Below are 254,089 nucleotides of genomic sequence, written 5' to 3'. Positions count from 1 at the left end.
GGTGCCTTTCAGGTTATGTCGATATAGGACTCGTTTTACTGTGGATATAGATACCTTTGTACCTGTTTCCGCCAGCATCTTCACAAGGTCTTTTGCTGTTGTTCTGGGATTTGCACTTTTCTCAGTAAAGTACGTTCACATCTAGGAGACAGAATACGTCTCCTTCCTAAGTGGTATGACGGCTGCATGGTCCCATGGTGTTTATTGTTTGTACAGATGAACGTGGTACCTTCAGGCGTTTGGAAATTGCTCCCAAGGATGAACCAGATTTGTGGAGGTCTACAATTGTTTTTCTGAAGACTTAGCTGATTTCTTTTGATTTTCTCATGATGTCAAGCAAAGAGGCACGGAGTTTGACGGTAGGCCTTGAAATACATCCACAAGTACACCTCCAATTGACTCAAATGATGTCAATTAGCCTATCAGAAGCTTCTAATGCCATGACATCATTTTCGGGAATTTTCCAAGATGTTTAAAGGCACAGTGAACTTAATGTACATTTAATCATCATTTAAGTCATTTAGCAGACGCTCTTATCCAGAGCGACTTACAAATTGGTGCGTTCACCTTATGATATCCAGTGGAACAGCCACTTTACAATAGTGCATCTAAATCTTTTAAGGGGAGGGGGGGGGTGAGAAGGATTACTTTATCCTATCCTAGTTATTCCTTAAAGAGGTGGTGTTTCAGGTGTCTCCGGAAGGTGGTGATTGACTCCGCTGTCCTGGCGTCGTGAGGGAGTTTGTTCCACCATTGGGGGGCCAGAGCAGCGAACAGTTTTGACTGGGCTGAGCGGGAACTGAACTTCCTCAGTGGTAGGGAGGCGAGCAGGCCAGAGGTGGATGAACGCAGTGCCCTTGTTTGGGTGTAGGGCCTGATCAGATCCTGGAGGTACTGAGGTGCCGTTCCCCTCACAGCTCCGTAGGCAAGCACCATGGTCTTGTAGCGGATGCGAGCTTCAACTGGAAGCCAGTGGAGGGAGCGGAGGAGCGGGGTGACGTGAGAGAACTTGGGAAGGTTGAACACCAGACGGGCTGCGGCGTTCTGGATGAGTTGTAGGGGTTTAATGGCACAGGCAGGGAGCCCAGCTAACAGCGAGTTGCAGTAATCCAGACGGGAGATGACAAGTGCCTGGATTAGGACCTGCGCCGCTTCCTGTGTGAGGCAGGGTCGTACTCTGCGGATGTTGTAGAGCATGAACCTACAGGAACGGGCCACCGCCTTGATGTTAGCTGAGAACGACAGGGTGTTGTCCAGGATCACGCCAAGGTTCTTAGCGCTCTGGGAGGAGGACACAATGGAGTTGTCAACCGTGATGGCGAGATCATGGAACGGGCAGTCCTTCCCCGGGAGGAAGAGCAGCTCCGTCTTGCCGAGGTTCAGCTTGAGGTGGTGATCCGTCATCCACACTGATATGTCTGCCAGACATGCAGAGATGCGATTCGCCACCTGGTCATCAGAAGGGGGAAAGGAGAAGATTAATTGTGTGTCGTCTGCATAGCAATGATAGGAGAGACCATGTGAGGTTATGACAGAGCCAAGTGACTTGGTGTATAGCGAGAATAGGAGAGGGCCTAGAACAGAGCCCTGGGGGACACCAGTGGTGAGAGCGCGTGGTGAGGAGACAGATTCTCGCCACGCCACCTGGTAGGAGCGACCTGTCAGGTAGGACGCAATCCAAGCGTGGGCCGCGCCGGAGATGCCCAACTCGGAGTGGGTGGAGAGGAGGATCTGATGGTTCACAGTATCGTACCAGGCGGTGATGTAAACCTCTGACGCACTGGAATTGTGATACAGTGTACTATAAGTGAAATAATCTGTCTGTAAACAATTGTTGGAAAAATTACTTGTGTCATGCTCAAAGTAGATGTCCTAACTGACTTGCCAAAACTATAGTTTGTTATCAAGAAATTTGTGGAGTGGTTGAAAAACGAGTTTTAATGACTCCAACCTAAGTGTATGTAAACTTCTGACTTCAAATCAAATGTATTTGTCACATACACATGGTTAGCAGATGTTAATGCAATTGTAGCGAAATGCTTGTGCTTCTAGTTCCGACAATGCAGTAATAACCAACGAGTAATCTAACTAACAATTCCAAAACTACTACCTTATACACACAAGTGTAAAGGGATAAAGAATATGTACATAAAGATATATGAATGAGTGATGGTACAGAGCGGCATAGGCAAGATGCAGTAGATGTTATCGAGTACAGTATATACATATGAGATGAGTATGTAAACAAAGTGGCATAGTTTAAAGTGGCTTGTGATACATGTATTACACAAAGATGCAGTAGATGACATAGAGTAGAGTATATACGTATACATATGAGATGAATAATGTAGGGTATGTAAACATTATATTAAGTAGCATTGTTTAAAGTGGCTAGTGATATATTTTACATCAATTCCCATCAATTCCCATTATTAAAGTGGCTGGAGTTGAGTCAGTGTGTTGGCAGCAGCCACTAAATGTTAGTGGTGGCTGTTTAACAGTCTGATGGCCTTGAGATAGAAGCTGTTTTTCAGTCTCTCGGTCCCAGCTTTGATGCACCTGTACTGACCTCGCCTTCTGGATTATAGCGGGGTGAACAGGCAGTGGCTCGGGTGGTTGTTGTCCTTGATGATCTTTATGGCCTTCCTGTGACATCGGGTGGTGTAGGTGTCCTGGAGGGCAGGTAGTTTGCCCCCGGTGATGCGTTGTGCAGACCTCACTACCCTCTGGAGAGCCTTACGGTTGTGGGCGGAGCAGTTGCCGTACCAGGCGGTGATACAGCCCGACAGGATGCTCTCGATTGTGCGTCTGTAGAAGTTTGTGAGTGCTTTTGGTGACAAGCCGAATTTCTTCAGCCTCCTGAGGTTGAAGAGGCGCTGCTGCGCCTTCTTCACGATGCTGTCTGTGTGGGTGGACCAATTCAGTTTGTCTGTGATGTGTACGCCGAGGAACTTAAAACTTACTACCCTCTCCACTACTGTCCCATCGATGTGGATAGGGGGGTGTTCCCTCTGCTGTTTCCTGAAGTCCACAATCATCTCCTTAGTTTTGTTGACGTTGAGTGTGAGGTTATTTTCCTGACACCACACTCCGAGGGCCCTCACCTCCTCCCTGTAGGCCGTCTCGTCGTTGTTGGTAATCAAGCCTACCACTGTTGTGTCGTCCGCAAACTTGATGATTGAGTTGGAGGCGTGCGTGGCCACGTAGTCGTGGGTGAACAGGGAGTACAGGAGAGGGCTCAGAACGCACCCTTGTGGGGCCCCAGTGTTGAGGATCAGCGGGGTGGAGATGTTGTTACCTAACCTCACCACCTGGGGGCGGCCCGTCAGGAAGTCCAGTACCCAGTTGCACAGGGCGGGGTCGAGAACCAGGGTCTCGAGCTTGATGACGAGTTTGGAGGGTACTATGGTGTTAAATGCTGAGCTGTAGTCGATGAACAGCATTCTCACATAGGTATTCCTCTTGTCCAGATGGGTTAGGGCAGTGTGCAGTGTGGTTGAAATTGCATCGTCTGTGGACCTATTTGGGCGGTAAGCAAATTGGAGTGGGTCTAGGGTGTCAGGTAGGGTGGAGGTGATATGGTCCTTGACTAGTCTCTCAAAGCACTTCATGATGACGGAAGTGAGTCGTTTAGCTCAGTTACCTTAGCTTTCTTGGGAACAGGAACAATGGTGGCCCTCTTGAAGCATGTGGGAACAGCAGACTGGGATAAGGATTGATTGAATATGTCCGTAAACACACCAGCCAGCTGGTCTGCGCATGCTCTGAGGGCGCGGCTGGGGATGCCGTCTGGGCCTGCAGCCTTGCGAGGGTTAACACGTTTAAATGTTTTATTCACCTCGGCTGCAGTGAAGGAGAGTCCGCATGTTTTGGTTGCGGGCCGTGTCAGTGGCACTGTATTGTCCTCAAAGCGGGCAAAAAAGTGATTTCGTCTGCCTGGGAGCAAGATATCCTGGTCCGTGACTGGACTTCAATGTACACACATAGGCTATGAAAGAGGTGAACTTCTCTTATTATGTCTCTTTGAAAATGTTGTGTAATGTTCTTCATTGTCCTATATTATTGTACAGTAGCTATGTCCTCTCCATTACTGTTGTTTGTAGAGGCTTGTATTCCAGGAAATAACTACAGTAGGCTATTGACATCAAAGGAAACGTTTCTCAGAACACTTGTGTGTTGGACGCCACAAATACATTTAAGTCATGCTCTTATCCAGAGCAATTAGGTTGCTTAAGGGCACATCGACAGATTTTTCGCCTAGTCGGCTCAGGGATTCAAACCAGCAACCTCTCGGTTACTGGCCCAATGGTCTTAACTGCTAGGCTACCTGCCACAGCTAAAAGCAAAATGTTACGAGCTAAATGTCACCATGGTGTCAGCTAATGGGAATCCAAATAAATCGAATCCCAAAATGGCTCTGTCTCGCTCATTCACATTGTAAACACACTATATCCAGGCTATGAAAACCCCACCTAGGTGAATTTGTTTTATACATAGGCCTTCCTGAGCTGCGCTGTGCTCGCCCCAGGGCGATTCTTCATTATTTGACACACGTTATGTATGAGAGATTAGTAATATAGGACTACAATTGGAGAAGGCTCTCTCCATGGCATTCAATTACATTTATTTTCAGTAGGATGGTATAATTATTTTAAAAATCACAGAAGAAGAAGAAGGATGTTGTTGATAAAAAGATATTAGAAGGGTGAGCCGGTTAAGGATCGATTCAGACCAGGTGTTAAAATTGTACGACAAGCGACAGTTTATTTCAGAGGGAGAATATCTGGTACACGTAAATACGGCTCTTCCGTTAGTTCGTGTTGGAACAGCAGGCAGAGAGCGCGTAAACAGTCAGCACAGCCCTTATATACGTCACAGAAAGTAGGTTGACCCTAGGAAGATCGGATCTCCGGATTGGTTCAGCTGGTTGTAGTCTGTAGTCTTCCGCCATTGGCTCAGTTGTCTGTCCGTCATCGTAGGATCTTATTCGGGCACAGTGTTCGGTTAAAAAAGGGAGATTATGTGTGTAATGTGGGAGCTATCCTGTAGGGGACCCCACAGGCTTTACTGTGAGTTGTAGCCATGTAATTAGCAGTAAGTTTAGTCACCTGCATACGAAATAGCAATTCCTTACAAATCCCTCTCTTCACGTCTCCTCAGAGACGTGACACCACCTAACTAGATCCAGACACAACACAAAAAAACAAAAAACTTCTCCCTAAGGGACTATGAAATAAGGCACGGTACTAAACAGAAATAGATATATATGTATTCCCATCATGTTCTCCATTCAATCCCACTATGTACGAAGTTGGCTTACAACCCTCATTTAACAGAGCGGAGAACAGCTCAAAATAAAAGTAAAAATTATTGTCCACATTAACCAGCTTTTCCAGCAGGAAAAAGTTTCTGATACCCTCTCTTCACATCTCCTAAGAGATGTGATATAGTCCAGATACATTACTCCAAGCAAAAACGAAGACATAATCCAAAAAGGAAAAATATCCTAAACTAGGTATGTCTATCCGGAAATGGCCCACAAAGAAAAATAATTTCCCCCTCTTCCCATCCCAGATGGGACACGACATACAATGGAGAAGCTTAATCAATAAAAGCAACTGGATCCCCCTTTTTACTCCTGCTAGGGTGTCACTCAATTATCCTTTATTCCAGCAGTCATAGCATTTCATGAAAATAATAAAAAGTTTATTACTAATAACAAGTTATATATGCCTTTGTTGTATGCCTTTGTTCCCCCAAGGGTGTCACTTATCAAAAACAGGATAAAACTTTATTGTTATTGACATGTAAGATGTAGGATAAAACTTTGGTCATGGAAAACAGAGTAAAGAATTATTAGAAACCATCTGGTCCTCTCAGCTACTTCTATCCTGTACCAAGTGGGCTCCTTGCCACCCAGGGACTCCAAACCATGTGTCATCATCAGTCAGTCCCATCCTCCCTGAAAGCATGCTTCCGTATCGGCATCGCCAACTGGAGCATCAAGCAAAGGCATCATGCCTGAAGCCCTCACCACATCTGTAACAGACTTGTCAAAACACAGTATGATGCAAACAGCACATCACATCAATAACAAATAATACAAGAATTAGGGTCAGAAATCCAGTAACCATCCTACCAGTGCACTTACCAAACCAGGCCAAGAGAACAGACTCCTCCACCCCCCCCGTGGACCTCATCTTAGCAGATAGTGCATCAACCCCGCCTTAGATTGTGAAGTTTAAAACTATCATCTGGACTGGTATTAGGAATATACGTGCAACATTGTTTACCGAACATCTTGCAGACGTCCCCTGACTGGCAAGAAGCATATCCAAGGCAAGTCTATTCTGTCTGGAAACCCCAAATGTGGCCTCAAGCTGTTCAGACATACTAGTGAGTGCATCACGGGAGTAATTCACAAAACGCTGTTGACCATAGTAGATATAATTAATCCATGCAGTCTGTCCAGCATCCACCATGGCTGGACCCATAGTAGGTAGTAAGTGCCAGAGTCCATCATTCCTACCCAAGGCCTGAAACTCATGAGGAATCCCCACTGGCACTCCCATCAGGTTAGTGTATGTCAACTACATCCTCTGTCCATGGAGCACTACTACATCTGTCTCCCATGGGATGGAATGTTTTCAGGTCCCCTGGTTACAGAACTCAGCAGCTGTTCAGCAACAACATCAACAATGGTCCGTGGAATTATCAAACTGGTCAGACCACACGTACCTTGCCATTCTCCTCTAAGAATGGGTCTCAGCCCTCTTTTGGCTCCACTGGTCCAACATACATCAGCCAGACCACTCGTTTGGTTTAGGCCTGTAACTGGCCAAGTGGAATGAATGGTTATGTTACTCCTGCAATCAGCTTCAGGCAATCTCCCATAATCAATGCCATTACCTGTACCCGTGATGCACTCGTAATTGCCCCCATATGCCTCAACACCCCAAGAGGCCCGATGAGGAGGTACTGCAGGAAACACAAGGCTCAAAGAGGAACAGAGGGTTGAATTGGGCTTAACCTGGTAAAAACTTCTCAAAATACACAACCACCCCTCTCCTTCTCCTACAGCAAATGGGTGTAGCCAGAACAGGTCTAGCATAACTTCAAATAATACAGTCCTTTCCTCTCAGGGTTTTAGCTGTGTACCTCATATAAGACAGCCACAAATTGTCCCTACTATCAAAACCAGTCTCAGTTTCTAATTGATCAATAGCCGAATAGTCTCTAACATTAATTACCTGAATGGTATTTATTAACACAGTGGTGGTAGAGGAGTGTGTCCGGTTACCTCTGGTCTTGGCAGTACCCTGATAGAAAACACACCCATCATGTCTGTCCTCGTCCTTTGTAGTCCGAGGGTGTGAGTGCCTGCATCAGAGAGCTTAATAGTTTTGATGGTTAGTAGGATTTCATCACCTTTACAAAGTTCAACATTGCTCCCAGGTTTCCCCATATCATGGAAAACCTATCCACCCTTGTGGGATCCTCCATGCTATACCGGTATCCTCTTCTCCAATCCTAGAACTGTCCGAAGTCAGTTACCATGTAATCTCTACTCTAACTTCTTGTCTACCCAGATCTAGGGATTCGTATGCTTATTTTGGAACAAAATACACATCACTTAGCCAGAGCCAGACACATCTTCACTTCTATGAACAAAAACAGGGGTGATAGGACAGGTAGGGTTACTTCATTCGAGAGTTGGCCCCCGGAATTCTGTTAATTCCAGTTCTTCTCCCGAACTCTGTTTATTGTCCGACAGTGAAAAAATGTCTTACCCTTCCGCCGTGCGATATGAATCTGGGTAGCTCTTTCAGCTAGCTGTCACCAGGGGTCTTCTATGGTCCCCAAGCCTCTGGGACTGGATTGAGTGACTTCACCTGTAATGCATAAAATCCTGGACATACAGGCTTGGTTAACAAACAATTTCTCATATGTTTTATCTGATTATATCTTTAACTTCTATGCCCAATTGTTAGCTTACATTTTTTTTTTTTTTTTTTTTTTTTCCTATCCAATAAGCCCCATCCTATCCTAGACCACAATTTACCCATCCCCCTTTTGATACCTGACTCTGCCCAGGTATCAACCTTACCTACTCTAAATAATGACTTAGGTAAGATTAGTATATTATCTTTATGTCTGACATCATGAAGGAGCCCTTTTAGTTTTCCACATGTCCAATTCTCCCTTGGGCGTCAATCCAGTACCAATTCCCTGTCAAGTTTCTTATCTACTTAAGAACTATCTGCGCTACTTATATATTTTCTTAAATATATATTTACCAATTTAAACCTTTTCTCTCATATTTCTCAAATACCACTAAGCTTCTAACTGTTTGACTTTATCCAAAATCATGTCTATGAGTGTCAATCTCTAAAGTCCTTACATTTCCTTAATCAACCTAACAATAATCCTAAATCATCACAGATGTCCTATATACCTGTTAAATTTAATACTATATATATTTTTTTTAAACCCCCAATGGTCAAAAAAAAAATCAAAACAAATGCTTATCATATCAAAATCCTTCCTTCAAGGACTCTCAGTATTCTATCTGACAATAACATGAATTTAATATATGTTGCAGAGTGCAGAATTCCTTGTCTACAGTGATTTATCACCCCTAAGAACTGAAATTTATTTTTCTATGTAATTCCCTGCCCTATTGGCTTAATATATATCCTATCCTAACCTCCTAACCTAAACTCCTTTATAATGAATTTACCTTAAAACTAGTACTCAATATGACCACATTCATTATACCAATGACTCTCCCCCAAGGCTGATCAGACCTTAGAAGACAGTCATGATAAGGTCCATGAGTCAACCCACCCATTTATAGTCAAGTTCTATACTACACTAGACATATTAAAGAACCCTTTATCCTTAAAATCCAAATTCACTTGTGTAATTTAAAACTCATAAAATAAAAACTCATAAAGTTCCATATTTGAGCGTGTCTCTTTAAAATACCTTTGCACCAAAACAAATAGTCCTAACAAATGTTTTATGTGTATATATTTGCAAACCTTAATGATTAATCAAAACTTCCAGGCCTTTCCAATTTGGTCGTTTATGGCCTCATTCTCCCCAATATTATAATCCCTGATATTTAATAAAAATAACGTATTTTCCCTTGGCTCCTTCAACTCACATTTACATCTCAATATAACAAAACACCATCTGCGTGTTCCTCAAGGAAAAACAACTTGCCCCTGTTACGTATGTCTACGTATCAAGGGAAATGTTCAAATAACCAAATTCAACCTCGCTAGTTTACCGAAACATGTACAATGTTTTACCATAGAGGTTGCTTTTCACCAGTAATACCCTGACACCGTTCCACATAATGGAAACAGTGCTCAAATTCACTGGTGCTATTCAAACGATCAAACCAAGAATCAACAACCATCAGAATCCACCATCACGATGTTTTATGACTCAGACATCCAATCCCTCTCTCTCACGGCCCAATTACAGTCCAAATAAACGCCACAAATCAATGATACCCACCCAGCGAATCAGCTGCTAGTTTTTAGCATCTTTCCTGACGATTTACATACTCCTTTTAAAGGACACTAACCATTTTCTCTGTCACCCCCAGTCAAGACATCATTTCCGTGGCGACGGAAACCTCGCTAGTGATGTCATCAACAAGCGCTCAATCTTACTCATTTCGCAACGATTTTCAACTCATTGTAAATAATGGTTGGCCTTCTGCAACAACAGTATTTCGGGTTCGATAAACCAAACCTAATTTATCACATCTGTTGAATCCTGATTTAGAGTTTACAACATCAATCAACATCTCTCAATTCGCTAATCTTATAAAAACATTTCGATGGACACAAATCTATCGTAATTGTTCCCCGTTATTATTCAGAATTAATTTGATTTAAGTTACTGTCTCGTCTTTGAATTAGCATTTTAATTACGACTCTTTTCCCAATGTATTATTCCCAACAAATCATTTAGTGAACAGACATCGCCTTGCATCAAAATCTCCGTTCTTATATTAAGTTGAATGAATTAGTCTTTCAATTTGAACCAAACAAACTATTTAAAACGTTCAGTTTATATCTTATACCAATGACTATAACTTTCTCTGCAAAACAGCCAGTTCAATTACAACCAAAGAGGTATATATATATATATATATACATACATATATATATATATAGACATACATAACCATTCCTTACACCTCAGCTGGGAACCGAACCCCGGCCTCCCACGTGACAGGCGAGAATTCTACCACTGAACCACCAATGCTTATGGAGATTCTCCGCAAATAGACCCAATTTACAGTTATCTGTATTTGTTACTCCGGCATCTGAACAACAGAAAATAGCACTAATTTAAACGCCCAAAGTTTTCCCTTAATTAGGATTCTCATTAATCTCGCTCCCTTCGTATCTGACCCTTCTTTCTTAAATACGTGAATTTTGTTCTTTTCTGCCTCTTTCTCTCTTAACCCACATTCAATTGTTTTCAACTGGACCCCGGTTGGCAGTCCCCCTCCTAGGTAACCTGCTTGCGTCCATCTTATCTTTACTCCCTCCCAGACTTTCTTTATATCCTTCCACTGTCCCTTTCCCCCTCTTCTATATTCCATTTTTTTTTCTAGGAACTCATTAAACTTCAGCTTTGGAGTATTGGGGGTCGCCATTGTGAATTTTTAATCGTGATTCAATTTAATTCAATCGGAATTTTACCAGACTACTTGAATATAATTAGAATATACTTAGTCCGTCGTTAGTTAATAACAACGATGTATTCGAGGAGACACTATTGCTCACACTCTGCCTTATCTCAGAGCTTTTCCTTGTATATTCAGTTCGAGAAAAACGATTGGGTTGGTATAGCTTTCGTGGAGCGCGCAACCAAGGGATCTATTCGACTATATAGTCGCAATATTAAATATTATATTCAGATCTTATTTCAATTATACATCAGTCATTTTGTTCCTGATTATACATTTTACACAGAAGTTATAGATACACACAACATGGAAGTTTACATATTATACATTTTACACAGAAGTTATAGATACACACAACATGGAAGTTTACATACAACACAGAATTTTCAGATTTATTCAATAACCCTTCTTGAGTTCTCTCTCTCTTTCTCTGTCTCTCAAACCATCAACAATCTTAATGGAGACGATTACAACCACATTACATTTTAATATAAACCGTTACAAATACACGTCATCTCTCTGACCCCTATCAGCTTATCTTTATCATTGGACCTCTATCAGACTGGACTTCGACCGAGCAGCGGGACAACCTCGGCGCCAGGTTTAATGAATAGCAATTTGCTATTCCCTTACTGATATCTATCCCTATGGACCCCCTTATCAGACTGGACTTCGACCGAGCCGCTGGACAACCTCGGCGCCAGGTTTAATGAATAGCAATTTGCTATTCCCTTACTGATATCTATCCCTATGGACCCCCTTATCAGACTGGACTTCGACCGAGCCGCTGGACAACCTCGGCGCCAGGTTTAATGAATAGCAATTTGCTATTCCCTTACTGATATCTATCCCTATGGACCCCCTTATCAGACTGGACTTCGACCGAGCCGCTGGACAACCTCGGCGCCAGGTTTAATGAATAGCAATTTGCTATTCCCTTACTGATATCTATCCCTATTCTCTATCGTGCTGATCCCTTATCAAAATTGTACACATGTCCGACTCCTATCGGAACTATAGGCCTCAAAAGTGATCCCTCATCATTGAAAGCTATCAGACTGCGCTGACCGGGTCACGGGACAAAATTACACAATCTATCCCCTCGCTGATATCTCATCAATGATTTAATCACCCGGCCGTCGCCGGTTCGTACCACATATGTTCACTCTACTGCTCTTTGACTCGTCAGCAAATTATAAATTTACACAAGAATTCATACTTACTCGGAAATACTGATCAGAATTTAGACAGACTATACGACAATATGCAAAGTTTGATTTAACAGGTTTTGCTTACCTTGTTTATGGTGCACCTTTTAGATCAGTTTCCCGAGTTGAGCAGAATTATTGTCCTCCCCCGAATTTCTTTCACCCGTCTCTTTTTTGGAACCATCCTTCCGTCACTCTCCTTCTCACACCCAATCAACTCACTTCGACCGGACCGTTATTCAACCATCCTCTGCTACCATGTTTTGTTGATAAAAAGATATTAGAAGGGTGAGCCGGTTAAGGATCGATTCAGACCAGGTGTTAAAATTGTACGACAAGCGACAGTTTATTTCAGAGGGAGAATATCTGGTACACGTAAATACGGCTCTTCCGTTAGTTCGTGTTGGAACAGCAGGCAGAGAGCGCGTAAACAGTCAGCACAGCCCTTATATACGTCACAGAAAGTAGGTTGACCCTAGGAAGATCGGATCTCCGGATTGGTTCAGCTGGTTGTAGTCTGTAGTCTTCCGCCATTGGCTCAGTTGTCTGTCCGTCATCGTAGGATCTTATTCGGGCACAGTGTTCGGTTAAAAAAGGGAGATTATGTGTGTAATGTGGGAGCTATCCTGTAGGGGACCCCACAGGCTTTACTGTGAGTTGTAGCCATGTAATTAGCAGTAAGTTTAGTCACCTGCATACGAAATAGCAATTCCTTACAATGTTCTAGATCTGGAGGTGAATGAATATTGCATTTCTAACATGGAACTTCCCCAAGAAGATGGAAAAATTATTATGAGATGGAGTTACGTCAGGATGCCACCGGGCCGCTAGCAAAGCTGGGAGAAGAGGAATATTGGGCCAGGGACACGGAAAGGTGGATTTCGGGGGAGGAATGGAGGAGGAAGAAGAGGTCGAAGAGAAGGAGGAAAGAAGAGTTTGAATTTGATGAAGATTTTGATAAAAAGGGAGATGGTGTGTCGAAGAAGACGGTGGTCAAGTAAAAACAGAGTGAGATGTCTGCCAGACTGAGTTCTGAAGGTGAAATGGAAGTGTATGAAGGAGATTTTAATTAAGTGAGGTGTAAGTTGTGGTGAGGAGATTGGAGCCAGAGCCTTGCATCGATGGATGTGGTTAAGATTCAGATTGACCCAGTGGGAGTGAGATTCTTGGTGAAAATGGATCCAAGCCTTTTGGCTGATCTATCTGTGGTATCAGGTTGGATGGAAAAGATGAGTGCTGTTGAGCCGGTGAAGGTGGACTAGTGGACTTGTGATGTTTGTTGTGCACATTCTGCCCAGAGGGTGCGGGCGCTCCGTGCAACACAACATGGGGCAAGATCTGTATCTTGCTTTGCTCTTAGGAACAGGGCACCATTGAAGGGAGTGATTTCTAGGGTAGCGTTAAGTGTGGAGGTAGAGCAATTGATGTTGAAGATTCCTAGTGTTTGTGACACCTGTTGTTTGGTGCGACGCAGACCCGGTGGGGAGCATGGTGAAACAGAGGTGACACATTCTGTTCTTTTGAGTCTTTACCCAACAAAGTCATGTTACAGTGGGGAGAACAAGTATTTGACACACTGCCGATTTTGCAGGTTGTCCTACTTACAAAGCATGTAGAGGTCTGTAATTTTTTATCATAGGTACACTTCAACTGTGAGAGACTGAATCTAAAACAAAAATCCAGAAAATCACATTGTATGATTTTTAAGTAATTAATTTGCATTTTATTGCATGACAAAAGTATTTGATCACCTACCAACCAGTAAGAATTCCAGATCTCACAGACCGGTTAGTTTTTCTTTAAGAAGCCCTCCTGTTCTCCACTCATTACCTGTATTAACTGCACCTGTTTGAACTCGTTACCTGTATAAAAGACACCTGTCCACACACTCAATCAAGCAGACTCCAACCTCTCCACAATGGCCAAGACCAGAGAGCTGTGTAAGGACATCAGGGATAAAATTGTAGGCCTGCACAATGCCGGGATGGGCTACAGGACAATAGGCAAGCAGCTTGGTGAGAAGGCAACAACTGTTGGCGCAATTATTAGAAAATGGAAGAAGTTCAAGATGACGATCAATCACCCTCGGTCTGGGGCTCCATGCAAGATCTCACCTTGTGGGGCATCAATGATCATGAGGAAGGTGAGGGATCTCCCAGAACTACACGGCAGGACCTGGTCAATGACCTGAAGAAAGCTGGGACCACAGTCTCAAAGAAAACCATTACTAACACACTGCGCCGTCATGGATTAAAATCCTGCAGCGCACGCAAGGTCCCCCTGCGAGGACACCCCCGGACAGGGCCAAACAGGAAGGATATAACCCCACCCACTTTGCCAAAGCACAGCCCTCACACCACTAGAGGGATATCTTCAACTACCAACTTACCATCCTGAGACAAGGCTGAGTATAGCCCACAAAGATCTCCGCCACGGCACAACCCAAGGGGGGGGGGGTGCCAACCCAGACAGGAAGATCACATCAGTGACTCAACCCACTCAAGTGACGCACCCCTCCCAGGGACGGTATGAAAGAGCCCCAGTAAGCCAGTGACTCAGCCCCTGTAATAGGGTTAGGTTGAGACCGAGTTTGCGTCTCTTACATGGGTAGGCAGACCATTCCATAAAAATGGAGCTCTATAGGAGAAAGCCCTGCCTCCAGCTGTTTGCTTAGAAATTCTAGGGACAGTTAGGAGGCCTGTGTCTTGTGACCGTAGCGTACGTGTAGGTATGTACGGCAGGACCAAATCAGAGAGATGGATAGGAGCAAGCCCATGTAATGCTTTGTAGGTTAGCAGTAAAACCTTGAAATCAGCCCTTGCCTTGACAGGAAGCCAGTGTAGGAAGGCTAGCACTGGAGTAATATGATCAAATGTTTTGGTTCTAGTCAGGATTCTAGCAGCCGTATTTAGCACCAACTGAAGTTTATTTAGTGCTTTATCCGGGTAGCCGGAAAGTAGAACATTGCAGTAGTCTAACCTAGAAGTGACAAAAGTATGGATACATTTTTCTGCATAATTTTTGGACAGAAAGTTTCTGATTTTTGCAATGTTACGTAGATGGAAAAAAGCTGTAAGAGCATTGAAGATGGGTTGTGGCTGGGTCTTCCAGCATGACAATGACCCGAAACACACAGCCAGGGCAACTAAGGAGTGGCTCCGTAAGAAGCATCTCAAGGTCCTGGAGTGGCCTAGCCTGTCTTCTGACCTGAACCCAATAGAAAATCTTTGTAGGGAACTGAAAGTCCGTATTGCCCAGCGACAGCCCCAAAACCTGAAGGATCTGTATGGAGGAGTGAGCCAAAATCCCTGCTGCAGTGTGTGCAAACCTGGTCAAGAACTACAGGAAACGTATGATCTTTGTAATTGCAAAAAAAGGTTTCTGTACCAAATATTAAGTTCTGCTTTTCTGATGTATTAAATACTTATGTCATGCAATAAAATGCAAATTAATTACTTAATCATACGATGTGATTTTCTGGATTTTTGTTTTAGATTCCGTCTCTCACAGTTGAAGTGTACCTATGATAAAAATTACAGACCTCTACATGCTTTCTAAGTAGGAAAACCAGCAAAATCAGCAGTGTATCAAATACTAGTTCTCCCCACTGTATAAGTTATCCTGTTTCAGTGGGAAAAGTTGTGTGTTAACTGTAGGGGTGCCCATGTTGCTGGGGATCGGAGGTGTCTGGTGTGAGAGAGGCAGATTGAGGTGGCCAGGGTCAGAGATGTGCAGAAGGTGGCGTATGTTGAGGCAGTGAAGAAAGTTGAGGAGGATGGATCAAAGGTGAGGGATTCTGAGAGGATCACTGTGAGTAGTAGATCTGTGCCAGCACAAAGGGATAGGTTGGCTTCTTATAACGTTCATTATTATGCCACCATTGCTAAAAAAAAAAAAAAGGAATCCAGGGGGAACACTGCAGTTGCGCTCTAATATATTGGGACTCTTGCGTGATTCTACATTTCATGAAAAAATGTATTCTCAAATAAGTTTAAATTGAAAAAAACGTTTGATGTTCACACGTGTATTGTTTGATTTACTGGGGCATTCACATTCACATGAGAACTGAGAAGTCCTGTAGGCCTTCGTCATGTGGAAGGGCCAACTAGTCACAGCCTTGCCTGGCATGAACTTATTAACTTTTTGTGTGGGTGGGTGTATGATGGGGTGTTATTCTATGTACAGTATGTTCTGTCAATTGAATCTGTATTTATGTGGAAGCAGCAGCAATCTCTATTGTCTAAGTCAAATTTCCCTTAAGGGACAATAAAGTGTATCGTAAGTCATACATCCAACAAGATTGTGTTCAAGTGTTTTTGAAGTCAGACATTTTTTTAGCTAGCTTCATAAGCTAGCAAACTTTGCTAATAATAGAGTTAGCTAGCTTGCTTAACATTGACAATATGGTCACTCTAGCTACATTATCCATATTGATAAGGTTGTAATAATCAAAAATGGATTTGTTGTCATCTTTTTGCTGAAAAGGTAAACGGTCAGTGTGAAATATAAGAACATTTAAAAGAATAGTAATTATGTCAACCAAACAGCTGGTATCAGGCAAGATTTGGTCTAGACTTCAGGTATTGGAATAACTATTTAGGGTTGTTTCTCTCTCACTCTCTATCTATGGCTGGCAGTGGCTAGCTGTAACATCTTGCAATTCATTCCATTTGACACTTTTTTAAATTTTACCTTTATTTAACTAGGCAAGTCCGTTAAGAACATTCCTATTTACAATGATGGCCTTGGAACAGTGGGATAACTGCCTTGTTCAGAGGTAGAAGGACAGTTTTTTTCCTTGGCAGCTCGGGGATTCGATCTAGCAACCTTTTGGTTGCTAGATCAAAGGCTCCCTGCCGCCCGTGACTGCGCTGACCACTAGGCTCCCTGCCGCCCGTGACTGCGCTGACCACTAGGCTACCTGCCGCCCGTGACTGCGCTGACCACTAGGCTACCTGCCGCCCATGACTGCGCTGACCACTAGGCTCCCTGCCGCCCGTGACTGCGCTGACCACTAGGCTACCTGCCGCCCGTGACTGCGCTGACCACTAGGCTACCTGCCGCCCCATGACTGCGCTGACCACTAGGCTACCTGCCGCCCGTGACTGCGCTGACCACTAGGCTACCTGCCGTCCCATGACTGCGCTGACCACTAGGCTCCCTGCCGCCCGTGACTGCGCTGACCACTAGGCTTCCTGCCGCCCGTGACTGCGCTGACCACTAGGCTACCTGCCGCCCCATGACTGCGCTGACCACTAGGCTCCCTGCCGCCCGTGACTGCGCTGACCACTAGGCTACCTGCCGCCCCATGACTGACTTCAAAATTGTCAGCCATGGGTCAATAATATATGGATAGTAGAAGCATGTCTATCTAATACATTTAACGACAAACCATCACCAACTACTTAAGATAAATTTCATCTCTATATATTATCCATTTTATTTCATCTCTATATATTATCCACTTTATTTTGTAAAGTGAAAGGGAAGTTATCTTCATGATCACATTTTCCTCCTCAGCTCTTCTAGTTTTAGCAGGATTACTACCATATTTTCAAAGGTATTTGGACACCTCAAATTTAAAGAGCAGATTTCAAATTTAACTATATCATTATTAAATAACGAGCTATTTAGCTTCCAGTAGGATGCTCTACCAAGGTTAGTATCAGGGGTAAATATTTAGATATCAATGTAAATGGCCCTATGGTCTGTGAGGGGAGTAGTACAAATATTTGTAGTAACAAACTCACTATCAATACATTTGGATATAAGCCAAAAATCTATTCTGGACTGTCTGGAGCCTGTTTTGTTACTCCAAGTGAACAATCTGTCGGCCGGAAACCTCTCTCTCTCCATATATCAATCGGTAAGATCAAACTTTTACATAAAAAGTATTAAACCCAAATTCTGATTGGATGGCCTACCTGGGGACCGTCTAGCTGATGAATTATCTATAGTTATGTTAAAGTCCCCTCCTAAGCCTGTCTATCATGTTCATTGATTGGGTTAAGACGAATCGTCACTCCAAAAATAGTGGACCAATGGCGACTCATTGTCTACGCCTCCCTCTAAACCCTGCCCTTCAAGGAAAAATAATGCCAAAACTCGCAATCGAAAAGACAGGTGTCAGTGAAAGCAAAGAAACAGACATCGAAAGCGAAGATCCGAGTAGCGTAACCAAAAGGTAGTCCATACAGGCAAGAGCGTAGGCTAAATGTATTCAATAGGATTAAGAAGTTTTACCGAAAACGATTTTTGCATTCATTTTCAAATAATTGTTTTAATAATTTGTCATAAGAGTTTTGCTCTCGCATTAAAATGATTTGCTTACAAGTTTTGGGGTTTTGATTTTGATGTATTATTTTTGTTTACAATTCTATACATTTTGCTTTCAATTGTTTGGTTTTTGATTTCAACATCCATTATTTCAACCGTCCTCAAAACTATAATGTTTACATTCTCAACTTCATTTTTCATGTTCACGATTTATTTTTATTTTGAATTCAATACATATCTCGTGAAATTGACCCCACAAATAAGGCACGAGGTAAGGGAAAGGGGATACCTAGTCAGTTGTTATACTGAATACATTCAACTGAAATGATATACCAAGGCTTTCAACCAAACAGCATTCAGGGCTCCAACATCCCAGTTTATAAAAATACATACAGTATTACCTTGCTGCAAGCATGCACATTGGAGCACTGGAGAGTTGTAATGGAGCCAAATAGGTGCCAAAAGGTTGAACGTACATTTCATTAGGATCCATATGTAAAGAAAATCCATACGTAAATTATTAGGATCGTAAGAAAAGCCATGCGTTAAAGGTAAATGTGAAATTTCATCAGCAAATGACATGTAGCTAGCTAACTAACTAGCTTACACACAGTCGATCTCGGCTCGTGGCATATGATAGCTAGCTAGTGTTACCTAGTTAGTTAGCTCACGTCACTGACAAAATGACACATTGTTGTGCAAGGAGTAAGCTTGTCTAGCTAGCCACTTGAATTACCAATTACAGTCATGGTAATGGTTAGCTAGCAAGGAGGATGAAATATCTCAAAGGAGAACGTTTACTGTCCACAAGGTCGCCCTAGTCAAGGACCCACATGCAGTACCTAGGTATATAAGTTATTGATTGCCGTTATTAGTTTTTCTAATGAGTTGTCAAAAAGTAACTACGTTAGCTAGCTAAGTAGCCTAACACAAGTTTAACTGACATCAATAATAACCTTGTCACAGTCTTCGGGTTCTACAAATAAATGACATTAATGGAGGCTTCAGACCAGCCTCTTGCGGGTGGTCAATTACCCACCAATCGATTTAGACTTTTTGGAATTCACCTGCAATCAAGAGCTCACTTTCATCAGTGTTGTGGCTAACGTCAGTCACATCCCTGAATATGTTTTAGGACCTTTGATGGAGCTGCTGAACCGTGTCAGAGGTTGAGTAGTTGATGTACCTTAAGATGAGCCACTACACCTGGAGCAAGGACGAACCGGTAGGCCCAGACACACTGTACCTTAGAACCAGCTCCAGGAACTGTTTGCCCAGTTTTTGCCAGTAGAAAGCATTGCACAAGTCCTTGGTGTGTCAGAACGCACTGTTGCCAGACGTATGAGAAAGAACGATCGATCAGTCCTCTCAATGGCCGACGAGGAGCTAGACAATGTACTGTAGTGTCGGCTATCAAATCCAACATGCCCCATGCAGGCTAGAGAGTTGTGAAGGGAGCTTGCTCGCCCAGGGCCAATGTGCACAGTGGGCAAGGGTAAAGGCATCAATGCATCGAATCGTCACAGCATGGGTTATCCTTTGGATGACCAGGATGGGTTGTGTTGTCCGACTAACATATTCGGTGGCTGGGCCCCAGGAAGTTATGCATATAGACACCAACCACAAACTGATTAGGCAAGTTTTAGAAACAAATCTAACACATGAATGTGTGTCTTTGTTTTAAATGAACCAAATGTTTTTAGAATTAAGGGATATTGTGCTGGTGCATAAAAGTCCTTCATTTAAAGATTCAGACGTTTTATTAGACCTAATCCAATGTAGACTTTTAGGAGTCCTTACTATTGAAGATTGATTTGGCATGAAAAATACAAGTTACCAGTAGACAAGTGTCATATCTTGTTTTTTAAATTTAATTTATCTGTTATTTTACCAGGTAAGTTGACTGAGAACACATTCTCATTTGCAGCAACAACCTGGGGAATAGTTACAGGGGAGAGGGGGATGAATGAGCCAATTGTAAACTGGGGATTATTAGGTGACCGTGATGGTTTGATGGCCAGATTGGGAATTTAGCCAGGACACTGGGGTTAACACCCCTACTCTTACAACAAGTGCCATGGGATCTTTAATGACCACAGAGAGTCAGGACACCCGTTTAACGTCCCATCCGAAAGACAGCACCCTACACAGGGCAGTGTCCCCAATCACTGCCCTGGGGCATTGGGATATTTTTTAGACCAGAGGAAAGAGTGCCTCCTACTGGCCCTCCAACACCACTTCCAGAAGCATCTGGTCTCCCATCCAGGGACTGACCAGGACCAGCACTGCTTAGCTTCAGAAGCAAGCCAGCAGTGGTATGCAGGGTGTACCTAAACACGTGAAATTCTGAGGCTGAATATGCAGTATACTGAATTCTCTCATGCTTTGTTGTTTAACATTTTAAATGAGTCAAGTCAATGTGCTTATACTTAGCAGCTGATATTTACATAGCATCTGCCCAGTTTGTTGAAAGTGTTATTGCATCAAGGTAGTGGCCCTTTAGTATGGATTTGTTTCTTTCCTTGCCAAATTGATTTCTAATATTAATAATGACACATTATACAAGTCTACATTGGCTCAGATCATCAGTAGACAAGTGTAATGATATCTTGTATTTAACATAAGTACATCTGAGGCTTAATATGCAGTGCACTGAATTCCCACATACAATGCTTTAACATTTTAAACTTGAATAAACTTTCTGATTCAGAGGGGTTAGGTTAAATGCGGAAGACACATTTCAGTTGAATTGCATTCAGTTCTACAACTGACTAGTATCCCCCTTTACGTAGCAGCCCAAACTTGCATAACTTGTCCAGTTTGTTGAATATTATTGCATAAAGATATAGTGGCCCTTTTCTGTAGTCTGGCCCCGATCCAATGTATAGACATCAGCAGTCTAGAGGTGAAATAACATCTTGTATTAAACATACACATTTCTGGGCTAAATATGCAGAGCACTGGATTCTCACAGGATGCACTCTGTTTAAAATGTTAAACTCAAGTCAGTATTAAATGTACTAATACATAGCATCTAGAGTCTGATAGCCCATACAGACTATTAATTAGAAAAAATGTATTTTTATGCTTACGTATAGATAGCATTCCCTTTGAATTCTAAATCCAGCCATATCCCAACTTAACTTTCCTTGACTTGCCCATTCAAGGTACACGTTTCAGATAGAATGGAACTGCAATTTCAAAAAACAACAGCCGGCGTAAGGGTAAGATTTGCAGTCTGTACTAACAAACCGCATGAGGGCTTATTTTACTGATAGTAAAACGTACTATGCTAAAGTTACCTAGCATAGGAACAATGGATGACAAACTGTGGCCAGATAAGCTGGCAGCAAATAACAAATGAAACATTTTAATGCCTCAAACAATTTCACAGTAACCTACTGGATTCAATTTGCCATTTGAAACATTGTGGAAACCCTGGGCCACCATAGCAAATTGCCTGTGTGAAAACATGCTTACATTCCTCATAGGTTCTCATGTGTGCAGATGGTAACATGTCAGTTTTTGAAGGAAACACTTACTGTAGGAAAACACAAACTGTTACTAGGGTTGCACACAAGACAGTCATGACCAAACAAGACAGTCATGACCAAACAAGACACTCATGACCAAAGAGGACGTTGATGATAAAATCCCTCCTTTCTCTTGGTCGTAAGGGCACGTGGGCTTGGCCACTTAACCCTGCATGACCGATGGGATGGTTACTTGCTCATATTGTTGTTTGCCTTCCATTGGTCCTGAAAGACAAGATTCATTCATTGCTGGCTCATATGCATAGTGTTTACTGTGGTGGGTTTTTGTTTTGTCATTATGGGGTATTGTATGTAGATTAATAAGGGGGAATAAAAAAAAATCAATTTTAGAATAAGGTTGTAACATAACATGTGGAAAAGTCAAGAGGTCTGAATACTTTCCGAATGCACTGGGTATATATATATATATATATATATATATATATATATATATATGGGGGATTAGAAATTATGCAATTACATTGATGGAAGCCACAATCTGCAATATTAAAGCTGATCTACCTCCTAAATATATATATATATATACAGTATATTCCAACACTTCATTGTGCATTGTCAGGCACTTACAGTTGAAAGTTTAGGCTAACACACATGATTGCATAGCCATTGTCACAAATACAGTTACAGTTCTATGAAATGTAATAAAATACAGTTTGAGTTTCAATGAAGGATTAAGGTAATTAGTAAGAGATAAAAAGCTTGAGAGCATACCACAGCCTCTGCATGAAGTTACTGTGAAACAAAGGTAAATAAAAGCCCTTTTTCTCAGTTATACACTGAGCAGTTACTGCCTTTTTGTTTGGTAGGGCAGAATACTCCTGTGCCCTCTGGGAATATTATAACCACATTAATTAATGATTCATAAAATGTTTAATGATTCATTTTCTCTGTATTGAAGAGCTGGATAAGTATCTACATATTAGAGATTGAAGAGCTGGATGCATGCCATGAAATCACAGTGCAAAATATGACCATAGTGCACTTGCTTATTAAAAAAAACAACTATTGTGTCAAAAGCACAGCCTGTCCTGAAAGTGCACTTCATTGCTTGTCCTGGAAGTGAACTTGATGAAGCCCACTCAGCATTTAGTGATGGTTAGTGTACTAAGTGCTGACACTCGCCTCCATGTCACCTGCTCTCCCTGCCCTGTCGGCATCCTCGTGCTCTCTCTCTACACTAAATGCACCAGAGTGAACATGAAAGAAATATTATCTGTAAACTAATGATTAGAAAGAATGTTGATACACATATGGAGGCCAACAGGAGTCATCTGTACATTAGGATTAGACTGTTGTGATGTCATTATTCGTAACCAACTAACTACAGGTCAGTTGCAATGATGGTCCTGGAGCAACATTAATTATGATGTTTTAGGAACAACACCAACTCGGCGATATCAGATCGTGCAAATATTGGTGGTTAAGACTCTTTAACCACCAATATTTTTGTACAATCTGATATCGCCGTGTTGGTGTTGTTCCTAAAACATCATAATTAATGTTGCTCCAGGACCATCATTGCAACTGACCTGTAGTTAGTTGGTTACCCCAGTCCAAAGACAGAATATTCCCCTGCCGGAGACCTGTGCCTAAACCTAAGCCCAGCTGTGCCAACATTAATTATGATGTGGTAGGAACACCAACACGGCGATATCAGTATTTGCTCCTTTTCTCACTCACCTCCATGTCACCTGCTCTCCCTGCCCTGTTAGCATCCTCATGCTCTCTCTCTCTCCCTATTCAGAACGCACCAGAGTGAACATGAAATAAATATTATCAGTAAACAAGTACACCACTTGTTTACTGATAATATTTATTTCATGTTCACTCTTGCCATGATGTTCAGGAATGGATTACTAACCAATAAGCCCGCGTGAGTACCATTGCTGATCGCTGGGTGAATGTTTGGCTATTGAACTTTCCAGGTGAGTTAGTATGATAGCTAACGTTAGTGATGGTTGATTGATTAGCACTCGCAAATCGGCCCGTTTTTACCAAAAACGTTTGTTTCCACTCCATGCAATTGCTGACACTGTTTTGCAAATATTTATTTCCACAATTACAGTCCCGCTCAAAATGACGTGTTGACGTCAACACTATCAGAATCGACAGTGAAATAGCCTACGTAACACTCATATTACATTATAGTTTTCCACTTGTTAATACATTTGAAAGTAATGAAATAGAAAGACAGTACAGTGTTTAACATTGATTATATCTACCCACAGCAGTCGAGCAACGGCTTCTGCTGGAGTACTGCAAAACCACTTGGACAAGCCACACGCAGAATCGCAGTACACCGTAATACTAGAACCGGTAGTAATAATATTGGCAATTTGTTAAGTTATAATTATGATTACATTTGCTAATGATTATTTCAGGCGGCGATGCGTGGTTGCCTGTCGTAACATGGGAAAAAAAAAGTTTATATTTTTTATATCAATATGTTGGGGGGGGGGGGGGGCATTTTGTGCATATTTTATTGAGTAAATAACCTCATGTCACAGTGAGTAAGGTTTACGTGCAATTCTAATATATATTGGTGGCCACCCCATATATATTATAATTACGGCCCAGATGCACGTAAACATGACTCACTGTGACATGAGGTTATTTACTCATGTTCATGAGTTTCATGAACACAGAAATTGCACTCCCAGACCACCAGGAGGCAATGTCTGACACAAAATACACTTCTAGAGACCGAGTGACCAAATAATGCATACCAAAAGCAGTTCATTTGCATCCTCTCATGTCTACTAATTACCTAAAAAATACAAACCCAGTCCTGAAAAGCAAGAAAACAAACAGTTCTCATACCACCATGCTGGACTATTGGAACCAGGTGTGAAGGAGACAGTATAAATCATCATACCATTTTTATGACAAAACCTGTTTTTTTAGGGCAGATAGAGATTTAAAAAATGGCTACTCTTGTCATCTGAGCTTCATTGATTTGACCTTGGACGTGTTGTTTTTTCTCTGAGTGAGTTATCTCAGATAGCCATCAGGGCTACCAGGGAGGTCTAAATTGAATGTTTTCAGAATGAGTTATTACCTAAAGATGAACCTTACCAAGGTTAAGGCCAGTCACTCAGACAGCACAAACACCACTGGTCCTGGAAAGCTGCAGGATGTTTCAGATGGGTCAGAATAGAGAAGAGTACACTTTTGGAATGATCTAGAATTACGCTTTGGTTTGTTCAACCTATTCTATTCAGTTTGTCTGAAATCAAATAAAGAATTTGTCAGATCAATGTGATTTTTGGAATTGAATGAAAGCTTCTTAATTGCTTTCAACACCTCATGTGCATTGAAAAGCGATGGGGGCAATGTAGCGGCAGCAGCCAATCAGAAGAGTTGGAGGCGTGGTTTATTCAGTATTTAAACCTGAATACTGCCATCTTCTGTAAAGATACTGCCATAAGAGCAGTTTGTTCTTTTTTTTTTGTCATTCCAGTTAATCTGGTCTATTGTATTTGTTTTTCCAATTTAAACATGAATACTGCCATCTTCTGTAAAGATACTGCCATAAGAGCACATGATAAAGTAAATGTAGCCTAGTGGTTAAGATTGTTTGGACAGAAACTGAGTGCTGATTTGAATCCCCGAGCCAACTAGGTCAGAAAAATCTCTTTATGTTCCCTTGTGCAAGGCACTTAACCCATTAGTTGTTCCCTTGGCATGGCCAGTAGGTTGACATTAGGTTCTATTTGTTATTTATTACGTTTAACGAAAGGGGAAAAGTAGGTTCAGTGTTGAAAGAAATAGGTCGCAACTTGAAATATAAGTTTGGTAATAATCAAATATAACTGTTGGCATTGAATTATATATTTGGTTTCAACAAATGTATTTTTTTCAAATGAGAAAACCTAACTAATTTACTTGTAATCAGTTGGACTATTTTTGGGGGGGGTTGATCCAAATAGTACTTTAAAAAAAATGCATATCCTTGTCTCTGTCACTCACCCTTGCATCCACCAGAGCCAATCCCAGTCCTCTATCTCTTCTCTGTAGCTCTAGAGTAAACACATCTTCATCCTCCTGATGCTCAGTCTCTGGTTCAACCAGCTCCAGGCTGTGGGGGGTGTTAGGAGGGGTGAGGGAGACAGGAGGGGTCCAGGGCAGACCTCCTCTGGGTGAGGGGGCTTAGGTCTGTCTCTCTGAACTGGAGCTCCAAGCTCTTCAGCTTTTGGGTCAGTAGGGCCCCACAAGAGTTCAAATCACTTGGGGGAGAAGGGCTTTGCTGGGGGGGAAAGGGGGGAGGGTGAAGGGGAGAGGGCGTAGATAATTGAGAGGGGGGTGATGGGGGAGAGTCCAGAGGTAGGACCTTCTCTACGGGGGGGGATTCAAGAGACTCCAGGGAGGCCTTTGGGAGAGTTGCCATTTTTGTCAGCTTGGCTTCCGTGGGGGAACAGCATAATCCTGTGGGAGTTCCAGAACTAAGCATATGAGTTCTAAAAGAGTTCTAGAACAAAATAGTTCCACGAAAAAGTAGTAAACCAGTATCATATAGATATAAACCCATGTCTAATTAATTCAAGCAACAGTTGTGAACCAAATGTGTTACCTGTTGCGTGTGCATATGACTGAAGTTCTCTGGAGACTCTTTGACAGACAGGTTGCTGATAAACTTCTGCAACCTCCTGAGCTGTCCAGCCAGGCCTGAGTCTGTCACCTCTCCCCCAAGCCTCAGGCTGAAACCAGAACTGGGCAGCACCAGGGGAGGGTGGCTGTCAAAACTCTCCAGGATATCAGCTAGTGAGAGGAGGGCAAGAGGGGTTAAGAGAAAGTAAATCAAACGATAGTGTAGCGCAAATATCATGTCGTCATCATAGGTTTAATACTGTGTCTATGTTGCTGGTTTGCTTGTCTCAGTTTGAAATGGCAACAGTGAAAAAACAAAGCCACAAAACAAGCCAGATGTTTACTATAGTGGATTAACAGCAGACAATCAACCAACTGACCAGTGTTCTGTGTAGCTAGTTGATCCTCATCAGAAGGGGCCCAGTGTGGGGGCCAGGGTGTGGCTGGGCTGTAGCCTCTCAGCAGGTGGTGGAGCTGGGCTGGACTCAGACTGGGGAACGCACACCGCAGGGACTCCCAGGAGGACTACAGGGAAAATGTGTGTGTCACCTCTCCCATGAGTGTGTGTGTGTGTGCACATGCAGGTGTGTATGAGCGTCTCTGACCTGCATTAGTTGTTCCCTTGGAGTGGCCAGTAGGTTGACAGCAGAGGAGAGTGTGTGGAGATGTTCCACAACCAAGTCACCCAGTCCAGACCCTTGGGCCCAGTCCAGTAGCAGGTCTAGGTTAGCGCTGATATGGACCCCTCTGGACCACTGGTAGAATTCATCCTCTGAACCTTCACTCACAAAACAATCCGTGTTAATGACGTAGAAAGAGAATGTGTGTGTGTGTGTGTGTGTGTCCTCACCTCTCTCCATGAGTGTGTTGAACAGTGAAGCATTGATGAAGTAGAAGAGATAGGCCAGGAGCTGAGAGGAGATATCATGGTGGAGCTGACAGTCCTGTAGCAGTCTGCTGGTCTCTGTCAGGACCTCCAGGACCTGGTCTGTCTCTCCAGGGACCTGCACACCACCGCTATCCAGGAACGGCTCATTTTGCTCGCGGAGAAGCAGCCCACTGCTCCCCCTGAATGGGTCACTGTCCAGCAAACTAGGCAGAATTGGGTACAGAGTCTAGAGGGGATACAAAGATAAGATACTGTATATACAATATAACAAATTATACCGCTCCCCCTGCAGCAGAATGATTTCACTGTAAATGTGGGTGTTTGACCAGAGATGAGGTCTGACAGAGAGAGTAGTGGGAGACTAAACTACAGTTAATGTCTGCAGCCACTCTCTCTCTTATTTCTTCTCAGCCAAAAGCCCTCTTTCTTCTGCTCTACAGGGCAGGCTAGCTATGACAATGATGGCTTTGTTCTGGCTAATTGTAGTCAGACAGAACAAGCCCCCCCCCCCCCCTCACTGTCCCTCAGGACTCTCCTCTCCTCTACCCCACCCCTCTTCCCAATCTCACTTGGCACTGGGGCACCAGCCAGTGAGCTCCGTGGATTGACATTCCTACAGAGCTGAATATGTATTGTGAAAAAGCCTGTGAATCTGGCTTGTGTGGGCATGGCATGATAAACTGCTGAGTGGTACAGTACAGAATCTCTGAGTGACTTCCTCTCCTTCACATCCCTTTACAGTATAGTACAGCAGTATAGTGACTATATATCTCCATGCGTATTGCTCTGGTTTATTAGCCTATATACTGTACATTCATGAGTCCTAAGCCGCTGCACATATCAGCGTAACATTTCCCATGACATCTAAACAGGAGACACAGGAAATTAGGAGAAATAGACCCAAACTATGTGTCCATGTTTTCAGTTGGAAAATGTAGCTCATCACCAGATGCCCAACAAAACAATGACCACACCCTAAACATGTTCCAATGTTTCACTGTAATGCCACATGTAGCCATGGCACTTATCGTGCCCTGAAGGCTGAAATTGTGTGTGTGTGTGTGTGTGTTCGTTCATGCCAGGTCCTCCTCTGGGACCGGCCGATCACCAGAAGAGTCTTTTGTTTTCCAGCCCACACCAGCATCTGTTTCCCCTACACCAGATGGAATGGCACGACATGATCCCAACATAAGCACACACACTTTCATTTCTGTTATTATAGCTTTAGATAGACCATTCAGCTCTGTTTGGTTTACATTTGAATTTGCTCAGAAAACGGTAGCACATGCACAGTACATGCCCACATGCAACACACCTACCCACCCACCCAGACCAGTAGTCTGAGAGCAGTGTGACAAAGGAAAGTATTGAGAGGGAGAATATACATTCTGAGCTCCTGTCTCTTGAGCTCCTGTCTCTTGAGCTCCCCCCCCACACACACACTTTGACACACATATAGGCAGCCCTCGATAAACACCCTTTTCCTATCAAAAATAACCCTGGCTGCCATACAAGGATGAATAGAGATCTGTGAAGAAGTGGGGCTTTGAGAAGCTTTCCCCATGAATGTTAGCCTGGCACACACAAACACACACACACAGCTCGCCCCTGCTGCTAACACATTCCTAACATTGTTTGGTCCAATCTAGCTGTCAGAACTAACTGGCGCTATAGTCCTGACATATATGATCGATGAGGAGATCTACATCCAGAGAAACGCACCAACCACACAATCACCAGGACGACAGAGCTCTGCACAGCTCTAGGAGCAACACAATCACCAGGACTACAGAGCTCTGCACAGCTCTAGGAGCAACACAATCACCAGGACTACTGAGCTCTGCACAGCTCTAGGATCAACACAAGCTTAGAACCACACAATCACCAGGACTACAGAGCTCTGCACAGCTCTAGGATCAACACAAGCTTAGAACCACACAATCACCAGGACTACAGAGCTCTGCACAGCTCTAGGATCAACACAAGCTTAGAACCACACAATCACCAGGACTACAGAGCTCTGCACAGCTCTAGGAGCAACACAAGCTTAGAACCACACAATCACCAGGACTACAGAGCTCTGCACAGCTCTAGGATCAACACAAGCTTAGAACCACACAATCACCAGGACTACAGAGCTCTGCACAGCTCTAGGAGCAACACAACCTTAGAACCACACAATCACTAGGACTATACAGCTTGAGTAGGATCATGAGCTCAAAACAGACATTTCAAGGATAGATTTGGAAAAAGGAATCATCAGACACACCAATAAACCAGTAGATTTACATGAATTCAGAAATAGCAATAAGTATTACATTGTCATCCATGAATGAACATACATGACCTAAACATCTGGAGACCCTCAGGGTCGTGTGACTCAAATGCATCCCAGCACAGCAGAAATGGATACTGAGGCCAGGTAGTTCACAGACTGGACAGACATTTCCTTCTGCATTGTACAGAAATATGTCAACCACAAACTTATCTATGCTGTTGGGATTGGGTTGCAGAGCATCGTGGAAGTTGTGTGTGTTGAGACGACCACGTTTCAGATAAATGGTTGACCTGTATTCCTGTCTCCAGTCTCATCATTATTGAATTGTTATAAAGATGTCATGAAACCCAGGTGACATAACAAAAGATTGACGACGATTAAGTCTGAACCTACAGCAACTATTCTGTCCAGAACATGTTGGTTTTTACAAGTTTAAAACGTATTTTCTGTGGTACTGGCTCTATGTTACCACAGTGTATTGCTAGCAGAGGCAAGTGAATAGTCGAGCTAGCTAAGAGCGAGAGTTAGTGTCGTCATGAACGGCAGAAAAGGATTCAAGACGGACGTCGTAGAAGGAAAAGAAAAAGATTAAAATGGGAGGGCTATACAGTAAAGGAAAGAACATTTCTTCAACTGTGAAGACAAACTCTGGAATTAAAAACTGCTAAATGAGCTAACTTGAGGATGGAAAGTGAGTGAAGTGAATGAAGATCACGTGACTGAGGAAAATGTGGTTGAGGACAATATTTAAGTGAGTGATAATCAGGAGCCTATTGAGAAATGAAAAATGTCTGGAATTGTTTGAAACGTTGGACAGCTTGATGAAAGTGTTGAGCAGTGGAGCTCATAACAAATGGTTTGAATATTTTGTTATCGCAAATGACATTGATGAGGACAGAATTGTGCCTACATTTTTTTTTGTGTTACGGGGCCAAAGACATTAGTTTACTATGCAGCCTGCTACAGGGGAAAGGGGAAGCACGTGCTTTCATTTCTCCGAATGCCTTCAACTGAAATGTGTCTTCCACATTTAACCTAACCCCTCTGAATCGGAGAGGTGCAGGGGGCTGCCTTAATCGACATCCACGTCTTCGGCGCCCGGGGAACAGTGGGTTAACTGCCTTGCTCAGGGGCAGAACAACAGATTCTTACCTTGTCAGCTCTAACCACTAGGTTACCTGCTGCCCCTACAGCCAGTCAGGCCAGGTAATAAGACGTATGGGTATATTGTGGAAATACCGAAAGGACACTTTTCACCAAAACTACTAGTTGCTTAAAGGTTTCTTCCACAGAAGAAATCCGGAAGAGGGAGAATCAGTGACAATGCTTTGCTGCTGCATTAAATAAACAATCAGAGTTGAATGATGACAACATTAGAGACAGACTAGTATGTGGGCTACAGAGTGAAGCTACACAAAAAGAGACTATTGACTGAAAGTAATCTGACCTTGTCAAGAGCCATTGAAGGTCAGTGTGTTCATGGAACTAGCTGCTAAAGAGGCTCAGCAGTTGAGTTCATCATTAAAAGTTCAGAGTTGGAACTGAAAATCACAGATAGAGAAATGAAGGCACATGCTTCCACTGTGGCACGGGGGGACATCAGGCACCTGTATGCTGGTGTAAGGACATGGATTGCCGAGCCTGTGTTAAAAAGGGCCACACTGAGCGAGCGTGCAGAAATAAAAAGAGAAAATGTCAAAGACTGAAAAGAAGAAGGAATCATTCCAACAAAAGGAAAAAGAGACATGTTCACGCATTTGAGCAAGAGACCACTGAGATGGATGACTCATCCAACGAGGAAGTTGAACTGAATATACTGACTGTGGCACGGCTACTATGTCTCTCAGTTGCTAGAGAGGCAACCAGTGCATATGGAGATTGACACAAGGCTAGATGTATCACGTGTCAGACAAAGTCTACCAAAAGACACGGAAACACTTTCCACTTCAGCCAGTACACATCGCGTAAAAGACTTACACGGGTGAATCTGTCGCCGTGAGAGGCATCACTGAGGTCACTGTTTAGTTAAACGGACAAACTGAAAAGTTCCCACTCTACGTCGTGAAAGGGGACTTTTCATCACTGCTGGGCAGTTTATGAATCACACTGGATTGCAAATGACACATGGAGACCCAAGCCTACCGTCCATCTTAAATAAACATGTAAAAATCTTTAATGGAGAGCTGGGTAGCATGAAAGACATTACAGCAGGGGTGTCAAACATACTGCCCGTGGTGAGGTTTGAGTAAATAAATAAATATATATATATATATATATATGAATACTGAATACTTTCTTTATATATATATATATTTTTTACTCAAACCTCACCACGGGCAGTATGTTTGACACCCCTAAATATATATTTAATTAATTTTAGAATAAGGCTGTAACGTAATAAAATGTGCAAAAATTCAAGGGGTCTGAATACTTTATGAATGCACTGAGGTAATTATTAGTCGAGTATAGTTTTCAAACTCGATCTTACCAAAATTAAAAAATAACTGTTGGCCGTCTCTTTGAGTAGGTGAATATGCATAAGTTGTAATCTTGTTGACCAACGTCTCAACCAAATGTTACCCAATTAAGTTAAAATTACGAAGTGTGCCCAGTGGGCAGTTACGGGTTGAGTAAAGCAACACCGACAGAACCACCAGTCATGATGGGTCCAGAACTGTTACTGGGTGACACCCTGACCCAGCCGCCATCACCTAGGGGCTCAGTCATGTTCTCACGACACTGACTCAGCCGCAACAACACAAGTGTGTGAGGAGACTGTGAGGCTACTCAACTCAAGTGTTAGGCTGGAAACTAGATGCTTGGACTTGTAGAACAATTAGTGTTGTTCACAATGGGGACAATTTAACTAGGTGGGGAGATGTTGTGTATTGGGGTTGTTCTGCAGAGCACCATGGGAGTTATGTGTGTTAAGATGATCATGTCCCAGATAAATGGTAGAAGTGTTTCCAGTCTCCTGTCTCATCATAATTGAATTGTTAAAAAGACGTGGTTATGAAACACAGGGGACATAACAGAGAAGGTTCTGTCTGTTGGATGAATCACTTGTCATTATCTGTAGACTGAGTCAGTTGAAATGCCAATGCACCAATACTGTAATGCGGTTGGGAGCTTCAGTTGAAGACCTGTACAGTTCAATAAACCACCGCTGCTAACCTGATAGCCTGCCTATCCCCGAACCCTCTACAGGAATCTATTCTGTGTCCTCTTTGGATAAATCATGGTGATGATGCTCTTTCCCTCCCACTTCCTTCCTGGACAGGAAACAGATACGGAACGGTGCCATGGCCTCGTCTGCCTCAGTAAGCATACAACTGACTTCCAGTTAGCGTAGCATTTAGCATAGGCTGCACCTAACGCTCGGCTTGAGTTAATTTACCTTGGCTAATGCTAACATGGCTAACGCTTGACGTGGCAACCTGTACATGATTAAGTCATGTTCTCTTGGTTTGGGTGGTACTGTAGTGTGCAGTCACAGGTCACAGGCAGGGTTAGGCAGAGGGTGGTCGAGGTGGGTGAGGACTGTATCTATGACGTCTGTTTATGATAACAACTATCCCTGACCCTCTCCAAGGAGTGATCAAAAGATGACAAAGCAAACTTCCATTGTGGAATTCTTTGTCAGACCACACACTGACTGATGGTGTGCTGACTGATATAGGGCAACCAGCTGTACCCCAGCTGCCAATAGTTCCTCTCAAACAGTATACACACACACACCTGGCAACACTTCTAAACTCCTTAATGACAAGAGGCCTGACGTACACACACACACACACACACACACACACACACACACACACACACACACACACACAATACCCCTGCTGTCTGTCTGTGGCCAGCAATAAAGCCCCCAGTGTAGTAGTCCAATAAGGCTGCTCTATCAGAAAACCTCTCTCATGTCTCTACTCTAGAGAGGACTAACTAACTGGACTCTTTCTCAGACTAAGAGACACAACAAACCCATCAGGCCCTGAAGGGAAAAGCTAAAGCAAGGTGAGCTAACTAGTACATCGGGGAATATGTAGAGTGTTGCTGAGGAGCTTAGTCCTTTAAAGTTCTGCAGTTGTAGGCCAGAGTTGTGTACCCCTGGTCTAGTCTGGTGCTGAACTCACTAAAATGCAACTGATGGAGTTTAAAGTTCAGGTGTGTGGGATACTGACCTTGGTGAGGTAGTAGACACACTGCTGAAAGGTCAACATGATAACTTCCTCCAGAACTGTCATGGCTTCTTCACTGGCCAACCTCACACACGACAGCCTCATCTCCAACAGGGCTGGCAACAAACAGAAAATATAGGTAAATGTCTTAATAGATGTTATGGATCCTACGTAAAGTTCTTAGTATGCTTTCTTTAGACTATTTTAGTCCCCTGGCTAGAAGGTGAAGCTAGGCTAGAAAAGCCCAAAACTAACCCATGCTCTCCTCCTCCTTGTCATTGTGTTCCTCTCCCTCTGCCTCCACCCCTTGTTCTCTGTGTGACCTCCAGGCCAGTGTTTGGGGCATCTGTTGTTGGATGTAATACAGCAGCTCCAGGGCGTTGGACATCCAGACCACCAGGGTACGCAGGCCTGAGACCAGTTCTGCCAGGTTGAGAGGCTGCTGCTCCTCTGGGTCACTACAGAGACTGGGATACCAAGGAATAGATCTAGAATCAGATCCTATGCCTATAACCATACAGTGGCAAGTACAGTACCAGTCAAAAGGCTGGACACACCTACTCATTCAAGGGGTTTTCTTTATTTGTACTATTTTCTACATTGTAGAATAATAGTGAAGACATTAAAACTATGAAATAACACATATGGAATCATTAAAACTGTTAAGCAAATCAAAATATATTTTATATTTGAGATTCTTCAAAGTAGCCACCCGTTACCTTGATGAGCGCTTTACACACTTGGTATTCCCTCAACCAGCTTCATGTGGAATGCTTTTCCAACAGTCTTGAAGGAGTTCCCACATGACCACTTTTTGGCTGCTTTTCCTTCACTCTGCGGTCCAACTCACCCCAAACCATCTCAATTGGGTTGAGGTCAGGTGATTGTGGAGGCCAGTTCACAAGTGTTTTGGGTCATTGTCCTGTTGAAAAACGAATTTACAGTCCCACCTGCAAACCAGATGGGATGGCGTATCGCTGCAGAATGCTGTGGTAGCCATGCTGGTTAAGTGTGCCTTGAATTCTAAATTAATCACAGGCAGTGTCACAAGCAAAGCACCCCCCCCACCTCCTCCTCCATGCTTCATGGTGGAAACCACGCATGCTGAGATGATCCGTTCACCTACTCTGCGTCTCACAAAGACACAGCGGTTGGAACCCTAAATCTCAAATTTGGACTCATCAGATCAAAGGACAGATTTCCACAGGTCTAATGTCCATTGCTTGTGTTTCTTGGCCCAAGAAAGTCTCTTATTCTTATTGGTGTCCTTTAGTAGTGGTTTCTCTGTGGCAATTCAACCATGAAGGCCTGATTCACGCAGTCTCCTCTGAACAGCTGATTGTGAGATGTGTCTGTTACTTGAACTCTGTGAAGCATTTATTTGGGCTGCAATCTGAGGTACAATTAACTCTAACTTATCCTCTGCAGCAGAGGTAACTTTGGGTCTTCCTTTCCTGTGGCGGTCCTCATGAGAGCCAGTTTCATCATAGCGCTTTATGTTTTTTGCGACTGCACTTGAAGAAACGTTCAAAGTTCTTGACATTTTCAGCAAAGACTGAAATTCATGTCATGAAATTCATGGACTGTCATTTCTCTTTACTTGTTTTTGCTGTACTTCACATAATATTGACTTGGTCTTTTACCAAAATAAGAATCTCAAATATAAAATATATTTTGATTTGTTTAACACTTTTTTGGTTACTACATGATTCCATATGTGTTATTTCATAGTTTTGATGTCTTCACTATTATTCTACAACGTAGGAAACAGTAAAAATAAAGAAAAATCCTGGAATGAGTAGGTGTGTCCAAACATTTGATTGGTACTGAATAACTCATACAGAGATGGAAATAGTTGGCTTTGTGCAGGCACTCACACTTCTGGTTGATTAGCAGCAAGCTCCTTGGTGTGTTCCTGTTACAAAGCATGGGGACAAAATGAAAAAATATTAGGCCTACAAACTTTTCTGATCCAAACGTAGTTATATAATTTATTACATACACTTTAAGAGAAAATAAGAGATGATCATTCATACAGCCATATTGACTATAAAGTAACATACAGTAATGTCACTTACCCACATGGCATTCTGGACCTGGCTGGCTATGAGCAGCAGTAGTCTGCGGAGGTCGGAGGTTTGGAGGTGTGTGGCGGAATGTTCGACACACACACTCAGCAGGAATGCTACAGTCAACGGCGGCTTGTCTCTATGGACACTCCCCATGGCAACGATTTCCTTGACGACGGCATCCTCGTGCTCCACAACGTAGAGTAGGTTCAGGCCGCGACCCTCAGGGTTGTTTAGGCAAGCTGTGGCCCTTCTAGACCTGACGAAGACCATGTCAGTGGAAACGTGTCTAGTTAAAAAATGTTTTAATGGTGTTAAGAATGAACAAAAATTCAGGAGAGGACCAGACTTGAATGCAACACTTTAATTAGTTGCATTGAGCGCAGCTCCCTAGCAACTCAACAAGCATTAGCTGCAACTCATTCCTAATCAGCCTCCCGACCTGTCCTCATTCTCCTTAATCACCACTACCACCCTACTTAAAACTGACCAAACTAACGTTCTTCTTGTTTGTTCTGCAGCGTATCACGTGGCATGATGCTGTGTGTTTAAAAGCTTTATCAAGTTTAGCATCCCGCCTTCTATCTAGTATCTCTTATGTTCTTCTAAGGATCTCATGGGGAGATTTCCATCACCACAGCAGCCTACTACCACTGCCTGATGATGATGTCTACCTGAGACTCCAAGCCAAACTCTACCCCTCTGGATCCTTCATCTGTAGCTCTCGGCTTCATCCAGTCCATTCTCATTCCCCTCCTGAATCCTCATTCTCATTTCCTCAATAAATATTCTAAACCCATTTCAATGTCTGGTCCTTAAACTTGTGAATAGTTAAAAAAAAAAAAAATGTAATCTTCATAATTTACAATAACGACCTGTATCACTAAAAGCTTGGAGGAAAAGCAACCAGTGAGCAGATGTTACCTTATTTCTCTGGTCCCACTAGCTGAGATACAGGTGTTGCAGAGTGCTGGTTCACTAGTAGCGAGTGTAGTGGCCTGGGGCAGAACCCCTGTAGGATCGGGAGAAGAAGTGGGGTCCTTCACCTAAAAACAAAATGCGTCAGAAGTAAAGTTTAACCTTAAAACCTGCGCAGTAAATATCTGTTTTGTAACAAACACAGAGCTAGAACAAAATTGTTAGTTCTAAATGTTTTCATAAGCTAGGTTTCCATACAATTAGAGACTGATTTTCATGCAAATATTCTCGAATCGGCATAAAGAAAATGTAATTTTCCAACCAGTGGTGTGTTTCCACCAAATGGACTTGTTGCAGATCTGTCACATTCTGACCTCAGTTCTGTTATTATATCTTTGTTTTAGTATGGTCAGGGCGTGAGTTGGGTGGGTTGTCTATGTTCGTTTTTCTAATATTTGGGATTTCTGTGTTCGGCCCAGTATGGTCCTCAATCGGAGGCAGCTGTCAATCGTTGTCCCACGCTGCAAAATTGGTCCTCCTTCTCGCTACTCCTCTACAGAAGAGGAGGACGAGATCCATTACAGAAACACCCACCACCACAGGACCAAGCAGCGTGGTAACGGGCAGCAGCGGCCGGAATCTCAGGACCTGTGCCAACGTCCCGTGCTGACTGGAGAGCGAGAGGGAACGGGCAGCAGCAGCAGCAGCAGCAGCAGCGGCCGGAATCGCAGGACCTGTGCCAATGTCCCGTGCTGACCGGAGAGCGAGAGGGAACGGGCAGCAGCAGCAGCAGCCGGAATCGCAGGACCTGTGCCAACGTCCCGTGCTGACCGGAGAGCGAGAGGGAACGGGCAGGCACCGTGTTATGCGGTGGAGCGCACGGTGTCCCCGGTGCATGTGCATAGCCCGGTGCGGTACATTGCAGCGCCTCGTATCGGCCTGGGCTAGAGTGGGCATCGAGCCAGGTGCCATGAAGCCGGCTCAGCGCATCTGGTCTCCAGTGCGTCTCCTCGGGCCGGTGTACATGGCACCAGCCTTACGCATGGTGTCCCCGGTTCGCCAGCACAGCCCAGTGCGGGCTATTCCACCTCGCCGCACTGGCCTGGCTACGGGGAGCATTCAGCCAGGTAAGGTTGGGCAGGCTCGGTGCGCAAGAGCTACAGTGAGTCTTCACGGTCCGGTCTATCCGGTGCCACCTCTACGTACCAGCCCTCCAGTGGCAGCCGCCCGCACCAGGCTGTCTCTCTATCTCCTCCTTACAGGTGCTCCCGCCTGTCCAGCGCTGCCAGAGCCTTCCTCCTCTCCAGCGCTGCCGGAGTCTCCCGCCTGTCCGGCGCTGCCGGAATCTCCCGTCCATTCGGGACCCGTGGGGAGGGTCCCCAGTCAGAGGTCGGCGGCGAGGGTCGCCACTCTTAAGAGGCCACATTTTCAACTCTACCAATTTTTTTTATCACAAAAACTGTGTTAAATAGCAAAACTGTGGTATTAGCATGTGTACTCTAGCCAACCGTTCACAAATACAGTGCAGGTAGGCTCGTCTACATGATGAAATTATTATGGATAAGAGCTCAAATATTTGTATTTGTCAAACGGAAGTCAAGCATCGATCATCATGTCACCACATTAAGACCCTCGGTATTTATTGGAAAGGAGCATCAAGATCACAGTGCACTTTCATCACCCTGTGAAGTTCCTAACTTATTCGTAGAGGACCACACAACATATCATCCGTGACTCCAAGTTTACTTTGATATTATGGTTATCAATATTTGCGCATAAATACTTTGCCATTTCTCGCATAATTAATTTTAGATCCCACAATGTCAAACAAACAAATTATTTGTTGCCATTTATAAAATTGTACCAAAACTCACTGTTTCCATCACAGCAGTAGTGATTTTTCTTATACGGTATGACTTTACTCGCATGAAAACTGTGGATGGAAACATGGTTATAGTGACTAAACATATTCACCTTCTGCATAACAACCCAGGCAGTGGGGTCCTTGAACAAGAATAGGTAGTGACGTCCCATCCCGATGACATCACCTGGACTAAGCTCTGCCTCTTCGGACAACGTCTCCCCGTTCCGTGTTACCATAGCACTGTGGAAGGGACGGAGGCGGACGGTGGAACCTTTATCGTTGTGCTCATGGCGACATAGGCAGCAGTGAAGAGGCAGGATGTCGGGGGCAGAGAGCGGGAAGTCAACCTTTGACCTCTCCTTGTCTTCGCCACCACATCGACCAATCAAAATGCTTGAACCGTTCAGCAGGTAGATGACAAAGTCCTGAGGAGAAAAAAAGAGAGATAATTTGAATTGTAAAATCCCATTTACTTTATTGGGTCAAGACCCTACAGTACATCAACAGTCAACCATCAGACATCATGCAACATGGCCCTCGTGTGTTCCAGCCTGTAAGAAAAATAGAAGTTTAAAAAGGGTTTAAAAGAACTCCAGATCCCCCTGATCATCAACAGAGCCTAACACCCCTTAAAGAACCCATGTATGGATGAAGAGCCTAATGTTCCCCACCAAACTGTAGAATGGCAATTACACAGTAACGGAATTACACTTTGACTCAGAATTTTCACTTTAAAATGTATGCTGAACAAAAACCATTGATTTCAACATTTTGCTAACCATACAACTCTATGCACAAGGTCTACTTTGAAAAATGTACACAGCAAATTTCACAAAACAACACTGTGCAGATGCAAAGTTTGGTAATAGAATTTGGGTAAAATCTCCCTCAGTATTTCACATTTTTCAAATCTCTGAAAAATCTAATCCAAATTAAGATTGAAAGATGTCTGCAGAAAGAATGGAGTGTCGGCTTTGACATGACACCTTGAGTTAAACATTTTTATTTTGGTTATTGAACTACAGTAGGTGAAATGGATTTACATCTGGTAACAGAATTATGAGAATGGATTACATCATGGGCCCCTGATCTGTACAATACAGAAATGCGTAATTATGAATATGATTCTCTTCATGGTGATGTATCCTGAATAGGTACACAAAAGGTAGAAATATGCGATATCCTTATTTAGCATATTTCGGTATTATTCTACACACTGGCTATTATTCTAGTGAGCACCATCCCCAAACAAGACCACATTCGGTCCGGAACAGACCATGTCTGAACCAATCATACACGTCTTTGTTTCACAAGTTTGGACATCACAGCTCAGCACAGCAGAGTAGAGTTCAGTACCATACAGTAGAGCTCCAGGAAAGTAGATATGTTCAGCACAGTACAATAAAGTACAGTATAATTCAGCACATACGGTACTCTAATCTAATGTGCTCTACTGTACAGTACTGAAATCGACACTACTGTACAGTACTGTACAGTACTTTTCTTTACTTCCTTTACTTCCTGTTGAATGCCTAATGAGCCAACAGTTTGTTGGTTTGGAAAGTTTTGAAAGTGTCTGAAAAAGTGTTCTATTGGAAAAGTCTGGTTACCTACACTACCGTTCAAAAGTTTGGGGTCACTGAGACATTTCCTTGTTTTTGAAAGAAAAGCATTTTTTTGTCCATTAAAACAACATCAAATTGATCATAAATACAGTGTGGACATTGTTAATGTTGTAACTGACTATTGTAGCTGGAAACGGCAGAGCTGTGCGTAAGTTGACTATGCAAACTATTTGGAATTTTCAGCACATTAATGTTTCTTATAAAAAAGAAGTGATGCAGTCAGTCTCTCCTCAACTCTCCTCAGCCAAGAGAGACTGGCATGCATAGTATTTATATTAGCCCTTTGACTACAATAAAGAGCCAGATGCGCCGCTCTGTTCTGGGCTCGCTGCAGCTTAACTAGGTCTTAGTAGCACTTGACCACATGGCTGGACAGTAATCAAGATAAAACAAAACCAGAGCCCTGTGCAGGACTTGCTGTGTTGAGTGTGGTGTCAAAAAAGCAGAACATCTCTTTATTATGGACAGAATCTTTCCCCATCTTTACAACCATTGAATCTATATGTTTTGACATGACTGTTTACAGTCTAAGGTAACACCAAGTAATTTAGTCTCCCCAACTTATTCAACAGCCACACCATTCATTACCAGATTCAGCTCAAGTCTAGAGCTTTAGGGAATGATTTGTACCAAATACAATGTGCATTTCAAGAGTCAAATTGTGGCAAGCTTTACACCACTCCAGCTGACGCTTGGCATTGCGCATGGTGATCTTAGGTTTGTGTGCGGCTGCTCGGCCATGGAAGCTCATTTCATGAAGCTCCAACAAACAGTTCTTGTCATCTTGCCGTTTTCCTGTTTAAACTTATTGAGCTGGCAGAGTTGCAAAGAAAAATCCATATCTCAGACTGGCCAATAAAAAAAAGATTAAGATGGGCAAAAGAACACAGACACTGGACAGAGGAACTCTGCCTAGAAGGCCAGCATACCGGAGTCACCTCTTCACTGTTGACGTTGAGACTGGTGTTTTGTGGGTACTATTTAATGAAGCTGCCAGTTGAGGACGTGTGAGGTGTCTGTTTCTCAAACTAGACACTAATGTAATTGTCCTCTTGCTCAGTTGTGCACCGGGGCCTCCCACTCCTCTCTATTCTGGTTAGAGCCAGACTACATGATTCCATATGTGTTATTTCATAGTTTTGATGTCTTCACTATTATTCTACGATGTAGAAAATAGTAAAAATAAAGAAAAACCCTTGAATTAGTACGTGTGTTCATCTTTTGACTGGTACAATACCCGACAATGACAGTGTTAAAACATGTTTGAAATTTTTGCAAAATGAATTGAAAATGAAATAAGTATTCACACCCGTTTGCTGTGACACTCCAAATTGAGCTCAGGTCCCACATTTGACTGTGCATGTCAGAGCAGAAACTATATCATGAAGGAACTTTCCGTAGATCTCAGAGATATAATATGTCTGGGGCATGGTATATTTCTAGAGTGTTTAATGTTTTCAAGAGTACATTGGTGTCCATCATTGGGAAATTGAAAAAATATGGAACTACCCTGACTCTGCCTATAGCTGGCCATCCGACCAAACTGAGCAACCGGGCATGAAGACCGTGGTCAAGGATGTGACCAAGAACCCCAATGACCACTCTGACAGAAGTACAGAGTTCCTTGGCTGAGATGGGAGAACCTGCCAGAAGGACAACAGTTTCTACAGCACTCTACCAATCTGGGCTTTATGGGAGAGTGGCCCGATGGAAGCCACTTCTGAGAAAAAGGCACATGACAGCACACCTGGAGTTGTCAAAAAGGCACATGAAAGACTCAGAGCATAAGGCAAAATAATCTGTGGTCTGATGAGACAAATTTAACTCTTTGGCCTGAATGCATGGAGAAACCAGGCACAGCTCACCTGTCTAACACCATCTCTACCGTGAAGCATGGTGGTGGCAGCATCATGCTCTGGGGATGCTTTTCAGCAGTAAGGACTGGGAGAATTTTAAGGATAAGAGGCAACAATGAATGGAGCCAACTACAGGCAAATCGTTGATGAGAACCTGCTTCAGAGTGCAAACAACCCTTGTCCAGACTGCAAATATCATTGTCCTGTTGGAAGATTTACAGTCCAACAGGACAATGACCCCAAGCATATAGAAAAGCCAAAGCAATGCTGGAATGGCTTCAGAACAAGAATGTGAAAGTCCTTGAGTGGCCCAGCCAAAGCTCAGACTTGAATCCAATTGAAAATCTGTGGAAAGACTTGAAGATTTCTGTTCACCGCCACTCCCCATCTAACTTAACAGAGCTTTAGAAAATCCCCAAATCCAGATGTGCAAAGCTGATCCAGACATACCCAAGACGACTCAAAGCTGTAATCACCACCAAAGGTGCTTCTACAAAGCATTGACTCAGGGGTGTGACTACTTATGTAAATTGAATATATCTGTATTTCATTTACAATACATTTGCAATAAGTTCTAAAAACAGGGTTTCCCTTGATCATTTTAGGTTATTGTGTGTAAATTGGTGAGAGAAAAAATAATTATTATTAATCCATTTCAAATTCAGGCTGTAACAACAAAATGGAATAAGTCAAGGGGTATGAATATTTTCTGAAGGCACTGTATGAGCTGAACATAACAGTATGCCAGTGGAAGGGAGAACAGTAGCAAGTGACCCAACAGTTGTATGTGACTACTATGGTTTCCCATTTTAGCCAATTTAATTGCAGAGAAATATCTTAAAGATAGGTGGGTTTTTGGTCATGTAATTACAAGGCATAAGGCAATGTTTCTTAACTCACAGAAGGCACATTATTTCTCCAAAACAAAATATAAATGTTTGTATTAGTTGGCAGGGTTCTTTACTTCAACAAGGTTGTGTTTTGATGTATTTCTAATACTTAGAAAAAATCATCTAGAATATATAAAAACAATTTAAGACCCCTTTTCCATCTGTTTGACCAGAAATCAAAGCCTTTGCTTATTGCACATTTTTAGGAGGGAAAATGGTTGAAAATGTATATATGCCTTAATTTCTCAGAAATATTGACTCTTAGCTTTTATTTGACACCCAATTTGACATGCTCCTATGAAGTTCACATGTTGGTGCTCATGGGTCCTATTACATAGAAATGACCAGAGAGAGAGAGGGGAAGAGAGAGAAATTAGTTTTAGAATACCTGGCAGAACATACAGTATGAGATGAGTTCAATACCAAAACACCTCGCATTCAACTCTTTATTCAGCCTCTATCAATATTAAATGTGTGTTACACATGAGTGAGTTTGAAACTATTATATTTGAACGAGATGACAAATGGTGAGATAACAAATGGATTACTATGGGAACAATACACAAATACATTCAAAATCCTAGGTGCTGACGTAAGATTACTTGTGTTGCGTGTGTGTGTATGTATCACCACCCTGAATCCGTTATAGCCCACTGTAATCAGTCAGGAAGCAGTGCCACTGTTGCACTACTCTGTATCCGGATCTGTGTTTTTACACACGTTTCTGCTCATGCTGGCATTTCCAAGAAGGATTCTCTCCGCTGTTTGTCCCTAACTGTCTCTGTGAATTTTTCCAGTGGGAAAATGGGATCGCTTGCCTGGAATCTCAGATGTTCCAACTGTAATGTTTACTGTGAGCCAGAGATAGCATGTCAGGGGCGGACTGGGACCAGAACATGGCCTTGGAATTTCTAACTCACTCACCCTTCTCTCCCTCCCTCTCTTTTTTCCTTGATGCCCCCATTATTAGCCAAATAATGATAAAAAGGCCAACTGGGCTAAAAAATGGACCAGCCCATCTGGCATTTGCCTGAAATTCCAGATGGCCTGTCCGCCCCTGCAGCATGTGATGGAGCATCACCAATGTGTGTGTGTGTGTGTGTGTGCCCAATGCGGTGAGTAAGAGCAGGCAGAGAGTTTGAGGACAAAGTGGAGCCACGAGGGAGAGAATACTGTGATAGATTCTCTGTCCATTGTCTACAGACACCTTGAGAGAATGAGAACATAGTTATCTGTTTCCATAAGGAGCAGCAACCTCAGAAAGAGAGGGAGGGAGAGAAGGGTGAGGGAGAGAGGAGAGGAGAGAAAGGGGAGTGAGACAGGGGAGAGAGGTGTTCAAGAGGGGGATTGATGAGACTCAATGTGTGCGGGGTACTCGTGGGGTGAGTGAATGGAGTACTGTGTGTCCTACCTGTCTGTTGCTGTAGCCCTGTAGCAGCAGTAGGTAGGGGCAGTCTTGGGGAGGGTGAATGGAGTAAAGTGTTACGTTATCGTCACTGCTCTCCGTCTCCTCCCTCTCTCTCTCCATCTCAGGGGAAGGACAGAGGGGCTCTGTGTAAGTCTCTGATCCAGGGTCCTCCAGAGGGGGAACATTGGCGTCAACATAGCTCTCTTCATCTCTCTGTTTGAGGTTCTTATCGGGGTTCAATTTGTGATTCTGTTCCACATTCTGTTCATGGTCCTGACTGTGACACTGATTGTGGTTCTCGTCTTGACTGGGAGTGTGAAACCCATTGGGGTTCTGACTAAGGGGCTCAGTGGGGTTCTGTTGGTGTCTCTGTTGTGTTTCTGTGGACTGGGGTGAGAGGTCTGCTTCACTCTGGCTCCTCCACAGACCCGGCCCCCGTTCAGACTTATTCTGGCCCCCACATACCCTCCCGCCCCTGTCCTTTTGGTTACAAGCCCCACACACACCCCTCTCTAGGGTAGAGGTCACATACACACTCCTCCTCTCGATCAGGGCAGAGGTGACTCGAGAGCGGCTCTTCTGGAGTTTACGAGCCTGGGCGTTGATGCCTGAGAGACAGGAGAGAGTTTGGATATGTGTGTGTGTGTGTGTGGCTGCCAAAATCAACATGCAGAAGCTAACGTGCAGGAAACAGACTGCAGTGGTGGATATGATGGTTGGGAGAGAGAAACGTTCAACATTAAAATGGTAAAACAGTAAAACACAGGCAGGGGGCTATCATAAGAGTTGGTTTAACCATTCATAAGACAAACACATAACAGGATGCACCTCTACGTCATTTTGCTGTCCCTTCCCCCTAGCAAAGACACTACCCTGGTATCATATCCCACATTAATCAATCAATTAACTACCAGGGAATAAAGAAAACCACTAGTACTACACTAGTACTACACCTGCATTGCTTGCTGTTTGGGGTTTTAGGCTGGGTTTCTGTACAGCACTTTGAGATATCAGCTGATGTACGAAGGGCTATATAAATACATTTGATTTGATTTGAGTACTGCAGACCTTGCAGTCTCCCTATCAGTCCTACCAGCAGTGACCGTGTCCTTGTCTCTTGATCTCTTTTCCTCCACACTGGCTCTCCTCTGGATCTCAAACCGCCTCGCCAAGCCCTCCCTGGGTTTCCATAGTGACTGCAGGAGGAGGGGCTTCTCATTGTCACCGACGACCCGGAAGCATTCCGTCTTCCACTGGTGGTCACCCACGTAGCCAATGGAGTCGCAGAGAACATACGACTCCGCCTCTTCCTTGTTCAGACCGTACCTGGGCAATTAAGGGAAGTGAAGCTGTTTATAACAAGGATAGTATTTACAACTAACAACTCTTGGAGGACAATGGGAACGGACTTCAGTAGGCTTACTCTATGTCTGGTAAACCGTCTCTGCACGCCAAGCTCAGAAACACACCCTGAGTATCTCCATTCTGTTTCTGGTTATAATACAGTATTTTAAGTAAGGTGAGAGAGTGAGAGTGAGAGAGGCTCTCAACAGCATGGTTAAATTGGTCAGCCTTCACGGTTTGTGGTTCTCTCTAGAATGTTCCAAAACACCCATGTAAACGCTAGATCTGGCACACACACACTCAATGCATTATACTGAAAATATAGCCAAAACAAAACATGACACACCACACACACCGGACATGTACAATCAATGCACTATACTGCAGTTATACTAAACAACTACCCTTGAGAACAATATATACATTTGTCTAAATTCTATTCCTTGCATAGCATAGGCTCAACACCAGCGTGAAGGATGTGCATTAGTCATCTACTTCACAGTGGGCGCTCTGGCATAGTACTTACAGCTCACAGGCCCCTGACACTGGATAACAAGCTGCACATGTCACATCGCAAAAAAATTGCCAAACAAGTTTCATATATGATCAAAGACTCCGTATGTCATTATACAGTATATTTATGATTTTCCAAGTACAGTACTAGTCAAAAGTTTGGACACACCTACTCGTTCAAGGGTTTTTCTTTATTTTTACTATTTTCTACATTGTAGAATAATAGTGAAGACATCCAAACGGTGAAATAACACATGGAATCATTCAGAAAACAAAAAAGTCTTAAATAAATCAAATATATTGTACATTTGAGACTCTTCAAAGTAGCCACCCTTTGCCTTGATGACAGCTTTGCACACACTTGGCATTCTCTCAACCAACTTCATGAGTTAGTCACTTGGAATGCATTTAAATTAACAGGTGTGCCTTGTTAAAAGTTAATTTGTGGAATTTCTTTCCTCCTTAATGCATTTGAACCAATCAGTGTTGTAGTGACAAGGTAGGGGTGGTATACAGAAATTAGCCCTATTTGGTAAAAGAGCAAGTCCATATTACGGCAAGAACAACTCAAATAAGCAAAGAGAAATGACAGTCCATCATTACTTGAAGACATGAAGATCAGTCAATGCGTAAAACTTCAAGTGCAGTTGCAAAAACCATCAAGCGCTATGAGGAAACTGGCTCTCATGAGGATTGCAACAGGAAAGGAAGACCCAGAGTTACCTCTACTGCAGAGGATAAGTTCATTCGAGTTAACATCCTCAGAAATTGCAGCCCGAATAAATCTTTAAATCTACCCAAAATCTAAGAAATCTAAGACAACATGCATACACACATGCGCACACACACACGCACACTCCTGTACCTCTCCAGTGCCTCTTTGACCAGCTCCTTAGCACTGGAGTGTGTTGTTGCCAGGACGCTCTTGTAGTTTGCCCCCTGGCAGATCTCACTGCCAAAGATCTTCAGAATGCCTGGTGCCGTTATCTGATTGGACAGTTCAGCAGGGTCGTCTGTCATTGATGCATCCCCGGGAGAAACTAGATGGAAACGTCACGAAGAAAAGTAGTGACTACATCATCAGAACTGGTAAGCAAGTGTCTTAATTTATTTTAGGCTGGGGTCGGGGTTAAGGTTTAGACTGCTTGCCAGTCAGATGCTTTCTGCTTAAGCCAACTTGTTTCTCATTGTCAAGGTTAGGGTTAATGTTTATAAAAATACAATTTTGATTAGAAAACGGCATACTTCTGTCATTCGACTCCTTCCAAGCATGGCTAGGTAAGCCAGGTAACCCGGGTAAGGCCATAGCGGTGGCGTTATGGGCGGAGCCTCGCTGGAACACAGCAGACAAGCGGTTGGTATGACGGCGGATACGACTCCTGGATGGCTGTCGGATGACGTCCACGCCCACACTGTCAGCTGACCTGGTACTGGAACCAGAGGAGCCTGACCTGAGGGGGAGGGTGGGGGACACAGATCGAGATAATGAGAAAGAGAGATAAAGGGAGAGAGAAATATAGAGAGAAGTCGCTCTGTCAGTAAGCAATGTTGTCCCACCAATAAGAGTGCTACAAAATGCTAGAATGACATACTGTAGAACTCTAATTAAAAAAAAACTCCAGAAAATCTAAAGAATAGTAATCTAAATCCACTGTGTCACTTCCTCATATCTCTACCCTCTTTGAGAAAGGTATCAACATTGAGTCTCAACTAGACATTACCATCCATCCATCAACAGTCCCCAATCTTACTTTACTGTGCTATGCTCAGTCTGTTAATGAGATAATATGGTGTTGTTAGATCTATTTCTGCAACAATCCATGTAAGCTTCTTATTTTAATTGCTCAATGCTTCATTGTTAAGGGAATTGGAGTTGTTTCTTTCAGATTAACGTTTATAGAGCCCCACAGTGTATGGGTCATAATACCCATAAAACCTAGTGATTAAAACCAGAAATGGTTCCAACCATTTTCTAACCATTCATTTCTCCCATAGGGGAATTTAGAACCACTTCAAACAAGGTCTCTGTTTCATGCAGGTTTTCCCTGGCGTGACATTTTAATAACCGTGTAAATCTCTCTCGGACAAGGTGACTTTTATCAATATATTCGTCTCTATTTACTCTCAGATTCTAAAAAAGCTAATTAGCATCAAAATAGACATCATGCAAAACTACAAATCCCTGCAAGCTCCGGCACCTTTGCTGCCAGCTACTACCTACCTTGATCAAAAACTAAATATATATTTTACATTTTCATTTACTCTTCCACATTTGATTTAACTCATATTTGTTGGCTTATTTATGCATTTGGTCTTGTATCTTGTACAGAATACTATCCTAGTAGAAGTCAGATATTTACAATGTGCCATGAATACTAGGCTAGTTTCTTGCCAAAAAGCTAGATAGCAAGCAACCGAGATGACAATAGCAACATACCCTTATTTTACCAGATCCTCTTCTCCTTTAGCCAGTGAAGATCCATATTTAATCCCTTATGTCTGCCAACAATATGAACGAGGTCAATTCACTGTGTCAGAATCGTTCAATATGAACAATTTCAATTCACTGTGTCAGAATGCACTGGTGTATTAAAGCAAAATAGACGAAAGTTGTCTGTTCTTTCGACCAATTGATTGGTAAACATTTTAAAACGTATATTTTCCATATATAGACTGTGTTTTAATAAAATCAACTATATATATATATATATATGCATTGAGCTGGTCTGATGCTTTAAGCGCACTGTTTGATGAAATAAGACAGAGATCAACCATCCTCCTCCCACACCTACCTGGCTTTCGCAGATTCTGCCATTACTCTCCTGAAGTTGGCGGTAATAGGCTACATGAGAAGTCGGCAACCGTTCTCATGTGGAATGCCAATTTAAACCAAAACTGGTTTCTCACAAGTCTAGCATAGGTTGTGAGCTCTGCAAACAACTGGTGGCGTGTATTCATGGATGCCAAGGGAAGCCAGGCTTCCCCCAAAAAATCATCAAGAAAAAAAAAAAATCTATAAAATAATTGATGTTATGACTCTCTGTGTTTCATACATTTCCTTTAATTCGCAAGAGGCTGAATGTATCTCACTGGAGAAAGCATCCGAGCGAGTCAAAATGCGCCCCTCTGTCTCTCTACTTGTAGGCCATCTATCTGTTTCTGTCTGGACCAAACGAGTATGACATTATTGCCGCCCGTAGCATTGAATGCATTTGGCCTCCCTTGATTAAAAAAAAGTCAAATAATAGCCAATCAGCATCGAGCTCAACTTTGAATGGTCCTGGCACACTAAAAAAAAATGTCAAAGGAAGCCTGTTTGGATTTGGCGTCACTCCTATCAAATCACATTGAGAGTATACATCATTGACATTAACATGATTCTGGTTCTGATCCAAGCATTCATTCATACATTGTTGTGCCCCTGTTCTGAGAGGATGGAAGTTCCATATGTAGCTAGATGTAAAAGGATCATGTTAACTACCTAACGTTACCCATGAGTGGAAGTTAGTCTAGCGAGCAAGCATTTTAGCCAGGTAGCCGAGGACAACAACAAATAAAAGCGTGTACAGTATGACAGAGTGATAGACTGTTTCATCAACATGACACACACACACACACACAGTGAAATCAGAACCATGCACAGCCACATCATATTTAGCTTACGTTGATTGGACTAAATTGTTTTTGGTGTCTTTTAGTTGTCACTGTATTAGACCAAGCACATGTGATTTTATGATGTTGAAATGTTGAAGTTGAAATGGTGCTGGAATAGTTTTAATTTGACATTTTTTAACTAGGCAAGTCAGTTAAGAAAGAATTCTTATCTACAATGACGGCCTATCCCGGCCAAACCCTAACCCAGACGACACTGGGCCAATTGTTCGCTGCCCTATGGGACTCCCAATCACGGCCTGAAATCGAACCTGGGTCTGCAGTGATGCCTCTAGCATTGAGATGCAGTGGCTTGGACCGCTGTGTTCGGGAGCCCAGTTGAGGCAGTTCCTGTTTCCTTTGTGACTTGCGGTAACTCTCCATGGTTTAGTGGTCCGAAAATGGCGGAAACATTAACTTGCTTGACCATGCTGTAGGTCATGTAACTGTCTGTTACATGCAATATGCTTTGTGTACTTCACCGGACAGATGTTGCTCTCCGGTTTCCGGAGTCGGACAGTGATGCGGTACGGAGCTAGATTTGGCCTCAGCTTGCGTCCGGAGGCTCTGCAATTGCGTCACACCCGCCATACGAAGCCTCCGACCACATTAATGGATCAAGCATAAATTGGCTTTTTACCAGATCCTCTTTTGCTAGGGTAGCTTCAAATCAAGTAGTACTTGAAGTAGGATACCTACCCCTCACCCACAGACACAAACAAACATTATCAAGAATGCCTAGCTTCACCATCTATGCTAGCTAGCTAGTTAACTAGCAAGCGAGACTGTTGATTTATAAAGGCCAAAGAAAACTATACATTTCTCATGCATGTAAATGGATAGACAAATTGATGGCTAATGTAGCCATCTAGTCAGGCTAGTCTCACTAACTAGCTAACCATGCTAGATAACATGTATTGTGTCAATTTAAAATTTGCTCAAGATAGCTTACATATTTGTCAATTTATAAAATGTAGCCAATGTATTCATTATTAAATTTAGCAAACATTAGATAGTTAATCCAGAGATTCTTAACTTTGCCTTGATTCGGCAATCTCATCCAGATCATCATGGTTCAACGTTCGGAGGGCATGTTGTCCGGTCCTCTGGCAGTCTCTATGGGGGTGCCACGGGGTTCAATTCTCGGGCCGACTCTTTTCTCTGTGTATATCAATGATGTTGCTCTTGCTGCGGGCGATTCCCTGATCCACCTCTACGCAGACGACACCATTCTATACACTTTCGGCCCGTCATTGGACACTGTGCTATCTAACCTCCAATCGAGCTTCAATGCCATACAACACTCCTTCCGTGGCCTCCAACTGCTCTTAAACGCTAGTAAAACCAAATGCATGCTTTTCAACCGATCGCTGCCTGCACCCGCTTGCCCGACTAGCATCACCACACTGGATGGTTCCGACCTTGAATATGTGGACACCTATAAGTACCTAGGTGTCTGGCTAGACTGCAAACTCTCCTTCCAGACCCATATCAAACATCTCCAATCGAAAATCAAATCAAGAGTCGGCTTTCTATTCCGCAACAAAGCCTCCTTCGCTCACGCTGCCAAGCTTACCCTAGTAAAACTGACTATCCTACCGATCCTCGACTTCGGCGATGTCATCTACAAAATGGCTTCCAACACTCTTCTCAGCAAACTGGATGCAGTTTATCACAGTGCCATCCGTTTTGTCACTAAAGCACCTTATACTACCCACCACTGCGACTTGTATGCTCTAGTCGGCTGGCCCTCGCTACATATTCGTCGCCAGACCCACTGGCTCCAGGTCATCTACAAGGCCATGCTAGGCAAAGCTCCGCCTTATCTCAGCTCACTGGTCACGATGGCAACACCCATCCGTAGCACGCGCTCCAGCAGGTGTATCTCATTGAGCATCCCCAAAGCCAACACCTCATTCGGCCGCCTTTCGTTCCAGTACTCTGCTGCCTGTGACTGGAATGAATTGCAAAAATCGCTGAAGTTGGAGACTTTTATCTCCCTCACCAACTTCAAACATCAGCTATCTGAGCAGCTAACCGATCGCTGCAGCTGTACATAATCTATTGGTAAATAGCCCACCCATTTTCACCTACCTCATCCCCACAGTTTTTATTTATTTACTTTTCTGCTCTTTTGCACACCAATATCTCTACCTGTACATGATCATCTGATCATTTATCACTCCAGTGTTAATCTGCAATATTGTAATTATTCGCCTACCTCCTCATGCGTTTTGCACACATTGTATATAGACTCCCCTTTTTTTTCTCTACTGTGTTATTGACTTGTTAATTGTTTACTCCATGTGTAACTCTGTGTTGTCTGTTCACTCTGCTATGCTTTATCTTGGCCAGGTCGCAGTTGCAAATGAGAACCTGTTCTCAACTAGCCTACCTGGTTAAATAAAGGTTAAATAAAATAAAAAAATAAATAAAATGGCCCTGGTGAGTGATGTGAAGCTTGAGACTGTCACGCCCTGATCTGTTTCACCTGTCTTTGTGATTGCCTCCACCAGGTGTTGCCCATCTTCCCCATTATCCCCTGTGTATTTATACCTGTGTTCTCTGTTTGTCTGTTGCCTGTTTTTTTGGGGAGGATTTTGTTCAGAAAACCTACCAGCGTTTGTTTCCCTGCTCCTGCCTGTTTTCCTGCTCCTGTTTTCTAGTCCTTCCCGGTTTTGACCGTTCTGCATGCCCTGACCCTGAGACTGCCTGCCGTTTGTACCTTACCCCCACCATTTTGGATTATTGACCCCTACCTGCCCTGACCCTGAGACTGCCTGCCGTTCTGGACCGTTTACACCCTTTCTGGATTACTGACCCCTGAGTGCCTTGTCCTGTCATTTGCCTTCCCCTGTGGTTGTAATAAACTCTTGTTACTTCTACACTGTCTGCATCTGGGTCTTACCTAAACTTGATAGAGACAGGCATTTGTAGTTCTGTATGATAGCCACATTAGCAGCAAATTAACATTTCATTTTTTAGGGGGGTAAATACTGGCGAATATGTTGATAAAAGTCACCTTGTCCGAGAGAGATTTACATGGTTATGGTCAAAATGTCTACATGAAACACAGTCCTTATTTGAAGTGTTAAAAAAAATCCCCTATGGGAAAAATGAAAGGTGGAAAACCATTGGAATCATTTCCATGTTTGACTGCTAGGTATTATGTGTATTACGAGCATTACGTGTATTACGAGCGGAACCTCTAACATTGTACTGTCTTGCCACAGCACAGTGAACCGCAGCACATTGAAACATTTGATTGGTGTACTTATGAAAGGGTCAAGGGGATTGGATGCTTTTTTTTATTTTTAGAAACGCCCCTCAAGATTAGAGCACTCTCCACTGAGATTGTAAAACTGTAAAATGAGCAGCACAGTAGCACTAAATTGTATGTACAATGTTGCCAACAAAATTAGGTTTCTGTTACTCCCGTCCCTATTGCAGAATGCAGCCATTTGAGAGCATGTACTAAAGTCAAATGAATCCACACCTGCATTAGTCTATGGCAGGCTCGTTTGGTGATTGGAATGTACGCTGTCACAACGAAAGGGCAGCAGAGACCTAAAGTATGTTTTAGCAAGGACGTTTGGTAGGGTGACATCAGAGACGACCTCTCATTCAGGGCAGGTGGGGCTTTCCTGTTTTGCACGTTATTTTGGTATTAATACGTGTCACATATCAGTTTGTAAACAATGTCAAAATTATATTATATATATATATATATATATATATATATATATATATATATATATATATATATATATATAAAAATTGAGTTAATAAAGCAGTATACAAACATTATCTCTTTTTTTGTGGAGTAAGGCAGTTCCAAAATGCAGATGTTTCAGCCTAGCTTAGTGCTTTCTGTGGTGGTGGGGCAAGCCATCAGAAAATACGGAGCATTGCACCGTGATTGGCTCAGTGTTCGGTCACTGGGTAGAGCTAGAAAATTCAAGCCCCTTGGGTGCTGCCATAGAGTAATATTAAAGAGTGCCCATACAAGAAGGCTCAAGGTCATTGGCCACAGATAACATGACGTCAAAATCACATTATATCTACAGTGGCTTTGATTGGACTGATCATGTCAACATCATACCTTCAAAATCTTAGCTAGCAGTCATCATCATGAATCAAGTCGACAATCTACTGGCAAATCCTTTTTAATCCTTGTCATATGAAGAGAAATTATAGATAAAACTTATCGGTGTTCATCGGCCATTGGACAAACATTACACAACAAGTTGGAAATAACAAATTCAACAATGAGTGGTTAGGAAGGAATCAGTGGCTGACTGCAAGCATCTCAAAGCAATCATTAGCCTGCTATTCAGTGTAGTGGCAGTGTGGTCCCAAATCTAAGATTTTTTAAACATTTGTATTATTATTATATTTAACCTTTATTTCACTAAACAATTCAGTTAAGAACAAATTCTTATTTACAATGACGGCCTACCAAAAGGCCTCCTGCGGGGACGGGGACCTGGGATTAAAATAAATAAATACAATATAAATATCGGACAAAACACACATCACAACACAACACTACATAAAGAGAGACCTTAGACAACAACACAGCAAGGCAGCAACACATGACAACACAGCATGGTAGTAACACAACATAACAACAACATGGTAGCAACACAACATGGTAGCAGCACAAAAAATGGTACAAACATTATTGGGCACAGTCAACAGCACAAAGGTCAAGAAGGTAGAGACAATAATACATCACACAAAGCAACTGTCAGTAAGTGTCCATGATTAAGGATTTGAATGAAGAGATTGAGATAAAACTGTCCAGTTTGAGTGTTTGCTGCAGCTCGTTCCAGTCGCTAGTTGCAGTGAACTGAAAAGAGCAGCGACCCAGGGATGTGTGTGATTTGGGGACCTTTAACAGATTGTGACTGGCAGAACGGGTGTTGTATGTGGAGGGTGAGGGCTGCAGTAGATATCTCCGATAGGTGGGAGTGAGGCCAAAGAGGGTTTTATAAATAAGCATCAACCAGTGGGTCTTGCTACGGGTACACAGAGATGACCAGTTTACAGAGGAGTATAGAGTGCAGTGATGTGTCCTATAAGGAGCATTGGTGGTAAATCTGATGGTCGAATGGTAAAGAACATCTAGCTGCTCGAGAGCACCCTTACCTGCTGATCTATAAATTATGTCTCCGTAATCTAGCATGGGTAGGATGGTCATCTGAATCAGGGTTAGTTTGGCAGCTGGGGTGAAAGAGGAGCGATTACGATAGAGGAAACCAAGTCTAGATTTAACTTTAGCCCCCAGCTTTGATATGTGCTGAGAGAAGGACAGTGCACTGTCTAGCCATACTCCCAAGTACTTGTATGAGGTGTCTACCTCAAGCTCTAAACCCTCAGAGGTAGTAATAACACCTGTGGGAAGAGGGGTATTATTCTTACCAAATCACATGACCTTTGTTTTGGAGGTGTTCAGAACAAGGTTAAGGGTAGAGAAAGCTTGTTGGACACTAAGCAAGCTTTGTTGTAGAGCGTTTAACACAAAATCCGGGGAGGGGCCAGCTGAGTATAAGACTGTATCACCTGCATATAAGTGGATGAGAGAGCTTCCTACTGCCTGAGCTGTAGGAAGAAGCAGATGTTCTGACTTTATACACTGTGCTCTTTGAGAGAGGTAGTTAGCAAACCCGGCCAAAGACCCCTCAGAGACACCAATACTCCTTAGCCGGCCCACGAGAATGGAATGGTCTACCGTATCAAAAGCTTTGGCCAAGTCAATAAAAATTAAGGGTCTCTTTTCCTAGTTTAAAATGATAAACATTCAACATTGGCCATGCTGTCAATGAAGCATGATTGGTGCCTCGCTCAAAACAACTGTTAACTTGGAACTTTGCAAAATCTGACTTTAGTGAGATCAAGCAACTGGGAACTCGGGAAAACTAGCTACGACTGGGAAAATGTGATTTGAACTTTCATCCAACTTTCTCGGAATTATAAATTCGGAACTCAGGCCACTTTCTAGAGCTACGACCTGAAGATCACTGACATCATCATGATTCTACTTTAATTTGGTATATTTTCACCTATTTATTGCACTTACTGTTCTGACTTGGTGGTGCACATCTAGCCTATAACCTGTTTTTGAGAAATGTAATCATCAAATATTGTAAGAGCTTTCATTGTCTGCTTATATGCACCTTTAATTTATCCTACGGTTCTGACTTGGTGTACAGGGAGAACACTGTAAGAATGGCCCATGTTCTGAATTCTGTTGCTGTACATTTCAAAAGTGCTGAACAAATAGTTATATTGACTACGTCCATCCTAGCTCGCTTATGAATGTCTTAATCAAAATTAAGGATTGCCTCTTATCCGCTTGTCGTTCCCTTATGCCATAGTTTGTACATCTCAATTGTCAGTAGAAACCACAGTTGTTTAAGCAAGTCAGCCATATCATATATGTTTTTTAAAAAGGCAGTATATGAGGCTGAATGAACTGTTTCGCTGCCAGACAAGGCTCCGCTGATAGCCAGGTGTAGCAGTGGTAAGGCGTTGGGGACTTCTGTTAGGACTCTGCTGTTGGGACAGCTTTATGTAAGTCCTAACAGTTTGTGGGCACCGTTTGCCACCATTATAGTGCAGTTAATGTATTGTTTAGTGTTGTGTTGTGTAGTGGCTTTGCTGGCATGCATTCCCCATTTTTTTTTTTTGCCCCACCAAGACTTACATGCTAAAATCGCCACTGGGTGACATGATTTTGTAACTATGAAAATAATTTTGTCAAATAGATTGTGAACCCAAAAGTTCAAGTTTGAATCTAGAGCGGGAACAATACATCGAAAAATGATTTGGTTCAGGGCGGCAGGGTAGCCTAGTGGTTAGAGCGGTGGACTTGTAACTGGAAGGTTGCAAGTTCAAACCCCTGAGCTGACAAAGTACCAATTTGTCGTTCTACCCCTGAACAGGCAGTTAACCTACTGTTCCTAGGCTGTCATTGAAAATAAGAATTTGTTCTTAACTGACTTGCCTAGTTAAATAAAGGTAAAATAAAATGTACAGTCAGATTTATGTAACCTTGTCTTCAGAAGATGTTATTATATATTTACCTAATTTAGTCTGATCAGTGGAACAATTCTCATTTTTAACAATGGCCTAAAATATAGGGTAATTAGTGTGCTTGTCAGCAAGAACACTACTATTAATCCCCACACTTATTTTATTATTCCACTTCTTCACAATTTTGCCAGTCTACGGTTTTCACATATTTGAAATGAGGCTATGTATTTTTGCAGCCATTCATGGGCAGTTTTGAATAATTCATACAAATACGCATTGGATATTAAATGCTCCAGGAATCAAATATCATTTTGGACATTTTAGTATTGTGCACATGCTAGGCAGAGATGTTAAGGGGACTCACAACTTCTGTCTGTGTAGAGTAAGATAATGGCAAGGATCTTAAACTAGTATGTGTAAATCACCTGAATATTGATATTCATTCGATTTTTCTTAAAGGTTGGGTGATTTTGAGAAATGAATTGTTATAACAACACCCAGCACTTGGGAACATAGATCAGGGTGGCCACCCCTTCTGGACAGAAAGCAGGATTTTATTCCAGTCCTATTTTAGAGAGATCATTCACCCAAATGACAAAATACAAAATGTTTGTGTTCTTACCTTGAAAGCTGTCTATCGACAAGGAGACTGCAATCTATGATTTGGTTCCCCACTGCCATCAACCATTAATATGAGTATTTCCTCGGTAAAGCCTTGGTGTAGTGGTGACACTCCTGACACGTGTCACATACAACTTTCCACCTGAGAACAGGATCAATCCCTGCTTCCAACCTTCCTACTGTGTCTCCCATTTGCCTGTCTACCCATTTCATTTCATTATAGTCTGAATAAACTGTCAAACCACCACCCGGCTAGGGGTTGTGCCAGGGGGTAATGGAAATTCAAATAGCAAATCTAACTCCCAAGCTTTTTTCAAAAGTTGACAGCCCTGGTATTATAACTCATACTGTGGTGCTCTATTGGAAAAGTTCTAAAACTTCCATAACCTTTAACCCCGTGGATGATATAGCAAATTCCAGGGTACCATGAGCGACATGCACCTACAACCTTGAAACTGTACGTCCAATTATTTTGTATTTATTATAGATCCGCCTAATGCAAAGGCAGCAGCTACTCTTCCTGGGGTCCAGCAAAATGAAGGCCGTTCTACAATTTCTAAAACTTTACAATTCATTCACAACAGATTTCACAACACATTAAGTGTGTGTCATCAGGCCCCTACTCTACTACCACATATCTACAACACAAAATCCATCTATGTTTGTATAGTGCGTATGTTATCGTGTGTTTGGATGTATGTGTCTGGTATGCATGTGTCTGTGACTATATTTGTGTTGCTTCACAGTCCCTACTGTTCCTTAAGGTGTATTTTTATCTGTTTTTAAATCTAATTTTACTGCTTGCATCAGTTACTTGATGTGGAATAGAGTTCCGTGTAGTCATGGCTCTATGTAGTACTGTGTGCCTCCCATAGTCTGTTCTGTACTTGGGGACTGTGACGAGACCTCTGGTGGCATGTCTTGTGGGGTATGCATGGGTGTCTGAGCTGTGTGCCAGTAGTTTAGACAGACAGCTCAGTGCTTTCAACATGTCAATACAGCTCACAAATACAAGTAGTGATGAAGTCAATCTCTCCTCCACTTTGAGCCAGGAGAGATAAACAAGCATATTATTAATGTTAGCTCTTTGTGAATATCTAATGGCCAGCCGTGCTGCCCTGTTCTGAGTCAACTGCAAATTCCCTAAGTCCCTCTTTGTGGCACTTGACTACATGACTGAACAGTAGTCCAGGTGCGACAAAACTAGGGCCTGTAGGACCTGCCTTGTTGATAGTGCTGTTAAGAAGGAAGAGTAGCGCTTTATTATGGACAGACTTCTCCCCATCTTAGCTACTGTTGTATCAATATGTTTTGACCATGACAGTTTACAATCCAGAGTTACTCTAAGCAGTTTAGTCACCTCAACGTGCTCAATTTCCACATAATTAATTTCAAGATTTAGTTGAGGTTTAGGGTTTAGTTAATGATTTGTCCCAAATACAATGCTTTAATTTTTTTTAAAGCATTGTAGTACAGTGGGCCTACATGCATTACTTACTGTAAAGAGCCATCACTTGGTTTTCTCCCCAGCTTTATGAAGCGCCGTTTGGGTGAGCAGGCAGGTAAACCCACGGAATGGAGTGAGTTTGTCTTGGGAGGCAGAGGGCTCCGGTCCAAAGTCATCTTTGTGGAGTCCATTCCAAGCTCCAGATCAAGGCTCCAAGAGCGTTAAACGCGTTGGTCTAAAAATAATATTCGTATTCTTAAAAAAAAATATATATATAATAATATAATAAATAAGTAACAAACACTTTTGAAATCAAACAAATGTGCAGAGTTGAGGAATTGCTCTTGGTAGAAATGATCGAGCAATTGCCAACACCCGTTTCAGGAGAACACCGAATGACTTGTAACACTAATCAGAAAGTGGAAAGTCAGAATCATCACAGTCCAAAAAAACGGAACATCTGTATTTTACAGTTAAGTCATTTACGCATTTTACCGCAAGAGCTGCTCCAAATGTACGAGATCGCTACATCTCTGTAGCCATCCAATTTGAGGTCTCAGTGCCAAGAAAGCGACAAGCGGGAAGGCGACGTTGGATGGTGCGCGCTGACAGAATGAACTTCAGAGTGCAACTGCGTGGGAGCGCACGTGCTAAGTGGTCGTCAGCCCACCACTGCCAACTAAAGTTAAGTATCGTAGTAGTTCAGTTATTCTCTTTTGTTCTCTTTACACGCTCCCCTACAGACCTATAGGCTAACCATCTTCAGAAAATGGGTTGAACTTGACAGTGAAATTTAATAGGTATTCCACAGTTCGTCATGGCACTTTGGGTGCAGTGGAATTTAAGATACTCTTCCAATTTGTTTTATTTTTTTTTGCGCTGAGAACTCCACCTGGTGGCGAACACGCTTCACATCATAGATAACTTCAGATCCAAATGCCTTCCTCTTTCTCATCACTTATCACATAGTATTTCATCTGTATAGTGTCGTTTTGTTAGGTGAGATCATAATGCATAGTAATTTAGATACACTTCAGTTGTGAAGTAGTATAAGGTATTCTAGATGACAATGTTTGAGCACTGTGGACAATGGACATCATCATTCGCTCTTAGCCAGGGTTGGGAAGTAACAGATTTCATGTAATCTGTTACATGTAAATAATTACAAAAAACTGTAACTGTAATCCGTTACATTACCAGAAAAAGTATTGTAATCAGATTAGATACTTTTGAAAAACTAGATGATTACTTCAAGGATTACTTTTCAATTCAGAATGGATTTTTGCGAAAAAAATATTTGACACTTCTCTGGTTTAGCAATGACATTTAAATCAGCACTGAATTAACGCTTGGAGGTAAGGATGACTGCAGGGGGTGTAGTCTACAGCGATACGGATATCACGTATTATTGATATCTACATAGCGCAATGATGTGAATCACACTGCTGCTCTCTCATTTAGCTATTTCTGCCTTAGGGATTGTGGTTGTTGTGGATGGCTGTTCATAAATCTAAATGTGTATTTGAATCCAATAATGGTTGAATTCAAGAAGTTTAAGCTGCCTATAAATAATTGTTTTTGAAACCAGTGGACAGCCAGTGAAATATGCGCTCTTGCAACAGCTGCATTGTGCGGATCCCAGCCAAAATAATACAACTCGGGCTTTTATTGTTCAATGTAATTCATGCTGAATTTTTAAAAAATCCATAGACCTAATCCGCACATGCTAAAACTCGCAAACTTTTGATAGACTTAAATAGGCAATCTGTAGTTGCTACATCCATTTTTGGACTTATAAATTATATATACAGTACCAGTCAGTTCCAGTCAGTACCAGTTTGGACACACCTACTAATTCAAGAGTTTCTTTATTTTTACTATTTTTTACATTGTAGAATAATAGTGAAGACATCAAAACTATGAAAAACAGCCAACAAGTGCTCAGCATATGTGGGAACTCCTTCAAGACAGTTGGAAAAGCATTCCTTGTGAAGCTGGTTGAGAGAATGCCAAGAGTGTGCAAAGCTTTCATCAAGGCAAAGGGTGGCTACTTTGAAGAATCTCAAATAAAACATCTATTTGGATTTGTTTAACATTTCTTTTGTTACTACATGATTCCATATGTGTTATTTCATAGTTTCGATGTCTTCACTATTATTCTACAATCAAAATAGTAAAAATAAAGAAACTCTTGAATTAGTAGGTGTGTCCAAACTGTTACTGACTGGAACTGACTGGTACTGTATATATAATTTATAAGTCCAAAAATGGATGTAGCAACTACATGGTACTGTGTATATATATATATATATATATATATATATATATATATATATATATATATATATATACACAGTACCATATACTACCGTTCAAAAGTTTCGGGTCACTTAAAAATGTCCATGTTTTTTTAAAGAAAAGCAGGTTTTTTGTTGTCCATTAAAATAACATCAAATTGATCAAAAATACAGTGTTGACATTGTTAATGTTGTAAATGACTATTGTAGCTGGAAATGGCAGATTTTTTATGGAATATCTACATAGGTGAATGGAGGCCCATTATCAGCAGCCATCACTCTGTCACGCCCTGACCTTAGTTATCTTTGTTTTCTTTATTATTTTGGTTAGGTCAGGGTGTGACTAGGGTGTGACTAGGGTGGGTATGCTAGTTTTTGTATTGTCAATGGGTTTTGTATGTCTAGGTGTTGTGTAGGTCTAGGTAGTATGTGTGTCTATAGTGGCCTGATATGGTTCCCAATCAGATGCAGCTGTTTATCGTTGTCTCTGATTGGGGATCATATTTAGGTAGCCATTTTCCCTTTTGTGTTCATGGGTTCTTATTCTATGTTTAGTTGCCTGTCTGCACTATTCATATTAGCTTCACGGTTCGTTTGTTTTGTTGTTTTGTTAGTTTGTTCTGTGTTCTTTCTTTATTAAAAGAAGAATGTACGCACACCACGCTGCACCTTGGTCTCCTTCGTATGACGAACGTGACACACTCCTGTGTTCCAATTGCACGTTGGGTTAGCTAATCCAAGTTAATCATTTTAAAAGGCTAATTGATCATTAGAAATGTCACGCCCTAACCATAGAGAGCCATTGTTTCACTATGGTGTAGTAGGTCAGGGCGTGACTAGGGGGTATTCTAGTTTATTATTTCTATGTTGTGTTCTAGTTTATTTTTCTATGTTGGTGTTTTGTATGATTCCCAATTAGAGGCAGCTGGTAATCGTTGTCTCTAATTTGGGATCATATTTAAGTAGCTAATTTTCCCACCTGTGTTTGTGGGATATTATTTTTGTGTATGTGCACGCACCACTTAGTCACGTTTTCGTTGTTAGTATATTGTTAGTATATTGTTTTGTTTTGCTTTGCTTAAGATTCACTTTATAATAAAGATGTGGAACTCTACGTACGCTGCCCCTTGGTCCAGTTCTTGGTACAACCATGACAAGAAAACCCTTTTGCAATTATGTTATCACAGCTGAAAACTGTTGTCCTGACTAAAGAAGCAATAAAACTGGCCTTCTTTAGACTTGTTGAGTAACTGGAGCATCAGCATTTGTGGGTTTGATTACAGGCTCAAAATGGCCAGAAACAAATCAATTTCTTCTGAAACTCGTCAGTCTATTCTTGTTCTGAGAAATGAAAGCTATTCCATGCAAGAAATTGCCAAGAAACTGAAGATCTCGTACAACGCTGTGTACTACTCCCTTCACAGAACAGCTCAAACAGGCTCCAACCAGAATAGAAAGAGGAGTGAGAGGCCCCGGTGCACAACTGAGCAAGAGGACAAGTACATTAGTGTGTCTAGTTTGAGAAACAGACGCCTCACAAGTCCTCAACTGGCAGCTTCATTAAATAGTACCCACAAAACACCAGTCTCAACGTCAACAGCGAAGAGGCGACTCCGGGATGCTGGCCTTCTAGGCAGAGTTGCAAAGAAAAAGCCATTTCTCAGACTGGCAAATAAAAAGAAAATATTAAGATGGGTATAAGAACACCGATACTGGAAAGAGGAACTGCCTAGAAGGCCAGCATCCCGGACAAGGATGACATTTGGCTTCTGATGTGATTGGTCTAAAGCCAAATCCAAACTGGCTTTCCTTGACACCTTTTTTTGGTGCGCCAGGACTATTCGCAGCTAGACTCATTCAGTTTACCGAAATGCTGATTGGCTGTTATAAAAAATGAATACTGACATTAACACCTTAATTTACCTGTAAAAATACAGTGACTTGTAGATTTACTGTATTTTTCCGCAACTAGACAAAAACCTCTACGGGACCATGACACAAGGTTCTAAGATGTCATAAAAACTTTATTGGGGACGTCTCTGGAACAAACCGAGAACAAGACAGTTTCATGGTATCACATGTAAAAATGTTGCATCCCCATGTTGTCACATTTATTTCACATGAGATCATGTTATCATGTGTGGTTTCATGTTATCACATGTTGCACATGTTATTACATTAACTTCACATAGAATCAAGTGATCACATGAGATCAAATTTGATTACATGAGATCACATGTGAAACACATGTTCACCTGAAACACATGATCACGTGAAATTCATGTGGTTTTTCCATTAGGGACATTTCAGATTTACATATGATAATTTTCACAAAGTAGTTTGGATGTAGTGAACTCCTTTTTCAAAGTAACTTTAGTTAGGAAAACTATATTTTTCTTAAAGGTAACTTTAGTGTAGCTTAACGTCTTTCAGTGTGAAGTAATTGGTAGCTTGGTAAAATATATTTTCAGAGTAGCTTCTTCAACATTGTCCTATACAGTGTGACAGCATTGTCATGCTGGAGGGTCATGTCAGGATGAGCCTGCAGGAAGGGTACCACATGAGGGAGGAGGATGTCTTCCCTTTAACGCACAGCGTTGAGATTATCAGCAATGACAACAAGCTCAGTCCGATGATGCTGTGACACACCGCCCCAGACCATGACGGACCCTCCACCTCCAAATCGATCCCTCTCCAGAGTACAGGCCTCAGTGTAATGCTCATTCCTTCGACGACAAATGCGAATCCAACCATCACCCCTGGTGAGACAAAACTGCGACTCTTCAGTGAAGAGCACTTTTTGCCAGTCCGATCTGGTCCAGCGACGGTGCGTTTGTGCCCACAGGCGACGTTGTTGCCGGGATGTCTGGTGAGGACCTGCCTTACAACAGGCCTACAAGCCCTCAGTCCAGCCTCTCTCAGCCTATTGCGGACAGTCTGAGCACTGATGGAGGGATTGTGCTTTCCTGGTGTAACTCGGGCGGTTGTTGTTGCCATCCTGTACCTGTCCCGCAGGTGTGATGTTCGGATGTACCGATCCTGTGCAGGTGTTGTTACACGTGGTCTGCCACTGCGAGGACGATCAGCTGTCCATCCTATCTCCCTGTAGCGCTGTCCTAGGCGTCTCACAGTACGGACAATGGAATTTATTGCCCTGGCCACATCTGCAGTCCTCATGCCTCCTTGCAGCATGCCAACGGCACATTCACGCAGATGAGCAGGAACCCTGGGCATCTTTCTTTTGGTGTTTTTCAGAGTCAGTAGAAAGGCCTCTTTAGTGTCCTAAGTTATCATAACTGTGACCTTAATTGCCTTAGGCAAGTCCCGTATAAAATTATGACAGCTGTGATAGAAACAGGAAGTTTCGGTACAATTTGATAAATGTAAACGATCATTTGTTTGTTTGAAGTAAACTTCGAGTCACGTGATGATACAGTGCTGTGTGGTCCTCCCACTATGCCACTGGAAACCATGCAGTTTATTAGATTAAATAAATTGTGGTGGAAGTGCAGTGATGGGGTTGAAACAGGTAAATTCAACTGGAGATGGTGAAGTAGAAATGCAAAGTGCCTTAGAATACTTTGACCAATTACATCTCCTTATCAAATCAAATGTATTTATATAGCCCTTTGTACATCAGCTGATATCTCAAAGTGCTGTACAGAAACCCAGCCTAAAACCCCAAACAGCAAGCAATGCAGATGTAGAAGCACAGTGGCTAGGAAAAACTCCCTAGAAAGGCCAAAACCTAGGAAGAAACCTAGAGAGGAACCAGGCTATGTGGGGTGGCCAGTCCTCTTCTGGTGGAGATTATAACAGAACATGGCCAAGATGTTCATATGTTCATAAATGACCAGCATGGTCAAATAATAATAATCACAGGCAGAACAGTTGAAACTGGAGCAGCAGCACGGCCAGGTGGACTGGGGACAGCAAGGAGTCATCATGTCAGGTAGTCCTGAGGCATGGTCCTAGGGCTCAGGTCGTCCGAGAGAGAGAAAGAAAGAAAGAGAGAATTAGAGAGAGCATACTTAAATTCACACAGGACACCGGATAGGGCAGGAGAAGTACTCCAGATATAACAAACTGACCCTAGCCCCCAGACACAAACTACTGCAGCATAAATACTAGAGGCTGAGACAGGAGGGGTCAGGAGACACTGTGGCCCCATCCGATGACACCCCCGGACAGGGCCAAACAGGAAGGATATAACCCCACCCACTTTGCCAAAGCACAGCCCCCACACCACTAGAGGGATATCTTCAACCACCAATTTACCATCCTGAGACAAGGCCGAGTATAGCCCACAAAGATCTCCACCACGGCACAGCTCAGAAAGGTTCAAATAATAGTGAGTTGTGTAGGACAGAGGACTGGGTATGAAGTTGAATGTTTCATTAAATGTTCTCTCATATGCTTTCAGGTTTGAACAGTTATGACGGGATGTGTGGGTCGCCATGTCAAACATATTTTACAGGGTCCTACACAGTTTGGAAGATGAGGGCTCCCTTGACCCGTCAAACAGCCTTCGCCTATTCTGTGTGCACTGTATTCCTCCTGTGCCTCCAAGCAGACCTAGACACCTAGACAAAATCAGACTCCCAACCAGCTATGGAACAAGCACATAATCCTGTCACCTTCCCTGGTAATGTAATTAAGTATTATCAACAAAAAGTTATTACATTTAAGTGATTTAAACAACTTGGACAGGGTCGATGCCTCCCCCGCAGAGCATGGCCAGGGAATTGTGGTCCCACCAGTGGAATGCCCACTGTTCAGAGCAGCCATCGACCCAACCTCACAATATTTATGTTTTGCTAGTGTTGCTACTTATGGCTGAATTATCCTTATACCTCTGCTTGATACTGTTGCAAGGAATAACTCTAGTCATTCTAAATGCTGCAGTGTTATGAAATGTGGTCACAGCAAAATGAGACCAATTGTCTGAATCAAATTTTCCACAACATTAATAACCAAAGATTCAGGCAGACAATTGAATTGTATAATAGAAACATCTTTAATCAAGGAGCTGCAGGGGATGTCTCTGATTTCACTGGGAAGAACTCAGAGTAAATGGTTACATGTCCCTTATATAATGAGAGAATACAATCCCATTGCTACACAAGTTATTTTTACAAGCAACAGTTCCAGAACACAATTGCATTGTGTTAGGGTGCAGACATACCAGGAGTCTGAGAGGCAAATCACAGTCCAACACAGAATAGGCTACAGACCAGCTCACCACATTCTACCACCACACTATGGACAACATTTATTTAAATGACTAAAATGGAAGTGTTTGAATACAAAGAGCTGCAGTCATTAAGTCAATTCTTTAACTATGGGAAAAGGTAATCCTTTTGACAGAAAATAAACATTCAAATAGATACAAATCAACAGAATGTCATGTGATACAATATGTAACAAAAACAAGTGATGCAATTAAGCAGGTGGAGTAATGAGTAGGATTCTGTGATCACATGTAAGCGATTGCTTTATCTGCCGTCCCGATGAAAAGTAGTTTGAAAATTCGAACATTTTCTGGACAATGCACCATGCTGCACCATGACTGACACTTCATGGACCATAGACTGGTGACCTGCAGCTCAGCATAATTTGGGATGTGCCACTTTGCTGTATGGAGGTCAAAAGGGTAAAATATTGTGTTTTATTTGTCTTATTTACAGTGAGTGTCTAAGGCCTACATTTAAAAATTATTTGTATAAATACTTGTCCCTGACCCATAGCATAACTTTAGGGACAGTGAAAACTGTTCGACTGGATAGCTCCACTTGTCCATCTTCTTCCTCTCCTCCAAGTTCACTGTGCACTGCCTTTTCCTCCATTCCTCCTGAAACACAGTTACCGGTGTGTGCGATGGTGACAAAGTCAATGTGAAAAACAATGCTGTGTTCATAGTATAGTATGTTCTATGGCTTTTGAAGGCAAAGTAATTGGACTATGTTACTAGGTGAGTAATCCAAGAGATGTTATCATTATAAACTGGTAATCAGCAACTGAATGTGTTCAGTTATCTTCCCAATCCTGTTGGTTTATGACCATTACTGTTGACAATTAACAAAAAAATAATAAATACAATAATTCAAAGGCTGAGGCTCACCTTTCCACATCTTGAACAAAGTCCTTAAAGTTTCTGACTATGGCAGTCCTGAAGGTTCCTCTCCTGCTCATTTCAGGAGTGATGAGGCCGACTACATAGTCAGCATCCGGATGAAAAAGGATAAATTAAATGTATAAATAAATCTGACTGTCTCATACAACATAACGAGTAATAAAACAAATTCACTAACTGAAATCTTCACCGGGGACAGAGAGACTCTTGTAGAGATTTGTCTGCTTCTGAAGGATGTACAGGAAGCCATACAACTTATTTAGGTGTACACTGAATAAAAGGTCTCCAGGCCTTTGTATTCTTGCCTGGTGTTCTGGAAGAAGGGTTCATTGCTCTTTTTTCCAGAGGCAGCCTGCCTCCGGGAAGAGGTTCAGAAAGGACCTGCAAGTAAAATGGAGAAAATTCACATTGATAAGTCTACGTTTGATTATATTTACTCTCAAAATTGTAATGAGAAACAGTGTAGGGAAGTGGAAGAGGTATACAAGATAGTGACAACTATCAGAAAGAGATTTAAGTGTTTCACTATGCATAAGATAGCATGTCTATTAATGTGTGTGCAGCCAAAACCACCTCTGAATACTCTCTCTGCTGAACACAAAGTGAACATCAGCTGGATATATGGGGAAATGCATTAACCGACTTGATCACATTTGAATGTCTCTAGCTTAAATAGCCAGCTAGTCCAGAACATTTTGTGAAGGCTAATTCAGATACAAATCAGATGACTAGTTTGAAAGTATGCTTTCTGTAAACCAAGTAGTTGTCCATAAAGGGCGAAATGTGATTTCAATCTCATGACGTAAGAGTGTCGTCATGGTGGACACATGTAACGTTACCTAGCTAGAATAACTGGATCCATTAGTGATGGGTCTAAAATCAATGGCTTATTTCGACCGGATTTGGTTTAATAAAAATATATGGACAACCTTACGGCTGGCAGTGGCTAGCTACAGGCATGCAGTGTCTTGCGATTCATTCAAGTTGTCTAGCTAGTCAGACAACTTTAAGACAGCCGACTAAATTAGTTAAGTAACGTACTTCGAAATTGTAACTTAACAGGTCAATATTGTAAAGAAACAGCAGGGAGTAGATCTCGAACCCGAGGTCCGGCGCGCTATCGAATGTGCCGCAAAAGCATGCTCGTGCGGCAGTGTCGATTTCCGCGCGTATAAACCTAGGGTCGTTACACTATATTAAGCGTATCTTTAAAATACATTTTAGGCAATATTAAGTCTAGGCTTCACGTATTGTTATGAGAAAAGCGATTTAGGGTTTCTCACACATCCACATATATATTGCTGACAGTGGCCTGCTGTAACGTTACAAGCATGCAATGAGGTATTGTCTTTAATTCCATGTCGATTTGGCTAGCTAATCCGACACCAAAGCCAGCCAACTACATTAACGTAATTCACAAATGTTAGTCACAGGTAATGTACGGATATTAGTAGCGTGTCTACCTAATACTACTTACCCAAAGTTTGGTGCAGGTTTTGTTAACTGCTTCGCCATGTTTATAACACTGGGAAAGATTTAGCGTGGTGGTGACGTCAGACCATCTGGATATGTAGCCAATATAAAAAGCTTTACTGGCCTGGAAAATATGTTTCCTGCACAATTTTCCCCCTCATAAAGCTCTTTTGTGGAATAATTCAGACATAACTGTAAGGAATAAGTCATTGTTCTACCCCAGCTGGCATGAGAGGAATATTGACTTTGTCCTTGATATTTTCGACAACAAGGGTAATATTCTCACATATGAACAATTTATATGTTATGCACTTGAGTGAGGACCCAAAAGCGGTTTAACAAAAACAGAGTCCTTTAATGTAAACACAGGGAAGACATAGATCCTCTTCAGATGTAGATAATGGCAAAATAGACAACCCGCAGAGAGGGCGACAAATGAAACAAAAAGTCCTTCTGATAATTACAAAGAGCCCCCTTCTTAGCAGCAGAGGAGAATAGCTGGGTTAGCGGCGACAGGCTGCAGGTCTCTCTGGGTAGGCGCGGGTCGTAGAGGAACAGAGGTACCTGATCTCACGTAGCATCAGATGAACTGGACACAACGTAGCATCAGATGAACTGGACACAGTACCAACGATAAGACAGTTAGCTGAGTACAGGATGCACTTGCCAGGCAGATACCGACAGGACGGGACAAGGGTGAAGCAAACGAGACGATAGTTTGGTTCTGGCATGAGAAACTCAAACGAGAATCTGACAAAGAAAGAAGCAGGAACAGAGAGAGAAATAGAGACCTAATCAGAGGGAAAAAGGGAACAGGTGGGAAAAGGGTGAACGAGGTAGTTAGAGGAGATGAGGAACAGCTGGAGGAGGAGAGAAAGAGAAGGTAACCTAATACGACCAGCAGAGGGAGACAGAGTGAAGAGAAAGAACAGGAACAAGACATAATATGACAATACATGACATTATAACATTGAAAGAGTTTCCAATACCTTTCAGACAGTTTATTTCTGTGATCAAAGCCGTTCCCAGTGGTCTAACTACACTTGTGAAAAGTCATCTTAATTTTGGGAATGATCACAAAGTTTATCCAGAACTCAGATTGGAAGGCGTGGGCTTACTTGAGAAATCTTGTTGTAATAAATATATAAGACAAATTCTTCATTCACAAAACCAACTTACACCGAGAGGAAAGTTTTTCTGGAACATGCTTATTCCTGACATTGTCTGGAAAAATGCACGGTTAAGACCTTACAAATACTGTATACCAAACAAAGTTAAGGAAGTGCACTTCAACATTTTGCATAAGATATATCCATGTAATTCTATGATGTCCAAATGTGTGGCTACTGATGATATCTGCGTTTTCTGTGAAAAAGGTGAGAATCTGTCTCACTTGTTCTTTGAATGTAAATTTGTGTCAGAATTTTGGGAAAACCTTGCAAAGTACTTATTTACCATTATGAACACTGCCTATAATTTTAACATAAAATATATAATATGTTACTATTGCAATGATCACAAAACCTCTGAAATGATTTTAAATTTTTTTAAATTCTTGTTGCCAAACACTTTATACACAAACAAAAATTCCAAAATTCTATACCAAAATTACCTATTTTTCTGATTGAATTTAATTATCTTATTAAAACACTAACCCTAGTGAATAACAACAAGAATAACATCTTCATGACTCATTATAATAAGATATTTTCAGAGTGAAACTTAAATTGTACTTAAATTGTACTTAAATTGTTTCTTTTTTGTATTTTATTTATATTTTTTGTATGTTTGAGCATTGTTAATACCTGTGTTTGGTTTGCTAGACATGTTTGATGTAGCAATGTAAGTTGATTTTTGTATTATGAATAATAAAAAAATAAAATATATATATAAAAAAGCCTGTCTATCATGTTCATTGATTGGGTTAAGAAAACCTCTCACTCCAAAACGAGTGGATCAATGGAGACTCATTGTCTATGCCTCCCCCTTTAACCCCCGCCCTTCGCGGAAATATAATACCAAAACTCGCAATCGAGTATAAAATCATTTGTCAGAGTTTTGCTCTCGCTTTAAAATGATTTGCGTACAAGTTTTTGTTTGTTTTTGATGTCTTATTTTTGTTTACAATTCTATGCATTTTGCTTTCAGTTGTTTGGCTTTTGATTTCAACATTCATTATTTCAACCGTCCTCGAAAATATGTTTACATTCTCAACTTTATTTTTCATGTATGTATGTATGTATGTATGTATGTATGTATGTATGTATGTATGTATGTATGTATGTATGTATGTATGTATGTATGTATGTATGTATGTATGTATGTATGTATGTATGTATGTATGTATGTATGTATGTATGTATGTATGTATGTATGTATGTATGTATGTATGTATGTATGTATGTATTATGTATGTATGTATGTATGTGTGTATATATATATATACACACACACACACACAATACATATTGCGTGTAATTGACCCCATACTTATTGCTTAATGAGAAACCCATAGTATACACCGTCCAATGAAATGCTTACTTGCAGCATCCGCCCTGAACAGCATATCACCCCAGGTATTACATTCCAAACTGCAAGTCCTTTCATGATGTTAACAAATTCTGGCAACTAGTCCATTACTCTGTTAATTTTTACAACACAATAACACAGACCGAGAGTGGGAGAAAGATAGAGGGTGAACGACAGATGAGTGCTGCTTATATTTGAAGCACGTAGCAAAGTTAATGAAGTGCTAAAGGTCAATCTTTCTGACAGTTTTACCAGCTGTTCTCTCTCACACTGAGCAGTTTGGGATCATGACAGAAGCAGAGCTGTACACAGAATACAAGGGGGTCTACCTCCCCACACATCTACACCCTCAGGGGAGCCTGAAATACTATGAGGAGTTTACTTTTCGTCATGACGACATTCTCATTGTCACATATCCTAAGTCAGGTAAGTAGCTTTTATTAATAAACAACTATAGACTATTGGTAGATAACTGCACAGACTGAGTTGATAATACATGATGCAACACACACTGTGATAGTGAACACTAAATAGTTGTCAAGCCTACTGTTGCCTTTATAAGGCGCATGCCTGAGTGACTGCACATCACAAAGAGGTCTGTCTGTACTTGTGGGCTAAAGCTATGATACTGTAGAAATCCTACCCTCAGTATCTACATTGCATTCAGAAAGTATTCAGACCCCTTTAATTTTTGCACATTTTTACGTTACGGCCTTATTCTAAAATTGATTGAATGAATATTTTTCCTCATCAATCTACACACAATACCCCATAATGACAAAGCGAAAACACGTTTTTTATATATATTTTTTTCAAATTTATAAAAAAACATATACCTAATTTACATAAGTATTCAGAGCAAAAACTAAGGAATTGGCCCTAGAGCTCTGAGACAGGATTGTGTCAAGGCACAGATCTGGGGAAGTGTACCAAAAAATGTCTGCAGCATTGAAGATCCCCAAGAACACAGTGGCCTCCATCATTCTTAAATGGAAGAAGTTCGGAACCACGAAGACTCTTCCTAGAGCTGACCGTCAGGCCAAACTGAGCAACCGGGGGAGAAGCGCCTTGGTCAGGGAGTAGACCAAGAACCCAATGGTTATTCTGACAGAGCTCCAGAGTTCCTCTGTGGAAATGGGAGAACCTTCCAGAAGGACAACCATCTCTGCAGCACTCTACCAATCAGGCCTTTATGGTAGCGTAGCCAGACAGAAGGCACTCCTCAGTAAAAGACACTTGACAGCCCACTTGGAGTTTGCCAAAATACACCTAAATACTCTCAGACCATGAGAAACAAGATTCTCTGGTCTGATGAAATCAAGATTGAACTCTTTGGCCTGAATGCCAAGTGTCACGTCTGGAAGAAATATGGCACCATCCCTACGGTGAAGCATGGTGGTAGTGGCAGCATCACACTGTGGGGATGTTTTTCAGCGGCAGGGACTGGGAGACTAGTCAGGATCGAGGGAAATATGAACAGAGCAAAGTACAGAGATCCTTGATGAAAACCTGCACCAGAGCGCTCAGGACCTCAAACTGGGGCCAAGGTTCACCTTCCAACAGGACAACAACCCTAAGTACACACCCAAGACAATGCAGGAGTGGCTTCGGAACAAGTCTCTGAATGTCCTTGAGTGGCCCAGCCAGAGCCCGGACTTGAACCTGATCTCTTGAGCTACGCTCCCCATCCAACCTGACAGAGCTTGAGAGGATCTCCAGAGAAGAATAGGAGAAACTCCCCAAATACAGGTGTGCCAAGCTTGTAGAGTCATACAGACAAAGACTCGAGGCTTTAATCGATGCCAAAGGTGAGTCAAAAAGTACTGAGTAAAGGGTCTGAATACATATGTAAATGTGATATTTTATAAATTAGTAACAAAATGTGTAAAAAGTCAAGAGGTCTGAATACTTTCCGATTGCACTCTATATGACCATTTCCAGGACTGCAGTTATCATGCCTTCCTTTGGGAGTACAAACTTGCTGGTTCATGGGGTTCATTCCCTGCTAGAGCTTTATTTTGTAAATGTAAATGAAGCTCAAACATCTGCTTTTCCACTCCACCTGTCTTTACCCCTGTCTTTCTCTGTCCCTCTCCCCCCAGGTACAACATGGATGCAGGAGATTGTTCCCCTGGTACAGAGTGGAGGGGACCTGACCCCGGTGCTGACTGTCCCAAATTGGGACAGAGTTCCTTGGCTAGAAGAGACAAGGGCCTGTGTCCTCAATCTGGAGCAGAGGGCATCACCACGCCTGTTTTCTACCCACTACCACTACAACATGATGCCCGCCTCCTTCTTCACTGTCAAGCCTAAGGTAGTGCACTGTAGATACGTGTAGATCAGCTCCTGTAGTGAAGCTGGTTTGGTGAACTATGCTGCTTTAGCTTTAGGCTTTAACACAATGGGCTAACACGATCATAGGTCACATTGATGACCTGGGTTTAATACCCAGTTGATCACATTTCTCATCATGTCAAGAGAATGTAGTCTGTCACTACATCGAATTTTACAATTCTAAGGCTGATTGCGCACATTGTGCACTATTAGAATAATACACAATGGCCTTGGGTAATGAATGGTTGATCAGAGAGATTCCTCATCTCCAGGTCATCTATGTGATGAGAAACCCTAAAGATGTGTTCACATCCTCCTATCACTACTACGGCATGGCCTCCTTCCTGGTCCAACCTGGCACTCAGGACCAATTCCTGCAGAAGTTCCTCAATGGAAAAGGTTTAGTATTCTTTCTTGTTTTCCAACTATTACAGACATTTTGATATCAGTTTCATGCTTTTAGAATCAGAAAAGGCTTAGTGATCTGTGTTTTTTTGATTGACAGATTTATTTAGGTTCCGGTGACCTACTCTACTGTATAAAGCAGACTTGGCTCTAGAATAAATGGGCTCAAATATCCAATATGAAAGAACAGGAGCAATTTATCAAAAGAGCCTGGAATTATCATTAACAATTGATGTACTGTTTAGTCTCCTTCCTTTGAATAATTGACGCTACCTCTGTTATTCACAATTCATTCACTTATCCTCTGACCTATCAAGTATTGATAGAGCATTTGTAGTTGTCTTTTATTGTAATAACTTTGATGATACCTTTGTGGCCCCCCCCAGTGATGTTTGGTTCGTGGTTTGACCACGTGATAGGCTGGTTGAACGCTAAGGACCAGGACCACACCATGTACATCTCCTACGAAGAGATGATATTTGTGAGTATCGTATGCTCAGTCAATACCCTAACAAAAGGACTTACACTTGGACGCGATGATTGCATTTGATAACATCTCTTCCTTTATACAGAGTTAGAGATGAGTGTGTTTGATGTTAGGGATGTACAGTCGTGGCCAAAAGTTTTGAGAATGACACATATATTAATTTTCACAAAGTCTGCTGCCTCAGTGTCTTTAGATATTTTTTGGATTTGTCAGAATTTGTGGGTTTTTGTTTGTCCACCTGCCTCTTGAGGATTGACCACAAGTTCTCAATGGGATTAAGGTCTGGGGAGTTTCCTGGCCATGGACCCAAAATATCGATGTTTTGTTCCCAGAGCCACTTAGTTATCCCTTTTGCCTTATGGCAAGGTGCTCCATCATGTTTGAAAAGGCATTGTTCGTCACCAAACTGTTCCTGGATGGTTGGGAGAAGTTGTTCTCGGAGGATGTGTTGGTACCATTCTTTATTCATGGCTGTGTCCTTAGACAAAATTGTGAGTGAGCCCACCCCCTTGGCTGAGAAGCAACCCCACACATGAATGGTCTCAGGATGCTTTACTGTTGGCATGACAGGACTAATGGTAGCGCTCACCTTGTCAGAAAATCTTTTTTCCAGATGCCCCAAACAATTGGAAAGGGGATTCATCAGAGAAAATGACTTTACCCCCGTCCTCAGCAGTCCAATCCCTTTTGCAGAATATCAATCTGTCCCTGATGTTTTTCCTGGAGAGAAGTGGTTTCTTTGCTGCCCTTCTTGACACCAGGCCATCCTCCAAAAGTCTTTGCCTCACTGTTCATGCAGATGCACTCACACCTGCCTGCTGCCATTCCTGAGCAAGCTCTGTACTGGTGGTGCCCCGATCCCGCAGCTGAATCAACTTTAGGAGACGGTCCAGGCGCTTGCTGGACTTTCTTGGGCGCCCTGAAGCCTTCTTCACAACAATTGAACCGCTCTCTTTGAAGTTCTTGATGATCCGATAAATGGTTGATTTAGATGCAGTCTTACTGGCAGCAATATCCTTGCCTGTGAAGCTCTTTTTGTGCAAAGCAATGATGACGGCACGTGTTTCCTTGCAGGTAACCAAGGAAGAACAATGATTCCAAGCACCACCCTCCTTTTGAAGCATCCAGTCTGTTATTCAAACTCAATCAGCATGACAGAGTGATCTCTAGCCTTGCCCTCGTCAACACTCACACCTGTGTTAACGAAAGAATCACTGACATGATGTCAGCTGGTCCTTTTGTGGCAGGGCTGAAATGCAGTGGAAATGTTTTGGGGGGATTCAGATCATTTGCATGGCAAAGAGGGACTTTGCAATTAATTGCAATTCATCTGATCACTCTTCATAACATTCTGGAGTATATGCAAATTGCCAACATACAAAGTGAGGCAGCAGACTTTGTGAAAATTGATATTTGTGTAATTCTCAAAACTTTTGGCCACGACTGTGTAGACCACCATGTTTTTACCCCCACAATTTGTCATCTACTGTGGTTACTCCCAACACAACTTAGTCAGATTCAGTCAAGAACACACATGGATATATTTCATTGTAGTCCTTCAAAGTTATTGATATAAAATCATGTGACCCCCCAGGATCTGAGGGATTCTGTGTCAAAGATCTCGCAATTCATGGGGAAGTCTCTGGACTCTGAGGTAATAGAGAAGATAGCAGACCATTGTGTGTTCAAGAACATGAAACAGAACAAGATGTCCAACTACTCCCTGGTCCCCAATGAGTTTATGGACCGTACTAAATCAGAGTTCCTTAGGAAAGGTACCCACATATCTTTATAAATGACAATACCTTTGAACAGAGTATTTGGAAATGATAGGCCGTCTGTAACAGTCCAATGTGTTAATGTGACTATGTTTCTGCAGGAATCGCTGGAGATTGGAAGAACCAATTGACTGTGTCCCAGGCAGAATACTTTGATGCAGTTTACAAAAACCAAATGAAGGACATCAAATACAAATTTGTGTGGGATTGAACTGACCATATTTTTTTCCTCCAGTCATTATCATAAATCACATAATCCCAATATAAACCGTTGCTATAAAACAAATTATTCAATACATAAAATGCATATGATAGAACTGCTGTTGATTTGACATGTATCATTAAACATATTAGGCCTATGTCTCAGTCACTGAATGTCTGTCTATATTGTCAATATTATATTATCAACCAGGTATTCTGTTGTAATATTCATATATTGTCATACAAGAGTCAAAAACCAATGATAAATCATTGGGCAAAACGTTCATTGATACTAGAGTAGATTACATTTTATTTGATATCTCCTTCCCAGTAGGTGGCGACACAACATTTCAATACAGTCCCCGTGTATTACCATCGATAAATAATGTAATCTAGCCACGTAAACATTGTATCCAAGGATCCAGAGACAATTTAAAACCAAGTGCAGCAGCTTGCCTTTCTGAGTTTTGTCAGTAACATCTACGGATAATTGCAGATTATTTACGGTGTGAAATTATTTGTTTATAAATGCAAGATGGTCCAGAAGTGTCTTTAACCAGGCAGCCAGGTAGGTGGCTATCGTTAGCAGGAATGTATTCATTTAACCAATTCTGTAGCAAAACGTTTCTTAAACGGAAGCAAATAGAACGAAACGGGGCGTGACCTACCTGATATTGTGCAATGGAAACTGTCGTTTTATTGCGAAACGTTTGGCAACTGGCGGAATGAATACACCCCTGGTACTCACTGGATGCGGGACGTTAGCCAACGAACATTAGTTAGCTAGGTAGTTAGTGTTAAACGCCATTATGTACAATTAATAAGCTAGATAATGTGGCTTTGGAGGCGAACGAAGCTAAATAATTTGAAAAGCGAGAGTAGATAACTGGCTAGCTAGCTAATCTTGTTCAAAGACAATATACTAGTTAGAGCCAGGTATCAACGTCACGTGGGCACTTGTAGCTAGCTACCTACTTTTATTTATTTATCTGACTTCAATCCCGTTTTGACTTGTTTGCAGCATCATCACGTTTTGTTTTGTCGTGTTCTGCAGCAACATCAAGCTAGCTAAACAAAATTCCATTGTTGCAATCACATATTTTTAGTTGTATGTTTTATATCATGTGCCATTCCCCAGGACCAATGATGAGTCATTGCTCCAATAACTTTTTTACCTGACAGGCCTTGACAGCACACAGGAACATCAGACCCAGGTACTGCATGAAGTGCACAGCTACTGCTTTGAAAATCACACCACTAACCCCACAGTGTGCCTATTTGTATTACATGAAGCTAGCTACATGTGTTTTACTTGATGCCAGTCAAATAAACTAAACGTTTCCTCTTGAAAGCAGACTGATATCATGGAGGAAACCAAGGGAGAGCTGGTGAATCTGTGTATGGACTATCCTGAGGGTCTCTCCATATTCAAGATTCACAACCTTTACCTGAAGGCCTACAACAAGCCTCTGGATCTGGGATGCTCAAACAGGCAAGGAGAACTTCTAATATAAGACAGTGAAGGGCAACTGGTCCGAGAGGTGTACTGTACACACCAATAGTCAACTTCTCATGGGTTAAATCAGTGTTACGAGTTGAGCTGGTATGAAAGCCTGTGCACCAGGGATCATCAACTAGATTCAGCAGCAGGACAATTTTTTTTATTGAGTGGATGGTCAGGGGGCCAGCACGTAATTACAAATAATTTGTAGTCTAAGTTGACCGCACAAAGCCCAACAGATAATATTTTCCTAAAACATAATAATTTCAAACCTTGCTCACGTTTGTATGCAATCACATACAGTTGAAGTCGGAAGTTTACATACACTTAGGTTGGAGTCATTAATTAAAATGTGTTTTTCAACCACTCCACAAATTTCTTGTTAACAAACTATAATTTTGGCAAGTTTGTTAAAACATCTACTTTGTGCATGACACAAGTCATTTTTCCAACAATTGTTTACAGACAGATTATTTCACTTAGAATTCACTGTATCACCATTCCAGTGGGTCAGAAGTTTACATACACTAAGTTGACTGTGCCTTTAAACAGCTTGGAAAATTATGTCTGTGCCTTTAAACAGCTTGGAAAATTATGTCATGGCTTTAGAAGCTTCTGATAGGCTAATTTACATCATTTGAGTCAATTGGAGGTCTACCTGTGGATGTATTTCAAGGCCTACCGTCAAACTCAGTGCTTCTTTGCTTGACATCATGGGAAAATCAAAAGAAATCAGCCAAGACCTCAGAAAAACAATTGTAGACCTCCACAAGTCTGGTTCATCCTTGGGAGCAATTTCCAAATGCCTGAAGGTACCACGTTCATCTGTACAAACAATAGTACGCAAGTATAAACACCATGAGACCATGCAGCCGTCATACCGCTTAGGAGGGAGACGCGTTCTGTCTCCTAGATATGAACGTACTTTGGTGTGAAAAGTGCAAATCAATCCCAGAACAACAGCAAAGGACCCTGTGACGATGCTGGAGGAAACAGGTACAAAAGTATCTATATCCACAATAAAACGAGTCCTATATCGATGTAACCTGAAAGGCAGGGTAGCCTAGTGGTTAGAGCGTTGGACTAGTAACCGGAAGGTTGCAAGTTCAAACCCCCGAGCTGACAAGGTACAAATCTGTCATTCTGCCCCTGAACAGGCAGTTAACCCACTGTTCCTAGGCCGTCATTGAAAATAAGAATTTGTTCTTAACTGACTTGCCTAGTAAAATAAAGGTAAAAAAAAAAGGAAGAAGCCACTTCTCCAAAACCACCATAAAAAAGCCAGACTACGGTTTTGCAGCACATGAGGACAAAGATCATACTTTTTGGAGAAATGTCCTCTGGTCTGATGAAACAAAAATACAACTGTTTGGCCATAATGAACATTGTTGTTTTTGGAGGAAAAAGGGGGAGGCTTGCAAGCCGAAGAACACCATCCCAACCGTGAAGCACGGGGGTGGCAGCATCATGTTGTGGGGGTGCTTTGCTGCAGGAGGGACTGGTGCACTTCACAAAACAGATGGCATCATGAGGAGGAAAATTATGTGGATATATTGAAGCAACATTTCAAGACATCAGTCAGGAAGTTAAAGCTTGACCGCAAATGGGTATTCCAAATGGACAATGACCCCAAGCATACTTCCAAAGTTGTGGCAAAATGGCTTAAGGACAACAAAGTCAAGGTATTGGAGTGGCCATCCAAGCCCTGACCTCAATCCTATAGAAAATCTGTAGGCAGAACTGAAAAAGCGTGTGAGAGCATGGAGGCCTACAAACCTGACTCAGTTACACCAGCTCTGTCAAGAGGAATGGGCCAAAATTCACCCAAGCTTTTGTAAGGCTTCCCAAAACGTTTGACCAAAGTTAAACAATTTTAAAGGCAATGCTAGCAAATACTAATTGAGTGTGTAAACTTCTGACCCACTGGGAATGTGATGAAAGAAATAAAAGCTGAAATAAATCATTCTTTCTACTATTATTCTGACATTTCATATTCTTAAAATAACGTGGGGATCCTAATTGACCTAAGACAGGGAATTTGTCTAGGATTAAATAGAATTTAAATGTATTACTAGAGTTTAAATGTATTTAGCTAAGTGTATGTATTAAATGTATTTGGCTAAGGTGTATGTAAACTTCTGACTTCAACTGTATCTCTATTATGTTTGGGAATACTTTGCAACATATTTCCAAAATTAAAATATCTTGGAGCTGATTTGCTAGTGTTTTTACTGTCTTTTATGTCCTCCCCTTCAGAAAAGTCACCCACGTGCCAAATTTGACCTGCAGGCTGCAAGTTGGGGAACCTCCAAGTCCTAGTACAGGGTTTCCCAAACTCGGGAACCCAAGGGGTGCACATTTTGTTTTTTGCCCTAGCACTACACAGCTGATTAAAATAATCAACTAATCATCCAGCTTTGATAATTTGAATCCGCTGTGTAGTGTTAGGGCAGGAAACAAAATGTGCACCCCTTGGGCTCCAGAGGCCCGAGATTGGAAAAGCTGGCCTAGTGCCCAGCTATCCTAGCAGTTGACATTGCAGATGACAGTGTACTGATGTATAGTGTACAGATAATTAATGATTGCTCATTAACTTTTTTTCTATCTGTATTTGTTGTCTCTTTATATGTTCTTGTTTATGTTTTGATTCCTTTTTTGTATATAGAGCTGCAACCAAAATCCCCCCACAGGAAAATAAAATCATTATCTCATCCCTACTCTACATTGTTACTATGGTAAATGTTCTCTCACACAGTAGGTATCGGTGAAGTACAAACTTTCTAATCCTATCTTATTTTATTTTAGGTTGTTGGCACTAGAGACACTGCTGAAGACCATACCTGACCAGCTCCGCTTCTCCTCTACTGGAGGACTGACTGTATGGCCTATCACGTCTCGTCTACACACATCCACCTCATCATCTTCCTCATCATTAGCATCATCGTCAGCAGCAGCTATAGAACGTCCCACTGCACCTGGAAGCTCAGCACAGGATATCAGCAAAGGTCAGAAGTTGAGGAACCCACTGATCTGTATATGAGTGGATAAGTGAAAACATGGATTTCGCCGTCTTACTTACACCAATCCAACCCTCAGATTTGTAGGCAGACGTTGTATTTTCAAAACAAGGAGACCTTTGATATTGCCTAACGTGTTGATTTGTCTTCCTTTCCAGCTGTGTGCCTGAACAGGCTCAGAAGAGAGGTGCTGCTCATGCTCGGCGCCTTCCCTGGTGGTGTGGAGGTGCCTAAGTTGTGTGCCTGCTACAAGCAGATGTACGGCAGGCAGCTGACCCTCAGAGAATATGGGCTGGCAGGCCTCCAAGAGCTGTTTGCTGCCCTGGGGGACCAGGTGTGTGTGGAGAGACAGGACAAGATGAACTTGGTTCGGCTGAGCAGTCCTGGTGACCAGATGGAATACACACAGCCACAGCAGGGGCATGTACGGGAGAGGAGGAGGAGGAGAGAGGAAGAAGAAAAAGAAGAGAAGGATGTAAACGAAAGCCTGTCAGGAGCTCTGCTTAGGAAGACAGGTGAGGCTTTCTGTTGTTATATTTAGTGTTGAATTGACTATAGGGCTGGCTGAATGTCTGCCTGTTTCGCAAAAATCCTTTAATTAAAAAAAAAATGATGAACGTTTATGTCTGCTTTTTCTCATGTTGTTGTTTTGGTTTTGTCTTCTTCGTTCCTTTTGTCCTGTGTGCACATTCCCATTTACAAGTGCATACAGTACCAGTCAAAAGTTTGGACAGACCTATTCATTTCAGGATTTTTCTTTATTTTTTACTATTCTCTACATTATAGAATAATAGTGAAGACCTCAAACAATGAAATAACACACATGGAATCATGTAGTAACCAAAAATGTGTTAAAATATATTTATTTATTTAATATTTCAGAATCTTCTAAGTAGCCACCCTTTGCCTTGATGACAGTTTTGCACACTTTTGGCATTCTCTCAACCAGCTTAATGAGGTAGTCACCTGGAATGCATTTCAATTAACAGGTTAACAGGTTTTTGTTAAGTTCATTTGTGGAATTTCTTTCATTTTTAATGCGTTTGAGCCATTCAGTTGTGTTGTGACATGGTAGGGGTGGTATACAGAAGATAGCTCTATTTGGTAAAAGACAAAGTCCATATTATGGCAAAAACAGCTCAAGCAAAGAGAAATGACAGTCCATCATTACTTTAAGACATGAAGGTCAGTCAATCCGGAAAATGCCAAGAACATTTTTTGAAGTGCATTCGTAAAAACCATCAAGCTCTATGATGGAACTGGCTCTCATGAGGACCGCCACAGGAAAGGAAGACCCCTGAGTTACCTCTGCTGTAGAGGATAAGTTCATTAGGGTTACCAGCTTCAGAAATTGCAGCCCAAATAAATGCTTCACAGAGTTCAAGTAACAGACACATCTCAACATCAACTGTTCAGAGGAGAGTGTGAATCAGACATTCATGGTCGAATTGCTGCAGAGAAACCACTACTAAAGGACATCAATAAGAAAAATACACTTGCTTGGGTCAAGAAACACGAGCAATGGACATTAAGCTGGTGGAAATCTGTCCTTTGGTATGATGAGTCCAAATTGAAATTTCTGGTTCCAACCGCCGTGTCTTTCTGAGACGCGGAGTAGGTGAACGGATGATCTCCGCATGTGTGTTTCCCACTGTGAAGCATGGAGGAGGAGGTGTTGGGGTGCTTTGCTGGTGACACTGTCTGTGATTTATTTAGAATTCAAGGCACACTTAACCAGCATGGCTATCACAGCATTGTGCAGCGATACACCATCCCATCTGGTTTGGGGTTTGTGGTACTATCATTTGTTTTTCAACAGGACAATGACCCAAAACACACCCCCAGCTGTGTAAGGGCAATTTAACCAAGAAGGAGAGTGATGGAGTGCTGCATCAGATGACCTGGGCTCCACAATCACCCAACCTCAACCCGATTGAGATGGTTTGGGATGAGTTGGACCGCAGAGTAAAGGAACAGCAGCCAACAAGTTCTCAGCATATGTGGAAACTCCTTCAAGACTGTTGGAAAAGCATTCCAGGTGACTACCTCATGAAGCTGGTTGAGAGATTCCAAATCTGTCATCAAGGCAAAGGGTGGCTACTTTAAAGAATATAAAATATATTTGGATTTGTTTAACAGATTTGTGGTTACTTCGTGATTCCATATGTGTCATTTAATAGTTTTGATGTCTTCACTATTATTCTACAATGTAGAAAATAGTTCAAATAAAAATGCATCAGCTTCTCGTTGCGCACAGAGCAGACACTAAAAAGGGAGTATCAATGAACATTGATTCTAGAAGATGAATTCTCAGTTTGTCATTGCGGTACTAGGTCCCAGTAGCAGCATTTTAGCCAAATACTGTTATACTATCTGTGTAGTCTGTTTTGTAAATGTGCAATAAGCATAAGACACAATTATATAAGGAATTGGCAACTTTGTTCTCTCTCATTCCTAGAAATAAGGTAGGCTACCTGATTTCAACATCTGAACATTGTGGACAGGCTAGCATGCTGTTCAAACAGAAGTGTTAAGTTCCATGTTTTAAGTATCCCTATATTTGTTATTACAGTGCTATCACTCTGTTATTAGTGCTCCTGCGCAGGAGTCTCGTTGTTGATGAACCTGAGTGGAATGGTAACCGTGTATTGCTCTAATACGGTTGAGTAAGTGTTGTTAAACTGGAACCTTGTTGTTGTGTCATTATGAGTTAACAAGAAGAGTGTGTTCATAACAATTCAACTGATCTACCTTGTTAGCTAACAAAGAGATCAAAGTTGGCTAGATTTGAAACAGCCTAAAGATTAGCTGGCTACTCAATAGCATGTGGGCTTGTACTTGAGAGATTTATAAGACTTGTGTTTAATTTTCTATAATGCCTGCTACAATAAGTTAGTCATTATTAGTGAATGTGCATTATTAGTGAATGTGCATTATGCATGGTTCTGGTTAAATGTGTAACAAAAAGGGCATTCCATAGGCAAACTTGAAAGCCAGATCAGTGATTATGGCAAAAAAACTATTTTGGGCTTATACTGTATTTAGCCTAAGTATAATTTCACAAGCCCTGAATTTGTTAGATTATTGATGACTGTTTGAAATGCAGTGTATTTGACATTTAATTGTACAACCAAGCTTCTTTAGAGAACATTTAAAACATATATATATATATATATATATCTCGTGAATCCCCCATAGATGGCCATAATGCTCTTGAGCGAGCAATGTTCCCTCTAAGCTGTGCACCCTGCTCCCCCTGGACTGCCTCACAGAAAGAATATCAGCCCGTGCAGGAAAGTATGAGGTTGAACTTAACTCAAAATTCTAGAGTTTTCCCCCTTAGTAAACACTATCAACGTTTCCCTCTACTGTAGGAATTGTGATTGAATCAATGCAATATTAGCCACTTTCAATGCAAGATACTGAAACAAAACAAACTATGCAAGACTTAGTTTTACATACTAACTGTGCAAGCGATTTTATTGTAGGCAGAAGGCATAGGAGTAGGATCCTGTTGCATTGACCGGCACGACTCAGGCCTGTACTCTGCACAGACTGGTGCGCCATATCCAATCAGAGCTGCATTAGGCCTATATGCAAATAGACCATTGCCATAATGGATCTGTGCCATTCACTTTCAACTGGACTGTGTTTTCAGCATGAGCGGTCGTGAGTAGATGCGTTTGTGTTGAGATCAAAGCGAGAGCTGCATGTAGCCATGTGTGCACATTTGTTCTTATCCGTTGCTAGATAGTGAGTTATTATCCCAGTTATTGATACTTTGTATTCAGCAATGGGTGGGGGATTGCTTCTTACAAGAGCACAAATCGTTTACATTTCTATCTTTGAAAAGCGAGTCGGTAAAATGCGAATTTTTTTTGTCTTAAAGGGGCAGTGTTGTATTTTTTGGCAGGCTTGAATACGCTAAGTAACCAATAGGCTGAGGGTAGCATCATTTGTCTGATTCTCTGTAATAATAGTATGGGAATAATAATACATTTTATATTCCTCCCTACACTTCCTACATAGCTAAGTTCCTGCCGATCGTCAACACAGGTCGTCACGCTCTGCGGTCGCACCCAAGCGCCTCATAATTTGACCTTTATTTAACTAGGCAAGTCAGTTAAGAACTAATTCTTATTTACAATGATGGCCCGGACGGCGCTGGACCATTTGTGGCCGGATGTGATGCAGCCTGGATTTGAACCAGGTGTCTTAGACCACTGGCCACTCGGGAGCCCAATTAAACAGTATAGTATGTAATGAATATACAGTTCCTCCACTTATTTTCCCTTTTGAGACTATTCTCAACCTAATAGGAAATTACTTTATAAGCATTTTCATCAAACGAGCATTAACATGAGGGGAATTGAGGGAAAATGGAAGTACAATTGTAAATGACCTCCGTTGTCATTGAGTTTAAAACCTTCACATAGTGCACTTAATTCTCAGAAGGGGGAAAGGAACATGTGAATTTAAACATCAGTACATACTTTATCACCACACACAAGGTGATCGCTTGTTGAGACTGTCGATATTGCTACAGGGTCACCATGACGGTAGGCCCTTAAACTCTACCTTGGGAGCACCATTTACAAAACCACCACTGTGAGCATGGCCTATGGACATGCTGCACCATTAACTCAATGTTTTACCTTGGTGTTATGGATTATCATCATCTTAATCAGGCATAGGAAATAAATCAGGTAAATAGGGTTCTGAGGGGTCTCCTTCAGGGGTTAGTAATGTCATGACAAGAATAGTCTCAACGGCTTTGCTGCACAATTTCTTACAAGTTACAATAAGCATTATAAATCAACCGATGAAATATTGTATCTCCCATAACACCAAATAATGACTGAACCCATCCAAACAGATTTCAATCGTTGTCTGGTTGGTGTTCGTTTGTGAGATCATCGCTAAGCTTTTTCAGATGTTCCACTACGATAGTCAAGTTACCCTTACCCCGGGTTATGAATGTACAGCGATGGTCCCCTATCATTTGGCACACACTTATGCAAACATTCTGTCTCAAAAACATGCCCTGTATGTACTTCGTCTTCGGCTACAAATACATTTGCGCTTAAATCATTCTATCTAACCCGTAACACGTTAGTCACGACTGCTAGTCCACTTATAAACGTACTGAAACATCAGAAAGCCATATGCATTGATGCACTTTAATATTTGAATTCTGATAACATGCTAAAACAAAACCTCTACCATCAATGTTTTACAACCAAATTTAGAATTACAGTCTTCAGTGCTCCACATTGTCTATCACGCAAATTCAAGACCCTCAACTTAGCACACACCAAAACAGTTAGAATCTACATTTGCAAACAGGGGACTATATATATACAGATGTCGGAAGTTTACATACACCTTAGCCAAATACATTTAAACTCAGTTTTTCACAATTCCTGACATTTAATCCTAGTTAAAATTCCCTGTTTTAGGTCAGTTAAGATCACCACTTTATTTTAAGAATGTGACATGTCAGAATAATAGTTGAGAGAATGATTTTATTTCAGCTTTTACTTCTTTTATCTCATTCCCAGTCGGTCAGAAGTTTGCATACACTCAATTAGTATTTGGTAGCATTGCCTTTAAATTGTTTAACTTGGGTCAAATGTTACGGGTAGCCTTCCACAAGCTTCCCACAATAAGTTGGGTGAATTTTGGCCCATTCCTCCCGACAGAGCTGGTGTAACTGAGTCAGGCTTGTAGGCCTTCTTGCTCTCACACGCTTTTTCAGTTCTGCCCACAAATTCTCTATAGGATTGAGGTCAGGGCTTTGTGATGGCCACTCCAATACCTTGACTTTGTTATCCTTAAGCCATTTTGCCGCAACTTTGGAAGTATGCTTGGGGTCATTGCCATTTGGAAGACCCATTTGCGACCAAGCTTTAACTTCCTGACTGATGTCTTGAGATGATGCTTCAATATAGCCACATCATTTTCCTCCTCATGATGCCATCTATTTTGTGAAGTGCACCAGTCCCTCCTACAGCAAAGCACCTCCACAACATGATGCTGCCACCCCTGTGCTTCACGGTTGGAATGATGTTCTTCGGCTTGCAAGCCTCCCCCTTTTTCCTCCAAACATAACAATGGTCATTATGGCCAAACAGTTCTATTTTTGTTTCATCAGACCAGAGGACATTTCTCCAAAAAGTATGATCTTTGTCCCCATGTGCAGTTGCAAACCGTAGTCTGGCTTTTTTTATGGCTGTTTTGGAGCAGTGGCTTCAACTTAGTGTATGTAAACTTCTGACCCACTGGAATTGTGATACAGTGAATTCTAAGTGAAATAGTCTGTCTGTAAACAATTGTTGGGAAAAATGACTTACCGACTTGCCCAAACTATAGTTTGTGAACAAGAAATTTGTGGAGTGGTTGAAAAACAAGTTTTAATTACTCCATCGTAAGTGTATGTAAACTTCAGACCTCAACTGTTTGGTTTGTACTACTTATTACCAATATTAACCTTTCTCATTACAGCCCCCGTTTATCCCTGTCTTAAACTGTCATGAGTGGCATGTTAATGACAACAGATCGGTATCTCAATGTATTCTTAGTCTAAATTACTATAAATTCTGCAGTGTGCAGACCTCCACAATCAACCTGATCCCCACAAATGAACAATTACGGGCACTAGGGCTGGGCGGTATGACGATATATATCGTTTGACGATAGAACAACGTCTTGTTTCATATTTTGCTCTATCGTTTATTTACTTGTTTCGCAAATCACACTCTTTACGGCAATGTTTTTTTGTCAATTGGACGTGCTTTGTGCGGAAAGAAATTTGCAACACAAACAAACATGGAGGAGAGTAAATGTGACACAGAGCTCGGAGACACAGAGCTCGTACCTAAAAGAGGGGCTACTTCGGTAGCATAGACGTGGTTTGGGTATGAAAAATCTGACATGGACCAGAAAACCGTCCTCTGCAAAATATGCCGCAGACCGGTCCCAACAACAGGCTCAAACACCACTAACCTCTTTTACCACCTACGCAAGAATCATGTGAAACAGTATGGAGAGAGTCTATGGATGAGACCCAAAAAAGTACAGTCGAGTGCTCAAAACAAACCCCCGGCTCGGACGTTGCAAGAGGCTTTTGCCCGCGGCACACCATATGGCAAAGATGGAGGGCGATAACAGCTGCCATTACAACTTACATCTGCAAAAACATGGCTCCAATTTACACGGTCGAGAAATAGGGGTTTCGTGAGTTGGTGCTAACACTTGACCCAAGGTACCAATTGCAAATTGTGATGTGACATGTATAAATGCCAAAATAACATGCAAAACAGGCAAGCCCACCCCCCCATGTTATTTTGTTACATGCTTAACTGAAAATTTGTACAAAGGTTCTAAATAAAAGGAGAAATAATCAATATGAGTAAGTACCTTTTTAATTTGTTGAATATATTAAAAAATGTAATAAGAAACAGGTCTTTACATGTGGTAATTTTATATAAATGTGCGATATCGTGATATGTATCATTATTGGGATATGAAATGACCTACATCGGGATATGAGATTATGGCCATATCGCCCAGCCCTGACAGGCATGGTTGACCCCCCCCCATTCCCTCTCGGCACTGTCTTCATGTTCTTCTTCAGATAGTATTTCAGTTCGTCCTTCCAATGGCACATGTTCAAAGTGGATGGCCCTTGATAATGTCTCTCACCGCCATTGTCCATTATGTCTTGTCCATTTTCCTACCGGTACATCAGAATCTCTCTCCATGCTCACTCCACGTGGACTCATGTCGCACTCCTTAGAGAAAAGGCATGAGAGAAAAGGCAGTTGAGAGTTTCAACTGGATGCTGTGTAAAGGCTGCTGGCTCGGACTCAGGTCTCATGGTAGAAGGGGTGCAGGACCAAACTTAACGCCTTTGTCGCCGTGCTTCAGCCGGTTAGGGGGGATTGACGTTCACACTGTTGATCAAATGATCCCTTCCATGGATCTAGACACCATCTGTGGTCACCTTTGCCATAACCTTCGAGAGAGGATAGACCAGAACAACAGTTTAGGACATTTCTGATTCAGGAAATCCAGACAAATGATTTACTGTATGTCAAATTAGAATGAAGTAAAACCACAAATTCAAATTCCTATCTCCATCCATGGCTAATTTAAGAAAGGGACAATTTTAATTTACTTTTTTTCTATCAATGACGTATGCTCCTAATGGGATTTGATAGGAGTGACGCCAAATCCAAGCTGGCTTCCCTTGACACTTTTTTTGTTGTTGGTGCACCAGCTGCTACTGGAGGAGGCTGAATGATAGAACAGCTATTTCCATGTTATGGGATGCATTTTCTCCATTGTTTTTGATGGTAGGCCACTCTGGTAGGTCTACATTATCATCATCCACAGTAGCCTACTTGACCACTGTCTGAAACTGTAACTTAAAGCGGGTACAGCCTCAGTGTGCACAGGAAACGCATGCTGGAAGTTGCACAGAATTTTCACAATGTTCAAGTTTGCTCTCAGCAGACCTGCAATTTGCTCAGTGCTGTTGAATCTTTTTAACCGTATGAACCCTACACATTTATAGTGGGAGCTGCTTTATAGTGGGAGCTGCTTGGTTTCTGCAAGCATGGTCACATGACTTCCCTGGTAACAGCTCAGATGTTGTCCGCTGTAGCAGACCAGGAAACCGAAACTCAAGGGATTGGATCAATCCCTCCCCCCCTCCTCCCACTCTCTCTCTTCACTCACATCATCCCTCACTCCTGTATTTCTGTTCTGTTTTCCTCTTATTGCTTAGTCACCGTCATCTCTAATCCCAATCCAACATTAGCCAATATACATCATTAATGTTATTACTACACAGATAAGATACTGGTGCAACGTGTTTTACTGTATTGTCTCCTTTTGCTACAGTTTAACATCTGCCTAGGGACTGAATATTAATCGGCTTGATAGCAAATCTGGTGCAACACTCAAGTTATGTATGCCAACATGGTCCCTGACAATTTAAAAAGACACTGAAAAAGAGGCAAAACAAGGTATTGAAAATCACATTTGGAACTAGTCCAGATGATTTTACCACCCACAGAGGGTTGCTACACTACAGTCTGGTGGCTGGTTTCTGTTTCTCCTTCCTGGAATAGGAGAGTCAGACACTAATGACTCTGTTCTCAGCTGATCACTGTTTACTTTCTGTTTCCTTTCTCCTGTGAGCTGCTATGATTGGTGGATTGTCAGATGGGGAGAGGGAGGTTTAAAGGATGAGAGAAAGGTGCAGGGAACCATTTTGATTCAAGCACAACAAAGTTCAGACTGAAGTATATTATATCTACCTATCGACAATCAAAACAACCATTTGGTAAGGTGACATTTTCCTTTATAGGTTTGACTTGTCAATGAGGATAGCTGTTGTTAAAGGGATACTTCCCCAGAGTCAGATGAACTTTTGTCTGTGTGTCCAGTATGAAGGGAGTTAGAGGTAGTTTTGTGATCCAATGCTAACTTGTACGGTTTAATTTAATATTCTGTGATCTGAGTATTTTAACAAAAATATCAGAGACAAAAATGTTTAGCTTTAAGGTTACCATGGTAACCAGGCCACTCAGTCATCACATATGCCTGTGAGAATGTCACTAGTATAGGCTAGCAGTGGGAGCAAACTCAAACATTGAAAAGCAACCTAGCTTTTGAACAAAACCATTTTAATAGCCAAGAAACACGAGGACAAAGTCTCACTTTAGTAGACTTTCGAGTAAATTAGACCAACTTTTATGCCTCTGCCCATTGTTTCTAAAAACAAATCTTTCAGCACTAGTAGTGCTGACCCCTTCCCCGCCAGACAGGCAGTGTTGCTGTGCGAGGTGGGATAGCTATAATGTTAGGATTCAGATTTCTTTGTGCATTTGCAAATATGAAAATAGATACTGCAGCATTTATTTAGTTATAGATCACAACTCGCACTTGTTCCCATACTTAACTATTTTTATTAAATGCTTACACTATAGAGCCCGGCATGTTACCACACGCCAACCTGACAGGTGAATTAGACATTCTTACCCGCCAATGCCAAATCTACCCATGTTTGGCAGGTGGCGGGTGTTAATTTTAGGCCCTGTATATACATAGACTTCTAGTTATTACGAAAACGCTAGCTAGCAACTTCCTTTAAACTGCTCACTGAGACAAACAAATGGTATGAGTTCATCTGACATTGTGGTAGTAGATAAAGTGCCAAAATGCCGATGTTTCCCTACCTCTCTATGCTTATCACGTTTGTAAATGTTTTACAAGTTAAAACGTTTTGGCTGATTATTAATAACTAGGAGTAAGTTTAAAGCTGGACTGCTTTTTGTCCAGCTAGTTGACGTACCTATTGAATGGGATATTCTGGGTTCTTGTTTGGACCTTTAAACTCAGGTACTGTGTGTGTAGATAACAGTTTGAAAATGTCTTTGAGTCATGAGATTGCTTCACTCTTTTACCCATGTTATTACCTGCTATTACACTGCAGACTCCACCCAGACTGACTCATACAAGCATTATCTCAAATGTTCCTTGTGTTTGCATCGAAAATGACCTAACTTCCTTTATCCTATGTGTGTGTGTGTGTACACGTTTATGTGCGTGTGTTTGTTTGTGTGTGTGCACGTTTATGTGCGTGTGTTTGTTTGTGTGTGTGCGTTAGCGATGTCGGAGACTGAGAAGGCCCAGAGGAACATCCTGTCCCTGGTGGAGCAGCACCCAGAGGGGATCCCCCTGAAGAAGCTGACGGTGGCCTACAGCCAGAAGTACCACTGCAACCTCACCCTGTCCTCCCTGGGCTTCAGCTCCACATCTAGCCTGGTGGCCTCTCTGGAAGGGGAGCTCTATGTGGACAAGGACCTGGTCTTCCACAGGAGCCATAGAGGAGTCGCCGCAGCTCCAGCACAGGCAGGGGGAGACCAGGTTGACATATCCCGCAGGCCTCGGTCTGGGAAGGATCCACCATCGAGGACCCTCTCCCCCAGAGCTGTACCACTGAAAACCCATCCTCAGTCTACTACCCCGATCAGCTTTGGTTCTGGGTCTGATCCCCTACAACCGGCCCCAGGCTCTCGCTATGGGCCTCCCCCAAGCTCTGGATCCTCCCTTGGGGCTACCTGTCCTTCTATTCCCCCCTCTGCTGTCCCCCGCTCCTCCCCTCTCCTTTCTTTCTCCAGCACAGTGAAAGAGAATGAAGAGGTGACTCGGGAAGAGCTACTAGACAGAGTTAAAGAAGTATGTTCTTTTTCAAATCTGTTTTATTATAGAATCTTTCTAGACCGTTGCTGGAAAGGGAATATTCTTATTAGAATTGCCTGGTATAAATAAGGGTTAAAAATATACTGTTCTTAAGTCTTTTAGTTCCTATGAATGTTGATTTTTGTATTGTAAAGTGGTTGGTGTATTGTTTTGAGTGCACGTTTAAATAAAGTTTGATTGGATGTGCTGTAGGTGATAAAGGTGTACCCCCCTGCCGCCACAACTATCGCCCAACTACAGAACGGCTATTTGCTGCGCTTTGGGAAGCAACTTCCTCTCCAGCAGTACAAGTCTCTGTATGACAACCATGAGAAACAACCTGCAGCAGCCTGCGCACTTGTAGTCCCGGGAAAGACAGGAGCAGAGAAATCAGCAGGTAGAGAGACCATCATAACTCATAATGTTAAGAAGTTGTAACTGAACAGCTGCCATGCTGGCTGGTTTAACATTAACTGTATGTGTTGAAATGACCTGTTAACTCTGGTTTGACCCATGAACTCTCACTCACCCACTTTCACACACACACAGCCACTTCAAAGAAGACAGAGCGTGAGGGACAATCTGCTCCTTCCACACCCCTGAACAACGGATACGTGCAGGACCAGGTGCGCTTTAAAACAAGGTCCCCCCTGCTACAAACAACATCACCAGTTCCATCCTCGTCCCCGTTACTCTCCCAGCCCCTCATCACTCCCCAAATCCCCCAGCCTGGTACCTCCGCATCGGACTCCGACTTCCCAGCACTGAAAGCGGAGCTGAGGCTGACCAAAGCCCAAGAGCGGAGGCAGCTAGCTGTGGGACAGAGGGAAGGAAACTCCCCTGTCTTCAGAGAGGCCTACAATGCCCAGCTCAGGGAAGTGCATGGGGCTAACGTGCGAGCTGTGGAGGCACAGGCTGAAGAGGAGGAGGAAGAGGATGGGATGAGGAGGAAGAGGAAGAAGGCTCTGGATCCTGAGGCGGTGAATAGTCTGGTGGAGGACGTCATACGAGACATCGCAGCCGAGGGAGAACTTGTCACCAGAGAGAAGGTGACAATCTTTCTAAGCTCCCCTTATTTACCTGTAATTATAATACCCACAAAACAGTACAACTTAATTTCAAGTGGCACCATCTGGTGGACACTTTGGGATCTTCTGCTGTCACTCCAGCCTCTTTCTCAGCTTCTCAACCTAGGTCCCAGAGGGCCATTTTCCAGCTTGACTTTTGTTGTGTTCCTGGGATGGTTTTAACCTCTTCCTCCCTGTTCTGTCCTGTGCCCAGGTGATCTCCAGGGTGTGCATGCTGATGCAGGTCCGCACTCTGGAGGCAGGCAGGATAGACCTCCGCTGGCAGATACCAGCTCTGAAGGACCTGCAACGCAACCTTCGAGAGATCAACATGTTCATAGAGGTCAGGATACTCATACACACACATACAGTTGTGGCAAAATGTTTTGAGAATGACACAAATATTAATTTCCACAAAGTTTGCTGCTTCAGTGTCTTTAGATATTTTTTGTCAGATGTTACTATGGAATACTGAAGTATAATTACAAGCGTTTCATAAGTGTCAAAGGCTTTTATTGACAATTACATGAAGTTGATGCAAAGAGTCAATATTTGCAGTGTAATTGCGTAAACCCTTTTGTAAACCCTTTTGTGTAAACCCTTTTTTTTCAAGACCTCTGCAATCCGCACTGGCATGCTGTCAATTAACTTCTGGGCCACATCCTGACTGATGGCAGCCCATTCTTGCATAATCAATGCTTGGAGTTTGTCAGAATTTGTGGGGTTTTGTTTGTCCACCCGCCTCTTGAGGATTGACCACAAGTTCTCAATAGGATTAAGGTCTGGGGAGTTTTCTGGCCATGGACCTAAAATATTGATGTTTTGTTCCCCAAACCACTTAGTTATCACTTTTGCCTTATGGCAACGTGCTTCATCATGCTGGAAAAGGCATTGTTCATCACCAAACTGTTTGTGGTTGGTTGAGAGAAGTTGCTCTCAGAGGATGTGTTGGTACCATTCTTTATTCATGGCTGTGTTCTTAGGCAAAATTGTGAGTGAGCCCATTCCCTTGGCTGAGAAGCAACCCCACACATGAATGGTCTCAGGATGCTTTACTTTTGACATGACACAGGACTGATGGTATCGCTCACCTTGTCTTCTCCGGACAAGCTTTTTTCCGGATTCCCCAAACAATCGGAAAGGGGATTCATCAGAGAAAATGACTTTACCCCAGTCCTCAGCAGTCCAATCCCTGTACCTTTTGCAGAATATCAGTCTGTCCTTGATGTTTTTCTGGAGAGAAGTGGCTTCTTTGCTGCCCTTCTTGACACTAGGCCATCCTCCAAAAGTCTTCATGTAGATGCACTCACACCTGCCTGCTGCCATTCCTGAGCAAGATCTGTACTGGTGGTGCCCCGATCCCGCAGCTGAATCAACTTTAGGAGACGGTCCTGGCGCTTGCTGGACTTTCTCGGGCGCCCTGAAGCCTCCTTCACAACAATTGAACCGCTCTCCTTGAAGTTCTTGATGATCCGATAAATGGTTGATTTAGGTGCAATCTTACTGGCAGCAATATCCTTGCCTGTGAAGCACTTTTTGTGGAGAAGCAATGATGACGGCACATGTTTCCTTGCAGGTAGCCATGGTTGACAGAGGAAGAACAATGATTCCATGCACCACCCTCCTTTTGATGCTTCCAGTCTGTTATTTGAACTCAATCAGTATGACAGAGTGATCTCCAACCTTGTCCTCATCAACACTCACATCTGTGTTAACGAGAGAATCACTGACATGATGTCAGCTGGTCCTTTTGTGGCAGGGCTGAAATGCAGTGGAAATGTTTTTGGGGGATTCAGATCATTTGCATGGCAAAAAGGGACTTTGCAATTCATCTGATCACTCTTCATAACATTCTGGAGTATATGCAAATTGCCATCATACAAACTGAGGCAGCAGACTTTGAAAATTAATATTTGTGTCATTCTCAAAACTTTTGGCCACGACTGTACACGCACATATATATGCCAGAAGCACCTGCAACGCACTGTCAAATCAACATGTTCAGTTTGCACACATACGCACGTCCATCAATAGAGTTTTTAAACTGAATAATCTGATCATTAACTGGCGTGTATCCATATCTCTCAGTCTGCAGAGGCTGTGACTGCGATGTGTACCCTGTATGAGTTGGGTCAGAACCTGGCTGGTCTGAAGAACAAGAAGCGTTATGAGGAGCTGAACCTCGGGCCACTGTGTAAACTGCCTCTCATCCATCGCATGTTCAAGATAGACAGCAACACCAAGGACGAGGACATTCACCAGATAGAGACTGTGGACATACTGAGGGTGAGAGAGACATTGAACACATAGATACTGTGGACATATATATATATATATATATTGAAATATCGTTTTCCTGTCTCCTGCTTCCAGAGTCTGCGTGTGTTCAGGAGGAAACAGAATAAGCCCAAGGTGGACCTGGCTGAGTTTATGAAGCACCTGTCTGACCAGTATAGCTGTGACTCTCCCTATGAACTGGGCATTCGTATACACAGCGTGGGCCTGCCCATAGCCGTAAGTTTTGAGCTTCGCGGAGGTATCAGTTCCAAGTGTTGGAATATGGTCAGAGGTTATGAATCTGTATGAATCTCTTGTTTGAAGTAACGTACATGACATAATTGTTATTGTTATTATTATATCTCATTCATGTCTCCTCCCCCAGACCTTACAGAAGGCAGTGAGCTCAGAGCATGTGTGTATGGAGCGTGCCCGGGAGGCCATCCAGAGGGAGTTGGAGGAGGAGGTGGGGGAGAGGATGAGGAAGATGAAGAGGGTCGTGATGGAGGGAGCACAGGGTCCCGTCCTCTTCTCCTCTGTCGGTAGTGCCGAGCTGAGGAAGAAATACGTTACCATGACTGCAGCCGATGCCGTGCTCGAGGTCTTCACCAACGCATCCGGGGTCTTCAACCCCAAGATGACCAAGGTGATTGGTTGCTTAATTAAATTATTAACATAAGACAGCAATACAAAACTTATGGATGGTTGGTTGGATGGTCTTTGGTTGGGTCATTGGTTTAATCGGGTGGGTTAGAGATGGGCGGGAAGCAAAGCATGCAAACCCTGTAGATTACCATGGCTCTGGGGTTCACTATTTTAACCACTCACTTTTAACTAACGTTTGCTGTGGCTGCTGTGCTTGTATGATGTTTCGTGCAGAATGCAGCCTTGGTGCACCATGGCTTGGTGCACCAAGTAGGAGTAGGTAAACCCTGTGATGTTGGTGCAGGGTTTTGTGCCATCATTTGCGTGAATGCCTCAGAAGCGTTGTGGTCAAATTCGGTCCAGTTTCTTTTGCCACTTATTTCTTGTGATGTTGGAGGAGTTTTGTGCATACAGTCTCTGAAATGCCTCATAGGCTTTGTGTTCAGCTTTGTTCCAGTCTCTTTTACTGTCATCCACTGGTCTTTTCATTGCTTGAGCAACAGAGAATTTTTCACATTCCTCTTAAACTTGCATTTTGGCAGCTGATGCAGCCAATTCCTTTTCAAAGAATTCCCTTTTTTGGCTTTAGTTGGGTTTCTTCCATGTTTATTTTCCAAAACTGCAGCTTTAGCTTTCAAAGCAGCGTGCTCAGCCCTCGCTTTCATTCTAGCACTGGATGCATGTGACCTTGTTCTGGATGCATGTGACCTTGTTCTGGATGCACGTGACCTTGTTGTGGATGCACGTGACCTTGTTGTGGATGCACGTGACCTTGTTGTGGATGCACGTGACCTTGTTGTGGATGCACGTGACCTTGTTGTGGATGCACGTGACCTTGTTGTGGATGCACGTGACCTTGTTGTGGATGCACGTGACCTTGTTCTGGATGCACGTGACCTTGTTCTGGATGCACGTGACTTTTTTTTGATACAGCAGATACTGTCGTGTGGATCAATGGCCCGTCGCGATTCTGAGTCATTTTTAGACTTGGATGCACTTTCTGATCCAACAGAGATAATGTCATCTGGACCAATGACACTTTGTAGGTGGGAATCACCTTTCACTTGATCTAGAAATTTCTTGAAAAGCAATAGTTTTGGTTCATACCAATCGGCATGATCAGACTCTCCTCTTCAGGCAACATTTTCATAATTTTCGCCACCATCCATCAATGCTTGAATAGCATTCTTTTTCTTAATTAACGTTCTGAGCTTCGAGCGCCAATCAACTTGGACAACTTAAATATCAACAGTGAATTTCCAATAATGCCTAATGAACCCATTCTAAGTTGAAGAGCTTACGACATTTGTTTGTTTGTTTCCAAAACAGACGTGTCAAACATTTCCAAACCAACAATCACAAAAGACCGGCTTAGCTTACACATTATACCTGTATTGTACTCACTGTCCTAAAAAAATTATATTGTCTCATCGCTGCAACTCACCAACGGGCCCGGGAGAGGCAAAGGTCGAGTCGTGCATCCTCTGAAACATGACCTGCCAAAACGCGCTTCTTAACACCCGCCTGCTTAACCCAGAAGCCAGCTGCACCAACGTGTCGGAGGAAACACCGTTCAACTGACGACCAAAGTCAGCCTACAGGCGCCCTGCCCAACACATGGAGTCGCTAGAGCGCAATGAGCCAAGTAAAGCCCCCCCCCCCCCCCCCCCGGCCAAACCCTCCTCTAACCCGGATGACACTGGGCAAAATTGTGCACCACCCTATGGGACTCCCAGTCACGGCCGGTAATGACATCCTGGGATCGAACCCCAGGCTGTAGTGACGCCGCAACACTGCGTTGCAGTGCCTTAGACCGCCACATGGGAGGCAACTCATGGTCTTTTTCGTCTGCAGTGCTGCTTCGATCCAAGCGGCTTGATAAATCTATATAAAGTGTAAAACTCCATTAAAACCTCTCTGGGATAGGGGGCAGTATTTTCACATCCGGATGAAAAGCATTCCCAAAGTAAACTGCCTTCTACTCAGGCCCAGAAGCTAGGATATGCATATTATTAGTAGATTTGGATAGAAAACACACAAAAGTTTCTAAAACGGTTTGAATAATGTCTGTGAGTATAACAGAACTGATTTAGCAGGCGCAACTCCGAGCACAATCCATCCAGGGATTTTTTTTTTTTTAGATCAATCTGTTTTCTATTATATTTCTATGGCAAGCCCGTTTTAATAGAAATATGCTTGCAGTTCCTATGGCTTCCACTAGATGTCAACAGTCTTTAGAAATTGGTTGATGTTTTTCTTTTGAGTAATGAAGAAGTAGCCCTTTCCTTTCGGAGTGTAGAGCCAAGTGGACTCTTCTGTTTTGGGCGAGCGACCTGAAGCTCGCTCCACATTGATTTTATCTGATACTGAACACAGTTTATCCCGTCTTAAATTGGATTGATTATTTACGTTTTAAAATACCTAAAGTTGGATTAGGAAAGTTGTTTGAAATGTTTGGACCAAGATTACAGGAAATTTATTAGATAATTTGTAGTCATGTTGGACGAGTTGGAACCTGTATTTTTCTGAATCAAACGCGCCAAATAAATTAACATTTTGGGGGTTTAACAATGGAATTAATCAAACATATTGGAGTGCCAACAGAGTAAGATCTTCAAAAGTAAGACATGAATTATATAGTTATTTCTGAGTTTTGTGTCACGCCTGGCAGGTTGAAATATGATTGTCATGTGTTTGTTTGATGGGGTGCTGTCCTCAGATAATATCATGGTTTGCTTTTGCCATAAAGCCTTTTTGAAATCTGACACGGTGGCTGGATTAACAAGAAGTTAAGCTTTATTTTGGTGTATTGCACTTGTGATTGTATGAAAGTTCAATATTTCGAATAATTTAATTTGAATTTGGCGCTCAGCCATTTCACCAGATGTTGTCAAATCGATCCCGCTAACGGGATTTGATCCATAAGAAGTTTTAAATGGCAATTGCGTATGTCACTAATGCCTTTTCACTAACTTCTGTAGGAGCTTCCTCAGTCGGCTTGTAGTTTTTCTTCTTTTGCTGACACTTGGTAGGTCATGTGCTTTCAACAGTTCTTGCTCATACAGTGCATTCAGAAAGTATTCAGACCCCTTGACTTTTTCAACATTTTGTTACGTTACAGCCTTAATCTAAAATGTATTAAATAAAACATTTTGCTCATCAATCTACTTACAATACTCCATAATGACAAAGTGAAAACAGGTAAATGTATTCAAAATAAAAAAAAACAGATAGTTTTAAGTATTCAGACCCTTTGCTATGAGACTCGAAATTGAGCTGAGGTGCATCCTGTTTCCATTAATCATCCTTGAAATGTTTCTACAACTTGATTGGAGTCCACCTTTGGTAAATTCAAATGATTGGGCATGATTTGGAATGTCACACACATGTCTATGTCCCACAGTTGACAGTGCATGTCAGAGCAAAAACCAAGCCATGTGGTCGAAGGAGTTGTCCATAGAGCTCCAAGACAGGATTGTGTCGAGGCACAGATCTGTGGAAGTGTACCAAAATGTGTTTCAGCGGCAGGGACTGAGGGAAAGCTAGTCCGGATTGAGGGAAAGATGAACAGAGAAAAGTACAGCGAGATCCTTGATGAAAACCTGCTCCAGAGAGCTCAGGACCACAGACTGGGGTGACGGTTCACCTTCCAACAGAACCACGACCCTAAGCGCACATACAAGACATCGCGGGAGTAGTTTTTGAATGTCTTTGAGTGGCCCAGCCAGAGCCTGGACTTGAACCCGATCGAACATCCCTGGACAGACCTGAAAATAGCTGTGCAGCAACATTCCCCATCCAACCTGACAGAGGTTGAGAGGATCTGCAGAGAAGAATGGGAGAAACTCCCCAAATACAGGTGTGCCAAGCGTGTAGACTCAAGGCTGTAATCGCTGCCAAAGTTGCTTCAGCAAAGTACTGAGTAAAGGGTCTAAATACTTATGTAAATGTGATATTTGCAAACATAAAAAACAAACAGTTTTTGCTTTGTCATTATGGGGAATTGTGTGTGTAGATTGAGAATTTAGAGTTTAAAGTAAGACTGGCAATTTTAGAGTAAGGCTGTAATGTAAGAAAATGTGGAAAATGTCAAGGGGTCTTAATACTTTTCAAATGCACTGTTTGCCCCCTGTGAGACATCCAAAGCACAGAGAAATTGCCTGCGTTTCAACTTCTGGCAGAAATCCAATGCATGATCACTGTCACAGAAAATGCAGTGTTTCTTAACTCCTCTTGCTTTAAAAAAAAAAAACTTCAATGTAGTGGCTTTCGATTAGCCGTGGCAAAACCAGTTGCACAATTTCAGACGCACATTCAAAATCCCATAGAAAGTCAAGAATCCAATGGTTTGATGAATAAAACTTTAAAAGTGTATTTGTAGAATCCAAAATGATAAGTACAAGGTAAACAAAGGATCCAATATTCCATTTAAACTAAAAAGATCAAGGTAAGACATGTGTCTCAAATCTTGCAACTGGTTTTAAGTTAATCTAAATGGCGCAATATGACCTAATAAACAAATATTTGCATAACCAAAGAAATATAGGAACTGGCTCCAACAGTTATAAAGGTCAAACTCTGACCCTAGAATCCCTCCTCCCTCTGACCTAAGTCTTCCAGAAACCTCATTAACTCTGTTACCCCTCAGAAGGCTGCTCTGATCCCTCTTTCTCTGCTAGGGGACTTTGTGTAAAACTTTGGGATTTAGCTGGTTATCCCCATGACATGTCACATCATGCTCTGGTTTTTATTTGAGACTGGGTGACAATTCCACTAAGCCCCTGCTTCGGTCCATGAGCAAGAGGGGGGGGGAGTAAGAGAGAGGTGGATCACAGTCAAATGAGTGTGTGAGCAACTGTCTCTTCTCTGCTTATTAAGGAAATGTCACCGTAAGTAATACTTGCTAATTGGCTAATCCTTAACAAAGCCATAGGAAAAAGTTGTTAGTGAACAAAACGCTGGCTGGCTAGCCTGCTTCAGCTATAGCTGTTTCAGCCTGATGCTGGGTTGAATATGTTCCACTGTCTGGAGTTCTGACAGTGGAACCAGACACTTGTAGGCTGCGTTCCTCTGGCACTATCTAGGCAACAGTCCTGTTTTATGTTTGTTGTCTTGTGGAAATGATTCATATGGATAAAAAGACAACTTTGGACTACACTTGAACGTCTAAATCCTGAAAGTAGTTATGAATTATAGTGGACCTATATATTTAGAAATAACTGCCCTTTTTTTTCTGGCCCACATTTTATTTGACAAACAAATCTGCCCACACCGTCCTATTTAGGATAATGTCTTGTGTCTCAGAGGTTATGGTTTTCTCTAATGCCGTAATGTGACTGACGGAGTGTGCTGTCATTTCCTGTCCAGTCAGTGCAGGACTTCATGCTGCGTGTGTCAGCTGACCGTCTGGCCAGGGCCTTGTTCCAGCTGGCTATCTGTGGGGGGTCGCTGGCTGCCCCTCAGGACCTGGTGCCCAAAGAGAAGCCAGCCAGACACACTCAGGAGAGGAGAGCTGAGGAGAAAACACAGGCCACACCACCCAGCGAAGGTAGCTGCTAACATCACTCATTATCAGTGTCTCACTTCGTATCAATGATAAGATTAAGTGTAGGTTGGGAATCTGGATCTCGAAATTGTTAAAGAATCCTATCATATCATATGACCGTGAATGTACAACAATGACCTTTGTGTTTACATGTGTGTGTCTCAGCCGCAGTCAAGCAGGTCCTGAAGGAGAGCCTGTCCAATCACAGCTCTCCATTCACCCTGGCCCATGTGGCATCTCTGGAGAGGAAGTTAGCCAAGCATTTCCAGGTCACAGAGTTCACGTCTCTGGAGCAGGGCTCCTTTCTGGAGTTCCTGGTCAAACATGCTCAGGTAACATAAACTACTTCTCTTCTAATCTTTGTCTGTTCAATCACTCTCCTGTTCTTCTCCTCTCCCGTCACCCCTCTTCCTTCAGTGGTCATGAGGAAACAGATGCGAGGAGAGGAACCGTTCTAGACTGCAGTTGCGTGTCCCAAATAGCACCATATTCTCTATATAGTGCACTCCTTTTGCCTGTGCTCTGGTCAAAAGTAGTACACTAAATAGTGATGCACTAAATAGGGAATAGGGTGTGATTTCAGATACAGCCTGATACTTCTCATTCTGTATTGATGAATCCATCCTCTCCTCTTGTCTGTGTGAAGGTCCTGCAGGAGACAGTAGGCAGCGCTGTGGTTGTGGGCAGCACTAGTGGTGGTGGTGGTCAGGACTGGCAGGGCCAGGGATGTGGCTTCAGACCCAACAGACAAGACGTGTTTGAGTTTATCAAACAGTGTGGCACGACATCAGCCAACGAACCAGACGGGGTGAGTGAGATGCGTGGTCACGCTCACACACACACACACACGCACTCCTATTGATTGCTATGATTAAAAAAAGTACATAAATAAAAAAACTTCTAAATGTCTGTACTGATCATGTTTATTGATCTCTCTATCTCTTTGGGTGTCTTTCTCCCAGCTGTCCCACGTCGAGTGGTGTCTGAGAGCCCACTATGGGGTGAGGGACAGTCGAGACCTGGGGCTGGGACCTCTTAGGACCTTGGTGGGACTGGTGCAGCGCCAGAGAGAGCTCAGTCTGGGAGGAGGGCTCAGCCATGTGCTCTATGAGGCAGCCCTGCTCCCCAGAGACACCAGGTAAGATGCAAATGGCACTCTATTCCCTATATAGTGCACTATCCCTGCACTATGTAGGGAATAGGGTACCATTTGGGACTATCTCCTACAGTACAGTACAGTGGAATGTTGGAGGCAGATTGGGTGTAAAGTCGGCCTTTAATTGGACTGATCAAATCAAATGTCAATCTCCTTTTCACTTATCTTAAACCCCTGTTCACTCTTTCTCTCACTCCTTCCATGCTCTATTACTCTACCCCTTCTCCCCCCCAGCAGTAGCAGTAGTGTAGGTGAGGCCCAGCAGACGGTGGGTATCCTAGGGGAGGTATCTCAGACCCAGGCCTTGTCCTGTCTCCTCTCCTGCCCTCTACTGGATGAGCTGGGTCAGTGGAGCCAGTGGGAGCTGGTCTTCAGGCCCCGCCACGGACCCCTTAAGGACTTCATTGATAGGAACGCTGGTAGGAACCATACATAGCAATTGCAAATTGACCCCCTAGCCCCTACAGTCTTAGACTGGGGTTGTAGTGTTACTGTTAGTAATGTATCTGTTGATGGCCAATAATGTTTGATCATGTTGGTGGGCTTATATACAGACATTTCTTTTTTTAAATTCTAAATTGAACATCGGTACAAAATTGATCATAATAAATATACATGACATGTCCATCTGTTGTGGGGCAGCGAGCACAGACCTGTCAGCGTTGGAGGTGTCCCCAGGTGTTCTCCTGCGGGTCACCACCTCTACAGGGGACAAGCTCTTCTCCCAGGCAGCCATGACCCTTGACCCCGTGGGCACGGCAGGACACCTGGTCTCCATGGTGGTGGCTGATGGGACTGCCAACGCCCCCACTGCCCTCCTGGCCAATCACATGGAGAGCTCTCTTGCGGCGGCGGTAGCGAAGGAAGGTAAGAAGGCGATGGGAAACTTGATATCATGATTATTTGCATCAATCCAGTGTTTGAGTGCTACAGAAACATTTCTCACCTAAAAGGTATCTTCCTGGTGTGCGCTTGCATTAAATTAGAGGGTAACTACACCCAAAAATAAATGTTTCTTAGATTTTTCCCATACCTCCAGTGGTCTCCTGATGTGGTTTAAGCATGGTTGTGGACTTAGAACATCTACTTATGTTGTTTTTCTAAGAAAAAAATGTGATTTCCAGGGCTTGACATTCAAGTAAATTTGCCAGTGGCACACCGGACCAGTACCAGGTGAAACTACTGGCCGAATGAGGAAATTACTGGCTTTGGCCAAGAATTGTATTTGTCACGTGCTGATTACAACAGGTGTAGACCTTTCCGTGAAATGCTTACTTACAAGACCTTAACCAACAATGCAGTTTTAAGAAAATATAGTTAAGAAAAATATTTACTAAATAAACTAAAGTAAAAGATTTGAGCAACAATAAAATAACAATAAGGCTATATACAGGGGGTACCGGTACCGAGTCAAAGTGCGGGGGTACAGGTTAGTCGAGGTAATATGTGCATGTAGGTAGGGGTAAAGTGACTCTATGGTACAGAGGTCCTGGTTGGCAGGAAGCTTGGTACGCACTACCCTCAGTAGCTCCTTGCGACCGAAGGCTGAGCAGTTGCCATACCAGGCGGTGGTGCAACCAGCATTGTTAGTTAAGGTCTTGTAAATGCTCTCGATGGTGCAGCTGTAGAACTTCTTGAGGATCTGGGGACCCATGCCAAATCTATTCAGTCTCCTGAGGGGGAATAGGTGTTGTCGTTCCCTCTTCACGACTTGGTGTGTTTGGACCATGATAGTTTGTTGGTGATGTGGACACCAAGGAACTTGAAGCTCTCAACCTGCTCCACTACAGCCGTGTTGATGAGAATGGGGAAGTGCTCAGCCCTCCTTTTCCTGTAGTCCACGATCATCTCCTTAGTCTTGATCACGTTGAGTGAGAGGGTGTTGTCAATTTGTAAGTCGCTCTGGATAAGAGCGTCTGCTAAATGACTTAAATGTAATGTAAATGTTGTCCTGGCAGCACACAGCCAGGTCTCACCTCCTCCCTATAGGCTGTCTCATCGTTGTCGGTGATCAGGTAGCTACATGTAGGTAGGCCTACGTAAACCTTTTTTTGCTAATAAAGACGTTGCCGTGTAGGATGTCTGATATTTTAAAAAAGACTGAAAAGCAGGTGGGGACTTTTATCCTGTGATTTTGGAATGCGCGTGCCTGTGTTCAACTCTGAATTGATGACGACTCTGGCGTGAGTATCTAGAACGTACTGAAGCGGGGCTCACTCGAGACAGAGAGGGAAGGCTTTGACATTCTTGACTCCGCTTGGAAACCGGATGCAGGTTGATAACAAGTTTGAGTGTCAAACGTAAAGGATTAAATACAAATATACGGCCATATGAAAGCTTGATTAACTGGCCCGGTGTGCTCAGCAGATGTTGCCGGGCCAGCGGCAGCCCCGAATGTCTAGCCCTAAAATTGAGAGCAAAACCTGAAAACATTTTGAAAAAACGTAAACCTTGAAAAAGGAAACGGAGAAAACAGATTTTGGGGATAAATCGCAATCGGACAAAAGTTGTATTGTGCCCTAGGATCTCTGTAAAGTCTGTGTGAGGGTGGTGGGGTGGTTGTGAACAGAAGTCCAATAAGAATATTTTATATATATAAATAATTTATAAGATGTTTCTTCAGATCTGTCACGGGCTGAGGAGGACGGGTCGTGTTTCAGCTCTGTGGCTCTCTTCCTCCTGGACTGTCTGATCCGCATCCCCACCAGAACCTGCCGGGCCCTGCTGCAACAGGTCAGCGTTCAAGTCACAGGTTGTCTGAAATGGCACCCTATTCCTTTTGTACTGTATTACTTTTGACCAGGGCCCAAAAGGGAGCCCTACAGTTCATATTCAAAACCAGCCATGAGTGGAAAGAAATTCTGTAATCAATTTGGACCTGTATAACCTCTCTCCATCCCCCTCCTTTCAGGTGTTTCTGGAGCCCTTCTCTCGGGTGCTGGGTGGCCAGGCCAAGTCTAAAGCGGTGCTGCTGTCTACAGCCCGGTCCAACCTGCGCCACCTCAACTGTCTGCACCAGCTGGGCATCGTGCTTGGCATCACAGACTGGGTCAAGGACTACCACACCAAGCTCAGCCCACCACAGAACCAGGACCTAAACCAGAGCCAGAACCAGGCCCAAACACCACCAGCCAACCAGACCAAGGTCAGAACAGGGGAGATTACCATAAGTGATGGGGTCAATTTAGTTTATATTTAAAATGTACATTTATTTCATGAATTGAATATTGTCCATTGTTTTTTATCTGTTGCTGTTTTGTTTTTATACAGTGTAAAGCTCCACTTTTTTGCTTTGTAAAAAATCTTCCCCCTTCGCTCTTTCTTATCCTTTCTCCAGCCTGCTCCTGTGGATTCTGTGAGCAGAAGTCTCTCTCAGACTCTCAGTGAGGATGAGGAGTTCCCAGAGGACTACAGCTCTGACTCCTCCCACCCCACTCAGCCACAGCACGCAGGTGATTTTTAGAAAATCCCTAACCGAAATTATTATTATTATTATTATTATTTACAAAAAAAAAAATTGCAGTGCAATTATCACAAAACTACTCCAAACAGGCTCCGATCATAATCATAAAGGGAGTTTTTTATTTACAAATACCTAATTCAACAATGCTGTAACGTTAGTAGGAAGAGATATGCATCTTTCCCGTTTTTTTTGCCATGGATATTAGAGGTCGACCGATTATGATTTTTCAACACCGATGCCGATTATTGGAGGGCCCCAAAAAAAAAAGCCGATACCGATTAATCGGACAATTTTAAAAATAAATAAATGTATTTGTAATAATCACAATTACAACAATACTGAATGAACACTTATTTTAACTTAATATAATACATCAATAAAATCAATTTAGCCTGAAATAAATAATGAAACATGTTCAAATTGGTTTAAATAATGCAAAAACAAAGTGTTGGAGAAGAAAGTAAAAGTGCAATATGTGCCATGTAAAAAAGCTAACATTTAAGTTCCTTGCTCAGAACATGAGAACATATGAAAGCTGGTGGTTCCTTTTAACATGAGTCTTCAATATTCCCAGTTAAGAAGTTTTAGGTTGTAGTTATTATCGGAATTATAGGACTATTTCTCTCTATATCATTTGTATTTCATATACATTTGACTATTGGACATTCTTATAGGCACTATAGTATTGCCGGCCTAATCTCGGGAGTTGATAGGCTTGAAGTCATAAACAGCGCTGTGCTTCAAGCATTGCGGGGAGCTGCTGGCAAATGCAGGAAAGTGCTGTTTGAATGAATGCTTACGAGCCTGCTGCTGCCTACCAAATATCAAATCATAGACTTAACTAGAATATAATAAACACACAGAAATCCGAGCCTTAGGTCATTAATATGGTCAAATCTGCAAACTCTCATTTCGGAAAACAAAACGTTTATTCTATCAGTGAAATACGGAACCGTTCCGTATTTTATCAAACGGGTGGCATCCAAGTCTAAATATTGCTGTTACATGTTATGTCATAATTATGGCAAATTCTGGCAAATTAATTACGGTCTTTGTTAGGAAGAAATGGTCTTCACACAGTTCGCAACAAGCCAGGCGGCCCAAACTGCTGCATATACCCTGACTCTGCTTGCACAGAACGCAAGAGAAGTGACACAATTTCCCTAGTTAATATGGCCTGCTTACATGAATTTCTTTTAACTAAATATGCACATTAAAAAATATATACTTGTGTATTGATTTTAAGAAAGGCATTGATGTTTATGGTTAGGTACATTGGTGCAACGACGGTGCTTTTTTCGCGAATGCGCTCGTTGTATCGGCACCGGTTTGGTGAAGTAGGCTGTGATTCGATGGTAAATTAACATTGATTATTTGCAACGCTGGACAAGCTAATTAAACTAGTAAAATCATCAACCATGTGTAGTTAACTAGTGATTATGGGAAGATTGATTGTTTTTTTATAAGGTAAGTTTAATGCTAGTTAGCAACTTACCTTGGCTCCTTGTTTGCACTCGCGTAACAGGTGGTCAGCCTGCCACGCAGTCTCCTCGTGGAGTGTAATGTAATCGGCCATAATCGGCATCCAAAAAGGCTGATTACCGATCGTTATGAAAACATGAAATCGGCCTTAATTAATCGACGTGTACGACAGCGTGTTACAGTTCCCGCCAATTTCCAGCAACATTGCATAGCCATTGAAGAGGAGTGGGACAACATTCCACAGGCCACAATCAACAGCCTGATCAACTATGCGAAGGACATGTCGCCCTGCATGAGGCAGATGGTGGTCACATAAGATGCTGACTTTTTTTTACCCCCTTTTTCTCCCCAATTTCGATCTTGTCTCATCGCTGCAACTCCTCAACTGGCTCGGGAGGCGAAGGTCGAGTCATGCGTCCTCCGAAACATGACCCGCCAAACCACGCTTCTTAACACCCGCCCGCTTAACCCAGAAGCCAACCGCACCAATGTGTCGGGGAAACACCGTTCACCTGACGACCGAGGTCAGCCTGCAGGCGCCCGGCCCACCACAAGCAGTTGGGGGGGGCTTTACTTGGCTCATAGAGCGCGATGAGCCAAGTAAAGCCCCCCCCCCGGCCAAACCCTCTAACCCGGACGACACTTTTTCGCCGGCAGCGCTGCTTCGATCCAAGTGGCTTGATAAATCTGTATAAAGTGTGGAACTCCATTAAATGGCAATTGCGTATGTCACTAATGCCTTTTCACTAAATTCTGTATGAGCTTCCTCAGTCGGCTTGTGGTTTTTCTTCTTTTGCTGACACTTGGTAGGTCATGTGCTTTCAACAGTTCTTGCTCATACAGTGCATTCAGAAAGTATTCAGACCCCTTGACTTTTTCCACATTTTGTTACGTTACAGCCTTATTCTAAAATTGATTAAATAAAACATTTTGCTCATCAATCTACTTACAATACCCCATAATGTCAAAGTGAGATTAGGGCCTAATGAATTTATTTAAATGGACTGATTTCCTTATATGAACTGTAACTCAGTAAAATCTTTTAAATGTATGTATGTTGCGTTCCTTTTTGTTCAGTATAGTTTCTAGGCCAAACCGTTCAGATGCTACAGGCGATTTTGTGAGAAGACAAGATTTTGTGATTTTCGAGATGTCTCATGGTCTGACAAATACCGCTCTAGCTCTGTCACCTTTCATCGCAGATGCGGAAGTGCGACATTGTTGGATGCAGTGGATTTCTAATTAGATTTCCACTGGGGAGTTGACATCCACTCTAGGGGGGTATTAATAAGCTAAATGTTTAAAAAAAAAATCTGTTGATTTCACAGGTTGAAAAAGGAACAGAAAGAAACGATACAAACCGGTACTTTTTTGGGGTTCAAACTGGTGCAGAACTTTATTTTGCTGGTCGGAACTGTTGAACGAAACAAAAAAAATAGTGGTTCTATTCAGAACAAAACGAAAAAAATATATTTTGGTTCCAGCCCCTGGTTTAAACGTTAAGATACATGTTACATTTGTCATATCCCTAGTAGTCAAAATACAGTCAGATTTCTAACAGATCTTCGTCCTTCAGAGGGCTGTGATGAAGATGATGATGAGTTATATGAGCTGACCTCTGAGACACTCGGAGACACACACACCGAGAGAGACGGAGAGGAAGGCTGGAAGGAAGGGAAGTCATTGGCTGAGCCTGAGAAAGCAGACAACGCTGATAGCCAATCAGAGAGCAGAGTGGATTGCCACAAGGACATAATTGATGACATCAGGTTTGTCTTTATACTGCCTAATGCATGAAATGATACATTGCATGAATAGAAACACTAACCTGGTTTCACAATGCTGTCTGTTACAGGAAGAGTGAGTTTGGCATTGGAGTAGAGCTAAATGAGGAGGGTCAGAGGTTGATGACTGTTCACCAGGAGAGGCTGGGGCGCAGTCTGGACCGGCTGTCCACTGAACTCTACAGCAAAGACACACACTTTGTACTGGAACTCATACAGGTGACTTGACACTCTCCTCTGTCTCCCTCTCTCGCTTTCGTTTCTCTCTCGGTCTCTCTCCCCCTCTCCTCTCTTGTTTATCCCTTTATCCCTCTCGCTCTCTCTCTCTCTCTCTCTCTCTGCCTGAGCTCATCCAGGTGTTTTGAGATCTACTGTATGCAATGCACTTAGAATGTGCTTTCTTCATTGTGCTATTCACAGAATGCTGATGATAACAGTTACCCGACAGAGGGGGGCCCTGTCCCTGCGCTGGCCTTTGTTGTGGAGAAAGACTGTGTGACTGTCCTAAACAACGAGACAGGCTTCCAGGAGAAAAACATCCGGGCCATCTGTGACGTGGGCCGCAGCACCAAGGGCAAACACAAATACGGATACATAGGTAACAGCTAAAAGAGTTTGAAACCCTATTTTTAACCAATCTAAGACCAGATCTGAGGTGCACCAAAAGTATTTTCTCAACGGTTTCTCCACGTCTTTCTCCTTCCTTAGGTCAGAAGGGAATAGGTTTTAAATCAGTGTTCAAGGTGACTGACTGTCCTGAGATCCACTCTAACGGATTCCATCTGTGCTTCGACAAGACCAGTGGCCCCATGGGATACATCCTGCCACACTGGGTCGACGACGAGAGACCTCTCAACACACACCTGGCCAACCACACACATACCAGGTTAGTGGTGGTATCTCTCACACACCTGGCTGACGACACGCACACCAGGTTAGTGGTGGCATCGCTCACGTACAACAAACTGACTACACACACACCTGGCCAACAACACACACGCACCAGGTGAGTCTAATGACATCATCTAAAACCAGGTAAAACACACACACCTGAGTGACAACACATACCTACACCAGGTGTGTCTAGTAGTAAAGTCTAATTTGATTTGTCATGTGCGCTTAATACAACAGGTGTAGACCTTACTGTGAAATTCTTATTTACGAGTTGCTTCCAATGCAGAGTCAAAGTTAGGAAAATGTGCACATTTTAGAGTGGGCTTTTATTGTTCCCTGCACACAATAAAATAACAGTAACGAGGCTTTCTACATGAAGCACCGGCACTGAGTCAATGTGCTGTGGTACGAGGTAGTTGAGGTAATACGTACATGTAGGTAGGGGTAAAAGTGACTAGGCAATCAGGATAGAGAATAAACTAGCAGCAGAGTATGTGAAAGCGTGTGTGTGTGCGGCGTCAACATGCGTGTGTGCTCCGCGTATGTTGTTTGTGTGTCGGCGTGTCAGTGCAGTGTGTGCAAGTGTGGGTAGACTCCAGCGAGTGTGTGGGTAGACTCCAGCGAGTGTGTGGGTAGACTCCAGCGCAAGAATGTCAGTGCACATGTGGCTATTTTGTGCTTAATTGAGAGTAATTTATGCAACTTTATTTGTGACTCAAACGTTAGGCTGTGTTGTGATTTTTTAAAATACATTCTAAAGCTGCTTGATGCGACTGATGATTTGATAAAAGTCTCATGAAAGTTATGACTTCTGCTCTGTTTCTTGCGCAGGCTGCACACACTTCATCAGTCGCATTCCCAATTTGACAAGCGCTTGATAATATTCTCACCCCATCAAATATTCTCAATTTAATCTGGTCTTTACATAAAACCTACTAATATGTGTGAAATCGTTTTTTATTTAGAATGGCTCACAAAAAGTCATCTGCAGCCTGCACTTGAATAGCTTCATTTTAAGAATTGACCAATAAATATAGCACCACGAGAAAGCTGGGATCCTTTTTTAAATAGTGGCCAGTCATTGCGCAATTGCGTGGCTCGCTAGGCTCTGTAGGCTATGGATCATAGGCCTATAGGCTATGTTTTGGAGTTATTTGGCCACTTTAGTTGTGAAACAAACCTTATCAAAACATATAGGCCTTTGGGCTAGGCAACATGTTGCATGTGACTATGATTTGAAAAGGTCAAGGAAAAAAGGCATGCGATGGGCATCATTCACAAGTGATAATATTCTCACCCATCATGCTATTCTCAATTGAATCTTGTCTTTACATATACTGAATAGTATACAGTGCCTTCAAAGTATTCACACGCCATCACTTTTTCCCAGATTTGATGTCACATTCACCTTTCAGCAGGACAATAACCTAAAACACAAGGCCAAATGTAGCTGCTTACCAAGACGAGTTCCTGAGTGGCCGAGTTACAGTTCAGACTGAAATCTGCAGTGCATTCAGAAAGTATTCAGACCCGTTGACTGTTTCCACATTTTGTTTCGTTACAGCCTTGTTCTAAAATTGATTAAATAAACATCTATACACAATACCTCATAATGACAAAGCAAAAACAGGTTTTTAGAAATGTTTGCAAATGTATTACAAATAAAAAACATATTATTTACATAAGTATTCAGACCCTTTGCAATGAGACTTGAATTTGAGCTCTGGTGCATCCTGTTTCCATTGATCATCCTTGAAATGTTTCAACATCTTGATTGGAGTCCACCTGTGGTAAATTCAATTGATTAGACATTATTTGGAAAGGCACACCCTTGTTTTGGAAAGGCACACCCACCTCAGAGAGGTGACCAAGAACCCAATGGTCACTCTGACAGAGCTCCAGAGTTACTTTGTGGAGATGGGAAAACCTTCCAGAATGACAACCATCTCAGACGCACTCCACCGATCAGGCCTTTGTGGTAGTGGCCAGACGGAAGCCATTCCTCAGTAAAAGGCACATGACAGCCCGCCTGGGCTGTCAGACCATGGGAAACAAGATTCTCTGGTCTGATGAAACCAAGATTTAGCCTGAATGCCAAGTGTCATGTCTGGAGGAAAACTGGCACTATCACTATGGTGAAGCATGGTGGGGGCAGCATCATGCTGTGGGGATGTTTTTCAGCCGCAGAAACTGGGAGGCTAGTCAGGATCAAGGCAAAGTTGAACAGAGCAATGTACAGGGAGATCCTTGATGAAAACCTGCTCCAGAGTGCTCAGGTCCTCAGACTGGGGGCGAAGGTTCATCTTCCAACAGGACAACGACCCTAAGCACACAGCCAAGACAATGCAGGAGTGACTTCGGGATTCATCTCTGAATGTCCTTGAGTGGCCCTGCCAGAGCCTGGACTCACAAGCATTTTGCTACACCAACAATAACATATGCTAAACACGGGTATGTGACTAATAAAATTTGATTTGACTTGAACCCGATCGAACATCTGGAGAGACCTGAAAATAACTGTGCAGCAACGCTCCCCATCCAACCTGACAGAGCTTGAAAGGATCTGCAGAGAAGAATAGGAGAAACTCCCCAAATACAGGTGTGCCAAGCTTGTAGCGTCATACCCAAGAAGAACAATGCTGTGGTCGCTGCCAAAGGTGCTTCAACATAGAACTGCGTAAAGGGTCTGAATACTCATGTAAATGTGATTATTCTTTTTTTCTTTTCATAAATACAAATATTTTTTTAACTTTGTCATTATGGGGAATTGTGTGTAGCTGGGTGAGAAATATATATATTTAATTTATTTTGAATTCAGGCTGTAACAATGTGGAATAAGTCAAGGGGTATGAATACTTTCTGAAGGCACTGTATGTGTGAAATTAGTTTTGATTTAGAATGGGCCATTATCATGCACCTGTTGGAACAGGGGGGTGGGAACAAAATGCATGTCATCTGTATACACTTAAATAGAGAATGGAGGGTGCTTTTCCAGTGGTTCATTTTCATGCCAGCCAGGTAGGCTACTCCAGTTGTAAAGTGAAGCAATGTGCTTAATATTAGTAAAGTTGAGAAATAAATTTAGTAGACCTAGCCCAGGGCTATCCAACCCTGTTCCCGGAGAGCTACCGTGCTATAGGTTTTCATACCAATCCGAATCTAGCGCACCTGATTCTAATAATTAGCTGGTTGATAAGATGATTCATGTCAGTTACAACTGGGATTGGAGCTAAAAAACATACGGGAGGGTAGCGCTCCAGGAACAGGGTTGGAGAGCCCTGCCTAGCCTTTAGAAAACTGATGGGATCCTCCTTTTTTAATTTTTTTAAGAGGTCATCAAAACTCTGTTTTCTCAATCAAATGCGTAGCCTATAGAAATCTTGCTCAACATGGGTTTATGGGCTCTCATGAAGTGTTTGATTTGATTTTCGATTTGATTTGTATTGATGTCAGAGTGATTAGAGAGACAATAGAGAGCTGAGTACCAGGCTATTAGCGAGGCCATTGGCAGTTAGCAAATTTTGTTAGGCTACTAATGACCGTCAGCAGCATCACAGTTTTGGAGAAGCCTAGTTACCTTGACTCAACGGTCACGTGGAATTTAACTGTGGTCATGACTCGGGACTGCTGGTGTGGCGGTAATACGGTTACCGTAACAGCCCTACTCTCACGCATGGTTCAGTTTTCTTTGCTTCCAAATGAGCATAAAAGGTATTTATCTGATAGGCTTGAATCACTGGACAGCTCGCGGCTGGATTTTCCTTTCTAGTCACGGTTAGTTTGCGAGCCCTGCCACACCCAACGAGCGTTAGAGCCGGTGTAGTAGGATTCGATCTTGCTCCTTTATTGACGCTTTACCTGTTTGATGATTTGTCAGAGGGCGTAGCGGGATATCTTTTAAGCGTCCAGATTAGCGTCTTGCTCCTTGAAAGCGGCAGCTCTAGCCTTTAGCTCAGTGCGTAGTTTGCCTTTAACCCATGGCTTCTGGTTGGGATATGTTCGTACGGTCACTGTGGGGACGATGTCGTTGATGCACCTATTAATAAAGCCTGTTACTAAGGTGGTTAACTCCTCAGTGCCATCGGGATGAATCCCGGAACATATTCCAGTCTGTATAAAGCAAACCAAACCAAACAGATAGACAGGGGCATGCTCTAACACTCAGACATAATTTACAAACGAAGCATGTGTTGAGTGAGTCTACCAGATCAGAGGCAGTAGGGATGACCAGGGATGTTCTCTTGATAAGTATGTGAATCAGACAATGTTCCTGTCTTGCTAATAAGCATGCTAGCGAAACAGTTCTGTAGGTTAGCATCCACTTCATCGGACCACTTCCGTATTGCTCGCATCACTGGTACTTCCTGTTAGAGTTTTTGTCTGCAAGCAGGAATAGAGAGGATCGAGTTATGGTCAGATTTGACACATGGAGGGAGAGCTTTGTATGAGTTTCTGTGTGTGGAGTAGAGGGGATGTAGAGGTTTTTTTTTCTGTCTGTTGCACCGATGACATGCTAGTAAAATGGATTTCCGTTTTCCTGCATTAAAATCACCGGCCACTAGGAGCGGCAACTCTGGGTGAGAATTTTATTTTTTGCTTATGGCCCTATACAGCTTGTTGAGTGCGTTCTTAGTGCCAACATTGGTTTATGGTGGTAAATAGACGGCTACGAAAAATATAGATAAACTCTCTAACTCAGGCGAGCAGAACCGTCTATACTCGGTAATTTACTATGTAGAGGCAGTCACATCAATGTTGAATGTTTGTGTTCTGTCAGCTGGACCACTAAGATCTGTCTGCCGCTGCGCTCAGAGTGCTACCAGACCAGAAACCTGTTCCACGATGTCCACCCCTCTCTGCTGCTCTTCCTACATCGCCTACGATCTATCACCATTTACAACCAGGTAACACATACACAAAGGTCATGGCTCCACCACGCCTTTCAATAGGCTTAGAGGAGCTTCCACCATATTGCTTCCAATGTACAAACACCGAGCGGTAGAGGCAAGGAGTTGACTTCAGACTGGACTGTTGTTTGCGGACATCTGACTTATCTCTCTCTCTCTCTCTGTATTTTCCTGGCCAGGCTGAGAAGCGGATGGTGACCATGACGCGTAGAGACCTGAGTCACAGCGTCCTGGAGGTGGAACACACTGAGGGAACAGAACGCTGGCTGGTGGTCAAACACACACTGCACCCCACCAAGGTAACACACACACACACACAATGATCCTCTCATCTCCTCGTCTGTGTGTGTGTTATGTAAGTGTTCCTCTGTCTGCACCGCTGAGACGGAAAGCTTGTTCTGCTCTCTGTCAAACATGTAGGCTCTCTCATTAGGAAGGTGTTGTGAATTAATTTCCACTGCTGGGAGGAGTATTTGACATGAAAGACCAGGCACAGACATGTTTTGTTGATGTGTCTGATAGAATTGCCTTTTTTCAGTCTGGCTTCCCTTCTCTCCCATCCCTCTCTTTATCTCTGTCTCTCTCTCTTCCCCTCTTCCTCTCTCTCCCTCTTTATTTCTCTCTCTCTCTCTCTTCCTCTCTCTCTCTCTCTTCTTTATCCCTCCACCCTCTCTCCCCTCAGAGAGCCAGCTGCCAGTTACCTGCAGTGAGGTTATGCAACAGTAGAAACACATCAGAGAATGAACAGACTCACAGATGTTACATGGTTTATCGAAAACAGTGAGGCTAATTTTAATGGGGTTCCCATTGTGACAGTGCATATTGAAAGGCTGTTTATAGTCAATGTTCAAACTCAAATCTTTTTCAGGTATTCTCTCGTCTCTCTGTGGGAGTTGTCCTCTGATCAGTGGCAAAACAGAGCACTTGTCTCAGTGACTGCCTGGTGATTTCCTGTGTTTGAGTACTTTCCTCTCGTCCATGAGGGCTTACTAATCTAACTTCATGAGAAGGGTAAAAGCAAGGCTCCACGGCCTTCACAGATCAATTGAAGACAGATCAGTGATTATTTCGAAGAAGGGAGGCGAAAAGGAACTATTAGTAAGTGCCAAATGTAATCATGATCATGGTGTTACAGTGATATGTTTCCCCATTAGATAAAAGATGAAGTGGAGTCCACTGAGCTTGCCCTGGCCTTCCAGCTGGGTGATGACCTCACAGGAAGTGACATCCAAGCCCCGCCCCAGAAGCAGCCCGTCTTCGCCTTCCTGCCTCTCCGAAGCTTCGGCTTCCGCTTCATCATCCAAGGTTACACACACACACACACACACACACACACGCTGGTGCTCTCCTCAAGGTTCACCCAAATTGCCCATTTAAAATGCACCCTTGCAGTAATACCTTACAATTCGTACCATGCCTTCCAAATACTTTTCAAACTGTTTTTTTCCCTCTTTCACTCCAGGTGACTTTGACATTCCTTCTTCTCGTGAGGATGTGGACAGAGATAGCTCATGGAACCAGTGGCTCCGTTCTGAGATCCCCCAACTGTTCTTACGCGCCATGGACGTCTTCAGTGTAAGAGAACGGAGGGAGATGATGATCAAAATCATTTACTACTGCTCTGCACGTTGTGGTCCTGTTGTGTTTCTGACCCGTCTCATCTTCTCACCTCTCCTCTCCAGGATCACCCAGAGTTCAGTGGGCTGAAGGGCCTATGTAATTTCCTGCAGTTTGTCCCTCTGCCTGACGAGGTGCTCGACTTCTTCAAGCCTGTCGCCGGGCAGATTATACAGTTGCTCAAGGGAAAGGCCTTCCTACCCACACTCAACACAGGTACCCTACCTCTGTACCCCTCTTTCTGTCTCTCTCGTTCTCCATGCTTCTATCTCTATCCGTAAGTCAACTTTATATTTTGTTTATTTAGTAAATATTTTCTTAACTCTTATTTTTCTTAAAACGGTGTTGTTGGTTAAGGTCTACACCTGTTGTATTCGGCGCATAACTGCGCATAACTGACTCCTGTCTCTTCTCTCCTCTCCTCTCCAGATGGTTCTGTGGTCTACAAGCTACCCTCCCAGGTCGCTGTGTGTCAGGACCCGGTCATTCGCGACGTGATCGGTGGAGAGGAGCTTAACAGACACCTGTCTCTGTCCTATCTGCATCCGGGCCTGCTGCCAATCCCGCCCCTATCCCTGCTCACACACCTGGGAGTACGACGCCTGAGGGGGAGTGACGTCACCACAGTAACAACCGCCATGGCCAAGGAGCTGTTGCAGGGAGATGGTGTCAACTCAGGTGAGGGGAGGGTGGTGTGTGTGTGTGTGCGCACGCGTGTTGTTTATATTTCTTTGTGATGGACACAAACCCCCTCTCTATCTCCGTCTCTGTGTATCAGACTCAGGCCTGCGTCATCTGGCCAGGTTGTTGGTGTGTAACTTCCGTGCGTTGGAGCAGGGCTACGGAGAGACAGACTCTATCCTGACCACCCTCAGAGATCTACCCATAATCCCACTGGCTGACGGGCGCATGGTGGCACTCAGCGGAGAGGGAGTCTTCTTCCCTATGACTGAGACCAAGAATCACAGCAACACAGGTAACATGGCAACATTTTAGAAAAATAAGCTTTTTATGCTTATGGAAACATTTCTGGGATCTTTTATTTCACCGAATTTAACATGGGACCAACACTTTACATGTTGTGTTTTATATTTTTGTTCAGTGTAGTTCACTTGGGAAAATAGACAATTCTTAAATATTTTTTCAAAGTCTACCCAGAAACATAACCAGCTGGTGGTATATTCAGGTTTGTAACTGTAAGAGATATTTGTGGTAGTAGGTTTGAAAATAGAAGCTGAATCAGATTGTTCCATCAGACTACTCACCCCCCTGTAAGGGCTTGAGAGCTTGACATCAAGAGTGGTGTTTTCTCTTCCCCACATGTCCTTACGCACACACACAGAGGCGCAGAGGTGGTATCACATTGACAGCACATTGACAAAAATAACCCAAAAGCAGCTTCAGAGCAGGGCCAGGACGATACCAGTATCGCGATACTCGTTAGTATCGCAGCAAGGAAACAAAACTTGAAACGGGTTTAACATCTTTAGGAAAACAGCCCTAATGTTGGAAACAAACATCATTATGTCGTCATTCAGAGTCACATTTATTTATTTTCCAAGCTATAGCACACAATATTTTACATACATACAACTCAAGGACCAAAGAGTTTGGGCTGCTTCGTGTTTTCATTTTTGCCAAGGAAAAAAGATTGCGATACTGGTATCGTCCCGGCTGTACTTTAAGAGAGTCTATAAATAATACACTTCCATGTTGTGATGTAAGTCTTCTTCCTCTAAACTTGTTTGGTGCCTCTACTCGGTAAGAGTGCTACTGCTTCTTAATTAAGCCATTTCTTCTGCATCGCCAATTTGAACCTATGTTTGATATAGTTCCACTCTCTCCCTCCTCTCCTCTAGGTGTATATGGAGCACTGTACAGGGATGTGTGTGTGGTCCACCCGTCTCTGCTTTCCTGTGTGGAACCACTGGAGAGCCAGCAGATCCGAGAGCTGCTCAGGAGGCTGGGAGTCCACGAGCTAGAGCCACAGCAACTGCTTGAGAATCACATATACCCTGCCCTGAAGAACAACACATGGAAGGTAACACACACACACAAACATATCCATTGTTCTATATAAATTGATAATTAATTTATATATTTGTTTTTAAGTGCACAAAGAGCATCTTCTCATCCACTATCCCTTCCTCTTTAATTGTTGTTCAATTTTACCGTTATTTAACTAGGTAAGTCAGTTAAGAACAAATTATTATTTACAATGACGGCCTCCCAAAAGGCAAAAGGCCTCCTGCGGGGACGGGGACTGGGATTAAATATTTTTTATAAATTAAATTAAAATATAGGACAAAACACACATCACAACAAGAGAGACAACACAACACTACATATAGAGAGACTTAGCAACAACATAGCATGGTAGCAACACAACATGACAACACAGCATGACAGCAGCACATGACAACACAGCATGGCAGCAACATATGAAAACACAGCATGGCAGCAACATATGACAACACAGCATGGCAGCAACATATGACAACACAGCATGGCAGCAACATATGACAACACAGCATGGCAGCAACACATGACAACACAGCATGGTAGCAACACAACATGGCAGAGGCACAACATTGTAGCAGCACAAAACAGGGTACAAACATTATTGGGCACAGACAACAGCACAAAGGGCAAGAAGGTAGAGACAACAATACATCATGCAAAGCAGCCACAACTGTCAGTAAGAGTGTCCATGATTGAGGATTTGAATGAAAACTGTCCAGTTTGAGTGTTAGATGCAGCTCGTTCCAGTCCCTAGCTGCAGCGAACTGAAAAGAGGAGTGACCCTGTGCTTTGGGGACCTTTAACAGAATGTGACTGGCAGAACGGGTGTTGTATGTGGAGGATGAGGGCTGCAGTGGATATCTCCGATGGGGGGAGTGAGGCCAAAGAGGGTTTTATAAATGAGCATCAACCAGTGGGTCTTGCAACGGGTACACAGAGATGACCAGTTTACAGAGGAGTACAGAGTGCAGTGATGTGTCCTATAAGGAGCATTGGTGGTAAATCTGATGGTCGAATGGTAAATAACATATAGCCGCTCGAGAGCACCCTTACCTGCTGATCTATAAACTAAGTTTCCATAATCTAGCATGGGTAGGATGGTCATCTGAATCAGGGTTAGTTTGGCAGCTGGGGTGAAAGAGGAGCGATTACGATAGAGGAAGCCAAGTCTAGATTTAACTTTAGCCTGCAGCTTTCATATGTGCTGAGAGAAGGACAGTGCACTGTCTAGCCATACTCCCAAGTACTTGTATGAGGTGTCTACCTCAAGCTCTAAACCCTCAGAGGTCGTAATCACACCTGGAAAAGTCGGCCAGAGGTGGTTAGGATGGGGGGCCAAAAGTCTTTGTGACCAATAGAGAGTCAGTCAGTGCCACGGTAGGCTGAACAAGAAATTTTGATCTGGAGCGAAGTTTATGCTGTGAAGGGTAACACCCTGTATATATCCCTGCCGAAAAACAAAGTTTAACAAACTACAAAACAATCTTATTGTAAAAACAAAACATGTTGAAAAATGTGAGAGCTCACATGCAGCTGTGTGCCTTCACTTAGCATTCAGTCCTTATAAAGTAAATATATCATTGTCATGTATTTTCTTGCCTTTTGAAAATAAATGATAGCTTCAGACTAGACATTTCTCACTCAGTTCCAGGTTGGATGGTGTTTTCAGGTTTCTGTTTGTTTGTCAGAGCATTTGCTGTTTAGCTTGGGAATAAAAATCCTTGGTGGTATGAAGGTAATTCCATCCAAAATCAGGTTGTAGGTTTGGAGTTTTGATATGGAGTGAAGGTTATGTTGTAGAGGGTATCATCCTGAATGTGTCCCTGCCAGAAAAATCTAAGTTTATCTAACTCTAAATCTATCTTTTATTTAAAACATGCTGAAAAATGCAGGAGCTCATCTGCTCATGACCTCGCTCTCTCCATCTCTCCCTCTCGCTCTCTCTCTTCTCCAGTCCAAGCCGGTGGAGGCAGTGGTGAGCTACCTAGTGTTCATCAAGCAGCACTCCTCCCCTCAGGAGTACACACACCCAGACACTGTAGTACCGGTACTGACCACAAGGGGACTGCTCTTCCCTGCTGACCACAAAGTACACTTCTCTACACACTACGGCAATATGGACCTGCCCAACAAACTACCAGGTACACACACACTGTAATTATTAGGTCATCACTATAGAATTCTCAAAATGTTACCATTTATAAATAAATACCAGTCAGCTAGCAGTTAAGGAAAGTGTTTGTAGAGACTTGTTTGTAGAGAACTGTTGAACTGGCCCAAATACTGCATGACTAACTACAATGGGATATTGTTCCCAGATGTAAACCTTGTCCTTTGTGACTGTCCCCAGAACAAACATGGCTTGGTCCACGTCGTCTGGTGAAATTTGGACAGTGCACTGGAGTGTGTGTGTGTGTGTGTGTGTGTTTAGCAACCCCCTTTGTGAGAGAGTTTGTGCGTGTGTGTATAGCAGCCTCAATTGTGAGGGGTAAAGAAGGCATGAAATGCTGTGAAGAGGGGAGCTGTGTGTGTCATTAGTTATGTAACAGAGTGGATCTGCACGCTTGACCTCCCTCTAAAGGAAAGAGAAGAGCGAGACTAACCACTTCTTTCTCACTCACTTTCCTCTGTTCATTCTGTTCCTAACCACGAGCCTCTTTCTCTGTACTCTTCCTCAATTTCTGCTCCCCCGCTTGGCTGAATTTACAATCTCATTAGTCCATAAGCTAAAGCTACACATCACTCATTATCTCTTTCTCTCTCTCTCTCTTTCTCTCTTTCTCTCGCTCTCGCTGTCTTTTTCTCCCTTTCTCCAGGTGTGGACTGGGTGTTGCTGAGTGGTTGTTATGTGGAGACAGATGGAGACGTGGAGGGATGGAGAGATCTGTTCATTAGGCTGGGAGTCAGAGAGAGACTCATACTGAGGAAAGAGAGACGCACTCTAACTTCTAAAGAGCTGGTGAGGAGGGAGGACGGGAACAGGCATATGTATGTTTGACCCATATAAACAGAGGATGTAGAAGTTAAAATGCTTTGATCTGTTTTATCAGACACAGTATTGACTGGTGACTTTGAGACGGTTAGAATCCACCATAAACTCTGTGTGGTATTTACTTGTGCATCAGAGTTCCTGTTTCAAATCAAATTGTATTTTTCACATGCTTCATAAGCAACAGGTGTAGACTAACAGTGGAAATGCTTACTTAGGAAAGAGAGAGAGAGATGTGTGCTTATAGATAAAGATAAAATGACTAGGCAACAGGATAGACCATAAACATTACACTGTTTATGCTCTATCCACTGGGTAACCAACTCCTCTCCTCCGCTGTCTGCACACACCCAAAGTATGAGAAACACATTCACAAACACACACACTGACTGGCTAAGGCTAGATTAGCCTATGGATGATAAACAGATTCCACACGTAGTGCTCTGGCCTAAAGTATAATATGAATAGGATACCATCATGATCAGCAGCAATGACTATTGACTAAGGCTAAAGTCTTCTTATGAATGTCCTCGAGCAGGGATGGGCAACTGATTTGGTGTCACACGTTTGTCCCAGCCCGTCCCTGCCTTAGAGATCAACATAACATAGGACTGTTTCCCAGGCATGACTAATCTTCCCATACTTATCGCAGAGGTGACTGAGGTGAACAACTCTTTAAGACCGGGGTATGTCACATCGGCGATGAATTAATAAGGTCTATTTTAGACCATGGTGAGGAAAGGGATTGTCATTGGTATTCGACTGAGTTATTTGAAGGCTTCATCACTCTTATGTGATGTCTGAAATCAATTGAATTATGTTGTCTTAAGTACAACCCGGCCTCCCAAACACAACTATCTACCAAGATGGCACCGACAAACATGGCCTACCTGACTCTAGCTCCTAGAGAACTTTGCAGTATTTTTTTTATTTTGGGGGGGCTAATTTTTACAGTATTCTTAATATTTTTTTTGTGGGGGGGATTTATGTGTATTGTTAGGCATTACTGCTCTGTTGGAGCTAGAAACAAAAGCATTTCACTGCACCTGCGATAACATCTGCAAAATATGTGTACGCGACCAATACGATTTGATTTCACCTCCTCGGTTTTGGGCAGCATCGCGTTAGTGAAAACCCAGACTGTTCTCATGGCAGACCTGGTTGTAGCTAGATATGTTCGCGTTGGGGACAGTTTTAGCATTTTAGCTAACCCTTTCCCTAACCTTAATCTAATTCTCCTAACCGGCAATGTTAATTATCCTCGCCGGCAACGTTAATTTTCCTAACCTGCAGTGTAAATTCTGCCCTGAGAATTTCTACTAATGCAATGTTTTGGCCGAGTCACTCACAGGTCCACACATTTGAGATGGACTTTTTCCTCTTTCCCTCTATCCCCTGTCATTGTTCTACTCTCCTTACCATCCCCCCTTCCCTTCATCCTCCCCTCTCTCCCAGGCCTCCAGTCCCTGGGCGGTGGAGAGTGAGTTGTGGCCATGTAGAGCAGGCAGGGCCGGAGGACCAGAGGAGGGATGTGTGCTGGATGACTACCCCTGCGAGGAGCTTCTCTCTCTGGTCACGGCGCAGCTGCCTGCCCCTGTCCTCATGGAGCAGAGACAAGCACTGCTGGAGCTACTGGAGACCAACTGGGACACTGGGTAACCAACTCCTCTCCTCCACTGTCTACACACCATATATACATACTAGAGGTCGACCGATTAATGGCTCATTAATAAGTGCTGATTTCAAGTTTTCATAATAATCGGTAATCTGTCTTTTTGGACGCCGATTATGGCCGCTTACATTGCGATATACAAGGAGACTGCGTGGCAGGCTTTGACCACCTGTTACGTGAGTGCAGAATCAAAAGGACCTGGTGGCTGCAAGGAGCCAAGGTAAGTTGCTAGCTAGCTTCAAACTTATCTTATAAAAAACAATCAATCTTCACATAATCACTAGTTAACTGCACATGGTTGATAATTTTACTAGGTTAACTAGCTTGTCCTGCGTTGAATATAATCAATGTGGTGCCCGTTAATTTATCATCGAATCAGAGCCTACTTCAACTTCGCCAAATGGGTGATGATTTAACAAAAGCGCATTTGCGAAAAAAGCACAAGCCTTGCAGCAATGTACCTAACCATAAACATCAATGCCTTTCTTAAAATCAATACACAAGTATATTTTTTTAACCCTGCATATTTAGTTAAAATAAATTAATGTTAGCAGGCAATATTAACTAGGGAAATTGTGTCACTTCTCTTGCAGAGTCAGGGTATATGCAGCAGTTTGGGCCGCCTGGCTCGTTGCGAACTGTATGAAGACCATTTCTTCCTAACAAAGACCGTAATTAATTTGCCAGAATTGTACATAATTATGACATAACATTGAAGGTTGTGCAATGTAACAGCAATATTCAGACTTAGGGATGCCACCCGTTTGATAAAATACGGAACGGTTCCATATTTCACTGAAAGAATAAACGTTTTGTTTTTGAAATGATAGTTTCCGGATTTGACCATGACCTAAGGCTCGTATTTCTGTGTGTTTATTATATTATAATTAAGTCTATGATCTGATAGAGCAGTGGTAGGCAGCAGTATGCTCGTAAGCATTCATTCAAACAGCACTTTCCTGCGTTTGCCAGCAGCTCTTCGCAATGCTTGAAGCACAGCGCTGTTTATGACTTCAAGCCTATCAACTCCCGAGATTAGACTGGGAATACTAAAGTGCCTATAAGAATGTCCAATAGTCAAAGGTATTTGAAATACAAATGGTATAGAGAGAAATAGTCAATGCGTCTTAATTCCTATAATAACTACAACCTAAAACGTCTTACCTGGGAATATTGAAGACTCATGTTAAAAGGAACCACCAGCTTTCATATGTTCTCATGTTCTGAGCAAGGAACTTAAATGTTAGCTTTTTTACATGGCACATATTGCACTTTTACTTTCTTCTCCAACACTGTGTTCTTGCACTGTTTAAACCAAATTGAACATTATTTATTTGTGACTAAATTTATTTTATTTGTGTTATATTACGTTTAAATAAGTGTTCATTGTTCATTCAGTATTGTTGTAATTGTCATTATTATTTATAGATATAATATATATATGAAAATCGGCCGATTTAATCAATATCTGCTTTTTTTTGGTCCTCCAATAATCGGTATCGGCGTTGAAAAATGATAATCGGTCGACCTCTAATACATACACACACACAAACCTCTGCACTCACCCAAAGTATGACAAACATGTTCACACACTCTTATACAATATGATAACCCACACTCCCCCGACAACTCACTGGATTATTGAGTCCTCTTTTGAGGAGCTGGGTTTTACAGGCCTCCACACTCCTAGATTATAATCCCTGCAGTCTGCCACCGAGACGCCCTAATCCAGCCCAATCCCTGCTGTGTTTGGGGGAGTTAAGTTTTGGGAGATCTATCTGGTCTTGTTCTCAATCTGAAGATTACTCACTTGTATCCTCACTCCTATCTCCTCATTCTTGTGTCTGTGTGCTTCCTTATAATAATTGAAAATCCAGGTTAGCAGGGTAGGAAGTGGAAGTGCTCTATTTAATGAAGAGAATTGCATGCACATTTAAAGGACTGGACAGAACTGAATTGTCATGGTTTAATACTCTAATATATTTATTTTAACGTTATTTGACCAGGTAAGTTGACTGAGAACACGTTCTCATTTACAGCAACAACCTGGGGAATGGTTACAGGGGAGAGGAGGGGGATGAATGAGCCAATTGTAAGATGGGGATGACGGACAGCTTGGGAATTTAGCCAGGACACCGGGGTAAACACCCCTACTCATACGATAAGTGCCATTGGATCTTTAATAACCTCTGAGAGTCAGGACACCTGTTTAATGTCCCATCGGAAAGACTGCACCCTAGACAGGGCAGTGTCCTGGGGCATTGGGATATTTTTTAGACCAGAAGAAAGAGGGCTTCCTACTGGCCCACCAACATCACTTCCAGCAGCATCTGTTCTCCCATCCAGGGACTGACCAGGACCAACCCTGCTTAGTTTCATAAGCAAGCCAGCAGTGGGATGCAGGGTGGTATGCTGCTGGTAAATAATGTAGGCCTGTGGAGTTGAAGCTACTTTAGCTAGTAGTGATGGTCTTCTCATACCATCCATGTCTACTGAGTCATATTGGGATGTGATACTGAGCATTATCACATTTGCACTCATCTCTTTCAAACATTTGTTAATTCACATTATCCAGTTTGCCTCTAAACAACTACTGGATTCATTCATTCTGATTCTGATTATAGCGTACTTATTTAGTTCTTTCTCTCTCCCTATCTCTCACTCTCTCTATCTCCTTCTACTTTTATCAGTGACCGGTACTCTCAGTATCTGACAGCCCAGGTGATTGACAGCGAGGGCCGGCTAATCAAGAGCACCAAGTCCTCCTTTTTCCATTTCCTGTCCTGCCTTCCCTGGGTGCCGGCCTATTGTCTGCAGGCAGGTGCAGAGGGAGGGAGAAAGGCGGAGTATCTGTGTCCTAACTCAGTCTACCTGTACTCACCTGAGGTGCACAATCTACTGGGGACTCACGTCAGCTATATTGACATGACCCCCAGCGAGTTCACCAGGACTCTAGGTAAGAAAGTGTCAGAGTGTAAGGACTACAACAACAAAAACTACAAATTACAGAGGCGTCCTTAATCCGGCTCCTCTTTTTTCTGTAGGAATGAAGAACAGCGTCAATGTGGAGGAGCTGATTGGCTACCTGAAGAAGTGGTGTGTAAAAACATCCTCAGCCAGTGGTCCAGAGGGACAGGAGAAGCAGGAAGAGGAGGGGTCAGAGTTTAGCTCGACTGTGCAGCATGTCCACAGTGTGTACTCCTTCCTGCACAAGAACTGTTCTCAGACCAACCTCAAGGAGCTGTTCCAACACACACCGGCCGTCTTCATAGAGTACAACAGGTAGGTCACCTCCCTAACCCCAACCCGTGACCATGTTCAGCGAATACAACAGGTATACCACAGCCCTGACCTCTAACCCATGTGTGTGTTGGTCGTGTCCCTCCAGGAACGGAGACTGGTGTTCCGGTAGGTTCTACCACCTGAAGGAGGTGTGTTGGAGCGACCCCACCGAGATGTTTGTCCGCTACCGGGAGCTGACCCGCGGGGCTGACAGTACGGTACAGGAACCCAGAGTCCTGGCCCCCTTCTACAGCAAACTGGATGACATGAAGGACCTCTTCCATAGGGTATGGATCCACTCAAACTCCTGGTTTAACCCAGGGATTATTGATATGTCATACCTTTTAATATATATGGCACTTCAACCAAAGAACCGTATATATGCCTTTTTCATTTTCAGATGACAGATTTTATATCATCTTATAAATTCACTGTCCAGAGTTCTCAGCTGACATGGAAATGTATTGTACATGTTGTCTATTTATAGACTGTATGTAATATCAAGACTCTGGGTGATTCATATTGAATAGACAACTAGAAATACTAGTATACAAAACATTAAGAACACCTGCTTTTTCCATGACAGACTGACCAAGTGAATCCACTTTAGGATTTTTAAGCCTGGAGACAAATGAGACATGGATTGTGTAGGTGTGCCATTCAGAGTGTGAATGGGCAAGGCAAAATATTTAAGTGCCTTTGAACAGGGTATGGTAGTAGGTGCCAGGAGCACCGGTTTGTGTCTAGAACTGCAACGCTGCTGGGTTTTTCACGCCCAACAGGTTCCCGTGTGTATCGAGACTGGTCCACCACCCAAAGGACATCCAGCCAACTTGACACAACAGTGGACAGCATTGGAGTCAACATGAGCCAACATTCCTGTGGAACGCTTTCGACACATTGTAGAGTACATGCCCTGACGAATTGAGGCTGTTCTGAGAGGGGGGAGGGGAGGGGGGGGTCAAATCAATATCAGGAGTTCCTAATGTTTGGTATACTCAATGGATACCATATCACCAAAATGTTTCAAAACAGAGATATATTGTTCGTCGGTTGGGGGGGGGTTTAGATGACACACCAATTTGATGCTTTTCTTTCTCCTTTGAGTATATTTTCTTAAACAACACTGTGTTGTGTTTTCTTACTTTAGTTGTTAAACGTGGAGCTCACCCCATCCATGCTGCAGTATGTGGTTCTACTGGAGCTGGTGTGTAACTCCTGTCCTCTACCTACTGTAGATGTACTCCGAGATGTGTCCAAACTATACGCCAGGCTGGGTGAGTCTCTCTCCCTCTCCTGAGTCACGGTCCTTTCATGGAAGTTATATAATGCCCTTCTACCTGAACCCAGTCTGAATAACTCTCTGTTGTGTCTGTCATTTCCTGTCGAAATAACGATCTCTCTGTGTCGGTCTCTCTTCAGCTGACAAGTGTAAAACCCCTGGACAGGGAGAACAGGAGCAAAACCTAGGCATCAACCCCAGATACTGTTCTACACTGAAGGGTGAGGAACAACACACACACACACACTTTAGTTCCTTATTGGACTGGTTTTAGTAACATGTACATTCTTATTGTCCTCTGATATTCAGGGATGTTGCTGGATAAGAGGGTGTTCCCCACTAAGGACAACAGCTGGGTGACTCTAGCCCACAGACCCATGATACCAGACAGCAAAGAGCTGGAGAAGATCTTTAAGGCCCACAAACAGGTGTGTCTGCTCAACCTGCCTCTCCCAGAGAAGAGGCCTGCACCCAGGACCAAGACTGGACCATCCCAAGGTACTGGACATAACGCTGCAAACGTCAACATTGTGACTTAATAGGGAAAGTACATGGAGAAGCTGTGGATCTGTATATCTGACACTCTCTCCTTTCCTCGCTCTCCCTCTCTCTCCCCAGGTTGGTCTGTCAGTGCAGGGTGGTTCAGTGAGGAAGATAGGATTCTGTTCCTGGAGATCATCTGTGGCGTACGCCTCCTGTCCCAATGTGTCAGTACTGAGGCACAGACAGAGAACTACAGACCCTGCCCCTCCATGCAGCGCCTTGTGCGGTCTGTGGTTCCCTATATCCAGAGGTTCCTCTACCACCACGAGGACCTGCAAGAACTCTACTGGGAACTAAAGAAGAAGAACATCAGGCAGACCATCAGACAGCTCAACTACGGACAGGTATAGTACAACCTCACCTTAGAACTCACATTAGTACCTTACCGTGGAACCTAATCTGAGAAACTCATATTAGAACCTTAAATTAGAACCTCACTTTAGCTGAGAACCACACCTTTTAAACTGGTAGGAACCTCACCTCAGAACCTGTGTTTGTGTGCAGGTAGGTATGTTGTACACGCGGTACCTGCTGTCTGTGAGTGATGAGGAGGATCCCGTGGTAGAGATGGAGGATGTCATATGTCTACTGAAGGATAACAAGGAACTCTACATCCAGAAAGACCACCTCTCAGCCAGGCTCGACATCTGCAGGTGTGCGCGCGCATGTGTATGTTTGTGTGTGTACGCAGGTAGGTATGTGTGTGTGTTGGTAAATAACTCCTGACTGTGTGTTTCTTCAGAGAGCTGGTGAAGCTCTTCAGCTTCGAGAGCAGTCACAGGAAGGAGCTGGTGCACTTCCTGAGTGGTCTGATGACATCACTGCCGGACAATGCAGCTCTAAAGAGGTTTCTTCAGAAGGAGTGCCCAGGAGAACTGCCCAGTGAGGAGGAGGCATGGGAGGTCCCTCAACCTGTACTACCTGTACAGCCAATACCAGGTAGTGTGTCTTGCACTGACCAATGTGACTACGCTCATCGGAATATAATGACTGAAGATATGGATGTAAACTGCAGACATTCCTTGTTAGAACTCCTCTCCTCCAATTCCAGTGGCATCACCGGTTGTCTCAACCCCAGAAGATGTGTTCCGTCCTGGGCAGGAGGATGGAGAGCAGACCCTAATGTGTTGGCCTCCCCGCGCCTCCCTCTCCAACACAGCAGCCAGTCGCACAGGTACTGAGAGTTGTCTCTGTGTGTGTGTTTCTGTGTGAATACAGTGTGTACCCGTAATCCTGTATGATCGTATCCTCTCAGAGCGCCAGCAGACAGCAGGACCAGTAGAGGCGGTGTTGAAGATGTGGCCCCCTCCGGCTGAACCCAAAGACAGCCCCAGCTATAGCCCCAGCTCCATCTCCAACCACAGCCCCAGAGAGAGAGACCCAGAGAGGGAGATGGATGCAGGGAGAGAGGGTGTCCAGAGTCAGAGCCCCCGCGATGGCACAGCGGAGGACCATCCCAGCCACCTGGGTACCATAGGTCAGACCCTCTTTGTCCTTATTATGGAGTTTATTTAGGTGTTTATGATGGTATATGATTAGGTGATTGGTTGATTTGTCGATTGATACATTTGATCATATGCTTGTAAGCCGTATGGAACAGTATTGTAATTCTCTCCTCTCCTGGTTGTTTTGCTACACACAGAGCCCAGTCAGGATGCAGCAGTGGAAGCAGAGCAGAACGCAGACAAAGCTGTGGCAGGTAGAGAGTCTGGCCAGCACGCTGCCAGAGGCCCAGACCAGCACAGACCAGACAAGACCAGTGGACACAACCAGCAACCGTAAGACCCATCCCCTGGCTGCAGCTTGTACACTCTGATCATTTAGTTTTTTTGCAGTAGTCCATTATATGGCATCTTTTAAATGTTACTTGCAACACTACATGACCAAACGTATGTGGAGTCCTGTTCGTCATTCCAAAATCATGGGCTTTCATATGTAGTTGGTCCCCCCTTTTGCTGCTATAACAGCCTCTACTCTTTTGGGAAGGCATTCCACTAGATGTTGGAACATTTTTGAAGGGACTTGCTTCCAGTGAGGTCGGGCACTGATGTTGGGACGTTAGACCTGGCTCGCAGTCGGTGTTCCAATTCATCCCAAAGGTGTTCGATGGGGTTGAGGTCAGGGCTCTGTGCAGGCCAGTCAAGTTCTAAGGGGCCTGAACCATGAAAAACAGCCCCAGACCATTATTCCTCATCCACCAAACTTTACAGTTGGCACTATGCATTGGGGAAGGTAGCGTTTTCCTGGCATCCGCCAAACCCAGATTAGTCCATCGGATTGCCAGATAGTGAAGCGTGATTCATCACTCCAGAGAACGCGTTTCCAATGCTCCAGAGTCCAATGGCGGCGAGCTTCACACCACTCCAGATATTTACCAAGTAGACAAAAATAAAAAGTTATAATAATAAAGTAACAATAAGAAGAACAATATTGAGGTTAATGTGCAGGGTTACAGGCTAGTTGAGGTAATCTGTACATGTAGGTGGGGGTGAAGTGATTATGCACCTGTACTGACCTCCTTCCCCCTCTCCCAGCTTCAGTACCACCATTCCAGAGGGGGTGGTATCCAGTATTTTCCAGGGGGCTAGCCAGCGTCCTCCCCTGGCCCTGGACTCACCTGTTTGGGCTAAACCTCTGCATCCTCAGGCCCTCCTGGAGGACCTGCAGCTTGAATGCCAGAGACCTTCCACGGTGAGTGACTGATCACACACATATGATGATTTATAAGCACAGTAAGAGGCTCGTCCTTTCTATAAGCAGGAAGTCATATTGCTAAGTGCACCTTTTTAAAAGGTGTATTTCTATGTGTGTTCTGTAGGTGCTGTTTTCTGATGATCAGAGGGACACAGTGGCCATCGGGGAGTGGGGCGAGAAGCTGGTCTTCTCCTTCCTCTGTCACTGGAGAGACAGCCAGGCCCCCGGGGGGCCCTGCCTGGTCACCTGGTACAACCAGTGCGGAGAGAGCGGCCAGCCCTATGACTTCAAACTAATTTTCAACCTCACTCAGGAGGGGGAGTCAGGGGAGGAGAAAGAGGAGAAACAAGAGAAGAAGAAGCGAGGGATGGTAGTGAGAGAGGTGTTTGTGGAGGTGAAGTCAACGGTGAAGAAGGACAGAGCGTTCATCCACCTCTCGGCCAACGAGCTGGACTTTGCTCTGAGGGAGAAGGAGCGGTATCACGTGTTCAGGGTGTACAACGCGGGCGACTCCGAAAAGGTCCGTCTGTGTCGTATACAGAACCTGGCCCAACACCTCCATGCTAAAGACCTGGAGCTCTTCCTCTTTGTCTAGGAGAGACGATGGGGCACCCTATTCCCTATATAGTGCCCTAGCCATTAGAAGTGCAATATATAAGGAATAGGGTGCCATTTTGCACGAAGACAAGTATGTCTTTCTTCCTGGATGTGTCTTACTGTCCCTCCAGTAACATTTGGATTCAGGTCTGTGGAACATACCATTTGATACCATAATGTAGATGCCACTTTTGTTGAATTTGTTAAATTTAATAGCATAAAAAATACTTACTTTATTAACACTAGTTCCCTAGTGAATGACAAGACGAATACCAGCTGAAACAACACATTTATTTCCTGAGTGTGTCTTATCTATGGTAACATTTGTGTTGATGTTTGTTGAAAAAAGTTGCTTCCTTTTAGTTTATTAACTGTTTATTTTATCATGCACACTGTTTTTATCTACCTCTTGTGTAAGAGAGGGGTCGGGTTTCTATGTTATAGCTATTGCACTATAGTCAGAAGGACTGCAGAGAAGACTTTTACTGGTAACTAATGTTTTATATGGATTTGTGCTGCCTTTTAAACAACCTTTTAAATGCACAGATTTTCGTTTAAGAACCTTTTATAGTTTGAAGATGTGTTGAATCTTGACTGGTCTGATGTAAGTGAACATACACTTATGAAATATTAGGTTTATGCCCTGTTCTCCGTCCCAAGCAGGTTGACAGTCAGGACATTCCCTGGTATTCAGCCAGTTATATTGTAACGTCATACTGGACTGTGAGTTAAGATATACAGTTTTGAAACCGAGATAAGGTGTTTGATTCAAACAGAATCTTTTCTTTTTGTCTCAGCCCCCCCCAAAAAATGAAAATACTGAACAACTGTTGATGTTAGATTTGTTTTATCATTCCGTTGAAAAATAAAACATCTTTCCCGGTAATATGGTAGCAAAAATAGTCTAATTTATTTTGTACCATTTCATTTCTCTGATCTTTGGAAAGTAATCATAGGCTCTGAGTCTGGGTGCCGCGCCTCACAAAATGCTAGCACTGCGTTGTGACGCAGATACACACACACTCCTCATTGCTCTTTTCAGCAGACTTTGTTTGTTTGTGACATCCAGACCCTGTAGGAACAGAATAGTTAAGAGGCCTCTGTACCAGAGGATTAAGTGATTATGATGAGTGTGTGTGAAGATAAACCACGCAGAAACAGAGCAGGCTGCCAGACCAGACAGGCTCCACACACGACTCACACCGTTCCTCTGTAATTACTGCATAATAATGAACAGGCCATTGACAGGACAAATACATACATGCATACATACACACACTTAGTAATTGCAGTATTTTTATAGGCTTGTATCTTCCCTTTCTTGTGTGTATTTCTCTGTGGAATGTAACGCTGTGGTATGAGGGAGTGTGTAATGTTATGGTATCTAGATAGCACTGCTGGCATTCTCCCATCTCTATCTGTTCTTGTGATGCAACCTGTTGGTAACACCACATCAGAGATGGTAATGATATGTTACTAGGTCTAATAACTAGTCCTTCTCATGCCTCACAGTGACAGTTTAATGCACCAGGTGCGGTAGTCTAAATGTATTCTCTCTTCCTTCATCTTCAGTGATCTGAAAGAACTGGACAGGTGATAGCAAAGTCCTACTGTAGTGAACATTCTCCTGTTTTCAGATCAGTTATTAGCCTAAACTAAGATGATGGAGAGGAAGCCACTGTTTGTTACAAGACTGTCATGCATCCAAACAGTTCCAATTGTGCTGATCATAGTGGTAATATGAAACAATGTCCATCATAGTCCTGCAATAACATGACCAATTACTAATTTTGAGATGTAGCCCATCACTTTCCATGACTTGAATCCCTATAATGCCATAGCCCTCCCAAACTCTTCAACAACCGTCAACCGATAAATTCACGTCTCATTCCTACCTTTCCTTTCCCAGTTTAACTCGCTAATCTGTACGGAGACAGCGAGGACGGTCGCTCCGGTCCAGGCTTGCAAGCAGGGTGCGCGTCTACCGATTCTCCGCTGCTATTGGTTGAGGCGGAAAAGGGGCTGGAACCTCCTCTCTGATCCTCTCATCCAGGAGCGATGCGGAGACAATAGGACTGGAGCTAGAGAAGCTTGCGAAAGTGCTAGCGGTCAGCTGAGCAATGCGAATTTACCGCTAGACCGAGTGTCAACAGCACGATAAGGTACATTTGAATGCAGACGGGGAAGATCAATTGTTATATTAAACTGCTTGGCTATGTGCTATCATCCTCACGATTTGTTATTTATCTGGCGTGACTGGGCAGACTTCAGAGCCCTCGTATATTGAATGGTGAGTAGCCTATTGCAGAATGAGAAGTAACTGATATTGAATTATCTAAACATTGTAGAATCCTCCACTGTTGCTGCCGAATGGGTGGTGCGCATTTGCCTGGCACGAAATGAGACTTCTGCTTGCAAGGCTACTGCTGCAAGGTGTCAGTCATTTGAAACAATGCTGTTGCATTTGTATTTCTGTGCTGATGATTTATTGCCGTCCTCCGTACTGGATGCGATGTCTTCGGATGTTTTATGGATTTGCGTAAAAGTGTACCTGGATCATGCCAGGTATGTGTAGTGCATAACATAGTCCATTATATCCGACAATTGAATTGTGTTGCCTCTTCGCAATGTGGTTATCTTCATTTGTTCTAGGCTAGGGAAACGCGTATGTAAATGAATTCCATCGCTCAAGTGCTCTCTCTCGCGCGCAATGACAGTCACTTTACATCATATTGACTGTTTTCCAGTTTCTATCTCGTCGTCAGCTCTCTCCCTATTTCTCACTCTCTCTCTCTGACGGTCACTTGTTCTCATCACTTGCAGTTGTCCAAGACAGACATAGTCATAGATATAGCATAGGCCTATGGTTTAGGCCTACAGGGGACACCAGCATAGCCGCTTCTGGCCGGGTTGGTGCAGCAGGCGGCCAGGGTGCTCAGGGTCCGTCAAGCTATCAGAAACTAACTTTATTACGGGGAAGGCCTTTTTATTTTATTTATATATTTTTAAAACTTCATATTCATCATCTACAACACCACCCCAACATCAACATATGTGAAAATGGCACATTTCTATGTTTTGTAGTAAAAAAAAGACAAAGTTAGAAGATAAGGAGGGCGCTTAGCTTATGCACAGTCTCTAAGCCTTTATCTGGTCCTGGGACATGTCTATTGTGCTTAAAGGGATACTTACGGATTTTGGCAATAAGGCCATTTATCTACTTACCCAGATTCAGATGAACTCGTGGATAACATTTTTATCCTATTGAAGGAAGTTGCTAACTAGCGCTAGTGTAATTGCTAATGCCAGTTAGGATTGGCACCTGAAACTATCTAACTCCCTTCATCCTGGACACAAAAGGAGCATGCCCATATCCACATCAACGAGACAGCAGTGGAGAAGGTGAAAAGCTTCAAGTTCCTCTGTGTGCACATCACTGACAATCTGAAATGGTCCACCCACACAGACAGTGTGGTGAAGAAGGCACAACAGTGCCTCTTCAACCTCAGGAGGCTGAAGAAATTCGTCTTGGCCCCTAAGACCCTCACAAACTTTTACAGACGCACAATTGAGATTATCCTGTCGGACTGTATCACCGCCTGGTACGGCAACTGCACCGCCCGCAACCGCAGGGCTCTCCAGAGGGTGGTTCGGTCTGCCCAACGCATCCCCGGGGGCACACGGCCTGCCCTCCAGGACACCTACAGCACCTGATATCACAGGAAGGCCAAAAAGATAATCAAGGACAACAACCACCCGAGCCACTGCCTGTTCACCCGGTTATCATCCAGAAGAAGGTGAGGTCAGTACAGATCCATCAAAGCTGGGACCGAGAGATTGAAAAACAGCTTCTATCTCAAGACCGTCACTAGCCGGCTACCACCTGGTTAATCAACCCTGCACCTTAGAGGCCCTTTGTACATAGCCATAGCCAAAAAACTGCAATAACTCTAAAACAGAGAGTTTGCATAAGGGGCTGGCACTCTTTACATTTGAATCTTTTTTTTCTTACCAGCTATGCCCCGAGGTCTAACGCATCTGGGTGAGAATGGAAAATTGCTTCGTTCACATGGGTATAAAGCCTGCATGACGATATCTGCCAGGACTGGTTGTAAGCAGGGTTGTAATGGCTGAGCAGAAGCAGCTCCATTGCTCTCTGGGCCACCAGGCCTGCGGAATTAAAAGGGCGAGAGAACGGGGTCGTCAGCCCCCACCTCCTGAGTTTTCTTGAAGATTTCCGTGAGATTAATCCCATCGTCATTCTCGTCATCCCGACCTCACATTCGCCTGACAGTATGTCGTCAGACAGTGAGGGGAGGGAGTCCAGGCTCCATGGCCTCACCCTCAACTAGGCACGGTTGTAGGGAGCTGAGCCTCAGCTGTCGCTGTTGGCTCAGTGGCGAGGGTACTACCCAGATAGAAGCACGTTTAAGCCTCCTTTTCAGACCTGCCCTTGTCAACATTTAGCAGTTCTTACAGGACTCACGGTCCTCAAGTGCCTCTTGGACATGTTCCTTACCCAAGCAATTGATGCATTGAGGGTGGGAATCTTTCCCATCAATGATGAAACCGTAAGTACAAGTACAAGAACATGGGGGTCTGAGTGCTTGGCTCGGCTCATCCTGGGATAAGATAGCATTGGCCATTGTGAGGAACAAGGCTTGAAAGGGGGACAGAGCAACGCCTGCTGTAAGAACAACGTGTAGATGGTGTAGGCTAGTTAGTTAGTTAAACCTTGCTCATTGTGGCTAACAAATAGTAGCTTGTGTAAACGGCGAAATAAGATAGCTAGTTAGAAGCCTTGCGGCTAACAGATAGCAATAATTAGCACAGTAGAATGCTTTACACGCTTGGGGGCGTTGGAGCTTTAGCTAGCTAGCAACTACCTCGTGGTGAAGGGACATGGCTAGCTCAGTGCTGGCTGAAGGAACCCACTTGGGGGCAGAGTTAGCCTTTAGATAGTGTGCTTCCACGACCGAAGGAGCCGTGAGGCTGAGACGGTCAGACTAGTTAACACAATGGGCGAACGTAGATTAAACCAGACAAAAGAAGGTAGATAGAAATGCTACCATGTTCTACGTAGAGTATGCTAGTGAGGTTAGCTTGCAGCGTGGGCTAACCGAGTCTCAATAGCTAGCCGTGAAGCTAGTTACCAATGGCGACTGAGAGGTTTGAAAGGAATTTCTACATTAAACAAAAGCTTTCCAGTTAGTATTCAACCTCTCGACAGGGTCTGAAGACCTACGCGTGGCAGCGATATCCTTCACGGTTCACTTGTGAATAGTTCATCAGGGAAACATGGATCCAGTCGATCTGAGGAGCACGAGAGAGTAATACTCTTTGTGCAGAAGAGATCCGAGAGTAGGTGATCCTAGCGAATCCCCACATGAGATATCAAAATGAATAATTGAAAGAGAACCGATCAGAACTGACCTCCAAGTCAGGGCCAGAGGGGAAGAGAAGTGTGAGGACAGAGTCGTAGGCCTAGGCTACAGCTGCACCATGCAGAGCTCAACATGATGCAGCTCCTGAGAATGCTGTCCCAATAGAAATGATTATGCCTGACATAGAATGGGAATCCAAAATTATTAGGTTATTGAGCTAAAAAGACTGTATAAAATAAATCATACAAATACTGAGCTGAGCTATTTGATAAAGATTTTAATTTACCGGCCATTGGAAAAATGTACTGGACCCATATGCATTGGGTGCATAAACCAATTAGAGCGTCATCCCATGGTGCTCAGAATAACAGAAATCACATTTAAATCAAACTGGATATCAGAAATATAGGAAGGCCAGGACTAAAAACAAACTAAATATAACTCTTGTAAAATAGATTGTGTCTGTAAAATGTATATAGTGTGTATAGGGCGTCACTACAGACCCTGGTTCGATTCCAGGCTGTATCACAACCGGCCGTGATTTGGAGTCCCATAGGATGGCGCACAATTGGCATTGTTTGGGTTAGGGTTTGGCCTGGGGGTAGGCCATCATTGTGAATAAGAATTTGTTCTTAACTGACTTACCTAGTTAAAGGTTAAATAAAAAAAATCTGCCGGAAGTGGAAACCATTACTTTACTCCCATTAGGGGAGGGGCGGTAGGGCGTGCAGGAAATAATAAAGGAAAATATATTTTAAGAAGATATGTATATACACTACCTGTCAAAAGTTGTCATCAAGGCAAAGGCTGGCTATTTGAAGAATCTCAAATATAATTTATATTTGGATTTGTTTAACACTTTTTTGGTTACTACATGATTCCGTATGTGTTATTTCATAGTGTTGATGTCTTCACTATTATTCTACTGTGTAGAAAATAGTAAAAATAAAGAACAACCCTTGAATGAGTAGCTGTTCTAAAATTTCGGACCGGTAATGTGTATGTATGTATGTATGTATATTTATATATATACAGTGGGGAGAACAAGTATTTGATACACTGCCGATTTTGCAGGTTTTCCTACTTACAAAGCATGTTGAGGTCTGCAAATTTTATCATAGGTACACTTCAACTGTGAGAGACGGAATCTAAATCCAGAAAAATCCAGAAAATCACATTGTATGATTTATAAGTAATTAATTTGCATTTTATTGGAAGACAAAAGTATTTGATACATCAGAAAAGCAGAACTTAATATTTGGTACAGAAACCTTTGTTTGCAATTACAGAGACCATACGTTTCCTGTAGTTCTTGACCAGGTTTGCACACACTGCAGCAGGGATTTTGGCCCACTCCTCCATACAGACCTTCTCCAGATCCTTCAGATCTCGCGATACATGGCCCCATCCGTCCTCCCCTCAATATGGTGCAGTCATCCTGTCCCCTTTGCAGAAAAGTATCCCCAAAGAATGATGTTTCCGCCTCCATGTTTCACGGTTGGGATGGTGTTCTTGGGGTTGTACTCATCCTTCTTCCTCCAAACACGGCGAGTGGAGTTTAGACCAAAAAGCTCCATTTTTGTATCATCAGACCACATGACCTTTTCCCATTCCTCTTCTGGATCATCCAGATGGTCATTGGCAAACTTCAGACGGGCCTGGACATGCGCTGGCTTGAGCAGGGGGACCTTGCGTGCGCTGCAGGATTTTAATCCATGACGGCGCAGTGTGTTAGTAATGGTTTTCTTTGAGACTGTGGTCCCAGCTCTCTTCAGGTCATTGACCAGGTCCTGCCGTGTAGTTCTGGGCTGATCCCTCACCTTCCTCATGATCATTGATGCCCCACGAGGTGAGAGCTTGCATGGAGCTCCAGACCGAGGGTGTTTGACCGTCATCTTGAACTTCATCCATTGTGCCGGGTGCCGGGAAAAGCATCTAAAATATGTGTGAAGATAATGTTTTTTGAGTGTAATTTAAAATGTTGAGACAAGAAGAAGGGGAGGGGTGAGTTGTGAAGATCGAGGCAAGTCTCTCTCCAGAATGGCTCAGCTGTCTCCCGACAATTCTTACGCATTCATTGTTCATTTGTGTGAATTGTTTGCCTTTTGATAAATTATTTATGATCATTTCCCCATTACAGCAGTCAGGCTGAGTAGAGAAATTAATGCGATTGAAATAAACAGCATTTTAATAATAATTCCTACTGTTTTAATTTGGTCGGCTTTATGTAGCCAATTTTTACTTTGACAATGGATTGACTTCATTTATAAAGCCGCCAGTGGATCAATGTGATTGTGTCCATATGGCAGTGGCTGGTCCTCTAGCGTTCATTTCATTTAAACTTTTAGATTTGATCATTTTACAAGTGAAACTCAAACGTTATTATTGAAATTAAACTCTTCCACGAAAATGTGCATGTGAAAATTCTAACTGGCACGCAGATCGGTAGAAATTGTAGGGAAGGATACATTGTAAGCTTCCCCAAACTTGAACCTCACCTGCCGCCTATAAAGTCTATAAAATAATTGCCTCCATGTTTTCAATGGTCGGATTTTGACTGTTGAAGCAAGGTAACACATGCCCCAATAAATCAAGTAAAACATTTAGGTTTCAAACAATTAAGTATGTTTTCAAAATGGATTCTGCCTCCAGGTCACATTGTAAAGTGTTGGAATGTCGCCCTGTTACCTGCACGTGTAGCCTATGGTGAATGGGAGGCACGCTTCAATTTGGCCTACCGGTTGAGAACTACAACTAGTAGCTGTTTTTAACACAATTGCATTTAGAATTGTTCCAAAATGAATGGGCCTATAAAAGAACATCTTTTAGGCTACTCCATCAGCAACCAGCTGAGGAGCAACTGGAGAAATGTGATAAATAAAATGGGCTACATGAGGACTAACGAATATACACACACAGCAATTTAATTCCACAAAATTATGCAAATTAACTTGTGGACGATAAGCATGACGGTCAAATGTATTTTGGGGATTTTTTTTCTCCCGTTCATTTTGGCCAGCAACAGTTTGTCTGTGCATGTGTGTCTGTTGTGTGTGGCCCGCATGCAGATCTAGGCCAAGCCCAGCTGATCAAAGGGGCTTATGATGACACACACAGATCCATGATGAGTCAGAGTATAAGTCAGACAGAAGCCCAGTTGACATGAGCAGAGCTCGCCTTTACTTTAGCATTCAACACCAGCAGCAGCTCAACATAGTCCAGTGAAAGTCAAATACAGTGTGCTCCTCTGTCTGTATCTAACTAGAGCTGGTTGAAACAATCACTGCTTGGCTGCTGTTGCTAAAGAGTTCTTGGACTTGTTGGACAGGGAAGTATGTGTGTTCTAATGAGATCCTGCTTTAGGACTGGGGTGAATTTGCCCTGTCAGACTAGACTAGGGTTTGACATAGAGGTGTGTGTGTGTGTGTGTGTGTGTGTGTGTGTGTGTGTGTGTGTGTGTGTGCGTGTGTGTGTGTGTGTGTGTGTGTGTGTGTGTGTGTGTGTGTGTGTGTGTGTGTGTGTGTGCGTGTGTGTGTGCGTGTGAAATGAGCTAGCGTGGTACAGTACCTGTTGTACCTGAAGCTCTTCACACCCCTGTGGTCAAAGCAGGAGGTGAAAACCACTATCTGTGTTCTCTCCTCCCTCTCCCTCCCTCCCTCTCTTCTCTCTCTCTCCCTCCCTCTCTTCTCTCTCTCTCCCTCCCTCCCTCTCTTCTCTCTCTCTCCCTCCCTCTCTCTCTTTCTCTTGGTTCCAGCTGTGTGTTGCTGAAAATCTGCCAGCCTCGTAAGGCAAGGAAAGGATCAGGTGATTAAAGAGAGAGAGATGCAAATAATGCTAATATATTTTGTTGTTAGATTACATGCCGTAGAAAATAATCAGTGTGTTTCCACCAAACAATCCGGAAGGGTTGTACACTACAGACTATGTGTGTTTGTCTCCAGTGCTCTCTTTTGAATAGAGGAAGGTCATCTTTCATCTTCAATTCTGATTGATTTCATTTATTCGAGTGGACCGGCAAAATGGCTGCCTCTTAACAATACAGTAAAAAAACATCTTTAATGTATTTTGTTACAGCTGCTTCCATAATGGTCCAGCATCAGGCAAATTACAATCTGTTGAAAGGCTTCAGAAGAGAGCTAGTGGCTTAACAGCAGCAGAGCAGAGCAGTACTTTTGTTGAGGTTGTTAGAACGTTGGAGGAATAACATTGTGATTCTGGTGTGTTTGCCTCAGCTAACTTAGCCTGTCAGCTTTGGCTTGGCTGTTGCATAACAGCAATCTGGAAATTGGCAGAGTGCTGTCGGCTTCTAACTAACCTCTGAAAGAGATGGTAGAAAAAGAGAGGGAGAATGACAGAGAAGGGGGAGGGGAGGGTAAAGACAATTTCCGCCACCTTGGTGCAGTGGATATACAAAATAATTAATAACATGCCATTGCCATAGAAACAAAAACCACCAGTAAACATTTTACTGATGCCACATACAGACAGATGGCTATTGCAGACTTCCTCTCATCCAAAACTTCCTGGGTGCTCAGCCATTCACAGCCAGAGCTGCCAAGTGCCACCCAATCCAGTGCAAGAGCTGCTGTCCAACTGAATGTTGAGATGCTTGTCTCTGTACTAATGTAACACTGTTGGTGCACCGAGACTTTTTTGTGTTTTTTAAACGTTTATTTAACCAGGTAGGCCAGTTGAGAACAAGTTCTCATTTACAACTGTGACCTGGCCAAGATGAAGCAGAGCAGTTGGGTGGGCTATTTACAGATGGGCTATGTACAGGTGCAATGATCTGTAAGCTGCTCTGATAGCTCCAGCTTCAGTGATTTTTGCAATTCATTCCAGTCATTGGCAGCAGAGAACTGGAAGGAAAGGCGGCCAAAGAGGAATTGGCTTTGGGGGTGACCAGTGAAATATATCTGCTGGAGCAGGTGTTACGGGTAGGTGCTGCTATGGTGACCAGTGAGATGAGATAAGGCGGGGCTTTACCTAGCAAATACTTGATTGGGTTTGGCAACGAATAGGAAGCGAGGGCCAGCCAACGAGAGCATACAGGTCGCAGTGTTGGGTAGTATATTGGGCTTTGGTGACGAAATGCATGGCACTGTGATATGCATCCGCAGTGGTGGGTAGTATATGGGGCTTTGGTGACGAAACGGATGGCACTGTGATAGACTGCATCCAATTTGCTGAGTAGAGTGTTGGAGGCTAGTTTGTAAATGACATCGCCAAAGTTGAGGATCGGTAGGATAGTCAGTTTTATGAGGGTATGTTTGGCAGCATGAATGAAGGATGCTTTGTTGCGAAATAGGAAGCCGATTCTAGATTTAATTTTGGATTGGAGATGCTTAATATGAGTCTGGAAGGAGAGTTTACAGTCTAACCAGACACCTAGGTATTTGTAGTTGTGCACATATTCTAAGTCAGAACCATCCAGAGTAGTGATGCTAGTCGGGCAGGCGGGTGCGGGCAGCGATCGGTTGAAGAGCATGCATTTAGTTTTACTTGCATTTAAGAGCAGTTGGAGGTCATGCAAGGAGAGTTGTGTGGCATTGAAACTCGTCTGGAGGTTAGTTAATACAGTGTCCAAAGAAGGGTCAGAAGTATACAGAATGGTGTCGTCTGCGTAGAGGTGGATCAGAGAATCACCAGCCGCAAGAGCAACATCATTCATGTATACAGAGAAAAGAGTCGGCCTGAGAATTTAATCCTGTTGCACCCCCATAGAGACTGCCAGAGGTCCGGACAACAGGCCCTCCGATTTGACACACTGAACTCTGTCTGAGAAGTAGTTGATGAACCAGGCGAGGCAGTCATTTGAGAAACCAAGGCTGTTGAGTCTGCCGATAAGAATGTGGTGATTGACAGAGTTGAAAGCCTTGGCCAGGTCGATGAATACGGCTGTACAGTACTGTCTTTTGTCGATGGCGGTTATGATATTGTTTAGGACCGTGAGTGTGGCAGAGGTGCACCCATTACCAGCTCAGAAACCAGATTGCATAGCAGAGAAGGTACAGTGGGATTCGAAATGGTCGGCGATCTGTTTGTTAACTTGGCTTTCGAAGACTTTAGAAAGGCAGGGTAGGATAGATATATGTCTGTAACAGTTTGGGTCTAGAGTGTCTCCTCCTTTGAAGAGGGGGATGACCGCTGCAGCTTTCCAATCTTTGGGAGTGTCAGGCGATACGAAAGAGAGGCTAGTAATAGGGGTTGCAACAATTGCGGCGGATAGTTTTAGAAAGAGAGGGTCCAGATTGTCCAGATTTTAGGGGTCCAGATTTTGCAGCTCTTTCAGAACATCAGCTATCTGGATTTGGGTGAAGGAGAAATGGGGGAGGCTTGGGCAAGTTGCTGTGGGGGGTGCAGAGCTGTTGACCGGGGTAGGGGTAACCAGGTGGAAAGCATGGCCAGCCGTAGAGAAATGCTTTTTGAAATTCTCGATTATCGTAGGTGGTGGTGACAGTGTTTCCTAGCCTCAGTGCAGTGGGCAGCTGGGAGGAGGTGCTCTTATTCTCCATGGACTTTACAGTGTCCCAGAACTTTTTGGAGCATCCTTTCCTCTTTGTCCAACCCAGTACAGGTGGTGTCACATCTGCCCACTAGGTGGTTTTAGTAGTGAAATTGTCCCAGAATATTTAAATTGGTGGATCCTGGCATCCTTGTCGTGCTTTTAGTGTGGGCATCAAATAGCTGTCATTGTCACTAAGCTGATGACTCATCCAGCTATGAGGCTGACGCTTGTGCTGCTGCTTCTATAAAAGTACAGCAGGGCAGAGATACCGACATACACATAGACACACAAATACATGCACACGCACTGACACTCACATAGACACACACATACATGCACACGCACTGACACTCACATAGACACACACATACATGCACACGCACTGACACTCACATAGACACACACATACATGCACACGCACTGACACTCACATAGACACACACATACATGCACACGCACTGAAACTCACATAGACACACACATACATGCACACGCACTGACAATCACATAGACACACACATACATGCACACGCACTGACACTCACATAGACACACACATACATGCACACGCACTGACACTCACATAGACACACACATACATGCACACGCACTGACACTCACATAGACACACACATACATGCACACGCACTGACACTCACATAGACACACACATACATGCACACGCACTGACACTCACATAGACACACACATACATGCACACGCACTGACACTCACACGTGTACCTGGAAACATTTGTCCTAGCTGCCAATGCAGTGCTAGGACAAGTTGAGTTGAGAGTACTGTTCCAGAAACCCTCCTCCAGGCTTAAAGAGATGGTATGTGTGAGAGAGACGTAGTGGTTCTGATTCAGTGTGTGTGTGTGTGTGTGTGTGTGTGTGTGTGTGTGTGTGTGTGTGTGTGTGTGTGTGTGTGTGTGTGTGTGTGTGTGTGTGTGAATCTATAGTCTGAGGAATAGGTCAGTGTTCTGCACCTGGATGGTAAACACTGTGTTAAGAAAATAATATTATTCTGAGAGAATAATCACACTGCGGTAGGATGGAGTTAGGCTGGTGTGTGTTTGTGTACATCAGTACGTTTTCTATATCTTGTTCGATATTTCTTTATTGGACATACAAGAGAAACAAAAACAAGATTTATAAACTGTTAATGTCTTTGCATGTTTGATGTATTTTCCACTAACAAAATGTCTGCCTGTTTCTATTTCTGCCTGTTTCTCTCTCACCTCTTCAGTGATACAAGCCGTTAGCCACCTCTCCAGTCCTGCCCGGGTGTCAGTCCCCTAAACCCGTCATCTGTTCCTGTCCGTCCCTTAACCCTATCCCCCAGTACACCCTCTGACCTGGTCCCCAGTATGAGTTCTTCTCCGCTGGGTTCCCGTGGCAACATGGACATTCTGGAGGAACTGCAGCTGATTGCAGCCCAGAACCTGGAGATGCTAGAGATCAACAAGTACTATGATGTCATCAGGGAGCTAGGCAAGGGCACCTACGGCAAGGTAGACCTGGTCATACACAAGATCAGAGGTGAGGAGGACACACACGCGGGCACACACACACACACACACACACACACACACACACACACACACACACACACACACACACACACACACACACACACACACACACTTTGATCTTGAGGATACACACATTTAACAGGATCATTCACTGGTCCATTAATCTACAGTTCATAAATATCCAGGATTACATATATCGTGATCAACTATTACAGTCATTCACCTCTCACATGTTTTTTTGTGGGGGTTTTTCTCCCCAATTTCGTAGTATCCAATTATTAGTAGTTACTATCTTGTTTGATTGCTACAACTCCCGTACGGGCTCGGGAGAGACGAAGGTCGAAAGTCATGCGTCCTCCAAAACACAACCCAACCAAGCCGCACTGCTTCTTAACACAGCGCGCATCCAACCCGGAAGCCAGCCGCACCAATGTTTCGGAGGAAACACCGTGCACCTGGCACCTACCTTACTAAGGAGTCGCTGGTGCGCGATGAGACAAGGATATCCCTACCGGCCAAACCCTCCCTAACCCGGATGACGCTAGGCCAATTGTGCGTCGCCCCACGGACCTCCCAGTCGCGGCCGGCTGCAACAGAGCCTGGGTGCGAACCCAGAGTCTCTGTTGGCACAGCTAGCGCTGCGATGCAGTGCCCTAGACCACTGCATCACTGGGAGGCCTCATCTCTCACATGTTGTTATCCCCTCAGGCACCAAGATGGCCCTGAAGTTCCTGAGGAAGAAGACGACCAAGCTGAAGTCGTTCCTGAGGGAGTACAGCATCTCTCTCTACCTCTCCCCCTGTCCCTTCATCATTAACATGTTTGGGATCGCCTTCGAGACTGACGACTACTACGTGTTTGCCCAGGAGTATGCCCTGTCCGGGGATCTCTTCGACATCATCCCTCCACAGGTACACAGAGGCAGAAATAAAGGGATGCATATTTGGGATGTTCTGTTATAATGGCTATGTAGGCTTTGTTGTAAACATGAATTGGCTCTTAATAATGTTCAATGACAGTTTATAACAGCCTTTGTCCCATATTGTCCGTAATGTTCCAGGTTCCAGTGCGTCATAACACGTTTATAGCGGTTGTCATTACAAACATCTTTGAGGTTTATATTGTTTTCTAACCTCCTCCCCTCTCCATCCAGGTTGGTCTCCCGGAGACCGTCGCTAAGCGCTGTGTGCACCAGGTTGCCATCGCCCTGGACTACCTTCACTGTAAGAAGTTGGTGCACCGAGACATCAAGCCTGAGAACATCCTCATCTTCGACCGCGAGTGCCGCAAGGTCAAATTGTCCGACTTTGGCATGACACGCCGTGCTGGCTCGCCGGTCAAACGCGTGAGTGGGTCAAATCACATGCGACTTTATTTAAAAAGACAAATGTAGCGAACTGTATGGGTAATAGGGTGTCGTTTGAGATGCAGAAAACCCCAAGTATGTCATAAAAGAGACCGGGCCTCATGGGAGCCAACTTAAATAAAGAATGAAATCTTCCTCGTCAATAAAGAAATACTATTTCTTCCTCTCCTCCTAGGTGAGCGGTACCATCCCGTACACGGCTCCGGAGCTGTGCGACACGTCTCGCCACGAGGGCTTCTGCGTGGACTACAGCACGGATGTGTGGGCCTTTGGCGTCCTACTCTTCTGCATGCTGACCGGTAACTTCCCCTGGGAGAAGGCCCTGCCCTCTGACTCCTTCTACCAGGAGTTCACACGCTGGCAGAGGCGCCGCACAGGCACCGTACCCTCGCAGTGGCGCCGCTTCACAGAGCAGGCCCTCCGCATGTTCCGCAGGCTCCTCTCTGTGGAGCAGGACCGACGCTGCTCTGTCAAAGAGGTGTTTGGCTACTTCAGCCACAGCTGGATGCTGGATGGAGACAGCAACGGGAACGGAGGAGGGGGTGGAGAGAGAGAGAGGGAGAGAGGAGGAGGGGTGAGGGTGGACGGAGACAGCAACGGGAATGGAGGAGGGGGTGGAGAGAGAGAGAGGGAGAGAGGAGGAGGAGGGGTGAGGGTGGAGGGGGAAGGGAGGAGTACGTCGTCCTCGTCTGGGGAGGACGATGAAGACATGCTGGTGGAGAGGATGAAACAGCAGACTCTGTCTCCTCTCTCTACTCTGTCTCCTGTGTCTGTGGGGACAAAGGCAGGGATGATGGAATCAGGTGGAGGACACCATTTTGTGTCTGTTTCCACCACCAGCTCCGTATCCTCTACTAACAGCTATGAACGCATGCCCAGAGACAGCATCAGCAACAACAACCAGCCCTCAGGGCGCATGCTGGTGGCTACACCTATAGAGATCTGTGTCTGAGAGATGTATGTGCGAGACGGGCCTGAGAAGGACTGAAATACTGCGTACAGTACACACACACACGTACAGACACCTACACTCATATACACACACATATCCATACATGCATACATTCGGAAAGTATTCAGACCCCTTTACTTTTTCCACATTTTGTTACATTAGAGCCTTATTCTAAAATTGATTCAATAGTTTTTTCCCCTCATCAATCTACGCACAATACCTCATAATGACAAAGCAAAAAAACGGTTTTGGAAATTTATTAAAAATGAAAAAATGAAATATCACATTTACATAATTAGTTAGACCCTTTACTCAGTACTTTGTTACAGCCTCGAGTCTTCTTGGGTATGACGCTACAAGCTTGGCATACCTGTATTTGGAGAGTTTCTCCCATTCTTCTCTGCAGATCCTCTCAAATGCTGTCAGGTTGGATGGGGAGCATCGCTGCACAGCTATTTTCAGGTCTCCAGAGATGTTCGATCGGGTTCAAGTCCTGCATTGTCTTAGCTGTGTGCTTAGGGTCGTTGTCTATTTGGAAGGTGAACCGTCACCCGAGTCTGGGGTTCTAAGGGCACTGGAGCAGGTTTTCATCAAGGATCTTCTTCATTTTTGATTTGGGCACCACAAATTAGTTTGTTAAAAGTGTGTGGTTGAACTGAAAACTGGATTAACAAAAAAGTGAGAAGCTGTTCAGAAAATACCTCAAAAGACGTTAACGCAAAAGTGCTAATTTGAGACGTTTTATTCATCTTAGTAACTTGAATCAAGAACTTTAGCTAATTTGGCCAGCAGCCAGTAGGGCAGGTAGACAAACTACCTTGTGTATGGTTAACTAAAGGACATTCAGAGACCTGTCCCGAAGCCACTCCTGCGTTGTCTTGGCTGTGTGCTTAGGGTCGTTGTCCTTTTGGAAGGTGAACCGTCACCCCAGTCTGAGGTCCTAAGGGCTCTGGAGCAGGTTTTCATCAAGGATCTTTGTACTTTGCTCCGTTCATCTTTCCCTTGATCCTGACAAGTCTCCCAGTTTCTGCCGCGTAAAAACATTCCCACAGTATGATGCTGCCCCCATGATGCTTCACAGTAGGGATGGTGTCAGGTTTCCTCCAGATGTGACGCTTGGCATTCAGGCCAAAGAGTTCAATCTTGCTTTCGTCAGATCAGAGAATCTTGTTTTTCATGGTCAGAGTCCTTTAGGTGCCTCTTGGCAAACTGGAGTGGCTTCCGTCTGGCCACTCTACCATAAAGGCCTGACTGTGCTGCAGAGATAGTTGTTCTTCTGGAAGATTCTCCCATCTCCACAGAGGAACTCTGGAGCTCTGTCAGAGTGACCATCAGGTTTTTGGTCACCTCCCTGACCAAGGCCCTTCTTCCCTGATTGCTCATTTTAGCCGGGGGTCAGCTCTAGGAAGAGTCTTGATGATTCCAAACTTCTACCATTTAAGAATGATGGAGGCCACTGTGTTCTTGGGAAACTTTCCCAGACCTGTGCCTCGACACAATCCTGTCGCGGCGCTCTACGGACAATGCCTTCGACCTCATGGCTTTCTTTTCGCTCTGACATGCACTGTCATCTGTGGGACCTTATATAGACAGGTGTGTGTCATTCCAAATCATGTCCAATCAATTGAATTTACCCCAGGTGGACTCCAATCAGGTTGTAGAAACATCAAGGATGATCAATGGAAACAGGATGCATCTGAGCTCAATTTCGAGTCTCATGAACACTTATGTAAACAGGTAAAAACCTGTTTTCGCTTCGTCGTTAACGGGTACCGTGTGTAGATTGGTGAGGGGGAAAAAAATATTTAATCCATTTTAGAATAAGGCTGTAACGTAACAAAATGTGGAAAAAGTAAAGAGGTCTGAATACTTTCAGAATGCACTGTATACAAATAGTCACACTTTCATACATACTATGTATACTCAGACACATACTATACTATAACTATACATTATTATCATCACACACAAAAAAATTGAGAACAGGGTCAAATGCAAGGACATTTAATGAATGAATGAATGAACATTCTGCCAAATAAAAAGGGATGAACTCAAGACATTCCTGATGATTCCGGTTGGGGTCTTAGTGTAAAATGATTCAGTCAGAGATCCAGTGATCAAGTCATTCTACAGAAATGGCAAATCTTTATAGAGACTGCAAAGACTCAATGAACAACATACTGAACGATCAACCAGCCAACCAACAAACCAAGACTGACAGACAAGACACGGAAAGAGAGGTTGAAAAACACATTGTGATCTGAAATGCTGGTATTCAGACAGTATCAGAAGAAAACCAAAATGTATTTCTTAAAGCAATATATTTCCCCCAAAAAGACTGAAGTCGAAGGTGAATTGAGAAAAAAGAGCTTCAGAACTGGCATGGTGGAACCATTTATGAAAAAGCCAAAAGATGAAGAGATGTTCTTTTGATTAGGGTTTTTAGCTGATAGAAATTATTTGTAAAATGTTCCTCAATGAAAGAATATCATCAAAATGAACAGCAGTTTTGATGTTTACTGTAATGCAATGTGAACTCTGGTACTAAGTATGTATGTGTGTGTGTACAGTATGTATGTATCACTGTATGTTCCATGTGTATGGATTGGAAAAATGATTAGGCTGATTTTTATTTTGCCTTAAGATTTACTTTATTTATTTAAATCCTAAATAACCAGATTAGCTTGAGGTGTTTTGTGTTAGACTCATTTTGGTAAAGGTTGTTGGACACTCTAGTGCCAAATCTCTACATGGTCTTCTGCAACACATTTTGAACAGCTGGATCTTGAAAATTACTGTGTTTAAAAGTATTTTTTTTGCATGGCGTATTCTCTCTCCAGTTTATGATTTAGATTTAGTCCGATGATGTGCTACACATTAATATTGGATCATTCAAAGCCACCGGATGGAGAAGTGAAAGGCATTAAGTTGGTGATAGTCCCAAGTAGGTGGTTTGTCGATGTAGACAATACCTGTCAACATTTCAACTAACTATCCATCAGGGTCGGGGTCAATTCCATTTAAATTCCAGTCAATTCAGGAAGTACACTGAAATTCCAATTCTCTTCAATGCTTTTCATTTGGAATTGGAATTTGGTTTACTTTCTGAATTGCCTGGAATTCAAATAGATAGACCCCAACCTTGCTATCCACTAACCCTAGCCTTAACCTTAACCCTTATCCTAACCCTTATTCTAAACATAACCCTAAGCGCAAACTTAGCAAGCAGTTGCTTATCAACATAGAGTTTGTTGATAGTATGACCATCTGTAGATCATCTATATGGGACTATCCAAATAAAGCGGGACCATTTAGATTCATGTATTTAACTTTATTCTGCCACAGCAAGCCAAGATGACAGATAGCTCTAAATGATTTCCAACACTTTATCCCGGCACCTTAACAACACACATATCTACTTTTACACATTTTAATCCATTTAGTTGATTCTTTTTTTAAATGTATTAATGCTGATGAATAGACTATTGTTTGGATTTTGATAATTATTTAGCATTTTAAATTCAAGCTGAAAAATACAGTGGAGTACACAGTCACATCTTAAAACAATTGCATGATGAGTAACTAAAACATATGAATCATTTTAACTGACTTTACAAACAGTTATGTCAAGATTGTTGTAATGTGGAATTTAGCTGTAGCACAATTTCTTGCATTATGTCCTGAAGCAAATATTGGTCTTATTACCTCTTGAGACATCTTAGGGCTCAATACCAGACAAAACAATAATAGTTCATTTTTATTCAATGTTGTGTTTGTATGCTGTTGATGTTGTGTTTTCATCTCACCAGTAAGAACTAGGATCTAGAGCTAAGTTACAGAGCCTGGGAATCCTAGATTGTCTAGAATAGTTTAGATACTGTAGTTCTCAAAATAATGCATTTTTGATGAAGTGTGTAGCTTCTAAATTGCCAAGTGTTGAGAAGTTGCAAGGGACATCTGGAGAGGATTTCTCACTTTCTTGCCAAGCAAAACATCACAAGAGTAATGAATTAGTCATTTTAAAGTCAGAAATAAGATTTAAAAAATAAAATGTGTGTTGTGATTTCCAGACATATTTGCATAAATCTTTGTGCTGGAAAACAATTGTCAAAAAAAAAAAGTTTGCTGTCACAAGCTGTAGTATTCTGTTCTTCATAATTGGGTGTATGAATGTTGTGTAAAAGTCAGTAAAGTTATTTTCCCTCTGTGGTTTGACATCTTCCAACAATTAACTGTTCAATAAGGTTTGTAGCTAGTTGAAGTATTGTTCAATCATGCTCCGGGTAGAAGTTGGCTTCAGGCAGAGATTTAGGATCAGTTTACCCTCCCCAAATCCTCAACTTATCCATAAGGGTGAAAAAACTCCACTGACCTTTCATCAGTGTCTTGGGTAGTGAGATTACTACACCTTGTGACAACCTATGACCTTACATCCAGTCCCGATGCACAGGGCTGGAGTTGTTTCTCTAGAGGCTAGTGGTCACCAAGCCGAGTCCTGGGGACTCGCCAGGTGTGCAGGCTTTTATTCTAGCCCAACACTAACACACCTGATTCAACTAATCATTCAAATCTAAGGTTAAAACCTGGGTTGCAGACCATAGCTGTAGCCAATAGATGAGTTAGACAAAGAGGTTTCTGCAAAGCTATCATGATGTAATGTGTTGCAACTTGTGTATTGGAGTTCCTGTCTGTCTGTAGTGACATATTGATGCGGCATCATGATTTGTGGTGTTTTAGTGAGTAGGGCAACACAGCGCAAGAACTCGTGTCTGAGTATGTCTTTGCAATACAACCGTCTTCCCTGTAAGCTCTTGATTTAGTCGACAAAAAAATTAAAACTGTGGTTGGAATGAATGCCGGTGTGAGTTTGTTCCCTGGACTCAGATGTCCCAGTATTCTGCAGGAGATACGTACATGCTCTTCTTACATTTCTAGCTATTACATCAGATCACAACACAGGCCATTTAGCAACAGTACCATGTTACAGCATCTCTGCACTAGCAGTGTGTTTGCAATAATATGAAGATTCATGTTCTATGGGAAGTTTAAGAAAATGTCAAGTTTGAACAGTTGGTTGTCTATACTCTATAACTATTAAAATCATGAGGCCGTCACACACACACAAAAAACGGGGGTGCAACAAAATGTTTATTTTACAGTTACATCTAGCTCTGTTAGCCAGGGGTAAAGGGACACACAGTTACATCTAGCTCTGTTAGCCAGGGGTAAACCCACACAGTTACATCTAGCTCTGTTAGCCAGGGGTAAACCCACACAGTACAAAATAACACCTGTAAAATCACCTTCAAATAAAGAGGGAAAGAGAAGTGACACTGGCAGCCTTGTCAAACGTTACCCATAACACAACTGACAACTAAATGTATCAAGAACAGGTTTAACCAGTAGACTGTAAAGAAAAGGTTATAGTGGCCAACACATCACCTCTGCTGTGATGATCAATATCCTGCTACTGTTAGCATTGCTCCAGTCAATGTGTGATAACATTTCTTAGGTCAAATCAAAAACACAAATCATTTGAATAATTGAGACCCAGCCCTGAGATTTAGACATGAAAACAATATTACAAACCAAACCCATTTATACAACCATGAAAATAACAATCCAAATGCCCCATCTGGTACAATGCATAAGTTTGATTAAATAAAGCAACTGTGACAATAAGGAACAGCAGAGCGTTTGGCGCTCATTTTGCAAAGTATGATAAATTCAGGTTCACTGCAATACATACAAAAAATAAACAAAAACGACAGATGGCACAATATAACCAGATATGGAGGTAAGAAGAGGTTTTTATGTGTAGCTAGCTACATTCCAATAGCCATACCACTTAGAATGCATGCCCAATACATTGCTTCATTCTAGGTGCTATACTAATGTGGATATTGGTGCAGACACACACACACACGTGTGTCTCCTGCTGTGAGGAATCCTCTCCCGGGGAGCGGCCTGCTGTAACATTCACCGTCACCACGGTTCGCTCTCCCTGTACAGACTTCACAGGTCTCAGAACAGCACTGCGTCTACTACTTCACTACGGAAAAGTACACACAGAAACTAACCACCAGGCAGCACAACCGACATTAACCAACCACGGTGACATCTCTAAATGTACAGTCTATCAGACCTGCTTGGTTTACATTCGAGCTGCCCTGGTTAGTGGTGTGGATGTCCAACAGAAAGGCAATGTACTGGACACACACTGATTTGTCTTTGCAACAAAGTCGGTGAAAATGAGTAGGACAATCTAGAGGTCTAGTAGCAGTGATAAGGCTTTAGGAGAGTTCAGCTCAGGGTTCGACTTCAGACAAACAGGTGAATGGAGAAGGTTGAAGATGACCATTCTGACCAAATCAACAGCGACTTGGTAAAGGTTGATGTAAAGCCCAAAATGTGGTCGATGGTTAGAAACTACAGACTGACTGTAGCGCTTCTGCCTATACTTGTTGGAATTCTACAGACAGGGGTAATCTAAAATCAAGTCAGTTTACATCATGTGACGGTTGAATGGTCCTAGCATGTGCCCTTGTTCAAACAAATAATGCATGTGTAAAGTATTGTGAGTATTGGCTTGCATTCTCATTGGAAATGTAATTCTAGAAGAGAAATAAATCAATTGTGTCTCAGTAAAAAAAAAAAATCAGAAGAGGAAAGCAGATCAGATGACCGGTAATGAAGGTGTGGACCAATCACTTCAGTCCCAGACAGCTGTGAGATAAATACAGGAATGGTGTCAATGGAATGAAAACAGATGAACAAGTTCTCTCTACTGACGATACCAACAACTATGTGGGGCAGTGCCTGAATTAGATGCTACAGGCCAGGGTGAGTCTGCTTTGGAGATCATACTGCAGCCATGGCAAGTGCCACTCCAAAGTGCTTTCAGCGACTTCCATCCTCTTTAGAGGAAGTACAGTCACAGGATGAATGAACAATACACACAAGCTACAGTTCCCTCAATTCTTCATATCCACTATACAAATGTGCTGACAAAACATAGTGCAAGTAAAATCAGTTGAAATGTACACCTTGCCTACTTCCGCCCACTGTAAATCAGAACTAAAACTGGTATGGTTTTCATCACATAAGAATAAACCTGTCAGTCTCGTAGCAAAGTATGGTCTTTATGAAAAGATATTATCAAGTACCTGTATTGTAATCAGAAATGGTTCTGTAGAGAAACTCGTGGTTGATCTAAATACGAGACCATTCTGCACTGTCTCCACACGACCCCTATGCGACCATCATTTCCTCTACCAAGTGGAATCTTTAGCATTGGTTCTTACTAATAACTTAAGACACAAACTATGGAAGTCTGTTCGGGTCGTTGCATGTCAAAAACACACAGGTTAAATAACCCTATTTGACCCGTCAAATAACACGACCCAACCGGCCTTCAATAACAAACACCTCCAGGTCAATTGCAAAGTAAAAACAAAAGCAACAAGATTCCCAAAAAAATAAATAGGCAATATATAAATCACATACTTACAAATCTTACAAAATTAAATATCTCCAATTTTATTGTCAACATCTCAAATAAAAAAAGGGGAGAATCCTTTTTCCTAATAAATAATTACAACGCAATAGCACGTGTTTAGCACGCCACTGTAAGCGAGGTGAACACATCTCTCTTCTGATGGTAACCTTGGCTTTGGGCCAAGAGGTGACTCCTCTGTTCAGTCATTGGCCCATCTAGCAGCCTCCGTAACCTGTCCAGTCCCATGAGAAGGACAGAGGTAACAGGACATTAGGACAGCCGTGGTCTTCTGCATAGTCTGTGCAGCGCAGTGTATCACTTGAAGGCAACAGAACAAGTAGCAGGAGTAGCAAGCCAGCTTTCAAATCAGAGGACAGCGTTCCAGTGTCACCATGGTTACCGGGCTCATAGGAGAAACCCTGTGGAACACCCTGAAACGGAAGAAATTCAATTTTTTTTAAAGAAATGTTTCCAAACAAAGATATTTAAACATTTAGCACTTCATGATTTGGATATACACAGGAATGCCCCACTACCATCATTGTTATTAAAGAATGTTACAATAATGTGTGACTCGCGCACAAACAGGTCAGTAATGCTGAATTTCGAGGGGACAAAGACCAGAAGAGAGGTGGTGCTGTTGTGTATAACGTAACAGAACCACTGACCATGTGTCCTGGTTGTGTCACCTGTCATCTCTTCTGTTCCCAGGAGGGCCTTTGAATGACTTGTTCTGGGGAGGAACGCGTATACACAAAATCCCAGTGAAAATAAAAAAATATAACACTGAAAGTAGATCAGTGTACTGTACAATACTAGCAGTGGCTAAGGGCTGGAGAAATCTAATCCCAATGTTCATTCCCTTCTGGTTTTTCCAGGGACTGTGTACAGTGCCTCCAGAAAGTATTCACACCCCTTTACTTTTTCCACATTTTGTTTTATTACAGACTGAATTTAAAAATGGATTGAGATTTTATGTCACATAATGTAAATGTGTATTTATTAAAAACGTTTTTTTTTTTTACCAATTAATTAAAAACAGAAAGCTGAAATGTCTTGAATCAAAGTATTCAACCCCTTTGTTATGGCAAGCCGAAATAAGTTCAGGACTACAAATGTGCTTAACAAGTCACATAATAAATTGCAATGACTACCTCATCTCTGTACCCCACACATTGAGTGACCTTACAGAGATATATATATATATATATATTTTTTTTTTTTAAATTTTACCCCTTTTTCTCCCCAATTTCGTGGTATCCAATTGTTGTAGTAGCTACTATCTTGTCTCATCGCTACAACTCCCGTACGGGCTCGGGAGAGACGAAGGTTGAAAGTCATGCGTCCTCCGATACACAACCCAACCAAGCCGCACTGCTTCTTAACACAGTGCGCTTCCAACCCGCGCATCATCGCGCACCAATGCGCCGGAGGAAACACCGTGCACCTGGCCACCTTGGCTAGCGCACACTGCGCCCAGCCCGCCACAGAAGTCGCTGGTGCGCGATGAGACAAGGACACCCCTACCGACCAAGCCCTCCCTAACCCGGGCGACGCTAGGCCAATTGTGCGTCGCCCCACGGAACTCCCGGTCGCGGCTGGTTACGACAGAGCCTGGGCGCGAACCCAGGGACTCTGATGGCACAGCTGGCGCTGCAGTACAGCGCCCTTAACCACTGCGCCACCCGGGAGGCCCTTACAGATAATTCTATCGAGCTGTGAATATCAACCGTAGACGACTCAACCACAAAGAACAGGTAGGTTTTCCAATGGCTTGAGAAGGATACCCATTGGTAGATGGGTAAAAAAAAAAATTACCTGACATTGAATATATTTTTGAGCATGGTGAAGTTTTTAATTACACTATGAATGGTGTATCACTACACCAGAAAGGATAAAGTGTCCTTCTAACTCAGTTGCCGGAGAGGAAGGAAACTGCTCAGAGATTTCACCATGAGGCCAATGGCGACTTTATAACATTTACAGAGTTTAACGGCTGTGATAGGAGGAAACTGAGGATGGACCAACAACATTGTAGTTACTCCACAATACTGTCCTAATTGACAGAGTGAAAAGGAGGAAGCCTGTACAGTATACACATTTATATTCCAAAACATACATCCTGTATGCAACAAGGCATTCAAAAGTAATGCTGCACAACAAATAGGCCTGAATACAGAAGTGCTATGTTTTGGCCAAATTCATGGACACATTACTGAGTGCCACTCTCCATATTGGTCAAGCATAGGGGTGGCTGCGTCATGTTATGGGTATGCTTGTATTCGTTAAACACTGGAAGGTTTTTCATACAAATAAACATAAATGGAGCTAAGCTCCGAAAAAACTATAGAGGAAAAGCTGGTTCAGTCTGCTTTCCACGAAACACTGGGAGATTAATTCACCATTCAGCAGGACAATACATTATCTAACCCTTATTTTACCAGGTAAGATGACTCAGAACATTTACAGCAACGGCCTGGGGAATAGTTACAGGGGAGAAGAGGGGGAATGAATGAGCCAATTGGAAGCTGGAGATGATGAGGTGGCCATGATGTTATGAGGGCCAGATTGGGAATAACCTAAAACAAGGAGTTGCTTACCAAGAAGACAGTTAACTTTCCTGAGTGGCCGACTTACAGTTTTGACTTAAATCGCCTTAAATCTATGGCAAGAAGTGAAAATGGTTATCTAGCAATTATCAACAAGCAATTTGAAAGAGCTTGAAGAATTTTGAAAATAATTAAATGGTCAAATGATGCACAATCCAGGTGTGGAAAGCTCTTACAGATTTACCCAGAAAGACTCACAGCTGTAATCACTGCCAGAGGTGCTTCTACAAAGTATTTACTCGAAAACATGTTTTCACTGTGGGTTACTGTGTATATAAGGGTGAGGAAACAAATCTATTTAATCCATTTACAATTCAGGCTGTAAGTCAATGCTGAACTGAAGCCATACTTCATTTTAGCGATGTACAGTAAATCATAAAATGGAGGATTGATAAATTGTTGGCTTCATGCCAGCTTCAACTCTTCCACAAAGACAATATTTGTACAATACAGTGAGACTGAAATCACTGACAACGAGAGAGAGAGAGGAGAGAGATCGGTTTAGTAAGGATCAAACCTAGCAGTCACTTCAATTAATCAACCATCCATACCTTGTGCTTGGTGCATTTCATGGAGAAGTTCTCTTCATTGAGGACACAGTCTGTGGGGAGAAGAATGCTTGGATCAATAAAGACAGTGATTCATCAGATGGCTCAATAGCAAACAGCAGCCGAACCAGCTCCCACACACACCAACAGGCTACAGATAGGGATAGGTTGTAACAGAGAGAGCTTGCAACACACACCTCCGCTTAGAACAGCCATTTACAGAACATACAGGGCACGTCCGTAGAGCTGGGGTGCCCATACTGTTATTGAACCACAGTATTAGGCCTAACCTTCAACTGAAACACCCCTCTACCAGACTGTGGAACATGGCATTCGGCACACAAAATAGACAATCAGGGAACGTTGCTGGATGTCTGTTTGAATAAGATACAGATATAAAGCAACATTATGATAAATCACGTCTCAGAAAATACTACGAATATTATCAGTCACTGAGGTGGCTCAAACTTTTGGTCTGACTGCAACCAAGTCCCATTTGAATGCCTTGGCAACAGACTGCAGGTCCTCTGTAGTCTAACGCTCTTCTAGTCCAACACTCTTCGTGGCAAAACGTTTTGCAACGAAAAGACGAAAACAAGCGTTCCTTATTGGACAAATTCAGGTCCCTCCCCATTTCAGCCCGTTTGCTTCCCGATGAATATACCCGTGTCTCGGCTACTAGACTAGGCTTGGTAATGTTTACTAGGAGAACTGGGCGCCATCAGTCAGATGTTGTAGCAGCTAGTGACAGGCTGGAGAACTAATAGGTGTCAACACAGCAGGGAGTCACTATACACACAATCCTGCATTAGAATCATGGCAGACTTATGTGAAGACCCAGTATACTCCCTAGTCCTGGATGCCTGGTTGAGATGCTTCCAAATGCCATCCTTCCCTCCTCTGGCACAAGTATAGGAACTGGGCCCATTACTAAGCAGAAGTAGAAGAGTCCCAAGCTAGGGATGGGGACAAAGAGGGGGAGACTCACCTGACTGTAGAGAACACCTGTAGTGATACTTGTTGAGGCATCCTTTGAAGAAGCAGCCCAACATGGCACCCGGGTTATGGCAGTGAGAACATGTCTGAAAACACTAAATATCATTAATTGGTTGTGTTCCAGGCCAAGACCAAAATACAAGCTGCTATAATATTTTTACATTGCTAAACAGAAGTCTGATACTATTACACACTTCTACAAAAACATGGTAAAAGTCCAATTGTAAAAATATGTCTAAAACAGACATATTCCCTATGGGAGATAAAGAACACTACATACAGTGCAGTCAAAGTATTCAAACCCCTTGACCTTTTCTACATTTTGTTACGTTACAGCCTCATTCTAAAATGGATTAAATACATTTTCCCCATCAAGCTACACACAATACCCCATAATGACAAAATTGAGATCAGGGCCATCCTATTTCCATTGATCATCCTTGAGATGTTTCTACAACCTGATGGAGTCCACCTGTGGTGAATTCAATTGATTGGACATGATTTGGAACGGCACACACACCTGTCTATATAAAAGGTCCCACAGTTTACAGTGCATGTCAGTGCAAAAACCAAGCCATGAAGTCGAAGGAATTGTCCGTAGATCTAAGAGACAGGATTGTGTCGGGGCACAGATCTGGGAAAGGGTACCAGAAACATGTCTGCAGCATTGAAGGCCCCCAAGAACACAATGGCCTTCATCATTCTTAAATGGAAGAAGTTCGGATCCACCAAGACTCTTCCTAGAGCTGGCCGCCCAGCCAATCTGAGCAATCAGAGAAGGGCCTTGGTCAGTGAGGTAACCAAGAACCCGATGGTCACTGTGATGGAGCTCCACAGTTCATCTGTGGAGATGGGAGAACCTTCCAGAAAGACATCCATCTCTGCAGCACGCCACCAGTCTGGGGCAGTAGGTAGCCTAGCGGTTAGAGCGTTGGGCCAGTAACCGAAAAGTTGCTGGATCAAATCCCCAAGCTGACAAGGTAAAAATGTTTTTCTGCCCCCGAACAAGGCAGTTAACCCACTGTTCCCTGGTAGGCCGTCATTGTAAATACAAATTTGTTCTTAACGGAATGGTCTAGTTAAATAAAAGGTTAAGTACATTCAAAAAAAATAAAGAAATGTAATGGTAGAGTGGCCAGACTGAAGCCACTCTTCAGTAAAAGGCACGACAGCCTGCTTGGAAATTGCCAAAAGGCACCTAAAGGACTCTGACGATGAGAAACAAGATTCTCTGGTCTGATGAAACCAAGATTAAACTATTTGGCCTGAATACCAAGCGTCATATCTGGAAGAAACCTGGCACCACGATGAAGCATGGTGGTGGCAGCATCATGCTGTGGGGATGTTTTTCAGTCAGGGAAAGATTAATGGAGCAAAGTACAGAGAGATCCTTGATGAAAACCTGCCAAGACAACGCAGGAGTGGCTTCGGAACAAGTATCAATGTCCTTGAGTGGCCCAGCCAAAGCCTGGACATGAACCCGATCGAACAACTCTAGAGACCTGAAAATAGCTGTGCAGCGACGGCCCCATCCAACCTGACAGAGCTTGAAATGATCAGCAGAGTAGAATGGGTGAAACGCAGGAAATACAGGTGTGCCAAGCTTATAGCGTCATACCCAATAAGACTCGAGGCTGTAATCGCTGCTAAAGGTGCTTCAACAAAGTACTGCATCATTATTTGGTATTGTGTGTAGATTAGAGGGGGAACAAACTATGTAATCCATTTTAGAATAAGGCTGTAATGTAACTAAATGTGGAAAAGGTCTAGTGGTCCGAATACAACGTATACACCCCAATCATAAATCAACAGAGACTCAATTAAACAGAGGCACATCTATTCCTGGGCTGCAAGACTTAAACTTACCGTCTCCTGACCCACCTTGAGCGCCTCTTCCAGACCGTAGACCCTCCCTTTCACCAGGAACACACCTGCAGACCAGATGCTACAGTCCTCGTGGAGCCAGTACTCACACTGGTCTAGAGGCACCACAGGGGGGCTGTACCAGTCCTCTACTGCAGCCTCAGATGTAACCCCAGCCCCATTCTCAATCCTGGCCCTCTTTGCTGCAGGGCTGCCTGAAGGGTCACTGTTGCTAGCCCACCTCCCCAGCAGGCCCTCTTGGTTCAACCGTGGACCTGGTTTGTGGGGCCAGGGGACCCCCGGGGGCCGAGCACACTTTCTGCCCCGGCCTCTCATGCTGCAGGATGAGTCAGAGTCACTGAAATCCTCTTCTTTGAGGCCTGGGGTCCTAGTAGGGGGTTTAGCGCTGGGTCTGTTTCCCTCTGGGTAGTAGGGCCCGTGGAGGTCCCCCAGGTCCATGGCGTTAGCCGAGCCTCTACAGAGGCAGCAGACCAGGGAGCTGTGGTATTGGCTATGGGTGGAGATGCGGCCCAGCTGGAGGCAGGAGGTGGAGGGTACAGCCCCAGGGATGAAACCCCCAGACCCTGAGCCTTCAGCCTGCTGTTGCCCCTGACCCTTCTTCTGCCTGGGCTTCTCCTCCTCAGGGTAGTTGATGACAGTACAGTTGGCAGGGGAGTTGGAGGAGGGTTTAAGGCCCATGTGGATGAAAGGAGAGAAAGTGTCCCTCCTCATATCCCTCTTCTCCTCCTTGTAGTTGACATATTTCAGTTTTATCTCAGGCTCCTGAGGGGAGAACATAGCGGAAAACTTTCCCAGTCTGGGTTTCTTCCGTTTCTTCTTGGGAGCAGGGGTCACCTTCCCTGTTTTAGCTGTGGGAGAAGATGCTTCCCTGCATGCAGTCTTCACTTTATGCTTCCCAGGGCTTTTTGGAGATGTTTTAAGTGGCGGTGATACAGTCAGTACATCCACCTCAGAGGGCTCGGGATCTGCAAAGGGTGGGCTGGAGGTTTTTGGAGATGTACTGTGGTTGTGTGGAAATTTGGAAAAACAGGCGTGTTCAGAATCTGACGTAGACTCTTTACAACTGTCTGTGTTCCTGTTAATGCTATCCAGACGGCCCTTCGTTGCGGCTGCCTTTACTTTAGTCTCTCCCTCTGAGCTAGATGCTGCTTTATTCTGGACTTTCTTCTTCCCTACAGATGAGGTCTGTTTGTTAGGACTAACATCAGCTTTAGATGGACTGCTCTGAGTCTGGGGATTTGTCAGAGGCTGGGTTTGGGTCTTTGAGGCCTTGGGCTTCTTAGTGGATACTTTATACCAGTTAGGGTTTATGTTCATCACTATGGCCTCTAACCTTGTTCCCCTGCCAGAGCGAGGGGGAAGTTGTTTCCTCTCAAAAGTCCTCTGCTCTGCCTTTGCATTACCATTCAAGTGAGAAGCAGTAGTCTCATTTGGTTTCTTTTCTAAAACCTCTGGGAGAGTGCTCTTGTCTTCTGTCAAGTCAACAATAGGCTCTGAATCTGCCTTGGGTTTATGTCCTGGCTGCTGGTAGTCCTTGCTGGTATCTAACATTGGTGCATTATCACCATCATTTTCAAAGCTGGGTGAGCAGGAGGCCTGAGGCAGAATGAACACATTCTGTACGTCATCCAGTAAGATGGAGGGAGAGACCGTGTCCCCCAGAGGACTGATATACTCCCTACTATGAGAACACAGGTCCCTGGGACTCATGCTGTCCTGGATGAGGACAGGCTCCTCCGTTCTAGATGAGATGAAAAGGAGAACCTCTGAGTCAGCCCTCTGTCCTTCCTCCACCATGTCTGTAATGAGAGGCTCTGGAGAGGAATCAATACATATTGCAGAATTAGACCAGCTGCTGCTGCTGCTACTCCTGCCATTCTGCAGTCCTGCATTGTCGTCTGTGTCCTGAGAAAGACTGTGTTCGATTGAACTCGCTCTCTGATGAGGATTGTATTTCTCCACGCTTCCATTACTGTCAACTCGACTGCTGTTGATTTCATGACACTGCTGCATCAGACACACCCCTGCCACATTCTCAGCCATCACCTGGGCTGGAGGCATAGAGTCAAACATTTCAGACTGGGGCGCTAAGCCCAGAGGCCTGTCCATCTGCTGCAGGTAGCCATCCATTGTTGAGAACTTGCTGATTGACGGTAGGCCGTAGAGAGAGGAATGGTGAGAGAGAGAGTCATGAGTGGAAAATATATGAGACCTGCTTACATAAGAGAGGGTGACTGTAGTGTTGGAGAAGGCATCGTTCGGCTGGATCTGGTCTCCTGGTTGAAGCTTGTGGTTGGGGTCAGTTTCTGGGAAGGAGAGTCCCTTGCTGCTCCCAGAGCCTGGGTACCAGCTTGGAGGCTTGACCACCTGCAGGGCCTCCATGGAGTTGGCTTTTACGAGGCAAACCTCACCTTTCGTGGTCAGGTCTATGGCAGCAGGGAGGCTACGGGTGGAGGAGAGGTCTTGGGGCTGTAAATCAAAGTCCCCCGGTGGTTGCTCCATAGCAACTGAAATTGAGCAGAAATACAGAAATGTTGACATTGTATTTATTTTTGCTGACCTCAGTGGGAACATGATTGGATATAGGTCAAGATTGAGTTCCATCTAGCCTGGAAACCTGACAATGAATATCTTTGAATTCTATGTCCGGCATAAATGAGAGTTTGGATCAAGAAAGTTTCCTCTTTACAACCCCTACAAGCCAGAATGTTAAATAAAATTATATTTTTCACTTAATTTACCAGTTGTCCATGCGGTTGGTCCTTTTGCAGGTAGGAATAGGAGACAATATCCACAGTAAAGTATAATTATGTCAACTTTTCAAAGCGCATGCATACTTCCCGAGCTCATGCACATGTTTATATAGTTCAGGTGATAAATCTGAATGCACTACCAGCACTTGAAAAGTTGACACTTTCTTGGGGATATATTGATTCACAATCCTACCTCCAAAAGGACCAATCGCACAGACAACCGTTAAAGTTAACATGTCATGTTAATCAAGGTTCTGGCTTGTAGAGGTAACGTTAATGAGAGGAAACTTTCCTGATCCAAACCCTCATTTATGCTCGACGTTCAATCCAACGCAATTCAAGGTCGGGTCTCCAGGCTAGGTTCCATCATCCAGAAGCACATTTGCCAGCAGTGGATTTTAACTTTCGTTGTCTATCTTTCTAGCTAGCTAACGTTAGCTATATAGTAATTTATCAACAACTAACTAGCTATATCAAATAGATTAGATCATTTGCTAACTAGAAAGTTAAATGTGCCCATCTTCAGTAAAATCTCCGAAGTGCAAACGTTCAGTGTTCAAAATTACAACACAGAAGTCAGACCTAAAACCTAAAAGGTTAACTAACGTTTCCGTTGGCTGTCAAAGTTCAGTTTCCCGTACTGTTGAAGATCAGTGTTAGTGTCCCACGAGTTACTGAACAACCAAAGCAAATACTGAACAACCAAATTGCACACTAGCGTGTAGTGACCAAGCTGAACTGGAAAAAGTGGTCAAATCAGAAGTGTTTGCTAGAAATGCAACAAAATATAGTTAGTGTTAAGAGAAAGTAACAAGTTGACAGCTGGCTTCGAAACCCTCTGCCCTCTTACAAACGAACAGAACGTATGTTTAGCTAGTTAGTTAGCTACACTCACCGGAACTGGAATGACAGTTGACAGGCGAGAGCTATTAGTCCTGGATTACCTACATGTGTGTGTCTTCACTCAGCCAAATGTGAAGGATGATCGTGCCACTACAAGAACAGTTAGCTACTTCGCTAGTTATTACATGAACCATACATGACACGTTCACTTAGTAAACAGGATAAGTGCTGTTCTGGTTATCAAATGTAGCCAGTCCGCGATGTGCTACGCCAAAATTAGATAGTTAGCCGCGTACCACAAACTGCAGCTAGCTAATGCTCTGCTCTGGATCTGACATGACAAGTTAATTTGTAAATGATATGGCAACGTTAGCTTATTGTGAAACAATGGGTGGATGGCTGGTGGCTATCATAATACAATACTTTAACATTTGCTGGATATAGTGCCACTCAGCTTTGGGGATAGATCTCCCCGCACATAACGGCGAAGTGATGCATCTAGCGAATATAGCTAGCTAACTACCCTCGTTGACTTATTCGTGGTTAGCTAACTTGCTAAGCTAATTTGCTAAGCTAACTTGCTAGGCCTTTCATATGAAACAAAAGAGCGAGCATACTGCGCTGCGGGAGACTGAAACTTACCCAAACGGGAAGGAGTGGGGGGGCTTTAGAAACGTCAAATTCAACAGTGAGTCCCACCCAACATCTCGTTCAAGACCCCATCTGCTAGTACCTGAAAACGCCAAACTATATCTTTAAAAAAAAATCCACTTTTGTAAACGGGATATAAAAAAAAAGAAAAAGAAAAAAATCCCTGGCTGTAGCTACTTTGCTACTCTCCGCGCGTGAGCTGCACTTCAAGAACAGCATTTGTCAGCTGGCGAACACAGTGAAGCATTATGGGAAGGTAGGAAAGCGGGCAGCGTTCAAGACATGAATGTTGACTGGAGTGATTACTGAGCTCTTCAGTATCGCCATTCTACTACCAATGTTTGTCTATGGAGATTGCGTGGCTGTGTGCTCGATTGTATACACCTGTCGGCGACGGGTGTGGCTGAAATAGCCGAATACACAAATTTGAAGGGGTGTCCACATATATACAGTGCTTTCGGAAAATATTCAGACCCCTTGACTTTTTCCACATTTCGTTACAGCTGTATTCTAAAATTGATTGACCTGTTTTCCCCCCCATCAATCTATACACAATACTCCATCAAGACAAAGCTAAAACATGTTAAGAAATGTATTACAAATAAAAACTGAAATATCATATTTACATGTATTTAGACCCTTTACACAGTACTTTGTTGAAGCACCTTTGGCAGCGATTACAGCCTCGAGTCTTCTTGGGTATGACGCTAGAAGCTCAGCACACCTGTATTTGGGGAGTTTCTCCCATTCTTCTCTTCAGATCCTCTCAAGCTCTGTCAGGTTCGATCGTGACTGTTGCTGAACAGCTATTTTCAGGTCTCTCCAGAGATGTTCGATTGGGTTCAAGTCCGGGCTCTGGCTGGGCCATTCAAGGACATTCAAGACTTGTCCCGAAGCCACTCCTGTGTTGTCTTTACATTGTGTTTATGTAACAGTATAGCTTCCGTCCCTCTCCTTGCCCTTACCTGGGCTCGAACCAGGAACACATCGACAACAGCCACCCTCGAAGCATCGTTACCCATCGCTCCACAAAAGCCGCGATCCTTGCAGAGCAAGGAGAACAACTACTCAAGGTCTCAGAGCGAGTGACGTCATCGATTGAAACGCTATTAGCGCACACCTCGCTAACTAGGTAGCCATTTCACATCGGTTACACTTAGGGTCGTTGTCCTGTAAGAAAGGTGAACCTTCGCCCAAGTCAGAGGTCCTGAGCGCTCTGGAGCAGGTTTTTAATCAAGGATCTCTGTACTTTGCTCCGTTCATCTTTCCCTCGATCCTGACTAGTCTCCCAGTCCCTGCCTCTGAAAAACATCCCCACAGCATGATGCCACTACCTCCATGCTTCACCATAGGGATGGTGCCAAGTTTCCTCCAGACGTGACGTTTGGCATTCAGCCCAGAGTTCAATCTTGGTTTCATCAGACCAGATCATTTTGTTTCTCATGGTCTGAGTCTTTAGGTGCCTTTTGGCAAACTCCAAGTGGGCAGTCATGTGCCTTTTACTGAGGAGTGACTTCCGTCTGGCCACTCTACCATAAAGGCCCGATTTGTGGAGTGCTGCAGAGATGGTTGTCCTTCTGGAAGTTTTTCCCATCTTCAGAGGAACTCTGTCAGAGTGACCCTCGGGTTCTTGGTCACCTTCCTGACCAACACCTTTCTCCCCAAATTGCTGTTTGGTTGGGCAGCCAGCCCTAGGAAGAGTCTTGGTGGTTCCAAACTTCTTCCATTTAAGAATGATGGAGGCCACTGTGTTCTTGGGGACCTTCAATGCTGCAGACAGTTTTTGGTACACTTCCCCAGATCTGTGCCTCGACACAATCCTGTACCAGAGCTCTACAGACATTTCCTTCGATCTCGTGGCTTGGTTTTTGCTCTGACACACTGTCACCTATGGGACCTTATATAGACAGGTGTATGCCTTTCCAACTCATGTCCAATCAATTGAATTTACCCCAGGTAGAAACATCAAGGATGATCAATGGAAACAGGATGCACCTCAGCTCAATATCGAGTCTCATAGCAAAGGGTCTGAATACATAATGTATTTTATTTTTTTATAATTTTGCGAACATTTCAAACAACCTTTTTTTCCGCTTTGTCATTATGGTGTATTGTGCATAGATTGTTGAGGTAAAAAATACATGTAATCCATTTTAGAATAAGGCTGTAACGTAACAAAATGTGGAAAAAGTCCATGTCTGAATACTTTCCGAATGCACAAGTTATTGATAGGAAACCTACAGTAGTATATGATTGCAGTCCTCTCACATCTGAATTGTGCAAAGTCTAGATGATCAATGTAATTTAACTACATACTAATACTACATAATGCTGGTTAGTTTAATCAGTTTGGAAAATGAGTAATACAGTGTAGTAGATGAAAACAATGAAAAGACAGGGTGCAAAAATATTTATTGCTAATAAACCTGTTGTCAGTTGGTGTACATTGGCTGTATATTTACAATAGTAGAGTACAGAGGGAATGCCATGTGAGACAATAATCCAAAAACATTTAAATAAATACAAAGAGATTGCCACTGAACAAGACTACATACAAACCAAATCCTCCCATACAGCTGGACCAATAAGATTACAGAGAAGGAAAACAATTATATAAATGTATATATTTATAGTATAATCAGCAAATCCCATCCATAATGTATTTATTCAGCAGTCACCTTCCAGGGGTAATTTAAAAATGGTCCTGTTTCAGAAAACATATTCTATGATGTTAATATTAATCATATACAAGCCAACAACTCAGACAATGGAGGAGCAACATCCAACGTAGCAGATAGTTTACTTGTACAATGATGCAGGCAAACATTTTCTTTCCATAGCTTGTTTACTGAGCCAGACATTAATCTGTGCTGAAATGATAAGGGGGTGGAAAGAAGAATTAACATGACCTCACCTAGCATAATACGCAGGCCTGAAGGCAGGATTGTTCCTACGGTTTGCTTACGCAAGTAATTATCCCATCAATATGCAAGTAATTATTCCATCATTATGTAGTTGTGTTTAGCCATTACAACATTACACTTATTCCTTCGGCTATTCACACAGACTAAGGAGTTAAAACAGTAGCTTACACAGCCATCTTTTTTTAGTGTCTGCATGATAGATGCTTCATTAAAAACAGTATTTACAGTAAGACATGGCGCTGGAAACAGAAAACAAACAAAATGTCACAGTAACTGAAGTGCATGGAATGTTGAGCCGAGACATAAAATTCAATCTTCATACCATGTTTTTTTGAATATATACGATGTGTGTGGTGACCAGTGTGTTTCTAAATAAGTCATTCCCTAGCTAAAATATAGTGGCCTTTCTAAACATGCAGCAGGGTGGGTGGAGCGGTTCAACGCAGGCGACTGTCAGAACTCCTTCAAGTCTTTGTCAAACAGATGGAGTCGCTGCTCGGCCGTCAGACCTTCCTTAAGACTCTGGAGACAGAGAGAGAAACAGGGAGACAAAAAAACAACAACTGTTAATGACCATGGCCAGGTTTGATTGTGACTTTAAAGTGGACAGGACTGAATCATTGAGGAAGCCGATTGATGCAAACAGAGAGGAGTATCATCAATGATCCACACAGAGACGTGCACTCATTTCTCTCCTTGGTTAAAGTGATATTTCTCTGTAAGGTCCCAATGGCAGCAAATTTAAAATAAAAAAGGTGATCCCATTCAAACCCACTAACGATGTGTGATTTTGGCATCCTGTTCGTTGTAGTCTGGTTGGGTAAATTACCTAAAGGAGAAGGGTAGGCCTATAGGTCCTCAGGCAGCCCTAGCTGTCCCAGGGCATGTCACGAGCCACAGACTGAGGACAGAAGGGGGAAACACACCGGCATGTGAGAGTAAGAGGTGAAACACACCTCACCACACTTACCAGGTTTCCTGACACGTGTTGGTACACTTTTTTCTACATCTGATAGAACCAGTCTAACCCATACTGAAATATATGCACAAAGGAATTGTTTCAAGGTTTTAAGAGTAATATAACAAAACTGCTGCATCCTCATAGGCCCAATAACCCTCCCAATAAAGTACATTCACATGCTGGGGAAGTAAAAAGTTGCAGTGCAATGCAGTAGTTAACCAGAAGGTGGCAGTGTGTCACAGGTCAATGGCACTTGGCTCCTACTGAACGGTCTCCATACACAACCTTCAGCTGCGGGAAACTTCTCCTCTACAGTGTAAATCAATTTAAGATGTTTTACTCGGGTGTTTAGAAGACGTACCTTTGACCTCATGGTGCGCTCTGAGCGTTTTGCGGCAGCAGCCGCCATCTTGAGAATGTCAGGGTTGCTTTTGGACTTCATGATATCTGATGAGATATCAGACAGCTTCTTTAACGACAAGTCATTTGGAAAAAGGGGCTAGTTGCAGCTTCTGAACTGTATACTATAGACACTACTGTAATAAATAGACTTCTCTGGCTGCTTGTTGAAAGGGGGTCAGTGTGTTGCCGGTTGGAGACCGTCTGGACTATATTTGACATTAGATCATTTCTTATGTAAATTCAGAGACCAAATTAAAATTGAGGCATTGTAGCACATTGGTCATGACCAAAACAACCACCAACCAATCAAAAGGTTGAACGCTCAGAGGTAATAGTACTCTGTGTAAGGAGAAAAATGGTCAGTGTTCAGGGCAACGGTATGTGTCCCAAATGGTACCCTATTCCCTATGTAGTAGACTATGTAGGGAATAGGGTGTCATTTATAGCAAACATATGGAGTAGAAGGATATAAAGTCTTCTATATTCCTACCGTATCCTCCTGCCCTCTCCACCTCCTCCAGTGAGGGTTCCCCCAGTGCCTCGTGGGCCAGCTGCAGCTGCTCTCTGAGCCTCCCCAGGTCTCGCTCTGCTTTGGCCTTCACGATGCTCAGTTCTGTGTAGATGTCCTTGTATTTGTCCGTTGCATACTTCTTATCCTGGCGGGACGAAGGATACATAGTTTAGGGTGGTTGGGTGAGGAATACAACCTCAGCATTAAAAAAATGAGAAAATAGTATAAAATACATTGAAAAACTATAAAAAGCAGTTGTAGATAACTTGGGTCTCGGGACTAACTCTTTGGGCGACCTGGAGTTCATCCTTCAGAGAGTTGATCTCCTGTTTCAGATACTGGACCTCCGACTCCTTCACCCTCAACATCACCTGGCAAGGAAGAGGAAAACTAAGATAGTGGCAAATTTCAGCTGTGCATAAAGAACTGTACCCTTTTGACAAACAGGAAGAGTCTTGGGTTCACCTGGAGAGGAGCTTACCTCTAGCTCGTACAGTTCCTTCCCATGTGTAATGTTGCAGGTGTTTCCACCCCCGTCTTCAGTCGCCATAGAGCGCATCTTAGTGATCTCTGCAGCTAGACGGTTGTTCAGCTCCTACAGACACAAGGCACATTAGGTGTCATGGTAAGTGTGAGGACTATTATCAGGGTGTGTGTGTGCCTGGGTGTGTGTGTGTGCACCTGGTTGTGTGCGTTGAGCTCCTGGTTCTCCCTCTGACACTGTCTGAGGGCCTGTCTCTCAGCCTCCAGGGCCTGGGCCAGGTGGGCATTCTCCAGACACTTCTGAGAGTACTGCTCTGACAGCACCTCGATCTCCCTCTGGAACGAACACAGCTCCTCTCTGCAACACGGGGGGGGGGGGGGGGGGGGATAGAGAGTGAACACAGGAAAACACTCGGTAAGTCAGACCATACAAGGCAAAACACTCACCCAATCAATACCATACCTTTATATTTGCAACACTCAGGACACTCAACCAAAGACCATGCTGAGCTCTCTTTTCCCTCATAATAGCTGACCAAAGGAAATAGTAGCACAGAGCATAGAAAACTCCTTCATTTTGTAGGGTGGGTAGGGAAACGCCTTGTAAGGAGCCAGGTTCTGAAGGGGGAAATTACAAAAACTCCTTCCTTCATATTTTAGTTCTGGCCAGACACTGGAGTGGTGCTTCAATGTATCTAGAGTCTAGACAAACCGAGCCAGACTGCTCCTAATCAGTTCCTTAATAAACACCAGACAGACTGATGAAACGCCCTTGGCCTGACAGAACTGGAAATGTGTCTGTCTGCAATTCCAGCCTTGGCAAGATCACTAGCCGCCACCGCAGTTTCAGGTTGCCCTAGTTACAGCTGGCAAGGCACAGACAGTCACATTCACATACGGGCTTTGCCCAACCCTTCATTCCCATGGCTCTGGGTTGGGTTTGAACTTGAATGAAAAAGACGGCATTGCAAAATTCAGTTATTTATCTTGAATATCCCCATTTTGACAGATGGACAACTTTTCCCCCCAACGCTGTTTTGCTGCTTAAACTGATGTTCATAATATGCAATGACAGGACATCTGCAGTTACACCCGTGACTGAGGTGAACTATGTGTCATGTGATATCATGACCTTTGCAGATTGGGCAGGCGAGGAGAAATGCCTTCACACGTCATCACAACTAATTATCAGCCCAACACGTATAAACTCAGAGACCTCTTCATAATGAACAGAGCCATTGACGAAAATAGGAGATTGTCGAAAGGTATCGAAATAAATCCAAAGAATATATTTATTACTGTAATGTAAAGCTGGCAATTTCTCATGTCTCGACCGCTACGTCTGGAAGTAGTGCACGACACTCGCCCGACAGTTTCCCTCCCCTCCAAGCAGGGCAGTACAAACAAAATTGTCTTGTGGAGCCCAACACTCTTGACAGTAAAAATCATAACAGATCAACGTTTTTGAAACAGCTGAAATGTATAGACTGTTTCCTTATATTTGAGACATGTTTTGTTGAGTTTTTATCGTTAATTGCAGTAGCAAAAAACAAAACGGTCAATGGTGCTTGGCTGGCTGCACTGAGCCATGTAAAACAGCTGATCTCAACTCCCCAGTGAATTACCCACGTTTTCAGTCAGAATGTGCTTTTACCACACGTAAGGACTTGCATGATATTAATAAAAATGAAGCCTGGTTTGTTCTAATGGGTGTAAGGTAGGTCTACTTTACTTTTATATCCGTGTTAGAGGGGTAATTACTCATTTTTGATGGGCTAACGTTACTTGATGAAGCAGGTTGTTAGCTTTACCTAGCTAGCTAGCAGTAACTGTGCTTTTGCCTTGAAACTAAAATGTTATGAGTGAATGGACGAGAAAATAAACCCTTTAACTGTCTGCACATGCTTGTGAATTATTGCATTATTCAAGAGCATAATGTGGTGTGATTGCATTATTCAAGGGTGTAATATGATTAAGATGGAAACTTGCTTGCATAGTTGAATAGTTTGTTATGTGTACTGGCTAGAGGCTATAGTGGGATATTTACAGTAAATTTTAACTGCAGGCCCCGAACCCTCTCTCGGCAAATGACATTCCTTTGCTAATGTAAATAGAAAATGTATGTAAATTGTAATCTTGTTGCGCTGCCTATGCTACAACTCTCGTCAATCTGTATAGGCTCAGAGACTCAGGCCAATTGAAATGATTGATCAGCTGATTTAATTTGAGGAGATCAGCAGTAATATTTGCATATTTATACCACTTTCTTGCCAGTATACCCCATATATACAGTGCCTTGCGAAAGTATTCGGCCCCCTTGAACTTTGCGACCTTTTGCCACATTTCAGGCTTCAAACATAAAGATATAAAACTGTATTTTTTTTGTGAAGAATCAACAACAAGTGGGACACAATCATGAAGTGGAACGACATTTATTGGATATTTCAAACTTTTTTAACAAATCAAAAACTGAAAAATTGGGCGTGCAAAATTATTCAGCCCCCTTAAGTTAATACTTTGTAGCGCCACCTTTTGCTGCGATTACAGCTGTAAGTCGCTTGGGGTATGTCTATCAGTTTTGCACATCGAGAGACTGACATTTTTTCCCATTCCTCCTTGCAAAACAGCTCGAGCTCAAGTGAGGTTGGATGGAGAGCATTTGTGAACAGCAGTTTTCAGTTCTTTCCACAGATTCTCGATTGGATTCAGGTCTGGACTTTGACTTGGCCATTCTAACACCTGGATATATTTATTTTCGAACCATTCCATTGTAGATTTTGCTTTATGTTTTGGATCATTGTCTTGTTGGAAGACAAATCTCCGTCCCAGTCTCAGGTCTTTTGCAGACTCCATCAGGTTTTCTTCCAGAATGGTCCTGTATTTGGCTCCATCCATCTTCCCATCAATTTTAACCATCTTCCCTGTCCCTGCTGAAGAAAACCAGGCCCAAACCATGATGCTGCCACCACCATGTTTGACAGTGGGGATGGTGTGTTCAGGGTGATGAGCTGTGTTGCTTTTACGCCAAACATAACGTTTTGCATTGTTGCCAAAAAGTTCAATTTTGGTTTCATCTGACCAGAGCACCTTCTTCCACATGTTTGGTGTGTCTCCCAGGTGGCTTGTGGCAAACTTTAAACAACACTTTTTATGGATATCTTTAAGAAATGGCTTTCTTCTTGCCACTCTTCCATAAAGGCCAGATTTGTGCAATATACATCTGATTGTTGTCCTATGGACAGTGTCTCCCACCTCAGCTGTAGATCTCTGCAGTTCATCCAGAGTGATCATGGGCCTCTTGGCTGCATCTCTGATCAGTCTTCTCCTCGTATGAGCTGAAAGTTTAGAGGGACGGCCAGGTCTTGGTAGATTTGCAGTGGTCTGATACTCCTTCCATTTCAATATTATCGCTTGCACAGTGCTCCTTGGGATGTTTAAAGCTTGGGAAATCTTTTTGTATCCAAATCAGGCTTTAAACTTCTTCACAGCAGTATCTCGGACCTGCCTGGTGTGTTCCTTGTTCTTCATGATGCTCTCTGCGCTTTTAACGGACCTCTGAGACTATCACAGTGCAGGTGCATTTATACGGAGACTTGATTACACCACAGGTGGATTGTATTTATCATCATTAGTCATTTAGGTCAACATTGGATCATTCGGAGATCCTCACTGAACTTCTGGAGAGAGTTTGCTGCACTGAAAGTAAAGGGGCTGAATAATTTTGCACGCCCAATTTTTCAGTTTTTGATTTGTTAAAAAAGTTTGAAATATCCAATAAATGTTAAATATATAAATATATATATATATAGACATCTTTTTTTATATAAAAAAATGAATGTTAACTATTTTTAGCGCTATGGTCAAATGACATGAAAATAGAGCTCATTGGTCATGCACACCAGTGGTGGTTTTGATGCCGAAATAAGGATGCATAAGCAGAAAAGAACCCCATACCTACTGTAAAATATGGTGGTGGATATTTGATGGAATACATTTTTGTAAACACATTTTCGTGATATCCAAATTTGTAGTTACAGTCTTGTCCCGTCGCTGCAACTCCTCTATGGACTCTATGGCCATGCATCCTCTGAAACACGACCCTGCCAAGCCGCACTGCTTCTTGACACACTATTGCTCCCTTAACCCGGAAGCAAACCGCACCAATGTGTCAGCGGAAACACCGTCCAGCTGGCGACCGAAGACAGCTTGCAGGCGCACGGCCCGCCGCAAGAGTCACTAAAGCGCAAAGGGACAAGGAAATCCCGGCCAGCCAAACCCTCCCCTAACCTGGATGACGCTGGGCCAATGGTTCTCCCGGTCACAGCTGGCTTTGACACCGCCTGGGATCGAATCCGGGTCTGTAGTGCCTCTTGCACTGCGATGCAGTGCCTTAGACCGCTGCGCCACTTGGGAGGCCGATCTTTGACATTGTTGGGCCAGGGCTCCTGAGTGGTGCAGAGGTCTCAGTGCAAGAGGCGTCGCTACAGTCCCTGGTTCGAATCCAGGCTGTATCACATCCGGCCACATGGATTGAATTGAAAAGGGCAGTCCATAAGTGCAGAGGAAGGATATGGTCTAAAACCCCTCCCGATGTGTTCTTAAAACTCATAAAACACTTTAGAAAAAGGATCATGCCGTTATCCTCACAAAGAGAGGTATTGAAAACGGATGCCAATAACTTTGACCCGTATCTTTTTGAAAAAATAAATGATTACTGGTTAATTTTTTTTTAAATCTGAGAAATTGTATTAGTTTCAAATAATATAATTGGTCAATTTTTTGTTGTTGCATACAATAATAGCTCAGTACTTGTATTATATATTTTATACAGTCCTTTTTTTTTTTATACCAAGGGTGGCAATCATTTTGGACCTGGCTGTATGCTAAAGGTTAAGGCAGTTATTCGGGAGCGATGGGGACTTGAGACAGTAGTTTTGACTGAAGAAAAACAGTAAACATCGACTCAAGTCTTGACTGAAAATTTGAGTCTTGACTCTAAATGAAGACCTGAGACTTGATCTGCTTATTGCGAGTTCAAGATTGTAGGATCTTGGAGTGTCTTTGCATCGTGTACTGTATATAATATGCTTGTGGTACTTAAGGGATATGATAACTTGAAGATAATATGGTCTTGGCGATGGTAATGTGCTTGTGGTACTGAGGGGAAATGATAGTACCGATGAGAAAAAGGAAAAAAAAATTGACAGTTACATATCGGGATATTATTTTTGACGATATATTGTATCATTTTGACAATATTGCAATATATTTTAGCGCTAGTTGGCTGTACCTGCACCAAAACTCCAGTATTTTTTCTTCAAAGCTTGTTCTCCATTCTTTTAAAATAGGGCGAAAAATAAGTTTTCCGCACTTTTACATCGAATCGCAATAAAATCACAATACATAAAGAATTGTGAGAATCACAATACATATCGTATCGGCACCAAAGTATCGTGATAACATAGTATTGTGAGGCCCCTGTCAATTTCCAGCCCTACATGACATGATATCTTAACTTACTCGTGCTGCCTGCATATCTCCTCTATGTCTGCGTTCTCTGTGTTGCTGTTGGACTTGCGGGCCTTGTCCAGCTCCTTCTCCAGCTCCGACCGGTGTGCGTTCTTCATCGCCTCGATCGCTGGGGCAACAAACAAAGAACGTTGTTATTGGGGGAGAGCTCTGGCATAGCTGGACCATCTGCTAACTAAAAAAACTAAATCAAATCAAATTGTATTTGTCACATGCACACACAACAGGTGTAGACATTACAGTGAAATGCTTACTTACAAGCCCATAATTATCCAACAATGCATTTCAAGAAATAGAGTTAAGAAAATATTTACTAAATAAACAAAAGTAAAGAATGTAATGAAAAGTAACAATAAATAACAATAACAAGGCTACAGTGCCTTGTAAAAGTATTCATCCCCCTTGGCATTTTTCCTATTTCGTTGCATTAAAACCTGTAATTTAAATGGATATTTATTTGGATTTCATGTAATGGACATACACAAGAGTCCAAATTGGCAAAGAGAATTTAAAAAACTTTTTTCTAAAAATAAAAAATGAAAGAGTGGTACCAATTATCTTCAGAAGTCACATAATTAGTTAAATAAAGTCCACATGTGTGCAGTCTAAATGTCACATGATCTGTCACATGATCTCAGTATATATACACCTGTTCTGAAAGGCCCCAGTCTGCAATACCACTAAGCAAGGTGCACCACCAAGCAAGCAGCACCATGAAGCCCAAGGAGCTCTCCAAACAGGTCAGGGACAAAGTTGTGGAAAAGTACAGATCAGGGTTGGGTTATAAAAGAATATAAGAAACTTTGAACGGAGCACCATTAATTAAATCCATTATTAAAAAAATTGAAAGAATATGGCACCACAACAAACCTGCCAAGAGAGGGCCGCCCACCAAAACTCACAGACCAGGCAAGGAGGGCATCAATCAGAGAGGCAACAAAGAGACCAAAGATAACCCTGAAAGAGCTGCAAAGCTCCACAGTGGAGATTGGAGTATCTGTCCATAGAACCACTTTAAGCCGTACACGGAGCTGGGCTTTACGGAAGAGTAGCCCAAAAAACACATTTGGTGTAAATGTAAATAGTCCGGGTGGCCAGCTGGAGCCTTTTGGACCTTGACTTGGCGCTCCGGTACTGCTTGCCGTGCGGTAACAGAAAGAACAGTCTATGCCAAAAAAAAAAGTGGTAACTGTGTTTGAAAGAAAAATCCACTATTTTAAAGCAGAGCCCAAAGAAAAATCCACAATTTTAAAGCAGAGCCCATAACTCACAATTATGGGTTTGCAAACACAAGTGAACAAAATACTTAATGTTAGCCTGATGCTACTGCTAGCAATATGATTACTAAGGTGCTAATTCTGATAGCCATCGTAATGACTACTGACCTGCTATGGTAGCGGCAGTCTCCTCGGCTAGCAGCCTCTCCTTTTCCTCGTGTAGGTTTTCCAGCTCTCTCTGGTGTTTCCTCTGCAGCTCGTCGATCACTTTCTGGTGGGAATCCTCCATGGCAGTAAAGCCCCTCTCACAGGTGGCCTATTAATGGAGGGTAATGTGGGAAAAGTGAGTCCACATGCAACCATAAGCTAGGGCCAAGAGTTTTTCCTGTCAGACCATGTGCCATGACTATGAAAAACTCTTGACCCTAGTTATAGTGTATAGAGGGCCATAAAATGTTTTCCTGGACAAGTCAAACTCTGGATCTAGTGAAAGCCAATCAACTCTTATCCAGATTTTGTCCAGTTCAGGAAAAACTCCTGGCCCTAGCATCAACCATTGCTGACCATCCATTCATTGACACTGATCACGGATGACAAACACCGAGCAAGCTACTGCACATTTAGCCATGAGCAACATAAGCATATGGTACAAAGTGTTAAGAAAATCACAGAATACACAATATGTTAAAGGAATGCTTAGACAGCGAGAACGTCATGTGATTGAAAAGGCTGTGTTCTGTAGCCTAATTATCCCTGCAACAGTAAAGGTATTCAACCACTTGCCAGGTTTATAGCTAAGTAAACTCTGGGCCACTTGCAAATAAAACACCTATTACAAATGTAGTTAATGTCTAGTGTGATATTGTTTGCGGTCTAGGGCGGCGTGTAACCTTGCGGTGAAGACCGTTGGGCCAGTAACCGAAAGGTTGCTGTTTTGAAACCCCGAGCTGACAAGGCGAAAAATCTGCTTCTGTGCCCTTGAGCAAGGCACTTAACCCTAATTGCTCCTGTAAGTCACTCTGCATAAGAGTGTCTGCTAAATTACTCAAATGTAAAGGTCTATAATTTGAAAAACCTATAATCGGTTACCATTGAACAAAATTGTTACCATTGAACAAAATAGAATGTAGGAGGTTAAGATGAGACCAAACAAAACAATGGATAATAGGCTGATTCTGTGGGGACAGACAGTGGAATCTGATGTGTCGTCATCGTGATGTGGCAGGGCCAGCCTGTCTGTGGATTGCCTTTCAGTAGTATAGACCAGAGTTAACCCCAAACTTAGTCCCGGGGCCCCACCGGGTGTAGGGCTGGACGATATATCGAAGTAATTTGATTAATTCTAATGTATGCTTTTGCTCGATATTCCAAATGCCTGTATCGCAGAATGAAGTTTTTTTGTATTTCTTTTTTTTTTTTGCGTTTATGTCCGCGTGTTCTCATGTTGTCGTTTTGGTCTCGTTCGCTCCTTCTGTGCACCTTCCCATTACACCAGAGATCTGTGTAGAACTATAAAATCCACCCCAAACAATGGGAGTCGTTGGCCCAAAGGCGGGAAGGCAGGCGACAAGCTTAGGATCAAAATAAGGCCATAGGGCTTATTTTGGACAGATTTTGTCGAGAGTGAAACCTCCAGGTTTGCTTCTTTGTCCCAAGCCCCTCCCCTTACCACTCACAACAACAAAGATCAGAGATCACTTCTTCCTCTCTGACAAATGGTTTCAACTCGTTACACGGAGACATTATTTTACTGTATTAGAGAAGATAAACTTTGGAACCATACCTTGTTTGTTTCAACTCCTCAAATGTCGAGAAGAACAGATACTACTAAAACGTATGTACCAATGAACATTAATTCTGGAAATGTAATGCTCAGTACCACATATCGCTAGCAGCCTTGAAATCAAATAAAGATTGTTATACTAGCTGTTTAGTCTGTGTTTTATAAATGTGCAATAAGCATAAAACAAATATATCAAATCAAATCAAATTTATTTATATAGCCCTTCGTACATCAGCTGATATCTCAAAGTGCTGTACAGAAACCCAGCCTAAAACCCCAAACAGCAAACAATGCAGGTGTAAAAGCACGGTGGCTAGGAAAAACTCCCATGAAAGGCCAAAACCTAGGAAGAAACCTAGAGAGGAACCAGGCTATGTGGGGTGGCCAGTCCTCTTCTGGCTGTGCCGGGTAGAGATTATAACAGAACATGACCAAGATGTTCAAATGTTCATAAATGACCAGCATGGTCGAATAATAATAAGGCAGAACAGTTGAAACTGGAGCAGCAGCACAGTCAGGTGGACCCTATATATATAGGGAACTGGCAACTCATTCTCATTCTGAAAGAAAAGGGAGGCCACTTGATTTCAGCATCTGAACCATATGGACAGGTTAGCATGCTGTTCAAACAGTTAGTGACAGACAGAAGGTTGTGTTCATAACAATTCAACTTTTTGGCCTTGAATTCAGAGCTTATGAAATTATAGTTCGATCCAAGTGCTTGGGCTTGAGGTGTTCATTTTCTATAATGCCTGCTACATTATTAGTGAATGTAAATTATGCATGGTTCTGGTTACATTTAAAGTTACAATTTTTTATAAAATAATTAAATTATAAGTGTATCTTATGGTTGTGGAAGGTATATATATATATTCAGCCTAGGTTCTGGATAATATGGAGTTGGTCTTTTTCCAAATAGGGCTATCTTCTGTATACCACCCCTACAGTACCACAACTGACTGGCTCAAACGCATAAAGAAGGAAATAAATTCCCCAAATGAACTTTTAACAAGGCACACCTGTTAATTGAATGGCATTCCAGGTGACTACATCATTAAGCTGGTTGAGAGAACGCCAATAGTGTGCAAAGCTGTCAAGGCAAAGGGTGGCTATTTTGAAGAATCTCAAATAAAAATATATTTAGATTTGTTAAACACTTCTTTGGTTACGACATGATTCCATGTGTTATTTCATCGTTTCGATGTTTTCACTACTATTCTACAAAGTAGAAAATAGTAAAAAAAAATATAAAAAAATCTGAAATGAGTAGCTGTGTCCAAACATTTGACTGGTATTGTATATCGTGAATCGGCCATAAGTTTGAGAAAATTGATGAGTTTTAGACCTTATCGCTCAGCCCTACCTGGGTGCATTTTTTTTTCTTCCCCCCCTAGCACTACACAGCGGATTCAAATAATCAAAGCTTGATGATGAGTTGAGTATTTGAATCAGTTGTGTAGTGCTAGGACAAAAGCCGAAACGTGCCCCATGGGGAGGTCCCAGGACTGAGTTTGGGAAACCTTGATATAGAGAAAGGAGGCTGGGGAGAGGAGGGGGGGGGGGGGTAATCCTGATCAACACGGCTTTAGAGAGCCATTCACAATGCTATTATAATTACAGTGCATGTTTCCACAAGAGGGGATTTGAATAGCCTTCCGACCAGCTCGACCCAAAACCTACTTCCGTCCTCTATTCAGCACTGCTAATCCGAGTACTCAGTCAACGGTGCTGTCCTATGCTCCCTCTCTAGCCAAAGTCTGTTTTCACAAGGATAAGTCCCCAGTGCTCGGGAAACTGGCCTAGATGGGAACGAACTGAGAGAGAGCCAACTTCCTGGCTGGATATACAGTTGAAGTCTGAAGTTTACATACACTTAGATTGTGTGGGTCATTAAAACTAGTTTTTAAACCACTCCACAAATTTCTTGTTAACAACCCACAGTTTTGGCAAGTCGGCTGGACATCTCCTTTGTGCATGACACAAGTAATTTTTCCAACAATTGTTTACAGACAGATTATTTCACTTATAATTCACTGAATCACAATTCCAGTGGGTCAGAAGTTTACATACACTAAGTTGACTGTGCCTTTAAACAGCTTGGACAATTCCAGAAAATGATGTCATGGCTTTAGAAGCTTCTGATAGGCTAATTGACATAATTTGAGTCAATTGGAGGTGTACCTGTGAATGTATTTCAAGGTCTACCTTCAAACTCAGTGCGTCTTTGCTTGACATCATGGGAAAATTTAAATAAATCAGCCAATACCCCAGAAAAAGAATTGTAGACCTCCACAAGTCTGATGCATCCTTGGGAGCAATTTCCAAACGCCTGAAGGTACCACGTTCATCTGTACAAAAAATAGTACGCAAGTATAAACACCATGGGACCAAGCAGCCGTCATACCGCTCAGGAAGGAGACGCGTTCTGTCTCCTAGACATGAGATGAACGTACTTTGGTGCGAAAAGTGCAAATCAATCACAGAACAACAGGAAAGGACCCTGTGAAGATGGAGGAAACATGTACAAAAGTATCTATATCCACAGTAAAACGGGTCCTATATCGACATAACCTGACAGGCCACTCAGCAAGGAAGACCACTGCTCTAAAACTGCCAAAAAAAAGCCAGACTGCGGTTTGCAACTGCACATGAGGACAAAGATCATACTTTTTAGAGAAATGTCCTCTGGTCTGATGAAACAAAAATAGAACTGTTTGGCCATAATGACCATCGTTGTGTTTGGAGGAAAAGGGGGAGGCTTGCAAGCCGAAGAACACCATCCCAACCATGAAGCACAGGGGTGGCAGCATCATGTTGTGGGGTGCTTTGCTGCAGGAGGGACTGGTGCACTTCATAAAATTGATGCAAATTGAAGCAACATCTCAAGACATCAGTCAGGAAGCTGAAGCTTGGTCGCAAATGGGTCTTCCAAATGGACAATGACCCCAAGCATGCTTCCAAAGTTGTGGCAAAATGGCTTAAGGACAACAAAGTCAAGGTATTGGAATGGCCATCCCAAAGCACTGACCTCAACCCTATAGAAAATTTGTGGGCAGAACTGAAAAAGCTTGTGCGAGCAAGGAGGCCTACAAACCTGATTCCGTTACATCAGCTCTGTCAGGAGGAATAGGCCAAAATTCACCCAACTCATTGTGGGAAGCTTGTGGAAGGCTACCAAAAACGTTTGACCCACGTTAAACAATATAAAGGCAATGCTACCAAATACTAATTGAGTGTGTGTAAACTTCTGACCCACTGGGAATGTGATGAAAGAAATAAAAGCTGAAATAAATCACTACTATTATTCTGACATTTCACATTCTTAAAATAAATTGGTAATCCTAACTAACCTAAAACAGGTAATTGTTACTTGGATTAAATGTCAGGAATTGTGAAGAACTAAGTTTAAATGTACTTGGCTAAGGTGTATGTAAACTTCCGACGAACTGTATGGGGACACTTCCTGTTGTGACTTCACAACAAGCAACACGTGCCCTTTGTTTAGTGTGTGTGTGGACCATTTCCTGTTTAATGGGGTGGCTGGTGTATAGTATACAACTACAGTATTGAGAAATTTGCAAACAAAGTGTGGGTCTAACTGTTGGAATGTGCTGTTCAAGGGATGAAACCTGTCCTGCACACACAGCAGCCATCTATGACCAGGAAGAGCACTGCTACTGCAAAAATACCTGGCTACCACCTGTCCATCCCTATACACAACAACTATACAAAGATTATATCACCAGCAGCAACAAAATACATGGATTAGCATATGTCTTGCATTTCATGTCATCTGTGCATCCAACTGTGTCGTAAACATGACTCGAAGATCTGCATGTAACTGCCAAAATAAAGGAAACACCAACATAGTCTCAACAGGTGTCTTAATAGGTTGTTGGGACACCACGAGCTTACAGAACAGCTTCAGTGTACATTGACATAGATTCTACAAGTGTCTGGAACTCTATTGGAGGAATGCGATACCATTCTTTCATGAGAAATTCCATAGTTTGTTGATGGTGGTGAAAAACGCCGTCTTAGACGCCACTCCAGAATCTGGAGAACCAATTAAATTGGGTTGAGATCTGGTTACTGAGAAGCTTCTTTCAAAGTGACAGATCTCTTCTTACAGTCATGCTAGCCAAAATAATGGGCAACTGGGCATTTTATACATGACCCCATATTAAATGCTTAATTAACTCAATAACCACACCTGTGTGGAAGCACCTGCTTTCAAAATACATTGTATCTCTAATTTACTTAAGTGTTTCCTTTATTTTGGAAGTTACATGCATGTTTCTTTCATGAGGTTTACAACCCATGCCATCTGCTTAGAAACTCTATGCAAGACTAATAAACACATGCAGAAAACAACAGCTCTTAAAACTATTCATATACAGTCGTGGCCTAAAGTTTTGAGAATGAACATTTATATTTGTGTCACAAAGTCTGCTGCCTCAGTTTGTATGATGGCAATTTTCATATACTCCAGAATGTTATGAAGAGTGATAAGATGAATTGCAATTAATTGCAAAGTCCCTCTTTGCCATGCAAATGAACTGAATCCCCCAAAAACATTTCCACCGCATTTCAGCCCTGCCACAAAAGGACCAGCTGACATCATGTCAATGATTCTCTTGTTAACACAGGTGTGAGTGTTGATGAGGACAAGGCTGGAGATCACTCTGTCATGCTGATTGAGTTTGAATAACAGACTGGAAGCTTCAAAAGGAGGGTGGTGCTTGGAACCATTGTTCTTCCTCTGTCAACCATGGCTACCTGCAAGGAAACACGTGCCGTCATCATTGCTTTGCACAAAAAGGGCTTCACAGGCAAGGATATTGCTGCCAGTAAGACTGCACCTAAATCAACCATTTATCGGATCATCAAGAACTTCAAGGAAAGCGGTTCAATTGTTGTGAAGAAGGCTTCAGGGCGCCCAAGAAAGTGCAGCAAGCGTCAGGACAGTCTCCTATAGTTGATTCAGTTGCGGGATTGGGGCACCACCAGTACAGAGCTTGCTCAGGAATGGCAGCAGGCACGTGTGAGTGTATCTGCACGCACAGTAAGGCGAAGACTTTTGGAGGATGGCCTGGTGTCAAGAAGGGCAGCAAAGAAGCCACTTCTCTCCAGGAAAAACATCAGGGACAGACTGATATTCTGCAAAAGGTACAGGGATTGGACTGCTGAGGACTGGGGTAAAGTCATTTTCTCTGATGAATCCCCTTTCTGATTGTTTAGGGCATCTGGAAAAAAGCTTGTCCGGAGAAGATACCATCAGTCCTGTGTCACGCCAACAGTAAAGCATCCTGAGGCCATTCATGTGTGGGGTTGCTTCTCAGCCAAGGGAGTGGGCTCACTCACAATTTTGCCTAAGAACACAGCCATGAATAAAGAATGGTACAAACACATCATCCGAGAGCAACTTCTACCAACCATCCAGGAACAGTTTGGTGACGAATAATGCCTTTTCAAACATGATGGAGCACCTTGCCATAAGGCAAAAGTGATATCTAAGTGGCTCGGGGAACAAACCATTGATATTTTGGGTCCATGGCCAGGAAACTCCCCAGACCTTAATCTCATTGAGAACTTGTGGTCAATCCTCAAGAGGCAGGTGGACAAACAAAAACCCACAAATTCTGACAAACTCCAAGCACTGATTATGCAAGAATGGACTGCCATCAGTCAGGATGTGGCCCAGACGTTAATTGACAGCATGCCAGGGCGGATTGCAGAGGTTTTGAAAAAGAAGTGTCAACACTGCAAATATTGACGCTTTGCATCAACTTCATATAATTGTCAATAAAAGCCTTTGACACTTATGAAATGCTTGTAATAATACTTCAGTATTCCATAGTAACATCTGACAAAACTATCTAAAGACACTGAAGCAGCAGACGTTGTGGAAATTAAATATTTGTGTCATTCTCAAAACTTTTGGCCACGACTGTACAGCTGGAGCCTGATCATAAATTACGTGTGTAATTCTAATACACATCTACAACATAATGTGATCTAGAGAGACCATGACAATGGAGGAAAACATTTTGACCTGGAAATACTCTGTAGTCAAAATATATACAAACATTGGGTCTACGACATATGGAAACATCTGGGTAACTATACGTTTACATACAGTACCCAAGATTCTGGGTAGATGATCATCAGGGAATGACTTGTGGTTAGTAAACTTTTCAGTTGCGATTAGATCTTGCTTTACATTTCTTCCTTCTAAGCATCACTTTTCTAAAAAAGTCATTAGTCTAAGCTTCAAGTATTCTACAATGTTGTTTTGAATGCCTGTCAATTACCATGAATTGTTAATCAGCAAGTCAGGAGGGGAAAAGTTGAACGTTTATAGCCAGTTAAAGCAACATCACAACATCAAAGACAAAAAGGTAAGCCCCACGAATCTTCAAATGCAGCTGATTTCATCCTCAAGAAAAAAAGCAATATATCCACCTCATTACCCAAATCATGTGTCTGTTGAAAATAACTCAGTTAGACAGCTTTAAAAGGGGTTCAACCATTTGTCTTTGACACTTCTAATATACAACGCCTATTGAAGAAAGGAATCTGTAATCAAGCACATCAAACTGTGCCTTCTGAGGAACTCATTTCATCAGCAACTATACTTTATGGTATGATAAGGGGAAATTTAGCATTGGATGTGAAAATATGCTAATAGACACTATATAACATGACTTAAAAAATCAATTCTGTCAGCCTGACTTTCATGTGACTGTCAGACAGGTTCTGGTAAGTCTCTCTAGGCAGATGGGTTGCCTCCCACATTAACAATGTTCCAGTTGGCCTAGGTCTGGGAGTTCTAGTTAACTAACCTTTTCCTGTGAAACAAAATGGGTTCCTCAGCACAAAACTAGTGTCAACAACCACATGCACAACAGTGAATTAGTCAACCATGCAACATTGGATGATACTGTTTTACAAAGAAAAGGAAAGCAGAGTGAGCAGAGCAGGGTTCGAGGGGAAAGGGGGTAAGGGCAGGTCGGAAGGGGTCGGGGAGGGTGGGGGTTGCCACAAGGAGACAGAAGGCATCACGGACGGAGGAACAGCAAGTACAAGGAATGGCTTCCACCTTCAGATTCTCCAGGTCTTTGTCGTATTTCAGCCGGAGGGTAGCTGCGTCGCCCTGGCGCTCCCTCCGCTTCATCTCTTCCGTCATGGTTGAGACCTGGGCCACCAGATCCTGGATTTGCTTCTTGAGGGCAGAGGTTGTGGAGGTCTCAGGGGACATCATCCCATCCTCTGCCCCAGTGAGATAGCTTCCTCCTGGGGTGACATCCATCTGGTGGTGGAGCTTTTCCAGCAGAACACTCCTCTCCATCTCCTGTTTCTTCTTCAGGTTCTCCATGCAGACAGTCAGAGAGTCGATCTCCTTCACGTTCTCTTCACGTTCTAGACGCAATATCTCGGCCACCTTTGCCACTTCCTGTCGAAGCTTTTCTGTTTCCTGTGCGTAGACGTCCTTGATCTCCCGCAGCTCCAGCTTGTGCTTGGCCACCATGTCCTGTAGCTGAATGGCCTTGTCCAGGGAGTCAATGGGCTCTCCTTCGATCTGAATGTGTGTTATTGGTCTAGTATCTTCACTCATAGGACTTTCAGGGCTGGACAGATAATTCTGTATATCCGCCATTTTGGATTGTAGATCTCGGTTCAGTTCTCTCAGTTGAGAGCAGTTGGCACAGTCGGAGTTGCCAATCGGACGTTTTTCAAGCATGGTTTCTTTCAGCTCTTTCTCGTGTTGGAACTTCAGCCTGCTTATGAGATAGGACATGTGGGCTTCTGTGGCGGCGTCTTCAAGGTGCTCAGACCATTGTTTCTTTAGTTTGCTGGAATCAAAGCTAGCTAGGACCAAGGACAGGAGCCTGTCATTAGTGGACGTCTCAATGGTGGAGGCAATTAGGTTCAATAAAAACACCTTATCTTGCAATGCCTCTGTTAGATCTTTCAAAATGAGAGTGTTGGTGTCGTTATCAAGCCAGCTGGACCAATTCAAAAGGTCTGCTTCCATGGTCTGTGTAGTCCCAGTCATCTCATTATCAACTTCCATCTTTGGTCGAGGACAAATTCTGTTCATCAACAGTAACATGCTCTTCTCAGCTACCATACGCTCTGCCACATGCCTTTCAAAACTACATGCACTTTCACCTTCCGTCTCGCCTGGGTTAACCTCTACAGCACTTAACAGACGACTACAGAACTCTGCCTCGAATACCAACCTTTTCATTACTCTCTGACTTACTTCATCCGGCTCCTCTTCAAAGGACCCAAGGCAGTCTGTGATATGTAAAGTGCTTTTCATATCAATTAGTGTTTTGTCCACACTAATATCTACCTTCGCTAACACCTCTAATACCTGCCTAAGGGCCTCAGACTTCATCTTTACCCCACCTACTAATTGCTTTATAACACTTTCGTCTACTACCTGCCTCTCACTTGTCTGCATCATCTCTTCACTAACATTCACTTCTTGTTCCCCCCGAGCTGACTTTGCCTCTACCTCTAACTTTGCTCGCAACATCCTAATCTCATTCTCTGCCTCTACAAGTTTCTGACTCTGGAGTCTCTCAGATTCCTGGTTTCTAGTTTTAAGTTCAACCGTCTGAGCTTGAAGTTCTCTACAAAGATGCTGTGTGGACTGAAGGAGAGCTTCCTTTTCTAAGAGCTTGGCCTCTGTGGCCTCCAGCTGCTCTTTGAGTTTCTCCTTAGGGGGCTCATCGTCAACTTCCTTGGCCATGTGGAATCCCAGACCTTTGAGAGTGGCCTCTTTCAGCTGCAGTCTTCTCTCCGTGTCATTCAGGCTGTTTCCTAGCACCTCCAAGGTGACCAGCGCCTCATGAAGCTTCACAGACTTCTCATTCAGCTCACGCTCATAGAACTCCCTGTCGATAGCGTGGGCTTCGCTCTCCGCTAGTCTGGCCCTAACTCCGTTCAGCTCCTCTAGGACCAGTAGGTGCTGTTTCCCGCCTTGCAGGTTGATTAGCTCAGCTTTAAGCCTATCTATCTCCCTGTCTGCCTCAGTTAGTTGGTTCACTATCTCCTGATAGCGCTGGTGCAGCGCTCCATTTTCGCTCGTTAGAAGTTCGACCCTCTGGGACAAAGTCCTGATTGTGATCTCGTGGCTTTCAGAGTGCTCTTCATTTTGACACAGCGGTCCATAAGAGCTCTTCAGGCTCTCCACCTTCTGCTTCTGAACCCTTCCCAGCATGTCTTCCATGGTCAGGAGTCGTGATTCGTAATTGTGGATGCTTTCGCCCGCCCTGGCCAAGCTCTTCCTCATAATCTCGTTCTCTACCTCCTGCTGATACTTCCAGCTCTGCAAGAGCCTCTCGCAGCTACCCCTTTCTCCTATATCCTGACTACCCTCCAGACTGAATTCACTGTGAGATCCTAGCAATCTATCCAGTCCCTTTAGAGTCAGGAGCTTTCCTGAGATCAAGTCCTCTAACTCTTGAATAACGTCTGCACTATCTTTGATCAAAAAGCTGACGGCCTTTTCGACGGGTGGCTTTGACGGAGGCAGGCTGTTCAGAAGGGCTGTTTGGGGGTCGGGAAGGTAAGGTTCCTTGATGGAGAGGTGAGAAAGCGAGAGTCCAAGCTGTGCCTGCATATTGCGCTTTTTCAGTTCTTGTAGCTGCAGGAGCTCTTTGGTCTCCTGGTACTTCCTTGCTAAGCTCTGAGCTTGTGAATGAACCAGTTCTGGCCTCTTCGTCTGGGGCTCGATATCAGCCTCCAGAACCAAAGGGAGATCCAGCTTGGAAAAGGGGACCAGACAGTTGGTTAACACACACAGCGGGGTGAAAAAGGCTAGCTAAATTATTTTAGGTAATCCATTGATTATTTCACTCTGGATTCATAGAATCCCACTACAAAATTATGTAACTAAACATAATGATTAAAAACATTAAGAGGTAGAACCCAGCTTCTATCATTTGGCTAAATTATTAGACTTAGAGCAATGGAAAGAGATTTAATGGCCACGGTTAGTGAATCACAAAAGAGCATGCACATTAAATGGTTAAGAGTTATTTCATGGGGTAAGTAATGCAAAATTAGTGCTAGCTAGGTGGTTTACTTAGAGATGAGTGGCATACCAGGTCCTAGGAATAAACAACGTTCTTGAAATCTCCTTTTTCTGAACTCTTCTTGTCTTTCACAAAAACAGAAACATTTCTCAAAAGGCACTCATCAAATTGCATCACATTGCGTAATTGCAAATGTAACAATGCAGGTACAATGTATGGTTCCAGTAAAACCCACAACATGAACAGGAAATGTATTATTTTCCTTTCTTATGAGGATGTCAATGACCAGTTTTGAAGGCTTCAGCAAAAACGCAAAGGTCAGCATAAATTGCCTGCATTCCCTCTCTCCCTCTCGAAACATCATAGCCATCAACTCAAACATTTATCCAGAGTCTCCTTTTAACTGAATCTAATTTTGATCGTTACACAAACTATAAAAAAAAATGAAAAATAAATGTCTTTGATAACCTCAGATTTACACAATATGTGGTGAGGAATTCAAAAAGCAGCAATTCACCCACCATACGGACAGATTATCACCTCTCTCGCTCTCTCTTTTTCCCCTCATACAGACACACACACGCAAAATCCAATAGACAACTAACACCTGCATAATGGTATGGCTCACACATCAGTTAAAAGAAAAATGGATGGTCGGAACAGTGGTTGTTAAAATATGAAATGCATGCAAAACAATTCATAATGAGACAAGCCGAAAAGGTTTTATACAGTTCTGAGCCAAAAGTCATCATTTCAACAACTATGGCTGTACTGTCGAAGTCTAGTGGCCTAATGCATTCATGCCATTTACACCATTACAGGAACGTTGATAAGGAAACGTATCCGTCTAATGTTAATCATTAATTGAATGCATCATGTTCAATACACTAGCATGAGTTCATGACATCTGTCCTACATCTAAAAAAACAACAGCAAGAGGGGATGAAGAACCAGAAGAAGCTGTAAAAAGGAGTCAGAAAAACAAGATCTTCATGTTTCTCCTCACATGCAATGAACGGACTCATGCAAAGGCACATTCTGGAGCTGGTTTGTAGCTTTGATGTCAGTCAGTTTGATGTTTTCTCACAATAAAAATACAACATGCAAAGGAGGTTACGAAATGGAAGAAGAACGCACAGTTCAATCTGTACTTTGAGTTGATGAAATCGTAGCTCAGGTATGAACTCAACACGACTGCCTCTAGAGACTAAAACAGCTCTGAGGATGAGGAGGTGGAGGAGAAGAAGAAGCAGCTAGAGCTGCGGGGCTTACCGGGGAGATATATCCGGTGCGGACGTGCTGCTCTCTCTCCAGAGCAGTCTTCAGCTGGACCTCCAGATTGTGTTTGTGCTGGTTGGAGTTGACCAGCTGCTGGTGACAGCTCTCCAACTGCACCTTCAGCTCTTCTACCTGTGAGAGGCACCACAGAACGGAAACACAGGAAGAGCACTGATTAAGAACCCAATCTTTTACATTGCATTGATCTCGGTTCAAGTGAACCACATGCGCACTCACATACACATGTACACAAAACCCATATTCACCCCTTTCTTGTAGCTCTCCAGCAGTTTCTCCAGCTCGGCCGTCTCCCTGGTCTGCAGTGTCGAGGGCAGAGGTACCCTCCTCTCATCCCTGATGGGTGTCTGTTCCACCTGCTGCCAGTGCTGCTCGATCTCCTCCTCCACCTTCTGCTGCCTCTCCAGGGAGGGGGTACCCTCATTCTTACCCCCAGGGCTGCCTTCACTCCCTCCCCCACTCTCATAGTCCATTCTCCCAACCTCGGAGCCTGCTGGTTGGTCCACGGAAGAACTAGTCACAGACTCATACCTCCTCCTTCGTTCTTCCCGCCTCTGGCTCCGATCGGGGTCTCCTAGGTCAGTCTGCAGGGGCTCGGCCTCCTGGGCCCGCTGCTGAGCCAGAGCCTGGGCGATGGGTCGGAACTCGGCCCAGTCGAAGGTCTTGGAACGGCCCTCTCGCCGGCGCTCGCGGGCCCGACTTTTCTTGGGGCCTGGCCCTGGCTCCCGCTCCATGGATGAGGCTTCGGAGGAAAGAGAGTCCTGGGTCACGTCGGGCCGAACCAGTCCCTCCAGTGGGGAGAAGGAGCCGTGGTTGCTTGCCACATCCGGAGCAGTGGAGGGTCTGACATTTTTCATGACAGCCTGGATCCAGTTCCTCCTTATGCCTGCAGTCATGGCCGACAGGGTGTGCATTCCCTCCTGGGTCTGAGGAGGACAGTTGGGGCGTTAGATTCAAACTGTGCTATTAACTGCTGCACTATTTGGGTGATAGTAAAAGGGGTGTGTTACATCCCTACATTGAAGAGCTTTTAAATAATAATTTTAAAAAGTGAATACATAAATGCAAATCATTGTTATTACATAAAGATAATCGGAGGTTGTGCGCGAGTGATTGGGGCTTACATGTATCTGGAAGCCGTAGTTGCGTTGAGCCTGGTATTCAGTGACATTATAACACGTAGACAGGTCTATTTCCCCGTCCAGATCTGAAGCCTGCAATACAGCAACATAACAGATGATGAAAACAAAATCAGGAAGACAGAATAGACTCTTATCAGCACTGCAGGAGTTGGAGAATATACATTTTTTAACTGGGTACATACGAAGATATCAATAGGAAACCAAAACTGTATTGGCAAACATGTATTCCATCTCTTTAAAGATAACTACTACCATTGCTGCTGTTGGTGGTCACAGTTAAACTAGGACGAATGACCAGTCTAGGTGGATTGAAAAATAGGTCACCTCTTCAGCAATGGAGTCCTTGTAGTATCCGAGGCTGTGGTCTGTCAGTACGAACCAATACTTCTTCCACTGTTCACAAAAGGAGAGAGGGAACACAGGTCACAGAGTTCACTGGGAATACAGAAACTGTTCTGTTACTGCTGTAGACGGAGCAAAAAACATACATTTAGTGCCAGAAACTAAGAAAAATGGAGTAATGACATTAGGAGCTTGGCTTCTGTGTGCAATACACAAAGCAAAGAGAAAGACCAGAACAAACCCCTATGACAGCAGAGGAGACTGAAGTGATGTTGGTAGCCCTCTGAAAAGTAACGATTTCTATGAAAGCGTAATGTTAATTTAGACCGTGTAATATAGCGTTGGAGCATCAGTCTACACAATAAACACAGCTGTAAAAAGAGAAGCACCACATTACCCTTTCAACTTTCACCCGTTGAAGCTGTGCCATCAAAGACTGGCTGGCCCATGGCACTAAAAGGCCATAGAATGCTACAGACATTCTGGAATGTTCTAGGTGAACGTTCAGACAACCGCTTGAACTTCAACCGACTGCCTACTTTGATAAACTCACCAAACAGAAAAGTGCCATTTTCAAATCTCATGGCATCAATAAATGTTATTTCTTCAAGCGTTTAAATTTCCCTGAAACAATAGAAAAGCAACATCAGTTGTTCTGGTGAAGTTCCTAGGTTGTATTTCTTGCTTACATGTCCTTGCTCATCCAGCTTCACCATCCAACCTTTCTTGAAGTTCAGCAAGTCGGGCTGGAATGAGAAACAAATATTCTCAGCATTATTACACACCATCCCTAAAAGCATAACACAAAATGTAACCTCTTTAAAAATGCCAATTAAATCAACCTGTGGTCTAGTGGCAGTCTAGTGAACCCACACAGTAAGATCATGCAAGATGAACCAAGAGATGCTGAAACACACAGATACTAAACTTGCAGCCTTTTAAAAACCACAGCCCCTCTCGGTTCCACTTAGGACTCCCATCATTTTAACAGGTCATACTTACAGGCACCCACAGCTGAAAGAAAAGTATGAATTAACCCGACTAAGCGACTAGAGTACATAGCTGACAGAAGCATTTTAAATCCAACATGCTACATTTTCTGCACTTTGTTACTTAAGATGGTAACATATTTAGACAATTTAGAACATTTGTAATGACTATCGCAAACATTTGTAAGGTTCAAAAAGTCCCTTCAGTTAACTTTGGTCAACCTTCAAAACAAAACTTGATGTCTGAGAAAGAGCAGGAAAACATCCTCCACATGCTGGCTTTGCGCGAGGTAGGAGTTTCCCCTGATCACATATCTAGGATCAGATTACCTTACCACCAATCTTACCATATACATTAGGAGGATACAATAATAAAACTGTCCCTGGACCAGTGGTCAGGGGAAATATGTACCTACTCCATTCAGCATCACAGAGCCTTCTGTACAAGTCCAATAAAACAGTTCATGTCTGTTGTGGTTTCACACAGTGGAAGAAAACACACAAAGTGCCCTGGGGAAGCAGTGCTGGTTTGTGGCACACACACACACACACACACACACACACACACACACACACACACACACACACAGCAGAATGGGTGCCGACACACAGAGGCCTGAGGGCCATGGCCGAACACATGAGTAGCAAGAAGATAACCTGGACAGGAGAGGAGACTGTGCTGCCCCCTGTAGCATGGAGGACTGCATTAGGACATCCAGGACACCAACCAACCCGCTCTGAAACAGTATGTCCTAACCACATCACCCACCACAGTGCCCTTGACTGTCTGTTAGTTTACAGTATAATCATCTAACATCCCAGTCATAAAAGCCCTGGTCACAAATACAGCCCCAAAAAAGTAGGAAGTAAAAGACCCCCCAAAATACCTAATGACTTTGTCAAAGTCCACGAGGTGCAGACTAATCGATAATCAGTTTATGAAACTATAACAATCCCTTGATGGCCTATTTCATTGAACCAACAAAAGGCACTCTGTGTACCAATATGGGTTCATTCATTCATTACTACAACCAAGCCAGGAGTATAATTTCCCAACCAAAGCTGCTGTAACGACATGATGTTCTAGCCAAAAACTCCAGTACCACGTGTTTAAAATGTTTAGTGCTTTAATAGGACACAGTGGCTCATTATCATAACATTTACACTAGCTAAGGCCTGCTGGGCCCTTTCTTAACCCAAATACTCTTAACCCTGTTACCCAACCCTTATACCCACAATGTTACCCAACCCGTATACTCCACCAACCCCACAACCCCTCAACTCAGCCGGGCTAAAGTCCTGGCGTTGCTGATGACCTCTAACCCCGCAGCTTTAGGAGAACAGCAGAGCTATTGTGGTGTTGTCTGGCCTTGGAGAGAAAGCTCCTTCAGCTTAGCCCACACATACAAGAACACGCACACACGCCTTAGGTAAACAACGCTTACTGATTACAATGTTTTCCGTTTCAAACCCTCCCTGGTGTGTGTTTGAGTAGGCACACCCTGAGAGGTAACGTAGTAAGACGGAACGACAGAAGAGAGAAGAATGGTACTAACGGTCATGACAGACTCGGTGGTCCTGCGGTCCAGGGACTTAGCTCGTCTCAGAGGGGGCAGAGTGGAGGGGAAGTCCAGACTCTGGCCCAGGTCATGTCTCTGCTCCTGAAACACACAACATGACGTCAATACTACAGCAGCCATGTGTGTCAAAATAGCTCATATCAATGTGTCATGAGCCCAATTCCGTTTCTCCTAGTTTCCCCTCACACTTTTACAGAACAGTCTACCTACCAAACATATTGTAGCCTTCATTTCTGTGGTATGAGATTTGTTTTTATGAGAAGAACAATCCTCCCATGTGAACAGTTTAACATGTGCTAACATCTCTCTGCACTGTCACAAGAACAAGTTCTTTTTTTAACAGAATCACACATATTCTAACATGGAACTGAACCCAACAGCCTTTCACTGAACCAGAGAATGGAAACAAAGACAATGCTCTGATGCAGGAGAAAACAAGCCTCATATCCAGGAGCAGTGTGTCTCAGAAAGAACGAGAGAGAGAGAGAACAGTAGCGATAGAAACAGAGAGGAGAGGAGAGAGAGAACAGTAGACAGAAACTGAGAGGAGAGAGAGAGAGAAAACAGTAGAGACAGAAACCGAGAGGAGAGAGAGAGAAAACAGTAGACAGAAACGGAGAGGAGAGAGAACAGACGAGACAGAAACGGAGAGAGAACAGTAGAGATAGAAACGGAGATGAGAGAGAGAGCGAGAACAGTAGAGATAGAAAAGGAGAGGAGACAAACACACCCCGCAGAGACCCCGGACAGCAACACAATTAGACCCAACCAAATCATGAGAAAACAAAAAGATAATTACTTAACACATTGGAAAGAATTAACAAAAAGAACAGTAAACTAGAATGCTACTTGTCCCTAAACAGAGTACACGGTGGCAGAATACCTGACCACAGTGACTGACCTAAACTTAACGAAAGCTTTGACTATGTACAGACTCAGTGAGCATAGCCTTGCTATTGAGAAAGGCCGCCGTAGGCAGACCTGGCTCTCAAGAGAAGACAGGCTATGTGCACACTGCCCACAAAATGAGGTGGAAACTGAGCTGCACTTCTTAGCCTCCTGCCAAATAAGTGACAATATTAGATTACACATATCCACAAAGAATTTGAAAACAAACTCAATTTTGATAAACTCTCATATCTACTAGGTGAAATACCAGTGTGCCCTCACAGCAGCACGGTTTGTGACCTGTTGCCACAAGAAAAGGGCAACCAGTGAAGAACAGACACCATTGTAAATACAACACATATTTATGCTTATTCATTTTCCCTTTTGTACGTTCACTATTTGCACATCGTTACAATACTGTGTATATATACATATGACATTTGAAATGTCTTTATTCTTTTGGATCCTCTGTGAGTGTAATGTTTACTGTTAATTTGTATTGTTTATTTTACTTTTGTTTATGATCTACTTCACTTGCTTTGGCAATGTTAACATGCACGTTTCCCATGCCAATAAAGCCCTTGAATTGAGAGAGAGTGTGTGTAAGTGCAGGTGGGATGATGTTTACTGAAAGTGCCCTTGTGCTTGACAACACAGACAGGACAAACTGGTCATAAAAACAGCTCTCTTCTGGGGGCACTTTGGCCCGGGACACCTTTTGGAGGAACATTTTGGGTACAGTCTCTCTCTTTGAGGTCTTTCTGTTGTTGGTCCTACAACAGAGGCGTTTTGTCCCGGCAAGGGCAGAGTGGGAAAGGGAAGTTAGTATCATCACGGGAATCCAGCCACATAATGGAAACTGGAAATGAATACAGCACACTCTCCAGATCCTTTGACCTCTAACCAAAAGAAGGACACACAGACAGACACAGAGAGAAAATATATATATTACACACACACACACACACACACACACACACACACACGAGACAGAAAAAGTCTGCTTCATGTGCGACAGCTCACAGAATCTAACAAAGCTCCTATTTTAGAGATCCAGTGCTGTGTCATTTCAAATCAAAGTTGATTAGTCACGTACACATATGTTAAAGCAGCAGCAGTGAAATGCATGTTTCTAGCCCTAGCAGTGCAAGAAATGTAACAGTACATGAGATGAAGAAATATCCGGGATACAAATACAAGGTGTGTATAGACAGTATGGACAATATACAGTGCCATTCATTAAGTATTCACAACTCTTTACTTACACATTTTGTTACGTTACAGCCTGAATTTAAAACTAAATTGAGATTTTGTGTCACTGATCGACACACAATACCCCATAATATCAAAGTGGAATTTTTTAGAACATTTTATAAATTTAAATGTATTGAAATGCCATGTAACCCCGTTGTTATGGCAAATCATGTAAAGTTCAGGAGTCAAAAATGTGTCTCAACAAATCGCATAATAAGTTGCATGGACTCATTCAGTGTTCAATAATAGGTGTTTTTGAATAACCCCACACATACAATTACGTGTAAGGTCCGTCACTCGAGAAGTGAATTCCAAGCACACGTTCAACGACAAAGACCAGGGAGGTTTCACTGGGTGGAAAGGGTCCATATCAGGGGATATCTTTACATTACCCCTTTTTATCAGTGGATATCTTTACATTACCATTTTTTTACATATATATTCTAGACAATACAGACCATTCCCAATGCAGATTTGGAGTTTTGTGGATTTGCACCACATCCTGACAAATTCTGAATCCAGCTGTGACATTTAGACGTACTGTATGATAATGGAATAACTCAGAATATCACACATGGACATTTCCTATGGCCAGATATGGACTCGTTCAATATCCTGAGATATGTGACATCCTGTTTTCTCTCTTCATGTTGCCAAATACTTACTGTACACATCGCATATGTGTTTTCTCAGCACATTCAAGATAATAAGCTATATTGACTCCAGATATGCTTCTTTCTGTTGGCTGAGGTTCATATCTGGATCTTGATATGCTGAAAATAAGTACGATTTCTGATGCATTTCTAAGTTCAGCACATGCTCAATAATTTGTCAAATATGAAATCCATATTTTTCTATATATCATACATGGTATGGCCGGATATTGACTCATTAGATATCCTGAGATAGACATATGTGGACATCTTACTTTCTCTATATGATGACAAATACTAACAGTATCAAATCAATTTTAATGGCCACATAAACGTGTTAAGCAGATGGTTTAGCGAAATGCTTGTGCTTCTAGCTCCGACAGTGCAGTAATATCTAACAGTTTCCCAACACATACCCACAATACACGTACATCTAAGTAAGGACACACACACCACACACACACACACACAGTGGGGAGAACAAGTATTTGATAAACCTGCAAAATCGGCAGTGTTCCTACTTACAAAGCATGTAGAGGTCTGTAATTTTTATCATAGGTACACTTCAATACAATGTTATTTTCTGGATTTTTGTTTTAGATTCAGTCTCTCACAGTTGAAGTGTACCTATGATAAAAATTACAGACCTCTACATGCTTTGTAAGTAGGAAAACCTGCAAAATCGGCAGTGTATCAAATACTTGTTCTCCCCACTGTATATGTCAGAGCGGCATGGGACTAAGATACAGTGGCATAGAATAGAATATATACACATATGAGATGAGTAATGAAAGATATGGAGACATTATTAAAGTGGCTAGTGTTTCATTTCCTTAAAGTTGCCAGTGAATCCTAATCTGTCTATAGGCAGCAGCCTCTGATGTGCTGGATGGCTGTTTAACAGTCAGTGGTGTGGTATAGAATACAATACAGTATATAAACTCAGCAAAAAAATAAACGTCCTCTCACTATCAACTGCATTTATCTTAACGTGTAAATATTTGTATGAACATAACAAGATTCAACAATTGAGAAATAAACTGAACAAGTTCCACAGACATGTGGCTAGCAGAAATTGAATAATGTGTCCCTGAACAAAGGGGGGGTCAAAATCAAAGTCAGTATCTGGTGTGGCCACCAGCTGCATTAAGAACTGCAGTGCATCTCCTCCTCATGGACTGCACCAGATTTGCCAGTTCTTGCTGTGGGATGTTACCTCACACTTCCACCAAGACACCTGCAAGTTCCCGGACATTTCTGGGGGGAATGGCCCTAGCCCTCACCCTCCGATCCCAGGTCCCAGACGTGTTCAATGGGATTGAGATCCAGGCTCTTCGCTGGCCATGGCAGAACACTGACATTCCTGTCTTGCAGGAAATCACACACAGGTGTCCTGTGTGAATTTAAATATGCTCTCTCTAATTATCTTTCGCTCTGAAGACCCTAGGACGATGACTCAGGACTACCTGGCATGATAACTCCTTGCTGTCCCCAGTCCACCTGGCCGTGCTGCTGCTCCAGTTTCAACTGTTCTGCCTGCGGCTATGGAATGACCTGTTCACCGGACGTGCTACCTCTCCCAGACCTGCTGTTTTCAACTCTCTAGAGACAGCAGGAGTGATAGAGATACTCTTAATGATCGGCTATGAAAAGCCAACTGACATTTACTCCTGAGGTGCCGACTTGCTGCACCCTCAACAACTACTGTGATTATTATTATTTGACCATGCTGGTCATTTATGAACATTTGAACATCTTGGCCATCTTCTGTTATAATCTCCAACCGGCACAGCCAGAAGAGGACTGGCCACCCATCATAGCCTGGTTCCTCTCTAGGTTTCTTCCTAGGTTTTGGACTTTCTAGGGAGTTTTTCCTAGCCACTGTGCTTCTACACCTGCATTGCTTGCTGTTTGGGGTTTTAGGCTGTACAGCACTTTGAGATATCAGCTGATGTACGAAGGGCTATATAAATATATAAATACATTTGATATTGTTGAAATCTTTTCATTTGTTTTTTAAGCACTTCCTTACTGCTTTAGCACATGGCCACAGTTGCGTGTGTTCCAATGTGAATTATCTAACGATGCCAAAAGAGTGTAAACAAAGAACAGTGCTGTTCAATGTGAAAGGTTATCTTTATTATAGAACAATGGGCAATTTAATACAGTAAATAGTTTGGGTTAACTTGGTGACAATGTTCAGAAAATACATTTTGGAAATTTGGTCAAAGTACTCCTTTTCTAAATATTTGTTTCCAAATGATTAATGTAGAGCAGGTGTTCCTGTTCCTGCAGAGCAGGTACGCCAGATAAAAAAGGGATTCACATGTTTTATTTATTTACATTTTTTCTTCACATTTTCAAACAGTTAATTTATATTTTCCAACGGGGCTATACATTTGGGTGAGTTTTTTTTCTCCCCTGAGTAGCCTCGTTTCACTACCAAAAATAAAATTCAACCAACTAGTGTTCAGCGAAATAACACAATGTCAAATACAGGTAGCCTAGTCAAATAATTAACATCCAATCACATTAACCGTTACTCTCTCGTGGGAATTCCACTAACAGTCCGTATGTAGCCAAACGTAGCTGCTGCTCATTCTGTTTGCTCAAAAACTGATAAATGGTTAAAAGAAAGTAAGGCCCGCATCCATAGAGACACATACCAGCTCTACTGGTAGTAATGCTACTACCAGCAGTACTACACCGGCACCTGTCGACGACACAAGTTGTTCTGCTTCCACGAGCACATCCAATGCTAGCATCAGTAATTCTACATTTGTTGTTAGCCCAGCTAGCACGGACACTGACAGTTGTGAATCTGATGCAGCCGAAGAGCTACTGCCCCCTTACCCGGGAAAGCACCGAACAGACAGGGACGTTGGACCATCAAAGAGGCGCAAATATGATGAGAACTACATTGATTTGGGGTTCACTTATATTGGGAGTCACGACGCATCAGTGACATGGCAGGAGATGTTTTAAAACAATTACTGCTTCGCATACAAGACAGTGAATTCTACGCGTTACAGCTGGATGAGTCAACAGACGAGGCGGGCCTGGCACAGCTCCTGATATATGTCCGTTATGTTTATGGGGGGGGGTCAATTAAGGAAGACATCCTCTTCTGCAAACCACTGGAAACAGGACAATATATTTTTAAAGTACTGGACAGCTTTGTGACCTCAAATGGACTTTTGTAGTCAAGATGTGCTGGTATTTGTACTGATGGCGCAAAAGCCATGACAGGGAGACATAGTGGAGTGGTAACGCGCGTGCAAGCAGTTGCTCCCGTACACTGTAGCATCCACCGAAAGGCTCTTGCTGCCAAGGGAATGCCTGACAGCTTGAAAGACGTATTGGACACTACAGTGAAATTGGTTCACTTTGTTAAAGCAAGGCCCCTGAACTCTCATGTATTTTCTGCACTATGCAATGATATGGGCAGCAACCATGTAACACTTTTACAACATACAGAAGTACGCTGGTTATCAAGGGACAAAGTATTGACACAGTTTCTTTTTTAAATTGAGAGACAAGCTTAAAGTTTTCTTTACTGACCATAACTTGCACTTGTCTGACGACGAGTTTCTCACACGACTGGCCTATCTTGGTGATGTTTTTTTTCGCCTGAAAGATCAATCTAGCATTACAGGGACTCTCCGCAACTATATTCAATGTGCGGGACAAAATTGAGGCTATGATTAAGAAGTTGGAGCTCTTCTCTGTCTGCATTAACAAGGACAATACACAGGTCTTTCCATCATGGTATGATTTTTGTGTGCAAATGAACTCAAGCTTACGGACAATGTCAAATGTGATATAGCGAAGCACCTGAGTGAGTTGCATGCGCAATTACGCAGGTACTTTCCCGAAACAGATGACACAAAACTGGATTCATTATACCTTTCATTCCCTGCCTCCAGTCCACTTACCGATATCTGAACAAGAGAGCATCATCGAAATTGCAAAAAGCGGTTCTGTGAAAATTGAATTTAATCAGAAGCCACTGCCAGATTTCTGGATTGGGCTGCGCTCAGAGTATCCTGCCTTGGCAAATCGAGATGTTAAGACACTGATGTAACTACATGAGCGGATTCTCAGCCCTCACTAGAATGAAAACTAAATACAGCCACAGACTGTGTGGAAAATGATTTAAGACCGACTTTCTCTCCAATACAACCCAACATTGCAGAGTTGTGACTCCTTTCAAGGACACCCTTCTCATTAACCTGTGGTGAGTTATTCACAATTTTGGATGAACAAATAAGGTTTTATAAGTAAGATGGTTAAATAAAGAGCAAAATGATTGATTATTATTATTATTTGTGCCCTAGACCTACCTCTCTAAGATCAAGTTCAACTGAATGGGTTTAAAGGGGGTACAATCTCTGTACCACACATACACACAGTGCTGTAGTTGTACCTCTTTGTGGAAGCGTCTGTGTTCGCTGCGGCCCTGTCTGGCTCCAGTCCTCCCAGCCTCCTCCACCTCCATCCTCTCTGCATTCTCCAGCTCCAATGCCTCCAGCTTCTCTATCACCCCAGATCGACTAGAACACATATGGAACAAGGTTAAAGGTCAGCGGTGAAGGCTCAAGGTCAGAGGCCTTTAGTTTAACTTTTTTTTGTGGATTAAAAAAAATGGTTTTGGGTATGGCAAAAAAAAAAATAGACTTCCTTCTCAGGTGGAGAAAATAGATTAACTTTATTGTATACTGTAGGTTTCCTGTGTGTGTGTGTGGTGTGTGGTGTGTGTGTTACGTGTGTGTAGTTGGGGGTAAACGTTGCATAATTCACATTTATAGGTGAACATTACAATACCCCGCTACATGAAACTTGAGTAACAGACATGATGAAATTGAGAAGGACAGTTTAGGCTCATACTCTTGTGACTGTCACCCCAACCTTTCTGTTCCATCTTCTGTAAACACACAGCACAGACATGCAGTGAAACGATAGATACACCGGCAGCTTTGACGTAATCCTCCCTTGCGTCTTCCTTTCTACCCTCGGTTTATGAGGAGCGAGAGTCGCTTGGAAATATATATATATATATTTTTTTTTTACTGTGCCCTTATTAGGGGAATCCTCGGCGGTAGCTGGCTTCCTTACAAGGCAACAAATGAGGGAGAGAGAGAAAGGAAGAAATGGCGAGAAAGAGAGGACGAGAGGTATTTTCAGTTACATGACTGTTTGCACCCCACCAGCCAGTGAAGGAGCAGAGTGGCAGTGTGTTTGTATTTGTTTTGTGTGCAATAACTCTGGAATAGAGTGCTAGTTGGCTGCTGGGGTCCAGAATGGCAGTGTTCCGAAATGAAACAAAATTGACAAATTTTTATCAGTCTACTGGACATTCCTGATCTCTTCCTTGCTCTCTCGTTAAGCTCTTCCTCTCAGGCCTGGTTTTGGATGAGGGGATGAGGTGGGTGTGGTGTGGGTGTGTCTGCTTAACCTCTTGACCCTTTCCTAGAACAGAGTCAGGAGCGGATGATGGGCGAATGGAAAGTACAAAGCCTGTTTATTCAGTGTGTTTATGCTGAAAAAACACAGGGGGAAAAAAAACACAGGGAAAGGTAATTATTACATTTGAAGTCGGAAGTTTATAAACACGAAGGTTGGAGTCATTAAAACTTGTTTTCAACCACTCCACACATTTCTTGTTAACTTCTCTAGGGTAGGGGGCAGCCTTTGGAATTTTGAATGAAAAGCATACCCAACTTAAACAGCTTTCTACTCAGGCCCAGAAGATAGGTGTCATTACAGTATCCATTGACCTAGGACTCAAATTGCAGTTCCTATGCCTTCCACTAGATGTCAAGTCTTTGGAAATTGTTTCAGGCTTGTATTCTGAAAAATGAGGGAGTAAGAGCAGTCTGAATGAGTGGACCTAGCCGTGTCACAGAGCTTTTTCATGTGCGCGAGTGCCTTTCTTGTTTACCTTTTATATCGACAACGTTATTGTCCGGTTGAAATATTATAGATTATTTAGGCTAAAAACAACCTGAGGCTTGAATATAAACATAGTTTGACATGTTTCTATGAACTTTACGGATACAATTTGGATTTTTTGTCTGCCTGTTGTGACTGCGTTTGAGCCTGTGGATTACTGAAGAAAATGCGAACAAAACTGAGGTTTTCGGATATAAAGAGAGACTCTATCGAACAAAAGGAACATTTATTGAATAAATGAATGTCTTCTGAGTGCCACCATATGAAGATCTTCAAAGGGATTAATTTTATCTCCATTTCTGACTTGTGTAACGTTTCTACTTGGCCAGTTACTGTTTGTAATGATTTGTCTGCTGGGCGATGTTCTCAAATAATCGTACGGTCTGCTTTCGCCGTAAAGCATTTTTTAAATCTGACACAGTGGTTCTATTCACAAGAAGTTCATCTTTAAACCAATGTAAAATAGTTGTATATTTTCTGAATTTTTATAATGAGTATTTCTGTATTTTAATTTTTGCAAAAATGGTTTGCAGACAGATTATTTCACTTATAATTCACTGTATCACAATTAGAGTGGGTCAGAACTTTACATACACTAAGTTGACTGTGCTTTTAAACAGCTTGGAAAATTCCAGAAATGATGTCATGGCTTTAGAAGCTTCGTATAGGCTAATTGACACCATTTGAGTCAATTGGAGGTGTACCTGTGGATGTATTTCAAGGCCTACCTTCACAGTCAGTGATTCTTTGCTTGACATCATGGGAAAATCAAAAGAAATCAGCAAAGACTTCAGAAAAACTATTATAGACGACCACAAGTCTGGTTCATCCTTGGCAGCAATTTTTCAAATGTCTGAAGGTACCACGTTCATCTGTACAAACAATAGTAAGCATAAACACCATGGGACCACACAGCCGTTATACCACTCAGAAAGGAGACGCGTTCTGTCTCCTAGAGATTAACTTACTTTGGTACGAAAAGTGCAAATCAATCACAGAACAACAGCAAAGGAACTTGTGGAGATGCTGGAGGAAACAGGTACAAAGGTATCTATATCCACAATAAAACAAGTCCTATATCGACATAACCTGAAAGGCTGCTCAGCAAGGAAGAAGCCATTGCTCCAAAACCACCATAAAAAAGCCAGACTACGGTTTGCAACTGCACATGGAGACAAAGATCGTACTTTTTGGAGAAATGCCCTCTGGTCTGATGAAACAAAAATAGAACTGTTTGGCCATAATGACCATCGTTATGTTTGGAGGAAAAGGGGGGATGCTTGCAAGCCGAAGAACACCATCCCTGAAGCACAGGGGTGGCAGCATCATGTTGTGGGGGTGCTTTACTGCAGGAAGGACTGGTACTTCTGGCACTGGCACTTCACAAAATAGATGGCATCATGAGGAAAGAACAGTATGTGGATATATTGAAGCAACATCTCAAGACATCAGTCAGGAAGTTAAAACTTGGTCGCAAATGGGTCTTCCAAATGGACAATGACCCCAAGCATGCTTCCAAAGTTGTGGCAAAATGGCTTAAGGTCAACAAAGTCAAGGTATTGGAATGGCCATCACAAAGCCCTGACCTCAATCCTATAGAACATTTGTGGGCAGAACTGAAAAAGCTTGTGCGAGCAAGGAGGCCTACAAACCTGACTCATTTACACCAGCTCTGTCAGAAGGAATGGGACAAAATTCACCCAACTTGTTTGACCCAAGTTAAACAATTTAAAGGCAATGCTACCAAAAACAAATTGAGTGTATGTAAACGTCTGACCCACTAGGAATGTGATGAAAGAAATAAAAGCTGAAATAAATCGTTCTCTAATATTATTCTGACATTTCACATTCTTAAAATAAAGTGGTGATCCTAACTGACCTAAGACAGGGAATCAACGGTACATACATAACTCATATGAGAAGTATAACGGAACTATGGAACACAGAGATTCGTCGATTTCACACAGTTTGGATTTCACCAAACACAGCCTTTTCCTCTTGGTGTGTGTGTTTTGACGCAGCTTCGTTGGGGGTGTGTGTGCATCACAAGGCTGTGTGTGTGTGTATCTGTGCAAGTGTGTTTAGAAGCAGAGACAGTGTGTGTTGCTGCATCATTGGAATCTCTACTGATGTCCTTCCAGGCCAGAGTGTCTGCTGGTCTGTAACCTGGCAGTCAGACAGCAGAGTTCACTAACCTGGTTTACCAGCCTATACAAGTACCTGATTAACAGCTAAGGCTTTACCTTGATAAATATATCCTAGGTAAGAAACGGTGACTGAAGTCTGGAACCTTCTTTTATTCTCATTAGACTGACCTCTTAGGTCTGAACGTGGGCCTTTCTTTTTTGTCTCTCTGGACTAAGACACAGAACAGACATGCAAACAGATGGACAGACAGACAGACTTGCCTCCTTTCGGGACTGAACACGGCCTCTTTCTCCTCACCAGGACTCCTCACTCGACTCCTCTTCTCTGCCTTCCTGGCCTCGGCCTCCAGCCTCCTGGACCGTGGCATATCATTGTGCCCGCCGTGGCCTAGCCCTAACCGCCCCGCCGGGTGGCTCTCTGTGCTGGTCACCGTGCTGCCGCTGGCGTCAGAGTCCAGCGAGCTAACAGAGCCACTGATGTGGGAGCCGTTGGACAGCAGGGAGCTGCCGGAGGGGAAAGGGTCACTGGGGACCGGGGAGAGGCAGCGGGGCACCCCACCCAGGCTGGAGCAGGAGCCCGTGGGAGACAGGAGGTCGTGGTGGGAGAGCGGGACTGAGCCGTGGAGAGGGAGGCCGCTACGGTCCACCTCGTCACCGTTGACTGAGCCGGCATCTGAGCCCCGACCCACGGAACCACAGTCACCTGGAAGAGGGAGGGGGTGGAGGGTCAAAGATGGTGAAGGATAGATGAGAACAGTAGAAAACTCTTACCATCTCTAAATTATAATGTTATAATATTTTACAGCTGTGTAGCTTGCTAACACCATTACAATCCTATTAGATTGCCATATATGGGTCTTTCTATAAATAATGGGGCCAATGTGTGACATTGGGATAACTTCAAAATGGTTTGAAACAAATCAAATGTTTTTTTTTTATGTAGTTCCACATGTATACTTCGAGGAATATATGCAAATAGGCCCCTAAATCCACCTATACATCCTTTAAGCAGGGTTCATACAGACATTGGCAAGTCAAATTCAAGGACTCTCGGGTACTTTTTCACCTCTACGGGATCGGTGTCCCCCCGCGGGACGGTAGAGCTAACGTAGGCTAATGTGATTACCATGAGGTTGTAAGCAACAAAAACATTTCCCAGGACATAGACATATCTGATATGGGCAGAAAGCTTACATTAATGAGTGCATTGCGAACAATTTGTACAGTTTCTGACTTAAAACTATAGAAGTATACAAGCAACTCAAAAATGCTACTCACAGTAGTAATTTAGAAGTGTTTAGAAACATATATTCTAATTTACAATAAAAGTGACTCCAAAATGAAACAATACATCATTTAGCATTCATTTCTATTGGGCACAAAATTCTCTGGAAAAACAACCAAAACAAACAGCAAATGCATCCAACAAATGTTCCCCAATCATTCCAGAGGGCACTCAATACAATTCACTAGTTGATTTACAATCTATGCTTAACCCATTATCATGGTTGGTGTCTTGACAGATGTCCAAAATCGTGTGACCTAAAACATTACATTTTTCCGTCCTTGCATTTATGGCAGTGTAAGTTGTCGTTATATCATATAAAAGTTTACTAGTTGAATATGCATTTAAGTGAATTTATCCCAATACTTTTGGTCCCCTAAAGCAGGGGGACTATATACAAAAAATGCTGTAATTTCTAGACCGGTCACCCGATATGGATGAAAATACCCTCAAATTAAAGCTGACATTCTGCACTTTAACATCATTGTATTTGAAATGAAACAATGACTAACAAAATTTAAAAAATGCTTCACTGTCCCAATAATTACGAAGTGCACTGTAGCTATGTCCCCCCTTATATCTTAATGTAATGACATTAACAAATGTGGCAGGTTATTATCAATGACTCATCAACAGTTCTAACAGAGTAGGCCATTCCCACCGGTACCCTAGTTTATAGAAGGACTCATATACTACACTAAAGATGAGGACTATGGGGCTAGATGTGCTGTGGTTCCTCCATACCTGTAGAGGGTGGTGGTGAGCCCAGCAAGGGCAGGTCAGCAGAAGGCCACACGGCCGCACCCTCAGCCTCTCTCTGGCTCAGCTCCTCCTGCCAGATGATGGAGCTGGAGTCTTGAACCTTCTCTGAGCCCGCCTCGGGGATTCCTGAGCCCGTCACCGCCACCTTCGCTGGTCCTGGTTCCTGAGAAGTGGTGGGCTCCACCTTGCGTTTCTTCTTCTGGTTCTGCTTGTTGGTCCTGGGATACACCACCAGCTGTTCAGTCCACCTGGGAAAGAGCGAGAACAGAATGATAGTGAAGGCATAGAGAACACACACACACGTAAGCACACATACATACACACGTGTTTACCCATTGATGATCTCTTTGTTCTCCCCTCGTATAAAGTACTCCTGTTCAGGAGTGATGATACAGAGAGCGTTCTTCTGGCCCGTCTTGGGCTCTGCGTCAATGACGTCAGCACACAGGTTCATATTTACCGTGCCCTGGGGCAGCGTGCTCGGCTAGAGGGGAAATAACAGAGAAACAACATTCAGGCACAAGTAACGGCCAAACCTGACATGACACAGACTGTATACAAGGGTAAATACCAGTAGAACAGGACAACAATCAGTAGAATGATGAAGTGATTGCCTTGTAGCAAATTGAGAAGTATAGTCTACGTCTGATTAGTCTCTTTCAACAGCCACAGTGCTGAAGGGGCACGGGGTCCTAGATCTCCGTCTGAGCCTAAGGAAAACTTCTACCTGGAGCTGCTATATAACAGGTGGATAGATATCACAATGTCTGTTTTTCATCCTCCATCCTTCCTTCACTCTTTCTCACAGACAGAGGACGTATACAGCCCCTACTACAAGGTCACGTATCCGTTATCGATGGGTTGCCGGGACAACGGGGGAAATCCATTCAGGTCCAGTGGAGTGAATGGAGGAGGTGACAGCCCTGGGAGGCTGGAGTAAATACGTTTGTGTGTACGCGTGTGCTACTGCTAACGCACGTGGTTCTGCATATAGGTGCATGTTTGCCTTTGGAAAGGCACAATTTATCACGGTTTCTCCCAAACTCCCTATTGCCCCTCTACCGTCTAGAATTCCCCCTGAACCCCAGCATGGTCTCTAGTTCAGTGAGATTCCTGTACTGTTGTTATCAGGCCCAGACTGAACTGTACTCTGGCTGCAGATGTAAAACAGGTGCTGTTTCTCTCCTTAGCTCCTTTTAAGGCCATTCACATGGATCCTGTTTTAATGCAAGCTGCCAGTAAACCATGAGGGCTTCCAAATATGGCAATTACACTGGGTCACACTCAGAGAAACTTAAGCGTACAGACTGGAGCAAGCTAGTCTACTGTACGGCGAGGGGGAATTTTGCACTGGGAGGGGGCGAGAGAGGGAAAGGGGGTAGGAGGGGAATCTGTCTCATAAAAGATGCACCTTTCTATCTTTGTGAAGGAGAGAGCATGAAGGTATTACACACTTTTCCCTTGTTCCCCTCAAATGGTTGTGGTTAGGGTTGGGGGAAGATAGCTACAGATCTAGGATCAGGTTAAGGCCAGGGCAAGTCCAACCCACATCGAGAGAGAGAGAGCGAAAGAAAGAGGGCCAGTCCAGTCCAGTGGCTGTGTTCTTTAAGTATGTATACGTCGTCTGATCTGATACTGGCATCGACAAAGACTCCTCCATCTGCCAACACTGCCATTCATCCTCTCTCTCCAAAATGCCACCCTATTCCTTATATAGTGCATTACTTTTGACCAGAGCACTATGGATAAAATGTAGTGCGCTATATAGGGAAATAAGGTGGCATTTGAGATAGTCCATGTGTTATAGTGGGTTTGATTTCTCCACTCCAGATCCAATCCCATATCCTCCGATTGTCCTCCTATGGGGCCAGCTATATTTAGCTGCACAGGGGGGTATTATTATCGCTAACAACTTTCTCACAGACTGTCTCTCTGACTCAGTTCACAGTTTCTACTAACAGGACACACAAAGAGGCAATAAAACACTACTAATAAAGCTAGGAAACATTTTTAATCGAGCAGGTCTTTATCCTCACAATGAACAAACTGTCAAGGGGAGTATTGAGATTTTAGGGGGAAATTGGGCATTCCCACTAGTTCAATGCTGATGAAGTACAACTTCTTTCTCCATCTGCCAGTGCCAGCCAAAATGATTTGATGACTGGGCTTCATCATATCATTCCAAAAATGGTGTCAGAGTGAGACTCGCAGAGCCAGCATTAGAATTAGGTAGAGCACACCCACTCCATAATTGATACATTTTTCTGGGAAGTTTTATTGCCCGGACCGGTGGCAAGTAGTGTAAGAAACCAGCACCTGCTCTGCTCAGGGGTGAATGGGAAGCAGCAAGCTGCTGTTTTATACGGCATATGTGCCTCGACATGCCGCTTCCCTCTGTGCTGCATCAAAACAGAACCGTGTAGGCTGTGGAGAAAACTGAATGACCCCGTTTCCTGTCCCTATCCTCCCAGTCATTGACCCTCCGGCCCAGGTTCTCCTCAGAGACTGAAGAGCTGTAGTCCTCCTTCTTGGGAGGTCCGCTTAGATTAAAACTAGCATTTGAGAACTGACCAACTGGTGTCAGTCAACTACCCAAGGGACTGGTCAGCGGCAACATCTCAGGGACCGGTGTCGGTCCACGACTCAGTGTTTGAGAAACACTCAAACCTTCACGTTTCAGTCTTTCTCAGATTCCGTCTCTCTTGCCTCCTTCTCAGTCTCTTACCTTCTCTCTCTCCTACGTCTCTCACCTTCTCGCTCTCCTACTCTCCTTCTCAGTCTCTCACCTTCTCCCTCTCCTACTCTCCTTCTCAGTCTCTCACCTTCTCTCTCTCCTACTCTCCTCAGTCTCTCACCTTCTCTCTCTCCTACTCTCCTTCTCAGATGATCAAATGTACAACACGTCCAATCCTGTCTGATGTAGTAAAATTACATTATGCTACATTAGATATGAGTGCTTGTAGTGGCAGGCTGTGTGTATGTGGAATGTTTGGGTCTGGGGCATATCTGGCATTTTCATGTGGTTTTGGGGTCTACTGCTCTCTCTGTTTCTCTAGCCTGTTAGTTACTGGGAGCCCACTGCACTTCACCAAATATGGGCATATCAGAGGAATGCTGTGTAGAGCCTCGACCTCTGAGCATCTCCTTCTCAGTCCATCTCATCATGGGCTAAAATAGTTCAGTCCTAAAAAGCCAATTGCCCACTCGCATTAAACATCTTGAGTGAAATCTTCCCTGAAAGTTGCCTCGGCTTTATGCGAGTCACACAAAAGCTCTTATTTTTCAACCTTGTTGTAATTATTTTGCTTATATCATGTGTCAGATGCACACACAAAAAAAATACATATTCCGGGGAAATTTGGCCCTCCAATCAACGTACTACGCATGTCATGATTCCATAGCAACAAACAACCTGCTCAATGAATCATGACATCGGTAGATCATTAAGATCAATGTATCTAGTATCATGCGAGTTAGCTTCATATTTACAAAGATACATCAGGTTGTTCTGGTCATTGTTGATGTTTCCACTGGTGTGACTTCCAGCCATTCTACCCCTGTGGGTTTGGCCGGGTTGCCTAACTCTGGCCTCTTCAGCTGGCCAAGAGCACAGGAATTACTAATAGTAACAACCACTCTGAGCAAGAGAAGGGCCACAGCAGTCCATATTGGGTATTTTATGGGGTAGAGCAGTAGACAGTCCATCAGCCCAGGGGAGAATCAGGGCTGAGCTTCACATTCGCTCAGGCACATTACAACTAACCTAAAAATGTGCCTAGCTAGCTAATAGCCTAATGTCAGTCAAAAACTTCCTCAGTGTCTAAAATCCACACCATCCAGAAATTACGCACCATCCAGGGATTCCGGATTCCAAAAATGTGGCACCGTGACCAGGAAGATTTGAATGTAACGGCCATTAGAAACACTTACTGGACCAATATGTATTAGGGTGTCCACCCACGGTGCTCAGAATGACATAGATCACATTTTGATTATGGTAACAGAACAAGCAACTCATAATGATGCAGCCAATAAAAAATAAATGTTCAAACATTTGCCAAAATGCAAATCGCGGGAAAAGACCAATCAAAACAGCACACCTGATTAGAACGGTTCCATATGTGACAGAGATGAAAATGTCCGTTAGAAACTGAGAAAGAGGTGGGGATCTTAAGATGCAACAACTAGGATGGGTTGCTAATACGACTAGGATTGTGAATGTTGATATGAAAACCAATAGAACATGAGAAATGGCATAGCGGTGGGTTATATAAATTTGCCAAAATTAAATAATTACTCCGGTCTATCTTTTTTAAATTTTATTTCACCGGGTAGGCTAGTTGAGAACAAGTTCTCATTTAGAACTGAGACCTGGCCAAGATACAACAGAGTTACACATGGAATAAAACAAACATACAGTCAATATTACAGTAGAAAAAGTCTATATACAGTGTGTGCAAATTAAGATAAAGGGGGGGTAAGAGAATAAATAGGCCATGGTGGCGAAGTAATTACAATATACCAATAAAACACTGGAGCGATAGATGTGCAGAAGATGAATGTGCAAGTAGAGATACTGGGGTGCAAAGGAGCAAGATAAATAAATACAGTATGGGGATGAGATAGTTGGATGGGCTATTTACAGATGGGCTATGTACAGGTGCAGTGATCTGCTCGGTCAGCTGGTGCTTAAAGCTAGTGAGGGAGATATGAGTCTCCAACTTCAGTGATTTTTGTAGTTTGTTCCAGTCATTGGCAGCAGAGAACTGGAAGTTGGGGCGGCCAAAGGAGGAATTGGCTTTGGGGGTGACCAGTGAGATATACCTGCTGGAGCGTGTGCTACGGGTGGGTGTTGCTATGGTGAGCAGTGAGCTGAGAAGTCAAGGGCTTTATCTAGCAAAAACTTGTAGATGACCTGGAGCCAGTGGGTTTGGCGACGAATATGAAGCGAGGGCCAGCCAACGAGAGCGTACAGGTCGCAGTGGTGACAAAACAGATGGCACTGTGATAGACTGCATCCAAGTTTTTGAGTAGAGTGTTGGAGGCTATTTTGTAAATGACATCGCCAAAGTCGAGGATCGGTAGGATAGTCAGTTTTACGAAGGTATGCTTGGCAGCATGAGTGAAGAAGGCGTTGTTGCGAAATAGGAAGCCGATTCTAAATGTAATTTTGGATTGGAGATGCTTAATGTGAGTCTGGAAGGAGAGTTTACAGTCTAACCAGACACCTAGGTATTTGTAGTTGTCCACATATTCTAAGTCAGAACCGTCCAGAGTAGTGATGCTGGAAGGGCAGGCAGCGATCGGTTGAAGTGCATGCATTTAGTTTTAATTGCATTTAAGAGCAGTTGGAGGCCACGGAAGGAGAAATACAGAAATACATTTAATCATTCAAAATACTTCATTAGAAAGCATGACTTAGCCGCAGAGGAATCGAGGATCATTAGCTTATTTTTAAAAATAGCTGTGGATTGTTTCAAATCACAAGCTTGTAGGCCTTTGCCTACTTGGGAAGCCTGCAATTTGTGGTAGTAGAAATAAGCTCAGGGGTGAAAGTAGGGTAATGCGGTCTGGTACGGCATCCTGGCAAAATACATAGTAGGAGTACCCCGTACCAGTAAAACATGAGCCTATCACAATATTTAAATAAAATGTCAAGAAAACTGAAGGCTATTAGACCACTATTTATCATTACCGCATGTCAGAGGCATGAAAAATGAGTGAGTGGGCTTAAATGGTTAAGACAAAAACACTGACATTTGGCCAAGGCATAGATGATTGGCCGACACCTAGACCTCCGCAGATAGCAGTGGACGCATAAATTATCGCCAAATATCATTACAATTTTTTGTGTTTAGTGCAACAGGTGTCTCTTTCCATTCACCACTGCCTCGTAAAGTTGCCCTTTGAAGGGATTGTTGCACAATCAGATGAAAACATGACTGGTTGGGTTTATGCCACAATAAAAAGGTCATACATTTGGAAAGTTAAATGACAAATCTTTAGACTTTGCCCACAGAGATCCTACTGAATGAATAAGGATTTTATATAATAGGCCTAGCTGATTATTGAGTTGTGCTTGTCTGTGAAAAGCATCTAAAATGTGTGTGAAGTATGTGGAGTATAATTGAAAATGTTGAGACAAGAAGAAGGGGACGGGTGAGTGGCGAAGGTACAGGAAGAGAGTCTCTCTCTCCAGAATGGCTCAGCCGTCTCCCGCCAATTCTTGAGCATTCATTGTGTGAATTGTTGGCCCTTTGATTGTCTATTTTGATATACTCCCCATGAGAGCAGACCGCCTGAGCAGAGATGAATGCGATTGAAATAACCTGCATTTTCATCATATTTTCAACTGTTTTTATTTGTTAGCTTTATGTAGCCTATTTTTACTTAGTTGACAATGGAAGTTATAGGCGTACTGCTGCATTGGCCTATAGGCTGAGTTCCATGCGCTCTTTTCTTAAGCTGTCAATGGATGAAGGTGTATCAATGTGTCCATATGGCAGAGGCTGGTGCTAGCATTAGTTCAATTTTAACTTTTTGATTTGTATAATTTTTCATTCAGATTTCTATGATTAACCACGTGACAATGATTTTGAGAAACTAAAACGTTGTTATTGAATGTGCATATGAAAATCATAACTGGCACGCAGATCGACAGAAATGGAAGGATAAATTGTAAGCTTCCCCAACTTGAAACTCACGTGCCTATAAAGTCTTTATGGCCTCCCGAGTGGCGTAGTGCTAGCTGTATTCTGGGTTAGAGTCCAGGCTCTGTCAGACCCATGAAGCGGCACACAATTGGTGCAGCGTTGTCTGGGTTAGGGATGTCCTTGTCCCCTTGCACACTAGCGCCTCCTGTGGCGGGCCGGGCACAGTGCACGCTGACAGTTTTTATAAAATTGACTCCATGTTTCCATTGTCGGATTTTGACTATAGGCTACTTTAAAGCAAGATATGAGATGTCTCATAACATGAAATAAAACATTCAGGTTTCAAACAATTTACATTTTCAAATGGCATACTACCTCCAGCTTTGGGGCGGCAGGTAGCCTAGTTGTTAGAGCATTGGGCCAGTAACCGAAAGGTTGCTGGATCGAATCCCTGAGCTGACAAGGTAAAAATCTGTTGTTCTGCCCCTGAACACGGCAGTTAACCCACTGTTCCTTGGTAGGCTTGCATTGTAAATAATGTTCTTGCCTAGTTAAATACAGGTTAAATAAAAAATCCAGCTCACATTGTAATGTGGTGTGTGACACGCCAATAGCCTGTTGCCTACACTTGTAGCCCATGGTGAATGGGAGGCACGCTTCAACTAACAGAGAAATAAATTGTTTTCATTAATCGTGTACCAAATCTGTTTTAACAAGCAACTGCATTTTGAGTTGTTTCGCAATGAATGGGCTTACATGCTTTACTCCAGCAGCAACCAGCTGAGGAGCTTCAGGAGAAATCCTGCTCAAAATCCTGAAATCCTGCTCAAAATAGGCACTCTATGCTGTGCACATGTGATAAATAATATAGGATACAGGAGGATTAACAAATATACAGAAATTTAATTCCACAAAATTATGCAAATTAACATATAGACCAGGCATCAACAACTAGATTCAGCCATGGGACTAATTGTTTTTGGTGCGGATGGTCAGGGGCCGGAACAGAATGACAAATCATTTGTAGACTGCAAATTGACCGCAAGAAGCCCAAACAGATATGTGTGACTAAAACATAACCACCTCAAACCTTGCTTACATTTGTATACGATCACGTGTCTCTATTAGGCATCGGAATACTTGGGAACAGATTTCTTAAATAAAAAATCACTTGGAGCTGATTGTGTTGTTTTTACAGCAATTCAACACACACAAAAAGAGGAGAACATCCCTTCATCAAAAAAGAGATGTAAAAGAGGTATTTATGATATGCTGTATATGGCCCAGATAAAGGCTATAGATGTGGCAAAGGTAAATTGAACTCGACCAAAACAATGGAATTGCCATGGAAAAGCATGGGGGAAAGATTCCGAGTATCCTCATTGCCCACCAGCAAAATTAGCCTACATTTAGGCTATTGTTTATCTGTATTTCACACTATGTTGAGGTAAAAATCTAAGTAAAATGCCAATATGCATGTCAACCCCAACACATGTTCATGTCATCTTTCCCAATCAAATGCATTACAGTTAAAAACAGCTGACTACCACCACTGATTACTGTACGCTAACTATGCTAAACATTTATTCAAATGGGAGTTAGCATTTAGCAGTCACTTCTAAACTTTAAAAAAGTGACAACTTCTTTCTACATGTTATGCAGCAAAAAACAAATATATCCAAATATATCCAAATCTGACTTAATTCTAGGGTACGCTAGCGTCCCACCTGGCCAACATCCAGTGAGATTGCAGAGCACCAAATTCAAATACAGAAATACTCATTATAAAAATTCAGAAAAGATACAACTATTAAACATAGGTTTAAAGATTAACTTCTTGTGAATCCAACCACGGTGTCAGATTTTAAAAATGCTTTATGGCGAAAGCATACCTTACAATTATTTGAGAACATAGCCCAGCAGACAAATCATTACAAACAGTAACCAGCCAAGTAGAAAAGTTACACAAGTCAGAAATAGAGATAAAATTAATCTCTTACCTTTGATGATCTTCATATGTTTGCACTCAGAAGACATTCATTTATTCAATAAATGTTTATTTTGTTCGATAAAGTCTCTTTATATCCGAAAACCTCCGTTTTGTTCGCATTTTCTTCAGTAATCCACAGGCTCAAACGCAGTCACAACAGGCAGACAAAATCCAAATTGTATCCGTAAAGTTCATAGAAACATGTCAAACGATGTTTATATTCAATCCTCAGGTTGTTTTTAGCCCAAATGATCTATAATATTTCAACCGGACAATAACGTCATCAATATAAAAGGTAAACAAGAAAGGAACGCTCTCTGGTCGCATGCATGAAAAAGCTCTGCGACACGGCAGGGTCCACTCATTCAGACTGCTCTTACTCCCTCATTTTTCAGAATACAAGCCTGAAACAATTTCTAAAGACTGTTGACATCTAGTGGAAGGCATAGGAACTGCAATTTGAGTCCTAAGACCATGGACACTGTAATGGCATTGAATAGAAAACTATTCACACAAAAAAAAATCTTACTTCCTGAATGGATTTTTCTCAGGGTTTCACCTGTTATACTCACAGACATTTTAACAGTTTTGGAAACTTTAGTTTTCTATCCAAATCTACTAATTATATGCATATCCTTATCTTCTGGGCCCGAGTAGAAGGCAGTTTAATTTGGGCATGCTTTTCATCCAAAATTCAAAATGCTGCCCCCTACCCTAGAGAAGTTAAGTAACCACATTGTGGGCCTGTTACAATACATAAATCATGACGGATTTGACAAATATCCACTTTGTTAGATCAGATTGTTGAATGTGGGCCAATCTGGCAGGCGTTCCATTGACTCCTTTACTCCATCTAAACTGGTATCTCTGCATTGCGTAAGCATACATGACAAGCAAGGGAAAAGACAGGGTATTTTTTCTCTTTGCTATATACAGTAGGCCTTTAACTTAAGGGGTTGGTGTCCGATCAGGCTGAGGATGTATACGTTGATGATGAATAAAAAACAAACAAATCATATCTACTTTAATTTCCACTCCTCCGCCTAAAGTTTAAACTAAGTAAACGATAATGTGCACTGAGATCAACGCTTAACTCCCAAAATGTTGTATAGGCTCAATTTTGGAAACGTTCCTATTGTGGGGGGCTGAGGCGCACAGTAAGGAAACAAAGCGGCCATTTTCCTGACCCAGTTTCCCGGTGGCGTTCCGGGGTGTTCCCTGAGCTGTAGATGAAAAGGCACGAAGACAATGAGGCCCTCCACGTCTAAATAGCACAACCAGCTTCACAATGACAGGAAAAAAGTGCTACACCGAACTAACGGGTGTCATTCGCACACAATGCACACTGGAGAAATGGACACACGCAAGCAGTCAGCACACACACACACACACACACACACACAGCGTAACCAGGATGTTTCCTCCCTTTGTCATCACGTGGGGATCCATGACAACATGAAGACAATGATTATGATTTCAGCGATCTCATCTGCACAAAGCAACCACCTGGACACAAACACACAGCCACGGAGTGCGTAGGCCTACATCTCAGCAGCCAAAAGCAGCATCCTCTCCTCTTCATCAATTTTGTTTTGCAGAGAACTGATAACTGGGGTTTGATACATATAAAGCAGGCCAAAAGCTACGGTCAAGGTTAGAAGTTATAGAGGGACTGAAGCTATGGCAGCTTTGACAGTCAGGCAGAGCAAAGTGTTAAGTGGGCCTCTGTATACACACAAGCAGCCTAATCTTCAGCCTGATCTGCCAGTGGGGTTGGTCACCCGTGTCACATTCCCCAGTCACACACACACACAAAGGGGATGTCATAAGCTGCAAGGGACTCTCTCTAGTCTCTGTTCCTCAGTTTCTTTCCCAATCTGTATTATTCTACCCCTATCATACCCTATGTTCCTCTGCTTCATCCTATATTCGCTCTCCCTCCACCTCCATATACAATTTCATGGTTCTTCAGTGTGAGGTTTACTCTGCATTCGGGTGGGGCAGTTTTAACATCTCGCAGCACAAGGCTAGCTAACAGAGATCAGGCTTCCCAGTCATCTCTTTCCCAAGCAGGTACCACTGAATACACAGCCAGGTCATTCAGCATTACCGTCCCGTCCTTCACGGACCATATCAAATACTACTCTTCCCAGTGCTAGAGGCGTCACTACAGACACCTTGGCTCTGTGTGAAGCCATAAGGCACGAGAGGCAGTGCTATAGCCTGATTATAGACACAGCTAAGGAGTGCTGTTAGGTTGTTAAGGAGGAGGTGGAAGTAGCATGGCTGATATGACAGCTCCTTACCGATTCATCCAGGGCGAAGCGCAGGCAGCCATGTTCGTACAGCACAAAGAACCGCCGCTGCCATTTCTGTTGGGAGAAAGAGGAACATCGTTAACACTTAATCTGATGATCTCCTTATAAACTATTAAGAAACGGCCTATAAACTAATATTGTATACAATTTCTGCAGGGAAAGAGGAGCATTGCTATCGGGCTGAAACCAAACAAACACTTAAGCTCCATTATGAACTGGGACTAATAGGGTGTAGTGAACATATAGCTAAGAGATGCTTAAAGATACAATAACATAAATCCGAGAACCCACCGCCTGTAGTCTGGGTACCAGACGTTTTAGCTAACACTCCTTGCCACTACTGTCATTCTTGGTAAATGACATGGAGAACAAGGAGCGAAATGAAATAGCTGAATAGAGACTAGAGGTCGACCGATTATGATTTTTCAACGCCGATACCGATTATTGGAGGCCCAAAAAAGCCGATACCGATTAAATAGGCCGATTTAAAAAAAAAATGTTTTAATGTATTTGTAATAATGACAATTACAACAATACTGAATTAACACTTATTTTAACTTAATATAATACATAAATAAAATAAATTTAGCCCCAAGTAGATAATGAAACATGTTCAATTTGGTTTAAATCATGCAAAAACAAAGTGTTGGAGAAGAACGTAAAAGTGCAACATGTGCTATGTAAGAAAGCTAACGTGTCAGTTCCTTGCTCAGAACATGAGAACATATGAAAGCAGGTGGTTCCTTTGAACATGAGTCTTCAATATTCCCAGGTAAGAAGTTTTAGGTTGTAGTAATAGGACTATTTCCCTCTATACCATTTGTATTTCATTAACCTTTGACTATTGGATGTTCTTATAGGCACTTGAGTATTGCCAGTGTAACAGTATAGCTTCCGTCCCTCTCCTCGCTCCTCCCTGGGCTCGAACCAGCAACACAACGACAACAGCCACCACATCGAAGCAGCGTTACCCATGCAAAGCAAGGGAAACAACCACCCCAAGGCCCAGAGCGAGTGAAGTTTGAAATGCTGTTAGCGCGCGCTAACTAGCCAGCCATTTCATTTTGGTTACACCAGCCTCATCTCGGGAGTTGATAGGTTTGAAGTCATAAACAGCGCAATTTGACGCACAACGAAGAGCTGCTGGCAAAACGCACGAAAGTGCTGTTTGAATGAACGTTTACGCGCCTGCTTCTGCCTACCACCACTCAGTCAGATACTTAAGATACTTGTATGCTCAGTCAGATTATATACACGCTAGATAATATCTAGTAATATCATCAACCATGTGTAGTTAACTAGTGATTATGATTGATTTTTTAGTTTTTTATAAGATAAGTTTAATGCTAGCTAGCAACTTACCTTGGCTTACTGCATTTGCGTAACAGGCAGTCTCCTTGTGGAGTGCAACGAGAGAGAGGCAGGTCGTTATTGCGTTGGACTAGTTAACTGTAAGGTTGCAAGATTGGATCCCCCGAGCTGACAAGGTCTTTCTGCCCCCGAACAATGCAGTTAACCCACTGTTCCTAGGCCGTCATTGAAAATAAGAATGTGTTCTTAACTGACTTGCCTAGTTAAATAAAGATTTGTTTTAAATAATTAAAATGTATTTTTTTTTTTTTTTACAATAAATAAATAATAAACTAACATTTATCGCCGCCCAAAAATAATGATTTCCGATTGTTATGAACACTTGAAATCGACCATTCCGATTGATCGGTCGACCTCTAATAGAGACGGCAACCAGACTGGGGGCTCCCGAGTGGCGCAGCTGTCTAAAGCACTGTCTAAAGCACTGCAACTCAGTGCTAGAGGCGTCACTACAGAGACCCTGGTTCGAATCCAGGCTGTATCACACCTGGTCGTGATTGGGAGTCCCATAGGGCAGCGCACAATTGGCCTAGCATCATCCGGGCTTGGCAGGTGTAGGCCTTTATGGTAATTAAGAATTTGTTCTTAACTGACCCACCATATTTATGAATGAGGTCCCAGGTGAAGTTGCCTGGTTTTATTTAACCAGGCAACTTCAACTGGGACCTCATTCATAAATTAAGCTACGGTGGGTTTATAGTTTACAATTACACTTTCATATTAGTACATCATTTTGCATTATTTGACCTAATGATAACTAGCTACCAAGAGGCTAGACCAGTTTTCCCGAAAGTGAACGATGCCGCTATCAATCAGATCAAATTAAAATAAAATTGTATTTGTCACATGCTTAGTAAACAACCGGTGTAGACTTACAGTGAAATGCTTACTTAGGGGCCTTCCCAACAATGCTGAGAGAAAGAACATAGGGAAATAATAGAAAAGTAATAACACGTAATAATAAATACACAATGAGTAACGTAGCTATATACACTGGGTACCAGTAAAGAGTCAATGTGCAGGGGTATGAGGTAATTGAGGTAGATACAGTTGAAGTCAGAAGTTTACATACACCTTAGCCAAATACATTTAAACTCAGTTTTTCACAATTCCTGACATTTAGGATCACCACTTTATTTTAAGAATGTGAAGTCAGAAAAATAGTAGAAAGAATTATTTATTTAAGCTTTTATTTCTTTCATCACATTCCCAGTGGGTCAGAAGTTTACATGCACTCAATTAGTATTTGGTAGCATTGCCTTTAAATTGTTTAACTTGGGTCAAACTTTTCAGGTAGCCTTCCACAAGCTTCCCACAATAAGTTGGGTGAAATTTTGGCCCATTCCTTCTGACAGAGCTGGTGTAGCGGAGTCAGGTTGTAGGCCTCCTTGCTCGCACACGCTTTTTCAGTTCCACACACACATTTTCTATAAGATTGAGGTCAGGAGCATTTTGCCACAACTTTGGAAGTATGCTTGGGGTCATTGTCCATTTGGAAGACCCATTTGCGACCAAGCTTCCTGACTGATGTCTTGAGATGTCTCTTCAATATATCCACAATTTTCTTTCCTCATAATGCCATCTATTTTATGAAGTGCACCAGTCCCTCCTGCAGTAAAGCTCCCCCACAACATGATGCTGCCACCTCCGTGCTTCTGGGATGGAGTTGCAAACCAAACCGTGTGCAGTTGCAAACCGTAGTCTGGCTTTTTTAATGCCGGTTTTGGAGCAGTGGCTTCTTCCATGCTGAGTGGCCTTTCTGGTTATGTCGATATAGGACTCGTTTTACTGTGGATATAGATACTTTTGTACCGGTTTCCTCCAACATCTTCACACGGTCCTTTGATGTTGTTCTGGGATTGATTTGAACTTTTCACACCAAAGTACGTTCATCTCTAGGAGACAGAACGCGTCTCCTTCCTGAGCGGTATGACCCATGGTGTTCATACTTGCTTACTATTGTTGTACAGAATGCTCTCAAGGATGAACCAGACTTGTGGAGGTCTACAAAAAATATTCTGAGGTCTTGGCTGATTTCTTTTGATTTTCCCATGATGTCAAGCAAAGAGGCACTGAGTTTGAAGGTAGGCCTTGAAATACATCCACAGGTACACCTTCAATTGACTCAAATGATGCTTCTAAAGCCATAACATAATTTTCTGGAATTTTCCAAGCTGTTTAAAGACACAGTCAACTTAATGTATGTAAACTTCTGACCCACTGGAATTGTGATACAGTGAATTATAAGTGAAATAATCTGTCTGTAAATAATTGTTGGAAGAATTAAATGTGTCATGAACAAAGTAGATGTCCTAACCGACTTGCCAAAACTATAGTTTGTTAACAAGAAATGTGTGGAGTGGTTGAAAAATTAGTTTTAATGACTCCAACCTAAGTGTATGTAAACTTCCGACTTCAACTGTATGTACATATAACTAGGCATAAAGTGACTAGGCAACAGGATAGATAATAAACAGTAGCAGCAACATATATGAGTTAGTGCAAAAATGGTCAATGCAGATAACCAAATAGCTAAGCAGACTAACTATTTAAATAACAATTTAGCAGTCTTATGGCTTGGGGGCAGAAGCTGCTTAGTAGGGTCCTGTTGGTTCCAGACTTGGTGCATCAGTATCACTTGCCGTGCGCTAGCAGAGAGAACAGTCAATGACCTGGTTTGCTGGAGTCTGACACATTTTTGGGCCTTCCTCTGACACTGCCTGGTATACAGGCCCTGGATGTCTGGGTGCTCGGCCCCAGCGATGTACTGTGCAGTATGCACTACCCTCTGTAGTGCCTTGCGGTTGAATGCCAAACAGTTGCCATACCAAGCGGTGATGCAGCCAGTCAAGATGCTCTCAATGGTTCAGCTGTAGAACTTCACGACTATGTTGGTGTGTGGAACATGAAAGAACCTTAGTGATGTGGACACCGAGGAGCTTGAAGCTCTGGTTTCGCTCCACTACAGCCCTGTTGATGTGAATGGGGGCGCGCTCGGCCATCCATTTCCTTTTGTCCACGATCAGCTTCTTTGTCTTGCTGACGTTGAGGGAGAGCTTGTTGTCCTGGCACCACACTGCCAGGTCTCTGACCTCCAATCTACTAAACTTACCTGAACGAAATATACGAAACTGACCATGGCTTGATTTATTCTCATGTCACTGTGATTGGTTAGTCAACGTGCAATAAAACCTGTATACTGTCAATGACTGAGATTAATTATTTGCGTTGCTGGCTTCATTAAAAACGTAATCTGATGGATTTTGGATGTCCTTGGTCTCAATTATTTGTTCAAGGGCATATGCGAGGCCAACTTTACTACAGTATCCTGAAGGCATACTTAAACACCCCTGATGTGTCTCAACTTTAAACAATGCAAATTTTGTTTAACTTCTTTCTATTCTGTGGCTGCGTGAAATAGCAACCATGACATGAATTCAGCGATGACATTTACTTCATCTTTGTGGCTCCCTGATGAAACGGTAACATCCATTACTGTACTTAGTCTTAGCCAACCTTGCACCGTATACCGAATCTTCTGTACTTTTTCCGATACTAGAACATAAAAAAACGGTTCGGTACTAGAATTTGTTACTTTCAGTACTCCTGTCAAAAAGTGTCAACAATCAAGCTTGTCTACCAGCGCAGCAGAGCCCTTATTATCGCGTGCACAGAGTCTGGGCTGTATCATGTTACATCATCATGCGACACGGCATGTAGACATTTTTAACACGATTATTGTTCGTAAAACAAATGTCTATACATGCTAGAACACTTTACAATGTAAGAAGATACTGGTAGCGGACAGCTAAAGATAACATCCATTCACAACCCTCGTACTTTGTTTGTGATAATATGCAAACTACAACGCAAAAAAAAATCCTGATTTCAAAGCTGAGTGCCACCAAATACGTTATTAATTAACTTGGTCGCTCGCTCACGTCTCTCCCAAAGATGATCAGTGAACTCTGTTAGAGACCGAGCACATTTGTATAAAATAAGCTACTTCTATTAAAATGTTGTTGAACAGTACAATAAAATAAATGTAACCTTTATTTAACCAGGCAAGTCAGTTAGAACAAATTCTTATGTACAATGACGGCCTATACCCGGCCAAATCCGGATGACGCTGGGCCAATTGTGCGCCACCCTATGGGACTCCCAATCACGGCCGGTTGTTATGCAGCCTGGATTCAAACCAGGGTAGTGACACCTCTAGCACTGAGATGCAGTGCCTAAGACCGCTGCGCCACTCGGGAGCCCTTGCAAGGGAAACAGATTGTTTGTCATCTGTAGCCCAATGAAATCAGCCAAAACAAGCTCAATAACTCAATGCGTGCACACACTGAATATGCATTCACCTGTATTGTGGATAGGCCTAGGCTACATCTTGATTTACCCAGTTTATCAATAAAGATTTACCATTCAAAATAAAATTATTACCATTATGTTGTTAAAGTTAGAATGGTAAAAACATACCAAAGTCAAATTGATTGTATAATTGATTAATTAATCGATACATGGCGATCTCTGAAAAATATGGACGTACATTTTTTTTATAACGTAATGATATTGAACTCAAAAGATGCCCAACGATTGAACAGAGCAGTAGCTGAGTTTATCTGTCTGGATCAAGTGCCATTCTGTGACCTGGTAATATGGCTTCTTTTTTGCAGTGGTATTGTTTTGTTATTGTTTTGGTATCGAGTATTGGGATACTAAACCAGGTATCGAAGTCAAAAATCTGGTATCGTGACAACACTAGTACCGTAATTGCTGGACTATTAAGCGCACCTGAATATAAACCGCACCCACTGAATTATTAAAAAATATGTATTTTGTACATAAATACACCGCACATGTCTATAAGCCGCAGGTGCCTACCGGTACATTGAAACAAATGAACTTGGTCACTATCTTCCTCCTCCTGTGCACTGAAACCACTGAAGTCATCTCCTTCGGTGTCGGAGATGAATAGCCTCAGAATTGCTTCATCCGATGTTGGATCGTTTTCATTGTCGCTCTCGTCACTTTCATCCGGAGGCAAATACCCCGCTGAGCTCATGCTGCCCCTTCAACACGCAGCAGTCCAGCCTTTCGAAACCCGTTGATGATAGTGGATTTTTTGACAATGCTCCACGCTGTCAGGACCCACTGGCAGACTTGACCATAAGTTGCTCTTCGCATGCAGCCCGTTTTAGTGAAGGATTTCTCCCCACTTGTCATCCAAGACTCCCACTGAACAAGGAGTGCCACCATAAATGCACGATTTACACTGATGTCGAGTGGCTGCAAATACTTTGGGCCATCTGCTTTTCTTCCCTCTGAAAGCCTTTGTTGTCTTTTTGCACTGAGTCAGTTCCTCACGCTGCTGTTTCCAACGTCTTATCATCGACTCATTAAGGCCAAGCTCCCGTGCAGCAGCTCTCTTTCCTTTTCCAACAGCCAGATCGATCGCCTTCAACTTGAAAGCTGCATCATATGCATTTCTCCGTGTCTTTGCCATGAGGGTGACAAAATTACTACCGTAATCAGAATGATGGGAAGTTTGAGCGCGCTCGATTTTACGTCACATTATGTGACGGTGCTCAGTTTTTTGCCGGCATGAATCTTGTGAAAGCGGGAAAAATCCATAAATTAGCCGCGTCATTGTATAAACCGCGAGGTTCAAAGCGTGGGAATAAAGTAGCGGCTTATAGTCCGGAAATTACGGTACTCTCTATTGCTGCTTTTCAACTGTAACGCCAGTGTTATACTTAAGCAATAAGGCACGATGGGACCTGGTATATGACCAATATACCACCACATGGGCTGTTCTTAAGCAGGACGCAACGCGGAGTGCCTGTATACAGCCCTTAGCCGTGGTATATTGGCCATATACTATAAACCCCCAAGGTGTCTTATTGCTATTATAAACTGGTTACCGACATAATTAGAGCAGTAAAAATAAATATTTTGTCATATCCGTGATTTTCGATCTGATATACCACGGCTGTCAGCCAATCAGCATTCAGGGCTCGAACCACCCAGTTTATAATAGTGTATACAACCTGATGTTATAGGAAATTATGTTTCCATAGTGTAGCAAAGGCTCTTATTTATATCTTAGACTTTTTAGTTCACTGTTCCATTAAATTGTGCTTTTTGTTAACTGTCCCTTTAACTGCAGACACCTCTGAGCCATAGAGATGTATAGAGATCGCAATGTATCAATCAGTCCTCAATGGCGTTGCCCATGTTAAACACGCTTTTTGGCACTAGAGACCCTTTGTACATCTCTATGCTGAGCACACCTGCAACCAATTTCACTTCTTAAATACCTGAGTTCCTTTGTCTTTTAGTTCAGTGCCAAACAATCTAAGCACTAGTACAAAACCTCTCCAACATGTATCCTTTCATTTCTGTTATCTGTGAGTCCAATACCCAAACGTAAGTAACCCGCAGTATTATTTACATTCTTCAATTGATCTGCATTTAAAGATGCACTGTTGTTTATTAGCGGTAGGATGTTAGAAATATTTGCATATTGAAAGGATCTCATTTTGTACCTTCAATTAATATTTTACTGCTTTCGAGAAATTATATTTATCATTTGACTACTGGCTCAGATTGTGAAAAGTAATTGTTTAAGATCAAATATGCTGATAAATGTTTTCGTTTACTGTCAGCACAAGTCAATGGAAATTAAGTTTGAATTGGAGGAAATAAAACCGGAGCACCAACTCCCTAAAACAGAACCTCAAGTCTCTCTCCTTTTCTTCTAACCCGGGATCACTGTGTCACCTACCTCACCCAGTGCATTCAAAATAGGCAACCTGCCTTATCACATTGCTAGGGCTGACAGTGAGAACTTCTGAAGAGCAACAACCTCTGCATAATCGAAAGTTACATTGTGAGGTGTTAACCGTCAAAGGTGTAAACCCATGTTCACAGTTAGCCATCGTTATGCAGATGCAGTCCCAGTGGACTCGCCCCCAAAATAGTGTAGGTTCTTCGGCGCCATGGCCCACCTGGCTTAGCGCAGTTTGTTGAATAGATTCCATGATCCGAACATGAGCGAGTGCTCGGCTCCTTCACGCCACTATGTGTACCCGTATGTGCGCTCTAATCATCGTGACGTATAGCACCAGGCAAATTGGCATGAAAAGGACAATACGTATGCAGATCTAGAGCCCATTTCTCTGACCATTCGATTATACGCTAGGGCTTGTGTTTCAAGCGCTTCCATTACGCCTCAAAGCTTACTTCCCAAATGGATTTTAAGTCGATTAAAACATCCAGATTGGTCAAAGTTCACCCATCTCCCTCTCACTGAGGTTCTGCTGCCCGGGAATGGTGTTTGTCTAATGTTTATCATGCGACTACAGTGCTATGGAAGAACAGGGAACAAACATACTAACCCATCCCCCATTCCATGTGAGCGCGTGCACGCCTCATGGTTGCTCTTACCCGGGATCTCTGCATGGGGTTGTCAAAGTCTGTTCCCTCGGGGGCCAAGCACAGCCATCCGCCGTAAATAGGTTTGGCCTGTAAAACAGAGCGATTTAGACAATCATTAAAATTGTTGGGAAGCAGTCAGCAAGGAGAGGGCACATTTTGTGGTCCAGATGTTCCTATAGACCCTCCCAATGAGGCAGTCTTCAAACCACAAAACCAGTTAGCAAGCCTGTTGGCCTAATTAGCATTGTTTGATAGACACCATTGCCTTGCATTCAAATGACTTAAATGAAGATTTGTGAATGAGAACAGCGCCTGCTTATAAACCTACATTCACTTCGTGGAAGTTGTTTGAGCCAAAAACCTGCATGTTTCCAATGAAAACACAGAAGTTCAAAAGATGTGGAAATGTATAAACATGGAGCAGAGCTCCCACGGTGAGGGGGTGGCTGTTTAAAATGGCTGCTCTTTGCACTCTAAAACTTGTTTGTCTTGGTCTAACTTTTACTGTTAAACATTACCAAGAAGCAGCTGTCAGGGCTGTTTTGCAAAAAAAAAAAACTACTGTCTTACACGTGCGGAAGAGGAGTGTACGATTATTAGACTGTGTGGGTATTGGCCCTGGCTGTCACTAGCTAGCCCGTGTCCCTGCATGTCTGTCAAATCTATGTGCCTCGTTTCCGCTTGCATAGACTGACTGCCTATAGAGACATTTAATTGGTTACTTTTAACAGGTGATGGGGTGACTGAGGAGATAAACATGCCATGACCTAGTCCTAAGAAATCTGATAAGTCTACCATTTTGGCCGCAATGATGACTAATTATTTGACTTATTGCTGATTAGCTGATTATCTGCAGCACTGAAGTCTACACCTAGGCTACGATCCAAAATGGATGTTTCCGGTCCTCAGATCTTATATGGGCAATGTTATCAATAAAGTAGCAAATATCACACAGGTCTTGCTATAATGCATAACCGATTTCTCCATTCTTGTCTTACAAAACATCCAAAGAGAGAGCGAGGAAGAGAGAAAGAGCTGGACAGGAAAGAATGAGCGAGACACAAGGAGAGGCAGTGTAAGCGAGCAGCTGTGGCCTGTAGCGATGTTGGTGGGCTGAGGAGCCAGGAGACCTGGAGAGGAGGGACACACCCTCGCACCCTTCCTCCTTCCACACACACACACACAAGCCTCACTTCCTCTATAGTGGTCCTCCTTTGACCTCCCCCTCCCCCCTCAGCTCTCTCCCACAGACCTACCTTCCCCCTCCATACCAGCCCGCCTCCGACCCCACCGGCAGTGAGGTTAACCCATAGAGATAAGACTATAGTGCCCAAAAGTCTGTTTTAGCATGGGCAGCGCTATTGGGGACTTTCACAATGTTGAAGTAGAAAACTGGGTGGGACTTCCTATGGGTTAAGGGAGGATCACATCATTCCATCCAGGTCATCGGGAGGGATTAACCAATGAATTACACACGTGAGAAAACATTCCATAACTTCAGGTGGCAGTAAATCGTCAACCTTGGCTTCATACCTGTTCAAACAACACACTCCAAGTGGCAGTATGCACTGTTTCAGTTTGTTTACCAACTCATAGTAGTAGAAGAAAATTTCAAAATGGAGATGCTCATACTCTCTCAGATGCCATAATCGGACAGATAAAATTGCATCCTCTATCACGCGTTAACCTCTTATTGCCTCCCTAGTACAATCCAGGGAGGCCTGGATGCTCTTCTCTCCTCTACTCATTTAGGAGTCATGCCAAAAGGTCCATTCAAACGTAAGGTAGACCCGTCTGAAAGTTCACCTTACTCCTCCTAGCCAAGTAAAACCAATGCAGAGCCTTTGATTGTACACCGAACAAAAATATAAACACAACATGTAAAGTGTTGGTCCATTGTTACATGAGCTGAAATTAAAGATCCCTGAAATGTTCCATTCACACAAAGCATATCTCTCAAATGTTTTGCACAAATTTGTTGACATCCCTGCTAGTGAGCATTTCTCCTTTTCCAAGATAATCCATCCACCTGACAGGTGTGGCATATCAAGAATGATCATTACATGATCATTACACCGGTCCACCTTGTGCTGGGGACAATAAAAGGCCACTTTAAAATGTGCAGTTTTGTCACACAACGCCACAGATGTCTCAAGTTGAGGGAGCGTGCAGTTGGCATGCTGACTTGCCGCAATGTCCACCAGAGCTGTTGCCAGATAACTGAATGTTAATTTCTCTACCATAAGCCTTCTCAGACACCGTTTTGGAGAATATGGCAGTACGTCCAACTGGCCTCATAACTGCAGACCACGTGTATGGGGTCGTGTGGACGAGCGGTTTGCTGATGTCATTGCACACAGAGTACCACATGGTGGGGGTATGGTATAGGCAGGCATAAGTTACAGACAACGAGCACAACTGCATTTTATCGATGGCAATTTGAATGCAGAGATACCATGACGAGATCCTGAGGCCCATTGCTGTGTCATTCCATCTGCCTCCATCACCTGTTTCCAAGATGCACGGCCCCATATCGCAAGGAGTATAGTTGTCACACCAGATACTGACTGGTTTTCTGATCCATGCTGCTACTTTTTTGTTTGTTTTTTAGGGCATCTGTGACCAACAGATGCATATCTGTATTCCCAGTAATGTGAAATCCATAGGTTAGGGCCTAATGAATTTATTTCAATTAACTGATTTCCTTACATGAACTGTAACTCAGTAAAATATTTGAAATTATTGCATGTTTATTTTTGTTCAGTATAGACAGAACTGGAACTTATAGGTCTAAGATGTCATTTTGGACCATGTGGAATTGAGATCTATGTATGTTAATTTGAGAACTTGGGGCTCCACTGGTGAGAGTAACCTGTGAGAAACTCTGTTCCAGTTTCAATCCCAACCCTGCACTTTCACAAGCTCTTCCTCTCCTCCCTCAAATCTTTCCATACCCCTGCCTTCTCTCTCTCCCTGGGTTTTCGTCACTCTCCTTCCCTCTATACTCCCATCATCACCCCACTATCACTCCCAAACTGTTCTCTCTGTCTGCATTTCTACCATTTCCTTGCCTCCCACTCTCCCTGCCTCCCACCTTCTATCCTGAGTGGGTTCTCTATCTCACCAACGCCTCGGGAACTACAGAGCAGCGTAGCTCAGCAATAGCCTTGATCCAGAAAAAAAACCTTTGAAACTATTGTCCTATGGGCTACCACCTACACTCTGTTTTGATCTAGAACAACCTTGCCTGACTCCACCGCTGCTGGAAAAATGCTAGGGGAAACACTGCGTGACCAACTAAATACACCAGCACCAAACATACTCTACCGCCACATTCATTTCCTTTCAGATAACTTTTCCATGCGGGCTAGGCATATCTCTTTCAATGTTGTATTCATGCTGGAGGTGTGCTCGATTGACCGGAGAGTGTGAAAGTTTGAGTTAAACAGAATAACTCACTTTAAATTTAGGGCTCAAATTCAGTTAGACTAATGAGCGCCTCTCTTGGAGCCATGCAGTGTTCAAACTGCATTAAGATGCACCCTGGCTGGGTTAAGTGTATCTACTAACCAGAGGCCGGGCGCATAGAAGTGGAACCACCCTCTGTTTCACTTCTGATTTCCACTTTACCGTTTTCATTTCGTCCACTCAGGGCTAAGGATGCCATTACAGAATATGAGAGCGCAGATAGGCTACATTCTTCCGTGTTTACATTTTCCTGTCCAAAATGGCAGTCAGTCATGACTAGTTCCTTGGATAGATTTGGGCTAAACTCATTAAGGGGTTGTTTTGTTTTATGAGATTAGAACTAGCTAGCTGTAGCGTATTGTTTAAATTCTCAGACTCCCCTGGTATGAGAACTCATTACTAGCCCTATATGGATAGAACAGCGGATAGAAGCATCTCTGGTTCCACTGGTGACGTCATAAAGGCCCTGGGAGAGAGCGAGGCTGGGTCTCAGGAGGATTAAAGAAGTGATGTAATCGCTTTAAGATTCTAGTCCTGACTCAGGTGTCCAGGTCTGAAGGGGTTAACCCCGCAGTAATCATAAGCAGGCTGTCATACACACAAGCAGAGATGCAAACACACTTTCTCACTCATACACTACACAAGCAGAGAAACACACTTTCTCACTCATACACTACACAAGCAGAGAAACACACATTCTCACTAATACACAAGCAGAGAAACACATGCACACTTTTTCCAATCACAGCCATTTTGTGGAGGAGAGGATGCTTGCTGGCGTTGCTGTTCTTAAGCCATGTTCAAGGGCCCACCTGGACCTCATCGCATGGGATCAATTATAGGATACAACAGAAACTAGCTAATGATCTCAGAGATAGAAATCCTCTCATTCACTACTTCACTGGCTGAAGGAAACCAGGGGGACTTGTAATACGACTTGAGTACACATACAGTATTTCACCAGATGTGCTACCTGTCCCAGACTTGCTGTTTTCAACTCTCTAGAGACAGCAGGAGTGGTAGAGATACTCTAAATGATCGGCTATGAAAAGCCAACTGACATTTACTCCTGAGGTGCTGACCTGTTGCACCCTCTACAACCACTGTGATTTATTATTATCTGACCCTGCTGATCATCTATGAACATCTTGGCCATGTACTGTTATAATATCCACCCGGCACAGCCAGAAGAGGACTGGACAGCCCTCTATAGCCTGGTTCCACTATAGGTTTCTTCCTAGGTCATTTCTCCTAGCCACCATGCTTCTACACCTGCATTGCATGCTGTTTGGGGTGTAGGCTGGGTTTCTGTACAGCACTTTGGCTTTAAAATACATTTGATTGATTGTGAGGACTTTGTGTAGACCTACACTTAAGTTGAATTTGGGGTCACGTTCAGGAGGGCACAATCTTCTTGTTTGTGGCCACAGTTATCAGAGCGTGGCAGCACAGTCCCTTAAGTCAGCTGGTGACCCTGCCTGCCAGTCATATGGATGTTTCGGGTCAATGTCTCCCAAAAAATTGGACAGGATCCATGGGTCAGCTGATTCCTCATTTTGGGAGGATGGTGTTATTTGCCAGTAATAAATGTTATTCCTAACCTGAAGCTGGTCAAACCTCCCTTATCCAAATCTAATGGTCATTTGTGGCTTTACACCAGGGTCCTATTATTACAGCTGATTCCTCATATTGAACCAGTGGTTGATCATGAGAAACACTGGTTTTCTTCCTAGCAGACCACACCTTAGTTTGTCAGACTGAAGCAGGAGATTATACATACATACACACACCATTAGTTCATCTCTAAAGGAGTCGGTCTTCAACAAATGGTCACTGAATGAGGACACAACCAGAATGACACACACGCTGAGCTATAAATCAGACACTACCAATTAATAGACTTGAGGATGGGAAAGTAGACAGCATGACATGACATTGTCAGTTTCTAAAGGTTTTAGAATACTAATTGGACGTTTGACTAGGTAGCTGGCTAAAATATTGGACTGTTACACAACTTGACAGTAACAGCAAACTCGAAACACCCAAATGGTCACATTGTCGCATAGGTGTTTGTAAGATGTGAACTGCAATGTGGCTACATCATCACAATAACAATTATTTACCTGATTCAGATCTTGATCGGTCAAGAGATGCAACTCCCGAGGTTTGAAGCAGTTCTGACATTTACTTTTATTAAAAATGTTCGCCTGGAATTTTCTGCAAGGGTTCTCTTTCGCTGTAGACATTGTATATCGCCTCCGTTCACCGTAAATGCAAATTAGTTCAAAATTGACGATTGGATAATCCGTTCTGCGTTTCTTTCATCCAATTTGGAACAAGGGCCCAGCAATCCAACGCATGATGATCCAAATAACTGTATAAGCTAACGTTAGTGGTCTTGAGTTTTACACACACAAAACAAATTTAAGGTTTCTATTGTTTAGTTGTACCCAATTTATATGATCCAATATATGACTGCTAGTCATCAAGATAGCGAGACACCATTCTTGTGCGTTATTCAGTCCATGGCCTTAATTCACAAAGCCGAACGAGTAACGTTAGCTAAGCGATTAACAAACTCACTAGCTTGGTTTTTTGTAATCATTGACGTTATTGTGCAAATTGCAAAAACAGCAACTCCACATTATAACATGCACCCATTTGACGAAATCTCAAAAGTGGAGGTAGCTGGCTAGCTACGATCGTAGCTAGCAGTTGCTCTTTGCAAAGTCTATCACCACTGCTTCTTCGCTGGCTATAGCAGTAAATTAGCTAGCGAGCTGGAAATCCTCTCGCCTAGCTGTTTAGCTTGGGTTAAAACGGTCCAGAATATAAATGTTCAGCGAAATTCTCTCCCCGTTGACACATAGTAAACGGACAAAGCGCCTCTTGCAGAATCATTGAAGCATCAACGACTTTTTCGGTTTTGTTTTGATAACAACCAGCTCCGGTAGCTGCTCCCCTGGTTTATATTCTTCCTATTTTCAGGCGAAATCTTTCCCAGTGGAGAGGTCGCGAGCTCACAGATTTGTTGGGCATTGTGAACCTAGTGACATCACGGTCACGTGATCATACGGCATCATTTCAAAATAAAAGTCCCCCTGTAATTGTTTTACTTTTATTTTCTGATTTTTAAATCACAAATATTAAAGTTTGAAGTGACTTAAATATAAACGTATTGAAAAAACGAACAATGTATTATTGAAATCAATTAATAAAGATCGATTTACTGTCTATTATATATTTTTTAACTATAAATTATAATGATGCAAATATACCAACACTGTTGCTGGAAGTATTAATGGTTTTAAACTACTGTCAACTCTTAACAGAACATGATTTAAACATGTTTTGAAGAAAACATTTTCACATTTTCCCTGTTCAAGGGTAACTTTTTTCAGGGCAACAGCACACTCCTCCCATCTGACATTGACTCCTGAGGTGTTGAACTTCGCCACCCCTCCTAGTCTGGGTCCTCTCTAGGTTTCTTAGGTTTCTTAGGGGGGGGCTGAGTATCTGTAAAGCACTGTAAACAGCTTTATAAAATATATTTGATTGATATCCACATTTAAACTAAATATGATATAGCACTATACAGCTATTTGCTACCATATTGTTAATTCTATACAAGTTGTCTCCAATAAAGTGGGGTGATTTGGAATCCTCAGACTACAAATGGAATCTGCTGTCAAACCAGGAAGATCTGCATCATTCTATAGTTTTTGGAGGAAAAACCTACTGTTACCAAAACCGTCTTTTCATTACAGCATTATACAGTTATGTGTTACTGTACTGTTGGAACTACACATTGTCTCCAATAAAGAGGGGTGATTTGGAATCCTCAGACACTCTACTAATAGGATATTTTTTTCGGCAGAAAGCTTACAGCCACCACTGACTTTAACATTTTTTTTTTACGACAGCCACTATCATATTGTTCCAATAGCCTACTGTCAGTCAATTCAAATCAAATTATATTTGTCACATGCGCCGAATACAACAGGTGTAGACCTTACTGTGAAATGCTTACTTACAAGCTCTTAACCAAAAATGCAGTTAAAATAAATAAACAATAACAACTACTTTTTTTTTAAATAACAAGAAATAAAAGTAACAAATAAAGAGCAGGAGTAAAATAACAATAGCGAGGCTATATATAGGGGGTACCTGTACAGAATCCATGTGCAGGGGCACTGGTTAGTCCAGGTAATATGTACATGTAGGTAGAGTTATTAAAGTGACTGATTAGATAATAACAGAGAGTAGCAGCAGAGTAAAAGAGGGGGGGGGGGCAAGCAAATAGTCTGGGTAGCCCTTTGATTAGGTGTTCAGGAGTCTTATGGCTTGGGGGTAGAAGCTGTTTAGATGCCTCCTCCTAGACTTGGCACTCCGGTACTGCTTGCCATGCGGTAGCAGAGAGAACAGTCTATGACTGGGGTGGCTGGAGTCTTTGACAATTTTTAGGGCCTTCCTCTGACACCGCCTGGTACAAAGGACCTGGATGGCAGGAAGCTTGGCCCCGGTGATGTACTAGGTCGTACGCACTACCCTCTGTAGTGCCTTGCGGTCAGAGGCCGAGCAATTGCCATACCAGGCAGTGATGCAACCGATCAGGATGCTCTTGAGGGTGCAGCTGTAGAACCTTTGATATAATAACCTGAATTATTATAACTTTACATAATACCCTGTATTATAGCAGATCGCTGGTTAATACAGACAATACCCTTCCCTTATTTCAACCCATATTTCTGACCACAAATCAGGTACATCTGCTGTCTGTCCAGTTGATGTAAACTTTCCACACAAATATTAATTTGAAAAAACTAAAGACCTTCACAGTGTAGGTCTGTTGTTTTTAACAGTGTAATAATAATTTATATTTTTTTACGTTTCTATAACAATCAATAACAATAACAGTTTATAGCACTGCAACATAACTGTTTATTTACGCAGGGATGCGTTTCAAGAGCGTAAACTATTTTGTTTTTGAATCCTTAGACCCCTGACTGGGAACAACATGGGGAACACTGCCATCTAGTGGAACGGGAATTCAAATATTATTCCAGATATTATTTAATGAAGAATATTGAACTTTATATCATTAATTCCTTTTCAACACATTCATATTTAACATTGTTTAATACACATTTCGTTGTCCCCTTATTAACATGTACTGATTGTATGTTTAATTTAATTTACCAAAAAAGTTCAAAGTTCCTATTTACAAATAACGACCAGAACTCAACAATAAGCCTCAATACTTACCAAAATAGCATCAAAATGAGAGGTTAGGATCAGATAAAAATAACGCATATTGAAACAGGCTAAATATACTACGATTTGTGATATTGTGCTCAAGTAGAGGGAATACTTTTATTTTGAAACTTTTTGCGCGATTTAGGTGTTGACGTCACTTAACGAGTCCTAACTATAGCGATTTAAAAAATGGTTCAAATTCAAGTGAACAGCATTGTTCACACTACAACGCTAACTACAAAAGAGTGGAGAACAATAACTAGAGCTATCATTTGGGTGACTTTCAGAGCAATTTTTCTTCCCGGTCCCTCCAACCATAAAACATTGACAATCAATCAAAAGCTCGTTCCATTGAAGCATTATTGATTCTAGGTGCTGATAGGAGAAGCGAGAAGGCAGAGCGCACTGGTAAGCATGCCTGAATAACTGCGCATGTGTGAGCATGTTGATGGCCACATCGGCTTCCTATTTCGCAACAAAGCATCCTTCACTCACGCTGCCAAACATACCCTCGTAAAATGGACTATCCTACCGATCCTTGACATCCGCGATGTCATTTACAAAATAGCCTCCAACACTCTACTCAGCAAATTGGATGCAGTCTATCAGTGTCACCCGTTTTGTCACCAAAGCCCCATATACTACCCACCACTGCCACCTGTACCTTCTCGGTGGCTGGCCCTCGCTTCATATTCCTGCCAAACCCACTGGCTCCAGGTCATCTACAAGTCTCTGCTAGGTAAAGCTCCGCCTTATCTCAGCTCACTGGTCACCATAGCAGCACCCACCAGTAGCACGTGCTCCAGCAAGTATATTTTACTGGTCACCACCAAAATCCAATTCCTCGATTGGCTGCCTTTCCTTCCAGTTCTCTGCTGTCAATGACTGGAACGAATTGCAAAAATCACTGAAGCTGGAGACTCGTATCTCCCTCTCTAACTTTAAGTACCTCACAGATCAGAGCAGCTCACAGATCACTGCACTTGTACATAGCCCATCCATCTACCTCATCCCCATACTGTTATTTTTTTTGTTGCTCCTTTTCACCCCAGTAACTCTACTTGCACGTCTATTACTCCAGTGTTTAATTGCAAAATTGTAATTATTTCATCACTATGGCCTATTTATTGCCTTTACCGCCCTGATCTTACCTCATTTGCACACACTGTACAGAGACTTTTCTATTGTGTTTGACTGTATGTTTGTTTATTCCATGTGTAACTTTGTGTTGCTTTTGTCGCACTGCTTTGCTTTATCTTGGCCAGGTCACAGTTGTAAATGAGAACTTGTTCTCAACTGGCCTACCTGGTTAAATAAAGGTGATATATATTTTAAATTAATTATAGGACACTTGGGAGAATGATGATCCACGACAAACAGCTCATGAGAAGGCCATGTTTTTGATGGTAGGCCTATCTGTTAACGCCAGTACATTCTGAGAAAATATTCACTATGACAGGCCTGCTAATGTGCTTCTCTGGACCTTGTTGTAACGGTTTTCTTCTGGGGAAAGAGAGGCGGACCAAAACGCAGCGTGGTTACTTGTAAACATCTTTAATAAAGATGAACAATCTACAAAACAAGAAATGTGAAAAATAAAAAAATAAAAAACTTTTTTTTTTAAAACCAGCCCTTTCTGGTGTGACAGGAACAATCACCCACAAGAGACCTAAAGAATATGGCTGCCTAAATATGGTTCCCAATCAGAGACAACGATAAACACCTGCCTCTGATTGAGAACCACTCTAGGCAACCATAGACTTAACTAGAGTACTACTCTAACCACAATCCCATACCTACCAACAACCCCAGACAAGACAAACCACATAAATCCCCATGGCCTCACCAAAATACTAACGAAAACACAGAATACTAAGGCCAGGGCGTGACACTTGTAAACTGTCGAGAAAATGCCCTTTGCTGATCCAAATGTTTTTTGGGGAATTAAACATGTATTCAAAACCAGTGGCGGTCAGTGCCTTTTAAGATGAGGAAGAACAATTTTTACAACATATTGGATGACTGGCATTCATATTCCATTCACCCAGTTCAATGTAAAGGTGATGGGTTTAGGCTACTACATGATACTTGTATTTTCCCTATACCCATCATGAGGTTCCTACAACCTAGCTTATGAATGAAAGTTTACAATGTAGGTGCACACAAGTCGAGAAATTTGAGATGACAGAGAGACACATGCAATACAGCCTTGCACACTCTTGCCTGCATCTAGCTGATAAAGGGAGTAATCACTAATCCAACATTTGCAAACAAGAGTTTAGTTTGGACAAATTCAGGTATGTTTATCCCTGTTTTGTTCCGTTTGCTTCTGTTTAAGCAATGTTTTTCAACAGAATCGGTCGAATGAATACACCCCTGATCACGTGCAAACAGTTCACTTTTATAGCAGCCACGTTGTATTCCTTCTCACATCTATGCGCTCTCCTCCTCTCACCTTTTCTTTTCGCTTGTGGACTTTAATGTACAACTCATCAGCAGTATGTGACCAGGCGAAAAAAAACTTTCCAAGCCAAACCATATCATAACCGCTACACACAACTTATATCATTGTCACCATATTAGCTAAAGTAACATCATAATCAACATAGCTACAGTAATAAAACTAACACGTTAGAAAACCTGATACAATCATGTAGTAACATTAGTGTGCAGCTTTTCATGGTTCGGGCTAGGCCCCTTAGTTCCATTTTTGGAACTAACATTTTGGGAAGGCCCTTTCCTGTTTCAGCATGACAATGACCCTGTGCAGAAAGCGAGGTCCATAAAGAAATGGTTGGTTGAGATCGGTGTGGAAGAACTTGACTGGCCTGCGCAGAGCCCTGACCTCAACCCCATCAAACATCTTTGGGATGAATTGGAACACCGACTGTGAGCCAGGGCTAATGGCCCAACATCAGTGCCTGACATCAGTAATGCTCTTGTGGCTGAATGGAAGAAAGTCCCCACCACAATGTTCCAACATCTAGTGGAAAGCCTTCCCAGAAGAGTGGAGGCTGTTATAGCAGCAAAGGCGGGACCAACTCCATATTAATGGCCATGATTTTGGAATGAGATGTTCGATGAGCAAGTGTCCACATACTTTTGGTGAGTTAGTGTATGATTACATTGTGCATGTATACAGTAAACTGGGAATTGAGCTCAACCTCTTGATTCACTGTACTTCAATCTTCCTGTTACGCCACCATGTCCGTGTCACGTATGAGTTAATCGGACTATTCTCATCATTGATTTTATTTATTTGTTTCAGCAATTTAAGGGCTTTCTGTACAGCTGTCTAATGATATTCCTGAATCACTATGATCAATAAGATATTTTCTTAAGTGTACTTTCAACAGAGATGAGATTAACTTCAAAGTGCACTCACCCTATTGCTTACACCGATCAAATTGTTTCAGATCCACACAAGTGCCTAGGGAGGAGGGTTTATGCTTCTGATCAGGGCCTAACTGGGCCAATAAACACATGCCTTAGAGATAGCCCTTATTGGTTCAGTGGTTAGGGTGTTCATCATTGGTGCTGGTGGCCTGGGTTTGAGACCCGCTAGGGGAGTCACCCTACTCTTACATTCTAAGCTATAAATAGGTTGTCATTGCCATTTTGATTGCATTTATCCAACATTTTGATTGTTTATCTGGATATTTCATTAGAACACTTGGAAATATTGTTTATTATCACAATATGTATAGATTTCTTCTCTTTTACGCATTTCTGGAACTTTGTTGAAGAGCTTTGTGCCTTTGTGCACAACCTCCAGATGCTTTTTCAGAGTTTGTATTTGACTACAATTCTTTCTCCTCGATTAACTCAAAATAATGGGACCATTTCCACAAGGAAAAGGTTCAAAGCGGGGGTAACACAACTGCCATAGGCTTTAGGATAGCCTATTGGGAAAAGGGTTAGCCTAAAGCATGAAAACCATTAGCATGAGACAAGGCTTTATTTATATATCAAGGCGGTAGAGATATGCTTCTGAAAGTAATACACGGTTTATTTGAAAAAGAAATGAATAATATTAAAATATTTAAAAATAGTAACTCATTATATTACTCCATAAGTAATATATTAATAAGTAAATCAAATCAATGATGACAGAATGGTCAAATTAACTGTTAACAGACATGGTGGCGTAGCAGGAAGATCTGAATGTCGTGAACTGGGGTTCAGAGTTCAAATCCCAGGTGAGGACATGTTAATAATTACTGTATAAATTAACATGCACAATATAATCATTTACAGTGCATTCGGAAAGTATTCAGACCTCTTGACTTTTTCCACATTTTGCTACATTACAACTTTATTCTAAAATTGATTTTTTCTTTTAAACGTTTCCTCATCAATCTACACACAATCAGGGGTGAAGGACCTTGGTCAGGGAGGTGACCCTCTGACTGAGTTCCAGAGTTCCTCTGTGGAGATGGGAGAACCTTCCAGCCAGAAGGAAAACCATCTCTGCAGCTCTTCACCAATCAGGCCTTTATGGTAGAGTCGCCAGATGGAAGTCACTCCTCAGTAAAAATGCACATGACAGCCCACTTGGAGTTTGCCTGAAAATAGCTGTACAGTGACACTCAATCCAACCTGACAGAGCTTGAGAGGATCTACAGAGAAGAATGGAAGAAACTCCGCAAATACAGTTGTGCCAAGCTTGTAGCGCCATACCCAAGAAGACTCGAGGCTGTAATCGCTGCCAAAGGAGCTTCAACAAAGTACTGAGTAAAGGGCCTGAATACTTATGTAAATGTCATATTTCCATTTATTTTATATTTTTATTGCTAACATTTTTAAAAAACTGTTTACTTTGGAATTATGGGGTATTGTGTGTAGATTGATGGGGGGGGGGGGGGGACTATTTACTCCATTTTAGAATCTTTTTTGGAGAACGTTTCTTTGGGACCATCAGGTGATGTCCTGACAACAAATGTTCTTGCAACGTTCCCATGAAATGTGTCTATAACATTTTTAAATGTTATATTCAGAAAACATGGCTCATTATTTTGTCGTGTTAACTCTGTTCGACAGAGATAATACACTTACAAATATTTAACCATTTTAAGATACAAACCTTAATTGTAAGTGAGATTAACTTGTAACCTTTATGTAATCTATTCCTAACCTGCTGAATGACTACATATTGCTACTGGTTGGTCAAATTCCTCTTCTGTTTTTTTATATTAATCTCTAGTTTTGCCACAGCCAGTTCACCAGGGTCCTATTTTAAGTATATTGGGGGGGGGGGGGGGGACCAATTGTCCCCATTTGTTTTGGCAACATGGTGGCATGTCTAAGATCCTATGGGCACCACATAGGAGTATTAATGGCTGATTCCGCCACATGCTATTATAAGCAACCCGCTCCCACACCTAAGCAGTGGGTCCGGCAGAAACACAGAGGGGGAGTTGTGTGAATGGACGGCGGGATAGAGGCATAGAGAGGGCGAGAGAAGGGATACTTCTCGGTTATCTAACTGAACCTGGAGAACAACAGAAGATTAGCTCCTTACGCACGCTGTAAGTGATCCGAGAATAACCCAGATTAAGTGTGTGTGTATTTGTTTGTGTGTGCTGTAGCCGTCTATTTGTTAACCAGGTGATAACCCAGACAGATCCCTAGGTCTTGTCAACCTACCAATGCCTTGACTGTGCTGTTGTGTGCCTGTGGTGCCTGCATACAGAGCTCAAATATCCCTTTTGCCTATAAGAATTGGTGTTACGATAAGTTATATTTCTTACTGTATAAGGCGGGTAAGGTCATAGCCTACAGTAGGCTATGTTTGTGTTCACATTTGCTGGCGTATCCAGTGACTATCCTGGAGGTGACACAGTGCAAGGCATTTAGTGGTGACAGGCAGGTTGGTCTGGCCCAGACTATATTTAGCTGTCTTCCTCAGACACTCTTTATATGGCCACACTTGTCAGCAGTGCTACCAGACTCACCCTGCAAATCCCTGAATGCTCACATGCACAGGGGATAGATAGATATAACATGGATCAGAGGGGGGAAATGTTCTGTGTATTGTCTTTTGTCTATAGCTACTTGACATGATTATGGCTACTGGTGTGGCTATACTTTAGTCATATTGTCAGTGTGAGGAGTAAAGTAGAAGTGTTTGCTCTCTAGGGGGTTAAGTGGTGTCTTCGCCATGTGCTCGCACCGATCCAATCCTTGTAGATCTATACCAAGAGCCTATGCTTGGAAGTGGGCACAGCTGTCCTCGGGAAGGGTTCAGCGTCAAACCCATAAGACTGCCTCTACGTGCTGAAACGTGACCCTCACATTTCTCTGTCATCCTCATTCACATCTTTTACGTTTTTATAGGAAGAGGTGTTTAATGTTGTCCCGTGGTAGATAGCTGATCTGGGCAACAGCAGCATTCTTCCATAGTCCCAGGTTCATTCCTCAAATGTATAAATCTTGTTACACTGCGTTTACTCCAGTTGAAATATTTTGTTATTTGATAACATTACGTTGAGATATGATTTCTGTTTGTCAATGATACAGACACATGATTGGAACTTAAAATACCGTACATCACAAACCACAGACTGAAATACACAATTTACTGATGGCCTCCCTATCTCTCTCCTTCTCCCCCCTCTCTCTCTCCTGCAGAAGATGGCGCTCCCCACTGTGATGGTGCTGCCCATGCTGATCGTGGTGGCTGCTGGGATCTACTACATCTACAACGAGATCATCCAGTACATGTCCAAGTCCATGGTCAAGAACAAAGTGGTGGTCATCACTGATGCTGTGTCCGGAGTGGGAAGTGGTGAGGATTTTATATTCTTATTTGTAATTCAATCTCAATTCAAATGGGGATTCAAAAATAGCCTGCGAAGAATGTCTAATGTTCTGACCGTATAGCCAACAATGTAATGTTGCTCAATTCTGAAACAGAGGACTGGGTAAATGCCACCGTTGACTAAATCCATCCCTCTCTCTATCTTTCTCACCCGCTCCTCTCTCCCTCTCCAGAGTGTGCTCATCACTTCCATAAGGGTGGTGCCAGGCTGATTCTGTGTGGGGCCAGCTGGGACAAGATGGAGTCTCTGTACGACACATTGACCAGCGGGGCTGACCCCAGAGTGGTGAGTAACACTAATAGGCGCCCTTGAGCAAAAGGAAAGTTCCAGTTAGTTATTATCATAGTTTTGTGCTCGCCAGTTGTCTCGGCAGTCACCGCTCCTGGTTCCTCTTCTGGTGGCAGACAATGGCAGGATATCCCCTCTGACAGTGCACTGTCCTCTGGGTATCTCTCCTGCACAGGGCAGAGCAGTGGTGTGTTCATGGAAAAATAACAGATGTCACCAACATGAACACTAGAAAAGGGCGATATGATGATGAGCAAAGACATACGCTATTTGGAGTGTTAGTGAAAAATGTAAATGTGTAAGAGGAGGTTGAAGTTCGAGTTAGCGGTTAAATCATCCTTTCTTTTAGCACAACCACATACTTTAGTGCTGGCTGTCTTCAGACCCTCACACCCATGTTGCTATTGTATTGCTTACTGTAAAAGTCTGCGTAACAGTATAAAATCCCTGTCCTTCCTTCCCTCGTACATATGTCCTTTTCTTTTGCATCCCTCTCTCCTCTGCTCAGACGTTCCCTCCCAAGCTGGTGCTGCTGGACTTCAGTGACATGGACAGTATGCCTGAGGTGGTGAATGAGGTGGTGGAGTGCTACGGCTGTGTGGACATCCTGGTGTGTAACAGCAGCATGAAGCTGAAGGCCCCCGTACATACGGTCTCACTGGAGCTGGACAGGAACATCATGGACATCAACTACTTTGGACCCAGCACCTTGGCCAAAGGTATGAAGGACTTTTCACAGGAGGAAAAAACATGTTGTGTTGCAAGTGATTGATTGGGTTATTGATTGATTGATGTTGCAGGTGTCCTTCCAGCTATGATGTCTAGGAGGTCTGGTCACATTCTATTGGTCAACAGCATCCAGGGCAGACTGGCTATCCCCTTCAGAACCTCCTGTATGGATGCATTACATATTCCCCTGTTGCATTTCAAACACCTCGTATGAGATAAAAAAACCTGTTGCACTTTCAAAGAAGGATTTGTAGTTCTCACAGTCTGATGCACAGGATTCCTGAACAGAACAGTTCAAGATAATGATTAGGCACAGTATCTCTTCTGCAACGTATGGAATGAGCCTCAGCAATGGGTGAGTCGCGTCCTGTTTATGTGTGTGTGTGTGTGTGTGCATGTATTATTTCAGACTCGGCCTCAAAGCATGCAGTGCAGGCGTTCTTTGACTGCCTGCGAGCGGAGGTGGAGGAGTATGGGATAATAGTAAGCACTATCAGCCACACCTTCATCAACGCAGCTCTACCCTCCACCCCTCCGGCTAAACCTCAGGGCCTGTCTACATGTGAGTACATACAGCTCTCTCTGTCTAGTGTCTGCAAACATATGCATGTACACCTAATGACTTCCAAGCAGAATGAGGGCGGGCAGTATATGAGTACAGACTTACACATATACACATTCATAGACTTGAGTCTATAATGATTTTCTGACTAAATCATTAGGCAATATAGCATATATTGAGTGAGTAACAAAAAATGCATATTCATTATGATTAATCTGAGGTGTTCAGTTGTTGTCGTTATGTTTTAATATTTTGAACACGTTCCTTTTTGATCAAACCCTGCTATGTTATGCTAAATCGTGGCTTGCTCCTTCTCTCCTCAGTTGGCGTGCGCCCGGCCGATCTGGCCAATGAGATAATGCGAACGGTGAGCAGGAAGAAGAAAGAGGTTTTGCTGGCCCACCCCATCCCCTGGGTCGCTCTCTACCTCCGCTCCTTCTTTCCCTCTTTCTTCTTTGCTGTGGTTGCTGCTGGAGTGAAGGACTCTGCCATGGCAGAACAGATACAGTAGAAGGAAAGGAAGAGAGAAGAAGAATATTAAAGAAGGACAATATAATGTATAGTGTATTATGGCATAATGCAATGAAATCTAACCCATCGGGGCAATTTAGAAGCCTTTGCCACATGGACATGGCCTCTGATGTTATTGCAGTTTGCATTGGGTCCTGTAGATGGCAGCAGATCACTGTTGTATTCTTATGTCATGCCTGTGCAGAAAAGATGCCAAAGTTGCACCACCCACTACTATCAAAATTAACTTTTGCTCTAACTTTAAACATTGCTTCTGGATATTTCAATGTTTAGCCTAACCATAATTAGAATATATGACCTCATATGTTGTTTTGTGGGTGATCGTTAATGTTGTCTTTTCATTTGACCAATACACTTGTCCGTGTGAATTACATTATTTGTCTGTGATTTTTATAGGAAACATTGATATAAATATTTATTTCATTGACATTGTATATGACATGAATGTCTCGCAGTAATACATACTTGGTATTGATATGCGTCGCACATTCACTCGCTACCCACACAGTCATGTGACAACTATCTCTGTAATGAGCCCTCCCTGTGAGACTGTCATGTAAATGGAGTCCGAGAGAAAGGTCCCCACCTCCAACTCTGCATGTGTGTGTATCTGTTTAATTGTATGGCCCAGTCTGAGGTCCAGCTGGCCTGCATGTGTGTTAATCCTGCGGGTCACTTGCTCTCTAGGGATTTAAGTATGGGATATAATGACAGAACTACGTGAGTTTGTATTTGGAATTTCGCAAATGTGTAATTTAATTTCGTAAATTTGCATCATGATGTGTGACGCAAACTTGTTACTTGACATTTGAACACATTCAAGATCTGCAAGCGTAATTTATTTTCAGAATTATTGCAAATCCGTTTACGACTATGAATATTATGCTGTGAATCAAAAATACACTTGAAGATTTTGAATCTGCGTGCGCTCGGAAGTTCTGTCACTGTTATCATGTAGAACGTTTTGTAAATTTGTAGGAAGAGATTTGTAAGTAAAACCATGATTTGGCTCTGGGGGCAGGACCTTTTACTCCTGATTAATCGGTTCCCTCTGCCAAAACCACAGTTTCCTAACCATTGGCTGGATTGTTCCATCAATCAATTATCAAGCAGTAGCTAACCACGTGAGCAAGAGAGGATGAGGTAACTAAAACAATCTACTTAAAGGTAACGTTAATGTCTGTGTATATCTGTGTAAATCGATTTATTGGGTGAAAAGGCATGAACGTAGTTTGCTTACCACGTGAAATATAATAAGTGGTGTAAAGTACTTAAATAAAAATACTTGGAAGTACTACTTAAGTAGTTTTTTTTTAGGATAGCTGTACTTTACTATTTATATTTTTGGAACTTTTATTTCACTACATTCCTAAACAAAATTATATACTTTTTACTCCATACATTTTCCCTGACACTCAAAAGTACTCGTTACATTTTGAATGCTTAGTAGGACAAGAAAGGGTCTAATTCACACTTCTCAAGGTCATCCCGACTGCCTCTGATTTGGCAGACTCGCTAAACACACGCTAGTGTGTTAGGATTGGAGCGAGCGGTCGCATCTGCACTCGGTCCGCAGGTAGTATTACATTTCATTACATTTCATTATAGTACAACGGTTTGATTTGTCTAATCTAATCTTAGCAATTTTTCTTCTTAGCTAGCTACATAGCCGTCTTAGCCGTCTTTGTATCATAGATAATTGCGTAATTATCGTATTTCGTCGTCCTAACGCAGTCTACACCGCCCTGCAGCTAGCTAGCTAGCTAACGTCTACCGTTAGCTAGTCCACCGTCTACCGATTAGCAGCACAACTTACACTCAACTGAACGACTTGATTAGTGTAGTGTTAGCTAGCTACATAGTTGTCTTTGCTGTCTTCGTATCCAAGATAATTGTGTAGTTTAGAGTGTGTTTCAGAGTGATTATCTTAATTTACCGAGGTTAGCTAGCCAGCTATTCGTCGTCCTTAACGTAACAGAACTTCCGCACTCAACAATCCGGTCGCATTTCGCTTCGCTCCACAGGTAGTATCACATTTTTCATTTCATTACAGTACAACGGCTTGATTTGTTTGATCGTAGCTAGCTACATAGCTAGCAACATAGCCGTCTTTGTATCAAAGATAATTGTGTAGTCTTGAGCGATTTCCTAGGTTAGCTAGCCAGCTATTGTCGTTCTTTTAACGCAACGTAACGTAAATCAACACTGCTAGCTAGCCAGCTAGCCCCGAATAGCAGCACAGTAGCACAGTAGAAACCATTACACTCAACGGAACGACTTGATTAGTGTAGTGTCAACAACGCAGACACTGCCAGCTAGCCTACATAGTCAACAACGCAGCCTCTGCCAGCTAGCCTACTTCAGCAGTACTGTATCATTTTAATCATTTTAGTCAATAAGATTCTTGCTACGTAAGCTTAACTTTCTGAACACTCGAGACGTGTAGTCCACTTGTTATTCCAATCTCCTTTGCATTAGCGTAGCCTCTTGTGTAGCCTGTCAACTATGTGTCTGTCTATCCCTGTTCTCTCCTCTCTGCACAGACCATACAAACGCTCCACACCGCGTGGCCGCGGCCACCCTAATCTGGTGGTCCCAGCGCGCACGACCCACGTGGAGTTCCAGGTCTCCGGTAGCCTCTGGAACTGCCGATCTGCGGCCAACAAGGCAGAGTTCATCTCAGCCTATGCCTCCCTCCAGTCCCTCGACTTCTTGGCACTGACGGAAACATGGATCACCACAGACAACACTGCTACTCCTACTGCTCTCTCTTCGTCCGCCCACGTGTTCTCGCACACCCCGAGAGCTTCTGGTCAGCGGGGTGGTGGCACCGGGATCCTCATCTCTCCCAAGTGGTCATTCTCTCTTTCTCCCCTTACCCATCTGTCTATCGCCTCCTTTGAATTCCATGCTGTCACAGTTACCAGCCCTTTCAAGCTTAACATCCTTATCATTTATCGCCCTCCAGGTTCCTCGGAGAGTTCATCAATGAGCTTGATGCCTTGATAAGCTCCTTTCCTGAGGACGGCTCACCTCTCACAGTTCTGGGCGACTTTAACCTCCCCACGTCTACCTTTGACTCATTCCTCTCTGCCTCCTTCTTTCCACTCCTCTCCTCTTTTGACCTCACCCTCTCACCTTCCCCCTACTCACAAGGCAGGAAATACGCTCGACCTCATCTTTACTAGATGCTGTTCTTCCACTAACCTCATTGCAACTCCCCTCCAAGTCTCCGACCACTACCTTGTATCCTTCTCCCTCTCGCTCTCATCCAACACTTCCCACACTGCCCCTACTCGGATGGTATCGCGCCGTCCCAACCTTCGCTCTCTCTCCCCCGCTACTCTCTCCTCTTCCATCCTATCATCTCTTCCCTCTGCTCAAACCTTCTCCAACCTATCTCCTGATTCTGCCTCCTCAACCCTCCTCTCCTCCCTTTCTGCATCCTTTGACTCTCTATGTCCCCTATCCTCCAGGCCGGCTCGGTCCTCCCCTCCCGCTCCGTGGCTCAACGACTCATTGCGAGCTCACAGAACAGGGCTCCGGGCAGCCGAGCGGAAATGGAGGAAAACTCGCCTCCCTGCGGACCTGACATCCTTTCACTCCCTCCTCTCTACATTTTCCTCTTCTCTCTCTGCTGCTAAAGCCACGTTCTACCACTCTAAATTCCAAGCATCTGCCTCTAACCCTAGGAAGCTCTTTGCAACCTTCTCCTCCCTCCTGAATCCTCCTCCCCCTCCCCCTCCTCCCTCTCTGCAGATGACTTCGTCAACCATTTTGAAAAGAAGGTCGACGACATCCGATCCTTGTTTGCTAAGTCAAACGACACCGCTGGTTCTGCTCACACTGCCCTACCCTATGCTCTGACCTCTTTCTCCCCCTCTCCAGATGAAATCTCGCGTCTTGTGACGGCCGGCCGCCCAACAACCTGCCCGCTTGACCCTATCCCCTCCTCTCTTCTCCAGACCATTTCCGGAGACCTTCTCCCTTACCTCACCTCGCTCATCAACTCATCCCTGACCGCTGGCTACGTCCCTTCCGTCTTCAAGAGAGCGAGAGTTGCACCCCTTCTGAAAAAACCTACACTCGATCCCTCCGATGTCAACAACTACAGACCAGTATCCCTTCTTTCTTTTCTCTCCAAAACTCTTGAACGTGCCGTCCTTGGCCAGCTCTCCCGCTATCTCTCTCAGAATGACCTTCTTGATCCAAATCAGTCAGGTTTCAAGACTAGTCATTCAACTGAGACTGCTCTTCTCTGTATCACGGAGGCGCTCCGCACTGCTAAAGCTAACTCTCTCTCCTCTGCTCTCATCCTTCTAGACCTATCGGCTGCCTTCGATACTGTGAACCATCAGATCCTCCTCTCCACCCTCTCCGAGTTGGGCATCTCCGGCGCGGCCCACGCTTGGATTGCGTCCTACCTGACAGGTCGCTCCTACCAGGTGGCGTGGCGAGAATCCGTCTCCACACCACGTGCTCTCACCACTGGTGTCCCCCAGGGCTCTGTTCTAGGCCCTCTCCTATTCTCGCTATACACCAAGTCACTTGGCTCTGGATGACGGATCACCACCTCAAGCTGAACCTCGGCAAGACGGAGCTGCTCTTCCTCCCGGGGAAGGACTGCCCGTTCCATGATCTCGCCATCACGTTTGACAACTCCATTGTGTCCTCCTCCCAGAGCGCTAAGAACCTTGGCGTGATCCTGGACAACACCCTGTCGTTCTCAACTAACATCAAGGCGGTGGCCCGTTCCTGTAGGTTCATGCTCTACAACATCCGCAGAGTACGACCCTGCCTCACACAGGAAGCGGCGCAGGTCCTAATCCAGGCACTCGTCATCTCCCGTCTGGATTACTGCAACTCGCTGTTGGCTGGGCTCCCTGCCTGTGCCATTAAACCCCTACAACTCATCCAGAACGCCGCAGCCCGTCTGGTGTTCAACCTTCCCAAGTTCTCTCACGTCACCCCGCTCCTCCGCTCTCTCCACTGGCTTCCAGTTGAAGCTCGCATCCGCTACAAGACCATGGTGCTTGCCTACGGAGCTGTGAGGGGAACGGCACCTCAGTACCTCCAGGCTCTGATCAGGCCCTACACCCAAACAAGGGCACTGCGTTCATCCACCTCTGGCCTGCTCGCCTCCCTACCACTGAGGAAGTACAGTTCCCGCTCAGCCCAGTCAAAACTGTTCGCTGCTCTGGCCCCCCAATGGTGGAACAAACTCCCTCACGACGCCAGGACAGCGGAGTCAATCACCACCTTCCGGAGACACCTGAAACCCCACCTCTTTAAGGAATACCTAGGATAGGATAAAGTAATCCCTCTCACCCCCCTTAAAAGATTTAGATGCACTACTGTTCCACTGGATGTCATAAGGTGAATGCACCAATTTGTAAGTCGCTCTGGATAAGAGCGTCTGCTAAATGACTTAAATGTAAATGTAGTTTGTAAATTCTGTCTGAGTGTTGGAGCGTGCCCCTGGAAATCCGACAATAAATTTTAAAAAACAAGAAAATTGTGCCGTCCGGTTTGCTTAATATTTGACTTTGAAGTTATTTATACTATGACAGGTAAGTATTGTAGCGACCCGCACAGACAGCTGTGTGTTATGTGCTAGGCTAGGAGGTGGTTGTGTTGTACTGACCAGTACCCGGTGTTCGCAGGGTCCGACATGTCAATCAACCTGCTATCTGCCAATCACGGGAATGCCTGGAATGTTCTGATGCCGGGCATCCTGGTGGTTGGCGGAGTGGCGTGGAGGGGGGTTGGGCAGGGGGGTGGAGCATTGGAAGTTAAGACCAGGTTCAGCCTTTGTTCTCTCTCTCTTACGTCTGGGCTTCACAAGAGAAGGTCACGATTGGCTTGTGGGTTATCTGTCATCTATTTGGCATGTGCTACGGCCCAAACAGTAGCCTGTGTAAAGTTGGTTTAATAAACCGTCAATTCGCAAACTCAAGCCTCTGTCTGGACAATTGTTCATTTATGATCTAGTCAGGTCATTACATTAGTGTCAGAAGTAAAACGTTGATACAAGTTAGCCAGCTAGCTAGCTGACTTATGTGGCTAGCTACCGTAGGTGAGAACGGGGATTGAAAATGCTTCGAGGGAATCCGAAAGTGAAGGTGGAGGTAGGGGACGATTATGGCCAAGGAGGTGCGTGTGAATGGACGTCGGGGGTTCTGTCTGAGGAGATCGCCAGGGCGTCGGAGCGCAGAGGCCGCTTGAGGGAGGACGTTAGAGTGATGGCGGCTGAAGCGGGCATGAGTGCTTCGTCGAGTGTATTTCGCGCGGATTCTGGTGGGCGGACCGAAGTGGCGACGTCGACGCAGCGTGACGAGGAATCTGGGGCTCAGGATGTAAACAAACATGGTGGCGCCCAGTTCCCGGCTGCGTCCGTATCTGTTAAGACCCCGAAGTATTCCGGTAAGGCGGATTGGGAAGCTTTTCATGCTCAGTTTGAACTGTTAGCTCATTTTAGGGGGTGGTCGGATGAAGAAAGGGCACTGCAGTTGGCTTTATGCCTCACGGATGAAGCTCTGGCCTGTTTGATATTGATTAGCCCCGAGGACAGGCATGATTATGGTGCTCTAGTGGGAGCACTGAGGAGGCGCTATGGACAGTGTGTACAGCCCGGGCTACTGCGCTCCGAACTGAGTAATAGACGCAGGCAGCCTGGAGAGCCTCTACGGGTGCTAGCTAATGACATTGAGAGCCTCTCTCGGCGGGCATATGCTCACATGCCCCCTCCGTGCAGAGCGAGCTAGCACGGGACCAGTTCATACAGGCGCTCTCCCCTACGGAGCTGCGCATACAGACCCAGCTGGCTCATCCTGAGTCATTGCAGATAGCCTTGGAGATGGCTTTGGAGAGGGAGCTGGTGTGGGCTGGGGCTTCAGCTGGGGCTTTGGTGGGGGTGCAGGGAGACACACCCTCTGTGCGAGCTGGGGGGCAGAGCAGCCCGGAGCCGGAAAAGCCTGCTTGGGTGGCCGAAATGACAGAACTCATGCGGGCTGTGTCGCTACAGGCGGCACGAAACACAAGCCCTGGTCCCAGGGTCTGCTGGGGTTGTGGCCAGCCAGGCCATCTGCGCCGAGATTGCCCCATGTCCCCCAGAGCTCAGGGAAACGGCTCGGGGTCCGCATAGACCGGGTAGTGCGGACCCCTGGCTTTCTATCCCAACCACCATCATCTTCAGGAGGAGCCCACCGGCACAGACGGGAAGCAAGGCTCCACTTCCCCAGAAGCAGACGAGGGCAAGCGGATGGAGCCTGTTGTTGTGGTGGGCCGGACCTGTGTTGGGGACTTTTGTCATGTCCCTGTCACTGTGGAGGGGGTGCCCTGCTCCGCCCTGGTGGACACTGGGTCCACAGTAACCCTGGTGAGGCCAGATATTGTGCCAGGTTGGACTCAGTGTGAGCCTACAACTGTGCAGCTCCGCACAGTCACAGGTGAGCTGGCACCTATGAAAGGGAAGGGAATAATGACTCTGACAGTAGGGGGCAGGACTGTGCGTCATCCTGTGTGGGTGGCGGCTGTGCAGGACCCTTGTATCCTGGGGTTGGACTTTCTTAGGAGCACAGGCTGCCAGTTAGACCTAAATAGGGGCACACTGAGCTTCCAGGGAGGGACGGAAGTCACCATGGACCCCCCTAATGTCACATTCACTCAACCCAACAAACCCTTTACTCCAACAGTTAAAGCAGCAGAGACTCATGGCTGCGCCCCCTCCCCCACAGCTGTGTGTGACTTTTCCCCAGTCCCCTGTCACCTACGGCGGTGTGTTACATTCCCCAGCTACCTCCATGACACAGCCCTCTGTGAGCCCGGGCCGCACCCCCCAGCCCAGCTACCCCAGATGGGAGAGGAGAGGACACTGTCTGCAGTGAGGGAGATATGGGGGAGGAACTGTGTTGGTCTTGACCCTGAGCAGCAGGAACGGTTGTGGCAGTTGCTGTTTGAATTCAGAGACAGCTTTGCGTTGAGTGAGGAAGAGGTGGGTCAGACTCTTCTGGTGCAGCATGAGATCGACACAGGTGATGCTCGACCCATCAAGATGCGTCCCCGCCGTATCCCGCTGGCACGCCAGGAGGCGGCAGACAAGGCTGTGTTGGAGATGCAGCGGGCAGACTTCATTGAGCCCTCAGACAGCCCCTGGGTGGCGCCAGTCGTCATGGTTCCGAAGAAGGGGGGCAAGCTGAGGTTCTGTGCGGACTACAGGCGGCTGAATGAGGTAACCAGGAAGGACTCATACCCCATACCACGTATCGATGAGTCGCTGGACCTGGTTAGGGGTCCTCCTGGTTCTCCTCACTAGACCTCCGCAGCGGCTACTGGCAGGTGCCCCTCTCCCCAGAGGCCAGAGCCAAAACTGCGTTCTCCACTAACAGAGGACACTGGCAGTTCAAGGTCCTGTGCTTTGGCCTGTGCAACGCTCCAGCTACTTTTGAGCGTTTGATGGACAGGGTGCTGGATGGCATCCCCCGACAGCAGTGTCTGGTATACCTCGATGACATCCTGGCCCATGGCAGCTCCTTCCAGTCAGCCCTGGGGGCGCTACGGCGTGTGCTGGAGAGGGTGGCTGCCGCAGGTCTGAAGCTCCACCCCGAGAAGTGCCACTTCATGAGGAGAGAGGTGTCCTTCTTGGGCCACCGAGTGGGGAAGGAGGGGATCAGCACCATGGAGGACAAGGTAGGGGCTGTCAGAGACTGGCCCACCCCCACC

The 254,089-nt window shown here is 43.2% G+C and overlaps 7 protein-coding genes and 2 long non-coding RNA genes across 18 annotated transcripts; 4 read left to right on the top strand and 5 right to left on the bottom strand.

Annotated features, from left to right (window-relative positions):
* Positions 1-18,394: 18,394 nt before the first annotated feature.
* Positions 18,395-59,807, bottom strand: LOC115144157 (ras-interacting protein 1-like). Its single transcript, XM_065002477.1, is given in 20 exon segments — positions 18,395-21,959; positions 25,725-25,859; positions 25,861-26,166; positions 26,169-26,180; positions 26,326-26,513; positions 26,723-26,867; positions 26,948-27,120; positions 27,193-27,457; positions 33,694-33,806; positions 33,946-34,157; positions 35,568-35,605; positions 35,769-36,018; positions 36,684-36,805; positions 38,652-38,966; positions 44,324-44,928; positions 45,414-45,646; positions 47,043-47,217; positions 47,423-47,628; positions 58,986-59,169; positions 59,430-59,807. Coding segments are annotated over 19 exon segments (3,669 nt in total). The 5' UTR covers positions 59,126-59,169; positions 59,430-59,807; the 3' UTR covers positions 18,395-21,923.
* Positions 59,808-66,229: 6,422 nt separating this feature from the next.
* LOC115144581 (uncharacterized) lies at positions 66,230-68,936 on the bottom strand. Its single transcript, XR_003865835.2, has 3 exons — positions 68,842-68,936; positions 67,353-67,745; positions 66,230-67,082 (listed from the first exon to the last, which is right to left on the bottom strand). It is a non-coding gene; the product is annotated as an uncharacterized LOC115144581 (long non-coding RNA).
* Positions 68,937-71,515: 2,579 nt separating this feature from the next.
* On the top strand, positions 71,516-76,745 carry sult2st2 (sulfotransferase family 2, cytosolic sulfotransferase 2). The gene is made up of 6 exons (XM_029684949.2): positions 71,516-71,792; positions 73,469-73,680; positions 73,973-74,099; positions 74,492-74,586; positions 76,187-76,367; positions 76,472-76,745. The coding sequence occupies exons 1-6, from the start codon at positions 71,654-71,656 to the stop codon at positions 76,579-76,581; spliced, it is 864 nt and encodes a 287-aa protein (XP_029540809.1). The 5' UTR covers positions 71,516-71,653; the 3' UTR covers positions 76,582-76,745.
* A 247-nt stretch (positions 76,746-76,992) lies between these two features.
* Positions 76,993-133,146, top strand: wu:fj29h11 (uncharacterized). 5 transcript variants are annotated; one of them, XM_029684943.2, is made up of 50 exons: positions 76,993-77,139; positions 77,754-77,785; positions 77,927-78,063; positions 80,878-81,077; positions 81,248-81,604; positions 91,768-92,339; positions 92,556-92,739; positions 92,892-93,391; positions 93,624-93,752; positions 95,498-95,695; positions 95,783-95,923; positions 96,072-96,332; positions 101,699-101,879; positions 102,042-102,208; positions 102,523-102,684; positions 102,839-103,014; positions 103,267-103,451; positions 103,675-103,899; positions 105,656-105,765; positions 105,944-106,177; positions 106,370-106,484; positions 109,539-109,746; positions 109,833-109,980; positions 110,182-110,359; positions 110,470-110,647; positions 115,433-115,559; positions 115,742-115,861; positions 116,717-116,867; positions 117,025-117,137; positions 117,245-117,395; positions 117,609-117,857; positions 117,958-118,155; positions 119,039-119,220; positions 121,156-121,342; positions 122,018-122,160; positions 123,646-123,845; positions 126,553-126,818; positions 126,907-127,144; positions 127,251-127,431; positions 128,295-128,421; positions 128,567-128,647; positions 128,736-128,924; positions 129,045-129,313; positions 129,474-129,622; positions 129,712-129,908; positions 130,021-130,143; positions 130,225-130,446; positions 130,612-130,747; positions 131,504-131,660; positions 131,788-133,146. In XM_029684943.2, the coding sequence occupies exons 1-50, from the start codon at positions 77,100-77,102 to the stop codon at positions 132,256-132,258; spliced, it is 9,645 nt and encodes a 3,214-aa protein (XP_029540803.1). In that variant the 5' UTR covers positions 76,993-77,099; the 3' UTR covers positions 132,259-133,146. The 5 variants fall into 5 exon arrangements, with proteins under 5 accessions (XP_029540803.1, XP_029540806.1, XP_029540802.1 ...); XM_029684946.2 differs by having other exon boundaries at positions 77,924-78,063; positions 92,604-92,739; XM_029684942.2 differs by having other exon boundaries at positions 77,924-78,063.
* Positions 86,595-89,681, bottom strand: LOC115144156 (uncharacterized). The gene is made up of 2 exons (XR_003865784.2): positions 89,269-89,681; positions 86,595-89,106 (listed from the first exon to the last, which is right to left on the bottom strand). It is a non-coding gene; the product is annotated as an uncharacterized LOC115144156 (long non-coding RNA).
* A 1,130-nt stretch (positions 133,147-134,276) lies between the features above and the next one.
* On the top strand, positions 134,277-152,855 carry LOC115144152 (serine/threonine-protein kinase SBK1-like). Its single transcript, XM_065002476.1, has 6 exons — positions 134,277-134,550; positions 145,404-145,696; positions 146,398-146,600; positions 146,843-147,034; positions 147,231-147,635; positions 147,690-152,855. Exons 2-6 carry the CDS (start codon positions 145,525-145,527, stop codon positions 148,005-148,007), a joined length of 1,290 nt encoding a protein of 429 aa, XP_064858548.1. The 5' UTR covers positions 134,277-134,550; positions 145,404-145,524; the 3' UTR covers positions 148,008-152,855.
* Positions 152,856-153,137: 282 nt separating this feature from the next.
* si:dkey-94l16.4 (transcription factor 20) lies at positions 153,138-166,036 on the bottom strand. Of its 4 annotated transcripts, none has more exons than XM_029684938.2 (6): positions 165,781-166,036; positions 161,525-164,049; positions 159,651-159,753; positions 158,666-158,715; positions 156,174-156,238; positions 153,138-155,936 (listed from the first exon to the last, which is right to left on the bottom strand). In XM_029684938.2, exons 2-5 carry the CDS (start codon positions 164,042-164,044, stop codon positions 156,191-156,193), a joined length of 2,721 nt encoding a protein of 906 aa, XP_029540798.1. In that variant the 5' UTR covers positions 164,045-164,049; positions 165,781-166,036; the 3' UTR covers positions 153,138-155,936; positions 156,174-156,190. The 4 variants fall into 4 exon arrangements, with proteins under 4 accessions (XP_029540798.1, XP_029540800.1, XP_029540799.1 ...); XM_029684940.2 differs by having other exon boundaries at positions 159,651-159,744; positions 161,540-164,049; XM_029684939.2 differs by having other exon boundaries at positions 159,651-159,744; positions 165,781-166,035.
* Positions 166,037-168,184: 2,148 nt separating this feature from the next.
* Positions 168,185-234,215, bottom strand: mprip (myosin phosphatase Rho interacting protein). 3 transcript variants are annotated; one of them, XM_029684936.2, is made up of 23 exons: positions 233,305-234,215; positions 227,723-227,800; positions 218,891-218,956; positions 208,274-208,425; positions 207,924-208,189; positions 206,156-206,597; positions 202,222-202,348; positions 194,977-195,081; positions 193,121-193,177; positions 192,414-192,482; positions 192,072-192,161; positions 191,196-191,873; positions 190,924-191,061; positions 186,702-189,380; positions 177,985-178,132; positions 176,591-176,708; positions 171,269-171,428; positions 171,069-171,182; positions 170,872-170,958; positions 170,567-170,732; positions 170,036-170,121; positions 169,543-169,614; positions 168,185-169,235 (listed from the first exon to the last, which is right to left on the bottom strand). In XM_029684936.2, exons 1-22 carry the CDS (start codon positions 233,425-233,427, stop codon positions 169,582-169,584), a joined length of 5,982 nt encoding a protein of 1,993 aa, XP_029540796.1. In that variant the 5' UTR covers positions 233,428-234,215; the 3' UTR covers positions 168,185-169,235; positions 169,543-169,581. The 3 variants fall into 3 exon arrangements, with proteins under 3 accessions (XP_029540796.1, XP_029540795.1, XP_029540797.1); XM_029684935.2 differs by lacking the exon at positions 169,543-169,614; XM_029684937.2 differs by lacking the exons at positions 169,543-169,614; positions 186,702-189,380 and having other exon boundaries at positions 233,305-234,213.
* A 7,599-nt stretch (positions 234,216-241,814) lies between these two features.
* Positions 241,815-245,741, top strand: dhrs7cb (dehydrogenase/reductase (SDR family) member 7Cb). Its single transcript, XM_029684933.1, has 7 exons — positions 241,815-241,965; positions 243,068-243,224; positions 243,431-243,543; positions 244,055-244,265; positions 244,347-244,439; positions 244,685-244,837; positions 245,161-245,741. The coding sequence occupies exons 2-7, from the start codon at positions 243,071-243,073 to the stop codon at positions 245,346-245,348; spliced, it is 912 nt and encodes a 303-aa protein (XP_029540793.1). The 5' UTR covers positions 241,815-241,965; positions 243,068-243,070; the 3' UTR covers positions 245,349-245,741.
* The last annotated feature ends 8,348 nt before the right edge of the window (positions 245,742-254,089 follow it).

Source organism: Oncorhynchus nerka, linkage group LG16 (genome assembly GCF_034236695.1).
Source record: "Oncorhynchus nerka isolate Pitt River linkage group LG16, Oner_Uvic_2.0, whole genome shotgun sequence".
In the NCBI taxonomy this organism is placed as follows: Eukaryota; Metazoa; Chordata; class Actinopteri; order Salmoniformes; family Salmonidae; genus Oncorhynchus; species Oncorhynchus nerka.
This window is presented reverse-complemented; position numbering and strand designations above follow the sequence as displayed.

What these genes read in the sequence shown, in the direction of transcription:
- sult2st2 (XM_029684949.2), top strand. Translation starts at nt 71,654, where the DNA reads ATGACAGAAGCAGAGCTGTACACAGAATACAAGGGGGTCTACCTCCCC. An exon ending in TCTTCACTGTCAAGCCTAAG is followed by an intron (nt 73,681 to 73,972) that starts GTAGTGCACTGT and finishes CCTCATCTCCAG; the next exon opens with GTCATCTATGTGATGAGAAA. An exon ending in CCTACGAAGAGATGATATTT is followed by an intron (nt 74,587 to 76,186) that starts GTGAGTATCGTA and finishes GTGACCCCCCAG; the next exon opens with GATCTGAGGGATTCTGTGTC.
- wu:fj29h11 (XM_029684942.2), top strand. Translation starts at nt 77,100, where the DNA reads ATGCAAGATGGTCCAGAAGTGTCTTTAACCAGGCAGCCAG. An exon ending in GACATAATTGATGACATCAG is followed by an intron (nt 109,747 to 109,832) that starts GTTTGTCTTTAT and finishes TGTCTGTTACAG; the next exon opens with GAAGAGTGAGTTTGGCATTG. An exon ending in CAGCCACCTGGGTACCATAG is followed by an intron (nt 130,447 to 130,611) that starts GTCAGACCCTCT and finishes TGCTACACACAG; the next exon opens with AGCCCAGTCAGGATGCAGCA.
- LOC115144152 (XM_065002476.1), top strand. Translation starts at nt 145,525, where the DNA reads ATGAGTTCTTCTCCGCTGGGTTCCCGTGGCAACATGGACATTCTGGAG. An exon ending in CTGGCTCGCCGGTCAAACGC is followed by an intron (nt 147,035 to 147,230) that starts GTGAGTGGGTCA and finishes CTCTCCTCCTAG; the next exon opens with GTGAGCGGTACCATCCCGTA. An exon ending in AGAGAGGAGGAGGGGTGAGG is followed by an intron (nt 147,636 to 147,689) that starts GTGGACGGAGAC and finishes AGAGAGAGGGAG; the next exon opens with AGAGGAGGAGGAGGGGTGAG.
- si:dkey-94l16.4 (XM_029684938.2), bottom strand. Translation starts at nt 164,044, where the DNA reads ATGGAGCAACCACCGGGGGACTTTGATTTACAGCCCCAAGACCTCTCC. An exon ending in CAGGTGTTCTCTACAGTCAG is followed by an intron (nt 158,716 to 159,650) that starts GTGAGTCTCCCC and finishes TTCTCCCCACAG; the next exon opens with ACTGTGTCCTCAATGAAGAG. An exon ending in TGAAATGCACCAAGCACAAG is followed by an intron (nt 156,239 to 158,665) that starts GTATGGATGGTT and finishes GTTCCTCCCCAG; the next exon opens with AACAAGTCATTCAAAGGCCC.
- mprip (XM_029684935.2), bottom strand. Translation starts at nt 233,427, where the DNA reads ATGTCTACAGCGAAAGAGAACCCTTGCAGAAAATTCCAGGCGAACATT. An exon ending in AGCTGGATGAGCAAGGACAT is followed by an intron (nt 192,483 to 193,120) that starts GTAAGCAAGAAA and finishes TTTTGTGAACAG; the next exon opens with TGGAAGAAGTATTGGTTCGT. An exon ending in GACTGCCGCTACCATAGCAG is followed by an intron (nt 176,709 to 177,984) that starts GTCAGTAGTCAT and finishes TTGTTGCCCCAG; the next exon opens with CGATCGAGGCGATGAAGAAC.
- dhrs7cb (XM_029684933.1), top strand. Translation starts at nt 243,071, where the DNA reads ATGGCGCTCCCCACTGTGATGGTGCTGCCCATGCTGATCGTGGTGGCT. An exon ending in ACCCAGCACCTTGGCCAAAG is followed by an intron (nt 244,266 to 244,346) that starts GTATGAAGGACT and finishes TTGATGTTGCAG; the next exon opens with GTGTCCTTCCAGCTATGATG. An exon ending in ACCTCAGGGCCTGTCTACAT is followed by an intron (nt 244,838 to 245,160) that starts GTGAGTACATAC and finishes TTCTCTCCTCAG; the next exon opens with TTGGCGTGCGCCCGGCCGAT.